The 284304-nt window shown below is 49.2% G+C and overlaps 3 protein-coding genes across 6 annotated transcripts; all 3 read right to left on the bottom strand.

Annotated features, from left to right (window-relative positions):
- Window positions 1-13731: 13731 nt before the first annotated feature.
- Window positions 13732-199045, bottom strand: EML1 (EMAP like 1). 4 transcript variants are annotated; one of them, XM_055304152.1, is made up of 23 exons: window positions 198670-199045; window positions 91390-91572; window positions 76141-76276; window positions 63326-63460; window positions 51674-51702; window positions 50657-50713; window positions 47928-48057; window positions 43700-43849; window positions 42836-42905; window positions 40463-40573; window positions 39549-39644; window positions 37776-37910; window positions 36998-37097; window positions 34981-35135; window positions 33158-33283; window positions 32752-32883; window positions 30090-30157; window positions 27864-27952; window positions 19039-19136; window positions 18868-18955; window positions 17323-17418; window positions 15831-15961; window positions 13732-15275 (listed from the first exon to the last, which is right to left on the bottom strand). In XM_055304152.1, exons 1-23 carry the CDS (start codon window positions 198860-198862, stop codon window positions 15150-15152), a joined length of 2634 nt encoding a protein of 877 aa, XP_055160127.1. In that variant the 5' UTR covers window positions 198863-199045; the 3' UTR covers window positions 13732-15149. The 4 variants fall into 4 exon arrangements, with proteins under 4 accessions (XP_055160127.1, XP_055160129.1, XP_055160128.1 ...); XM_055304154.1 differs by lacking the exon at window positions 198670-199045 and adding an exon at window positions 145508-145617; XM_055304153.1 differs by lacking the exon at window positions 50657-50713 and having other exon boundaries at window positions 198670-199043.
- Window positions 199046-209433: 10388 nt separating this feature from the next.
- Window positions 209434-238410, bottom strand: LOC129496138 (cholesterol 24-hydroxylase). Its single transcript, XM_055304141.1, has 15 exons — window positions 238191-238410; window positions 231694-231774; window positions 231082-231163; window positions 223635-223708; window positions 223068-223154; window positions 221975-222113; window positions 221135-221245; window positions 219972-220122; window positions 219702-219764; window positions 217746-217818; window positions 215227-215311; window positions 214601-214711; window positions 211151-211239; window positions 210370-210436; window positions 209434-210182 (listed from the first exon to the last, which is right to left on the bottom strand). Exons 1-15 carry the CDS (start codon window positions 238310-238312, stop codon window positions 210015-210017), a joined length of 1503 nt encoding a protein of 500 aa, XP_055160116.1. The 5' UTR covers window positions 238313-238410; the 3' UTR covers window positions 209434-210014.
- Window positions 238411-243485: 5075 nt separating this feature from the next.
- On the bottom strand, window positions 243486-271022 carry HHIPL1 (HHIP like 1). The gene is made up of 9 exons (XM_055304315.1): window positions 270753-271022; window positions 262963-263609; window positions 259708-259851; window positions 257044-257372; window positions 256432-256558; window positions 253431-253576; window positions 250431-250512; window positions 247067-247149; window positions 243486-245006 (listed from the first exon to the last, which is right to left on the bottom strand). Exons 1-9 carry the CDS (start codon window positions 271020-271022, stop codon window positions 244471-244473), a joined length of 2364 nt encoding a protein of 787 aa, XP_055160290.1. The 3' UTR covers window positions 243486-244470.
- Between the last annotated feature and the right edge of the window lie 13282 nt (window positions 271023-284304).

Here is a 284304-nt window from a genome sequence, read left to right on the forward strand (position 1 = left end):
ATCAGAAGACATGATGCTTTTTCTAAGATCAGGAACAACACAAGGTTATCTACTCTCTCCACTGCTTTTCAATATTGTCCTGAAAATAATTAGGCAAGGGGGGCAGGGGAAGCATTCCATTGAGAAGGAAGAAGTAAAATTATCTCTTTTTGCAGATGGCATGATACTGTGTACAGCAAATCTTAAGGAATCCACTAAAAAATTATTAAAACCAAAAACAGTTCAGTAAGGTTGCAGGATGCAAGATCAATATCCAAAGCAATTGTATTTCTATATACTTACTATGAACAATTTGAAAATCAAATTAAGAAAACAAGTCTACTTACAATAACATCAAAAACTAAAAGATTTAGGAATAAATTTGATAAAAGAAGTGTAAGATGTGCACTGAAGACTACAAAATGTCACTGAAAGAAATGAAAGAAGACCTAAATAAATGGAAAGACATCCCATATTCATGGATTGGAAGACTTAGTATTATGAAGATGGCAATAGTCCCCAAATTGATCTACAGGCTCAGTGTAGTCCCTGTCAAAATCCCCCTTTTTCCAGAAATTAGCAAGCTGATTCTAAAATTCATTTGTACATGCAAAAGACCTAGAACAGCTAAAACAATCTTAAAGAAAAACAAAAATCCAAAAAGTTGGAGGATTCATATTACCTGATTTCCAAATTTACTGCAAAGCTATAATAAGAAAGTATGGTACTGGCTTATGGATATAGGTAGATATAGGAATAGATATAGATATGGATATAGATAGATATCGATTGATGGAGTCAAGTTGAGAGTTCAGAAATGAACCCTTACATTTATTTGCAGTTAATTTTTAACAAGAGTGCTAAGATAATTCAGTGGAGGAAAGGGGAGTCTTCAGTAAATGGTTCTGAACAGGTAGAAATCCACAGACAAAAGAATGAAGTTGAATATTTCACATCATATGGAACAATTACCTTAAAATGACTCATAGTCCTAAATGGAAGAGGCAAAACTATAAAACCCTTAGAAGAAAACATACGTGTAAATCTTTATAACTTTATAACTATCATAACTGCATGTGATACCAAAAAAGTACAAGCAACCAAAACAAAACAAAAAAAACAACTAGATACATTGGATTTTATCAACATTAAAAACTTTTGCTACAGATAATACTATCAAAGTGAAAAGACAACCCACAGAATGGGAGAAAATATTTGCAAATTGTATTTCTGATGGAAGCCTTGTAATTAGAATATATAATGAACTCTTTCAACTCAATAATATAAAGACAAATAGGCCAAGTAAAAAGTGAGCAAAGAATCTGAATAACTGTGTCTCCAAAGAAAATCTACAAATGGCCAATAAGCGCATGAAAAGATACTCAATATCATTAGCTATCAGGGAAATGCAAAACAAACAAACAAACAAACAAAAAGCCCTGCAATGAGATACCATTTCACTTTCACTAGGATGCCTATAAATAAAAAGTAATAATAATGAAGGAAAATTTAAAAAGGAAAATAAAGTTGGCGATAGGGAGAAATTGGAAGCCTCATACGTTCTAGTGGGATTGTAAAATGGTGCAACCACTTTGGAAACAGATTGGCAATTCTTTAAACTATTCAACAACAGAGTTACAACATAACCTGGTTAAGTTTGTGTTGTAACCACTCCTGGGTATATGCCCCAGAGAAATGAAAGCATACGTCCACACAGTAACTTGTACACAAATGTTCATAGGAGCATTCATAATAACCAAAAAGTGGAAACAATCCAGCTGTCCATCAACAACTGGTGAACAGATAAACTAGATGTGGCCTATCCATACAATGGTATATTTTTGGCAATAAAAAGCAACACAGTACTGATTCATGGTACAACATTGATAAATCTTATAAATATGATGCTAAGGGAAAGAAACGAGTCACAAAAGGCCACATATCATATGATTCCATTTATAGGAAATGTCCAGAAAAGGTAAATCCTCAGAGGCAGAAGGTAATTAGCAGTTGCCAGGGAGTGTGTGTGGGGGGTGCATATAGGAAATAATGACCTGTTATGAACTGGACTGTCTGTGTTCCCCCAATGTTGAAGCCCTATCCCCCAGCACCTCAGAATGTATTTGGAGATAGGATCTTTAAAAAGATAATTAGGTTAAAATGAGGCCTTTAGTGTGGGCCCTAATGTCCTTATAAGGGCCTTATAAGGATTAGGCCCCACAGAGAAACACCAGGAACAGAAAAAAGGTGATGTGAGGACACCTCAAGAAGGTGGCCATTTGCAAGCCACAGGGAGAGGCCTCAGTGGAAATCAACCCTGTTGGCAGGTGGATCACAGACTTCCAGCCCCCAGAACTGTGGGGAGATAAGTGTCTGTTGTTTAGCCCCCACCAGCCTGTGATGCTTTGCTGTGCCAGCCCTAGGAGATGAATACACTGCCAGGGAGTATGGGGCTTCTTTTTGGGGTGATGAAAATATTCTAAAATTACATAGTGGTGATGGTTGCATGGCTCCTCGAATATACTAAAACCCACTGAATAGCATTCCTTAAGTGGGTGAATTGCATGGAATGTGAATTATATCTCAATAAAGCTGTTTGAAAAAAGAGAGCTCACCAGGTGTTTGGGAGGATTAGTGTAGAAAGATACACATTTAGACACAAACTGGTAGAAATGCCTGTTTTTCTCTCCCACGCGGATGAGATCCTTAGCCAGAAAGGATTTTAGGCCTGCAATTCCCTTTTCTCAGAAATCTGCAAACTTCTAGTTTCAAATTGCAGATAAGCAGCCAAATAACCAGTCTGAGTCTCTCTTTACATGATGTATTAGCTTCCTATCGCTGCCACACAGATGACCAAACCTTGCTGGCTTCAAACAAAACACACGCGTTCTCCTCTAGTTCTGGAGGTTGGAAGTCTGACATGGGTCTCACTGGGCTGAAACAGTAGGTGCCCGAAGGGCTGTGCGCCAGGGGAGAATCTGTTCCTTGTCTTTTCCAGCTTCTAGAGGCTTCCTGCGTTTCTTGGCTCAGGGCTCCTCAGGAAGGGTCATCTACAAAGCCAGCGGCAAGTACGGATCAAGTATGGGCCAAGGCTTTCTGGCTCTGCGCTCACATCTCCCTCACCTCCTCTTTTCCCTCTCAGGCCTCTCCTTAGGGACCCTTGCAATTATATTGGGCACACCTGGATAATCCATGATACTCTCCCTATTTTAAAGCCACCTGATTAGCAACCTTAAATTCTACCTTAAAAAAAAAAAAAAAAAGAAATTCTACCTGTAACTTTAATTCCCCTTGGCCATGGAACCTACATATTCACAGGTTCCAGAGATTAGGATCGGACATTTCAGGGTGGTGTGGGTGGTGGTGTGCATTCCACACACAGGCCATCTGTTTTTCCTCCCAGAAGCTGAAAGAAGTTTCTCATTGTCTTTGGAGTTTGGAAATTCCACCAGAATCCAGGGACACCTCTAAATAACCATTAAAAAATAATAAAGATTTAGTTTGGAAATGTAAAAATACTCTTCTAGATAACTTTCAGCTGAAAGAAGAAATCAGAATGAAAACTACAAATTAATAAGAAATTGATGAAAATGAGAAAACGTCATAGCAACACCTATGGAATACAGCAGGAGCATACCTTACAGATTTTTATTATACAACAGAGAGTATACATGCACGAAGCATTCTGCTTAAAACACAGCAAAATAAGTTTGAAAAGTTATGAGGAGGGACTAATCAAGATGAAAGCTGAAAGTAATGAATTAGAAACACAAATACTGGGATGACCGGGTGGCTCAGTGGTTGAGCGTCTACCTTCAGCTCAGGCCATGATCCCAGGGTCCTGGGATCGAGTCCCCCATCCGGCTCCCTGTTGTGAGTCTGCTTCTCCCTCTGCCTATGTCTCTGCCTCTCTCTGTCTGTCATGAATAAATAAGTAAAATCTTGAAAAAAAAAAAAGAAATGCAAATACTGAGAAATGAAAGTAAAATCCACTTCTTCAAGAGGAAAGGAAATGGAAATTCCGTGAAGACTAAGAAGTAAAAGACAGAAAAACAGAAGTACAAAACACTAGGAGTGGAAAGGGACTTATAATCGCGGGGCAAACAAGAATAAAATAATTGCATCGCTTTGCAGTATATATAACTGTTGGGCCACTAATATACACCTGGCATTAATAGAAAGTTGGATGTCAGCTACACTTCTATGAGAAAATAATTACAAGAGAATATTATTGCAGTCTTGTTTCAATACATTTGAGGATCTGTACAAAATGGATGATTTTCTTAAGAAAGGTGGTCACTGGAGAACCTAGCTGGGACTGGACCCTGAAACCACACCAGTGGCTGGAGCACCCAGAGGGTGAGCTCTGGGGGACACCTGCCATCTCTGGGACCTCCTCGGAGGACATTCTGCACTGTGATTGTGAACAGCCGCAGAGCTGGTTCCCAGCAAGACAGCACGTGGAGAGTCACCCCGGATGGGGCTAGGCCCAGGCAGGTGGACCTTGTTGTGTCCCTGCTCACTGTGTGACCCTCCTGGACGTGGGTGTCCTCCAGGGCTGGATTCTGGACGGTGACTTTGGAGCCCCATGAGGCAGCTGGAGGTGGTGAGGGTGGGGTGGGGAAGAAAGGAGAGGTGGATCGGGTGGGGTGTGGACATCGGAGGAGTATTTCTGGTCACCTCCACACTCTGCTTCAACCAAAGCAGGGGCATTCCTAACCATGTCATAGAAGAGGTTTTCCTGTAAGATTTCATCTGAAGAAAGCTGTTGCTGCCCAAAGTATGAAAACCAGCTGATCCCCCCCCCCACCCCCGGGCTGTTTTCAGCTCTTTTTCTCTCTTTCCCACCATCCACTTACTTTGATAACCGTCTGGCCTCTTAGAATTGTAAAGACGCTCATCATTTAGTCCCCAAACGGAGATGAGTATGAGTGTGTGCACGTGCATGTGTTTTTGTTCTTTAAAAAAACCCTCTGCTTCATTCGGAACATAATTTAAACTTGCTTTTCTCCCGAATGGCCAAGAACTAGGCTAGCGCGCAGGGCCTGATGGGCGCCCAGGCGGGTGGCTGGTTTCCGCTTGCACGCCTGACTTTCTCCTCTCAGAAGGACGAGGTTTACAGCCTATAGGTAAAAATAGCTTTGTGCGACTTTTGCCAGGAAGACATTTAGAAACAGAGGATTCATTTGCTAAAAAAGAAAAAGCCTCCCAAATTGCTACCATAATTTTGGAACTCACTCTTGCAAAACGTATCCGGGGTCTAGAGATGCTTTTGCCCTCAAATGCAGTAATTGCATCCTGAGACTTTTGCCCCGAAGAAGCAAATCTAACTAAAAGGAAAGCTCAGTAGATAAGCTGTTCTCCGCAGTGTCATTTGCAATAGTAAGCCACTGGAAGCAGGAAAAGATACTCAGGGTTAAGGGCAAAGGTTTAGGAATCTAATACAAGTCCACATGCTCCCCCTCGCTGCCCATAGCTCCATCCATTTGCGCATCCACCTAACACTGGCTGGTAACCTGTCCCTACCAGGCACTGTGCTAAGAAAGGTGAGGGGACATGAAGCGGAGCATTTATGCCTTGGGGAGCTTACAACATAAGGGCTACAGGCAGTAAACTCCACTTACAACTCAATGGGATAAGGGGAAGACCCATGGACGGATGGGAACCCAGGTCAGGCACTCTGGGAAGGCTTCCTGGAAGAAGCGACTTGTGAGCTGAGTTACAAATGTTACAGTGGTTGGGAGGAAAAATGGGGGGGAGGAGCTTGGGGACAGGGAGCTGTGTCAGGACTGGTTGGCACTTTGGGGACAGAGAGGAGCTCAGCCATGGTAGAGGGAGATGGTGTTGTAGAGGAAACGGGAAACCAGGAAACAGGCCCTGTTTGGGGAACTTTTCCTAAGAGCCATTGAAGGTTAAGCAAGAGAGTGATGCCTTTGGAAGACTCACCCTGACTGCCATGTGGCTGCAGGTGGGCCAACAGTGATGCCACCGGCCCGGGCAGAGCAGTGCAGGTGGGAAGAGATGGGAACATGGGGGAATGGCTCCCGGAGTCTTGGAGAGGGAGGCAGAGTGGTGCAGTGTTTGGGTATGAACTCTGAAACCGGACTGCATGGGTTCAAATCCTGACTTACTTGCTGTGTAGCCCTCAGCAAGCTAACTAACCTATGTTTCAGTTTCCTCATTGTGGAAGGAGGATCCCCGTGACAGGTTGTTGGGAGTACTACAGGGGTCACCACATGTGGGGTGCACCCAGCGGTGACTGGCACAGGGTAAGAGATGCTGCTGGAGTTGGTGCTGGGATCTGGGCAGTGAGTCGGAGAGAGGGGTCTGGAGGGCTGCACGCATTGTGGCTTGGGCTATTGAGAGGTTGGAGTACAGGGTTTAGGGAAAGAAGTGGGTGAATTGGAGCATGAGATCAAGGCACTCATGAGTGAGTGGATGGATAGACAGGTAAAGCTAAGGAAGTTGAGTCCGACATGTGGATCTGGGCCTTATCAGCGTTGGAGAGGGGGCTGATCCTGGGAGTTGATGGGGTGCCCGCAGAGAAGGGGTCCTGGCGGAGCCTGCAGCATCAGGAGTGGAGCACAGGCCAGGGAGGATGTCTTTTCGGGGGAGAGGTTCAAGCCTGTGTAAAAGGAGGAGGGAGGCTGCAGAGGGCACACCCGGGACAAATGCCCTCAGTAAGGGTGGCCCTGTTTTTCTTGTCTTCATCACCATCATGAGTGTGGGAGGGCTGGACAGTCCCAGCGGCCTGTTTACACAACCGATGAGAATTATTTATGACAAGTCTATAATGACATTGGAAAAATGCTTATAAAGGTGCAAGAGAAAAGCAACATAATAGTGCACTATTGTATATGCCCTAGGGAAACACATCCGGAAACGCATAGGAAAAAATACGGGAAGGAAATGTGCTAGGAACCAGTAGTGCTACTTCTGGGTGGTGGGGATATGGCAGGGCGTCCTGAATTTGCTATAGGAAGTATGTCTTACCATGTAAAAATAACAGTACACTTCATTTTATAAAAGGAAACAAATTAGGGCTGCGACGTACTGTTCCTGCCAAGGTCACAGTGACCCTGGGCAAATCCCCATTTAACAAAGGCTTTGGATTCTATGGCTACGGAAAAGGGGGCTGGCTGAACAAAACAGTGTTTCTTCCCCAATGTGTGCTCCCAGGGACTCTGCCTTGCAGAGAGCCTCCCCCGAAGGCCACAAGGCTTAGGTCCTCACTCTACCACTTGACTCTCTGCTCTTTACTGAGTGCTCAGGCTCAAGTAGCCTCCATCACCTCTGACCTCTCCTGGCCGACCTCCACCTGTCTTGCTCCATGAGAGCAAGAACTGTGGTATCATGTGGTATCCCTGGTCCTAGGATGGTCCCTGGCTCAGAGTAGGGGATGGTGCTTACTGGATGGATGGATGGATGGATGGATGGATGGATGGATGGATTGATGGATGGGTGGATGGGGGGAGGTGGGTGGATGGAGATAATGGCCCCTCTGGACGATGTATTAACTCTGAGAAGATCCACATTAAAAACTCCAACCCAGGACCTCTTAACACCTTGTGGAATCAAATTTCATGGTACACACTTTCGGAAATACTCCCAGGACATGACCCCCTAGTTCCCCTAGAGTTCCACCATTGCATAAGATGTTCAATCTCTGCTACGGATTCAGCCAGGGTACCTACAGGAGGTCAAAGTGTCCTGCTGCTGGACTGCTCTCTTGGATATTTATTTGTTTATAGGCTCCACGCCCAGTGCAGAGCCCAGTGCAGGGCTTGAACTCATGACCTGTGCTGAAACCAAGAGTCAGATGCTTAACGGACTGAGCCACCCAGGAGCCCCAGCTTCCTGGACTGGGGCTGTGATCTCCCCATCTGGCTGTCCTGAGCACACTGGGTCCTCTCCATGCACTGCTCCTGGCTGATGCCTGAGCCTGGGGGCTGTCTCAGTCTAGGAAGAAGGTGCAGGAGCGAGCATGCCAGACCAAGGGAAAAGCCTTTCCTGCCCTATCTGGATTTCTGAAAATCCTTTCATATCACCTTGATGCCATAGACCTGCAATGATTGAAGGCAGAACAGGGCAACTTCAGGTGCCTATGAGGCCAGGAGCACAGGGGTGTTGTCTGGCTTCTCTGGTGGTTTGTTGCAGATGCAGACAATGAGCTGAAACTGTGGTTTCTAAGCCTGCCACCCATGTGAGAATCAGAGTAAAAGAAACCAAAGTAAACCAGATGAAAATAAGAACACTGCAGTCTCCCGGGCACACGTGGCGAGGGCGGGCAGCACGCTGGGGGGAATATCCCAGCCACCTCTTTTCGGCAGTCATTGCTCTGAGGGCCCTGGGGATAACCTAAAAGACATAGAGGCCCATCTGGGCAAAAGAATCTCAGACATGCCACAGACAGCATGACGTCAGCCTCGCCATGGCAGGGAGTCTGGCCATTTCCTAGATCAGGCCTGGTAAGGAGAGAGAAATTACCCCCAAGTACTATGAGCGAATTCTTTTCCAGTATATCTCATTTTGCCCCTCCTGTTGTCATGGCAACTCCCTGAATAAAAGGAGCAAGAGTCGGGGCACCTGGGTGACTCAGTTGGTTAAGCATCTGCCTTCAGCTCAGGTCATAAACTCAGGGTCCTGGGATCAAGCCCCCCATCAGGCTCACTGCTCAGCAGAGACTGCTTCTCCCTCTCCTGTTCCACCTGCTGATGCTCTCTCATTAATTAATTAAATCTTTTTAAAAAAAAGGAACAGGAGTTCTTTCTCTCTTGCTCCCTTGTCCAGGAGGTTTGTTCCATTGCTACCGGGTGTTCATCATTGGGCCCTGGAGGTCTCTGCTGACAGCATACACCAGCGAGGCTGCGTGCTCTAGAAGGAGGTGACGCAGAGCCCAAAGAAACTGGCCCTGAATTCCAGTATCACAGCAAAGCCCCTCTGCATTGTCACCTGCCACCATTCAGAATCTGGCCTTACAGCCCATCCTGGCAGAAACTGCGAGAAGAGGAGGGAATGGAGAATCGTTTGGCATCTGGGTTCCCTTTCACGTCTTTGTTATATTAAGCTTCTGCATGACTAACCTTCTCCCACAGTGTTTCCCAAGATGGTTTGCCATGGAACATTGATTCCGGCCAATAATCAGCATCGTGGGAGCACAAGTGGCCAATGCTCAAGATTGGGAAATGCCAGTGTGAGCAGGCTTCTTTATTATAGAATTCGCGATGCGTCAAGGAGGCAACCTGCGGCTCGGGTCTCTACCTACAACACACCATATATAGCGTGGGGGCACTTTCTAAAGTCATTCGGAGACCCTGGAGGAGCAGCTTCTCGAAAGGCACTCTGCAGAGTGTCAGTCTGAGGACGCCGGTGCCGGCATGAGCGAAGCCCAGGAGACCTGGAACGTTCACCCTTAGCTCAGCAGCCTTGGGCAAGCGGCCCTGTCTTCCTAGCCCTCTGTCTCTTCAACATCAAAGAGGGGGTGAGTGAGCCCACCCCCCAGATCCTACCTGTGTGGATGACTTTTGGCCGGGTGGCAGGGACTCTACTGGTGCCACAGCCCAGGGTAGAGACTGGGCAGAGAAGCTGAGCATGTGCGCCCTAGAAAACCAGGTAGGGATGCCAAGCGCTTGCTCATATGCACAAAGAAGGTTCTGGCGGTAGCGGTTGGTGTCACCAGATGTTGAACCGACATTTCAGTCCAGGAGCCAGGATCCAAAGGATGTGACCATCGAAGGTCCTTCTAGACCACGGGGAGAATTTACCAAGGATGTTCCCAAGAGACCTCTTAGCCTCCATCATCCATGTTATGGGTATAAAATCGGTCTGGAATTAGAATGTATTTATTTATTTACTCATTTTTTAAAAAGGTTTTATTTATTCATGAGAGACACACAGAGAGAGGCAGAGACACAGGCAGAGGGATGTGGGACTTGATCTAGGACCTAGGATCACGCCCTGGGCTGAAGGTAGACGCTCAACCACTGAGCCACCCAGGCGCCCCTGGAATCAGAATTTAAAGAAAGCATTTGCAGGAGAGATTTCTTTGGGGCAAAGCTGAGCTGTTGATTCCAGCCCCTGTCACTGAAGAGGGAGGGGTGGGGTTGTTCCCCTCTGACCCCAAGCCTCTGGGGTCCCGCATGTGAACCTGCATGTCCCCTGCGGTTTGTGGGTTGATGGCTGAAAATCTAAAGGCAGGAGGTGGCTCTCATCCAGATGCCCAGGGAAGGCTGTGAGAGGTGTCAGGGCGTGGAGGCACAGAGGTTTCTTCTGACTGTGCAGTAGGGAGCCTGGGGTGGGGGGCGGTCATCTGGGATCCTGCTTACAGGGCCTCCTGGAGGGGTGGGGGGACTCCAGGAGAAAGAGGACCGGTGATGGACTCCTCTGCACTCAGGAGCTGCAGGGGAGGGGGCAGCCTCCTCATAGAACAGCCGTACCCAGAAGGAGGGGACAGAGGGTGAAACCATCTGCAATGTTGGGGCTCCCTCCACGAAGCTCTGAATGCTCCCCAGGGCAGGTCGCTTGAAACACCTGCCCCATCCAGCAAGTGGAAGTCCGTCTGAGTCATGGAAGCGTTTTCCAGGCCCCACGCTCCCAGCCCTTTCACCGAGGTCAGAACCCGGTTATTCATGCCAGGGGAGGAGAAGCCGGCTCGGTTTCCCGCCACCAGGTGGTGCACCTGCAGCCAGTGGAGCCCAGGGGGAGGGGCCAGGTTTAAATCCCGAGGTGAGGATTACCTTTTCAGCCTTCATCTCACAGGTGCTAGCACCTACTTTGCCCTATGCCCAAATAACCAAATGTGTTGCTAACTCATTCACATTCGGAGCTCAGGAGAAATCTGTGCTCACGGGCCCCCAACCTCACCCCTCCCTTAGGCTTCCTGAGTACAGGTGCTCATGTGACCAAAGATAGCAGGTGTGGGAGCCATCCCACCCATCCCCCCCACTCCCAGGTTCCAGCCTCTGGGTGGTAGGTGTTTGTATCCCATTCTTACGGAGTCGCTAGGAGTGGAGGAGCCAAGTTGGAACAGCTGGGACCCTCGTGAACAAGGCTCCTCCCTCAAAGCCCAGTGGAGGTTTCTGAGCTGCTACCTGGGCCTGGTCCAGTCTCTCACCTGCCAGCCAAGGTGGGAAAGATCCAGGCTGGGAGACCCAGAAGCGGGGTTTCCCCAGGGGGCCAGAGGCAGGGTGCGGGGAGGGGCAGGGCGCAAATGGGCAGGGAGCTGGGTGGTCAGAGTGGGTTCTGGAGAAGGGTCCTGAGCTAAGCCTCAGGTGTGTGCTTGAGTCCAGGGGGTGCCGTATGTCCCGAGCTGTGCAGGTTGTATGGCATCCCCACGTGCTTGGCATTGAGACATGGCTGGTTTGATAACTTGGGAACCCTGAATGTAGACTGGGTGTCAGACCACAAGGACTCCCTGTTCAGTTGGTCAGCTGTGATGGTGGTTACATAAAATACACTGTTTTCAGGGGGAGCAGCAGACTGGTGAATGCCATGGTGGCTTGGACTTGCTTGGAAAACACTCCAGTCCTCTCTCTCCAAAATCAGGGGAGACAGAAGAAATGAGATTCTCTGAATGCCAATAATTTTTGAAGCTCGGTGAGAGGCTCTACTTTTGTATATGTTTGAAATTTCCCATAAAGTTAAAAAAAAAAAACAAAAACCAAAACCATAGTGAATCGGTTTCTACCTAACAATAAGTACTTGTTGCTCATTTGTTTTCACCAAAAAGCTACCTCCCCAGTTGTGCCGTTAGACAGTCCCCCTTTATGGAGGCCAGAGGGACTCACACATTTCTTCCGTGTGCTCTTCTAGAAGCCTCAAAGATCACATGATGACAGTCTGTTCCCAGATCACAGAAAAAAATGATTAATGGGTGGAATGTGTAACTTTTGGGCAGTGGAAGTAGTCACTCAAAAAAGTTGGGGGGTTAGAGGCGCCTGGGTGGTTCAGATGGTTGAGTGTCTGAGTCTTGATTTTGGCTCAGGTCATGATCTCAGGGTCATGAGATTGAGCCCCGAGTCAGGCTCTGCACTGGAGTCTGCTTAAGATTCTCTCTGCCTGCCCTCCCCACCACTGCATTCCCTCTAAAATAAAGTTGGGGGATTGGGAAGATGCCTGTGTGGGCTCTTGAGTGAACCCTCTCCTGACTTTCCTCCTACCTTGCCTGTGTCTGGTGCTCCGCTGCCTGCCCTGGGATTCTGAGTGCCCCTGGCTGGGTCAGAGGCCCGCTCCTTGCCTGGCTGGACCAGCTCCCTGCAACCTCAGCCACATCCCCAGTGTCAGACATGGAGGTCTTCTGTGGAGAGGCCTGCAGTGGCACCTGCTGCTGGATTTCTGTTCTGAGCCTGCCAAGCCAAATGCCTACTTCTGCACTTGCACTTGGATGTCACGGAGGCCCCTCACCTCACTTCATCCTGTCCCAGGCATCTTCCGCTTTCAAACTTGCAACGCTCTGCATCTGAGCCAACAGCATGGCCCTCTGACCAGAGAGCAGTCAGGGGCCCGAGCCTCACCCACTACCCACTACCCAAATGCAATCCTTCACATGCTCCCAAAACTTCTCTCAGGCCATCCCTTGGCTTTTATGCTTCCATGGCACGTAGCCTGGTCCATGCTGTCAGCGCCTCATGGAGATTACGGCCCCTCAGCCTCATGGGCAACGGCCCCTGCTTCTGGGCCTCTTGTCCCAGCAGAGTCTTGGATCTTGGAAGGTCTTGGCCTTGTTAGCCTAAGAGGTGACAGTGGTGGTACGTGGCCATTGCTACCTCTGTCAATGAGTGAGCGAGTGAGTATAAGGATGCCTGCAAGGTGAATATGGGGCTGTTAAAAGAATACCATTTAAAATGTAGATAAATACGGGGCACCTGGGTGGCTCAGTCAGCTAAGCGTCCGACTCTTGATTTTGGCTCAGGTCATGATCTCAGGGTTGTGAGATAGAGCCTCACGACGGGCTCCGTGTTGGGCATGGAGCCTGCATGAGATTCTCTCTCTCCTTTTCCCTCTGCCCCTCCTCTACTCAAACAAACAAATAAATAAAGACAAATATGAAGATAAACTAGTTTATATAAATATCCTTTTCCCATTATGAGCCTGTTAAAGAGTAGAAGTATATAGAAATAAAAGATCTTACAACTTAAAGATCAGTTAATGGGTCCCTTTCCCCTTCCTTGATCTAGTGATTCCCTTATCAGTGTAAAAATAATTGTTTTTGCCAGTATTACATAACCAAGTAAAATAACAGCTTGGTATGATAAGTAAGCTGAAGTTTTGAAAAGTTTTTTAATTTGGTTTTTAAAGAATCTCTACCCTCAACATGGGGCTCGAACTCACAGCCCCAAGATCAAGAGTTGCATGCTCCTCCAATTGCACCAGCTAGGCGCCCTTAAACTGAATTCCTTTTTTTTTTTTTAAGATTTATTTATTTATTTTAGAGAGAGAGCACGAGTGGGAGAGGCAGAGGAGAGGGAGAGAGAATCCCAAGCAGACTGCGCTGAGCACATGCAGACCCCAATGTGGGGCTCAATCCCACGACCGCCAAGACCACAACCCCTGAGACCACAATCCAAGCCGAAACCAAGAGTCGGAAGTCCGACCGACTGTGCCACCCAGGCGCCCCTAAGCCGAATTCTTTATAGTCATCGAATCTGATGAGCGTTTACACACTGTATGCAAGCTAGAGTTCTATGTGCCAGTGACCCAGGTGAGAAAAAAAATATGTATATGAAACAATATAGTGTGAATCATATCTAATTTTAAATATTTTAATTTATATATTTTCATGATTATAGGTCAATAAGAAATCCTTTTCAGATTTAATTTCATTATAGAATATATTTGATAAGGATACATACAAACAGATTCATCTTTAATACACGTTGTCTACTGGTGCCCTGCACTTACGCAGCAGGCTGGAGATGTGATAACCATGCTTCCAAATGTTGTGCTTAATCAGCCGCTCTCAACAACCAGCGCTGTGGAGTTCAGATAATTCCATTCATTTACTTGCCTAGAACAAGTAGAAATCTTAGGATTTGTTTTTAAGTCTGTTTATTACTCTTCTAGTTTAAAATCTGAGATACATTCCCCGATGTAAACAATAGATTTTCAATCTGTCACACAATCAAAATGGATAAGGCCTTCCTGACAAATGTACGCCACCTCTGTGTTACCCATCAGAACGCAACCTTACTTGGTAGTGTGGTGAGCCAGCCATGCACAAAAGACAGGAAAAGAAGCTGCCCTTAGTCCCTGGTGGAGCCTTCCAGACTTCTCCCCGCTGCAGGTTTATTGTACACTTAGGAGATAACCGTGTCCACTTGGTCTACTTGGTCTTAAGATACAAATATACAATGTCCATAAGCATAAAATAGTAAAGCCTAGCCTTACGTATTTGTGATGAATTTCTACAATCCTATACAAGTACAATACCAGATCATGCCAATTCATATACAGAAGAAGGTGGCTGGATGTCTCCGCCACTCTCCGGGGCACGTGAGCGCGGGACAGAGGGTGTGAAGCGGCTGCCTGCATTTGGTTAGGCAGACAGTGTCACTGAATCTCTGCACTGCCTGCATACCCTGCTGAAATATTTAAGTTAATCTGGAGTACAATCTGCTTAACACGAGAAGAATACAACCCCTTAGAGAATGTAACCAAGTGAGGTCACATTTGCATTTCCTGATTCAGCTGTGCAAATCAGTCATCCATCCTCTTCTCCATCGATTCATCCTTGTAGGACCAATTAATCAATAGCCATCCAAATTCAGTACCTCATTATTCTCATAAATATTTGACTTGGCGAGCTAGGTGGGGAAGTAGGAAAGCCTATGTACAACATATGAAAAGGCATTCTGTGACCATTTTTGAAGGGTTCGTAGAAAAGTTACGAGGGATATACCAGCCACTTCTGTTGGTGTCACCACAATGTAAACCCTGGCATCTTTTTTTTTTATATTAAATGTGCACTGTTTTATATACTGTACAACAAGGGAGAACCGTGAACCGCTGATCCGGTGTGACGCTCACTGATTCGCTATGCTAAGGTAACTGGTAGAGGGAGTGGTTTTCCTGAGGTTTGTCAGAACTTCTCAAACAGAACAGAAATCACAGTGGTGGAGCGTAGCACGAGTCTGCGCCTGCCCCTGTTCTGCTCCCCGCGGCTCTTGCTGGGACTAAATGACCCGCCACTGCATGATGCTCGTGTCCTTGCCGCCCGTGGAGATGAGGTGGCTGTCGCCGCAGAGGAAATTGACATTGGTGACGTGACTGCTGTGCCCGCTGTATACGTGGCTAGGAGCCTGGGGAAGAATGACAGAGAGAGAGCTTAATGCAGAGCGCGCTGTGTGGAGTCGGAGAGCGCTGGAACCCTGCACTCCTTCTCCTTCTCCCTTCACTTTGCAGCTCTCACCTGCACACCTGCCTTGTTGCACAGGTGCAGGAGGGATATGTAAAAAGACAACACAGAGGCCCTCCCTGTTCACCTGGTCTGGTGGGGGGACAGAAGCAGGCGGGTGACTGCCCCGGGCTGTACCAGGCACGGGGCCACCCAAAGGAGGGACCAACTAGGTGCCACCAGTTGAGGGTGAAGGACGAGGAAGGGTGTTCTAGGCACGGGTGTTGGATCAGCTCAGCAGGGCTGGAGCGAGGGGGCCTGGTGGGGGCAGAGAAGCCAGCTGGAAGGGCTCTGTGGGTGGGAGTTCTCCCCCGGGAGCTCCAGCGCAGAGGAACCGCAGGGTCACGTCTGCAGGTGTGACCGGCAGGTTCACACACGGCGCCCTCCAGGCAATCCGCAGATGGCCAGGGCAGGCCGCAGCACATGCCCCCGAGAGCAGGGTTCGTGAAGGAGACCTTACCCGGAACTGGGAGCAAGGGTAAGAGAAGAGGTGCACTTTGCCGAAGTCGTCGCCAGTGGAAAGGAGTTTTCTCTCGTGGGCCCGACAGACCGCATTGATGTCGGTTCCGTCCGAGCCTTCAGGCCACACTCCTGAAAGGCAGACCACAGCACTGAAACCCTGGAAACACGGGGACTGCCACTGAGCTTTCACGGAGCTCTAATCGCCCCAAGGCCCTGGCTTTCGAAGCTGTGGACAGAAAAGCATCCAGCCTGCCTGTGACCGCCTCACACCAGGGCACTCCCATGTCACGCTCCAAGGTGCGGCCTGTTCCACCACATGGGAGAGGTCCGGTGGGCTTTCTGGGCTCCCACATCTTTTGGGGATCCTTTCCTTCTTGACTCTACAGCAGAGAAACCCTGGCATTGGACACAATGCCTTTCCTTTATCCCCAAGGCATCTGCGGGGAAGCTGACTAGTCCTCGGCCGACGGTTTCCTAACTTTTCTTTTTTTGGGGGTGACTCTTCATATATGAGAGTCTCTCCAAAGGACTGTTTAACCCTGTGTGTGCCTTTGAGGTGTTTTTTATTTTTTAAAGATTTTATTTATTTATGGGAGAGAGAAAGTGGGGAGGCGCGAATAGCAGAGGGAGAGGGACAAGTAGACTCCACGCTGAGCACAGAGCCTGATGTAGGGGCTTGACCCCAGGGTCCTGAGATCATGACCTGAGCCAAAGCCAAGAGTCACCCAGGGACCCTTCAGGTGTTTCTTGGTATCAGTTCTTTGTGGTTGCTACTTGCCTGATGGCATCTGGCAGGTGTGTTGTCTGCCTGCCGTGGGCCTGGAGCCTGGTTTGTGCGGGGGAGGGGCAGTGTCTCCTGATCATTGTTTTGGGAAACCTTTTTGGTCCAATAACATCAGATATGAGCCATCAGTTTCTCAACAGGCATATCTAGAGTACATCTAGGGGTTCCTAGCATTTATACCAGAAAATGATAAAATGCCAGCTCTGCAGAGATTTGTGAAATTCTGAGCACCTGATTGACTCATGGCCTTACATAAAGAGATTATAAATACTGTCTTTTCTATTCTACTGAACTGTGGTCATTTATTTTACACCATTTATAAATATATTCCAATCTCAACTTCAAAGGAAGTGAAGAATTTAAAGAACCAAAAAAAAAAATATAATGACTCTAACAAATGATAAGTAGATTGATTGAGTGCCATCTGGCCCGTCTCTCTAGAAAGTCTGGCACAACCTCCTATGAGAAGATTCTAGAGAATTAGCTCAGGGCTCATTTCATACAGTAGAAAAGGGTGAAAACCTATGTCTCTGGTTCTCGCCTGGCCCTTCCCCTGGGGGCTGCAGGGTGCATGTCCTTGTAGGGTCAGCGGCAGCGGAGCAGTTGGACAAAACTCGTGGCCATGAGAATTCATAAGTATTAGTGAAATGTTCTAAGAGTAGATACATGTTATGTCTGAACTGAACAAAAGCTACAGAAAACTTACCAAAGACATGGAACCCCAAAGTGCAAGTGTTTGTAGCCCATTCAATGTCTCTCGTGGTTTCCACACTTACGACTTGCTTACAAGCTGAGGGAACCCCTGGGAAAAGCAAATCCGAGTCTGGTGACGGCTGAGCCAAAGGCCCCGCCCCTCCCCGACAAGGCTGGCCCTCGGAGCCTGGCTCCGGCAGATCCAGAGCCCTTCCAGAGCCCTTCGGAGTGGGGCCCCTTTCCACCTCCCAGCCGCGCAGGAGCCCTGCCCACGGCTACACCTGTGCCAGAGCCCGGGGCCTCTGCGGGCACCACCTGCCATCTCCCTCTCTGGGTCTGTATCCCCGCAGTCTGGATTCTCTTTCCTTTGACCTTCCATGGGTCCCTCCCCCTGCCCCCCACAGAACCCTTGACCCGCTGTGCCCCCTGTTGTCAGGCTCCTCAGCTGTGCCTCCAAACACACACCCCCCTTCGGCCCCGAGTCAGGAGTGGGAGCTTATGGAAACCAGTCATGCCCTGGAGATTTGTTTGTTCCCTAAATGAGCTCTCATCATAGAGCATGAGACCGTGTCTGAGAAGATTCTAGACCCATGCCCTATTTCTGAACTCTGCTCCCCTGCTCTGGCCCGTGTCAGGCAGGGCCTCGGAGAGGTCAGGAAGGGAAGACACGAGCCACCTGGTACGTTCTATTCCTCTCCTTCCTCCACTGCCAACAGCTCTACCTACCCAGGCTCCTCAGCCAGTGGCCGGCTGCCTCCCTACCCACTGGCTCTTGATGCCCACGGCCTCGTATCTGAGCCCAGATTCCCTGTTTTCAAAGGGGATAAGCCTGGAAGAGCTGTGGATCATGAGATAAAATGTAAGTACACTTTTGGTGCACGACAGGTGCTTGGCACACGTTTAAGGAGCCAGGGCATGGTGTGCTGTGGCCTTACATCCTCAGTGGCCTCAAGTCCTGCCTGGACACAGACCCTGCCAGGAGGGGTGGGAAAGAAGGAGGAGGAGGGGTCCCAGGGGCTGCTGGCCCCCCAGGCAGGAAGACTTCACTGTGTCGGCCTGCTTGGGATGACGCCTTCTCAAGGGTCCCCACTCTCTTCTGCCACATTTGTGTCCCTCTCCTTGGAGCCTCGCATCTTCTGTCCCATAGGAACCCATGTCAACCCGAGACCCCAGTATCTTGGTGGCATGAAGGATCTTAGAGGTGGTCCTGCCCAACTCCCCTGTTTTTTTTAAGATTTTATTTATTTATTCATGAGAGACAGAGAGAGAGGCAGAGACACAGGCAGAGGGAGAAGCAGGCTCCATGCGGGGAGCCTGACCTAGGACTCTCTCCCGGGACCCCGGGATCACACCTTCAGCCAAGGACAGACACCCAAGCACTAAGCCACTCAGGCATCCCCCAACTCCTCTGTTTTATAGAAAAGAAGACTGAAGCCAGGAGGTCATGGCACACGCCCATGCAGTAGGGGAAGTGGGGTTTTGCAGGAGACCCCATTTTGGTCTCAGAGTGACCATTCTATGTAATCCAAACCCACACAAGTCCTGGGGTGCTACTCACAGTAAAGGATTTCGTAGTCTCCAGAATTTGACACGAGGAATTGTGAGTTCACAGACCAGTCCAGGTGAGTGATGAAGCTGGAATGACCCTGGGAGAGAAGAGCAGGAGGCGTGTCACTCGCTGACACGTGGTGACCACACACATCCCCGCGGAAACGGGAAGAGCGCCTACCGAGCACTTGCCAACACGCGCGTACTTCCTCCCATTGTCGCTGACTCCATAGATGTAGATGCAGTTGTCATGGGAGCCGATTGCTAGGAAGGTCCCATCTGCAGAAATATGCAGATGACATTTGTTTTAAAAATAAACGCTTATCAATGACAAGGGATAATGTTAGTGACATCACAGATTTGGGAAAAACAGCCAGATCAGTGACTTAATTCGAAGAGAACATTTTGCTTTTTAGGGAGTCCTCTACCACTCCCAAAGCTGTTCTTTTGGAGGTCTGCTCCTGGCCAGCTCTCTCCCCCATTGAACCCCGCCCCTCTGCTCCCACGGAAGGACTGTGACTCATTCCCTTGGTGGCCGAGACCCTCCAGGATGGGCCACCTCGCTCCTCACTGCGCACCCGGCTCTCACGTCTCCGTGCACACACCGTCCTCCCTCCCACCCCTTGCCTTGCCCAGAAGGCCCTTCCCACCTCACTTCCAATAGGCCATCAGTTACCATTTTCAGCTGGGTTTCTGGCCTCAGGAAAGCCTAGGGAATGGGGTGTCGGTGCCTGTGTAGAAACACAGGGAAGGAGCTCAATGTAACATAAAGGCAGAGCCAGCCCCCGCAGCTGGCAGATGAACTTGCCAAGTGTGAAGGCAAAGCAGGGAGATCCAGGATATACTGGGAAGGAAACGAGGCAGGAGAGAGTAATTCAGAGAAGGTCAGACTTTCCTGAGGCCAGGAAGGTGGAGGGCAGGCAGCCTGAGAGGCAGGAATGGAACACCGCGTGGCGGGCTCTCTGCACCCCGGCTCGGGGCTGTGGATGCATCTCTGCTCACACTGAGCATCAGGTCCTCTATCCACAAAGCATGGCAAATGGTGCCCTTTCATAGCAAGTCAGAGGAGTCCCTGGACAGCATGTGTAAAGGTCCTGGTGGCCACTGGCCATCCTAAGTCTTCAATAAAGGTTCTCCCCAAATCACTTTCATCAGATTTTCCTCTCCCAACGTAGGGTGTCCTACAGGAAACAACATGGCCTGACACCATCAGGAAATGGTGTTCCAGGAAGTCCTCTCCTGCGCCAGGTCAAAATACGGGTGTTGGCGAGACCACGTCAGTCTGTCCCGTGTGGGAATCCTGATGCAATGGGAATCCTGATGGGATGGGGTAAAGAGGCCAAGGACAGCAGAGGCCTGGAGAAGGAGACCATCTGTTGCCGACGGTTCTCAAGAAGGCTGGAGAGTTGCATGGGAAGCCGTCTACCCTTGATTCCTCCAACTGACCAGGCCCTGACAATAATGATGATAAACACTAAATGCTCACCAGAATTACTAGCGAATTGTAACAGCCCACTTTTATGAAATGTCTACCACGTGCCAGTACCATCCTAGGCTCTTCCTGTGTTCATGTATTTAATCCTCGTAAACCCTGCAGACAGGTAGATATGCCCATTTTTCAGGAGCAGAAACTAAGGCATGAATGGTAAAGTAACTTGCCCAAGGCCACACAGGTTTATATAAGCTGGGATTTGAACCCCAGGCAGTCTGACTCCAGTGCCTGGAGCATTTCCTTGCTAAATAATCTCCTGTGGAATGGCTATACCATGTTATGCTTGTCCATCCATCTATTGATGGGCACTCGGGTTGCTTCCACAGCCTAGCTACTGTGAATAATAATGCTACGAACATGGAATACAAATGCCTCTATGAGACAAGGGTCACCTGGTTAATGAAGAAAGACTCCAAAGCCAGAGCAGCAGAGTTGTTGGTAAAAAGCACTCTCTGGTCTTCAGGGAATGGCCATTAGTATAACCGATAAGAAATGCAAATATACTCCCCAAAGGACTTTGCTCATGTTAACAGGGCCAGATAGATGTCAGAGGGCTTTCTAGGACAAGATGGTGTAGATGAGGGCCTCTTGCACTTCACAGACATTCAAAATAACAAGAAAATGATGAGAAACACATAAAACACATAAAAGAATGCAGAGTACTGGCCAGAATTAACAGTAAAATATGATATTTAAAACAATAAGAATGAGGATAGCCTGGGTGGCTCAGTGGTTTAGCGCAACCTTCAGTCCAGGGTGTGATCCTGGAGATCCAGGATTGGGTCCTGTGTCAGGCTTCCTGCATGGAGCCTGTTTCTCCCTTTGCCTCTCTTTCTCTCTCTCTCTCCCCCCCCCCCATGAATAAATAAATCTTAAAAAAAAACAACAACAACAAGAATGAAAGGCATTCTGAAGGACTCCTGGGTGGCTCAGTGGTTGAGCATTTGCCTTCAGCTCAGGTCATGATCCTGGGGTCCTGGATCAAGTCCTGCATCAGGCTCCCCACAGGGAGCCTGCTTCTCCCCCTGCCTGGGTCTCTGCCTCTCTGTGTCTTTCATGAATAAATAAATAAATCTCTAAAAAAAAAAAGTCATTCCAAGATGAGTAAATTCCTCCTTAACACTGAGAAAAGGTTCTGGTGGTCTGGGGTGTGTGTGTGTGTGTGTGTGTGTGTGTGTCCATTTAGGGTGGAAAGTTGTGAACTTTATTCAGGTACAAGGAAAACACCTCTGAAGGAGTGCTCCTTCTTTAATGTTACCTGTACAGATTAAGAACACAGCCCCGCCATAAGTAGAGACCACTGTCAATCAGCTTATAAAATAGAAGATTCGTACAGAGCAGCAGCAACTCAGGCTTGGCCAACTATTTCCAAGGACAAAACTGCTATTTCCAAGAATGTTCACAAAGCTGAATATTCTGCACATCACAGAAAAATAGCATTTCTTAAAACACAAGCATACAATGACCAGGCCTAGAATCAAGGGCCCACCCAGCAGCAACGAGCACTCTGGAACCCACAATGTCAGTGTCCACCCACCACTTGGTGCTACAACCCAGTGGCTTCCACTGGCCAGTGATGAGTAAACCAATTCACCTATGATAACTATCACCAATGGAAACAAAACAAATATGCTCTAGTTCGGAATGGCACCCAAACCACCACCACTGATCGAGCACTGCTAAGGGATACAGAGAACAAATTTAACATCTCAGAATTTGGTAAAGAAAGTAAAAGAAACCAGGCAGGGGCGCCTGGGTGGTGCAGTCAGTTAAGCGTCTGACTCTTGGTTTCAGCTCAGGTCATGATTTTAGCATCGTGAAACTGAGCACCATGCTGGGCTCTGCGCTCAGTGTAGAGTCTGCTTAAGAATGTCTCTCTCTCTCCCTCTGTCCCCCCTGCCACTCTCTCTCTCAAATCAATAAATAAATCTTAAAAAAAAAAAAAAGAAACCAGGCATTTATCTTGACTTTCCTTAATGAATGCTACCATATTAGGTAACAAAATAGATGATGAGCAGTTTCTCTTTATAGAAATATGGTATCTAATAAATGAATAAGAAAATCTAACATGGGGGAACCACTTGTTTTCAACCAATCTAGGCATTGGACACCAACGGCTATTAATATCACAAAAGTGAGATAAGCAGACATGCTTCCTGTAGGAGGAAGACAGCAATATACATAGAATGGGATCCAGCCTCCAGATCGACAAATCACATCGGAGGAAGGACAGGGGACAGAGGAACAAGTTAAACGCCACGGGGACGCACTCAGCAAAATCCAGAGTGTAGAAAATGCTACGGGGGAAAAAAAGGGGAGGGAGAGACCAAGCACAGGGAACTATGGATTAAAAAGGACTTTGGAGACCTACCAAGCAATGACCATGCGTGAGCCTTTTTTGGATCCTAATTTAAACTGTTAAAAAAGAGTCAATTGAAAATTTGAATACTGATGATTTCAAATACGTGGTGTTGTTAAGAAGTTAATGCTGATTTGGGCTGAGGAGGTGACAGTGATACTGTGGCTCTGTTAAAAATAAGCAGGCAGGGCTTCCAGCTGTGGCCCAGTGAGAAGCCTGGCAAGTCCTCTCCCTCTATAGCAAATTATAAAGATGTACCAAACTGACAGAAATAACCATTCCAGCACTCTGGAAGTTGATCAAAGACAGAAAACCATCTGAGAAGTGTTTATACTTAAAAAGCTGCTGAATTTGGGGTCAGGACAGTATGAGTCTGTGGTGCACTTGCCTGGGGCTGCTCTTACCCCTCCCACGGGCTAGGCTGGCTTAGAAGTTCTGGGAGAGCAGAGCCGGCTGTGAGGACCAGAGTCTTTGTTTCTGTGGTCAAGCAGCTCCCTCCAAACAAAGCCCTGGGCAATGCCACTTCTGTCGACAGTGATGATCTCCAGGGCAGCTGAGTGGAGAGGGCGGATGGCTCTAGAAGCCTGTGGTCATGCTTGTGGCTGGAGTGAGCTCATTCCTGGTGATGGGAGGCTGCATGCATGCACAGGACAGGCAGGCGTGGACCCCAGCTAGCTAGACACTCGTGGCCACACTGAGGCTGTGTGCATGCACAGGGAAGATGCCAAAGGGCCAGTAGAAGTAGGAGCTGGGCAGACCTGGAAACGGCCTGAACTCTAAACATGCTTTTCCACCTCCACACACGTCCATGGGCAGAGGGTGCCAGCCTTCCTGGCTTGAGGTGTATGAGCGCAGCTCTGTCCAATCTTCCATCAAAAATTCACGAAGCCAAACCGAGAGAGTCAAAAAGAGAAACTAAGAGGTTCCACGGTAACAGAGTAGTGCAAGGACATGGATGACTCGAACAACACATCCATTGACTCTGAACACTGTCCACCAACTTGTCCTAGTTGACTAATAGAGAACACTCCATGCAGGAGTGCGGGACACACATTCTCCTCAAGTACACCTGGGACGTTGTCCGGGATAGACCACGTGCCAGGCTATAAAAACAAGTAAAAGTGATTAAGTCATACAAAATACATTCTATGGTCACAATGGAGTTAAATTAGAGAACAATAGGAGAAAATATGGAAAATCCCCCAAATATTGAGAAATTAAATGTCTAAATAACCCACAGGCCAAAGAAGAAATTATTTAGAGAAATTAGGAAATATTTTGAATGGAACAGAAATAAAAACACAACACATAAAAAATTATGGGATGTGACTGAAACAGTGCTCAAGGGAATTTTTTTTTTTTTTTTAGACAGGGGGAGAGAGACAGGGAAGGGGAGGGCCAGACAGAGAAGGAGAGAGAGAATCTCAAGTAGGCTCTACACCCAGAGGGGAGCCTGACATAGGGCTCGATTTCATGACTCTGAGATCATAACCTGAGCCAAAATCAAGAGTCAGATGCTTAATCAACCAAGCCACCCAGGTGCTCTCAAGGGGAAATTTATAGGTTTACACATCTCTACCAGAAAATAAAGGTCTCCAATAAGTAACTAAGCTTCAAGAGCAAGCTAAATATTAATCGAGCAGAGGAGGGAAAAAAATTAAAGATCAGAACAGAAAAAAAAAAAGAAAAAGAAAAAAATGAATAAAAACAAGAGTTGGTTCTTTGAAAAGATCAACAAAATTGACAAACAAACCTTTAGCTTGACTGACCAAGAGGAAAATAGAGGAGACAGAGTTTCCAGAATCAAGAATGAACGAGGAGACCTCACAGTCGACCTCAGAAAAATGAAAAGGACTTTAGGGAAATATATGAACTATTTAATGCCAACCAAGCAGACAACTTAGAAGAAATGAACAATCTACCAAAACTGACTCAAGAAGAAATAAACACTCTGAATAGATCTACAAGAAACTGAATTGTAATTAAAAACCCTCCCACAAGGAAAAGCCCAGATGGCTAACTAAATTCACATGAATTCTACCAAATATTTAATAAGGAAATAATATCAACCCTTAAGAAACATTCAGAAATTAAGGAAGGAACACCTCCCAAATTACTCTCATAAGACAACAGTACTCTCACAACTATGCCACACAAAACCATTAGAAGAAAAGAGAACTACAGACCAATATCCATCATGGACAGGGACACAAAAATTCTTAACACAACTTCTACAAAAGGAATCCAGTGATATACAAAAAGGATGATATGCCATGACCAAGTGGGATTTGTCCCAGGAACACAAAGTTGGGTTAATATCTGAAAACTAATACAATAGACCATATTAATAAAATGAAGGATAAAAATCACCTAACCACCTTAATAGATACATTTGACCAAAAAAAAAAAAAAAAAAAGCATTTGACAAAATCCAACAGCCACTCATGATAAAAACCCTAAAAAAACTAGGAATAGAAAGGACCTTCCTCATCATGAGAAAGGGCATCTAACATCATACTTAATGGTCAATGACTGAATGCTTCTCCTTCTAGGATTGTGAGCAAGACAAGGATGCATTCTTGCCATTTCTACCCAACATTGTCCTGGAGGTTCTACCTAATGCAAGAAAGAAGAAATAATTAAAGGCATCCAGATTGGAATGGAAGAAATAACAGTCTTTATTTGCAGATGACATGTTCCTCTCATGGGAAGAAAATCCCAAGGATTTTACACACACACACGCACACACTCACACACACATAACACACAAAACTACTCAGACTAATAAAAGAGTTTAGAAAAGTCAGAGGATATAAGATCCAGGTGAAAAAAAATCAATTTTATTCTCTACACTAGCAACCAACATTCTGAAAATAATGTTAAGAAAATAATTCCATTGACAATGGCATAAAATTAGCTGACTTAGGAATAAACTTAACAAAGGAAGTGGGACTTGTGCACTGGAAACTATGAAATGTTGCCGAGAAAAATGTAAGAAGATCTAAATAAATGGACAGACATTCTGTGTTCAAGGATTAAAAGACCCAGCACTGCCAACCCAGCAATTCTCCCCGTATTAATCTACAAAATCAACATTAAATCCCTACTAAAGTTCTGGCAGGCTTTTTAGAATTAGAAGTGGATGAGCTGGTCATAAAATTCATAAAGAAATGGTGAGGACCTAAGTAGCCAAAACAAGTCTGAAAAGAAACAGAAAAGTTGGAGGAGTGAGACTATTCATCTTCGAAACTCGTTCTGAATCCAGACTGTGTGTTCCTGGCACAGGGATGAACATCTAGGTGAACAGGACAGAACTGAGATTCCAAAAATAAAACTTTATACTTTACAGGTCAATTGTTTTTTTTTTTTTTATGGAAGTGGCAAGATTATCTGACAGGGAAAGGACTGTCTTTGGAACGAATGATGCTGGGATAAGTGGATATCTATATGCAGAACAAATGAAACTTTTACCTCTTACATTATACAAGCATCACTGGGATGTAATGGCTAAAACAATCACCTTTCTATTTTTTTTTTTTAAGAGAGGGAGAAAGAGGCAGGGGAGGGGCAGAGGGAGAGAGAGAATCAAGCAGAGGCCCTGCTGAGCACAGAGCCCCATGAGGGGCTCCATCCCAGAACCCTAAGATCGTGACTTGAGCCAAAATCAAGAGTCAGATGCTTGACTGACTGAGCCTTCCAGGTACCCCAACAATCACCTTTCTAAAAGAAAGCAGAGGGGAAAGGCTTCATGACGTGGGCAGGACACTAAAAGCATGATTCATCAAAGGAAAACATGAGAAACTGGACTTCATCAAAACCGAAAGCTTTTTCTTTAAAAGGCCCCAATTGGAAGATGAAAAGACAAGCCACACCCTGGGAGAAAATACTTGCAAATAACATAGCTGGTAAAGAACTTATACAAACTCTTAAACTCAAGAGTAATAATAATAATAATAATAATAATAATAATAATAATAAAAACCCTCAAGAGTAAGATAGACAAGCTAATGAAAATCCAGCTAATGAAAATATCTGGCAAGATCTTTCACCAGAAATATGGGAGTGATTGACAGGCGCACAGGAAAACATGCTCAGCATCTTTGATGGTTGTGGGGTGGGGGAAGGGTGCAAATTAAAACCACAGCAGACACTACTCCACCCCTGCCCCAATGGCCATCATAAAAGAGGTGGGCAATAACAGGTGTCGGTGGTATGCAGAGAAACCAGAACCCTCGCACGTTGTAAAACTGCAGCCTCTCTGGAATGCGGTTTCATAAAATGCTAAACACAAATTTACCATGCAATCCACCAGTCCTACTCCTAGGAATTTACCTAAGAGAAATGAAAACAAATGACCACAGAGAGACATTTAGTGAATGTTCCCAGTGGAGTGGTGCACTCATAATAGCCCAAAGCCAGAAAACAACCTTCGTGACCACTGATGAACGGATAGACACGATGAGGTATACGCACAAAGTGGAATACTACCCAGCAATTAAAAAGGAATAAACTGCTGATACACACATCATAACCTGAATTGATCTCAACAGCATGCCAGGTAAAAAGAAGCCACGTGAGAAAGGCTACGTAGTCTACGATTCCACTGACGTGCAATGTCTGGAAAATGCAATTTATAGGACAGACAGCAGATCGGTGGTGGCTTAGGTTTGAGGGGGCGGGACTGGAGGTTAATCGCTAGGGGCAGGGAGGGAACTTAGGGTGATGCAAAGGTCCTTGCATTGCTTTGTGGTTATGGCTGTGCAGCTGCATGAGTTCATCTCCGCATCACTGAGTGTCCAATTATGATGGGTAAAGAATGGCACGTAAATTACACCTAAATAAGGCTGTTAAAAAATAAAGTCCTCTTCTTTTTAAAGATCTTTACGGCAAAAGTAACAGATGAGAGGGAAAGTTCTGGGAACTGGGATGGGGCAGTGGATGGGCTCTGGGCCTGTGAGATGGGCGGGGTCCGTACTCTGCAGCCGGGAGATGAAGACATGGGGATTCAGCAGGGCAATGGGCCCATCTGGTCCCTGACAGTGATATGCAGCACGCGGCTTAGCTCCACTCAGGAGGCTGGTGGGATTTCTGCCTTGAAAGACACCGACACGGAGTCTCGTAGTCGTAGTAAGTGTACGGTGACCTGCGCTCTTACCCGGCGAGTAACGCATGACGGACAGCTGCTCGTTTCCATCCGTGTGAACGGTGACCAAATCTTTAGTTTCCGTGTCAAACACAAACCACCTGTCATGAACACAAGGAGAAGCGCAGTAAGTGGTTTGGTGAGAAAATGCAGGAAAACTCTTAGGCGAATAGTGACTAAAACTAAAACTAGTACTTCCAGCGCTTAATAAACACTCTGTGTCGCTTAACAAGAAAGGGTCCGCACTGAGTTCTATCACTTACACGTCAAAGGACAGGAAGCCCGAAGGCTGGGCGTGTGGCCGGAGGAGGCAGTGAGGAGGGGCTGTGCACGGTCTCACCCAGAGATGTGGCCCTGGTGCAGCAGGATGGGGGGGAGGGGGTGCGCTGGGACAGCCTTGGGGTGTCTGCCTCCCGTGGATGTCGGGGTGCACCAGCGGAAAGCCAGGGCAGGGAGGGCAGAGGAAGGCATCTATGGGACCAGTCTGCGCTCCGTGTCCTTGACTGTAAAATGGGGATAAGGGCCCAGGTCCATGTGGAGGACCAGTGTTAAAGCAAACTGTGATGGATGCAGACGTGCTTCGTATCCTCCCACAAGGACACGGTACTCGCTAAATGTGAATTGCTGGGACGACTGCACTCTCCTGCCTGCGTGTTCTCAGCTGGAGGCAGTCACTGGGACTCCAGGGTTTTCAGGGGGTGAAATGGGGCGTGGGTGCCCTGCTGTTGGATCTTCAGACCCCAGATGGCATGCATTCCATAGGCATGTCCACCAACTGGCACTCTGGTGTCCCTGCCTCCCATTCCATGGGACTGGCTGGCTCCTAGCATCTGGATTTGGCTTCTCAACTCTGATCCCTTGTGTTTTCAACAGCTATTTACCTTTAATGTGCTACTGAACGTTAACAGAGCTCAGAACATAAGGAGCAGAGAGGCTGGGGCTAATGAGGCTGTGCTCTGAAGCCCCGTGAACTCCCATCCAGAGCTAAGGCTGGCACTAGGACCAGAGATGTGGGAAGCATATGAAGAGGGAAGGACCGGTTTCCATGTGCCATGTCTCCTCCCCAGAGAACTTGTCTGTGATGTGGAGCATCCTGGCACAGTCCCCATGCTTTGTCCTACTACCCAGAGTCAGCACACAGGTCTGGTGATCACTGGCTGCCAGCCATTCCTCAGAGACTGCTGAGTCTGAAGCTCCGACTGCCCCCGGGAGAGTTAAAAGGAAGGAGTGTGCGTGTGTGCGTGTACGTGTGTGTGTGTACACATGCACACAAGTGGTAAAACATTTTCATGAAGAATTCTGTTGGATATGAGGTGCCCAACTCTCAAGATACTGCGACCTGTGACTTACAAAGGGCTACTCTTTCCTCATACATACTCCATAGTCATCACAACAGAGTCAACATGGTTTGCTTTTTAGAAAGGAAGAACGGGAGGAAATCACCAAAAATATTTGAGTTAAACCATGATAAGTATATATGTAACTGTGACAAACAATACAAAAGTGCAGTCAAAATGTACAAAACAATAATCACCATAGCCACCAACACTGCCTGCCAGACAACTCCAGAAAATACCGCCTACACCGTCCCCTCCAGTCATTGGTGCCATGTATCTAGGCAGCTAATACTGTCACAATTTATAAGAAAGGAAACAACTCAGAGAGGTTGTCTGACTGGCTCAGAGACACACTGCTGCCAGGCGGTGGAGCGGGCAATCAAGGGCAGGCTTGCTGCCTGGCCTGGCGGAGGCACTTGGTAGCAAGTAAGTGTTAGCTGCATCTGAACATGAGGCTCGGGATGGGGCAGTTTCTAAAGTTTTGAAAAAGGCAGCAAGAAAAGCATTTTTTAAATCCTTGGCACTTTGAAATGTTTTCTTGCTCGATTCCAAGGCTGGGGCTCCTCCCACAGCCTGCAAGATCAGGGCTTGAGGAGCTCCACAAATCCCTCCGAAACTGTCGGTGCATGAGTGCATGCATGTGTGTGCATGTGTGTGTACACGCACATCTGTGCATGGATGGGTGGGGGGGCTTTTCTAGAAGGATCCATAGCTTTCCTTAGATTTTCCCACGGTCCCAAATGTGGAGGACCGCTGTCTTACGTGTTACGTTAGAGTTCTGACTTAATTCTGGGTGAGTGGCTAGAAGCGGCGAGGGGCAGTAAGCGCTACACCTGCCCGTCCCCGGGGAAACACAGACACCAAAGCTCTGGAAGCACGAGCCGTGCTGGAGTGGACTTACCTCCCGGTCAGTGTTCCAACTGCAACCACAGACCCTGAAGGATGAAAACCAGAAGACTGAGCTGGATCCTAAAATATTTTAAAGGAAGTGTAAATTGATGGCCAGACACAGCACTACCGCAGAAAACACACACAAGCACAGCTGTTCCAAAGGGCTATGTGGTCCCATTTAAACCAAAAGTCTCTCCTCTCCAAGAGAGCTAAACGTTTCCCTACTCGGACAAAAGTCACATGTCAGTAATACTAAATTTTTATCCCTTTAGAATTTTTCTCTTTCTGTCTCACTATCTTTTCGTGCCGACAGTAATCAAATGACACACCAAGTACATGCTCTTCCTCCAAGCCTTGGAAGCCCCTTCCGTTGACCCAATGCTGGATGGAAAGCTTGTCGAACGGTGTGCTTGGTTTGCCTGGAAATACGACTGCTGTGACCAATGCCCGTGGTGACACTGGATGAGAGCCCTGGGCACAGGCCCAGGAGGATCTCGAGACGAGTCAGGCAAGTTCAGGTTTGGATCTAGGGTTTGTTCGTTACTAGAACTGACACAAGGTGGAAAGGGATCAGCGATGGAGGGAAAAGCAAGCTGTCCGGTTGCAGGAGAGGGAGAGTTAGATGAAGTTGGACGGGGAGGCTGGGAAGAGGCTTCCTGGTGCCAAGATCCTCCGAATCGGGCCTTTCGGTACAGGAGGAATCATGGGTGGTGAAGGTGGACGGGACATTTCAATCAGAATTTTCTCAGCCCAGGTGTTAAGGAGAAAGTAGTATGATCAAAGAGGTAGAAGTATATTTGGGGCACATCTGAGGAATGGCAGGTGGAGAAGGCGTCACAATGTGGAATGTCCCAGGGAGGAAAAGAAGGCATGAGGACGGCGTGAATAATGTAGGCTGTGCCGCCATGGTAAGGGCTGTGATCCCTGGGAGACAAGGACACGGTGACACCGATTGTTTTCTCTCTATAAAGAGTGTGACATGATTGGAGTGCCGGTCTGGCTCAGGCCGTGGAACATGCGACTCTTGATCTCAGGACTGTGAGTTCGAGCCCCGCGGTGGGCATAGAGAGGACTTAAAAATCATAAAATTAAAAAAAAAAAGTGTGACGTGATCGAATCTGCATTTTAGATAGATCACGTGGTACAACTGCTTAGTATGGACTGAGGTGAGAGGAGATAAACGACAGGGAGACCAAGAACAAAGTACCCATGGGAATGGAAATAGAGAAAGGCATTGAGACGCCACTGGATAAACTAAAAAAATAAGATGCCAGTGGCTTTAAGGTTCTGATTCCGTTCTCAGCGATGGCTTTTTCCAGAGGCTTTTTTCAGGGCTGCTGCTGAGACAGAGAAAGAAATCACCTCCACCTGAAGCTTTATCGTGTAACTAATTCACTTAGGCTCTTAACATTTCCCAGAGGGAGACACTGAGGCACAGGGAAGTTCCTGTCCAGAACCACATGGCCAGTGGGTTAAGGAGCGAGGACTCGGCCACAGATCTTTTAGGAACCTGGTTTGGGGCTCCTTCCCTTCGGTCAGGCTGAGGGGTGACTGGTCAGGGAAGGGGGAGGAGGATGGAGCCATGGGGCTGCTTTCAGAGGGCTGTCACCGAGGAGCAGGGGGGAGGCCACCTTCCCAGATGCCACTGCCCCTGCTGTACCTGCCTCAGGTACTCCTCATGTGTTCCTCCAAGCACCCCGGGGGTGGGGGTTGGGGGCAGATACAACCCGGGACGCCACTTCCTTCAGCCCATCCTGCCACCTGGGCCACTTGCACTCTTCCCTCTGAGTGGCTCGGGCCCTGTCACTTCAGTGACACAAGTGGTGGCCAGCTCTTGACCCTTGGTGACTTTCTCCAAGGGGGCTGATCCGACATGCTGGGAAGCTCTGGGACCTCTGTGGGGGTTGCGAGGAGGGGCAGGACCTACAGAGAGGCTGCCCCTGTCACGGGATGGGACATGTCATCCAGGGCATGGGCTACACTTTAGACTCAGTGCAGTACCGTGTGGCGGAAGACTGCGGGTTTGGGAATCCGGATGAGCTGGTGTAAAGGCTGGTGGCTCCATCACTTGCTGGGTTAGTGACCATGGCAAGCCTCAATTTCCAATTCAGTAACATGGTACCCACGGCTGCTGCCAGGACTACAGATAATCTGTGCACAGCACCCGGTGCTCAGTAACTACACCCGCTGCTGGCTCTGTGCAGGCGGGGCAAGGACATCTCAGGGCTCCGATACACAATCTGAGTTCCTTCTGTGAGGATCACAGCGATGCCGACTGTAAAACTAAAGCCTTGTCATCGAACTCCAATTGTAGAGATAAATTATAATGTATGCATCAATTCTCACTCCAGAGGTGCATGGTAGGTGGTGTGCAGGCTCACGACAAGGACTTCTGAGCGTGGAAGCCTGTGATGGGACTCTGCACTCAGGAGACCCCCAAAACCAAGTCCGCAAGGCTAGCTTGCTGTTGAAAAATTCAACAGCAAGCTTCAGAATGGCATGGATGAGACCACTTGAGGTGAGGTTTAAAGCAATGCTGATCGAAGGAGGTAAACTGAGTGACATTTACTTTGGGACAATTTTATATCACTACCGATTTCATGCAAAAACATAAATGAAGGCGTTCCAGGTGAACTTTTATAAGAAAAACGCAATGTAACGTGCACGTCTACCTCTATTATTTTGTCCCAGACGGGCCGGTGACCAACAGCGTCCCAGAGAGTGGCGTGCCTGTCATGCCCACAGGTCAAGAACTGAGGTTTTGAGGCATGGATGGCCAGTCCCCAGAGCTCATCAGTGTGACCCTGCAAAGGACCAAGACAGATGGAGCTCTCTGAAACACACCAGTCAACACTCAGAGCCTCAGGATGGGGTGCCCATGGCATACGCAGCCTTTCAGACTGCCTTCCTCAGTTTCCCTTCCCGCCCAACCTAGGCCATGACAGCAACTGAAACTGATGCCAAGGAAGGTTACATTGGTATAAAACAAAGAAATAATCTACTCTTTATGATGTTTTCTGATATTCTAATATTGCAAAAAATGAACAGGCTTGGTGGGCCTGGTAAGCTGGAGCATACCTGAGTGATGGGTGTGAAGTCCCCTGACAGAGCACCCTGCAGAACAAAGTTTCTAGTTGTGCCTATCAAGATCACGTCGCCCTTCCCCTCGGCCACTGTCCGGATCGGGCCAAACTGTTCTGGAATCTGCATTGAAAAGAAAGCACCGAAAATGTCCTTAAATATTAGCTCCACCATTCAAAATACATGTTTATATATCATGATAGCTCCCCCCCCCCCCCGACCGCCACACACACACATAGCATGGATAGACAAAGGTCCATGGCCAGGATTTGTTGAGTGAATGATCAAAGCCCCACATCTGACTTTTGAACTCCAAACACATATATATATACTTTTATAGAATCAAGAAGAGTAAGTAAAGTAAAAAGAAAAAGAAAAAAAAAAACAATACAAAGCAAAACATTTTTTTCTTGGTAAGATTAAAAAATAAGAAGTAATCCTGGTTAGTTTATTCTTTTCTTGTGGCTTTGGACAGCAGGAGCTGGTAAAAGTTGGAAAACAGAATAGAGTAACATGCCATAATGAGAGCTCGTAAAATTTACTGTAACTTAAAATGGTAAATTCTTTGGCAACTTCGCTCTACTTAGTTTTGGAATCGACTGTTCAGGTTCGTAAGCATATGGAATTATCTAAATTTTAAGAAAAAGAATTGCAAAATACACCAGCCAAGAACAATTCGCTGTGATTAAAATAAACAGGGGTCCTCGCGCTTCATAAAAGGAACGAACTGCAGCTAGACCCCCGCAGGGCAACGCTGAGCGCTCTGGTTCTAGAAAGGAAAGAAGCGGCCTGCTCTCTTACCAACTTTCCACCTCCTGTGCGGTTTGTTGGCACAGATTTGAGAATAGGTAAAGATAACTCATGCTCAGGAAGAAGTAGGGATGCTTTACAAAGTGATGAGTATCTTCTATGAAGCTGCATGAGGCTTTGGAGCTTTTGTGGCAGTTATGGTTTAACACGGGGGTACACGTTCAATCAAATGCCGGTCAAATCTTAGGATAAAGAATGGTATCACAATTAAAATCTCCATGAAAGGGGATGTGGTTTTGAAAGCTCACCGGAGGGCCTCCTTTATTGAGAGCAATAGCAAACAAAACCATATCTCAGACTGCCAAAGCACCGTGCCGTGCGGCTCTGATACAACACGTTGCAGGATGGACGTGTGTCGTACTCATCTCACTTAGAAGTTGGGGACGTTCTAGAGCCTGTCCATCCTACGCTAGGGATGAGGACCATCAGCCTTCTGATTGATGCCTGCCATGTGTGTGTCTGCTCACAACTCCCCGGGGTCTGGGGGAGAAAGTTCACTGGTGTGCAAGGCTGCCAGCCACGGAATAAGGAGGTAAAATCGATACTAAAAGGAGATAGAGCTTTAGAGAATGTGCTGGCACTCAGCCACGTACAAAGCAAATACTCAATAAGATGTTAGTTCCAGGGGGTCATGTCTCCAAAGTCACATCTGGAAATTACAGTGGAAAAAGGAAGATTTTAATGAATAAAATCAAAACACGGACAATAAATATTCCCTTGGAAGAGTGAGACTGTGCAGTTATGTTGATATTCTAAATGTGAAATATGTTACGACCTAAAAGTTTTACCAACCCAATTCCATTTTGGTAGTTTCACTTCATCCGCTTCCCGTGATTTTAATAAAATGTTACCCTATTTAATAACATTGTGTCTAAACCACTTTCAAAAGCTGTAAGCTAATAAGATTTCATACTAACAAGGAAACTGGTTAGTGTACCAGTTTTAGGTTCAAAATGAATTTTGAAAAAAGGACAAACCCTGAACTTCAATAATGCTGCTTGTTGTCTTACCTCAGTTTTACGAAGTTTCTGGTAGTTTCCATTCCAGGAAATGAGCTTACGGTCCTTCCCTCCTCCTGACACCAGAGTGCCGTCCCTTAACATACAAAGTGCAAAAATGCCACCCTCGTGGGCCCCCTGAACAGCATAGCTTATCCGATTTGTACCTAAACACACCAAGAAAACCACTCTCAGTACGTTATCAAAAAGCTTGCTTCTGGGATCCCTGGGTGGCGCAGCGGTTTGGCGCCTGCCTTTGGCCCAGGGAGCGATCCTGGAGACCCGGGATCGAATCCCACGTCGGGCTCCCGGTGCATGGAGCCTGCTTCTCCTTCTGCCTCTCTCTCTCTCTCTCTCTCTATCATAAATAAATAAAAATTAAAAAAAAAAAAGCTTGCTTCTGTCCATCTCATTGTACTTCTGTTTTAAAACGTGATCTTGTGGGACCCCTGGGTGGCTCAGTGGTTTGGTGCCTGCCTTCGGCCCAGGGCGTGATCCCGGGGCCCCAGGATTGAGTCCCACGTCAGGCTCCCTCTATAGAGCCTGTTTCTCCCTCTGCCTGTGTCTCTGCCTCTCTCTTTCTGTGTCTCTCATGAATAAATAAATAAAATCTTTTTTAAAAAATTAACAAAACAAAACAAAACATGATCTTGTTGGTTAGGGCATCCCTGCAGTATGAATCTACAAAGCTAGAAGCTCACAAAGCACCAGACCAGCATGGCCCTGGGTTACTTTAGGATTCAGGAGAACACGCTCATGGGAAGGACAGGATGGAGACATCATAGAGGGACACCACATGGCAAAGAACAGGGGCCTGGGTTCCCATGCTAATGTGCCCTGTGTCTCTCGACGAGTGACTTCACCGCCCTGTGCCTCAGTTTCCCCTTTGTGTAACGGGGCTCCTGCTTATCCCGCAGAATCGTGCTATGGGTGAAATGGAGTGATGTGTGAAGCACCTGCCTCCACAGTAGTTGGGAAGCTAGTGAAGTCACCGAGTTACTCTGAAATCACATCTGTGGGTCTGTTTCCACCTTCACCCCCAACCCAAACTCTGAGCCCTTTGAGGACGGGGATGGTGTGCTTTTCACTTTCATCAATGCTCATTGAGCATAACTGAATGAATGTTTTCAGAGTAATGACTCCTCTTCACCAAGCTGCGGGCTCCCTGGCAGCAGGGGCTATGGATCATTGGTGCACGCAGTGCCTAGCATGCTCCCTCGTACATAATTAGTTCTTTTTTTTTTAATTTTATTTATTCATTTGAGAGAGAGAAAGAGAGAGAGAGGGAGCACGAATAGAGGGGAGAGGCAGAGGCAGAGGGAGAAGCAGATTCCCTGCCAACCAGGGAGCCCAACATGGGACTCAATCCCAGGACCCTGGGACCATGACCTGAGCTGAAGGCAGATGCTTAACCATCTGAGCTCCCCAGGTGTCCCCATAATTAGTTCTTAATAACTGTTTGTCAAAGGCCATACGAACCAGAAAAGTTATTTTTTTTTAATTTTTATTTATTTATGATAGTCACACACAGAGAAAGAGAGAGGCAGAGACATAGGCAGAGGGAGAAGCAGGCTCCATGCACCGGGAGCCCGACGTGGGATTCGATCCCGGGTCTCCAGGATCGCGCCCTGGGCCAAAGGCAGGCGCCAAACCGCTGTGCCACCCAGGGATCCCCAGAAAAGTTATTTAAATATTTCATAGCTATATAGTCATTGACAACTTCATCATTATACTTTCTTAATAGATCTCCTAATAAAGCTATTCTGTCAAAATATTTTAGGCTTATGGAGCTTTTTACAATGGTAGAAAGGGGCTATTCCTGTTTTGTTCTGTTCTAGTTTTAAGATTTCAAGTTACATAGGCACCGTGTATGTATATACCCATAAAACTTGGGATTTAGTTGTAATCCTATCAATCATACTAACAGACAATTCTTAGAGAAGTCACCTTTGACCTCATATAACATTCGCTTCCGCCCCCCCACTTTGCTCCCCCCCCCCATCTTTTGCTCGGGACACAGTCCTGTTACCTTTTCCCCACACCAAGATGTTGCCGCTTGAATCTCCAGTGATGGTGTCACCGTTTTCAGAAAAAGTCACGCAGAGGACAAACTTTGGCTTTTCTTGCTTCTGCAGAATGTTGTAAATATAAATGTGTGTTTAGTCAAGACGGCCTCTTCTTTGTATTAATACTTCGTAGAGTGACAGCGCTCCCAAGCTGGACAGTGATCAGCTTCCGCTACCACGCGGGATGCCTTTCATTTCTATCTACCGTGATACAACTTATGCTGTGAGATTACCTGCTCTAAAACAGAGAGGTTTCTGGGCATGATAAAGTTGCAGACGGTTGGAGCAGAGGAGGGTGTTGGAGGGGCTGGGGGGCGGGCTGTGTTGGCAGCAAAATAAAGCGATCCTCTAAGTGGGCCTGGTGGGGTAGTAGCTTAGGGACGCACAGGGAAGGGGGTGCTGTCCCTGGTACTCACTAGGCCTGAGGGCCTTCTTGGTTGTTCTTTGCAAGGACAAAGAGATAGGAGGGGGTGCCCGGGCCCCGGAGGCGACAGTCCCTGTGTTTCTTCCTGGGTTGGCCCATCTTTCCTTCCCAGCATCGCCAAGGCTAGATTCAAGGGGCTTCCTAGTTCTGTTAGGGGCCCCCAGGAATACTCTTCAACACTACACACCCCAGATACGCTTCCATATTTACCAATTAAAACAAATTCCAAGACTACGGTACCCTCTCCACTCCCGTAGCAGCTGGCTGACCACGCACACCGCTCAGTGAAGAGTAAAACAGATGTGATTTAACGTTACCTCGAATAATCCTTGCTTCTTAATAAGGGAATTTCCTTCTAATGTCCAAAAGTAGAGATGTGATTTTCCACAGGTAACTATTATATTGGTGTCCGTGGGGTGGAAATCCGCAGCAAAAACGGCTTCGTTGGAACACTTTGAGCAAAACAGGAGAATCAGATGTCTCAAGTCTCTTGAGACCCTTGAGAAAATAAATAACCTCTGAACCACAGACAAATAATTCCCAAGCCTCGTGATTTTTCTCCCCACTGAACTCACCTTCCATAAACACTCAACTTATGTTTGCCACGTGCCATAACCCCTCCTTGTCTGTCTCTCCCGCTGGAGCGTGGCCCTGAGGACAGGGACTATGGCTCCTCTCTCGCTGCGGGGTCCCCAGGAAGACCCCACAGAATGCTTTTGCCGAAGGGGTGGGTTAGGGGCAGGAAACTTAAGAACCACAAGAATTTGCTTTCATCTTCCCGTCACGGGCTCCAAGCCGTGGCTGAACAGAATCACCTGATGTGTGTTACACTGTGGATGTCAGGCCTCATCCCCTCTGGGGACTGCAATCTTCGGGAAGGGCCCAGGAATCCGGATTTTATACAGTTCCCTCACTCCTGGCTGACTCTGGCAGTCCTGTTTGCTCTGGGATTCCCTCCTGATTGGATTCCTAGGACTCTGCCAGTGGTTTGGTTACCAGGCCGGGGGTCCAGGGTTAGGGATCTGGCTCTCTCGGTGTCCCTGCGCCACCTCCGACCTTGTTCTCTTGATTTCCAGCACCTGCACTTGAGTCAGATGATTCTGACCCTTATTGTTCCTTCTGCTTGAAATTCAGTTATAGGTCCTGAAACCTGGGTATTAATTTGCCTCTAATTACTTCCAACTCAGCGACAGAGCAAGAACTTAAATACTCGACCAGAATATTAGAAGGCAGGGCTCTAGCATGTAAACAGGTGTTAGGCAACGTGCCGGATTAGAATACAGACCCTGCTTCCCAGACACTCAAGGGAGAAAGCCAAGGCAGTGCCATGGTGACCCTAATGTTCGGGAAGTAAGGTGGTCTAAGGTTAATGGATGACAGGAAGAGAAATCTGAAGTCAATTCTGTAAAACCTGGGATCCATTCATGATTTTAACAGCAGGAAAATACAAGAAAGCTTAAGGAAAGTTTGGCGACCTATCGCACAAGATGGACTGGAGGCATTAAGAGAAGTCCAGGCACTCCCCTACGGGAAGAGTCCCACTGGGAGGTGCTGGGACCTGGCAGGGGCACTCGCTCACCTTTGCCGAGGCCAGTCAGCTTTGGACAAGCCCCATGCTGCCTGTGCTGACCTCTCCCTGCACCCTCTGCTGTTCCTGACCTGTCCCCGCACCCCCGAGCCCCTCCCTGGCGGCGCAACGGGCACATCTCATGTTCCACCACCACGCCTGCAGTGCCCCCCTCGACAACGTGAGGACACATGTGCTGAATGAAACAAAGCAGCAATGAACAGTGACCAATGGATTGGATGAGGAGGGTTGGGGCTGTAAAATGAGGAAGCAAGAACCTTACACGTATCACGAAGGGAGAAAGAAACCCTGCCAGGACTTGGAACCACACGCTGGGGGGGGGGGGGGGGGAGATGGGTGGGCTCGGGATTCAGAGGTGCTGGTGTCATGCCCGAGGGCTGCATTGGGAATGGGGAGCCTACAGCCTCCCGACAAGTGGGAAACAGGCCTGGGAGCCAACAGAAGGAGAACGCTCCGAGGGGGGACATTCTAACTGAGCCCAGCAATGGGCCTGGAGAGAGACCTTCACGTCGGCCAGCCGCTCCTCTTTCTGCCAGTCCCACACGGACAGCACGTGGTCATTGGAGTCATCTACGGCACAGAGATTGCTTCCTCCATTCTGGAAAAGAAAAGGTATTCACAGGAAGACTACACCTGAGAATAAAATGGGTTATAAGTGATTTACAATGAACATTAATTTCACTTTTAATAAAGAGTCCATTTTGGCTAAAGAATATGTACGCATTGCTTATGACACCTGCTTTCCTGGCCATGCAGCGGGAGCAGGTGAATGTGGGGCAGTGGAGGGACAGGAGCAGAAGAGAGGGGTCAGGGGTGGCCCTGCCTCACCCGGTCTATTAAGACCAGCCTCCGAAGGGGCTGCAGAGCCCCCTTCTGGAGAAGCCAGTGCCTGCAGCACACACAGCACACATCTGTGACTAATAGGGGCTGGGGGACTGGGAGGCGGTGTAGGAGCAAAGGCCCCGGGGCCGAGGCATGTAGTGTTTGATGTGAACATGTGCATGCGTGTGTGAATGTAAGTTTCTGAAATAGTGGTTTATAGGGCGGATCTGTTGAATGGGCACATCCTGAGAAAGATCTGGAGACCATGAGGCCCCTCCGACCCCTGCTACCGGGCAGGCAGCCCTTGTGGGGATGGCAGAGACACACTGGAGCTGCCTACCGAGGGACAGGTGAAATTCAACGCCAGAGCAGACAACAGTGCCTCCAGGAACAGGAAGATGGTGCTGCAGGGCCTCTTTCCCTCATGTGTGTGACCCCAAGGGGACACGTACGACCTCAGAATGAGGGGACCTGGGCAGCAGGACGGTGTCCCAGGCAGCCAGCAAGCACATCCACTTCTTCCCTTTTCAACCTTGAGCTGCCTCTCTCCTCTCTACGGACAAGGGCCCCGGTACCCACGGGGCTCAGACTTACAGATTTTGAGAACGCGATACAGGTGACAGCTCGGTCAAAAAACCCAACTCCGATGACGTGCAGTGTGTTCAGTGTCACGGAGTCCCAGATGCGCACATGTGGAGGCAGTTGCTGTTTAGAAGGAAATGCAGAGAGAGTCACCGACCATGCTGGGCAGACAAATTCATCTTTCCCTTGAAGCTACAAGGCTACTTCGGTTTTGTCAAAATGAGAGGTCTTTTCCTGCATTTGATGATTCTGCCTTTTGGCATCAACGCAACATTCACAACAGCTTCAGGAGATGGTGGCCCCTGTGGGGAGGGGACCCTCTAGGGGAGGTCCACCAGGCTTTACATTTTGAATAGCCAATTCTTCATAATTGTACCATAGGGACTGGCGTGCTCCCTCTGTGCATCGAGATGTGTCTGAATTTTAAAATGAAAAATGAGGGCAGCCCGGGTGGCTCAGTGGTTTATTTTATTTTATTTTTTTATTTTATTTTTAATTATTTATTTATTTACTTATTTGCTCAGTGGTTTAGCACTGCCTTCAGCCCAGGGCCTGATCCTGGAGACCCAGGATGGAGTCCTGCATCAGGCTCCCCACATGGAGCCTGCTTCTCCCTCTGCCTGTGTCTCTGCCTCTCTCTCTGTGTCTCATGAATAAATAAATAAAATCAAAAAAAAAATAAAAATAAAATGAAAAATGAAAAATGACATGGAAACTGGGATCTCATAAAAGGGCTATTCTTGTAGTCTGTTTGTCCATAAGGGGTAAATACATCTAAATTCAGCAAGCCGGTCACCACCAAATAGTATCGAGAGTTTAACATAAGAATGGGCCTCACGGAAGCAGACAATCAGGTATGCACAGGGGAAATTTAGAGTTGTTACCATCAATTCAAAACCTCCCAATTGTGTTCCAAGGTGAATGATCCTAATTTTTCTCTCCCTCAATAGACTAAAGCGTCCTAGCACGATCAGCAGGTGGATCGGGAAAAGGACTAGCATTATACCCGGTGCACAGAGTGGGCTGAGGAGGGCCAGGCTCCGGGCTGGACTTGCTCTGAGTAGCTGTGTGTCTGCAGACAGTCAGATGGCCTCTCTGTGTCTCTCTGCACCTGAAGTGAAGGACCGGCTCAGAGAGCTATCGTTATCTTCCCTGGCTCCGAAGAAGTTCTGATTCAATTTCAATGCTAGAAACTGAAATACATTTTTAATCCACTAGAGGGAGGAACAAACGGTTTGCTTCAAAAACTTTAAAAAGCCACTTCACATTAAAAAAAGATGAAGACCCTATCCTGTTTATGTGTTATTTACATAATCATAAACTGATTTCCACCGTTCCTGTTACTTCTTTTTAAGTGTAGAATTTTAACATGAAAGGGCATAAATATTTACTTATTTATTTATTAAGATTTTATTTATCTATTCATGAGAGACAGAGAGAGAGAGAGGTGGAGAGAGAGAGAGAGAGAGAGAGAGGCAGAGACACAGGCAGAGGGAGAAGCAGGCTCCATGCAGGGAGCCTGACGCGGGACTCGATCCCAGGTCCCCAGGATCACACCCTGGGCCCAAGGCAGTGCTAAACAGCTGAGCGACCTGGGCTGCCCATAAAGTTAATATTTAAAATTTGATGTTATTAAAATATTTTCTGGAAAATGGCAGCATTTGTGTTTTCCAGGAAGAAAAGATACTGGTAAAAATAGAGGTGCTCTGTGTAATTAGGTTTGCTTCCTGTATTGGGCAAGAATAAGCTATACAAGGTAGATATTATAAAAAGCTATAAGGAGTTTTGGGTAAGACCATGGTCTGGTGTCAAGAAGTACCTGGAAGCCAGTTTTGTGTTGCTCTCTCTTAAGAGTCCACGGTTCCCTCTCTGATTCCTTAAAATTCAAGTGAAAGTCTTGCTGAAGGTGCTTATAAAACTTGAGTCCAAGGTCTCTGAGCAGCCTTTGGGGGCTCTGGGGTGATGTCAGGAATACAGGGCACTCAGGCAGAGGGTCTGAGGTTCACTGAAGAGCCAAAATGCCCCCTGTGCAAATGCTTATTCCTTAGGACTTCTACTTATGAAATGTATACCTAATATTTTAATCTTAATCGTGTGTGAGTAAGGATCTTAGGGACTGCTGAATTCTCAGGCAAGAACAAAGCTATTTAAAAACTGGCTGAAAGTAAGGCAAGTTCAAGGCGTTTTTAAGGTCACTGGAAGAATATGCAATAAAAAGTTCTTAAAAAAATTTTTTTTTGCACTAAAAAAATCGAATGGGGGATTAAGAAGCATTCGGATACTTTAATTTTACCTAGGCAGGCTTATTCATCAGCAAAATGTTTCCAGAAGACTACATCGAGTTAATAGTTTGTTATGAAAATAGGAAGAGATAAAGCAACTCACTTTTCCATCCTTAGATGTGCCTGCGACTTGTCCCGTTGCTATTGTGATCCTGTCAGGGTGGACCGCTAGGCTAAAAAGAGGATATTTATAAAACAGCCACTCTTTAAAGATAAGCTTTACTTCCCTCTTGGCCAAATAGAATCTAGTCAAAAATTTAATATAAAAGAACTATACGGTACTTGACTTCTCACGGACTGAGACTCACGATGAATTCTCCCGAGCACCCCAACAAACCTGGGCCATTAGCGCCTATTTCATTCCATCCTTTCTGGAGAACTTCCCGACTCAAGGAGAAAGCATCCTTTGCTTGGAGCATACCATGCCTACTACAGCAGCCTTTATTAAATATGTTAAATGGCAAAAATATCTTTTTCCAACAGGATTTTTAGAATTGACCAGGGATCTAGGACAAGTAGATATAGGGAAAGACACCCGTTCCACCTCCCGTCCTTCCAAGATACATAAAGCCCCCATCAAAAACTATGCGTGAGTTATGAATGAATGAAAAAGGAGTGAATTAAACCAAACCCAGTCAGAAGCATGAACATTTTAATTTTGTTTTATTTTTTAAAATAAGGACCCAGATCAGAAGCTATTAGCATGCTTCGAAGACCTCCAGACAGGGGTCTATGGGAACTATTCATCTGGGTGATACAGTAGGTTAAGATGATGTGTTTGAAGGGTAGAAAACTAAACTAGCCTAGTCTTAGAGAGCCAGCAGCTGGCAGGCCACCAGCTACGGACAACCCAGAACGTAAGGAGAGCTTTTCTGAAAGATCCTGTTCTCTCAGAGCCCTTTTCTTTAGTTGTAGCTCAACCCTGACATCCTTTCGCAGACGTACTTCCACGAGGGGGAGGACTCACCACTTCACGTCGTCATTGTGGCCGGTGTAGTGCCTCTGCAGCTGCTCCTCCACGTTGTACAGCACCACCACGGAAGCGATGAAGTACACCGTCTCCCCCGTCGGAAGCAGGTACAGATTGTTCCGGCAATCACGACCCCGGTACCCATAGCTTGGTGTGTGTCAAGATAAACTTTATTTCCTTAAGAGCGGACAGAACACTGGCTTTGTTCAGCGGGAACAGACAATACAATTCCACAAGACTATTATCATCAATTTCTCTCATTTAAATAAATGAAATCATAAATACTCCGAGCCAAATACACGCGACCCTCAACAGGCAGGCAACAGAGTTGGGAACGGTCATTGAGTTGAGGTGAAGACATATTCTTATAAGACAGGGCTTTGTTCGTAGAAGTTATGTATTATATTCTGAAAGCTGAATTTTTCAGCTTGATCAAAAATGTGACTTATTGGGGCACCTGGGTGGCTCCGTGGTCGAGCGTCTGCCTTTGGCCCAGGGCGTGATCCCGGGGTCCTGGGATCAAGTCCCGCATTGGGCTCCCTGCAGGGAGCCTGCTTCTCCCTCTGCCTGTGTCTCTGCCTCTCTCTCTCTCTCTCTCTGTCTCTCATGAATAAATAAAATCTTTTTTTAAAAAGTGACTTATTTTAGTTACCAATGGTAACTGGATCGGACATTTGTGAAGTCACCAGGAAGAGAACTACTTTGAATTTAGCCAATCAATCATAGACCTTGGGAGCAACAGTCAGGGCCATATTTCTTTATGAATTGTTTGGATTTTACGTGGATGCCTGTCTTTTTCACAACTAGTCTGCCTTTATATTTTTTGTCAAAGGGGCAACCTGGCTGACTCAGTTGGTGGAGTGTGCGACTCTGTGTTGGGGTTGAAAGTTCAAGCCTCACATTGGGTGTAGAGGTGAACTTAAAAATAAAATCTTCTAAAAAACTAAATTTTGCCAAGCTGGTTTTCTGAAAGGCCTGCTATCTAACCAGCTTGACACTAAAATTAAAATCACCTGGACACTGTATTTTGACACTTCACAAGAATGTTGGAATATTTTGCTCCAGAATTTTTCTCTTTCCTTTCTGTTGCCTTCCTTGTGTAGCTCTAGGTATCATACCACCCGCTCAGATCTACTTCATTATCACAAGGTCTGCAGTGTACTCTTCTTCCTGCTGGAGTGTTGGGTCTTTCACGGAAGAGGGTTGACTCTGGGAGCAGGAGAGAAGCAGGGCCAGCTGGCTGCCATCTCTCCACCGCCTATCCCATCCCGCTGTCATCCATCCACTTGGGGGGCTGATGTCTCACCACTACTCTGTGGCTTCACAAGAGGACTGGCTCTGGTTCTAGAATCATTGCTGGGAAATTATTCGACTCCCTATGACGGGCTGTGGCATTTGTAGCTCTTTTGGAAAACAAAATAGTTCTGAAAATGTTAAGTGACTGAATTATCTCAACTACTAAGCAGTGTGAGGTCAAAAGAACTATTCAAAAAAAAAAAAAAAAAAACAACCCGAAAACTGAAAAACAAAAAACCAAACCAAAACAAAAAAGCCCCTGAACTTTGACATTCCTTATATTTTAAAGTATTTTTAAAAATAAATTTTAAGATACTGGTAACTGACTTGTATTGGCCTTAGTTATTGAGTGAATCTTCCTTTTTATTGTAATCTAGGGGCTAAAACTTTTATTTAGATCTTTTCTCTTACATTATAAAAGTACTTGTAACAGGTGCAAACAAGACTCCCACATACATATGTAAAGGATAAAAAACTTCGATCCTCCTTGCCACAACCATCCCCAGCTCCTTGGAGATAATGACCTCTGTTAAGACTTTGGCATATATACTTTCAAACTCTGCAAACTATTTTGGAAGCAAAACATCACTGGAACTTGGATGTGAAAAACTAATCTAACAAAAGTCCCATTTATCTGAAGTAAGCTCCACTGTTTTACATCTTCAAAAATACGAATAGAGAGTAGGCTGGAAAAAAATGTGTTTTGAATAATGATTTCCAGCTATGATTTAACCTAAAATTTAAACTCTTAGTGACTTAAAGAAGAACTGAATCACTTCAATTACATGTGCCAAAATAGATGCATGTAAATGCTTATGATACCTGAGTCTGAAAATATAAAAAATACATTTTGTGAGAGAAATTCAGGCGCAGATGATAATACTACAAAATTCCCAAAGAGTATGATGCCATCATTTCAAATAGTAATTATTCCAACTGAAATGACAACAGCATTGATTTAAAACAGCTTCTTCGAACTTATTTTCGGGGCTTGGCAGCAAACTGTTACTTAAAAAAAATTTGTTTGAGGGTGGGACACCTGGGTGGCTCAGCAGTTGAGCGTCTGCCTTTGGCTCACGGTGTGATCCTAGGGTCTGGGGATGAGTCTTGCATTGGGCTCCCTGGAGGGAGCCTGCTACTCCCTCTGCCCATGTCTCTGCCTCTCTCATGAACAAATAAATAAAATCTTTAAAAAAAAAATTGTTTGAGAGTGAAGAAAGGAATCTTGCTCTTTGTCTTAAAATCTGTATGGACTGGAAGGCGGCCTCTGCAGGCTTCCTCTAAAGTAAAATAAACAGAATAAAATAAAGTAAAATTAAATCAGGAAAAATAGGAGTAAAAAATTAAAAAACCCCAACACTTCATACACCCTTTTTCATAGGCTCTACTTGTTTATTTCAAGTTTTTGTCCTTGAAGCTCATTCACTTTTCCAAATCTCATAGTATAAAGGCTCCAGGAGCTTTATCTTAGGATCATTAGTCATTGGGCTGACTAGGATTTCTGTGGCTTTGATTTGGGGCAAGAGGGAGTTTTTTCTTAAAGTAGCATTCTATCTAGAAAAAAATTATTTTAAAAGTAGCATTCTATCTATGGCACGTGTTGATTTTTTTTATGCCTTCACTATACTCCCTTCATTTAGTACTGGGGTATTCCTGATGTTACTCCTTCAATTAGTCTCCCAAGGCTAGCTGAGCCCCCACTTGGTTTGAGGGGGGGTGCCTGTCCTTCCTTCCAGGGTGTCTATCACTCTGTCTGGGGGTAAGAACCTCCAGCCAGCACAGTGTAGTTCAGTTTTTGATATATTCATTTTCCTAAGTTTGTAAGTTTGGTGTAAGTTGCATTTCCACGGTTTCTAGGTAAACAGGTAGAGCTCCTGGCTGTTCCATCTACCCTGCAGAGCTGACTAAGCATATGACAGCTACTGGTAAAAATAATCAGTTCTTTCCATTTCATGAGAATCCTTAACTCTGTCCATTCGTGATTGTTTTCGATAGGCTTGCTTTTCCATTAGTTTTTAACTACATTTATTCTGTTGGAAAGATTAAAATTCAGGCCAGAGAGTCATGCATTTTCCCACAACTCTCTAAAAAAACAAAACAGGAAAAAAAAAATAAATAAATAATAAAAAAACAAAACAGGGACGCCTGTTTTTGTGGCTCAGTTGGGATGCCCGGGTGGCTCAGTGGTTGAGCACCTCCCTTCAGCCCAGGGCGTGATCCTGGGGTCCTGGGATCCAGTCCCACACTGGGCTCCCTGCAGGGAGCCTGCTTCTCCCTCTGCCTGTGACTCTGCCTCTCTCTCTGTGTCTCTCATGAATAAATAAATAAAATCTTTAAAAAAAAATTAAACAAAAACAAACCCAAAAACTATCCAGCATATTTGTATTTTCTTTTTTTTTTTATATATTTGTATTTTCTTTTCAGGAAAGTAATGTAGATGTATTTGAGCAAAAACTATAATCATTCAGGAATAAGTCAGTGTCCCCCACAATCAGCTGCCCTCATGGAGCCCCTCCTCTGCCAAGACACTGTACTGCATGCTAACACATGGCCTGTTTTGTTAATTTTTTTTAAAGTGAGAATAGAATATTTTGTTCTTTGAAAAAAAGCTTAAGAGAACTTGGAGTGCCTTGGTGGCTCAGTGTAGGTTAAGTGCCTGACTCTTGATTTCCACTCAGGTCATGATCTCAGGGTTGTGAGATCCAGCACTGCATTGGGCTCTATACTCAGCATAGAATCTGCTAGAGGTTCTCCCTCTGCCCCTTCCCCACTCCCCCTCTCAATAAATAAATAAATAAATAAATAAATAAATAAATAAATAAAAGCTGAAGAGAACTTAAGTTTTATGAATTTCTACAGTTAAACTTTAAGCTCGGAGCATGAACCAACTTAAACCTCGTGACAGGTCCAGCCAGTGAATAAAGGATACACCCATTCCAGCTTAAGTCTCTTGGTTGGTAGTTCTACTTTTGCTTCCAAATTGTAAGAGTCCACTTGATCTTTGGGCATGTACATGGTAACAGGGCGTCCACGAAGAAACATTTTTACATATCCTTCTTCTACAAAAAGAACAAAGATATTAGTAAGACACCTCAGTGCCCAGTACATCTGAAAACAAATGTTATCTTCTCGTTAGCCTTTTAATGTAAAAGGGAGAAAATTTTTCCCTTCGTGTGATTTCTAATTAACATGTTAGGGACAAAGAACTGAAACATAAAATTAAAGAGTTTAAAACAAAAGTTTTCACCCTGTTTACTTTTGACATGCTGCTGCTTACTTAAGTACGTGAAATCTAGAAGAGATTGTAAAAGGCAAGAGGGAACTAGATTCCATTATTTTTCCACGAGAGACTTGGTGCTTACATTTTCTTTATCATCAGGAGGGGGAAAAATGCCACCTCAAGAAATTACAACTAACACAAGGAAGCCACTAAAATTTTTTATTGACTTCAATGTATATACAATTTCAGTATCAAACTTCATAAGATATCTTTCAATATTTAAATTGGTTTGTTATATTGCAATGTAGAAATGTATCTTTATGTATCTTTTTAGAGTGGACACATTTTTTTGAGTGCAAAGAACATAAAATTGGCCAAAGTACATGCTAGGTTGCACACAAGAAGGAAAATGCTCAAAGAAAAGCTAGAGAGAAAATAAAAGAACAATTAGAGGCATTGTGAAATAGAACCTTCTAGAACAAACTTTTTTTTATAATAAAATAACTTCTGATGTGTCAAGAAATTACGGGGCAAGAGTCAAACCCAGTAATACGTTGACATGGGACAAGTGTGGTTTTAAAAAGAAATAAGTTGGGGTCTTCTGCTGGCTTTCAGGGTATAATAAGACCAGAGAAAATGTCTTGTGAGTTCCTGATGAATTAATTCTGTTAGAACTCACTGCAGATCAAAGGATCAGGCCTTCGCGGCAGTTAAATCAGGCAGTTGGAACCAGCCAGAGCAGCACATAACTCAACAGAAAGATCATCCACAGAGAGGAAACTGGTGAGAAGTCACGGAGTCATTACACTGCCATAAACACCACATTTACAAATTAGTTTTGTAAGTCTTGTTCCTGAGGATCCTCAAACAATGCCACATGCGGTATCACCTAAATTAAGAGGCCATCCCGGTTTTATGTTACTGTGTGCGTGCACTTCTGGCCTTGCATGCATGCGTGTGATGCACTCTCCACTCTGCATAGCAAGTCTGATTTTTTAATAAGATCCCACACATGCTCATCCTGCAGACAGTGCGCCGGACGCTGTGCTCCATGGACCCTCCCTGAGGATGCTGCCACCAGGCTCTGTCTTCCCCAGATCCGCAGGGACCAGCCCGTCACAGGTCCCGGCACCCCAGGCTCTCCTACTGCCCTCCTTCAGCATCATACACCGGCTGCCAAACCCATCAAGGCCCAAAGTGGATCTCACCACGTCCTTCCTCCACGCAAAATCCTTTTCCCCCTGTCTTACCTGCTAGATCCAAACATCTAGCACCTGTCTCCTCCCCTCTAAGTAACCTCGTGGCTGCAAGCACCCCACCTGCATCCTCCTGCCGGGCCAGATGTGCTCCTACTATCTCCCACTGGGCCTCTGCCCTTGCTCTTCTCACCCCAAACCCCTTCCCTTCCTTAATCCCTCACCGAAATCTGGGCTCACCAGACTGTGTGACCCCACCCCTGCAGGACCTAGGGGCACCCCGCAGATGAAAGAAGGGAAAAGAAAGCAGGCAGGAGTGAACACGGAGCTAGACAAGCGATTCCATCAATTCTCTTTGTAGGAGGGGAGGCAGAGAATGTGGATGGGTAACAAAGAGGATATAATGCCATCTCCACTGCACGGCGGAGCCCTCCGTGGCTGCAATGATCAGTGTGCGTGAAACACGGAGTACACTGTAGCCGTGTGCTGGTTAAGTCCTCACAGTGGAGGCTTACTTAGCACAATTCTAAATCACTGACCTAGGCAAAAAAAGGCGCTGAATTTTGCCGTGGCACGGTTTTGCACTGGTAATTCAGACATTCTACATTTAAAATCAAAATGCAGGGGCGCCTGGGTGGCACAGTTGGTGACGCGTCTGACTCATGGTTTTGGCTCAGGTTGTGACCTCAGGGTCGTGGGACCGAGCCCCACATCGGGCTCTAAGCAGTGTCTGCCGGAGATTCTCTCTCTCCCTCTCCCTCTGCCCTTCCCCCTGTGCTCTCTCTTCCTCTCTCTCTTTCTCAAATAAATAAGTCTTTAAAAATATTTTAAAAATAAAATCAAAACACAGCAAGGGAAGCAATGGTATTTTCCAGGCGTGTTAGGACAGCAGCTCGCAGCCGCCAACCCGAGGGCGCGGAGGGAGAGGCCAGTAGCGGTGCAGGACACCAGGTCAAGCAGTGGGACATCCAGGGCTGCCCTATAGCTCTCTTAAGGTTTATTCAGATTTTTCAAAGTTCCTGCAATCAGCCAATAATGAAGCCAGATTGAATGTAGCAGCTACTTATTAAAACCCATCCAAGTCAATGCGCAGGAATGCTTTTAACTTTAAGTCCGAGTGGCTCGTGTGCCCAAAACATTTTCATACGAGGAGATTATGTGCTTGCCTGTATGAAAAAAGTTTCTGCAGCCTGGGTAGCAGCTTTGCTCAGAGAGCTATGAGGTTTCAGAAATGCCGCCTACCTTTGCAGTGTGTCACCCGGCGTTTCCCTTGTGATTTCGGAGACAGGGACAGAAGCGCTAGATAAAGAGATGGCAAGAACTGCAAGAGGGACCGGCCTGCCCGCTCGCTGGGGAGCAGCTCTCGCCGGGGAGCAGCTCCCGCCGGGGAGCAGCTAGCTCTCAGTCGGAGAGGCCGCCCCGCCCCCGGCAGGAGAACCTGCCTGAGGTGCAGGGGTTCGGGGTTCCGACCAGTGTGCTCAACACCTGGCTCTGCAGGCTTAGGGCAACCACATTTTCAGCACATGACCTCATGCTTCCCGAAAATGAAATGAATACTAAAGCACATGCTGAAACCTACGGAACGCTGACTTTTAGAGAGGTTTCAAATCTGAATCGAAGGGACAAAACTGAAAAAGTTAAAACTGAATGGATTTACTTAACGGATGCCATACCTGTCAGTGATTTTGCATTTTAAATGCGCTTTTAAATCAGGTTAATATCCTAAAAATAGCATCTACCTTATTATAAAATGTGTTAGAAAAAAAAAAGGTATATGGAAAGGTACCTATGAACTATTAGTTTGCAGTTTAAGAAACCAAAGGCAGAAAACAGAGAAAAAAGCTACTTTTAGACGAAGTTATAACTTAATGCACCAGAAAGCTACCCTTTTGGAGAGCTGCAGATGTTGAGCCAGAAGCCCCACGGGTCAGGAAGGAGTAACAAAGGCAACAGAAGTCTTTTCTTCTAGAAGCTCTGCTTCTGCTCATGTGGTGGCATTTTACTCTTCCTCCTTATTGGCGCATCTCAAATCGTGTTTAAAGGGGGACAGTAGAGGGTCCGGTCTTGATGACCATTTTGCGGCTGGTCTCCGCAATCTGAGCCCCGGCCCCCCGGGGACACAGGCTGGTGGCACTCGACCTGTCAGCCCCACCACGAGGACGGCGCATGTGAAAGGTGACCCCCGGAATAGCTATGCATTTGTCCCTCGAGTCCTGGGGTGAGTGAGGGGCACCCACGCAAAGATGAAATCAGACTTACCAGCGCTGAAGACGGGCTCCTTGGGTTTGCTGTGGAGACGAAACAGAGACAGGTTTAAAGGGAGGCTTGTGGCAGGTGGTTTCACCCCCTTTCGCGTACGGGCTGGTCCCACAGACGCTGCACCGGGGACACTTGTTAATAAGAAAAAACAAACCCACGCAACTGCAAAAAAGGAACAACTGTAAACAAGAAGGTCTAAACGCAGGTGCAAGAGACTAATCCCAGCTTTATCGCCACAACTGGGCCTTTCAGGAGAGCAAGTAGGGGCCTAGCGAAGAAAAACGTGCTTCATCAAGAAGGGAATGGCCACGTCTCAATGTGTAAAGGTTTGCTCTTCTTCCCCAAGCTCTTCTGATGGATTATTTAAAGAATTTATGTAAAATCAGCAAATTCCTGACAGGGGGTCTTCTGGGTAAGAACCCATAGAGCCCAGCTCCTAGCAGGGTGGCTGCTGTGAGGAGAAAAGGAGGACAAAAATAAGGAATATTGGGGTGCAGCCGTCTCATCAGTGCTGTGGGAACCCCACTGAGGATTTTGGCCAGGCTGAGGCCACCCCCTGGATGCATCTGGGAAACCAAACTCCCAAAGCATTCAAGGTCACGCCACTGACCGGCTAAGGTCATCCCAAAGGGGCAGGCTTCCCTGGGATGAGCTCGCAGGAGGAGCCCCTGTCCCCCCACCCAGGGGAGGGAAAGCATGCCTACTACGTCGCACAGCAAGCACCTGTAGGGAGAGGTTACATCTGCCTGCCAGACAAGGTTGGGGGGACTCTCGGGCTGGGCAACAAGCGTGTCCCGTCAAACACAGAGCCAGTACTTGACCCCAAGACTCCAGGGTCCGCCCTGTCTTCCCCGTACTCTCCTGCCTCCTGGGTAACCTCCTGCTTTAGGATACGGAACAAGACAGACACTGTAAATGAAAGCCACTCCCGGGAGAGCCTCTAGAAGCTCACAGATTTGCGTGCGTGCTCATAATTTTTAAAAAGTACCTGGGCAGGGATGCCTGGATGGCTCAGCAGTTTAGCACCTGCCTTGAGCCCAGGGTGTGTTCTTGGAGCCCTGGGATTGGAGTCCCGCATCGGGCTCCCTGCAGGGAGCCTGCTTCTCCCTCTGCCTCTCTTTCTGTGTCTCTCATTAATAAATAAATAAAATCTTAAAAAAAAAAAGTATCTGGGCAGATGCAGTCCTAATGTTACTTTTCTTAAAATACATTGAGAAACACCACCAGTAAGAGTTAGTGGTCATCTGGGGCACCTGGGAGGCTCAGTTGGTTGGGCGGCCGACACTTGATTTCGGCTCAGGTCATGATCTTGGGGTTGTGGGATCGAGCCCCCGTTGGGCTCCATGCTGAGCACAGAGTCTCCTTGAGATGCTCCCTCTCCCTCTGCCTCTCCCTTCACCCTTGCCCTCTCTCTCTCAAATAAAGAACTTCAAAAAAAAAAAAAAAGAATTAGCTATAACCCCACAATATAATATTACCAATGTCCTTCATTCCCAGGTAACTTTATGTAGTACCGGGGCGGGGAATCTGGACTGATGCTTCAGAAGTGCTTTGTGCTCGGCTCAAATGTGTTTTAAGTAGTTGGATCTGTTGCACGGCTCTGACTTTGGTCACTGAAAACTACTCTGAAAACACAGCAGGTGACATGTCTTACACTGGCCTCTGAGGCCCTACTGCCACTGCTCCTGACAACTTTATTTTTCCGTCCGCATGTCCCCTTACTGTCCCCAGTCCCGGAGTCTGGCTGCCCCGGCCCTGGGGCCCCCTCACACGGGCTGAGAGCTCCTGTGTCAGGCGTCTGCCCTAGCTTCCCCTCCTCCTGGACACAGGTCCCACGGCCCCTGTGCGTTGTCTGTGCTTTGAGCCAGTTCCCGGCGAGGCCTCTCTGCTGCTCCACTCTGCAACCTCCTCAGACCTGCCCCCGACACATACCATGCCACGACAGCAGTATTTCTCTCCAGGGCCCCGACCAGCCACATCCTTTCATGCTGTGTCCCTCCAGCAGCAGGTCATTGCCTAGAGAGGGCGGGGACCTCTGCTCTGCTCACTGCTGGGTTCCATCCCTGCAACGGGACACAGCTGCCACCTGGCACCTGGGGAGCCCAGGGTGTGTGTGTGGTTCCCTCAGGTCTCCCAGTGGGGTCCTCAGAGCCCAGCACGCACCACACCTCCAGGGCTGTCAGCTCCCCTGTCCCTTCGGGGGGGTGGCCAGCTCCCGCCTGGCACCCATGCAAGCTGCACTGTGTAGAGAATTTCTCTTGGTGCCCCCGCTCTGTCCCTGGACGACAGCAGCCTGGCATGCCCGCACCTCAGGAGGGTGTCCTTCCGCATGCCTCACCTGCTCCCGATTTGTCACGATCTCACTGAAAGTCTGCAGAAACGTAGGGGTGTGTGCATGTGTGCATGTGTGTGTGTGTGAAGAGTCCCCTGTGCCGGGGGCTCCCAAGATTTCCAAGTGACTGTCCCAGGCCACAGTCAGCTTAATTATTCCAGGAGCTTTCGGCTGCTTTCTTCTGACATGCACCCAGGAAGGCTCCTCTCTTCTTGCAGCCCTGCCCAGGATAAAAGAAACGGGGGGGGGGGGTGTCTCTCCTAAGACAGGCTTGTCACTTTGTGGATTTTAGTTCATCATACGACTTTGCAACCTCAGCTCCAGGGTGGGTTTAAAATAGCTGTGCTCTGATAGCTCACTGTCAGAGCAGGAATGACACTCCTGTGATTGTCTGCGTGGAAGCACAAGTCTTACCTCCGACTTTCACATATGATTAGATTCACAGGCGGGGTGAGGACGTGAGAGGAAAAGTGGAAACGGAAGACTGCAGGGCAAGCCCACTGGTTAGAGGAACATAATGACAGGGGAGCCAGGCAGGGAATCAGAAGACACGAAAGTCATTTATCCATCAGGACTTTGATCATAGAAGTGGAGAGACACAAAAGCCACGAATGCAGGAATAAGCAATCCAGAACCTTTCCTGGACACTGAAAAGAACAATTATGAACTCTGTTCTCAGAAAAAGAGATCCGAGGACAGTGTGAATTCCAAATACAGGAAGGACTTTTGATGCTGAGCTTCTAACATTAGAGGAACCATCAAAGATCTCTAATAAAACACTAGAAATGAGGGCGCCTGGGTGTTTCAGTTGGTTAAACATCTGTCATTTGGCTCAGGTCATGATCCCGGGGTCCTGGGATGGAGCCCCACATTGAGCTCCCTGCTCAGCGAGGAGCCTGCTTCTCCTTTTCCCTCTGCTCATGCTTTCTCCCTCAAATAAATAAATAAAATCTTTATAAAAAATTAAAAAAGAACACTGGAGGCAGCCCCGGTGGTGCAGCAGTTTAGCGCCGCCTGCAGCCCAGGGCGTGATCCTGGAGACCCGGGATCAAGTCCCACATCAGGCTCCCTGCATGGAGCCTGCTTCTCCCTCTGCCTGTGTCTCTGCCTCTCTCTCTCTTTCTGCATCTCTATGAATAAATAAATAAAATCTTTAAAAACTAAAAAATAAAAAAGAACACTGGAGATGGCAGTGTGAGTGTTAATGACTGAAGGTCATGGAGCGAGACACCAGGTCACACTAAAGTATTCAGAGTTCTTGAATTTTGCTCTGAACTACGCATCACATTTTGGATATATTATATTTAGAAAGGATACTATTGTTGTGTTTCATTATTTTAGAAGGCTACATTTTTATAGAAAAAAATAATCTGTTTACTTTCGAATCCATTATTCCCGCCTACATGCCAGCACCATTCCTAAATGGCACCAGAGCACCAGCGAAGAGGGAGTCCCACTCACAGGTGCAAGTCTTACGAGTACAAACCTAGGAAGCGACAGTGAATCTTCCCAACTAGTAACAGAGGGGCAAACCCATGGGAGGTGTAGCGATCACAGTGCTCCAGGATTAGAGACGCTGTGGCCTCTGGTCAAATCCATTAATGGGAGCAGCATGCTGAGCTCCTGTGCTTTCCAAAACTCGCTGTCCATAGATGGAGAGTGGGCCCTTGGAACCCAGTGCTGTTGCGGGGCTGCAAGTTCACTCTGCGTGGGAGGAGGCCACCTGTCCAGTGTTGTGTGGTTTGTGCTGATCAACTGATTCCTAAGTGTGAGCTAAGTGGGAGAGTGTAAGTGTGGCTCCAGGGGGGAAGCTGACTGAACACCAGGACCACAGCGAGGTTTCACTCATCCCTGTCCTAGGGCGAGGCCAGCACACATGTCCCAGACTGTGCCCTGAAGCCCACAAGAGACATAAGCCCAGTGGAGGGAAAGGATCTCCCCTCTGGTGAGCAGACCCTCATTTCCCCTTGGCACCGGGCAGTGGCCGATCCCTCCAAAATGAACAGTGTTGCAGACGGGTATGGTTTCAACTGCTGTTTTGGCAGGAAGAAGATTTGCCGAAAGAGTTTGGCTGTATGTCTCCTTGAGCTGGTTGGCTCAGGAAACGATCTCAAGGACTCTTACAAGCTATACGCAGCACCTGGGGACTCAGGGAAGATGCGAGGCAGCCGAGAGCCTTCGCCAGGCCAGTGGCTGGATCTGGAGGCAGCAGGAGAGAACCAAACAGTTGAGCCAAGGAAAGGCTCTTGTCCTGAGCCGTGAGCTCACAGCCACACCTCAGCTACAACCACCTGAGTCTAAATCGCTGGTTATCGGGGCACCTGGGTGGCTCAGTGGTTGAGACTCTGCTTTTGGCTCAGGTTATGATCCTGGGGCCCTGGGATCGAGTCCCACATGGGGCTTCCCACAGGGAGCCTGCTTCTCCCTCTGCCCATGTCTCTGCCTCTCTCTCTCTCTCTCTCTCTCTCTCTCTGTCTCATGAATAAGTAAATAAAATCTTGAAAAAATAAAAATAAGTTGTGTGTTATCAACTCATCGATAATGTTCACTGTGAACTCTGGGCCCAGGGGTGGTGTACTAATGGAGGTGTACTAGTGGTCGTCTGTCTTTTCATCTGCTGACACTCACCTTGCCCCGGGCAGGCTCGGTGTGTATCAGGAAGGGAGTCTGGTGGGCAACTTGCTCAGACTCCAACTCAACCTGTATTTACTGCGCTCCTCCTCTGCAGCACCATCTGCACTCAGCACTTCCGTATCTGTTACCCAATTTGCTCCATGTGCCTGAAAGGGGGGGCTCAGGTTCTGCGTGCTGCAGGTCTGACACATGTGTGACGTGTGTAACGGGGCAGAGCCAACAGACGTCAAATGCTGTTTGAGGAGAGTTACTTGCTTTTGAAAATGATTAATAATGTCAAGGAGGTCACCATTCCAGAGTCAAATGTGCTATTTCCCTGAAATTTATTCACCTATAAAAACTGTGGCTCTTTTTTTTTTAAACTGTGGCTCTTGACATACATATCATGAGTCCTTTTGAAAAGGATCTCACTTGAAACAACATTTTTACTGGAAACCAAAGTACTTCACCGTGGAAGTAATGATTCTCTATATAAATGCCCTTAAGTGGCTTTCCACTAGAAAGAGGGTCGTTCAGGAAACATCCAGAAGAGCATAGAAGTCACTGGAGACCTCACAAGGGACAAAGATCGCTTCACAGACATTTCCAACCAATACTTCCTGCTTAATGCAGCACAATGAGCCAGATTTTGAAGTCAGCTGGATCTGCATTCAGGTTGGGCAAGTCGCTTTCCCTTTTACTTTCTTTCATCTACAGAATGAGACTAAAACCAGTGCAAGGTACAGGCCAGATCAGATAACGTGTGTCACAGAACGCCCAGCACAAGGTCATTCCTTGATGTCATTTCTTCTTCCTAATTTCACCGACAAGAACCTACACGTACTTCCAGGCTCTCTGCCTACCAGCCTCCTAACGATAACAGCATATCAGCACTTAGTATTTTAACATTTATCTTTTTTTTAATTTTAACATTTATTAAAAGATGAATGACCCCATGGCTTGGAGAGTGAACCATTTTCAGTAACGGGAAGATGCCTAACTTGAGTCGCCTTTACAGTGCCGAAGGCTTTAGAATCTAAAGTGTAGTGTCAAGCCCATCCACCAATAGGTGGTGCTGTTTACATGGTTCTTAAGTGACTGTGGGTTTTTTTTTTTTAATATCTATTCTTTATTTAATTTTTTAAAATTAATATCTATTTAAATATCTATTTAATTATATATCTATCTATCTATTTTTTATTTAATATCTATTCTTTCATTCGTGCCACAAATATTTATTGAACAGCTACTGTGTGCCAGGCCCTGTTCGAAGGGCTAGTGATACAAAGAGTAGTGACAGCCTCTGCCTTCCCAAAGCTCCAGGGAGGGCAAGCACATGTGTGGGCACGTGGCGAGTGGGGAGGGAGTTACAGGTAGAGCGAATGAGCAGGTACAAAGCAATGAGACAGGCAACTCAGACCAAAGGGCCAGGGCAGGCTTCCCGGAGAAAGGGGCACCTGAGCTGGGTCTCAAAGAATTGGCTGGAGTTCCTCCAAATGTATCCAACCATCCATCCCCGCCAAACTGCTCCAGACTCGCACACATGTCACTCAGGAGAAGGCGACAAGCCTCCACTGACTAAGGGCTAGAAGGTGTAACTCATTAAACTATACATTTGCTTGGGTGGGGCAGGAGATATATATACATATATAATTATATATTTATATATATAAATACATATATATAAATATATATACAAAATACATATTTTATTATATATAATACAATATATATGTTATATATAATACAATATGTACAATATATATAATATATAGTATTATATATAATACAATATATATAATTTATATATATTGTACCTGTGCTTTATTTTATAATGCAATAACGTTTTTTTTTCAAAGATTTTTATTTATTTACTTATTTTAGAGAGAGAAAAAAAGAGAGCAGGGGGAGGGACAGGGGGAGACAGAGAATCTCAAGCAGATTCCATGCTGAGCATGGAGCCCAACGTGGGGCTCAATCTCAGGACCCTGAGATCATGACATGAGCTGAAACCAAGAGTTGATGCTTAATTGACTGAGCCACCCAGGTGCCACTATACGATAAAGATTTTTGTAAATATAGTATCTTCTTACTTAGATTTGCATTTTCTTAATTAAGACTGGGTTTGATCACTGGGGTGCTAAGTGTGTGTTGAGTACCTATTGTGTACATTGTTCTGGATGTTGGGCTCATCCGACTGAATCGGAAGAACCTCGTTGGTGCCCGATGGCCACTAAAGTTCATTTGTCTAGATAAACGATGACCCACATCTAAAGGAACATTGTAAGAGTATATTTACTGACATAAAGACATGGCTGTGTAACATGTGAAAAAGAAGGTCACAAATAGATTAAAGTTATACACTACATACACGCAGGACCCTAGAAATAAAGTCTGGCTGGACATGTTAATAACATGTTCTCTGAGGCAAGAGTTTCATTTCCTCTTTTTTGGGCATCTGGATTTCCCAAGACCCACATTACTCGTGTAAAAAATCAATTATCTCAAAGAAAACAATTCTTGCTGGGGTTGGGGAGGTGTGAATATCAGGGCACACGAGAGGATGGGGAGCCAGCAGACGATGGGCCTTTGCACCCAGGCTGAGGACTAAGATTAGGATCACACTGTCAGTGATGCTGAGGTTAAAGAACAAATTTTTTTTTTAAAGGTTTTTTTTTTAAAGATTTTTATTTATTCATGATAGAGAGAGAGAGAGAGAGAGCAAGAGAGAGAGAGAGGGGGGCAGAGACACAGGCAGAGGGAGAAGCAGGCTCCATGCAGGGAGCTGGATGTGGGACTCGATCCTGGGTCTCCAGGATCACACCCTGGGCTGAAGGCGGATGCTCAACCGCTGAGCCACCCAGGCGTCCCTAAAGAACAAATTTGAGCCCTGAGAACCCTTGGAGTGTTGCTGAAAAGACTATTTCATTCAACACTAGAGCTTTAGGAAGGATGGAGCTCAAGAGTCTCCAGCTTAGGGTTCTGGACCCTACAGTCTGGATAAAATGGCTGGTACCTGGCTGGTCCAGGGTGTTCAACACAAAAGAGCATCCAAAGGGGGCATTTTTACATCTTTGTGACTTTGAAGATTTTTTTCACATTTGTTGATTCTTAAGACGGGGAATTTAAGTGTGTGTTCTTCTTCTTCTTTTTAAATTAATAAATATGTGTTCTAACAAGGTTTCCAGCAGAGGGCTGAAGCATTTCCTGTTCTAAAAAAAATGAGCCCATTACAATAACATTTTGATGGAAACAAAGTATCTTATTCCCAAAGTTGATATATGTCACTCTAGTCAGAATTACAAGGAGGGGCCCAGTTTCCTAACTGAAACATTTAATCAGTCTAGCAACATCTAGCATAAACTGTAAGCTAGGTAGTAGCTGTCTTTCTGTCTGACACAAAGCACTTTTTTTTAAATAAAAAAATCCCTACTGGGTTAATACAGTGGCTACGTTAGATAGCATAGGTCATTCATCAGAATGTTACTCTTGACTTCCTATTTAAATTTAAAAAATACTTGATTATGGCACAAATTACTATATAACTATTATTATTTACCATCAATAATACATAGGGTAAATATTACACTGCCGTATATTGCTTTTGTTTTTATAGAAGTTTTGTCAGTGCAAAGATTAAGTGCTGTTGTTACAAGCAAAGTATTTTAAGGTGTTAAGCACTCAAGATAAGAGCCTCCAATGTCACAAAAACGACTGTCAAATCCAGTGACCATTTCCAAAGAATATGAGATGCAGGCGCAGGAAGGCTGAAACTCATAAAAGAACACAGTTTCTACTGAAAGCAAAACATGCCATTATTTTTAAGTAAATTAGTCTATGTCGGAAAATGTGAATGTCGAGGACCTCAAAACCGCTATTATTTTGTGTTTGACATTAAGAATTGTACGTGGTATATGGAGTAGTTTATATCTGCTGTAATTATTATTGAGAATGATATATGCTGATGTGGGAGTGTTTTCCTTGAGCAAGAGGAGGCTTTTTCCAATTTTCGTAGAAGTGCCACATGCGCTAAAGACAGCTCTGCATATGGTGTGCGGTAATGTGAGCTCTGCAGCCAAGAGTCTGCGCTTCACACAAGTTACAGCACCGCCATGTGTGCATGACGTGCTTCTTGCACAAACCGGGACCGATCCAAAGTCACTCCTGTGCTCCGTCTCCCTCGCTTGCATCCTGGCGAGCTCGCCTGGGAATCGTGCACGGCCTGCGGCCCCCGCTCATTCTGATGTGATGTGGACAACTGGGAGGATGTGTAATACTTTATTTCCTCCTCGAGTGCTTCTAGATCTTGCCAAAACTCAGGTTTGTACTCCCAGGACTGCATCACTCACATGAACATCAGCTAATGAACATCAGGCCAGAAAAAAAGACTAGTTGCTTTAGACACCGTGGAACTCCCTTATAAAGCTCAGAGTTTCAGAAAGCCTTGCAAATTATTTTCCTGGGCTCTGCTCACGTCTCGCTTTCTAGCAGCTGCCACCACCATGATGCCCATGATCCGGTGTCAAGCCTTGTGCTGGGTGTTTTCCTACCAGTCAGTTCGCTGATAAGATTCAAGGCGACTGGGCATGTGATCCCTAAGTCATCGAGGTGAGAGCGGAGGCTCGGAGAAGCTCTGTAGCAAAACTGGTTTACAAACCCAGACTTTTCTTTCGCTCAGGAGCCCGTACCCTTTCCATTTTGTCTTGCTGCCCCCAGTAGCCAAACAAGACAAGCTCTGAAAATGAAGGACAGCGCCCTGGAACCATGGGCAGACATCAGAGTGATACAGGAGAGATCACACCGTCTTAGACTACTGAAAACCACGGTGTTTCAAAGAGGGCTATGGCAGGGCCACCTCCCTATACCTTTTCTCTGCACCCTTTAAGTCCTGGACACCGGGCTTTGGTCCTTAGGACTCCAGCTCTGCTTTGGTGCCAGGTCCACACCGCCCTGGAGGGGTGCTGCTCACAGGGGAATGGAGAAGAAGGAAGCAAAGAGTCAGGCAGAGACTGGATCACCAGCTTGACCTTCACTGCTACTGCTTCTCCCCGTCTCAGTTACTCTGCTACCATTCCCACAGAGCCCTCTAGGTATCTGCGAGGACCAGCAGTGACCTACGAGAGAAAGCAAGAACTTTCTTTCTCAGGTGCGTGCAGCTCAACTTGTTTCATGCTACACAGGCCTCAACTTACCCTGGGCCCTTATGAAACGAAGGATTTATTTTTCAATGGACACATTTCGTGACTTGAATTATTTTTAGAGAATGATCAGTAGATTTTCCCCCATCCCTCATTTCCAAATCAAAATGTCCTACTGTGGCATGAAAAACCAAACCAAACCAAACCAAACCAAATCCTCTGCAAATATGTTTTATGGAAAAGTTTACCCAGTACATTTATCAACGCCGTAGGATTTAAAAGATAAAACAGATCTGGAGTTTGCACAATACAGATTCTTTTTGGAAATTCTTAATAAAAATCAGATGTGCACAGAAAGGAGCCAAGTTTTTAAGAACTGCCAAGATCTAGACATTTCAGGCCAACTTCCAGGCTTACCCTAAATTCAGAGAAGCCCCAAGGCCCCGCAGCATGACCCACTTACATTGTACTGCCATCGTAGCCACATGGCTTTATTTCTAAGGTATTATGGTCCAATTAGCATAATCTTCTGATAAGAAGTACTAACAGTCTAAATTAGAAGACAGAAGCCCATGTCAGTGGTCTCTGAGACTGTTAATCGACTGTGGCTCTAACCTGCTACAGATATAAGAGGAGCCTGTATCTTTTCTACAAAAGATATCTTTTAGGAATAGAACTGAAAAAGAACTTAAGCTTCCTTTCAGGACTGAATCAGGGTGGATTTACAAACTTGGAATTTTTACAGCCTGTGGGTTGGAGTCTATTGCTTTATGACTAAGCCTTCTCCTTACATAAACATTTGGGGGGAAGAAAAGCCATGTTTAGCCTGTGAAGCTGAAATTCCTTCCTCAGCCTTGCTCAATAGAGAGAGAGAGTAAAATTAAAACACAATGTTTAAAAAGAGAGAACAGAGGACAACATCAGGTATCTGCCCAAACCGATCTCCTGTCCCCGCACATTCACCGGCGTAAAACAGACCATGGAAACGCCAACAATTAGCTTTCGCTAATAAAAGGTTACTATTAGTTGTGCAGGTGTTTACCATAACCCGTTATAAATTAACCTCAAAGGGAAGATTCAAAATTAGAAGTAAGCATTATTTCCTGAAACCAGAAAGAAATGGCCCTATTTATGGGGTCAGCTCAGTATTAAAAATGGTTTCTGACAAATTGTAAAACTTCAGCCTTTCACCCAGTCAACCTTGGGAAGTACTGTTGACAACGTTCAACAGCCCAATGAAATCAATTTCAAAATGGCAGCAGAATGTACTGGAAGTATAAAGGGTGCCGTACGGAAATTCAGAGTGGCTTCCCAAATTCCATGGATTTGGTGCTAAGCGAATTCTCAGGAACTATTTCTGTCTGTGTCAGGGGGCTGGGATTGCAAGTTATCACCTTCCACTTGGACCAGGATTGGTGGGAACGATGGCCACTGGCCACCACCTGCAATGCTCTCCCTGGGGAGAGCTCGTAGCTCATGTGCATATGGCGGGGTCTTCTGATTCGCCTCCAGGGAATAGAGGTAGCAAAGCATCCGAATAGCAGGACCAGCAGAGAAGATGCCCCTTACCTCTCACTGTTCTTTTTGCCACTGGAGGAACTGCTGGTGGATCCCGTGCGGTTTCGGTTTCCTTTGGAATCCCCGTAGCTTTCCCTTCGGCCGCCAGGAGATACTCGCTCGGAGGAGCTGGTCCTCTTGATGGTACTACAGCGAGATGTAAATGACAGTGAAATTCTCAACAGAGTGATTTTATTTTATTTTACTGCTGAGTATAAAAATACATTACGGAGGACATCATACTTCCACATGGATATGGAAGAGATTGGCTCTACGTTCCTAATATAGAATGTCTGTCGTTCTCCGTCTCTGTGTGTACGTCCGTATGTGTTCCTAACTGCAGAATGTCACTTGGGACCAACACCTCTGCTAGTTGCCTTTGGAACTGCGGCAATTGGTACAGTTCAAAGTCACAGCAGAACCTGAGAGGGAAGATCTCCAACCACCCCATCTTAGAGACTCCAGCGGCTTCACAGGAAATATCCTGCCCTGGAGCGGGCTCCAGTCTCAAACAGTGGTGTTTAACCCGGGGTGACGCCCCCAGAGGACATCTGGTGACATCTGGAGACACTTTTGATTGGCACCGCTGGGGGCAGGGGGCTGCTCCTGGCATCCAGTGGGTAGAGAGGATCCAGGGATGCTGCTAATTATCCTACAACTCCCAGGATACCCTCACAACAGAGAACAATCCAGCCCCCAGAGTCAGTAGTGCTGAAATTGAGGAACTCTGGCCTAAAACTCTGGCCTAAACTCTGTCCCACACATGGGACAAATGCACACAGGACGCCACTGGTGATGACAGCAACATTCCACCCCAGGTACTATGCCTCTGTTTGGAGGTAGCGCCCATACTTGCATGGGGAACTACCAGGGGGAACTAGACTGGTTGGGGGCCTGGGGGCAGTGTCTGGGAAGGCTTCCTGAAGACTGTGAGTGTCTGGGAGAGATGAAATGAATGGCTTGAGGGTGTTGTGATTACACGGTAGGGAAGAGACTGTTCTAGGAAGAAGGATGGCCCATGCGGCATTAGGGGTGAGTGAGCCAGGGCAGGGGCTGCAGGTACACTGTGCCGCTCCTGGACTATGTACGTGTATTACAGGCAGCCCTGCTACGTTTTATCCTCCTCGCTAGGCCATACATTCCTTGGGACCCTCTCTCATTGATCATTCTTAGGTACTTTGAGAGCCTGGTAAAGAAGCGTGATACTTATTCAATGAAAAAGATACTTATTCCATGAAGCAGTAAACGAGAATGTCACACTGTGCAGCTGTCACAGGAAGGGATACGAGGTGCTCTAAGGTAGCACCTGCTCTGTAAGAAGGAAGGAGAGGGCAGGCTGGTGGCGCCAGTCCCAGGCTGGGGCTGTGGGTGGAGGGCCTGCCCTGGGGGCGTGGGAAGGGGCGGCAGAGAAGGCTGGAGAGGCGGGAGGAGGAAGCCAGGAGAGAGGGGCCGAAGGTGGGAAGAAGTGGGGTGTGGGCAGCGCAGGGGGTGCAGGAGAGGATGGGAATGAGAGAGGAGTGCCCGGAGCACGGCCCCAGGGAGGGTGCAGGTCAGACCACACTTCAGCCAGGAGGACACGGGAGCCGAGGGACCTGAGACCAAGGCTCTGCTCCTGGGAGGAGTGGGGTGGTCGGAGCCTCCCCTCCCTTCTAATGACACAGAGTAGCCCCCACTCACTCTCCTTCCCCATCCTCGCCCCCATCCCTCGGGCCGGCTTCAGCCCCTTTCCCTTGGAACCACCCATCAAAGAGTCTCTTAGCATGTTTTTAAAAACCGAATGGTGTATCAGCTTTTGAAAAACCCTCTCGCGCTCTGGGTGAGCGAACACAAATAAAGTGACCATGATCGTGATGACAGGAACATGCTTTCTGCACAGGCTTTTCGGTAGCTGAGGAAGCTCTGGCTTTACAGCACCAGGACCTCACAACCGGGATCTGGACGGGCATGCCTTAAGGTCAGAACGTGCATTTTTAGAACGCTCAATTTGGGGACAAGGAAATTACAGATCTTAGGAGAGCACTGCATTTCGGAAATTTGGGACTGAGGTCTAAAAATGATAGAAAGCTTTGTGCTTAAAGTCCAACCTCTTCCAGAGACGAGAAACGGCATGCTGGTTTAATTTCGTGGGCTCTTTCCCTGCCAAGCATCCAGTGTGGGGCCCGGAGGCGCGCTGCCTGGCCCCTGGCGGCCCCCTGGGAAAGGAGCGGCCGCCGGCCCAGAGCGTCACCCACACCGTATCCCTTAGGGAAGTTCATGGCAAGTTCACAGCAACTTAGAGACTTGTATTAAACACTCGAACAGAGCAGAAAAACCCTGACTGCTAATCAGTTATACCCGACATGAACCGACTTTTCTAATAACGCTGAGCTTGGCGGCTGGAAGAGCTACCAGGGGAAACCAGTGATGGAAACATGGAAGTAGCAGGTGGCAGTGATGGGCCACAGATGCTAAGAACTTCATGGCTGGCATCTGTTATTCAATCTAGTCCCCTGAAAAACATTGTTATTGCCCTTATACAGATGAGGACACAAATCCAGGATGCAGCAGCTAGTCTGGGGTTACTTCGCTTCTTGTTCTCTCTGCTGGGCCTCCCACTCAGGACCGCGTACAGTTCATGAGACACCCACGGGCGCGGGTTTGAGGGCCTGCTGAATGTCTAAAAATTCAACAAACATCAATATTTAATATGGTTACAGGATGTGAGGCTCGACCAACTGAAGAGCTTTACACTGGGTGTTTACAGAACCTACTGCTCCTGGGCTGGAAAATAAATCTAAGTACCCCTCACCTGTGTGCCCATCTATTTAGTCTGTATGCAGCCAGGAGACTCACAGACCTATGTAGCCTACGTGTAAGAGGCCCAGAGACAAAGTGGAATAAACCGAGAGCGACAACAAAAGGGTGGAGAAATATTTTGGTAAGCTTCAATAAACAATAGAACACACACCACACATCAAAATGGAAAATGTTTCCGTCTGCATCCACAGACTTGGGATATAGCTCTTCCCAGATATTTGTCATTTGCACATTTGCATTAAAATGTTAAGCTTTTTTTTTTTTTAAAAAAAGTACTACTGTTGTGTACACAGAAAAAAAAAACAAGATATTTCCTTTTGAGAGCCAAAAGCTCTTATGAATTAAAGAGGATTTACCAAGACTCAAAGTGAAGGACACAAAATAAAGCTTGAAGACCAGACATTCACAGGATCAAGGGCAGCTGGAAGGAGTAATACTGTATACTCACTGCGAGAAGCCTCCTTCAATAACCAGCAGGGAATATCAAAGAAGTTATGTTCCCTCTGGACAGCAAGGGAAAAATACTGCTCTTCATTTTGAAAGTGGTGGAAGAACTGGTTTTTGTGAGACCATATAGAAATGGAGTACATTTTTTAGCACTTACAGCAAGGAAAATATTTTTGGCGTAGAAATGCACGGACACCATCACCTCTTCTTTTCCCTTCTGGTCTCTACCCCCACTCCCAAAGCAAGAACCTTCTCAGTTCTGAAAATACAATGGTTCTTTACACTACATTACATACCCATCCAATGGTTTTTACCAATTTAAACTAAATTTTAGACATAATACCATTTCTGCAAGGGTGACTGGTGGCAAGCTGTCTTCTTACAGTTAGATAGTAACTCTAAACAGAATAAGCTACAAGTATGTCTTTTTTCATCACGTGATTTGGAATCAAGGATCGGTTTTCCAAAATTTTGCAAGAAGAGCCTAAACTTTTACAATTGAAAAAAACTCAAATCCGACAGGTAGCTCTTGTGTATGTACAACCAGAGATTTTCTGATGATGTCTTCTGTAGTGACAGTCGGGGCGATGACACTTGATTAAAACAATGATCCACTCAACAAATACGTATTAGGCATTGACCGTACACTGGGTGCTGCGCTCAGCACTCGTGAGTCCACATGGGACCAGGACCGATCTGGTGCTTGTCCTTAAGTTACAACTCTCGCAGGAGATCACTCACTTCAGTGATTACAAAATGCTCTTATCTCCCTCTCTTCCGCTGTATCTTTGTGGCAGAAACCGAGTGATTTTCTAGGGAAGCTGCTGATCTTAGAGAATCTGACATCTTCAGAACAAGTTTTTCTTCTACCATGTGAAGCCAGCTACCTGAGCCCAGAGGGGTGACTGCATCACTTGGACAAAGGGATAGGTCCCAAACCATCTTCCTCTGTTCAAAGGCATAAAACTTCCATCTCTATTTTGCTACAGAAACAGACTCGAAATGTGAGTTTAGCGCCTACATTTCAATGGATCGGAACGGTAAGGAAATATATCAGAAGTAATACTAATAAAAACCCCAGAAAATCAGATTTCACTTTTCTACTTTTGAAATTGTGTGTGGGTCCAGTACTGAGCGGTGCGTTTCCAAATGGGTATTTCTAACAAGTATAACCATTTTTCCAAAGGACTGTCAGCTGTTGTTTTGGAAGTGATAGATGTTTTCCACCCTATCTTACACTTGGAACAGAGCTTTTTTTTTTTTTTTTAAATAATGCTCTGTTTTGTACCAGTTTTGTTCTTTTGATCTCTCTTCTCACAGCTCTGCCCTATTGTAAACCTCTACTTAGGAGCAGAAAGAATGAGTGATTGTCCTTGTTTTGAGCCAGTGGAAATGTTATTCTATTGTCAGCTTCAGCATCCCCACTGAGCAAGGTATGACCTACAATGTCTTCCCCGGATTTTCTGCCTTTTTTCCTTTGACTAATGGAAACAAAGCTTTTCCCAAGGATTCCAAATCAAGCCCCCAATCGAAGTCTTAATTGGCAACACAAAGCACCGCCGCTGGGCGCTGGACAATTTCCAAAGGAGATTTTGTTCTTAAGCACTAGGCTGAAAAAACCCCAGAGAAAAGAAAACAAACATATACCCATCCGCACACTGCAGATGCCCCAACTTGGTTAATTTGGAACTCTGATTACAGAAAAATTCCCGCGTGATTGTAAACATATTTGAAATGTCCTGGAAGCAATTTTAATCCTAATATTCAGAATGCCCAGCATGCTTCTTGCTCTTTTCAGAATTCTCTCCTAATGAGAGATCTATAGGAACTTGACCACAGAAGAATAATTAGATGCTACTGTTTGGGTTTCCAACGTCCAAGTGGATGGGAACTCATATCCATAGAAGCCCATAAAAGCCAGAGAAAATAAATGAATCGCTTATATTCTTCCCTGAAAACCAAGAGTCTTGGACAGTCAATCTAGAAAACCATGCATTTCTGGTTGGCTGCTTGACAACAGTTTATCAGATAAACCAAATTGATTATTCTGCAAATTAAAGAAGCGTCTACAGAGGCCTTAGAATATTCTGGAAGGAAGGTTATTGTTTAAATGTTAATACGCATACATGTACACATGCACACAATATGATGGCTACAAATAACCAGCCCTCCTCCCTCCGTCCCTCTCTTCTTTCCTTCCTTTCCTCCTAAGAAAATCCTGCTATGAGCAGTCACTAACCATGAGTCCTTGTATTTAAGGCTGACACAGGGGGCAGAGGACCAGGCCTCTCTGCTCACAGCACATGGCCGGCTCTGTCCCTGGAGTCCAGCCCCTGCTGCCCCTTAGTCTCAGGCAGTCCTATTTCAGACTTGATGCCAGGAGTCTCATTGCTGCTCCATCAGCACTCATAGGGGCATCTCAGAACCTCATTGCTCCTGATAGTAGAATGCAGAGAACATGGAGCATGCAAGAGGGATTATTTCCAAACAGTAATTATATCAAGCATTTTTTATGAGTTGATATAAGTGCTGACCTGGACACCTTGTGGGAAGCAGCCTAGCACCATAGAGTTAGGAGTGTGAGCTCTGGACGCACACAAATCTGGGTCTGAGCCCCTTCTGAGCTCTGTGCCATGGGACCTGTGGAAGTTACTACACTTCTCTAAGCTTCAGTCTTCTAATAAAATAGAAATAATAATATGTACCTTGTGAGTCATTCTGAGGATGAGTGATACCAGGATTAAAAAGCTGGTACTTCATAGCCTTCTTGTCATCGAAGAATGACTTTTGCCATCATCGCTGACTTATAAGGGGCCCAAGGTATGCATCTGATTCCATAGCCCAGCCTCACTTCTGCAGTCAGTTTCAGAAAACTCATTCCCCAGCCTTACTCTACCCTGGATAAATGTTACAAATGCTAGAACTGAAAATATAAAGTGCTGGGAATTCTAGCAATAGTGCCAATTAATCCTATGAAGTCTAAGAAAACTGTGAACAGTCTATAAAGTGAAGAGCATTACTGTACTACATCAAAGTTACTTTGGACTAAACATGAGACTTCTACAAAATCAGAGAGCAAGAATGCTGGACATAAGCTCTCATGTAATAAACTGAAAACTAAAAATTATATTTGCATTTTAATTTTTACTTTTATATTTTTGCTCTGAAATTTTTAAAATTTTACTTAGATTCCAAATATAAGAGGTATAAACAATAAAATTCTATTTTATCCAAGAATAAAGGGAAAGAATCTCATTTATTTTAGAATCTCCTTTTTTGATTACTAATTTGTTCCTTTTTAAAATTTATTTAAAAGATTTATTTATTTATTTAAGTAGTCTTCACATGCAATGTAGGGCACAAACTTACGACCTTGAGATCAAGAGTTGCATGTTCTACTGACGGAGCTAGCCAGGCACCACAATAATTTGCCATTTAAAAAAGTCACTCTTTGGGGGTGTCTGGGTGATTCAATTGGTTAAACACTGACTTCAGCTCTGGTCATGATCTCAGAGTCATGACTGAGCCCCACATTGGGCTCTGTACTGGGCATGCAGCCTGCTTAAGATTCTCTCCCTCCCCCTCTGCATGAACTTGTGCACACACACTCTCTCTCCCTCAAAAAAATAAATAAAAAGTCATTTTTGAGATGAAACATCTCATTCCTGAACAATCAGTGGGTCAAGGAAGAAATCACAAGGGAATTTAGAAAATATTTAGAAACATAAAAATAAAAACAAAACATACTAAAACTTATGGGATACATAGAACACAATACTAGGAGGGAAGTTTTATAGCACAAAAGATGTGCATTGAGAAAAAGAAAGATCTCAAAACAACCTACCAACTTTCTATCTCAAGGAACTAGAAAAAGAGAAACTGAAACAAATGTTAGTGAAAGTAAGGACCTAATAAAGATTAGAGCGGGATCCCTGGGTGGCGCAGCGGTTTAGCGCCTGCCTTTGGCCCAGGGCGCGATCCTGGAGACCCCGGGATCGAATCCCATGTCGGGCTCCCGGTGCATAGAGCCTGCTTCTCCCTCTGCCTGTGTCTCTGCCTCTCTCTCTCTCTGTGACTATCATAAAAAAAAAAAAAAAGATTAGAGCAAAGATAAACAAAACAGAGAATAGAAGTCTAGGGAGAGGGCAGCCCGGGTGGCTCAGCAGTTTAGCGCCGTCTTCAGCCCAGGGCATGATCCTGGAGACCTGGTATCAAGGCCCACGTCGGGCTCCCTGCATGGAGCCTGCTTCTACCTCTGCCTGTGTCTCTGCCTCTCCCCCTCTCTCTCTGCCTCTCAAGAATAAATAAATAAAATAAAATCTTAAAAAAAAAAGAAGTCTAGGGAAAAAACAATGAAACTATAAATTTCTTTTAAAAAGGTCAACAGAATTGACAAATCCTGTTAGACTAAGAAAAAAAAGAGACCCACAAACTAAACTTAGAAATGAAAGAGGGGATATCCCAACCAATGTGAAAGAAGTAAAGAGATTTCTATGAGACTACTATGAGCAATTATATGCTAACAAATTGGATAACCTAGAGGAAATGGATCAATTCCCAGAATCGTACAACCTACTAAGACTGAATCATGAAGAAATAAAAACTCTAACAGACCAGTAACTAGAAGGAAATTGAAGCAGTAATAAAAAAAAAAAAAATCTCCCAACAAAGAAAAGCCCAGGGCCAGATGGCATCACTAGAGAATCCTACCAAACATTTAAAGATGAATTAATACCAATTCTCCTTAAAGTCATTCAAAGAATTGAAGGAGGCAAGGGGTAATTCTTCCTATCTCATTCTATGAGGCCAGCATTACTCTGATACCAAAACCAGACAATGAAACAACAAGAAAAACTCTAGACCAATATCCCTGATAAAGCTTGAAGCAAAAATCCTCAACAAAAATACTATCAAACTGAATTCAACAACATATTAAAAGGATTTCAGGAGTCCCTCCTTATCCACAGGGTATATGTTCTAAGACCCCCAGTAGAAGCCTGAAACTGTGGATAGTACCAAACCCTATTTATACAGTTTTTTCCTATATGTACATATCTATGATAAAGCTTAATTTATAAATTAGACATAGTAAGAGATTAACAACCATAATTAATAATAAAATAGAACAGTTGTAACAATCTGCTGTAATAAAAGCTATGTGAATGTGGTCTCTGTCTCTCAAAGTATCTTATTATACTCTACTCATCCACGATAAAATGCCTATGTGATGGGATGAAGTGAGATGAATGAGGTGGGCACTGTGACATAGTGTTAGGCTATTATTGACCTTCTGGTGATATGTCAGAAGGAGGGTCATGTGCTTCCGGACTGAGGTAGATCATGGGCAATTGAAACCGTAGAAAGTGAAACCATGGGTAAGAAGGCACCACTGTATGTACCACAGCCCACTAAGATCTATACCTGGAATACAAGGATGGTTCAACATATGAAAATCAACGTAATACACCACATTAACACCACATTAACATAACATCACTATCTTAACTGATGCAGAAAAAGCACTTAACAAAACCCAACATTCTTTCATGTTAAAAGCTCTCAACAAAGAGAGCTCAGTGGTTGAAGGTCTGCCTTTGGTTTGGGTCACGATCCCAGGGTCCTGGGACTAAGTCCCTGCGGGGAACCTGCTTCTCCCTCTGCCTATGTCTCTGCCTCTTTCTGTGTGTATCTCATGAAAAAAGTCTTTTAAAAAAACCTTCTTAACAAATTAGAAATAGAAGGAAATTAGCTTAACCTAATAAAAGCCATATATGAAAAGCTCATAGCTAACACTATATGCAACAGTGAAAGACAAAAAGCTTTCCCTTTAAGAACAGGAACAAGGCAAGGAGACCCATTTGTACCACTCCTGCTCAACACAGTACTGGAAATCCGAGCCAGCACAATTAGATAAGAAAAAGAAATGAAAGGCAATGACATTAGAAAGAGAGAAGTAGAGTTATCTGTGTTTGCAGATGACATGATCTTACATGCAGAAAACCCTAAAGATTCCATGCATACAAATATTTTTAAACTAATAAACAATTTTAGCAAAGTTGCAGGCAAAAATCAGTTGCATTCCTATACACCAACAATGACTAACACACAAAGGAAATTAAGGAAAAATCCTATTTGGTACAGAATCAAAAAGGATAAAATAGGAATAAATTTAACCAAGGAAGTGAAAGACTTTTACACAGAAAACTATGAAACATTGCTAAAAGAAATCAAAAGAAGACATAAATAAGTGGAAACACATCTTATTTTCATGGCTTAGAAGACATAATATTGTTAAAATGTCTATACTACCCTAAATGATCTATAGATTCAACAAATCCCCTATCAAAATGATTTTTTTTTGCAGAAATTTAAAAAATCTTAAAATTTAAAAGGACTTTGGAGGGACCCCATATAGCCAATAGTCAAAACAACCTTGAAAAAGAAGAGCAAAGCTGGAGGCCTCAAACTTCCTGATTTCAAAACAGGTTACAAAGTAACAGTAATGAAGTTGGTAAGGTGTCTTTATTAGCACAGAGACAAACATAGATGAATGTAACAGAACAGGCAGCCCAGAAATAAACCCTTGAGTATGTGGCCAAATGATTTTCAGCAAAGGAGCCAAGACCACAGGACAGCAAAAGGACAGTCTTTTTCAATGAATGGCAAAGGGAAAACTGAATATCCACACATAGAAGAATGAATGAACCCTTATCTTAGACAATACACAAAAATGAACTCAAAAGGGATTAAAGATCTAAATGTATGACCTAAAATCATTAAGCTCCCAGAATAAAACACAGGGGAAAGTTTCAGGATATTGCATTTATCAATGATTTCTTGGATATGGCACGAAAAGTAAAAATAGACACTTGGGACTACATCACACTTAAAAGTTTCTGTGCATCAAGGAAACAATAATAGAGTGAAAAGGCAATCTATGTAATGTGAGGAAATATCTGCAAGTCATGTATCTAATATGGAGCCACTTTCCAAAATATATAAAGAAATTCTACAGTTTAAGAACAATAACAGAAAAACAAATAATTTGATTAAAAATGGGCAAAGAGGGCACCTGGGTGGCTCAGTCAGTTGGGTGTCTGTCTTTGGCCCAGGTTGTGATACCACATTGGGCTCCCAGCTCAGCAGGGGGTCCACTTCTCCCTCTCCCTTTGCCCCTCCCTCTGCTTGTGTGTTCTCTCTCAAATAAATAAATAAATAAATAAATAAATAAGCAAGCAAGCAAGCAAGCAAGCAAAGGACCTGAATAGACATTTCTCCAAAGGAGATACACAAATGGCCAATAAACATTAAAAACAAAAAAGATGCTCAATATCCAGGTACCCGGCTGGCCAGTCAGTAGAGAGTATGTGACTCTTGATCTTGGGGCATGATCATGAACTCATGAGTTCGAGTCCTATATGGGGCATAAAGATTACTTTAAAAAAAAGGATGCTCAATATCACTTATCATATGAGAAATGCAAATCAAAACCACAATGAGATAGCATTTCATATCCATTAGGATGGCCACTAGCAGAAGAACAGAAAATAACAAGTTTTTGGCAAGGATGAGAAGAAATTAGAACCTACTAACCTTGCACTGTTGGTAGGTATGTAAAATGGTGTGGCCATTATGGAAAACAGCGTGGCAGTTCCTCAAAAAATTAAAAATAAAATTATCTTATGACTTAGCAATCCCACATCTGGATATATTCCCAAAAAAATTAAAAGTAGGATTTTGAAGAACTATTTGCACAGCCATATTCACTGTAGCATCATTTATAATAGCCAAGAGGTGGAAACAAACCAAATGTTCATTAACAGTTGGATGGATAAAGAAAATGTGGGGTATGTGTATGTGTCTGTATTACGCAGCCTTAAAAAAATATGGAAATCCTGGGATATGCTACAATATGGATGGACATCAAGTGTATCATGCTAAGTAAAATAAGGTAGTCACAAAGGGACAAATAAATACTTTATGATTCCACTCATATGAAGTATCTAAAGTAGTCAAAATCATAGAAACAGAATGTAGGAAGGTGATTGCCAAGGGCTTGGCGTAGGAATTACTGTTTGATGGGTAGACAGGTTCGATTTTGCAAGATGAGAAAGTTCTTTAAACTGATGGTCACCAGAGGGGAGGTGAGTTGGGGCTGGGGGAAGTAGGTAATGGGGACGAAGGAGGGAACTTGTTGGGATGGGCATGGAGTGTCATATGGAATGGCTGAATCACTATACTGTACACTCAAAACCAACATAACACTGTGTGTTAACCATACTAGAATTAAAATTTAAATAAATAATTTTAAAAGGAAACAGAAGAAAGATGAAAAAGTTCTTGAGATCTGCTGTGCAATGTGTAACAGTACTTGACACTACTGAATTGTACACTTAAAAATGGTTGAGATGATAAATTTAATGTTACGTGTTTTATAACAGATGGCAATCTGAATCCTAAAATAAAGTCAGCCTTGGCAGTCTTCGACATCTAGACGGGAGAAAAAAAAGATAGTCCATATCCACGGCTGCCAATTAGAATCCAGAAGGTCACTTTACATTGATTAGAAATAATTGATTCAAGCAAGTATTAGACAGATACGAAATGAGGCTAAGGATTTCAACATTTAAGTTTTAAAATGCCCTGCAAAACCAATTTTCTTAAAATTCACAAACAATAAGTACATGAAGCTCTATCTGATAAAAATACAATGCAAATTCGCTTGTTGAGGGATGGTATAAATGCTACATATTTGAAAGAGAAGATGGGATCGCTATGTCTTCATCGAAGTCACAACCCAGCATCTGATCTAATGCATGCGAGCCCACTAGAGGTGCCAGCATGGCCCAGAGCACCTTCCTGCTACCTGGCCTGGCCCCTGTAGGTAGTTAGTACCATAATAAGCTCTATAGCTTCTATGGTTGGGCTCATAACAAGTTCAGGGGGAGCACTGCAGAAGGATTTCTTTAAGGTTTTCTAGACTATACCACCATCAGGTATTTAATTTTCTAGAGCCTAAAAAGTTAGAAAAGTGGCCTGGCATATAAGATACAAAATTTTAATATCCCAATCATGAAATTAGAGAGATGTTAAGAGCAAACTATGCTCTATCTGACAGACAACATTAATATCTAGAACTTTGCTGTTAAGCACCACTTAAAAGTAGGAGCTTATCTGAATTTTATAGATAAAAAGTTAAGGTTGGTATGGCAATCTGAATTTTGCTCTGTGCCAAGTATGAAGTTGGGAAGAGCATTTTTTTTTCTTTTTTTTTTTAAGAGCATATTAATTTTTACACAGGTGACACTCTCATTTGTATTTTCAAGAGAACTCTAAGAGAAAATACAAAATGGCACACCATGGTGTTAGCCAATGAGATTTCAAAGACAGTAAGATTTAGTCTAAAAATAGCAGAATAATAAATTCATATAGGTCCTGAGAGGGCAATACAACAAATGTTGTACTTTTACAAGTTTTAATTCAGACAAGAAATTAAGAGGTGTCATATATATAAAAAGGCAATGTTTATTTTAAATCTGAGATGGAACCCCTTTGAAAGTTGGGTTCCGGCACTCTGTACCTACCTTTTGGTTGCGGCTGGCACAGCAGTTTCTTTCCTGGCCCCGGAGGGGGATGGTAGAGAGCCACTAGGTTTCTTTGGTAACACGGTGCCATTGTTGACAGTGGTCCTTAAAGGCAGGGTCTGTACCAGTGGTCTTGCTGTAAGACAAGCAGAAATGCAATCAGAACTTTCCCCTCAGTCAACGTAACTTTTTATGGAACTGAAGACAGGTAAGATAGAAAAGGATATTAATTTTAAAATACTGGCAGAACCGGCAAAGGTGCAAAGAGAATTCAGCAGAAATTTTCGACCAAGGAGCTGGAACAATGAACCTAGACAAAAACCTCACCCCTTACACAGATACTAACTCAAAATGGACCAAGGACCCGAGTGTAAAGTGCGAAACTATAAAACTTCTAGATGATGAAAACATTGGAGAAAACTCCATGTGACCTTGGGTTTGGTGACTTTTTAGATACAACACCAAAAGCACAATCTATGAAAGAAAAAAAATGATTGCTTGGCCTTCATTAAAATTATAAAAATGTTTGCTCCGTGAAAGACATTGTTACAAGGATGAAAAGACAAGCCACGAACTGGGAGAAGATATTTGCAAATCACGTATCTGATAAAGGACCTGTATACGGAATATAAAAAAAAGAATGCTTAAAACTCCACAGTCAGAACACAAGCAGCCCAATTAAAAAAAATGGGCAAAAGATCTGAACAGACACTTCACCAAAGAAGATCTACAGATGGCAAATAAGCATATGAAAAGATGCTCAACATCTTTTGTCATTAGGGAAATGCAAATTAAAACAATAATGAGATATCTCTATACACCTATTAGGGTGGCTAAAATCCAAAAAACAAACAAAATAGCAATTGCTGGCCAGGATGCAGAGCAACAGGGACTCCCATTCATTGCTGGTGGGAATGCAAAATGGTGCAGCCACTTTGGAAGACAGTTTGACGGTTGCTAAACATAGTCTTACAGTATGATCCAGTCATTGTGTGACGTTAGGTATTTAATCCACTATTTGAAAACTTATGTCTACATAAAACCTGCATTTAATATTTATAGCAGTTTTATTCATAATTATAAAAAATTGGAACCAACCAAGATGTCCTTTAATTGGTGAGTGGATAAACAACCAGACAATGGAATATGATTCAGGGGGGAAAAAAAAAGCAGGGAAGCGATCCACGCAAGGACAAGGATGAGTCTTAAACCCATGCTGCTCAGCGAAAGCAGCCAGGCTGAAAGGCTACATTCTGTAAGATTCCATTTATATGACATTCCATAAAAGGCAAAATTACGGAGACAAAAACCAGATCGGTGGTTGCCAGAGGTTGGCCAGGTGGGGGTAGGGGACCGAATAGGTAAGGCGCCAGAGCAGGGTGGTAAAAGGATTCTGTATGATGCTGTATGGCTGGTGGCTATGTGACACTGTGCATCTGTCAAAACCTAAAGACCCTTAGAGCACAAAGAATGAACTTTAATGTATGAAAACAAAAATCAGGGGATGGGGGAACCCATGAGGGATAAAAGAATCAAACTATACTACAAGTACGTGCTATAACCTCACGGAAGGGGGCAGGCGGGAAGGTGTGTGCATCTAAGCACTGTGCTTGGGTCTGTAACGTTGTTTCCCACAGGGCATGGTCAACACCTCTGAAACCACTATCATGAACCCTAACAGTGAACAATTAAGTAACAGCATGGAGGATGGTGGGGACCAGGCTTCTCGCTGTTGCACAAGGAGGCTGCAGACATGCAAGGGTCAGGAAGGGGCAGGTTGCTGAATGAGCCAGGGGGTAGGAGACCTCAGTACAAGCAATGTTGAGCCTATTATAGCTACAGATAGAAAATTATAGCTATGTATGTAAACATGGGTTAATATAAACACATTTCTTATTTTTTAAGATTTATTTATTTATTTTAGAACGAGAGAGAGTGTGCATGAGTGGGGGAGGGGCAGAGGGCAAGAATCCTCAAGCAGATTTTCCACTGAGTGGGGAGACTGACGTAGGGCTCGATCCCACGTCATGAGATCATGACCCATGAGATCATGACCTGAGCTGAAACCAAGAATCGGACGCTTAACTGAGTCACCCGGGAGCCCCAGTATAAACACATTTCTTAGCTCTGCCTTCTGAGGGTACTGTAAACAATGACACACCCAGCACCCAAATCCTAGTTTATAATAACACGATCCCAGAACAACAAAAGAACAAGGACTTCTTGAGGGAACTGCCCTAACCTGGGGTAGGGGCAGGGCACGTACTTGAGCTCAGAGTCTCTTTACTGCCAGAGATTAAGGAAGTGCTCAAAAGAACCCCAAACCCTATACTGATGGGGCCAAGTCAAAGGAACCCAGGAGTCAACTGAAAGAGCTCCCCGGGTAGCCGGAGCTGGACAATTTCAGCAACAAAATACATAAAGTAGCACTGGATTAGAGCCCAAAGTATAAAATATCCACGAGTCTATGCTGATGTAATTACTGAGTAAATGATTAAATGGGCAAGAAAAGATACATCTCCTGTGCAAATTCCAGATAATTTATGTAGGTACTTCATCCTCAAGGACGTGGAGCACAGAGGCACCTGGGTGGCTCAGTTGATGAAGCATCTGCCTTTGCTCAGGTCCTGGGATCGAGCCCCGGATTGGGCTCCCTGCTCAGTGGGGAGTCTGCTTCTCCCTTTCCCTCTGCCACTCCCCCTTCTTGTGTTCTCTCTCTATATATATCAAATAAATAAATAAATAAATAAATAAAATGTTTAAAAAAGAAAGGAGGTAGAGCACAGTCCTCTACTCCATGAGTGTGGGCAGCACAGCGACTGCCTTCTGCACAGTCCAGTGTGGAGGTGGGCCGGGGAAGTCACGCCAATGTGGACAAGGCTGGCAAACTCTATCCAGGCCAGCGTCATGGTGATGAGTCATGTCGACAGTTCGTACCCTGGATAGGATGTGAGGGAAATGCACTGTACCTCTACAGTCTTCCTCCCTGGACCCAGGACCTACTCAGCACACCCAAGTTGAAGGACAATGGATTATCTGATCAGGGCTCCTCAATACTGTCAAGGTCATCAGAAACAAGGAACATCTGAGAAAATGGCAGGTTAGAGGAGCCTCGGGAAACAGGATGACCGAATGTAATCCTGGATGAGATCCTGGGACAACAGAAAAAGGATGCCAGGGATAAACAAAGGAAATCCAAATAAAGTGAGCCTCCAAGTAAAAAAAAAAAAAAAGTATCACCAGAACTCCTGGGTGGTGCAGATGATTAAGCATCTGACTCTTGATTTCAGCTCAGGTCGTGACCTCAGGGTCATGGGAGGGAGCCCTGATTCCGGCTCTATGTTAAGTGTGGAGTTTGCTTGAGATTCTCTCCCCCTCTCCGTCTGCCCTGCCCCATCATGTTCTCTCTCTCTCTCTCAAATAAATAAATCTTTTAAAAAGAAGATAAAAAACAAAAATTTCTTAAAAATGTCATCATTGTGGCATACTAATGTAAAATGTCAATCACAGGGGAAACTGGGAGCGGGGTAGATGGGGACTGTCTGTACCATCCTCGCAACTTCTCTGTAAACCTAACACGATTTTGAAATCAAAAAAATTATTTGAAATGCTAGCTGCATTTATTTGAAATGCTAGGAGAATTTATTTTGTGCATCACAGAATTAAACCGGCCTCAATTTAGGTTCTTAAAGACAATGACAAAACTGCACAGAATGCCAAGGGTTTTTTTGTTTGTTTTTTAAAGATTTTAATTATTTATTTATTCATGAGAGACACAGAGAGAGAGAGAGAGAGAGAGGCAGAGACACAGGCAGAGGGAGAAGCAGGCTCCATGCAGGGAGCCCGACATGGGACTCAATCCCAGGTCTCCGCGATCACGCCCTGGGCCGAAGGTGGCACTAAACCGCTGAGCCACCTGGGCTGCCCCTGAATGCCAAGTTTTTAACACCCCAAAACTTTCTAGTCCCTAAGGCAGGGGAGCCAGGCTTCCCTCTTTTTTCAAATGTGACAGAAGATGGCAAAGGGCACAGGCACTACCCCCAGCCAGAGCACCACACCTCCCGCCACCTCCTGTGCTCTGTCCTTCCCCACCTCCAGGGCACCTGCCCACTAGCATGATCCCGGGGTCCTGCATTGGGCTCCCCGCATGGAGCCTGCTTCTCCCTCTGGCTGTGTCTCTGCCTCTCTCTCTGTGTCTCTCATGAATAAATAAAATCTTAAAAAACAAACAAAAAAACAAAAGTCCTGATACCAAGAGAAGGCGTTATGTTAGCATTTCTGAGTCACTATGAACTTTTTATGTTTTCTTGAGTCATAATTTCAAAATTCAGTCTCATAATAACCTAGTTCTGTCCTTCTCCATAAAGGGCGCCCAGGGCTCTGGAAGCTCATGAAAAGGCCAACTGCATGTGGCAGGCTCCCCACAGGGGTGACAGGTCTTGTCTATTAAGCTGTACTAGAGCATCATCAAAAGCACACAGAATTCTTAAAATTCTGATGAGAAATCAGGAAAGGAAAACAGAGGATGGGGCGGGGCATGGTGACCCCCCTCAGAGTGACAGGAAGTCGCAGAGACCTCGTTAGTGCTATGCACCCAGCTGGATAATGTCCTTGGGGTTTTGTCACCACTGACGTCAGCAGCAGCACCACTACTGCCAGCAATGTGCCTACTAAGTGCTTATTTTGCACACGACACACCTCAGCAGGTTACTTCCATGTTTCCACGTCTAGACATGATTAGCCACACAAGGAAGAAAGGCGGCCACCATACAGGGAAAATTCTGGAAGAAAAAAATACCTCCTAAGGTCCAGCGTGAACAGGCACCAGCCTGGATCGTGAGCACGGGAGGACATAAGAGCAGCTATAATGAGTCATTTTCAGACAAGCGATCTTTAAAACCGACAAGAAATAGCACAGGGAAAGGTTCAAACACAATTTCCCGCTCATCAGGTGCAAAGACAAATGACTCCTTTACTTCCACATGACACTAAGATATGAGACATTCTTCTGGTTCATAAAAGGGATTTTTTTAAATGACATTTTAATTGTTCCTAGGGGCAACACAGAGACACGTAGCACGAAAGAAGAATTTCTCAAATAAAAGGAGAGTGAATGATAAATGGTATGTATTTAGAACGCACTCACTGGAGTGCTACCAGGACGGTCGGAATCTCAGATCTCAAGGGAGACTGAGAAGCAGAGGAATGAGCAAAGCAGACAGGACGGCCTCACTCTCGGGTCGGCTTACTACAGGGCCTCAGAGAAGTCCCTACCTTTCCGAGCCCTGGCTTCTTTGTAAAGGAAGGACAAGAGCACCCAGTCTGCAGGGCTGCTGGGAGGATCTGGAATGAGGAGTGGGGAGCTGTCCGCAGCGTGTCAGGGATGCAGAGGCCCGCGAGAGGCGGGAGCTATTATCCACGCTACACCCAGATGACCAGATGTTTTTGGACATCAGGGTGCAATCGAGCCCCTGGAATGTGGTGTGAGAAGAGTTACTGTAGTGTTTCAGTTATGGTTAGAGGCACCTGCAGGGGGATCGGACCTGCAAGTGCCCTCAGCCACGTCCAGCAGACACAGGAGGGGCCGAGGAAGACCCCAGAGGGTCCTCTTACTCGTGCTTGGCAAAGTGAGGGACGCAGGGGATGTAGGGGTAGGACCTCAGGTCTGGGCGTAAGGGCCAGGGCGCTAGAACCAGTGTGTCCCCGACAGGCAGTGTGACCTCAGGCTTCAATTTTAGTCCAGATGTGCTCTAGGGATGTCTCTTCCCACCCTGAAATCTGATCTTAATTCGTGTGGGAAGAGTGTTCTGAGTTTCTATGACTTTGCCACCCAGAGTAAGTTCATAGAGAGACCCAAGCGTGCACCAGGGAGCTGAGCCCCAGGGCTGAAGGGGACAGGCCCTTGGTCTTGCCACACGGGGAGGATTTAAGGCCAGTAGTTCCTTGGTTTACTATTTAATAGAAGGTCCTCAAGAAACTGCCAAGAGTTAAATTTCCTGCAAAATGACTCCAAGGCACAGTAACTAAAAATCTTAGGCTCTAACAAAAGTTATTTGCAATCTTAGGTCTAAAACATTCACAATGGGGCAGCCCGGGTGGCTCAGCGGTTTAGCCCGGGTGGCTCAGCGGTTTAGCATTGCCTTCAGCCCAGGGCATGATCCTGGAGTCCTGGGATCAAGTCCCATGTCAGGCTCCCTGCATGGAGCCTGCTTCTCCCTCTGCCTGTGTCTCTGCCTCTCTCTGTGTCTCTCATGAATAAATAAAATAAAATCTTAAAAATAAAATAAAAAATAGAATAGAATAGAATAAATAAAATAAAATAAAATAAAATAAAATAAAACATTCACAATGAAGCCTGAAATGAATTTTTTTTTTCAGTCTTTCTAGGTGGTAGGATTGGAATACCCAGACTTCAAGAAGTACTTATCTGTGGGGCTCTTGGGTGGCTCAGTTGGTGAAGCCTCTGCCTTTAGCTCATGAATCCAGGGTCCTGGGATCAAGGCCCATGTAGGGCTCCCTGCTCAGAGTGGAGTCTGATTCTCCATCTGCCCTTCCTCCCACTCGTGCTCTCTCAAATAAATAAATAAATAAAATCTTTGAAGAAAAAAAAAGTACTATCCATGATGATATATTTTCAAAACTACAGTTTTGAAATATAGAAATTTGAGTCTAGCAAGTCCAACCTACCAATGCTTATTATTATGAGTTACAACCTAAAGACCAAGCAGCCCTTTTCACTCACATCATAGTAACAACTCAATGTGCAATATTTGATAAGTAGAATTTTAGAATTTCCCATTAGATTTCAGAATAAATTTAATTATGCAAAGCGTGACTATGTATGTGGTTATGTGTGGAAATCCAAAGTCTAATTTTAGCATATCTGGCCATGTGACTCTAGAATTCCTAATTATCCATTTATTTAATTTTGGTTTTTTATAGAAAAAGAGAGAGAATCCCAAGCAGACTCCACGCCCAGCACAGAGCCTGCTGAGGGGCTTGATATCATGACCCTGAGATCATGACCTGAGCTAAGATCAAGAGTTGGCTACTTGGGGCAGCCCGGGTGGCTCAGCAGTTTAGCGCTGCCTTCAGTCCAGGGTGTGATCCTGGGAACCGGGGATCGAGTCCCACGTCAGGCTCCCTGCATGGAGCCTGCTTCTCCCTCTGCCTGTGTCTCTGCCTCTCTCTCTCTCTTTTTCTCTCTGTATGTCTTCATGAATAAATAAAATCTTTTAAAAAAAAAAAGAAAAGAAAAAGAGTTGGCTGCTCAACCGACAGAGCCACCCCAGTGCCCCAACTGGAAGGAATCTATTTATAGGTTTCATGTATTTTTTAATTTAATTTAATTTAATTTAATTTAATTTAATTTAATTTAATTTTAGTAGGGTCTACACCCAGTGTGGAGCCCAACGTGGGGCTTGAACTCAGGACCCTCAGATCAAGACCCTCTAATTATCCATTTCAAAATGTACAAGATGTCCACATTTGAAACTGGAGGAGGCACACTGCATCTGCTAAGCTGTAAGACAAAGTGGGTAATTACTTAAGTAGCGTGGAAGATCCTGTTGCTGACACCTGGCAAAGTCACACATGCTCTCATCCTCCGACGAGCAGTCCTGTTTCTAGGAATCTGTCTGAGTCTAAGACACACTGGCAACAATGCAAAAATGCCACATGCACAAGCTCAAGCACTGCAGCATCAGCTGTAAAGCCAAAGACCACCCACAGGGACTGGGTGAGCAGACTGTGGGGCTCCTCCCCCGGGGTGCACTGGGAGAGGAGTAAGGGAGATCTCTCTACGCCGCAGTGAGAAGAGCAAGGTCCCGAACAGTGTGCGGATACATCACTTTTATCTGCTGTGCCGGAAGCCCGAGGACTTACAGCAGATTAAAATTCTAACTCCTCTTACATAATTTTAAAAAGGTCTTAAAATGATCAGACGACACATGAATCAAGTTTTAATATAGCATTGGCGGTCAGATGAGGCTAACCCTGGTATCATGGGTTATTTGAATTCTTGGGCATGGGTCTGGTAATATAAGAATCCTACAAGGCTGAAGAGTCAATATAACGGAAATATATGGGCAGAAAGGACATTAATGAACTGATTATGAAAAACCATTTATTAACAACCCAAGTGTCCATCAACTGATGAACAGATGAACAGGATGCTGCATCTCTGTGCAACAGAGTATTATTCAGCCGTCAGAAGGAATGACGTGTCGACACCTGCTATGGCACGGATGTACCTTGAAGACATGCTAAGTGAGAGAAGACAGTGGCAGAAGGCCCCAGACTGCATGATTCCTTTTATACAAAATGTCCATAACAGTCACATCCGCAGAGTCAGTAAATTGATGGTTGGGGGGCGGGGGGCAAGGGGGACATGAAATGCTATAATGGGTATGGGCTATCTTTTGGGGTGATGGCAATGTTCTGAAATTAGAGAGTGGGGATGGCTGTACAACTTTGTGAACATACTAAAAACCAATGTTTTGTACAGTTTGAAAGGGTGAATTTTATGTTCTGTGAACTATATCTCAATAGGCTGCTATAAAGAAGTTATTTATTAGAAAACTGGAAAAATCTGAATGCTGACACAGTATTAAGAAGTTAATTTTTAATGATCAATACCCTTATCAGGGTATTATGGATTTTTTAAAGAGAGAGTCCTTATATCTTAGAAATATATACTGACGGGGAGCCCTGGTGGCCCAGCGGTTTAGTGCCGCCTTTGGCCCAGGGCATGATCCTGGAGACCTGGGATCGAGTCCCATGTCGGGCTCCCTGCATGAAGCCTGCTTCGCTCTCTGCCTGTGTCTCTGCCCCTCTCTCTCTCTTTCTGTGTTTCTCACGAACAGGTAAATAAAATCTTAAAAAAAAAAAAAATATATATATATATAAATATATATATATACTGACATATTTATAGATAAAATGATACAATGTTTTGGATTTACCTTAAAATAATCCCAATGGGGATCCCTGGGTGGCGCAGCGGTTTGGCGCCTGCCTTTGGCCCAGGGCGCGATCCTGGAGACCCGGGATCGAATCCCATGTCGGGCTCCCGGTGCATGGAGCCCGCTTCTACCTCTGCCTGTGTCTCTGCCCCCCTCTCTCTCTCTCTGTGACTATCATAAATAAAAAAAATAAAATAAAATAAAAATAATCCCAATGGGGTGAGGGAACTAAATCATGGGGGGATAATAAATAAAACAAAACTGGCAACATGTTGATAGATCATGAAGCCAAGTAAAAAATAAAAGGTATTTTTCTTTCTACTTTTATATACATTTGAACATTTCATAATATCAAGTTTCTTTTATATTTTTTAAAGATTTTATTTATTTATTTCAAGGGGGGCGGAGAGGGGCAAAAGGAGAGGGAGACAAAATCTCAAGCAGATTCCACACTGAGGGCACAGCCTGCTGTGGGGCTCGATCTCACGACCCTGAGATCCTGACTTGAGCCGAAATCAAGAGTCAGATGCTTAATTGACTGAGCCAGCCAGGCGCTCCATCATAATATAAAGTTTAAATATAACCCTTCTTACAATCTGGGAAACTGAATATATCTAGTAAACCATCTCCATAATTCACTAAATAATGCCTGTCTAAACCGGGGATGGCAATTTATGGGAAAAATGAGAGAAACTACAGTGTGTTCCATCTAAAAAAAAAACCCCAAAGTTATTTTCTGTAATAGAACTGTTTGTAAGGAGCAAGACAAGGAGAAAGCACAGTGTAGCGGAGAGAGGGACACAAACTGTTCTCTCGTTGTAGTTAAAGCAGGATAAAGAACTAATTATTTGTTATTTTCATTCCTTGCAGAGACCTTCAAATTCAATTTGTTAGTTGTCCCTCTCTAATAAAATTTGTGAAGGGACCATACATAATATTTCACATGATCATGTGCCGAATGGGATCTACAATATTTGCGACATTTTGCAAATCAAGTTAAACCTTGAGAAGAGAGCCCTCATTTCAAGTTCTTCGGTTATTCATTTCCTAAGTATTTGGTTTGATTTGAGTAATCTGAATTTAAATAATACTGCTAAGCAAAGCAACATGGATGGTGGAAAGAAGGCATGTCCAGCCAGGCCCTGGGGGCCAGTCCCGGATTTATGTAACCTAGGGTAAATGATCCAATCTCCTAGAGGTTGTTTTCTCATCTGTAAAATGGGCATGATATCAGCTACCTCAAAGAACTGTGGAGAGGTGAAATGGGCTCACATATCCCAAAGATTTATTGCGACGTCCAGCCAACCAATAAATGGTAGCTACGAGAATCATTCTGAATATCAGGAGCAAATGTCAATGTAGCAGAGACTAGTGAAGGGCGATCTCTAGCCTGCTTACAACAGCAGTCTCGGAGGCTAAGTCCTGAGACTAGAAGGTTTTGATGTCCGGGAACGGCAGGACCCACTTGCATATGAGCATCTCTACCAGAAGATTTTGGTCATTTTTAGTAATTCTCTGATCTGTTATTTAATAGGGTTCTGATTATAACCCATAAAAAAAGTCCGCAAAAGGGTAATCAAGTTTGCAACACGCAAGCTGCCAGATTACAGTCGGAACACACAAGCAAAATTTAAAAGGATAAATACGAATTATTCGCTTGTTAATGCATAACAAAGCAGACAATCCCAGATACATGGGACAATGACTATATTTTAATCTACATTTTACATTAAAATCTTATAGCACTCTCCTAGCACTGAAATGGAAATTAGTCATGCATGTATACAATGGGCTTATTATGAATTGCACTCCAAACCATGATTCCTTGTCTTCTTGAGAACACATGCAAGCCAACTCCAGCCTCCGGACATTTGCTCTGAGCCCTGCTGTTTTTCTCAGTGCAGTGAAGATCAGGGTAAGAGACACACATTTTTAAAATCCAAGTTTCTTCTGCTTAGTACACCATGGAATATTTAGAAACCAACTAAAAATATAAAAAAAGAAAAAATCGCAATTTTACCACTCAGGAAAAAAAAAACACCACCACCAATCAATGATAACTCTTGGTATACTTCTAGTCTTTCTGCACAGATTTTGTCTGTTTACTTGAATCACACAGTATATACAGTTTTATATCTTGCTTTTGACTCTTAATGCGATGCACAGGCACTTTCCCTGCTGTTACTGATAACACAAACATTTTTAAAAGATGACACCGTATTCAAGCATATGAAGTGTTGCAGATTTCTGGCCATGTCCCTATAGCTTGCATTCCCTCCATTCCTTTCTATCCATTTATCCTCCAATTTGCATGATGTGGCCACGAACTCTTCTTTGTGAAGCGCTCTCCTGTATCTACACCCACAACAGCGATATATAAGGGGATCTTCTCAATGCATTCTGCTAGCCTGCTCCAACCACATCACCGAAAAGACTTTAATATTACCAAGAATTTTTTAAATATGTGCCTTCACAAACTATCTGATTCTCCTTTCTCCACGATCTGGCAACCCAAGCTCAGCACGCCAAATCTCCTCATCTGAAAGTCAATCTAACAAAAAGAAAGCAAACTTAGCAGGCTGAGGTTCTCTGGAGTTAAGATGCATGACAGGGCAACCAGCTTTCAATATTTAAAAAAAAAAAAAAAAACAAAGGCAAAAGGGAACAGGAATAACAAAGTTTAGGGCACCTGGGTGGCTCTACTGGTTATGCATCTGCCTTCAGTTCAGGTCATGATCCTGGGGTCGGGATCGAGTCCTGCATCGGGCTCCCTGCTCAGTGGGGAATCTGCTTCTCCCTCTCCCTCTGTCATTCTCCCTACTTGTGCTTCTATTCTCTCTGTCAAATAAATAAATAAAATCTTTAAAAAAAAAAAAAGTAACAAAGTTTGGGGAGCTCAGGTGGAGACTGGTTAAAAATCCTGGGAACAGGAGAATGTTGCCAAGGAAGAGATCTGAGACATAGCTGCCTCTAGATAAACTCTATGTCCACAGGCCCAGCATTTGATAGGTGATAGGTTGGCCACAATCTTCCCCCTGTCTCAGGAAGCCATGAACTCAATCTGTTAGTGAATTATCTTTCCCGAGACTGCAGTTCTCACTGTTATGCTACTGAAGTGATACAGAGGATAATAAAAAGTAAGTCAAAGCTGAGAGGTCACGATAACTTTCTTCAAGTAAGTGAAGTACTGTCATGGAAAGGGATTAGAATCCTGATATAAGGCCTCAGAGGCAACACTGGGGCCACTGGGTAGACCCTGCCGTCTACTAGGCAGGGTTGACTGCGGCATAGACACAGCATCCACCACGCCCTTACCTTGACCTGAACCATCCTGAGCACTTTGAAAGCTCACCATCTACCAGTGTGGCCTGTTCATGATGGCACAACCATTCCTGTCTCTGAGCAAGCAGCAAAAACATATGTGCCCAAAACTCAAAACACTGAACCCAAAGCTTCTCTGACAACACTTAGTGTTTAAAAATCAGAATGCCCTGTGTCCCGTCTACTTCAAGTCTGTATGAGGACGGCAGCCAAAATAATGTAAAGTGATAATAATGTGGTCTTGGGACGCCTAAGTGGTTTAGTCGGTGAAGCGTCTGCCTTCGGCTCAGGTCATGATCTTGGGGTCCTGGGATCGAGTCCCACATTGGGCTCCCTGCTCAGTAGGGAGTCTGCTTCTCTCTCTCCCACTCCCCCTGCTCATGCTTTTTCTCTCAAATGAATAAATAAAATCTTTAATAATAATTATTAGAATTATTATAATTATTAGAAATGATATATATTATATAATAATAATAATAATAATAATGTGATCTTTTACAGCCAAGAGGCTTGCCTCCAATCCATCTTGTCTGAAAGATCCCCCAACTGAGCCACGGCTACCGGACCAAGGGCCAGCTCTCCAGCTAGAGATGCATATGAACCCAATGACCCTCTCCAGAAGGGGAGCAGAGACCAGGGCTTCTGACAGGCCCCCTCCGGCCCCTCCTCCCCCTTCCCACCTCTGCCTTCACTGTCCTGTAATTAACTGCTTGGGGAAAACCATGGCCCATTCCATCCAGGGATGCCAGCCCGCTCACCAGCTTTCTTACAATCTCTATTCTTTATCTTGGGGTAACTCCCAGGCTATCATGCTGATTTACTTTTACTTATTAAAAGAATATTATACAGAAACACCGAATTCACTATGAAAACAAATTATTCTCTTAGAGGAAGTTTCCTGAAAACCAAACTCTACTCTTAACCAGGAAAAGAAAACCCCTTGGCAGGCCTCTTGTATTATTTTTTCCTTCATTTTTTTTTTAAACATAAGTTTTGGAAGTCTGACATTTTATATGAAGCAACAGCTTAGAATGTACCCTTTAGGGTAGAGTAGTCATCGGTTTTATTTTTGGAGAGCTGAGTAGATCAAGAATACCTAAAATAACCTGGTTTCTATTTAAAATTTCCTAATCACTGTAACTTAGGAGAAGAAGAAAACATGATTCAAAAGGATTATTCAAGGGGCGCCTGGGTGGTTCAGTCAGTTAAGCATCTGACTTCAGCTTGGGTCCTGATCTCAGGGTCTTGGGATCGAGTCCCGCATCAGGCTCCCTGCTCGGCGGGGAGTCAGCTTCTCCCTCTCCCTCTGCCTCTCCCCCTGCTTGTGCTCTGTCTCTCAAATAAATAACTAAAATCTTGTAAATAAATAAATAAATAAGATTATTCGAGAGGTAGTGTTACATGGTAACAGATGGCAGCTACACTTGGGGTGAGCAGGGCACATAGAGATGTTAAATCACTATGCTGCACACCTGAAACCAGTGTAACATTGTGTGTCAATTACACTCATAAAAATGATAGGAATCTGCAGATATTGCCTTGCACGTATATCTCACATGGAGCTGGTGATAATTACCCAGAAGGACAAAGAAATAGATTTCTTTCCACAGATATGTGAAAATGTAGCCAAGTACTTGAGAAAAAAAGTAACATATGCAACATCAGACAGTACCCTCTCCTGACTCCAAGAAAAACATGGTAACTGTGAAATAATTTGTTAACTCCAAACAACCAAAAAAAAAAAAAAAAGCTAATTTTAAAGGGACATTTACATGCTAGTGTGAACTCAAATGTTTTAACCAAAGGAACTGAACAGCCAAGACGAATTCTATTTTCTAAAGTTAGCCACAAGGAACAGAAATCCTGGCAAAAAAAATGAGCAATGTATATGGGTTGAAAGTATACGTCGACTATGCCTAGCAGGATAGAAGCTTTTATGAGGCGTTGTACTTCCAAATTTTAAGAAGAAGGTCACTACAAAGTTATTTAAAACACAAATACTGCTTTTTTTACGTTTCACACATAGGGCGCCACGGGGTAGATGAAATGATGATTTAAATTCGCCAGAAACCCACTAGGTACAGAATTCTGTAGTTAAGTTACGTTCTCCTGGGCAGAGCAGGAGAGTCAAAAGAAGCCTGGGTGGCTCAGCGGTTGAGCATCACCTTCAGCCCAGGGCATGATCCTGGAGTCCCGGGATCGAGTCCCACGTCGGGCTCCCTGCATGGAGCCTGCTTCTCCCTCTGCTTGTGTCTCTGCCTCTCTCTCTCTCTCTCTCTCTCATGAATAAATAAAATCTTAAAAAAAAGAAAGAAAGAAAGAAAGAAAGAAAGAAAGAAAGAAAGAAAGAAAGAAAGAAAGAAAGAAAGAAAGAAAGAAACAGGAGGCTGTGCCCAGGAGGGAGGAGCTTACTAGTTATAAGGGGGGCAGTTAGTGATGAACGTGGGGGTTCTGGACTCCTGGAGAAGGGCCTTCTCCCCGCTGGGGCCCTTGGCTCAGAGCTTCGCTGTGGCTCAGCATAACTATCTCCTGGCCGGGCTGAACTGAACGGTAGCGTGAGCCGCGTACAGTGCAAGAGAGGAGAGCTATCAAAAAGTTTCCGGGTGGGACAGCCTCCAGGCATCCAAAGATTGTGGGGTTCTTTTGTCCTAGGTTCTCCCTCACAAGCCACCTCCATTCTAAACTTGATACAACAATTGTTCCCCACAGTCTACCCTGGATGGTTCCGAGCATTTACCGATCACCTACAGGTGTACGCAACCCCCGGGGCTGGACAATTCACTAATGTCAAGCCCCACAGGCCTGCCTCGTGTGACGATTCGGGCAGGGCTGGGAGCAGCTCCCTGATGTTCGGAGTCTCTGGTCTCTGTCGGTGCAGGGGGCGGGGGGCGGGGGGCCTCTGTCAGGGCAAACACCTGCAACGCAAGCAGGTGGCCCGCGGCTCCTGCACATCTAAGGTGCCCACCTTTGGTAGGTCCTTTCCTGTTCAGCACAGCCTGCTGCTCCTCCGTGATGTTCAGCCGCCGAACCACGTCCGCCAGCGCCGACTTGAGCAGCTGGATGTCATCTTCCTGCATCTGGACGCGCTGCTCCAGGGAGGCAATGCGGTCGGTCACCTCCATGCTACTGGCAGCCGAAGCGCTGTCATCTAAACCAAAGGAAAGGAACCAGTGACTCTTCCGTGCTCCCCAGAGAAATCAGACCGACACCCATGCGCGAGCACATTGCTAAAGCATAACAAGATTTATTTTTTTAAATTTTTTTTTCATAATAAGATTTATAAACAGAAGGCGACTGCTCTTATGCAGAAACCATGACGCAGCTTTTTACTACCTAGAACTGCTCCGCCTCATTCTGCTACCGTCTTTTCATTCTGTTTGTGCTTTTCATTTCTTTTTAGCTGTGGTTTTATTTGCCATTATACTATTCCAGATACAGGGCAACATAGTTTCTTGCTCATGATGTCAGAGACCTCAAAGCTGGGGTGGGGTGGGATGCACCCACTTCAACTTCTCCCACATAGCAGAAATCCACTGTGTGGCCTTCTAGCTTTTGTGCCACAGATGCTAGCTGATGGGATGGTCAGATAATCACAGGCCTACACTATCTCCTGAAACCAGTATTACACACTATAAGTTAACTACCTGGAATTTAAATAAAAACTCAGAAATAAAAAGCTTTCTACGTGATTTCACTGTGGAGTTAAAGTTAAAACTACTGGCTTAATGTATCATCTTTCTCAGGTAAAATAGCTTTAACACAGCAGTTATCAAATGCTTTGGTCTCAGGACTCCTTTACATCAGCAACAATTACTGAGGACCACAAATAGCCTTTGTTTGTGTAAATTATGTCCATCAATATCTTCCGTATTGAAAATTAAAACAGGCATTTTATAAATATTTAATCATGACTTATTCAAAAATAACGAAAACATTACATGTTAACACATTTTGTTTTTAAAAAACAAAAAAATTTAAAAAAAGAAAATACTGAATATTCAAAATTTTTCTTTAATGTATGACATATTAGAAAATAACTGGAATTGTTTATGCATTCAATCTGCTGTGATATGTTACTTTTGTTGAAATATATGAAGAAAATTTGGTTTCATGCTGACATATAGTAGGGAACGGAGGAAATATTTTAATAGCCTCTTCAGATAATTATGGACGATCTTCCTTGTTAGTCAAAATATGATAGATTGCAATGTTATAAAAGCTATAATGAGGACTATAAGACCATATAAATAAATTTTGTTACTTCATTAAAAAAAAAAAAAACGACCAAGACTTACACTGTCTAACAGTCATGCCTGCTAAGGTCTGGCTACTCTGACAAAGCAACACAAGTGGTCAAATCTGTTTGGTGACTATTCCCTTACAGCCACGGCAATCCTAATCTCTCATATAGAGTTGTTAATCGCCAATTCCTTATCAAGCCCTCCAGGATCCCACACAGTCTTCTTGCCTCTGAAACTCATTTCACATCATTCCTCCTTTCACTCTCAGTGCTTCAGCCATACTGACCTCTTTCAACTGCCCTGAGAGCTTTGGTATCTGCTGTTGCCTTTACTTAAAACATTTCTTTTTCTTTCTCTCTTTTCTTTTTCTTCTTTTTTGAGAGAGGCAGGTGAGGGGCATAGGAAGAGGGAGAGAGAGAGAGAATCTTAAGCAGGTTCTACACCCAGTATGGACCCCAATGCAGGGGCTCAGTCCCACGACTCTGATATCATGATCTGAGCTGAATTCAACAGTCAGATGCTCAACTGACTGAGCCACCCAGGTGCCCCTACTTGAAATATTTCTCAACAAACTTTTTGCATGATCAAATTCTTCTGTTGTTTAAGTGTCAACTCAAACTGAGCTCTTCAGAGAAACTTCCTTACAACCTTACATAGGGTTGGTACTAGGATCACCTCAACTTTATTTATTTCTTCCAAGGCATTACTGTGCTCCAATGCTCTCTGATCTCCCAGCTAAAATGTGAGCATCATGGAGTTGCTTCTGCTTCCACGTATGACAGACCCCTTTTGGACTGTACCACCCTCCCTGTCCTGCCCATAGAAGGCAATTTTAAGCCTGGAAATTATACCAGAAAACAACTACTTGAAGGTACTGCAGCTGAGACGCAGGTATATAGACTCTGGTGGGGAATATACACTCACTTGGAAAAACAGACAAGTAAATCCCTTTTGCATGGCTTCTAGCCAGACCTAAGTGGTACACAGTGGGGGTGAGGGTGCATGCGGGAAACCCTGTTGCCATTTTTGTCCTCAGAAAGCCAGGAAGTGAAGTCCAAAAACTGTGAACACTAGAAAGTGGGGAAATCACAGGAGGGATGACACCAGAGGGAGAGTCCCAAATTCTGCCTATTTCAGCCCTGCCTGACCTGGCAATCATACTCATGGAACAGGCTCAAGTATCTCAGCTAACAGCAGAAGATTGAAACTCAGATTAGAGGCCCAAGAAGTAGTTTGCAGTTTAAGTCCAGCCAAGGAAAGTAGCCACTATGATGAAGGAAAGGATACTTCTCAGAGGAAAGTAATAGAATACAAAATCCCCACAACTTACATTTGTAATGTCCAGGATATAATCCAAAATTGCTTAACATGCTAAGAATCAAGAAATGGAACATAGTCTCAAGAGAAAAGAAAATACATTGAGTCCAACTCCAAAATGAACAAAATATTGGAACTAACAAAGAAAATGAGATATTTCCAATGAATGAATATTTCAACAGAGAAGTGGGAAGTATTGGCAGAGAGAGAGAAACAATAAAAAAAAGAATCAAGTGGAAGTTCTAGAACTGAAAAATACAATTTCTGAAGTTACAGGTTCACTGACTGGATACAGCTGCATGGCCGTGTTGGAAAAAAGACAAGGAAAGCTGAGCATTGAGCAAAGGAAGTGTCCAGGGTGAAAAACACAGAGAAAAGAACTGAGAAAAAAAAATTAACCAAGTCTCTTGGGGATTTCTTAGAGGCTCTCAAACACTCCAGCATATATTACATTGGAATATAAAAAGAAGAACAAGGCAGCAAAAAATATCTGAACTATAAAGGCCCCAAATACCTTAATGTGATGAAGGTAGAAATGTAAAACAACATAAATGCTTAATAAACACCAAACAAAATAAACACAAAGAACCCCATCTCAAGGTATTTCACAATTAAACTGTTGAAAATCAGATTAAGCATACATATTGAAAACAGCAAGAGCCAAACTGGTCCTGGGGAAGGACCCTGCAGAGTGGAAGATAGTGGAGCATCTGTAAAGTACTGAATGAAAACAATTTCAATCCAGAATTCTATATCCAGCAAATATACTCTCTGGCAGTGAAGGCAAAGAAAAAAATAAAAATGAAAAAAAGATAAATGTAAACTGAAATAATTCATTGCCAGAAGCTCTACATTACAAGAAGTACCAAAGGAAGTTCGTCAGGATAAAGGGAAATTATATAAGATGGAAACTCAGACACTCAGGAAAGAAGGAAGAGCACTGGAAGTAATAAATACCTGAATGTGTTCAAGACTTTTTTTCTCTTTACATTTTCTTGTTAATATTCTTATAAGCCTTTAAAAAAAACTGTTGAAGATGAAAATTATAACACTGTCTGATGGGATTCATAAGGCATGTACAGGTAATACATACAACTATCATAACATAAAGATGGGGAAGATATGGATCTATGAAGTTTTAATATTTTATGTAAGATTTTAATATTATACATTATTAACTGTAAAGGACCTGTGAAAAGTTCAAGATGTATATTGTAATCCCTAAGAAGCTACTAGAGAATAATGCAAATAAGTATAGCTAAAAAAAAAAAAACAGAAATATTAATTGAAATTCTATATTCAAATAATCCAAAGGAGGGAAAAGAAGGAGAGAGGAACAGAAAGCAAACAAATAGGGGATCCCTGGGTGGCACAGCGGTTTGGCGCCTGCCTTTGGCCCAGGGCGCGATCCTGGAGACCCGGGATCGAATCCCACGTCGGGCTCCCGGTGCATGGAGCCTGCTTCTCCCTCTGCCTCTCTCTCTCTCTCTCTCTCTCTCTCTCTCTCTGTGTGTGTGTGACTATCATAAATAAAAAAAAATTAAAAAAAAAACAAATAGAAAAAAAATTAAATGATAAACTCAAACCTAACACAGCAATAATTACATTAAATGTTACATTAAAGCAATAATTGCATTAAACACACCAATTAAGGGGTGGCTGGGTGGCTCAGTTGGTTGAGTCTAACTCTTGATTTCAGCTCAGGTTGTGCTCTCAGGGTCCTGGGATTGAGCCCAGTGTCAGACTCCATGCTCAGCAAGGAGTCTGCTTGAGATTCTCTCTCTCCCTCTCCCTCTGCCCTTCCCCCCGACCCCCACAGTCATTCTCTCTCTAAAATAAATAAATAAATCTTTAAAAACAACAACACATCAATTAAAAGTCCAAGAATGTCAGGGGGAAAAAAAGCAAGGCCCAACTATTTGCTGTCTACAAAATACACACTTTAAGTACAAAGACATAGGTTGAAAGTAAATGAATGCAGAAAAAGACAGCATGCAAACAGTAAGCATAAGAAGGCTAGATGCCAATATTAATAATAAGATAACATAGATATCAAATAAAATGTGCTACCACAGATAAAGAGGACCATTTCATAATGAAAAAAAGGATCAATTCATCAGAAAGACAAGACAATCATAATAATAGAGATTTAAAACATATGAAGCAAAAATAGAATTAAAATGGGAAGTAGACAATTCCACAATTATTCCTGAAGATTTTATCATTCCTATCTCAGCTAATGATAGGACAATTAATTTAAGAAATCAGTAAAGAAACAAATATTGAACAGCATTACAAGCCACTTTGACTTCCTGGATATGTATAGACAGCTACACTCAACAATGGCAGTGCACATGGTACATTTACCGGGATACATCATGTTCTGGACCAAAAAAACAGACCTGAATAAAGTTAAAGTCTAAAAGAGTATGCTGTTTTAGAACAGTGGCATTAAATTAGACATCAAAAATAACAAGAGAACTATGAAAACTCCTAGTACTTATAAATTAAATAACATGCTTCTTTTTTCTTTAAAGGTTTTATTCATTCATTTATTTGAGAAAGAGCAAGTGTCAGTGAGGGAGGAGGAGAGGGAGAGGGACAAGCAGACTCTGTGAGGAGTATAGAGCCTGACACAGGACTCTATCGCATGACCCTGAGATCATGACCTGAGTAGAAACCAAGAGTCAGATGCCCAAGTGACTAAGCTACCTGGGAGCCCCAAACAACACTCTTAAATAATCATTAAGTTAAAGACCACATCACAGAAGAAATTAGAAAATATTTTTAACTGAATGACAGTGAAGATATATCTAAAGTGTGGGTTGCAGCAAAGGAGGTCTTTGAGTAAAATTAATAGCTTTAAAATCTCTTTATTAGGAAGGGAAAGAATTCTCAAATCAATGATTCTCAGCTTTCACATTAATTAACTAGAAAAAGATGAGCAAATTAAACCAAAATCAAGTAGAAAGAAGGGAAATAACAAAAAGATGAAACCAATGGGCTAAAATATACACAAACAATGAAGAGAATGAATGAAACCAGAAGCTGGCTCTCTGAAAACATCAATAAAACATAAACTTCATCACAGCAGACATTTTTTCTGCTAGTCTACTGCTCTACCGTCCGTCCCACTATGTAACACCTACCAGGAACTCAATAAATATTTGGTGAATGAATGAATAGTTGGGTAAATGTGTATCTCTTATGAAGCATGCATCAAATTAGCTGCTGGGGATACGGAGATGACTGGATTAATGCAGTTATCACCCTTCAAAAGCTCTCTGTATAGTAGAGAAGACACATGTCCACAAAATTTTAAGACAATTTGATATGTTATGTAATTAAGGAATATATAAAGTGATAAGTGAGCATAAAATCATCTATGTGGAAAGCAAAAAAATGGCATTCAGGCAATGGAAACACTTGAAACAAAAACATGGAAACAGGGAAGCATAAGGAATACTCAGATAATCACAGCCTTCGACACTGAAATCTACCATTTTGTAATTTCCACTTCCTGGATATAAATCTGCCATGCTCATAAATTCAGGTTCTCTCAACATTCTAGGTAACATACACACAGATATCGTTTGAGTGTGTCTATGGCATTTCTGAGAGAACACCCAACAACCAAGAGAACTCATCAAGCATTCACGTACATGTAAAAGTGTTAAGATCTTATGAAGAAAAAACTGCATAACTCTTTTATAAAATATATCACAGACCTATCTCTCTAAAGAAATCAAACTTGAGGTACAAATTTGCAAATGACCTTTTCACACACTCCTCGCCTTCTAAGAACTACAAACTTCAACCTCTATGCTCCGAATAGAGGATTCATACTGTTTCGGTTGGGAATACTGGTGATTATGTCTTTCTGTCTCTGCCTATGGATGGAGACATATAAACAACTTTTAAAACCCAACAGTGAGAACACAAACAACCCAAGTTAAAAATAGGCAAAAGGGACGGGGATCCCTGGGTGGCTCAGCAGTTTAGCGCCTGCCTTCGGCCCAGGGTGTGGTTCTGGAGTCCCGGGATCGAGTCCCATGTCGGGCTCCCTGCATGGAGCCTGCTTCTCCCTCAGCCTGTATCTCTGCCTCTCTCAATCTGTCTCTCATGAATAAATAAAATCTAAAAAAAAAAAAAAAAAAAAAAAAAAGGCAAAAGAGGGCACCTGGGTGGCTCAGTGGTTGAGCATCTGCCTTCAGCTCAGGTCGTGATCCTGGGGTCCTGGGATTGAGTCCCACATTGGGCTCCCAGTAGGGAGCCTGCTTCTCCTTATGCCTGTATCTCTGCCTCTCTCTCTGTGTATCTCTCATGAATTAAAAAAAATAGACAAAGGAGTTGAACAGACACTTTACCAAATGGCAAACAGGTCCATGAAAGTGATGTTCAGTGTCCCTGGCCATTAGAGAAATGCAAATTCAAACCACAATGAGATACCACTACACAGCTACTAGAATGGATAAAATACAAAAATACCAACAAAACAAGATGCAGCCAGAATAGAGGGCATGTGAAACTCTCTTACATTGCTGGTGGGCACAGAGGATGGTACGCTCACTCTGCAAGGCAGTTTTGCTGTTTCTTATACACATAGCTTATGACCTAGCAATCCCCAAATGCTTCCTAGAGAAATGACACCTACATTCATAGAAAGCTTGTACACCAAAGTTGAGAGCAGCTCTATTCATATTTGGTAAAAACTGGAAACAACTCAAATGTCCTTTGACTGATGAATGGATAAGCTGTGGTAATCCACAGAATAATAACAAGGAAAGAACTATTGATATAGTGGTTTGGGTGGATCTTCAGGTTCTATCCTGAGTGCAGGAAGCCAGGCTCCGAAGGTTACACACTGGCTCATTCCACTTAGGTGACAGTCTCCAAAAGACAAAACTAGTGAAGAAGCACAGATCAGGGCTGGCCAAGGGTTGGGATGAGGGCACAGCACTAGGAAGTTCTGGGGAAAGATGGAAATGTTCTGTATCCTGACAGTGGTAGCGATTACTCAGATCTACACTGTATCAAAATACATAGAATTGTCTCCAAAAAGCAGATTTGTTGGACTTTAACATAAAAAATAAAATAACTTTTTTGAGAGTCCAAGGGAGATAAGGTCTGCCCATTGGCTTTGCTGTTACTTGGCTTGTTAAGGTTGGTTGCTATTACACCTTGAGATCTCAGCAAAGAGATATTTCAAGTTGAACACTTGTTGCTCACTGGAAAGAGACCATCCTTCTATATAACTTCTTCTGAATAGACAGCAGTTGTGTGTGATTCCTCCATTTGTCCTTTGACCTGGATGGGAAAGAAGGAAAGCCCCACTTCACCAGGTCAAACCACATGGAGGGGATACCTTTGTATCCTCCCCCTGAGAAGCAAGGAAACAGCTAAATAAAATCTTTTAACATGTGAATAAGAGAAAGGAGGGCAAGCCTGTGTAGCAGCTGTCGCATGGGTGGGGAGGGGCTGGTCCATGGCCGACCTAACTGGGAAGGTCTCCGGCCTCAGGAAGAAGTCAGAGAAAGATCTATCAATTGAGAGAAGCCATCCTAGAGCTAAGTTAGTGCTGGAGAGTACTTGTGGAAGAGGGGTATACTCTAGTCACCAAGAGTGTGGACCCTGGACAGTCAGGTCACCTGGGCTCAAATCTCAGCCCTGCTACTTATGAGCTGTGACCTAGGGCAAATTATTTCATGTCCATGTGCCTCAGTTTCCCCATCTGTAAGACAGGGACAAGAACAGTTATCTATCTCAGCAAGTTACACTATTCAAATAGTTAACATACGTAGAGCATTTAGGATATATTTTTGCATATAGTAAATGCTTTATAAATGCAAGCTACCAGGCTGCTGTTGTTGTTAGTGTTAGTTATTATTACTGATAAAAATCACCAAAGTTGAGTTTAACATTTCCTTCAAAATTCCTATGCGCTCTTGACAGGATGAGCACTGGGTGTTATTCTGTACGTTGACAAACTGAACACCAATAAAAAATAAATTTATTTTTAAAAAAAATTCCTATGTGCTATCTGACCGTTGTTATGCAAAATAGCACTGGAAAATTAATTAGAAATTAGTGTTTGGCTAATAGTATGTGTTTTCTAAGTCAGAAAATAATCTGGCATACAGAATCATGCATTTCTAGAATTTGGGGGTTGTCTGAGCAGACAGCAGCTGTGAGAGATGGAGCGCACTGGCTGTGGGGACCAGCACTGAAAAGGCGTAAGTTGGCTGGTGTCACACCACCTTGCATGGTCAAGCTGATATTATACATATAACAGCATACCAAGTAAGGCAAAGCAGGCCTGCTCCGTGTTCTAAAAATTTACAATGCAAACTAGCATCACTATGGCCTCACTTTGTTCTATAGATGCCTTTCATAAAAGTGCATAAATTAGACTCTATTTTAATTATACCGCCAAATTCATATTAAAAAATCCTATTTTAATATTTTATAAAGAAAAATCCCCAAAACCCAAAGCAGAAAATCTCAATGTCTCCCTTCAAATGCAAATAATCAAAGACTGAAAAGCCTGGTTTGCTTAAGAGAACCTCTATTTGCAAGTCTTGCTGAAGTTGTCCCTGTGACATATTCCCCACGCTTTGGAAATCCTGCCAGAACCAATGCCCTGCCCTGCAATGGAGTCTTCTACTTCTGCTCCTCGGGTAGTTAGTTACTCTCAAGAACAAACTGAAGGCGTCTTGGCAACAGTGGTCTCTAGTTCTTAACCTTCTTGTGTACAGTAAAGGCCAGTGTTGTTCAAATGACTTCACAAATTCAAATTCAGCTGGCAAAAAACCGGATTGGCATAATGAAAAACAAGACCCAAACCGTTGTCTAATTGACAAAGACCATTTCCAGCTTCTGTACACCTCGCAGGACTCCACCGCACAAGATGGGAGAGTGCATCCAAATTCCATCAAAGAAAACTTTATTCGAATGGGAATCCAGCATGGGTAACACCTTAGCGAGTTATAAATTTTATCTTGTTTTTATTTTTATTTTTTTAAGGATTTTATTTATTCATGAGAGACAGAGAGAGAGAGGCAGAGGGAGAAGCAGGCTCCATGCAGGGAGCCCGACGTGGGACTCGATCCTGGGACCCCAGGATCACGCCCTGGGCCGAAGGCGGCACTAAACCGCTGAGCCACCCGGGCTGCCCAAGTTATAAATTTTAAAGTAACGTTCGTTCTTGTAGCTCCAAAATCTACCCACGGATGTCATCAAGACAGTGTTAACAACAGAACTGCTTTATCTTTTTTTCAAAGTTTTTGCATTCTTGTCCAACATCATTGCGCTTTGTGGAGTTAGGAGGATGTTTGAAAAAGACCATATTCTTTATGTTTTCACCTCTTGGGTTTTTTAAACTTCTGTATGAACTGGAACTAGTGGCCGGGACAGTGGCACCTGTTCGTTTCCTTAGGAAGGCATGCGGATCTGTTTACACATGACAGGTAGAGAGTCCCTTTTTTTTTTTTTTAAAGATTTATTTATTTTTATTTATGATAGACACAGAGAGAAAGAGAGAGGCAGAGACACAGGAGGAGGGAGAAGCAGGCTCCATGCCAGGAGCCCGACGTGGGACTCGATCCCGGGACTCCAGGATCGCGCCCTGGGCCAAAGGCAGGCTCCAAACCGCTGAGCCACCCAAGGATCCCCAAGAGTCCCTTTATCTCAGTATCAGAAAACCGTCCATGCTCAGGCTGCACCAACTGTCAGAATGGGCAAAGGGACAGACAAGATTTAATCTGAGGCAGAACCAAACCCACGCTGGTGTGAGGCCTGTACCGCAGACGTCTTAGCTGGCTAACTGCTCTAAAAGACACCCCGCATCCTCAGCCAGCGGCACATCTCCTCGGGGCTACGGATCCCAGCCTCGTGTCACCATTCTGTCAAGGGCCAAACACGGTTCAGAAAACTAGTCCTCAGGGGAGGCTGACAATCAGTGAACCCTGTTTTGGAATGCCTGGACCCCAAGACTTGAGAAAGAGCATTGCTTTGGGGTTCAAACTGGGGCAGGGCTCAATTCCCAGGTGCGTCACTTATTAGCTGTGTAGTCCTGGCAAAGGACCTGAGCACTCCGGCTGTAACACCGCCTGTCTTTGGAAGTTCTCACGAGGATAAACGTTGATGTGTATGAAGAGGATGATGGCAAATAGATGCTCAACACAATAGTGGTTTAGCATTACTATAGCTCATTGTTGTTAATCCTAGTGTTTGTAAGAGCAAAAAGCAAACACTGACCATTGGTGAAGTCACCATTAACAATAGATATGTGCAATTTTTGCAAGTACTAGGCAGAGCTTGGTCCACGAGAGAGACCTGCTCTAGAGTGAAAGGGGCCATTTCCGCCTCTGGAGCACCTCCGGTCAAGCTGAGGAAATAGGACATTGAACCTTCAGGTGAAGGAGAGTCCCGTATGTGCCCTCCCATGACAGCACACGATTAGCGGCCAGCGGACGGACCGAGCGTTACATCCACAGCCCTGTCTCTGGCTTGACTCTCATGAGAACTAGTCTAATGCCAGCTTCTGAGTTACAGGAGAGGTCACAGGTCCAGGTAGGCCCTATGTCACTCCTAGCCCCAGAGGCAGAAAGATGACCCAGTGGCTCTGCCTTTACCCTAGATCTTCATGAAGCCATTTGGGTGGATGTGACTTTTGGGTTTAATTACCATCTTACAGTCAAAAGTGGCACAGAAAGATCAAGTAATTTGTCTGTTTTATTCTATTTAAGAGGCGAAGGAAGTGCACTTTGTCCCCTGTTGATAGGATCATCTCATTATGTAGAGAAAGAAACAGACTCTTGACTCTGAAATGTTGTTGGTGTTTGAGTAACGCTCTTGGAGGTCAAAGGACTATTATACTTTTCAAGGTTAATTTAGAATCTGTCCCCTTTATCTTGAGATGTTCTCTCTTTTCTTTAATCATTTAAAACAGTAAGGATAGCACCAAAGCAATAACACCTGCCCTTCCTTCTCCACCCGCTACTGTCAGATGCTCTACCTTATGTGGTTCATCTCCAGTCCCTGCAACACTCTCCCACTTAGATGTCATCCCCATACCATAGATAAGGTTGGAGAAGTTAGGTTTCTAAATCTTCTGAAGATAAAAAAAGCAGCATGCCAAGGCTAGCTGGGAAACATCTCCTCTTTGCCCCATATTATGCTGTCCCTCCAAATGACAAGCATTAATTCCAGTGGGACTTGCGTGGTACTAAGTAAAATATATAGAGAATTTTTGTACTGTTTTGCCTTTCCTAAAATATTAGACAAATACTATTTTAAAAACACCTCACTACCAGGTTTTAGCACTTTAGATCATGTAAGCGGTAAGGAATAACAATCTTTTGCTCAATAATTTGCAGGCAGACATCTCCTATAAAAGCTGGCTCTCCATTTTACGTTATACTGATCGTCACAATCTGAACCATTCCAGAGCATCCAATCACAAAAGCAATGTAGACACGGTCAGTATACGAAGCCACATACCCTCTATCATTTTCAGGTCTGGATTCCAGCTCTGCTGTCAGATTGGCAGCTCTGTTCTCCACTCCTGGCTGATGGGCACCAGCTTTATTTCTGTTCTCAGACTCCCAGTTCTCCTGTGATCACCTGGGTCCGTCAGGCACTGCAAGTCTTGCTCATCTCTGGGCTGGACCTGCCACCTAAGCTCTGACTCTGAAATTCATCACTTCCTAGGAAATTACAAGAACTGACCCTCTCTGTCAGTAGACCTGTCTCAATGGTTGCTCAGTAGACCTGTCTCGATGGATGCTGAGGCTAACATTCATATACTTGACTGAAAGAACTCTACAGCAGTCCTTGATATAAAAATGCAGCCGCTGCCTATTGATCAAAGCAACTTCAGCAGGGCTCCTGCAATCTGGAAAGTAATGGCATAAAGGTCTCTCATGAGCTGTAGGTTGTAAAAGAGTGGTGCTGGAGACCAGAAGGATACACACAAGGCCACCCTAAGAAGTACCATGCAACAAGGTTGGAATTTCAGTGACACGGAGCTTAAAGCTAACAGACTTTGCATCCTGTTCAATAAATGTTCCTGAGTGTCGTTCTGGGCCAGACCTAGTGCCGGGCAACCCAATGAACACGGTGACCTCCCCAACCGGAGCCTGCTCAGTCTAGCAGAGGAGACTGGCCCACAGATAACCATCACAGAGATCTAGGAACACAGATGAGAGAGCAATTAACCGGTCCTCACTCCGCCCCAGGCCCAAACTTGGCAAAAAGCCCAGCTAGAGACATAACGTGAGGACCTGACACACCTGCATCAACGCACAGGTGAAGGGGGAAGAGCAGGATTTCAGGTGAGCTGCTGGGTTTCAACCAATGAATAATGAATGAAGCAGAGAGGATGAATAAGAACAATCACAGAAAGAACAGCCTCGAAATTCTCTAGGTGAGCATTTAGAAAATGGGTTAATTATCTTGAGATATACTCTAATTTGATTTTGCCTAACCGGAGTTATCAAGCCAACAAAGGCTTTCCATGGAGCCCTGAGATTCCTTGAAATCTCTGAAATGATTAATACTACACACACACATGCCGCTCTACGCACACACATGCACTCATATGCACGTACGTCACAATGAGAACACACACACACACGCCCCTCTACACACACACGAACTCATATGCACATATATCACGATGAGCCCAAATGCATACATACACGTCCCTCCACACACATGCACACATGCACTCATATGTACATACACCACAATGAGCCACAAGAACATACACACTCACCTACTGGCACTCCCTCCACATGCATGCACACACACGTGCCCCTCCACATGCACACATACCACAATGAGCCCCCCCACATACTGGTGCTCCCTCCACATGCATGCACATACATGTTCCCCCCAATACACATGCACACTTACACATGCACACACATACACCCCTCTATCTTTGCAAAAGCAATTTTGTTTCTTGTTTCTGTCAGAAACTAAAAGACCTAGAGACTTTAAGGCTAATTTGTTTTCTCTACTTTACAATTGTAAAGCAAACAAGAGATCCTGGAGTTGAACAGAAGAGAAAGTCCCAGTAACATGTGAAGTGATATGCCTTAAAACTTAGCCTTTGCTCCAAAGGCTGGCGGTGTGAGGAACGCCAAGGGCAGGAGGGGCAATCCCCAGGACAGCTGGACAGGGAGAGGAGGGAAAGAGCCCATGCAAGTCACACAGGATTGCCAAACTCAACCTCAAAAGGAAGGATTAAACTATGGAGGTGGAGAAGGGGAGAGAGGACAAAATAATGAGCATAGCGTAGAACCTGAAAGAGGTCTAAAGCTGTCATCTATATGTTATTTTACAAGGAGACTATTACAATACTCACTTGTCACATCTATGATACAATCTAGATATAATGTGGTCAGGTCCTAAACGGACTTAACAAAAAATATCTAAAAGATAGCTTCAATTCAATAAATTTTTCTTTGATATGATGGTTTCAAAACATTTCAGTAAAAAGAAAAAACTAAAAGCAAATCTTATTATTTTTCTATTAATTTCCATTAGTATAACATTTTCTGTTTAAAGTACTCTATAATTCCATTCCTCGTAACACCAGGTGTCTTTTAGACTGGAGAGTTTCCATTTGTTTCAGACAATATTCCCCTGCATGGGAGCCCGTCCTTCAACTGTTGGGATGAAAGTCAGAATAGCAAGGTTTTGGGGTACCTGGGTGGCTCAGTGGTTGAGCTTCTGCCTTTGGCCCAGGTTGTGATCCCAGGTCCAGAGATCAAGTACTTCATCAGGCTCCCCGCAGGGAGCCTGCTTCTCCCTCTGCCTATGTCTCTGACTCTCTCTGTGTCTCTCATGAAAAAATAAATAAGATCTTTTAAAAAAAATGTAAGCAAAAGAGGAAACCATACAACTACCCTGCATACAGCCTGGAGTTTCCCAGAAGTGAGGCAGGAACAGAACCTAGGTGAAGCCTGAAGGTCTCCCTAAGTTGGGGAGACAGAGCTGAAGTCCAGAAAATCTATGAATTCACAGGGCAGAACACTGAAGAGGAAAGAGCCACAAAGAGAGAACACTTTGGTAATCTGTGGACAAGACCCTTGAGTCTTCAGCTGGGTTGATCAACACTTACCTGTGAGGAAATTACTCCCCACTGGGGCAAGAACCACCCAAAAAGAATAGAGAGCATGACCCCCTGAACCTACACAGGGCTGTGAATAGTCCCTGTCATCATCAGCTAGGGTGGGAAACCATGTAACCCACAGGGCATTGGGTGGAGAACTCAGAGGATTTTGCCCTCAACTTAAATGCTGGTTGTCCCCTAACAAGGCTTAAGAGCAAGACTCAAAGGGATCAAACTATTTCCAAGTAACTTAAGCCATCCCAGAACAAAGCTTAAAAGTATTTATAGTAATATAAAAATATCTAGCTCCCAAAAGGTAAAATTCATAATGTCTGGTATCCAAGAAAAAAATGATGACCAGGCATTCAAAGAAGCAGGAAAACATGACCCATAATAAGGAAAAGAATCAACCAAGGAAACTAACCCAGAAATGACAGCAATGATAGAATTAGTAGACAAGGAAAATTATACAGTTATTATAACTGTATTATATGTACGAGAGCCAGAAGAAAGATTGAATATGGTTAGATAGAAGCATGGAAGATAAATATATATATTTAAAAGTCCAACTTTTAGGGGCGACTGGATGGCTCAGTTGATTAAGCATCTGACTCTGACTCTTGATTTTGGCTTAGGTCCTAATCTCATGGGTTGTGAGATTGAGCCCTGCATCGAGCTCTACACTCAGCAGGAGTCTACTTGGATATTCTCTCCCTTTGCCTCTTCTCCCACTTTCTCTCTCTCTCAAATAAATAAATAAATCTTTTTAAAAATGAAGATAAAAAGCCAAACTTCTAGAGATGAAAACTACAATCTATTACATGAGATTAACTGAAAAAATTAGTAAGTATGAAGAAACAGCAATAGAAACTATCCAAAGTGAAAAACAGAGAAAACAGATTGGAATGAGGTTCGGAGAGAGGGAGGGAGAGAAGGAGAGAGAGAATATGGGAATACAACACCAGGAAGTTTGTAAGACAACTTCACATGTCCTGATATGTCTGTAACTCAAGTCCCCAAAGAAAGGGAGGAGAGGAGGGAACAAAAAAAGAATCAGAGAAATAATAACTAAAATTTTTCCAAATGTAATGAAAATGATATATCCACAGATTAATACATTCAATAAACCCCAAGCACCAAAAACATGAACCAAAATCAAATTGCTGAAGACCAGTGATAAAGAGAAAATCTAGCAAACTAGGAATACTTGATAAAGACACACTTAATGGTAAGAAATTGGATGTTCTTCTCCCTCTGAGTAGGAACAAGGCAAGGACATCCCTCTTACCCCTCCTATTAGACATCACACTGAAAATCCTAGTGACTGCAAGAGGACAAGAAAAGGAAGTAAAAGGTATACAAATTGGGAAAGAAGACATGAAACTGTCTGCAGATGACATGATAGTCCATGTAGAAAACCCCAAAGAATCAACAAAAACTCCTAGACCTAGTAAGTGATTATAACAAGGCTGCAGGGATACATGGTTAATATACAAAAGTCAATTGCTCTCCTATATACTATCAACGAACAAGTGGAATTTGAAATTAAAAATGATTCCATTTATAACAGTGCCCCCAAAATGAAATACTTGGGTATGAACCTAGCAAAATATGTACAGGATCTATATGTAAAATTACTACAAAGAAATTTTTTAAAAGATTTAAAGAAAGACAGGGGATCCCTGGGTGGTGCAGCGGTTTGGCGCCTGCCTTTGGCCCAGGGCGCAATCCTGGAGATCCTGGAGACCCGGGATCGAATCCCATGTCGGGCTCCCGGTGCATGGAGCCTGCTTCTCCCTCTGCCTGTGTCTCTGCCCCTCTCTCTCTCTCTCTCTCTGTATGACTATCGTAAAAAAATAAAAAAATAAATAAAAAATAAATAAAAAAAGATTTAAAGAAAGAGAGAGATACTCCATGTTCATGGATTAGAAGGCTCAATTTTGTTATAATGTCAGTTTTTCCCAAATTGATTTACAGATTCAACACAATCCCAAGCACAATCCTAGCAAGCTATTTTGTGAATACTGACAAACGGATTCTAAATGGAATTTTAAAAAATCTTTTTCTAGTCTTTTATTTTTTTTGAAGTATTGTTAACATACAGTGTTGTTATATTATTCTCGGGTGTATAATATAATGATTTAATATTTCCCTACATATTTCAAGGCTCATCAAGATATATGTGTTCTTAAATCCCTTTATCTAATTCACCCATCCCTCTACCCACCTCTCTTCTGTCAACCACCTGTTTGTTCCTTGTATTTAAGAGTCTGGGGTACTTTTTTGGTCTCTTTTTTATTTCTTTGTTTTATTTTCATAAATTGACATATGAGTAAAATCTATATGGAAAGGCAAAAGACCCAGAATAGCCAATACCATGCTGAAGACGGCAACAACGTTATAGAACTGATACTACCTGACTTTCTGACTTATTACACAGCTACAGTAATCAAAACATCCTGGTATTGGTAAAAAAAAAAAAAACAAAACAGATGTACAGTCTAGGGTGCCTGGGTAACACAGCGGGTTAAGCATCCAACTCTGGGTTTCAGCTCAGGTCATGATCTCAGGGTCATGAGATAAAGCCCTGTGCTGGGCTCCGTGCTTGGTGCAGAGTATGCTTGAGATTCTCTCTCCCTCTCATTCTCCTCCTCCTGCTCATGCTCTCTCTTTCTCTCTCTCTAAAATAAATAAATAAATCCTTAAAAGAAAAAGGAGAGGAGAAGGAAAATGACCTCAGCTTCTACTGAAGAAACCCAAAGGAAGCAGAAGAAAGGAAGTGATACGCCTCAGAGCAGAAATCAATGAAATAGGACAAAAAACAATAGGGAAAAATCAATAAAACCAAAGACTCATTCTTGGAGACAATAAATAAAATTGACAAACCTGTAGTCAAGTTACTTGGGGGAAAAAAAGAGAAAGGGCACAGAATATTAGTGTCAGGAATAAGAGGTAATATCATTACAGATCTATAGACACTAACGGATAAGAAGGGAATAGTAAGAACAACTTTATACCAAGAAGTTCAATAACTTAGGTGAAATCGCAAGTTCTTTGAAAGATAAAACAACCAAATCTCATGAGAGAATGCACAGAGAATCTAAATAGCTTTATTAAAGAAACTGAGGGGGATCCCTGGGTGGCGCAGTGGTTTGGCGCCTGCCTTTGGCCCAGGGCGCGATCCTGGAGACCCGGGATCTAATCCCACGTCGGGCACCCGGTGCATGGAGCCTGCTTCTCCCTCTGCCTGTGTCTCTGCCTCTCTCTCTCTCTCTCTGTGTGTGACTATCATAAATAAATAAATTTTTAAAAAAATTAAAAAAAAAAAAAGAAAGAAACTGAGGGACGCCTGGGAGGCTCAGGGGTTGAGCGTCTGCCTTTGGCTCAGGGCATGATCCCGGAGTCCCAGGATCAAGTCCCACATCAGGCTTCCTGCATGAAGCCCACTTCACCCTCTGCCTATGTCTCTGCCTCTCTCTCTGTGTCTCTCATGAATAAATAAATAAAATCTTAAAAAAAATAAAGAAACTGAATTTATGGTTAAAAACCTTTCCACAAAGAAAATACTATACCCAGACAATATCACTGGTGGATTCTATCAAACATTTTAGGAAGAAATAACACCAAGTTTATATAAAGTTTTGCAGACAATTGAAGAGAGGGACTATTTCTAAATTCATCTATATGCCAGCATGACTCTAATGTCAAAATAGATATATCACCAAAAAAGTGTGGGTTAACATGTGGAGCAACTAGATCTCTGACGCCCTGCTTTGGGAATACAAAATGGTGCAGCCACTTTGGAAAACCATTCAACTTACACCCACTGGTTGGGCCAACCATTCCACTCCTAAATGTCTACTCAAGAGAAATGAAAGCATACGTCCATATGAAGACTTGGACACAAAAGTTCAGAGCAGCATGGTCTGCAAGAGCCAAAACCTACAAACAGCCCAAATGTTCATCGCCCAATAAATGCACAGACAAGCTATAGTATGTCCACAGAATAGGTACACTGCTAAGTAATAAAATCACTTTCACACTGATAGAAGTAACAGCGTGGGGGATCCCTGGGTGGCTCAGCAGTTTAGCGCCTGCCTTTGGCCCAGGGCATGATCCTGGAGTCCCAGGATCGAGTCCCACGTCGGGCTCCTGGCATGGAGCCTGCTTATCCCTCTGCCTGTGTCTCTGCCTCTCTCTCTCTCTCTCTCTCTCTGTCTATCATAAATAAATTAAAAAAAAAAGAAGTAACAGCGTGAATGCTTCTCAAAATAATCACACTCAGTGAAAGAAGCCAGAAAATAGAGTATGTGCTGTATGATTCCATTTATACAAAATTACCCAAGATGCAAACCAAGCTACAGGGACAAAAGGTCAGTGGTTGGAAGGTGGGGGCACCCAGAGAGGAGATAGTGGAGGTGCACAAAAAACCTTAGGGGATGATGATGTTCATACTCTTTATTGTGGTTATGGTTTCACAGATATAGCATATGTCAAAACTTACCAAACTGCTCATTTATATATGTCCAGATTTTTGCACATCAATGATACTTCTAGAAACTTATTACTTTTAAGGGAAGGAAACAACAACAAACAAAATTAGAAAACCTGCCATTTTTCAGTAAAGAAAAGGAAAAAATATATACTATCTAGGAAACCTACTCACGTGTTACAAGATATAAAAAATACTTTATGGTGGGTGCCTAGATGGATCAGGTGGTTAAGCATCTGCCTTCAGCTCAGGTCATGGTCCTGGGGTCCTGGGGTCCTGGGATCGAGTCCTGCATCAGGACTCCTTGCAGGGAGCCTGCTTCTCCTTCTGCCTGTGTCTCTGCCTCTCTCTTTGTCTCTCATGAATAAATAAATAAATAATCTTAAAAAAAAATAAAGACCTTATCTCCAAATATCGTCACCTTCTGAGATGCTGGGGGTTAGGACTTCAACATACAAACAGGGACTGGATCAGACATTAGCACACTCACATCCAGAGTAGTGTTATGCACTACAACCGAACGATGGAAACACCCACGTGTCCACTGGCTGATGAGTGGATAGAGAAGATAGGATGCATCCATACAATGGATATGATTCAGCAATGAAAAGAGATGAAATTCTGACACCTGCTACAGTGTGGATGCAGTTGAAAATAGTATGTCAACTGAAACAAGCCAGTCATAAAAAGACAACTCTTACACGATCCCACTTATATGAAATATCTAGCCTGGGCAAATTCATAAAGACAGACAGCAGATTAGAGGTTGCCAGGGGCTGGTGGGGGTGTAGGGGAAGAATGGGCTCGTTGCTGCTGGTGACCGAGTTTCTGTGTGGGGCTATGAAAAAATCCTGGACATAGGGGTGGTATCAGTTGCACAACTTTGTGCATGTAATTCATGCCATCAGATTTGTACACTTGAAGACGGTTAAAATGGCCAATTTTGTTCTATATATTTTATGACATTAAATAGGTACCCCAGGGACAGAGCTGGCTCAGTGGTTGAGTGTCTGCCTTTGGCTCAGGGTGTGATCCCAGGGTCCTGGAATCGAGTCCCGATGCAGAACTCGATCCCAGGACCTTGGGATCATGACCTGAGCCCAAGGCAGACGCTCAACCACTGAGCCACCCAGGTGCCCCGAAATAAGGTCTTTAAAGAGGTAATTACAGTTAAACAAGGTCCCTAGGATGGGCCCTGATTGATAGGACTGGCATCCTCTAAGAGGGGGAGCTCCCCGCAGAGAGCCTCTTTCTCCCTCTACCTGTGTCTCTGCCTCTCTCTGTGTCTCTCATGAATAAATAAAATCTTAAAAAAAAAAATAGGTACCCTAATCTTTCGTCAACCATCTTGAATGACTGGCTTTCAAGAAAATAATATAGAGTTCACCCCTGAACAACCCGATTAGGGATGCTGACCCTCCCTCCACAGTCAAAAATCCACATATAACTTTTGACTCCCCAAAAACCTAACTACTAATTACCTACCATTGACCAGCAGCCTTGTCGACAACAAATAGTTGATTAACACATACTCTGTATGTTGTACGTGTTACACACTATATTCTTAAAGTGAGCTAGAGAAAAGAAAATGCTATTCAAAAAATCACAAGGCAAAGAAAATACCTTTACAGGAGTGTATTAATTGAAAAAAAAAACACATATAAGTGGATCCATGCTGTTTCAAACCCATGTTGTGCCATTTGGGGGTCAACCATATTCATGCTTTCATGCATCCATGCGCTCTCTGTGCCAGAGGCAGGGCTGGGAGGTGGAGATGCAAAGTGCAAAGCCCCAGAGCATGGACAACAACATTAACAGAAGTGCAAGAGTGAGAATATAAGCTGATGTTCCCAAGAAGCATGGAGACGGGCCCGTGGGCGAGCCCGGCGTGTCTAGAAGGCTTCTAGACAGTGCTGAAGACAGTGGTGGCTGAGTTTTAAAGGACCAAAAGGAGCTTGCTGAACAGAAAACAAAGGCATCCAGAGAAATGCCCAGTTCAAAACAACAGCTGACCAGTTCGTACCCCTATTTTTTTTAATTATAAAACTGGAACAAATACTGGTGCATAATGAGCATGTGATGATTTGGAACTATAACTGTCAGACATCTACGAGACGAACCCAGACATCAGTACCCAGCCTGCGAGCACACCAGCAACTTCTGATTGCTTCCCTCCTCTTTCCGGGCGAGGATCCTGCGGACGGAGAGTGCTCAGTCATGTTTGCACACCACATGCGCGCCGTGGGCCCCTGGGCCCAGGCTCTCCGCTGGGGTACGTGCAGTATGCATGCAGACCGGTCCAGCAGCCCCACGAGGGTGGGGGGTTCCCAGGGCTGCCATGGCAAAGTGTCACACAGACAGGGGTGCTCAGACAATAGAAACGATTTCCTTAGTGTTCCAGAGGCTGGAAGTACAAGATCAAAGTGCTGGCAGGGCTGGTTTCCCCTGAGGCCGCTCTCCTTGGCTCGCAGATGCCACCTCGTCCCCATGTCCTCACATGGTCTTCCCTCTGTACACGTATGTATCCTAAGCTCCCCCTCTTAGAGGATGCTAGTCCTATCAATCAGGGCCCATCCTAGGGACCTTGTTTAACTGTAATTACCTCTTTAAAGACCTTATTTCGGGGCACCTGGGTGGCTCAGTGGTTGAGCGTCTGCCTTGGGCTCAGGTCATGATCCCAAGGTCCTGGGATCGAGTTCTGCATCGGGCTCCTTGCAGGGAGCCTGCTTCTCCTTCTGCCTGTGTCTCTGCCTCTCTCTTTGTCTCTCATGAATAAATAAATAAATAATCTCTAAAAAAAATAAAGACCTTATCTCCAAATATCATCACCTTCTGAGATGCTGGGGGTTAGGACTTCAACATACAAACTGGGGGAAGGAGGACACAATTCAGCCCACTACAAAGGGTATTTATGGTCCCACGCCTTCCAGGGCTGGACACTGTTCGAGGGTATTTACACAGTGCTCGTCCCTACTGGCTCCAGCTTCTCTGCCAGGGTATAGCCCGCTACACGGCTCTCTGTGGAGTAGGACCCAGGCATCGTTCCACACTGCTGCATTTATTTTGCACCTCGTGGTATACAATGTCTGGCTCTGAATGAATAAAAAAACTCACTAAAATCAGTATCTGGTACCACCTCGAATCGTCTCCTGCAGTGTTCTGAACCACAATCACATTCTGTTCCTGGTCAATACACAGCGCTTTGTGTTGCAGAACATCCCTGGGCACAACAAAGTTCTCACATGCCTTCTGTTCCCGACTCGTTTTCACTCTTTGGCATCAGTGTGGACTTCAGCTTTTTTCCCTCCAAAATGCAATCGCATTTGTGACACCTGTAGAATCCTCAAATACTCTAAATAGTCTTTTTTTTTTTTTTTTTTTGCTTCAAGATTTTTTTTTTTCAAGGAGCAGGGCAGTGTTACCACGGGACACCATCACTGTGCTATGCGGTGGTGGCCTTGCTCCCGTCTGTGAACAAAGACAAGTGTCCGTTCGTGGCAGGGCACAAGCATCTTCACAGACCGGTGGGAACCATGGGAGGCTGTGACAGGCTTCTTATATAAGGATGCTCTGGGCAAGTGGATTTGGTGGAGGGAGCGGTCACAACTGAACCCCCATCCCTGATAGACTGTTGCTCAGTGCACCCACACCACTTACCTGTATCCTAACCCTGCTCAAAATCACGCAGGCAAGTGCTCTGGACATGCTGCAGACTGTCATCCCTCATAAGAATGATCACTCATGGAAGCTGACACAATCACCTGTTACTATGTAACTGTGCCAAGGGCTTTCAGCTATTGTAGGTACAGAGGCAAGACTCCACAGAAAGTCATAGCTCCTGTGAATGGAGATGCTTAAGGTCTAAAACAACTATTTTTTTTTAAGATTTTTTTTTTATCCATTTATTTGAGAAAGAGTGCATGAGACAGCATGAGTGGGTGGGAGGAGCAGAAGGAGAGGGAGAAGCAGGCTCCCCGCTGAGCAGGGATCCCGATGTGGGGCTCGATCCCAGAACCCTGGGATAATGACCTGAGCTGAAGGCAGATGCTTAACCGACTGAGCCACCCAGGCACCCCCAGAACAACTATTTTAAAGTGAAAGGGGCTTCATTCCTCCTATTTCCTCTTGATCATTCCCACCGGCATCTACAGGGCAGAAGTCTGGAACCCGTAAGTGAAAATCCATCGTACCCTTCACACGGCAAGAGGCTGGCTGGAGCTGGTTATGAATTCGGTGAACTTGGGGGAAGCTCCCAGGACGTGCTCAGTCCTGCTCTAGGTATATAGGTAACAGTTCCCATCCTTCAGGAGCTCGGAAGCAAACAGGAAAACTGCCCACAGGCTGCAGGGAGCGCCGGAGCAGAGGTGGACAGAAGGTCCAGGGGCAACTGGAAGGACCAGAGAGGTGGGACGCAGGGCACACACTGAAGGGGGCACTCAGCTCTGCCACGTTCCAGCTATGAGCTACTGGCAGTTGCTCGATCTCTCTGAGCCTGGGTCTCCTGACTGTAAGGTGCTTTCGGGGCCTGGGTGGCTCAGTCGGTTGGGCATCTGCCTTCGGCTCAGGTCATGATCCCAGGGTCCTGGGATGGAGCCCTGAGTCAGGCTCCCTGCTCAGCGTGGAGTCTGCTTCTCCCCCTGCCCATCACCTCACATGTGTTCTCTCTCTCAAGTGAATAAATAAAAATCTTTCTTTTAAAAAAAGTGCTATATAAGTTTACAGAAAAGAGGGAAGATTAGAAATAATGCCTAGTAAAGTCCTCCTCCTAACAAACCACAGCTTTTCTTGTTTTAGCCTGGGGCAATCAGGGAGAGCTTACGGGAGGAAATGGTACTGAACACTGAGTGATCCAGAGCGACGCCCAGACCACCCAATCCAGATCATTTCAGTCACCAGTTCACCACCCTCAGGGTTCTTACCACTCCAGGAAATTCCCTTGCTCCGCTCCCCTTACTAGGCCATAAGGACCTTTTTTTTGTTTTCCCCACTGCTCTTTCTCGAGAGTCTAGACATGGGCTTGGCATGTTGGAAGCACTCAATAAATACGTGCTGGAAGAACAAGCAAACTCACACTTCTCTAGCACTTTTAAAGCCCAGAGACTAGCCACGCATGTTGTTTCATTTGTTTGTACAACGAGCAAGGCATCCTGAGAAGTACTAATGGATCACTTGATCCAATTTTGGAGAGGATAGGAAATTCAGGCTCAGACCCAAGGTCTCACCCAGGCCTGGTGAGGCCCAGGCCTGTGACTCTGCCACTGGGGCAATCAGCACTTCACAAAGGGCCCCAGCCCTGAGGCCTATGCTGGGACACAGCTCCGGTGAGGCCAGGACAGGCCAACACCCACTGCAGCCAATGAGGCCTACATACGTGGCAGATGCTGCCGGGAGCCGAGAGCCAGCGCGAGCATGAGAAAAGCTCTTCTGCTGGCAGCAGGGTCCCCCTGAGTGGCAATTTTATAAAAAGAGATGGAGTCAGTATATAAAGATGCTAGCTCCGCATCCTAAGGCAGCCTCCCCACCCCCCCCACCCCCGCCCCATCCCCTGGAACTGACAGGCATGGTGTATGGTGAGGCTCAAGCTGGAAAGGCGGAGGGGGGCCTTGGTCTTCTTCCTGGAGGAGGTGGCTTCTGGAGGGCCCGGGCGCTCACGCAGGCGGGAGCCCAGCCTGTCAAGGCTTTGACACTCCGGTGCGAATCCAGAAGACACAGATGGACTGGACCGGTGACAACCAGCATGTCTGGTGGGGCAAAGTGGGCCAAGACGAGGGAGTGTTAAAATATGAGGAGGCTGGAGGGAGATTTCGGCAGGCTGAAATGGGGGCCGAGGAATGGAAATCAGAAATGCGACCGAAAACAGAAGAGCACGGCTGGCTAGCAAGTCACCGGTGGCAAGCGAGCTTCCTCTGCCACCAACCTGTGCAGGCAAATTCAAGCCCAATGCCTCCTCTGTGGGACACAGCTTGTAATAAAAGGAAAATCCTGCACATTTTAAAGCAAAACAGACAAAGAGGACAGGATCTGGAAGTCCCTGACCAGGAGGTGTCGTACAGGGGAGGCTACAGAAGGAGAACTGATGCAGATGGATGAAGAAAGAATCAGAGCAAGAAGCAGAGAAGGCGTGGGGAGAGCAGACCTCCTCTCCCACCTCAGCCCCTGCCGAGCTTGACTTCCTGTGGGCCCTGGAGGGGGTACAATAGCCTCATTAAATAAACTATCATTCAGATGACCCCCGTGAAAGTCCTTGGAAAATGTCATCGCACCTTCTAGATACAAGAGGTCATTATTGCTGGAGCTTTTCAAACAACGGAATGTTGCTACATGAGTATTTGTTGGCTACCGCCCCCCCCTTACACACACACACACACACACACACACACGCACACACGCACACGCACACACGCATATTCTCAGACAGCTCCTGTATTTCGTACTCAAAAATACCCTCAATGATGGTGCTATGGTCTAAAAAAGAAAAATGGAAATTTGGGGGAAAGGAACCCTAGGATAGCACGTAGTCCTAGTACTGAAGATGTGTGTTGTCTGCCCTCTGGTTAGATGCCAGAGCTCCTATTTGCAATCATTTGCAACTACCTCACAGGCTGCAAAATGCCTTTGTTCAAAAAAGAGCAACCCAATGTCTCATTTCTGCACACCAGGCTGGCTGTCTGCTCCTATTACTCAGTGTTCCACGGTGACGTGCCATCATTTGAAGCTGCGCTTCATCCTGCCTTTCTGATTCACGGCCCCCCTGAAAGGGAGTGAATCTTGTGGCTCTCTGACCGCACATATGCTTACCGTTAATGGTCTGTGGTTAGCCGCAGAACTATACCACGGAGCATGCAGAGTAGCAAATAGAAATGTAATTGTTCATCCTAATCTGAGTGATTTTTAGATCTGCTCCTATTTCATTTCATCATCTGTTGTCACGTGGAGTGGAATCCCTTGAGTGGGAGAGATAAGGGTCCCCCTCCTCCTGGTACAGAAGGCAGCAGGTGCAACAAACAGAAAGAGCCCTTAAAAGACCCAGGCTAGGGGCGTGGTACCCCCAACGGACTATTTAACCCTAGATGCAATGTCCTCATCCATAGGGATAATGACCCTATTTCACGGGGTCACAGTGCCGAGACACTCAAATTTAAAGAGCTTTATATAAAAACAAGACAGAAGTTCATGCAGGAATCCATTCTGCAGGGACACCTGGGTGGCTCCATGGTTGAGCGTCTGCCTTTGGCTCAGGTTGTGATCCCCAGGGTCCTGGGATCGAGTCCCACGTCGGGCTCCCTGCATGGAGCCTGCTTCTCCCTCTGCCTGTGTCTTTGTCTCTCTATGTCTCTCATGGATAAATAAATAAAATCTTAAAAAAAAAAAGGGATCCATTATGCAGTAACCACATTAGTTAGCACCCAGCCTCAGCCTCCACCAACCAACAATGTTGGGGGGGGTGGCACTTGCTTAAAGCAGGTGATTCCATGGTTAGGAAGTGGCCTGGCTTTGTAAAAATCACAGCTGAAACCTGCCCCTGGGCTCTGTGTGCCTTCCCCTGCTGCCTCCTTTCATGCTTCCCCACATCTCCTTGGCATCAACGTCATCAGTGTCATTAGTGCACTTTGGGTCGCTTTACAGCAACTGCTTCAGTTGCTACCGGAGCTGAGCCCAGCCCAAACCACAGCTTTGATTCTGAACCGACCCGCGATGCCCATCTGATGGCAGGGCACCGTGTGTACGCTGCGGGGAGGAATTAGTGTGCTCACGGAAAGCACACTGGGTTAATGGGGAAATGATGACTGTGTATCTCTGACTGGACGCCCTTCCTGTCTGGACATGTGGACGGCTGGTTTGCCAAGAAGTCATCTCAAACCAAAGAATAAAATCCTGATGCAGAAAAAAGTCTGGAGAGGTGCTGAGATGTCAAGATTCTTCCTCTTCATCCCCCAAAACCCTCTCCCTGCAAGCTGCCACATCCCGGGCATTGGCAGCTACCAGCAAGAACCAAGATGTGCACAAGTTTCCTACTGAAGGTACCTCTACATGCAACGTGGTGAGTGACGGGCTCCCTGCGATGCACCTGCATTGATCACAGCAAGGGTAACACTCTATGATTCATTTTCAGTAAACACAAAACTAAGAATAATAGATCATTGAAATAAAATAACTGTGTTAACCATCCCCTGCCTTCAAAAGACACAGTGTATAGGTAGAGCTAAAAAGCTCTAAATAAAAATACATTGTAAGACAGATCAACTTCCACGCCCACCCGCTAGATGGTTGCTAAAGCCCTTGCTGCCAGGTTGCCGAGTGGCATTCAGCAACATCCTCTGAATTTATGGCTGGTTCTTCCAGCACAGCCCCTCCTGGGTGCTGATTTATGGCGGAGCACCTTTAATAGGCTGGGTTGTTAGTGAATTGTCTATGTGCCACAAATTTGGAATTAGGAGATTCTTTTGATTCTTTTTTTTTTTTTTAAGATTTATTTATTTATTTTAGAGAGAGTTTGTGAGTAGGGAAAGGGGCAGAGAGAGAGAGACAGATTCTCAAGCCCACGGAGATTCTCAACCCCACGGAGCACAGAGCTTGATCCCATGATCCTGAGATCAGGGCCCTGAGGTTATGACCCAAGCCAAAACCAAGAGTTGGACAGCCAACCGGCTGAGCCACCCAGGCGCTCCCTTTTGATCATTCTTTAATCTACTTTGATTTTAGAAGTACAGAATCACCATAGAAAAACATTTTTAAATGTACGGAGAAATGGAAAGTAGTAATCATCAGGCTGGCTACCTGGTGCCAAGCCGTCGTTCAGGGTGGGCCTAGGCATTACCAGGGATGCTGAGCGAGGAGAGGCTGAGTTGCCCTGTTCCAGGTGGCCCTGCTCTTCCCACCTATGTCTGCTTCACATCTACTGTCTCAGGGGGAAACTGATAGAAAATGCATCTGGGGATGCTCGGGTGGCTCAGTCAGTTGGACATCTGCCTTCAGCTTGGGTCATGATCCCCGGGAACCTGGGATTGAGCCTTGCATCAGGATCCCTGCTCAGTAGGGAGCCTGTTTCTCTGTCGCCCACTCCCCCTGTTTATGCTCTCTCTTACGCTCTGTCAAATAGACAAAATATTAAAAAAACAAAACAACAGTATGTCAGTTAAAAGAGAAAAAAAGGAAATTCTCCTGATCCGATAGGCTATCTCAACTCTGGGATGAGCACACGTCCCTCTGACCTCCCCCTGCTGACTGACCTACAATACCAACGACCAGACCTCACCCAAACCACATGGGAAAGATAGACTTCCAACCCCCTCTCTGGCCATCGGACAGAATGAAAATCCTAACTACCAGGACACCTGGATGGTTCTGCGGTTGAGTGTCTGCATTTGGCTCAGGCCATGATCCCGGAGTCCTGGGATGGGGTCCCACATCCGGCTCCCTGCATGAAGCCTTCTTCTCCCTCTGCCTGTGTCTCTGCCTCTCTCTCTCTCTCTCTTTCTGTGTATCTTTCATGAATAAATAAATAAAATCATTTAAAAAAAAAAAGAAAAGAAAATCCTAAGTTTGAATATGTTATGAGTATGAAGAAAGAAGGGTAAAATGTCTGAGAAGTATGGAACCATAGATGGGGAAAAAAAACTACCCTATTTGTAAAAGAAAGAAAGCTGGGTTCGGGGAGTAGGGGTAGGATGTAAACTGTAACTGGTATTTGTAATCATCCTTCACAGACCTGAAGTCTGTGTTTAGTTGAGGAACAAAAATGTGTGTTTTGGGGATCCCTGGGTGGCGCAGCGGATTGGCGCCTGCCTTTGGCCCAGGGCGCGATCCTGGAGACCCGGGATCGAATCCCACATCGGGCTCCCGGTGCATGGAGCCTGCTTCTCCCTCTGCCTATGTCTCTGCCTCTCTCCCTCTCTCTGTGACTATCATACATAAATAAAAAAAAAAAAAAAAAAAAAATTTTAAAAAAAAAAAAATGTGTGTTTTACAGGCCGTGCTGCTCATAAAGGATCCTGTTTAGCATGTTACATTTAGAGGCATGCTCAGATCATAATGCAGCATTTAGTGGAAGAGTGGCTGATTTTTTTATTTTTCTCTACTCCCTTCTGGAGATGTCAGGACCAGGAAGACCCAGGTCTCAGGTTTCCTTCCTCCAACCTGCTGACCCGCCCTGACTCCTCTCTGCACTAGAGCAATTCTCCGCCTGGGTGGTCTCTACAACTCGGTGGGGCTTCACCCATGTCCTTTATCCTCTACAGGTGACTCCTCATTTGAACTCTCTGGTCCAGAACCACCCCCGTCTCCAGACCTGACTCCATCAGCCCACTGACATCCTCACCTGGAGACATGGGCACACATGTATGTGTATACACGTGTGTGTGCAGATGAATATAATCTGTGAAGTTAAAGTTGCTGTCTTGCCTGTAATCACCTTGGTGCTCTCTCACCTCTGATCGCACTGCTGACAGCCAGTCATTAATCTACAATCTCAGCATGTCCTTAACTGTTTCCGTCCTTCCCGCCCTTAACGTCAAATCAATCATCAAATCCTGCCCACTCTAAATTTCTCAATATTTCGACTATGAAATAGTTGTTCCACTGTCTCTGATCCCATCTCTGTTACCCCCACCTGGATGGGTCCTGGGGTTTGGTCTCTGGGCAACAGGGGGTGCCCCAACAGGCTCACCTAAAACAAGTCTTACCAGCCTCCTTCCTAGTCTTCGTGACATCAGAGTGACCTTACTACCTCACATTCTGGAGCAGTGTCCATGTCTTTGGGATGAAATACGTAGCACCTAGGGTCCGGCTTCTGCCTACACTGTTTTCCCACCTGACCCCCCACCCCAGCCTGCTCCTGGGCTCCAGCCCAAACCAGACTGCTTCTAGTTCCCCAAGTATTTCAAGCTCTCTCCTGCTTCCAAGCCTTTTCCCAAACCACTGGATCTTTGTGGAACACCTTCCCCCGTTCTTTACCTGGCTTACTTCCTCTCCAATGCTCATCAGATCATTGCTATTTCCTCCAAGAAATACTCCTCATCACCACCACTAGATTAGTGAGCTGGGTCAGGTGATTCTCCTACATGTTTGCAGAGCATCCCCTTGGCTGACCATTATCACCACGCTTACTTGAAACCCATTCTCCATCAGACTGTGATATTTCTTTTTTGGTATCTTCAGCCCCTAGTGCATTATGTGGCACAAAGCCAGCCCTCCAAGAAGGTGTCCTGTGAAGAGAGCTGCTTCTAATACTGAGAGCAGTGATTCTAAAACAAAGGTCTGAGGCCCCTTCAGGAAGTCATGAGGTCATCTTAATACCAAGATTTTATCTGCCTTTGTCACTTATACTGACATGTGCAAAAGCAGCAGTGGGTAAGACCATGGGTACCTGAGCCCCATCAAGGTGGTGGTCACTGTGCTCTTTGCTGCCACTTTTTTTTTTAAAGATTTTATTTATTCATGAGAGATGCAGACACACACACACACACACACACACACACACAGAGGCAGAGACACAGGCAGAGGGAGAAGCAGGCTCCATGCAGGGAGCCCGATGTGGGACTCGATCCCAGGACTCCAGGATCACACCGAAGGCAGGCGCCAAACCGCTGAGCCACCCAGGGATCCCCTCTTTGCTGCCACTTACAGTAAAAATGCCAAATGCATATAAGAATGTCTTTGCTGGGGATCGTGATCCTGGAGTCCCGGGATCGAGGCCCCCATCGGGCTCCTGCACGGAGCCTGCTTCTCCCTCTGCCTCTCTCTCTCTGTGTGTCTCTCATGAATAAAATAACTAAAATCTTAAAAAAAAAACACATCTCTTTAATATTCTGAGAGACAAACGGCAAGTACCTATAAAGCACATTTGCTACACTGACCAAAGCACACTGGTTGTCCCGAGCCAAAGCTCTCTGTGCAAGGGAGCTGGGAGCTTTATTCAGAAACCAGCATTTCCACTGGAAGGAACAGCTGAGAGATAAACTGTGGCTATGTGGACTTGAGTGTCTGTAATCATTTTCTCAAGAATGAGTGAAGTGAGCTTGTCCCTTCAAGAACAATTGACAGTGTTTGTCGCCAATGATAAAAATGTGAGCTTTCGAGAAAAAGACGGCACTTTGGAAAACTTGTATCAGTGCTGGCAGTGATAAGCTTGATCACTTAAAGGCTTTTCTGATGGTATTGGTGATACTGTTAACCTGTGTGATTTTGTAGATATTTTATAATGAAATGTGTCAACATTTGGAAGACCTGCACAATCCAGTGCATCGGTATTCAAGTGAGCAAAACAATGACATTACAGAGCCACGCAGAGGTCGGAGAGCCATTCAAATGCCAGATGGACCAGAAGGGGTGACCTCTGCCCTCCAGTGTCAAGCTGAAGGACCCAGAGTGGAAAGGCAGGCACATAAATCTCCATTACAATGGACTCCCTCCTTTCCTTAGGAATTGCCTGGGTGCCCTCACAGTTAGAAGGATGTTTTGTACTTGTGCCTGACAGTTGTGCTGTTTCAAACTAAGTTTTCCTCATTTCAAACAAAATGTGTACCTTTCAGAGCTGGACCAACCTGAGAGGTGATATGGAGAAAACCTGGGGAGGAGGTACACAGGACCTGGACTCCAGATGTCACCAGGCACCACCAGGTGAGCTGAGCAAAGCATCCAGCACCCCGGTGTCTGCATCTGTAGCATCATGAGTACAGATGCTGCCTGCACAGAGCATACTGCCTGCCTGCACAGAGCCTGCTGTGGGAAGCCAGTAAAACACAAGGAACATACTTCTGGTCAGATCTCTGACCACCGGAGTCTCTGGGTCACACTTCACATCTCATGGACAGCATTTGGTATCAGTAATAACCCTCCAAAAGGAGGGGGTGTAAGGAAAGTCGATGGGACACACACAGTATTGAGAAATAAAGGGGAAAAGGCCAGAATGAAGGAACAATGTGCAAATGTTTGTGCTCTGGGAGCACCTGGATCTCACAATGGGTTAAGCATCTGCCTTTGGCTCAGGTCATGATCTTAGGGTCCTGGGATTAAGCCTGTGTTGGGCTCCCTGCATCTCCCTCTGCCCCTCCCCCTGCTTTCCTCTCTCTGTCAAATAAATAAAATATTTTTTAAAAAATTTGTGCTCTGAAGTATTAGCAGACATCAGATGAGAAGTACTTGCTACACAGGAATCCCCACATTCTCCCTCCTTGAGATCTCTATCTTGCAGGAGCTACTTTTCACCTCTGAGCAAACATAAAATGAATTCACTGAAGTCACAGGGTACAAAATTAACATGCAGAGATCTCTTGCATTTCTATATACTAATAATGAAGTAGCAGGAAGAGAAATTAAGAAAAACAACACCTTTTACAATTGCACCAAAAGAATAAAATACATAGGAATAAATTTAACCAAAGAGGTGAAAGGCCTATACTCTGAAAAACTATAAAACACTGATGAGGGATCCCTGGGTGGCGCAGCGGTTTGGCGCCTGCCTTTGGCCCAAGGCGCGATCCTGGAGACCCGGGATCGAATCCCACGTCGGGCTTCCGGTGCATGGAGCCAGCTTCTCCCTCTGCCTGTGTCTCTGCCTCTCTCTCTCTCTCTCTCTCTCTCTCTCTCTGTGACTATCATAAATAAATAAAAATTTAAAAAAAAACACTGATGAAAAAAAATTGATGATGACAACAAACAAATGGAAAGAAAGATATTCCAAGGCTCATGGACTGGGAAAACCGATGTTGTTAAAATGTCCATAACACTCAAAGTAATCTGCAGATTTAATGTCATCCCTATCAAAACACCAACTGCATCTTTCACAGAAGTAGAACAAATAATCCTAAAATCTGTTTAGAACCACCAAAGACCCTGGATAGCCAAAGAAATCTTGAAAAAGAAAAGCAAAGCTGGATATATCACCACAATTCCAGATTTCAAGATATACTACAAAGCTGTAGTAATCAAGACAGTACGGTACTGGCACAAACATAGACACATAGGTCAATGGAACAGAATAGAGTCAGAAATAAACCCAAGTTTACAGGGTCACTTAATCCATGACAAATGAGGAAAGAATATCCAATGGGAAAAAGATAGTCTCTTTAACAAATGGTGCTGGGAAAACTGGACAGTCACAATGAAAAGAATGCAACTGAACCACTTTCTTACACCATACACAAAAATAAACTCAAAATGGATTAAAGACCTAAATGTGAGACCTGAAACCATAAAATTAATAGAAAACATAGGCACTAATTTCTCAGACATCGGCCACTGCAACTACTTCCTAAATGTGTCTGCTCTGGCAAGGGAAACAAAAGCAAAATTAGACTATTAGATTACATTAAAATAAAAAGGTTTTACACAGCTAAAGAAACAGTCAACAGATAGGCAAGCCACAGAATGGGAGAATTTGCAAATGACATATCTGATAAGGGGTTAATGTCCAAAATATATAAAGAAATGATACAACTCACTCCCCCCCAAGAAACTAATTAAAAAATGGGCAGAGGACATGAATAGACATTTTTCCAAAGAAGACATACAGATGGCCAACAGATGCATGAAAAGATGCTCAACATCACTTATCATGATGCAAATCAAAACTACCATGAAAAGGGGATCCCTGGGTAGCTCAGTGGTTTAATGCCTGCCTTCGGCCCAGGGCCTGATCCTGGAGTCCTGGGATCAAGTCCCATGTCGGGCTCCCTGCATCTGCATGGAGCCTGCTTCTCCCTCTGCCTGTGTCTCTGCCTGTCTCTCTCTCTCTCTCTCTCTCTCTCTCTCTCTCTCTCTGTCTATCATGAATAAATAAATAAATGATTCTTAAAAAAAAAAAAAACTACCATGAAAAAAATCCTGCAATGAGATACCACCTCACATCTGTCAGAATGGCTAAAATCAAAACCACAGGAAACAAAAAGTGTTGGCGAGGATGTGGGGGAAAAAAACCCCAGTGTACTGTTGGTGGAAATGCAAACTGGTGGAAATTCATGGTGGAGAACCCTTAACCTTTCTCAAAAGGTTAAAAATAGAACTACCATATCATCTAGTGATTCCACTAGTGGGTAGTTACCCAAAGAAAACAAAAACACTAATTCAAAAACATACATGCACCTCTATGTTTAGTGCAGCATTATTTCCAACAGTCAAATTATGGAAACAGCAAGTGTCCATCAATAGAATAAAGAAGATGTGGCATATATACAATGGAATATTACTCAGCCTTAAAAAAAAGAACGAAATCTTGCCATTTGCAACAGAATGGATGGATCTAGAGGGTACGCTGCTAAGTGAAATAAGTCCGTCAGAGAAAGATGAATACCTATGATCTCACTCATATGTGGAATTTAAGAAACAAAAGGGCAAAGAAAAATAGAGACAAACTATAGACTCTTAACTCTAGAGAACAAACGTGGTTGTTCTCTAGAAGGAGGTGGAAGATGGGGGAAGTAGGTTAAAAGGATTAAGAGTACACTTATCATGATGAGCACTGAGTCAGTAGAATTGTTGAATCACTATATTGCATACTTGAAACTAATTAACACCGTATGTTAATTATACTTGAATGAGAAAAAAAAAAACACAAATTGCTCGTCTCACAAGCATCTCCATGACAGAAGCAATGCCAGTGTCACCAACATGGTTTATCTTTCAGACCATAAAAACAAGACAGAAAGAAAACCACAAACACCCTAAAAATGCCCTTAGTTTATGAAAACCCAACAAAAAGCAACTCAGAAGTGTTCCTCCATTGATCACTTAGGAGTTATTCTACGAAACTCTGATTCTACCAACTAATCAAAACTCTTCTGGAAGACTGCAGAAAGTATTACAAAGAGCTGCTGCAATTTTGCTATTGGAAATAAGTATCTATTCATTTCCATTTTAACAAAGGCAAACAAAGAAGAAACCAGTGTTTATAGACGAAAAAGAGATCATTACAATTTTCTCTAAAATAAGTCAGTGTTAACCACGACACAAGGGGATGCATTGTTACCATATTGGAAGATGTACAGTTTGTTTAGAAAACACAGCCATTGACCAGGCAATGCCCAAAACCCGCTAGCTGTAGGCTGTATAGGAAAGTTCTGGAAGCCAACCAGAGTTTGAATGCTTGTTTGCCACTCCCTAGCTGTGTGACCTCGAGCAAATTGCTCTGCCTCCTTGAACCTCAGCTGTTCCATCCATAAACCTGAGATAACTCAGCCTGCCCGTCATAGGACTGCTGGAAGAGTAAAGAATATATTGACCTAGCAGGGTGCCTAGCACAAAGTCTTGTACTGGGAGCTTATCTTTGGTCCAGTAAGGACCATTGAGACCCACCCACCTGCTTGATGGACACTCTGCAGAGGTGCGGTCGTGGCCTAGGAGTGTGGGAAAAGGCGTATTCTTGGCTGGGAGCTGACTGGTCCCCCGGACTGTAGGATTCAGGGAGAGGGGAAGAGGAGAAGGAAGGGGAAGGGGGTCGGAGAGGGAGAAGAGGGGGAGAGGAAAGAGAAGGAGGGGGAGGGGAGGCAGGAGAAGGAAAGGAGAGGTGGGGAGTTGGAACAGCTTCAACAGACTCCACTGGGCTATGATGCAAGCCTCCGTGTTCCGCAGAACAGCCTTAAGTTATATTTTAACAAACCCCACTCTGCTTTATGACCTATCAATTTTAAAAATGCTCTACAATAAAATCGGTTCCCTTGACTTTCTTATCGGGTTCTAATTTAAAGATGAACTTCTGCCCTGATTCCTTGCAGGTCCTCTCCATCTCTAGGTTCACACAAAAATGACAAGAGCTAAAAAACAAAAACAAAAAAACAAAACAAAAACAAAAACATGACAAGTGCTCCATTTCTCCTTTTCATTCTTTACTGTTTGGGGGGAGAACAGTGTGGTCTCTTAGGAATGCCAATAACACACACACACACACACACACACACACACTGCAGAAGGCTACAGGTGTGTCAAACACAGGACCGTGCCCCCCTTAGGTCCCCCAGGGCCCCGTCTGGCTCTCAGGCTGGCATCTGCAGCTCCTCCAAGCCTGTCGGCACCTCTACGCTCTGTGCAAAAGGGATTCTGGGTCAGATGTTCCAGAGCATAAACAGAAGTACTCAAGTTGTCCAAAGTTTCATTAACTTCAGTTGATAACTTGTACTGATTTGGATTAGTCTAATTATATGCAAAGTTTACGGTCTTTTCACATCTCTAGATTTGATTAACAGGTATTTATTCGTCAGTCCTGATAAACTACCAGATTATCCCTTCTACAACCAAAAAGCCATATAAATGTACATGCTACCGCATCTGAATATTTTGCCTGGAAGATTTTATTTTTTTTTTAAAGCTAAGCAACTGTTGTATTTTTTTTCCCCCTTAAATCAAAGCCAGTATTTCTCTTGCACAAATTTGTCATTTGTGCCTCCCTCACCGAGAAGCAGGAAACTGACAGGGCTGGTATTTGAAAGTGCACAAAACTGGTTCAGCCATACGGGGCACCCTTTTGCTGGGCATAACAAGATTAATCATCTTTCCTCAAGAAAGGTAGCTCGCGGAGATTCCGGGGCCAAACGGGGCCCTTCGTTTCCAAGGGCGGCACCTAATTTATTCAGCCTCGAGGAGAAAGACGTGGGGCTGACAGTGTGGAACGGATTTTTTGGCAGAGGGAATCAGAGATCCTTTGGCTGAAGGGCCCTCTGGCCACCCTCTGCTAGCCATGGATCAGGGAAGAGAATCATTGCACTTAGGAAAGCGGCATCCCTCCGCTTGCTTTTTAAAAAGCATGTGAGAATGTTTAGCTAAAGAAAAGCAAATTGTAACAAAGCAGTTGGTAACCGAAATGCTAGTCACTGGGACCGCCAAACAAACTATTCGGAGCCTCTATTCAAAGGTTTATATTATTTCCTTGACCCCTGAAACTTTCAGCAACCCTGCAGAGAAGCCTGTGCTCCCCCTCCCACCCTACCCACTTCAAAAGGGCCCTAAATCTTAACACTCTGAGTCTGGAGGAAACCTCTGAGCCAGACAAATTGGTAGAACCCATTGTGTGGGGAGGGAAGAGGGCCATGCACCCTGGGAGCGCATAATCAACCAGAGAGGGTCACCAGGAGGCTCCTGGCAGGGGAGGAACTCGCAGGAACACCTGAATGCCACTTGGTTCTTCCAAAAGGCCGTGAGGTTCAGATGCTAATTCCCCAGCCTCACGGTTACTATTTCTAGTTACAACAGATCAAAAAGAAAAAAAAAGGAATCATCACAGGGATAGTACCTAAAATCTACATTTTTAGATGTAGTTGATCAATCAACATTCATTTGGTTGACTCTCTCGATCTATCTCCAGAAGTTTGGTGTCCTAAAGACTCAGGCTGTAAATGCCCTCAGGCACGTGCCTAAGGCCACCGGGGCACTCCTGCCAAGGCACCCCTGACAATGTCAATGCCAGCGAGCCCAAACTGCCAAGATTATTCCAATTTGTATAAACTCCAACTCACATTTATTGTTCACTAAAGAAGCTAGGCGACACTCTTGAGGATGTCAGAAAGGAGTATAGGAGGTGAGCCCCAAAAGGCTTGGGGGGATGCTCAACAGACATATCTGCCTGTGGGGGTGGGAAACCATCCTCCCCCATGTGGGCAGGGAGAGTGCTGGAGTTCCCCAAGCACATCAGCACAGGGGCAGGAAGCCCACTTCACAGCACAGAAAACCCATCACACTAAAGTTGGAGGCCTCGCCCCGGGAACCTAAAAAGAGGTACCACTTCATGTGGATTGGACTTTGAAAAGGTGAGTCTCAGAAGGTAGAAATTTGGGGCGCCTGGGTGGCTCAGTGGTTGAGCATCTGCCTTTGGCTCAAGTCGTGATACTGGGGTCCTAGGATGGAGTCCTGCATTGCGCTCCCCATGGGGAGCCTGCTTCTCCCTCTGCCTATATCTCTGCCTCTCTGTGTGTCTCTCATGAGTAAATAAATAAAACCTTAAAAAGAAGGAGGAGGAGGAGGAGGAAGAAGAAGAAGAAATTTGATCCAAATCAACAAAAGAACCGTGAAGGCCTTTGAAGGCAGAAGACTAGGAAAGTGTGAAGTGTGGGGTCTGCAAGTGGAGGGCTGTGTGTCGCCAAACCACACACCCCTCAGTTCCTCCACTATGGAAAAGGCCAACCCGGGGCTTGCCATGGAATGGTGTGAGCATGAGGTGAGGAACTCTAACTGTACGAGCTGCAGACAGGGAGCAGATGTGAAGCATCACTGTTAGTTTTCACGGGGCAAGTGCCAGGCCTTGTTAATGGAAGACACACAAATTCCTGTGGACGGAAGCAAGGGAGCCATGGTGGGGGGAGGAATACAGTAAAGTCACTACACTCTCCCTGAACTTTGCTTTCTTGGGATAAAATTCTGCACAAAATCAAGTACAGCTGGCTGCCTGGCTCTGTAGGCACCTGGCTGGCTCTGTGACAGGTGGCTGCTGTATCACAGCTTTAGGGTTCCCTCCAGGGGCAACCCTCCACCTACAAGCCAGCTTTCCCCTGAATGTTGGCCAAGCATCAGGCCAGTGTCCCTGGATGTAGGACAGTGGAGAGACCAGCCATGCAGAGTCTCAGCAAAAACCGCCCTGGGCACAGGGCCAGCTTGGCCATCGGGTCCCAGTGGCGCACGAGCCCTTTCCCCCAAATCCCCAGTGCCTGATATGCTTCTGAATTCAGATTGTGACCTCAGAACGGAAGCATGGAACATATACATATATTACCCAATATCCCCAGAAGTTCCTGGGGCAGCAGCCATAAAAACACACTCAAAAACACAGAAAAGCAGAACTCTCATATAAAAAGAAATAAATATAAACCATTAAAACCACATGCTCTCATTCAGATGAGTTGTTTTTTCCTCACCAAACGATCTCAGATCAGGCCAAGACTAACTATCAAACGAGTTACCAAAAAACATTTGGTGCTCAGAGCCCTCTGGATTTTGAAATCACAGATAAGAGATGTGGGCTGACTTAGCGGCTACTTCTCCCTCGGGACTGTTGGGTCTCAGGGCACCCGAGACATAGCCCGTGCGAGGGGTGGACCCAGCACACAGGCAAGAGCAGCAGCCTGGGCTCCAGGGCACCTGTCCGAGCGCCACACACACTTCTGGCCCAGCTGCATCTCAGCCCACACTTCAGCCAGAATGGAAAACCACATGCGTAAGGATGCACTACTGTGAAATCAGCAGTCTCTCCACCCCTCTTAAATTTAAGAAACATCAGATGGTGATTTCAGGCAGAGTAGGAGTTTAAAAAAGGGAGAAAAAAAAAAAAAAGCAGGGCACTTTACCGAGAATGTGGCCCTGAAGAATATCAACGTTCGGTAAACGTGGTGTTTAAGAGGACAAGGCAATTCACACTTTTAAGAAAAACGCTACGGAATCTTGTAAATAATCTTATAACGGCTTACGTATTATACATCTGGGTTTCTAAATGTCAGGTTCTCAATAAAACAGAGTGTATAAATAATTCTCTAAGGTCCAGCAAAACAACAACGACACTTGTAGAATAAGAGATGCAATTGTCTTGATCTTATTTTCTTTTTATTATTTTTTTAAGATTTTATTTATTTATTCATGACAGACACAGAGAGAGGCAGTTACACAGGCAGAGGGAGAAGCAGGCTCCTCTTGATCTCAGGACCCGGGATCATGAGCTGAGCCAAAGGCAGACGCTCAACCACCGAGCCACCAGATGTCCCAATCTTATTTTCTTTTTAATAAAGTGCTCTGATACAGGTAGATCAGCAGATGGAAGTAATTGCTAACGCGAAGACAAGGAAGAGAAGGCACAGCTCAGAAAGCAGAAGGAGGGCAGCCCCGGTGGCTCAGCAGTTTAGCGCTGCCTTCAGCCCAGGGCCTGATCCTGGAGACCGGGGATCGAGTCCCACATCGGGCTCCCTGCATGGAGCCTGCTTCTCCCTCTGCCTGTGTCTCTGCCTCTCTCTCCCTCTCTGTCTTGAATAAATAAATAAAAATCTTTTTTTTAATTTTTTTTTAAATTTTTATTTATTTATGATAGTCACAGAGAGAGAGAGGCAGAGACACAGGCAGAGGGAGAAGCAGGCTGCATGCACCGGGAGCCCGACGTGGGATTCGATCCCAGGTCTCCAGGATGGCGCCCTGGGCCAAAGGCAGGCGACAAACCGCTGCGCCACCCAGGGATCCCAATAAATAAAAATCTTAAAAAAAAAAAAAAAAGCAGAGGAGACCTGCCTTTGAGGAGGCCCGTCACTTACCTGCATGGCTGTGGTGAGCTGACCTAGCATCCCTCCTAGATCCTCTGCAAAATGAGTGCCATGAATAGGATGGTCCTTACCTCAGAGTTTGCTTGTGAGAAACAGATCTGAAGAAGCTTTCAGAACTTTAGAACACTAGAGTGGAGATTGTTTTACGTTGGGGTTATGTTCTCGGGTCAATAAAGGCGATGAAAATGGCATCAAAATTACTCTTGAAAAATCCCCTAGTCCACAATGCACACCATATATGGTTTTGTGTAAAACTGTCCCAACTCTCCATAAACCGCTCCAATGGTTGGAACAGATTACAGTGGCTGGACTGTGTTTAGAGACCATGGTGAATAAAAATCAGGTAAATCAACAAAATAAAATTGTATATATGGTTTTATCCACAGATATAGTTTTCTACCAACAATGTATACAGGGGATCCCTGGGTGGCTCAGCGGTTTAGTGCCTGCCTTTGGCCCAGGGCGCGATCCTGGAGTCCCGGGATCGAGTCCCACGTCGGGCTCCCGGCATGGAGCCTGCTTCTCCCTCCCTCCTCCTCTCTGCCTCTCTCTCTCCCTATGTCTATAATAATAAATAAATAAGTAAATAAATAAATAAATAAATAAATCTAAAAAAAATCACAATGTACACAAATATGTGTCATCCTGGCATGTTGGAAGTTTGTACGCTGACCCCATCCTACAATTGTCAAGTGGCTTTGCTACATAGGACTGAGTTATCTCACTACTGTAAACAATGAAGAAGTGCTTTTGGTAATACTGAAAAGCTTTGCAGGATCAGGAAGTCTTCCCTTTCTTTGTCTTTTGCAATTATTTAAAGATAACATGGGCCTTTCTAAAATGTTAGTATTGACTTTTCATTCAACAAGCATTTATCAAACACACACTATGTGCAGGGGATGTTGCAGAACAATGGAAAGAAGCGAAATAAAAAGACAATACAGGGGCCCCGTCTAAAGGAACTCACTAGCCGGTGGTGGAAACGAAGGCTGTACAGGTAACCATGACACATGAGGGAATGAACCAAGCGCCAGTCAGAGGTGTATGTATCATAATCTGGAGGTGCAGAGGAAAGATAAAGGAACTCTGGGTAGATGGAAGAGTTCGCCAGGAGATGGTCTCACCTGGGCCCCAGGATGAACTGCATTTCAGTGTAGAAACAGGGGGTGTAAGGGTCAGTAAAGCATGACTACAGAGCCATGGCAATCCCTGCACACTTGGAGGAACAATGCCCCTGGGAGGCAACGGGATGTGCTAAGACCCCAAATTCAACATCAATGGGATCCCTACTTGGCATCAGGAACCAGGATAGGTCAACGTTATTGCAACCATCAAGACAGTGACAGGAGGGCAACACGCACTACTGGACGTGAACGTCTCCATCCTAGACCACGCTGCTGGACCTCTGGGGCCCACCCTCAAGATCCTCCCTCCAGTCTTCCGTCCTGCCTTCTCTGGGAGGCTGCTGGGGGTGGGGGTGCCATAAGGGCTCCTCTGCTCTCTGGTTCCCTTGGAGTCTGCCCAGCAGGGGCACAGAGCAGCAGATGGGAGGGAGAGGGGGGAGAAGGGTCAGGGTGTGGATTCCCTCAGCTTCTTCATAATTGACACACTCAAGATTCCGACTCAGACCCGTCCTTCTCCAAAGTCCGTGCTCTGAGCCTTGGAAAGAGTGATCTGTTGATAGAACACAGAAGGTCTTAGAAAGAGGGATTTGTTGACAGACCAGAGAGGGTCTTAAAAGGGATGCACGTAATCTTTTGTGCTCATTCTCAAGAGCTAATGACTCACCCTGCACATAGGCAGCCTGTGCTTGCTTATTATTTTAAACAGTCCTGCAAAGGAGATGCTCCAATCAGACAGTCATGTTAGTGGATGGTGCCAAATGTGTAACAGTGATCTCTAAAAAAGAAAGAAACTCAAGAGATATTCCAAGACTCCCGCCCCGATCCTTCCTAGATCATGGGTCTCACATCTGCTGTTTCCTTTCTTAGATCCTTAGCTAGTTGCAAGAGAATGCATGCTATTGGTGATCAGAAGGCATATGTCACGGAATTTCTTTAGCAAACATATGCCCCTCATCATTTTCCTAAACTGCTCTGACATTTTTTTCCCCCACCTCCTCCATTCCTAAGAGATTTAGACACTTGTCACCATTCTCCGCTTGTCAGAGGGGCCTCTGTTGCTGGCCGATGGCTGTCAGGACAGTGGCGAGCCTGAGCCCTGTTTCTAGAACTCTGCGCCACCCTTCTGGAGGCCGGCCTTGTACTCACGCTAGCCTGGGGGAAAGAACACACTTTTTATTACAGGGATTCCAGAGATAAGCAGCTTAGACTTCACATAGGCTGAGCAGAGCTGCTGGATGGCATGTGGGTGTGATCAGGTGACACACAGCAGGGGCTCTGACAGCTTTGAACTTCGAGGTAATTATCCCACTCTTTATGCCTGGCTTTGAACCCTTAGTTAGACGTTGTTCAGTTTGGGATTCTAGAACTTCAGGAAACAATGGTTTTTAAAAGGGTTCAGCAAGTGAAATAAGCCAGTTACAAAAGGTCAAATCCTGCATGATTCCACTTATATGAGGTCTGTAGGGCAGTCCAACTCACAGCGAGAGAAAGTGAATGGGGGGCACTGAGGGCGGGGGGCATGGGAGTCTGAGTTTCAGGGAGTTTCAGTTCTGCAGGACGAAAGGCATTCTGGGAGGGGCAGCCCGGTTGGGGGGCGTTGCTCAGCAGTTTGGCGCCGCCTTCAGCCCAGGGCCTGGTCCTGGGCACCAGGGATCGAGTCCCACGTCGGGCTCCCTGCATGGAGCTGCTTCTCCCTCTGCCTGTGTCTCTGCCTCTCTCTCTTTCTGTGTGTCTCTCATGAATGAATAAATAAAATCTCTAAAAAACAAAAAGGCATTCTGGGGAACGGATGGTGGTGACGGCTGCACAGTGACAGGAACGTGCTTTAGTGCCACCGACTGCAGGCTTCATGTGTTTAAAGTGATGCATTTAATGTTTGTGCGTCTCACCACAACTAAACACTTTTTTACAGGGTTTTGAGAAAAGCAAGGGAATGATGATAGAATAAGGGTGATGGGGTATGCCTGGTGGCTCAGCGGTTGGGCACCTGCCTTCAGCCCAGGGCGTGATCCTGGAGACCTGGGATCGAGTTCCGCATCGCGCTCCCTGCACGGAGCCTGCTTTCCCTCTGCCTGTGTCTCTGCCTCTTGTGTGTGTATCTCTCATGAATAAATAAATAAAATCTTTAAAAAAAAAAAAAGGGTGATGGAGAAGAACGAAAGCACCAGAGCTGTCCACGGGAAGACTGACCAGCGTCATGAAGGCTGGTGACAGCAGTCACAGGGCCAGTCCTGGAGGAAGTGAAACATCCTCAGCAGGCAGTTACCAGCCTGAAATGGCTCGCTCTTGGGGTCAGTGTGTAGGTGCCGAGGGTCCACGGTGTGGTCCTCTAGGGGCTGCCAGTTTGCAGTGAGACTCAGGAGGCTGGGTATACTGGGTGAGCTGGCCCTGAGCAGCTCTGTGCTAGGGAGGCTTCCTGGGCCATGGAGCTGGGTTCTAAAGGACCAGGAGCAGTCAGGTGAAGAGGGATGGAGAAGTCAGGGCCCTGGCAGGGGAGGATGCACATCAAGTAGGTGGCAGCCTCAGATGTGCTGGAAGAAGCCAGGGTGGCAGAAACCAAGGGGCACCTGCAGGGACAAGCAGCCCCTGGGCCAGGGAGGCAGGTGGGAGGCCGTTCCAGGAATGGGCCCTATCCTCAGAGCTATGGGGGAGCTTCTGTGTGACTTTGAGCAACTCAGGGATAAATGGTATTTCGGCCTCAGGAAGTGCTGAAGTACAACGATGGGAAGGGAGACAGGGGTGAAGACAGGCAAACGCATCCAGAACCCCCACAGCAAGCCTGTGAAAGGCACCCACATCTGAGCCGGTGCGCAGCCCCCTAGGGAAGCAAGGCACCAACTGAACCCCCTCCCTTGAGCCCCCTCCGCATCCACGATTGTCCCCATCTCTGACCCATGGCGGGCGCACCGAGCATAACTGAGCACCCACATGCTGTGGACAGCGGAGCCGAGTGCCTGGGTTCAAACCCCAGCTCTGCAAAGCACCGGCCAGGGGACCTTGAGCAAATCACCTAAACTTTTGGGCCTCTGTTGCCTCACGTCAGAACAGAGATGATAACAGGCATCGCCTCAAAGGGGTACAGTCAAGATTAACAAGGGGATGCCCTGGGCCACCTGCCCCTGGTTGCTGACAGCACTGCCCCACCCTGCAGCCCCCCCCCAGTACACAGGGGGCCCACACCGCTGGGAGCCAGAGATGCGGGAGCCCCGGCCCTACCTCGGAAAGCATAAGCTCCGGTCTGGAATGACAGCCCTGTCATGATAGCGCTGTAATCCAGGACAAGATGCAGGATGGACACATATTTTTATGTAATTAAATTATATCAACTCAGTACAAGGCCATTTTCACGGAAGGCGAAGATATCACACACGGAGCCAGATTTTAGTCTTTGAGAGCACTGGAGTGTGGGCAGTCCTGCTTAATTACTTTCTAAAGGACTAATTAGGTGGAGCCATGCTAACAGATCATTATCTTTATTAGATCTCCCATACGGTCCCCGAGGAGCAGCCTCCGCGGCTCACCCGTGGAACGGTTCAGCATTGCGAGGGACTCCGTGACGGATGAAGTACCAGCACTCAGTTCTCCTCCTAAGGATTTTCAGCTATAACTGGGGCTAAAATGTGTAGCGATGCTCTAGCATAAGCAAGTCCTAAGTCCACCCAACTGTTTCTCGACTGCCGCATGTTTTTCTAAGGGTGGTAAAATTCTTGTTACATAAAACAACTTTTTGGGGGGCTGATTTAACAGCCAGATCCCTCTTAATGTTAAAAACGCCGCCTTTGCCAAGAACTACTTCATCGTGTCAATTACTCTGGCTGAAAATAATGTGTTTTAAGCCTGTTGAACCGCAGAGTGCTTTTTGCAAATGTTTCTCCTCATTGATCCAAGAGCCAGCGTCCAGCTCGAGGTGTTCTGTGACGTTTGTGCAGATGAGTGGGACTCCACCGGGCCAGGTCACCTGCTTCTGGCTTTTCCCTGATGAGGTCCCCTTGCCTGGAATGCCTAAGTCTCCTCTGAATGCCTATGTCCACTGGTTCTTTGATGAGGGGAAGAGTTAAATGTCACATGATGTGTGCATGTGTGCACACCCATGTGACGCATGTAAATACATGCATACCGTGTAGCCATACACATATGTGATATGTAACATATAAATATATACATTATTTCAAGCATACAGGGAAGTGGCATGAGTGCTTTCTCCAGTCACGATTTTGGCTACTACACCTGTTACATGTGAGCCACTTTGCTGGTGCGTGTGTTTAAGGAGGTGCTCTGGGACAAAGAAGGTGGTCCCTGCTCCCACTCAGCCAGTGTTCACCAGGAGACCCATTAGGTACCAGACATTGCTGAAGCATAGACACTGAGATAATCACCAGGAGACTCTTCCCGGAAGAGGGTGACAGCCTAATGAGAGATGTGAAAATAAGCCACAGTGACAGGCCTCTAGGATAATCGTGGTAACAGAGGTTTATATGAGATAACCACATGGCCACCAGGGAAAGACCTCACTCTACTAGGGCAGGCAGGAGCCAGGAGGAGCTGGGAGCTGGCTAAGCCAGCAGCCCCTCTAAGGCGCCTTGGGTGCCCGGGGGTGGGGTATATGAAAGACTTTCAATCAGGAGCCTGTTATGATCAGATCTGTCTTCCAGAAAGAGCATTCCAAAAACGTCACGTTTCTCCTTAGGTGAGCTCATCCGTGCCATGGATTTAGCTATTTACTGATGGCTCTCAAATTTTTTATGCCTTCTCCAGGCATCTCCCAGTGCGAGACCCCACAGCCCGCTCGGCTCTTTGGCTTGCATGTTCCACAGTCCCTCACACCTGGCCCGTCATCTGCCTATCCATCCTAGCTCTTTCTATCTCTGCAAATGGCCCTTAGTGAGATGAGCCAGAAGCCTGGGTGTCATCCCCGGCTCCCTCCTGGTGATGACACAAGTCCTGGTGAGGTGAGCCCTACGCTAACCCCTCGAGTGGAAACCATCACCACTGTCCCCTGGCTTCGTCCTCCACCCCCTTCTAGCCTTCCCTCCACATTGCAGGGGGAGCTCTCTTTCAAAAATCCCTGAGAATCTGACCACGTCACTCCCTTGCCTCAAAATTCTCTGCCACATTTTCTCTGCTCCTCAGAATAAGATCAGACTCCTTACTGTGGCTGAGAAGTCCCACAAGATCCGCCCAGCGGATCATTCATTTCAAGCCACTCTGCCCCTTCTTCTCTCCCCATATGAGACCCTTCCTCGACCCCCACTTTCTGATTGCTTTCCTTGGTCTGGACTGCTCTTCTCCCCCACCCCGCCCACTCCCCACCCCCTTGCAGTGTTGGACTTCCACTCACTCTGGAAAGAGAAGCGCACAGAGGCCTTCCTTAGGAAACTCCAATACACACCCCTTGAGTCCAATGCCCTACAACACTATACACTGCTCCTTAGACGTGTTAGTACCATCCATCCTGGGGCCGTCAAATAACTCATCATGAAGGTAGCACCGAATGTCTAGCTCCCAATGAGCAATGCAGGCATCCTGAAGGCAAGGGCCATGTCAACCACGTGCATCCTTGGAACCCCCCCCCAACCCCCCATTAGTGTAATAAAGAGCATGGTGGATATTCTACTTGTTTAATAAAAAAGAAACATGCTGAAGGGGGCTGAGACTGGAGGCAGAAAGACTAGTTTGGGGCTGCCATTTTCAAAAACACAAACGAAAACCCAGCTGAGAAGTGATGGGTGTCTGAACTGAGCAGAATGGATGGGTCATTAGATCCTTGGGGAGCAGAATCCATGAAGTCCACTGAGATGGGAGGATGGGGCACACAGAAAAGTCTACGATGATTATTAGGGCAATCTAGGGCAGTTTCTTAAACCCAGAGAGTTCAAATCTTTTCCAGAAACCTGGCAAAATAAATACTGCGTTTTAAGACATGACAAAGTATTCTGCAAAAATGCGGTTTTCCACACCAAGAGTATTTTCCAATAAAGATACAGCTTTAGAGGAAACAAAATGGAAGTATGTCTACCTAACTCTTCATCTAAAAATTAGTACTTTAAAAAATAAAAATAAAATAAAAATTAGTACTTTAAAGAAGGATAAACTGTTTTAAATAGCTATTTCTTTTCTTCTAAGATTTTATTTATTTATTTGATAGCACACGCAGAGGGCAGAGGGAGAAGGAGGCTTCCCGCTGAGCAGGGAGCCCAATGCAGGGCTTGATCCCAGGACCCTGGGATCATGACCTGAGCTGAAGGCAGATGCCCAACTGACTGAGCCACCCAAGCGGCCCTAAACGGCTATTTCTTTAAAGTAAACCATACATGTGCACTCATTGCTGCTCGAACCCCAGGACACCCCTAGCCCTGGACTGCATTCAAACAAATACGCTGCTTCCAGCGGAATAGTAAATGTATGTGTCAAATATTTAATGAGAAAATCACCAAGCTTGGGGGGGGCTGTATTGATAAATAATGAGACAGCATTTAGAGTCTATAGCAGAGTTTTTTTGATTACTAATGTTTCTGCTGGCATTTAAAACATTTTGCGAATACTAGAAACCCTCTATTAATAAGCTAGGATTTTAAAAATAAAAATATTTTTTCTGAAAGAGATTTTTATAAGTAGCACAAAATACCACTGATTTCAAGTCCTTACTAATAAAAGCAACGCTTTAAAGTAGAATTTTCAACACCGTCATGATTTTTTCACGCTACTGGTTTTATGGCCTGAACAGACTGTGACACTAGAAACAAAGATGTTATTTCTCTTTCCTTATCTACCATCCACTCAACTAAAGTGCTGATTTCTTAAGAGAATGTATGAAAAGGCTTCACGCTATCTCAGAAATTAACACCAACCAACTAATGGTTACTTTTAAAACACAGTTTTGTGAATTTTCCACCAAAACGCTTGGGTTTGTTTATAATGTCATAAATGCTTGTGGTTTGGCTATAAAATAAATTCCTTGCTGGGCACCATGTACCAAGAAGAAATTCTCAGTTAGTACGGGTGCTTGCTTTGCACTTTCCATGAGAGCATTTTCTTTTGATTTTGCTATCATACGAATCCTAAGTCAATGCCCGGTCACCACACGAGAATGCAGAAGAGGGCTGAAAATACTTTGTATGATTTCCTCACAGGAGCTCCTCGATCCTGTTTTACACCCAACTATGTGCCAACTTGAAAATTCTATCATACTCCTAGTTAGGGGAAAGTCATCAGTACTACAGATGCCAAAGGTTTTAAATAAAGTATTTTTACTTTTCCAAAATATAAAGCCCTAGAAATTAAGGTTTTTCCATTTCAAGACTATAAAAAATAAGTAGCGATAGCTCCAAAGATGATTATAGTGATTTCAAAGGGTGATTGGGAGTAGCAGGTACCATAGACTTGACCTGCCATGGTTATTAAAATGTAACACCTGCAGGAGAAGACGATCAGGGAATGGGTAGTTTAACTATGCACAGGCTTTAGAGGGAATCTGATCGTCTCTCGTGACACCTTCCAAGGGGAGACGGAGGAAAGGCTGCTATCCAGAATCATAACCCTTTAGGACGATGACCAATTCCCATGTTATGATAATGCTGAAGTATTTTATATGAGCGCCGGGGCTGTTTACCACATCACAACCTGTAACTTGACAGGGCTCTGCCTGCTGGAAGAAACTCCTCCTCAAAAAGGAAAGGTAAAAGTAAGAAAAGAAACGGCTTATCCATCATACATATAAAACAGACAAGAATTTTAGCTGAAAATCAGTAAGAGGTAACAATGTGAAGTGATAAGCAAAAGGGCTAATATCATCTTAGGCCGCGTTATAAGATGTATAGATTTTAGAATAAGAGAGGTGAAGTATCCTGCTCTATTCTGCTTTGTTTGTTTGTTTATTTATTTATTTATTTATTTATTTATTTATTTATTTATTTATTTATTTATTTTAATTCTGCTCTGTTTAAAAACCATGTCTGGAATACCGAATGCAGTTGTGCCCAATTTTAAAAGTCGTATAGACAAAAGGAAACACATGTAGATCCAGCAATCCAAAAGTCATCATTAAGGGCATAAAATTGTATCTTATAGGAATTTTTCCCGCCAATGGTAATGTTTAGCTAGAAGAAGACTTCAGAAAGAGCTGTCGTAATTGTTTTCAAACATGTGACAACGTAGTGTGTGGAAAAGAGATTAAACCTATTCTCTGTGGGCCCAAGAGACAGAACTTGGGCCAAGGTTTGAGTGCACATAGGAACTGAGAGTCTGAACTGTCCACAGAAGGAATGGTTTGCATGGAGAGTTAGTGAGTTTCCCAGTCCCTTGGAACTGCTCAAGCAGGGGCTGAATAACGTTTGGGGCATCCTCCCATACACCCGAGATTTCCAGCCCTGGAGAGATGGGGGGCTGGATCAGTGTGTGAGGGTAGGAGCCCGCGAGGAGGGCCAGAGTGCTATCCTCCTACTTGAGCTGAAGCAGCTCCGTGTTCATCTGCTTTACCTTTGGGTTCCTGGGTAAGCTGTACTTTGAAGAAACAACTCAAAGGCTTAAGAAAGAAAACCACAGGATGAAATGCCTGTTAGGTCCCCTCAAGCTCTTCTAACCTACAGCCTCTAAGCAAGGATGTGCACTGACTTTGGTGAGCTGCAACTGATGAAAAGCATCCAAAGTGATTCACAGAAATGAAACAGCAACATTGTATTCTTTGCTCCCACTTCTCTTCCTCCTTGATCCACCTCAACTCCCTCTTCTTTCATCCCAAGGTATAATGTAAGAAGAGGTTGATATTTAGATTTCAAAAAATTCAGATTGGTGTCTCAAAAATATTAAAGCCAGAGTTACCATATGACCCAGCAATTCTACTCCTAGGTATGTACCCAAGAAAGATGAAAATGCATGTCTGTGCAAAAAAGCCTGTACATGAATGTTCATAGCATCATTATTCAGAATAGTCAAAAAGTGGAAACAATCCAAAAGCTCATCAACTGGAGAATGGATACATAAAATGTGATATATATATATATATATATATATATATATATATATATATATATCTCCATAAAATGGAATATTATTTGGCCATAAAGAAAGGAATGAAGCACTGACACATGCTACAACTCTGGGCAAACCTTAAAACATTATGCTAAGTGAAAGAAGACCAACACAAAAGGTCGAATATTAGGATGATTCCACTTACATTAAAACATCCAGACTCAATAGAAACAGGAGATTCGTGGTCATTAGGGTCTAGAGCAATGAGGGAAAGGCAGTAACTGCTACTAGGGGGTTTCTTTTTGGGGTGTGAAAATATTCTAAAATTAGATATTGGTGATACTACCAGAATTCTGTGAACGTACTAAAACCCAGTTAATTGTACACTTTAAAGGGGTGAATTTTTACGGGATGTCAATAGTATCAATATAAGGCTGTTATCAAAACAAACAAACAAAAGCTTCAGACTGGCATCCAAGCCTTAAAGGTTGTGTGTGTGGCCTTACAAAGTCACCAAATCCCTCTCGCTCGCTCTCTTTTTTTTAAGATGTATTTATTTGTTTGTTTGTTTGTTTGTTTATTTTAGCGTGGGGAGGGCAGAGGGGAAGAGAAGCAGACACTTTGCTGAGTGCAGAGCCTGACGACTGGCTCTCCATCTCACGACCCTGAGATTATGACCCGAGCCGAAATCAAGAGTGGGTCACTTAACCAACTGCACCATCCAGGCACTCTGCACCCAAATCAATTTGAGCTTCAGTTTTCTCAAATGTAATATGATTTACCTCAAAGAGAGGCTCTGAGGAAATAGGGAGTAAAGAATGGTATGTATTACCCAAATCATAAATTGGCTTATAAATGATAACTTTTCTTCACTTTTCAACTATGGTGGTTTTTCCTGGAGCAATAAAAGAAGTTTGTGGTTTCTCGCTCTTTGACCAGAGTTTTAAATACTTTGGAGGAAAAAAAAAAAAAGCTGCACAAGTTTTCTCCTGAAACGAGAATGCCAGTATCTGAAAGATGAGAATGAATAGTCTTTTCTGGAGGCTAGACACCTCCTGACTTTACATTTCAGATCCACTGCAAATTAGGGAGGAGACCCAGCAAGAGGAAAAAAGGATGAGGGGAAGACGGAGAGTTCATTCATTTGCACAAAGTTTTCTCTTCTGTCTCATTTAGATATTCATTTCCATCTTTATCTCCCCAGGAGGATGCTGACTGTGACAGTAAGTATGGGTTGTATTTGCTGAAGCTAATATAGAACTATGACTTTTTAGTTCCTGTCATTATCAAAAAGCAGGAGGCTTCATCAACATATGAAAATGGAGGAGTTCATAGATTATGCTGCCGTAGTCTGGCCCATTGTCATGTAAATCCCTCATTTAAAAAGAAAAAATTTTTTCTCAGTGCAGCTAATGAAATACCCACATGTTTCATTTCATTCTTGGTGAAACGGTGTTTCTGTGAGCCGCTGCTTTAATGGAATCATCATAGTAATTAGCTAAATTGTGTTCATTTATACTTTTACTTAATGGAAGCCTCTTAAAATGAATAATTTCACATCAAAACATCTGTTGCTTCAGACATCATTAGTTAACGCCCCATTCTGCCCCATAAACTATTCTTGCTTTAAAGTTTATTCATATGGTAACCAAAACATAATAAAAACAGAGCTAAGCACTTTCTGAGAAAAGAAATTCAACAGCTATGATTCATTCAACCGTGTTTTGCAGTGATCCTACAGTCTGATTCTAGCTATTTTAAAGTGATTTTTCTTAAACTCTCACCCATGCAACATGTAAGAGCTGGCCGTTACTTTCTCCTAGACACCATTATTAGGAAGACCCCTTACCAACATCTCTAAACTTGCAATTAACAAGAAAAGGCCGGAAAAAAAAAAAAAAAACAAGAAAAGGCTGAAAACCAAAACCCTCATGAATAGATGTGTAGGTCAACCTCACGACGGAACTGCTATTTAGGAGCGATATGACCAGGCCCCCAAACAACTGCTCAAATAAAAATATCTAGGCTCATTTCCATAACCTAAATCAAACTGTCAACGTATTTGCCCACATATTAAGTTTTTAAAATCCTTCATGCCTGGAATTCACTTAACATGATTTTTCAGCCACAGGCCTTTCACACCTAACACAGGAGGGATTCTATCATAAACACGCAGGAGGCGGTACCACCTTTACATCACAAATAGTAATTCAAGTAGGACTGATTGTAAGTCATTTAAGGAAAGCATTCAAAATTTAATTGAGAATTCTATGCACCTCGCCAGAGAGCAGAAGGCTCCCATGACTCTGAACTAGGAGGGATTCCAGTGGCCCAGAACCAAATACCTTCTGCCTGCCTTCAACACCATCTCAGGACCCAAAACACAGGGGTTCTGCTCCGGGAAGCTGCTGCTGCATCTGGAGAGCTCGAACTTTCTCCCCTTCCACTGGAGAGAGCATTACTAAGTTAATGAAGGCCTGCGTGTGATTAACAGGAAAGTCATTCTCTGCTGAACTATCAGAAAAAACTCTCCCACAGAAAAGCCAAAGATCAATTCTGCCAGAGATTAAAACATCATTACAGAGGAAGAACGGACACACTGGGTCATCTTTATTGCTACGGCGAATACCTCTTACTTGCAAACAGGTGTCGAAGGAAGAGCTGTAAAGTTCCCCCTAAACCACAACTACAACCGCAAAACAAACTGCTCCAGTTGTCAGTGCATCTAGAACCCCAAATTATTCCGATCGTACTACCGGCAAACTCGGTAGAAACACACATGGTTCCTACTTTAACAAACTTTTGGGACCCTCTGAGAATGCCATAAACCCAACGTTAAAAACAAAACAAACAAACAAACAAAAACACTGGTTAACTTTTGTGCATGAATTATCATACATCATGTTCCCATAGGATGACGCCGTGCGATGTGAAATCCTTTTTCAATCCTGCTAAGGAGACTGAAAGCTCTCAAATCTTTCAAGGATTTTTTACATCTTTTTTTTTTTTTTTGCCCCAAAGATGCCATATTGCTAGTTATTAGTTTCCTGCCTGTAAAAAAAAAAAAATTGATAATAATAGAAATTTTTCAAAAAACAGTAAAATCCCCCCTCCCGTAAACAAAACAGGGCGAGCCCTCCGCAGCCAGGCTCGCTCCGCCTGCGCCCCGCGGTGCACGGGGGTGGCTCCCCGGGGAGCGCTGCCCGGCTGGCTGCACCGGGTCCCGCCGCCGCCGAGGGTCGTGCTCCCCGGGGACCCGCGCGCCGAGATGCTCCCGCAGAGCAGCCCCGCGGCGGCCCCGACCCCGCGGCGAGCAACACGTCCCCGCGCCGCCCGCCCGCCGCCCGCTCGGCCTCCCCACGCGCCGCGCGCCCCGTGCGCTCGCTCCGCGGCTCCCCGGCCCCGGCCGCCCGCGCGCACCGGCGGGCTCGGGGGGCGCGGGGGGCGCGGGGGGCGCGGGGGCGAGCCGGGCGCGGCCCGCGGGCCTGCACAATGCGCCCGCGGCGGCGGGAACCGCGCGCCCCCGCCGCAACTTTGCGCGGCCTCCCGGCCCGGCCCGGCCCGGCCCGGCCCGCCCGGCCTCGCCCCGCCGCCGCTCACCGTTGCAGAACTGCAGCAGCGAGGACGTGTCGTACAGGCTGCTGTAGCTCGAGAAGCCGTCCTCCATGCTGAGGCCGCCGGGCCGCGCCCGCTCCCCCGGCCCGCGCCGCCGCCGCCGCCGCCGCCGCCGCCGCCGCCGCTCACCCCCACACTGAGCCGAGCCGAGCCGAGCCGAGCCGCGGCCGGCGTTGGCGCTGGGGCCGGCCCTGCTGTGGCGGCGGCCGCGGCCGGTTACCATGGCAACCCCGGGCCCGCCGCCGCCGCCGCAGCCGCGCGGGCCCGACGCCGGCGCTGCTCGCGCTGCCCGCCAGGGGGCGGCCTCGGCGGGGCGGCGGGGCGGAGCCGGGAGCCGGGGGCCGGGGGCCGGGGGCCGGGCGGCGGGGGGCCCCCCGGGAGGCCTGGACGCACCGAGCGGGGGCGGGGGCGCCGCCCGGGGACAAAGGGAGCGGCGGCCCGGGGAGCCCCCGCGTCGGTGCCCGCGCCCCCGGGGCCCCCGGACGGACACGGACGGAGCGCGAGGCCCCGTCGGAGCCGCTCGGCTTCGGGCCGCGGCGCGCCCCCTCCCCACGCGGCCTCCGCGGCGCCGGGCCCCGCGTCCCGGGAGGACTCGCCCCGGAGGGGCCGCCGCCCGGGCCTGCGCTGAAGCCGAGGCCGCGGAGTCGGGGCGGCCTGTCCCCGCCGATCAGCCCCTGCCTCACAGATCGCCACATTACACACTCGTTAGCCGGTCCGGGGGCGGGGGACATAGCACGACAGACACCCAGACCCAGCACTCTCTAACTTTTCCAGCGCGCGCGCACACACACACGCACACGAGCGCACACACAGGCGCAAACACATGCACACACGCGTGCACACATGCACACGAGCACACACGCGTACACACACATGCACATGCACACAAGCGCGCGGGCACACACACATGCACACGAGCGCACACACATACGCGCACACATGCACACAAGCGCGCGCACACACATGCACACAAGCACGCGCACACGCTGCATTAATGACTGGAGTTCCACCCCGCGCGGCCCCAAGTACTGGTGCTGGGCAATGGAGAGAATACACGCGCTGGAGGATCCCCTGGCTGGGTGCAGAGGAGACTGCCAGCACGTGTGCTCCTGCCACGCCGCAGTTGCAATTCGTAATTCGTAGGCCTTATGACTACCCGCGATGCGCTTCCGTGTTCTAATCCACTTACATGTGTGAATGGTCTCAAGCTGTAGGTATTCACTTGTATGGGTTGAACACCCTGGAGGTGAAACGAGAATAGTGAGAAGCTGCAATCAAGACGTTGTGTGAGGCTCAGTGGGTTCAGAGGCAGAAGCGGAAGGCACTGCCAGAGCGGGGGCTCTATCACTGTAAGTGGCCCGTTTGGCATGGGGGGGGTGGTTAGCCATGACCCACACTGGAGGTTATGGGCAGAAGGCAGGTTGAAGATCTTACCCTTCACCTGGCCAGAGAGACCAGACACACAGGATGACAGGGATTGTCAACTAGGAAAATGTGTGTGGGACTGTGAAGGGCTATCGGGGTTTGCTTTGACGGGGCCCCAGAGCTTGAAGGTCGCTGGGAAGGACAACATGAGTGATCTCAGGTCTGCTGACCCGCCAAAGGGCTGCTCTGGCAGGAATGAACAGCTTGTATCACAGACAGGTGGGAAATAGATTGCACTGAGTGGGGAGAGCCAGGTAGGAGAGGCCCCGGGGGCCTGCAGAAGAGTCTGAACACAGCTGGTGGCGGGCGGAGGAGGGAGGTGGGATGTTGGCACACAAGCAAGTGTCAGCTAAAGCTGAGTCAGAGAGACGTGCCTGTGTGTGGACTGGACAGCAGGGGACTGGCTCTGGAGCTGGAGTGGCCCAGGGCGGGACGAGGCCTGAGCACCTTCACCATCAGAGGGAGGTAAAGAGACTGGGAGACACGCCAGAGGAACCTCGTCGTCACAGAACAGGCCGCTGGACATGTGGAAAAGCCAAGAGAGGACGGCAAGCATCCTGCTAGAAAAGCCCGGAGCGATTGGACATTGGCGATGGCGTGCCAGTGAAAGAAGGGGACTTGGGTAGAAGTAGTTAACAAACTATTGAAAGGTGAGAAAAGTAAGTCAACCGAAGTTGGGCAGCACTTTGGGATGGGATGAGTGAGATTCCAAAGGAGCATCCGGAAAGAGAGGCAAGAAAGCCACCTAGGATATTGTCTCATTGAACTAGGAGCACAGAAAGTTGTAAAGAGGTGGGCATTTTCACAGGATTCTCTCTGCAGGGCGGGTCGAGGAGGATGAGGCTGGGCAGAGGCCCTTCCATCTGGTGGCAGAGGGCTTGTCGGGTGGCCTGGAGCATCTCGGTGAGCAGTGGGGACAGAAGCCAGGCCACTGGTCATCAAAGGGAGAGCACACGCAGATGCACATTTGAGAACTGTGAACCGGGAAAGGGAATGTGCACCAACTAGAGAGGGCAACAGAGGCCGAAGGGTCATTTAAAGCCACCCCTGTCACTGCCCAGTAGAGGTGGACCCTCTGCATCTCTAAAGCAAGAGGCAGGTGCTATAGAGAAGGGGCTTTCGAAGGGCAAGACTGAAGGCAGGTGCACTTGGATCTTTGCCCTCGTCTGTGTTCTCGTCTCCTACCTTCTCCCCTTCAAATCCAATCCTAATGCTACCTCTCCTCCACTTGGCAGTTTTACGCATTAGAATGCAGCAGATAATTGGCATAAAAAGCTGACTACTGGCATTCTTCAAATTGGAAAGAAGATGATAATTATGAATAAATGATGAAAAGATGTCTCTTCTTAAGAGCGTTAATATTCTTTTTAGATTTTATTATTTATTCATGAGAGACAGAGAGAGGCAGAGGCAGAAGCAGGTATGCGAGACTCGATCCCGGGACCCCAGGATCATGACCTGAGCCAAAGGCAGACGCTTAACTGACTGAGCCACCCAAAGGCACCCAAGAGCGTTAATATTCTTGATTTAGGATGTTCGCCGAATGCTATTTGACCATGACTGAAAAGAGTGAAGAACAAAGGAAATTCAGAAGTGGGGCGGGAGAAAAATTGAGCTGGAGATTTTCATAGACCATTTTACTTTCACTAGAGCACAACTGCAAATAACAGTTAAGGACTCAGTCCAAAAATGCTTACTTGTGTAGATAGATACACACACGGGACCTAGAAGTCAAACCGTAAACTGCTTGTGAATATTATGGATGACTTTGTTCTTTGCTTCTTGTGTTTTTCAGTTTCCTTTTATGCACATATTAACTTTTAAAAAATAAATTTTTAAAGAACCTAAAAAAAAAAAAGAACTCAGTCCACTCGCTTTCAAGATGATCGAGATTGTGATTATACTCTTAACCTAACTACTTAACGGCTATGTTTTTCCCACAATGGCAAAAGCTCATTCTAAAAAAAAAAAAAAAAAAAAAAAGCAAAATTTAGTATAATTACAAGGATACACATGTTAAGTCAATTAGGTATAATCTACACAGCATTGAAGAAGATCCGTGGGGAAAGTCCAAGAAAAATCTCTGAACACTTAATTAACGATGTGTGATTTTTTGCGCCCAAACATTTTAACAGATTGTTATTCCGTGTCATCTTGAGATAATTTATGGCCCAAGACCAAAAACCGTTGTCACTGTAATAAGTGATGTACACTCTCTAGGACAATATAACCATAGCGTTCAGTGGCATTAATAGCAGCATGTTGTACAATGTGTGAAAAAGAGAAAGGAAAATGGGAGCTCTGTAGCCTTTACTCGTAGAGAAGTAATTTTTAAAATTACCCAGAAATGTAGCTTGCGTATCTATTGTTTAATTCAACATTTCTCCAAAAATAGTTTATACAGTACCAGGCACTGTGCTTGGGGCTGGGAATATGGCCACAGAACACATACTCTCCAAACTGCAGGTGGCCGTGCGTAGACTATTTAAAGAGTCATATGAGCACTTTAAAGAATGAAGTAGAAAATTCGACTTCTGGTTATATACCCAAAGGAACTGAAGGCAGGGTCTTGAAGAGATATCTGCATACCCATGTTCATAGCAGCATCATTCACAGGAGCCAAATATGGAAGTAACCCAAGTGTCCCTTGACAGACGAATGGATAAACAAGATGTGATATATACACCCAGTGGAATATTATTCAGTTTTTAAAAAGAAGGGCAGGGGCACCTGGGTGGCTCACTCAGTTAAGTATCTCCCTTCAGCTCAGGTGGTCGTGGGATCGAATCCTGCATTGGGCTCCCTGCTCAGCAGGGAGTCTGCTTCTCCCTCTGCCCCTCCCCCTGCTCGTTCTCTCTCTCTCTCTCTCTCCCCCCCCCAAGAATAAATAGTCTTTATAAAAAAAAAAAAAGAAAGGAAAAGGGTGCCTGGGTGGCTCAGTCGGTTGAGTGTCCGACAATTCAGGGTCATGAGATTAAGCCCTGCATCCAGCTCAGTGCAGAGTAAGCTTGGGGCACGCTCGCTCTCTCTTTCTCTCTCCCATAAATAAATAAATAAATAAATAAAAATTTTAAAAATACATAAAATTAAAAGAAAGGACATTCTGACATCTGCTACAATATGGATGAACCTTGAGGACCTAACGCTATAAGAAAGAAGCCAGTCACAGAAAGACAAACATCACATGATTCCACTTACATGAGGTCCCCAGAGAAGTCAAATTCAGGGAGACAGAAGTGTAGAATGGTGGGTGCCAGGGGCAAAGGGGGAGGGGAAGTTAGTGTTTAATGGGGACAAAGTTTCAGTTTGGAATGAGGGGAAAGTTCTGGAGATGGACAGTGATGCTTGTTGCACCGCAATGTTATTTTACTTACTGCCCCTGAACTGTCCATTTAAAGTTGAAATGGCAAATTTTATGCATATCTTAAAACCATTTAAAGATGAAATGGAGGGGCGCTTGGGTGGCTTAGTTGGTTAAGCATCTGCCTTTTGCTCAGATCATGATCTCAGGGACCTGGGATGGAGCCCCATGTCAGGTTCCCTGCTCAGCGGGAAGTCTGCTTCTCCCTTTCCCTCTGCCCTCCCCCATGCTTGTTCTCTGTGTGTGTGTGTGTGTCAAAGAAATAAAATATTTTTTAAACCATGAAATGGAATAGGAAATATCAGAGTACATCGAATATGCTAAGAACAAGAATTTTTACTCGAAACGTTGGTTTTTACTTGAAATGTGTGCTGGATCATGGTGTAAAATGTGTGTCTCCCTATTGGTCACAAAATCGAGGAGACATTCAGGTACATAATAACCAATTGTGATAAGTGCTAGGCAACAGAAGCAGGAGGAAGGACTTCAGATTATTCCAGAGAGCGTGAATGCTGGACTGAGGGTAGAAGAGGAAACCAGAGCTGGGGAGGCCTCTCCACCAGATCAGGACCCAGGACTGACCATCTGAGACACTGAGGAACTCCTCCCCAGGCAGGAGGAGTGGCCCGTTCACATGGGGGTCCTGATTATACTCTGAGAGCAAAGAAAAGGTGCCCTAGGTTAGTGTTGTGGGTAAAGCTGCGTCAGCCCTAAATTCATATGCTGGAGTGCTAACCTCTAGCATCTCGGAATGTGACCTTCTTTGGAGGCAGGGTCTGTACAGCGGTAATGCAGTTAAAAGGAGGTCAGTAGGGTGGCCCCTCATCCAATAGGACCCATGTCCACATACGAAGAAGGGGTTAGGATACAGACACACAGAGGGAAGACCATAAAACAAACAGCGAGAAGACGGCCATCTACCAACCAAGGAGAGAGGCCTGGGACAGATCCCTCCCTTGTGGCCCCACAAAGGGGGCGAGCCCACCAACACCTTGCTTTTGGACTTCTAGCCTCCAGAACAATGAGACAAGCAATCTCTGTCCCTTAAGCCCTCCCGCAGTGTGTAGAACTTGGTTACCGCAGCCCTGGCAAGCAGGCATAGTTAATATAGAATCCCAAAGTCAAGACTTGACTTGATCTATTCCGTAGATCCAGGACACCATTCCTTACTGCTATTAAAATACAAAGTACACTTTCAATAATAGGATTGTCACTCCATAAAATGAGAGGAAATCAGAGATTCTTAGCATCAATAAGGAACATTAAACTCTACAGCCTCCCCGCCGCCTGCCAATGAGGCTATACTTTTCTACAACATCCCTGACAAATGGTCCCTCAGCCACTTCAAGGTTGAAGAGCTTGAATTATTGAAAAGATTGCTGGTTATTTTTATCCTAAATCGCCTTTCCCAAAGCATCCTTCAGCGGTCCCACTGGCGTCCGATCATTTTCATCTCCGGGGTCCTGGCGAAGGCTGTCTGTTCTGAGACACTACAATCACAGCCTGTGACCTGTTTCCCCAGCCCTATTTTGTGACTCCAGGGTTAACTTGCCCAGAGAGGGGTTAATGATGGCATTTCATTCTCGGTCGCCTACCCCATTAAGTGCAAATATCTTGGCGCAGACTTCAAGTGTGTCTGTGTTCCGGCGGCCAGTGCTGTCTTTGGCATCTGACACGCTCCCGCCACACCACGCCATCGGCAGCTCCCGTGCATGACTCTCGGTCATGCCATGCGCTTGAATGCCCTGGACCTCTGCCCATGCCCCAGCCTTCCCCGGCTGCCAGCATAGAAGCCGCACAATCCTGTCCGTGACACTTCCAACATCTGCTGATACATTACTGTGTCCCTTATGTTAAATGGCTTTGCCTTTTAGGAACTGTGTGTGTGTGTGTGTGTGTGTGTGTGTGTGTGTCCATCTCTCCCAGGAGACTGGATGCCCCAAACACTCCTCATGCTGGACATAATGTTGACAGTAGTTGGCACTGAGTAAAGGCTGAGTGAATGAGTGAAATGAATGAATGAACCCGCTAGACAAAATCAATAGATTGCTCATCACGCACAATAGGCTTTCAATTGCCTAGAAGAAGCTGAAGCTCTCCATTTGCTCCCCGGCCATCACATGACATAGTTCCTCCACCCCTTGTCTGAATAGATGCCCACCTCACTCAACTGGGCTCTTTTCTCCCAGAACTGAATACAATAACCTCAGAGGACAGACCTGTGTGGCCTTTCCCTTTAACCACTTGGATAGTATGATTCCATTAAGGGGACTGAAGTTCATACTGATTTTTCTTTTTTCGTTTTGAGCAGTCAGGATATATACTGTTGATTCCTGTTGAACTTCCGGTCAATTAAAAACCTATCAGTCTTTTCGAATGAACTGCTGTTGGGTCTTCTCCATCCTGTACTGAGCCAATCGATAAACAAAAACAAAAAAAAAACAACAAAAAAAAAACCTAAAGACAGAATTTATCTTTAGCCCATTAAATGTCATTTTGTTGGTTTCAACCCATCCTGTTAGCCAACCCAAATCTTTAAGCTCTGAAATCTGGCGTCTAACACATCAGCATTCTGAAGACAGGGAAGGTGCCCGGACAAGCCCTTCACTGGGGGCTTGATCCTTGGAACTGACAAACACACCTGCAGCACGACAGGGGGGAGCTCTGTGCTCTGCTTCTCCATCGATCCATTTATCTATACCTTAAATATATTTGTCCAACTCAATATGAAATTGCCCCAACTGTTTGCTTACCCAGCCTATTTTTCTCTATCACGCACAGTGTTTTGTGAAGGATCTTTACCAGTGCTTTGTAAATCCAGTCTGGTAACACCGTGAAAAAGAGAGAACAAAGTCGGTTTGGCTCCCAGGGACCACATTTCTTCCAAGCCCGTACACACTAGCTCCTCAAAGATCTGTTATGATTTTCGCTCGGAACCAAGATTAAGATCAAATTTATCATCCATATTTCCCAGAATCCAACTTCTTCAGCTTTGGGGAAAATTATGACATTTTTTCCTTCCCAGTTTTCTGCGACGCCCATCTGGTGAGGTTCGAGATGGTTGGTCAAGGCCCAGAGAATGTATTCGCGCGAACTAAGGAGCCCCTGCCATTTCTCACTTATCTTTGGGTTCTTGACAATTCTTCCAGGGATGTTTCTCCTATTCTTTCCAGTTTTGCAACTGCTTTCCTTATAGAAGAGAAAAATTAACCCACAAAGCAAAGTCCAAAATATGCAGACGGCTTTCAGGGTCCTCCATGGCCCGTTTCTCTCACTCATGCATTGCCACCCTAGTGAGCTCACACTACTTCTCGTTTCCCAGACACTCCCCAATGGCCTGTCCCTGGGGCTCCCCCTGTGTGATTCCCACTGCTGGAAGTGTCCTTCCACTCAATCCATGAGCTCTGCTCAACTGGGCTCTTTTCTCCTGAATCCTGACACCCAGAACTGGGTACAATAACCTCAGAGTCCTGCCGGAGTCCCCACCTCCTCCACAACTAAAGGCAATCATGACCGCTCCTCTGTGCCCAACCAATCTGTGTTTTGAAACCCTGTAGAAATTGGACTGTCAACACCTCTGGGAACCATGGGAGTGTGGCTTCTGGTTTTTGTGTTCATTTGCCAGCACCCCCCACCCACATACACACAGCCAACACGAAGTCTTCATAGCGCTCTCCCTGGCCTGCCCCCGAGGGCCCTGTCTTCTAGAGCTCATCTCGCAAAGGTGAGTCAGCTGCAGCTTGGTGAACCTGACTCCTGACTACCTGTGCCCCACCTGTCCTGGATGGGCTGGGATGGGTGAGAAGCGCTGGCTGAGAAACAGCACACATGGCCTTATCAGGGGCCTCTCCAGCCTCATTACCCTATCACAGAACTGTTGGCACCGTGGGACCATGAACTTCTGAGCCTTCCACACACTTAATTCGTTCATAGTCCAAACGGTTATGAAAACTCACAATCTGAGAAGCCCATGGCTTTTTTTTCTTCTTGGGTCATTCACTCAAAAGTGTTCTTAGTGATTTGTATCCGCCAAAATAATTTGGTGGAAGTGTCTAAAACGAAGCAGAAGTTGAAAAATAATATTCAATTTCCCTTTTTAAGATACTGTTTCATTTAGGAAGCTCAACGCTGTGATCGTCTGTGATTCATACAGTCGTGCAGGTGTTGCAGCAGACTGCAAACAAAATCTCCATTGCAACATTCCACCGAACAACGTCATTTTCAGGAATTTGTGTTCATTTTTCTCCACTGTGTTTGTTGCCTGTGAGATTTTACAGCAGTTCTTGGCACACCACCGACTAATGACAGAGTAGATGCACCGATATTAGGTCGACTATTCATGTCAGAGTGCTGGAGCAGCTGGACTTGTGCCTGTGCCCTGGGGGATCAGCAGAAGTCCCCCTGGGACCCTGGGGTACTCGGGCTTGGATGATAAATTATTGTAATTCCAGGGAGCACGGAAAGACTTAGAATCTATCCATATTGTAGATTTTAAAAATTATTGAGATTCACACAGGTATATTTAAAGTGCTACCTGACACTGCCTCATGGCATCAACGTTGCAAGAAATAAGGTTGCCAGAAATATGAATATTTATCTGGAAAGCCAAGTAAAAGACCTGTTTCTAAGGTTTGCCTGGTCCCTCCTACCACCCCTATCACGGGCTTTTATATCTCTGTGGCCTAGATACACAATATTCATTTGTGATTAACTAAGTGTCATGACAGCCTTACTGAAATATTTGCCTTTGGACTTTAGACTCCAGCTATCCCACTGAGTTAGGCAAAGGGTTAAAGTGTCTTCTGATTAGAGATCACTGGTAAGACACTGCTGCTTATCACTCAGTCCTGGCCTGCTCACTGCGTTCTTCATCACAGATGGGGTTCACTCCCTCGCACACATGGAGTGACTACTCTGTGCTGGGAGCAGAGGACGCAAAGGGGAGTAAGGCACCAGCCCACCCCCTGGGGGTCTCACGGTCCAGGAAGAAGCAAATGCAGAAGAACACACCCAACATACAGGAGCCCATTGGGGATATGTGCCAGTTGCCATCCTTGTATCAGCTCCAGCCCAAGCTACAAGGGCTGTGGGGTAGGTACTACTGCCTCAGTTTTATACATAGCTGGGTGCCCATGTGACTCAGTTGGTTAAGCATCTGACTCTTGATTTCAGCTCAGGTCATGATCCCGGGGTCATGTGATTGAGCCCCACATCAGGCTCTGTGCTCAGCACTGAGTCTGCTTGTCCCTCTCCCTCTGTTACCACCACCACCCACCCCTGTTGTCTTGAGCTTTCTCTATCTCTCTCTAAAATAAACACACAAATAAATAAATAAAATCTTTTAAAAAATTTTTTTACACATAGGGAGACTCCCCTGTGAGCTCAGAGGCACTGAGCTCAGTGCCTGGCCTGAGGTCATGGGGCTGGTGAATGGTGGAGACAAGATTTAAATCTGGTTCCTGCCAGACCCAAACCCTCACTGTTCTGTTCAGAGCTATTCCCTCTGCAGTTGAAGATGGGATAAGAATTGAGAAGGAGAGAAAGGAAAACTTTACCCAAGAATAAAAGTTGACACCAGTTGGACACAGGAAGGAAAAACACCCCGAAACAGGGTGGGGCCTCAGACACCCTGTGGGGTGCAGACCCCAGATCCAACTGCACCTTATTCATAGTATGCATTCAGAAAGTCTTTGCTGCGTGGGCTTGGGACAGATGAAGGCATGAGGACGACTGCACCCTCAGTAGAGGGGGCAGATGGAGAGGAACCGTGGATGGATGGACCTAGAGCTCCAGCCCTGATGGCCTGGGAGACCAGACAGTGGGAGGATGAGATAAAGACATCCAGGGAAGAGTCTAGCAATACATGCCCAATGTGTCTGGGAAATGATAAGCCATCTAGTGGGTTGAAATCAAGCATGGGATAAGGAGGCTGGAGGCCCGATGTGGAGGGCCTGGGAGCCCCTACCTACGAAGGGATTGGGCTTGGCCCATGGGCAGTAAGAAGCCCCTTGAACATCACGAAGGTGGGCTGTGCTTCAGGAAGGCTGATGGGGAAGGGTGTGTCAATTGGATCAGGGGACCCTGGGGACACAAAAACAAACTAGTGGATGCTTGGCATAGTTCTGAGGGAGGTGGTGAGAGCCTGGGTGCCGCTGCCCAGGTTGGGTGGGGAATGGGGTGGCCAGACCAGGTTGCTGATACAGAGGACACCGAGGGAGGATGTCTTCTAAAAGAAGAGGAGTCGGGGGTAGAGGGTTGTCAGGAAGTGAGTGAGGTGCAGGGAGAAGGCACGACTTTGCCAATGAGGATGCCACGGGGGATGTGGAGGCTGGACAGCGGAGCAGTGGCAAGCCCTGAGGGCTGGAGGTGGCCAGGATCAGGCAGTCACACAGGAAGGGAGAACAGATCAGGAAACCCCATCTCATGGGCATCAGGGCCAATGGGAACTTTGTCAGGATGGGAAGAGCAAGCATGGTTGATGGGAGGAAGAGTCAGAGGAAGGCAAGTTAATGATGATTCAAGGAGGCCAGAGGGGGCTGCAAGGACTGGCTTCCAGAGGCCACAGTATATGGGGGAGTCTCCTTCGACAGAAGGAGTAAGGGCACCTCTTCTGGGAGGGAGGATCGGAAGGATGAGACGGGTGTAAAGCCACCAAAAAATGTAAGGTTTCATTCATTTGTTCAACAGATATTTGTTGGCAGCATAATAGTCCTCATAAAGAAGATCTAATAGCAGCTTTCCAGGGAAAGACAGTGGACCAAGCATGTTCTGCTGAAGTTTCTCATATCCACAGGCAGAGAGGATAGAAAAAGAGAGAGGACTTCCTCATGACTGCAAGCTGGGCAACAGGACAGGACAGGTCAGGGCTCATCTGCTCCCAAAAGCTGCAACTGAAGCCAATAAGGCTGAAGCAACCAAGAAGCACCCATTTGCTACCACAGAGCCCCCCTAAAGATTCAAGAGCTGACAACACCAGCACCTGTGGCAATGAGGGACAGAAGAGATGCTGGAAACAGAAGGATTGGCCAGAAGTATGCTTAGGAAACTGCTACGGCCTGAACTGTGAGTCCTTGAATTCCTGAAGCCCTGACCTCCGGATAGCTGTGTGCAGAGAAGGCTCTAGGAGGTAATGAGGGTAAAATGAGGTCATAATGGTGGGCTCTAATCTGATAGGATTGGTGGCTTTGTAAGAGGAAGATCTCTCTCTCTCGCCACCTCCCTCTCCATCTCCACCATAGCGAGAAGACTGCTGTCCAGAGCCAGGGAGCAAGCCCTCACCAAGAACCGACCCTGCTGGCACCCTGATCTCGGACTTCCAGCCCCCAAAACTGGGAGCAAATACGTTTCTGTTGTATAAGTCCCCCTGCCTATAAAGCTGTTTTGTTACAACAGCCTAAGGTAACTATGACGGAAGCAGTTAAGACCCTTTCCCAATGCCCTTCCACTCCATGCAGAAGGTTAGAGGTTTCATCTCTGCAACAGGGGATCTAAGGGGTTCTCTGAACCAATGGATATCAGGGGGCACTATCCTGCAGGTGACAAAGAAGTGATCACCTAAGACTGAATGAGAAGCCACTATGTCAACCCCTTCCCACCCTCAGCTCTGGGAATCCTGGCAGCCAAGGATCTGCTCTCCAGAACAGAGTATGGGAGACCCTTCTATGGGGAATATGATAGACTCAGGAGGTGACCAGGAAAAGATCTGGAGGTGTGGAAGGTCAGAAATCACAGGGAAGTTCTCCTGCTGATGAGCCTCATCTGTGGACTCCAAGCTTCAGGCAGTTGTTGAATGTTGTGAACGGAGAGCCAAAAAGTCTCTAAACACTTGAGAAAATATAAAAGGATAAAAGGAGAAGGGGAAGAGGAAACAGACATTACAGACAACAGAAGGAAATAAAACAATCATCGACAATCTCAAAGATCTAAGATATTGCAGCCACAAGATAAGAATAAGATGCTAAAGTCATATGATTAAAGAGAGTTTTGGGAAATTGAAATATGACAGTAGAAATAAAATAGAGTTAAGGAAATCTCCCAGAAAATTAGCACAAGAAGACAAAGCAATATAGAATACAAGAGAAAAAAAATCTAGCAATCATATTGGGAAGTTCAGTGTCTAAAAACAGGAGTGGGACAGCCCGGGTGGCTCAGCGGTTTAGCACCACCTTTGGCCCAAGCTGTGATCCTGGGGACCCAAGACAGAGTCCCACGTCGGGCTCCCTGCATGGAGTCTGTTTCACCCTCTGCCTCTTTCTCTCTGTGTCTCTCATGAATAGATAAATAAAATCTTTTTAAAAAAATAAAAATAAATAAATAAATAAATAAAAACAGGAGTTTCGGGGATCCCTAGGTGGCTCAGTAGTTTAGCACCTGCCTTCGGCCCAGGGCGTGATCCTGGAGTCCTGCGATCAAGTCCCACATAGGGCTCTCTGCATGGAGTCTGTTTCTCCCTCTGCCTGTATCTCTGCCTCTCTCTCTCTCTCTCTCTCTCTGTGTGTGTGTGTGTCTCATGAATAAATTAATAAAATCTTTTAAAAAATAAAAACAGGAGTTTCAGCAAGCAAAAACAGTTAGAGGAAGAGAATCATCAAAGAAATAATTCAGGAAAACTTCCTAGAACAAAGGGACACAGATTCCTAGATTGAAAGGACCTACTAAGTGCTTAATACAATGGGGAGGAGAGAGAGAGAGAACCAAGTTTTTATCCTGTGACACTTTAGAACACTAGGGACAGGGTGGGGGGGGGATAAGAAAATCATTCAGATGGTTTCCAGGGAGAACAACAGGTCTCAGACAAAGGATCAAGAATCAGAACAGCCTTGGATTTCCAAGTAGCAATGGGTAGAGCTCATTGTCTTCTTGACAATAAGGAAATGCAAAGAGTCAGTTTTGCAGGGGTGCTTGTTTTCAACCTATGATCCAGGCCAGACAAACCATCACATCAAGTGTGTGAGTAGACTAAAGATATTTTTCAGTCCTGCAAGCTCTCAAAAACTTAGCTCCCCTGTGTCTCCTTTCTCAGTAAGCTCCTGCAGGATGTGCACCACCAAAATGAGGGAGTTGCCAAGAAAGAAAAAGACAGGATCCAAAAAACAAGGAATCAGATCCAGGAGAGAGGTGAAAGGAATCTTCAGGAAAATGGGATGGGAGATCTCAACACATTGGTTGTGCAATGCACAGTAACAGTTGTGCTAGTAGGTAGCCAGTCAGATGTCAGCCCAAGGGCAGAGATGCCAGAGAGATGTCACTAAGTAGAGGAAACTAAAAACTATTGAGAGGAGATTGACACATAAACCAGAGTACTGGGGGATGACTTAGTGATAGATACGCACAAAAGAGAAGACAGTCATTCCAGGAAAGAAAAAATGTAGAAGAATGGAAATCCAATCTGTACTACATGGCTTAACCATGGAGAGCATTTCATCATCATCATAAGATAAACACATACCGATCAAATAAAAATAATGACATGACATAAACTTAACCAAGAAGGTAAAAGACCTGTACTCTGAAAACTATAAAACTCTGATGGAAGGAATTGAAGACAACACAAACAAATGGAAAGATATTCCACGCTCATGGACTGGGAAAACCAATGTTGTTAAAATGTCCATACTATCCAAAGTAATCCACGGATCTAAGGCAATCCCATTAAAATACCAACAGCATTTTTCATGGAACTAGAATGAATAATCCTAAAATTCATGTGGAATCACAAAAGACCTCAAATAGCCCTGGCAATCTTGAAAAAGAACAAAACTAGAGGTATTGTAATCCCAGATATAAAGATACATTATGAAGCTGTAATAATCAAAACAGTTTGGGGGGCATTTGGGTGTCTCAATCGGTTGCGCATCTGACTCTTGATTTTGGCTCAGGTCTTAGGGTCATGGGATTGAGCCTCGAGTAGGGCTCCTGGCTAAGCATGGAGTCTGCTTGGGATTCCCTCTCTCCCTCTGTCCCTCCTAACCCCCACGTGCTTTTTCTCTCTCAAAAATAAATAAATAAATCTAAAAAAAAAAAAAAAGTTTGGTCCTGGCACAAAAGTAGCCACATAGATCAATGGAACAAAACAGAGAGTCCAGAAATAAAGCCATGCCTTTATGGTCAATTAATCTATGACAAAGGAGGCAAGAACATGCAACGAGGAAAAGACAGTCTCTTTAACAAATGGTGCTGGGAAACTGGACAGTAACACGCAGAAGAATGCAACTGGACCACTTTCTTACACCATACACAAAAATAAATTCAAAATAGATTAAAGACCTAAATGTGAGACTTGAAACCGTAAAATTCCTAGAACACATAGGCAGTAATCTCTTTGATATCAGCCATAGAAACATTTTTCTAAATATGTCTGCTCTAGCAAGGGAAATAAAAGCAAAATCAAACTATTGGGACTCTACCAAAATAAAAAGCTTCTACATAGCAAAGGAAACCATCAACAATGTAAAAAGACAATCTACTGAATGGGAGAAGATATTTGCCAAATGAGATATTCAATAAGGGGTTAATATCCAAAATATATGAAGAACTGATACAACTCAAAACCAAAAGCCAAATAACCCAATTAAAAAATAAGAAGACATGAGTGGACTTTTTTTTTTCCCCCAAAGAAGACATCCAGGTGGTCAACAGACATGAAAAGATGCTCAACATCACTCATCTTCAGGGAAATACAAATCAAAACCACAATGATATACCACCTCATACCTGTCAGGATGGCTAGAATCAAAACCACAAGAAACAACAAGTGTTGGTGAGGATGTGGAGAAAGGGGAACCTTTGTGCTCTGTTGGTGGGAGTGCAAACTGGTAGGGTTACTGTGGAAAACAATATGGAGGTTCCTCAAAATAATTAAAAATAGGACTACCATATGATCCAGTAATTCTGCTACTATTTACCCAAGGAAAACAAAAACACTGATTTGCAAAGATATATGCGCCCCTATGTTTATTGCACCATTATTTACAATAGCCAAAATATGGAAACAGCCCGTGTCCACAAGCACATGAATGGATAAAGAAAATATTTATATATATATGTATATATATATATAACATTCCATTACATATAAAATATTCCAAAATATATAAATATATATAATGTAATATTAGTCATAAAAAAGAAGGAAATCTTGCCTTTTGCAACAACATGGATGGGTGTTTAGAGGGAATAATGCTAAGTAAAATAAGTCAGGGAAAGAAAAATACTGTGTAATTTTACTCATATGTGGAATTTAAGAAATAAAACGAATGAACAAAGAAAAAAGAGGCAGGAAAAAAAACCAGACTCTCAACTATAGAGAGCAAACTGATGGTCACAGGGGTGGGTGGAGGTGGGTGGAGGTTGGGGGAAATAGGTGAAGGAGATTAAGAGTACAATTGAGATGAGCACTGACTTATGTATAGGGTTGTTGAATCATTATATTGTACACCCGAAACTAATATAACACTGTGTTTTTTTATACTTGAATAATAGTAGTAGTAAATTATGACATGACTATATTGGAAAGAGGGAGAGGAACATGGGTGCATGTGTGGGTGTGCAGTGAGCCACGTGAAAGAGAGCTAGGCCCTCATGTGTTGTGGTGGGACGCTAACAGGTAACACGTTCCTGAACCTGGAATATTAGGAAGAATCAGTAAACCCATGCTATTTCTTTTTTTTTTTTTAAGATTTTATTTATTTATTCATGAGAGACACAGAGAGAGAGGCAGAGACACAGGCAGAGGGAGAAGCAGGCCCCATGCAGGGTGTCCGACGTGGGACTCGATCATCCCGGGTCTCCAGGATCACGGCCTGGACTGAAGGCGGTGCTAAACCGCTGAGCCACCGGGGCTGCCCAACCCATGCTATTTCAAGAGAGATAAATGCATACCGCAAGAAATAGATAAAATATTTGGAAGTAGCAATTGTGTCTGAGAGGTCAAGATGTGGGGACAGCTTGGTAAGCAAAAGATGCTATTTTTTTGTATTAAGCTTTGTAGAACTCAATTTTTAAAAATATGTGTAGTAAGACTTTATTTTTTTTCTTTTTAAAAATATTTTATTTGGAGCCCGTGGGTGGCTCAGCAGTTGAGCGTCTGCCTTTGGCTCAGGTCAGGATCCCGGGATCCTGGGATCGAGTCCCACGTCAGGCTCCCTGCATGGAGCCTGCTTCTCCCTCTGCCTCTGTCTCTGCCTCTCTCTCTCTTTCTCTGTGTCTGTCATGAATAAATAAATAAAATCTTTAAAAATATGTATATATATTTTATTTAAATTCAATTTGCCAACACATAGTATAGCACCCAGTGCAGTGTGACTTTAATGAACTGAAATTAATTTACAAACTATATGGACATTTTCATCTAATCTCCTGAGCTTCAATTTGTTTATTCATTCTTTAATTCGTTCATTCATTCTATTCTACAGACATTCCTGGTGAACCTTCCTCTGAAAGTCAGGTGCTGTGCCAATTCAGCTCCTGCCCCTAAGGGACCTTTCCTTTTAATAAAAAAAGCTCCAAAGAAGTTAAAGATTTATGTGCCTTTTTATTTTTTTATTTTTTTTATTTTTTTTAAAGATTTTAAATTTATTTATTCATGAGAGATGCAGAGAAGGAAGCAGAGACACAGGCAGAGGGAGAAGCAGGCTCTATGCACCGGGAGCCAGACGTGGGATTCGATCCTGGGTCTCCAGGTTCGTGCCCTGGGCCAAAGGCAGGTGCCAAACCGCTGCGCCACCCAGGGATCCCTTATGTGCCTTTTTACTTTGTTTTGTATAGTAGATGGGTTTCTGTAGAACTCTAAATTGTGCATTTGAAAACCAGTTGAAGGCTTGGGACAGCATGGCTGGAGCTTCTGATGTAAGGAGCCTTATGACAAATCTGTTAGGGAAAAAATCCACATATTATATCAGTGTGTAAGCTCATATTTTCGTATATTGGCCACTCCAGTGAGAAATAGATATGGTGGCAGGAAAGGTGGTTTGAGAACAAATTTATGGGCAACATACAGCCATTTGGGAAGAGGAAGATTAATTTATGACCAATATTACTAATGACAACAAATTAGAATTCATGTCTATTCCATATACTGTGATGCAGTCCTTAATTACATTATTATGTGCATTCTTAATGATGTCATTTACTGATTAAAAACTAACCAAATCTAATGAATGGGATAGTCTAATGCTCATCTGTGTGTCATTGGGACTCTGCACTGATTAATTTCACAGGTTTTTTACACTTTCTCCGTTTATAAAAGATAGAACTTTCTCCCTTCAGCTCCATCTACGAGGACAGTGAGGACAGACGCTTCTACATATTAAACATATGAACAGCTGTTTTACCTGCTAAGATTTTATTTTTGCCCAAAGGACATTTTATTGCACCAAATTACAGCAGCAGGAAATATTCTTAAAAGATAGCCACAGTTTGGGAAAACCATCTGTTTTAGTTGGAAGAGCAGAAACGTAAAATGTATCATGCAAATTCGCTAAGGGAGAGCTTTCGCCCAAATGTTACCTTTTGTGCTATGATTATTTATAATGTCTTAGACCAATCTACAAACGTTTTGTTCAAAGTCCTTGTTGCTACCCCCCAAACTGTCATTATGTGGTAAACAGAAGAGGCTCCGAAGTTATACCCGTGTTTGGGACATGCCTTTCAAATTCAAATTGGTCCAAGAAGCATATTAAACAAAATACATCTCACGGTAATGAAGATCTATCTTCCACAGGGTGGCCAGGTTGCTCTGCTGAGCTGCGCCTCTAATGCAGGTGCTGCCCTGCTCAGAAGTCCCCAGTGGCTCCCCACTGCCCATGACTGAAGACTAAACCCGGCCTGGGAAGTGCTGTGATGAGGTCAAGCCAGACTTTGCACCTGCTTACACCTCAGTCTGCTCACCTGTGACCTGGACCACTTCATTCTCTGGATACCCCCACTCTGTTCCATCTCAGACTTTGTGTTGTCCCTTCCTATTGCTCCCTGTTATGGACAGAATCATGTCCCCCTGTCTCCCCATTTCCTATATGGAAGCCCTAACCCTTGAGACACCTGCATCTGAAGAGGAGGGAATCAAAGTTAACTGAAGTCACTAGGGTAGGGCCCTCCTGTGATAGGACTGGTGTCCTTCTAAGAAAAGGAAGACACCAGAGCTTTCTCTCTCCTCCATGTAAGGACATATGGGAAGGTGGGTGTCTGCAAGTTAGGAGACAGTCTCCCCGGAAGTCAGGCTTGCCAGCATCTTGATCTTTGACTCCCAGCCTCCAGAACTGGAAAAAAGTAAACCAAACTGGAAATTTGGCAGCCCAAACAGATGAATATACTCCCATTTACCCAGTCGCTGTCTCTCAAGATAGCATCTCAGATGCCACCCTCTCTGGGGACCCTCTCCCCCTCCCTGCCAGATGCCCCTCTACCTCTCTGAGGCCCTCCAGTATGAGACCTTGCCTCGGCACCCAGTGGGCTCTGACTCCCTGAGAACTGAGACTGGATTCCTACCCCCTCCCCACCCACTAAAGCTCTGTAATTAGGAAATGGATTTGCCACGGACACACAGCTTCCTGGAAATTTTCGAGAGAGCTGTGATGCTCGGCCTGTCTTGAACACTGTGCCAGCAGGCTACACTCCTAATTATATAACAGTATTAGAATGTAAAATACATGTCAGTATGAAGAGAGGAACAACCGCCTCCTTTTTTTTTTTGTATGTTGTAACTAGAAAAGCTCTTTATGATCCCTGGACTCTTTTCCATTTTAAGCTAATTAGTAAATTGCATTTTTGGCTCTTTAACTGGCTAGGTTAAATTTAGCTCATCTTTTCCCTTAAACTCAAGCTGTCAGTGGGATTTGCAATTAGAATTTTCACTCTCAACTTTCTTTCCCATTCAGGGGGATGCCAGCAACATACTCCCCCCCCACACACACACACATACTCATGCACATACACACACTTGCACCCCTTTCTCCCTGCAGCCTCTCCTGACCCAGGGCTTCCTGTGGAGGCACCAAGACAGCTCCTTACCCCTAAGCTTGCAGGTCACCCATCAACAAGGCTGACATCCTTGGATAGCCCCACAAGCTGGCAGGACATAAGCCCATGACTGCAAATCAGCAGGCAGTCATGCATCGGATAGCCTAGCATAAAGAAGGCCCCGAAGGACTTATTAAACTGTGCAATCACTGGCATGGCCAGGACTGCAGCAAGGGCCTGGAGCCCCTGATGTGTTCGGCAGAGCCCTATCCTTGTTGGACATGGGGAGGTTGGAGGGAACTCAGAAGGAGGCTGGGTGGCAGGACAAAAGGATGCAATCAAAGGAGGATTGGAGATGAGGCAGCTTTACAGAAATACTGAGTAGTATAGAAAGATTTGAATCTTAACCATCACCATGGCCAAACCAGGTACACCAGCTGACTCGGGGCCCTGCCAGGCCCTAAAGGTGCCTAAGAACATGGTGGTGAAGAGCATGGATGTGTGTTAGTTTGGAGGTCTCCAGGCCACGCCCACCTGGCTCTCTGGTGACCACAGTCATTCTGAGGGCAAGGGAAAGTCCTCTACCCTGAGAATCCCACCCTCACCTCCAAGCCCTCTGCTCTTTGCTTGGATCTCTGCTTCCCTCCTTCTCTCCCTCCCACCCTGCCTCCCCTTGGGCCCCTCGAAGGGCTCTTCCCTGACCCCAGCTCTTGCTGCCCACCCCATCCACCCTGGGCATGGTTCAGAGGCCCAGGACCCCAGCCCTCAGCAGGACGGCCTGAGGGTGGGAGGGGGAAGATGCTCACCCAGTCTTTGTTAGGCAGAAGAAAGACACCTGGCCAGTTTCTTGAGGTGTGAGCACCCGGCTGCCCCTCCTCCAACAGGGAGAGGACGCATAGACCGGCCTTAGGAGCGGAGCGCCTGCATCCGACTTCTCTCGTTGTCATTAAGCAAGATGGGCTGGTGATTTCCAAGAAGAGAGACATCCATTATGCAGGCACTAATGGGGCTCTGGGCCTCCAGTGCTGCTGGGAGTGGGGAGGGTCGGGGAGGGGGGAGCACTCCCACCTGGCCTGGCGGATCCTCTTCCCAGCCCCGCCTCTGTTCTCTGCCACAAGGCTGCGGCTGCTGCGTATCTGGGTGGTGGCAAGTAGGGCAGAGGAAGCCACCCCAGGGGACTGGCTGCAGTTAGTGAAATGAGCTCAGTGATCTGGGGAGTCTACAGAGCACAGATGGGATCTGGGAACAAGTGCCCCGTCTTTGCAGTCAGAGCTACTTGGAATTTTGGTGAATTATCTGTGGAAAAACTGGAAAATATCTTCTCTCTCCCCATTGTGTGACCCTGGGCTAATGTCCACCCTGCTCTGGGCCTGACACAGGAGGGAGGTAGATTCTGGAACCTCTTAGTGTCTTTCTACCCTGGCCTCCTGTGGCCCTGGTTGGATCAGAAGCTCCCAAACACCCAACCACGGAGTAAGAAAATGTGCAGTGAGTTTTCATAATGAACAAAATGAATTTGATTTCAGATCTTTGCCTTGTCCTGAGATGGTCCATCTGACATATTGGTGATTTCTTTTTTAATGAAATGATGGCTCGAGTCATTATTTTTAAATGTCCTTATTTAAATAAAAAGTTTACAGCCTTCTGTTGTTGCCTTGGGGGTTCAGGGACATGCAAGCAAAAGCCTGTGAATCACATGTAGCAGCAAGGCTTGGACCCTGGAGGACTCTTACTTCCAGCTTTGGTCACTGCAGGCCCCAAGGCGGGGGAGGGGGAGGAAGGGACACAGATGTTCACCCATCTGTGAGAACGTCATTATGACCACCCTGCTCCCAGTATGTTCAGGAAAACTGGGGCAGAGGAGGGGGGAATCCCTTGCATTTTGTTCAATGAGCTCTTCTAGTAAGAGCACCTGCCCCTTGCCTGCCAGGCATTAGAACACCAAGGGTCAAACTGTGGGTCGTGACCCAGTGTTGGGTCATGAAATCAATTCAGCAGAGGACTGAGACCAGCATTTTTTAAATGAAATACTGTGGAGCAGAGCAGAAAATATCAGATATAACATGTGTAAACACGGAGTAGGGTAAGTATTGATTCAGAAACCTTTTGTTGCAGATATACATCAAATGTACATGTGTTTGAATATATGGTCAAATATATGTTAATATATTTGAATATATACATATATTCATACATACATACACATATATTCTGCTTCTGGGCGGAGGAGTGAATTCCTTACAAACCAACCCTCCTGTAGACAACATCTACAGATTTACAAACTATGAACAAAATACCAAAACCAACATCTTGAGGTCCTGGAGAATAAACATAAGCAGGCAGGTTTTAGAGTAGCCTTAAAACCTAGAAGAATCAACCCATGTGGGGTGATTTCCCATTTTTGGGCCTTGCTCTGAAGGAAGCCATATCTGGGCGGGGGGCGGGGAGTGGGACAAGGTGCTAAATCCCAGTGGGAGGCCTATTGTCCCTCTGGACTGAGGAACCAGAAGAAGGTGACTTGGACAATCAGAGTGGCTGGTGAGTGGGGAGGAACCCCATAAGGAGAGAGCCAGAGAAGGAGCACATAAAATTTTGTGTGTGAACTCTGCCTGTGTTTCTGACTGACCCCTAAAGCACACATGTATGAGGCATGTTAAAAGCAGCTTGAAACAAGATCTGGGCCCCCACCCACCACAAGTTTCACAGAGTTCAAGGTTGAATGTAGCCAACTTAATTCCTGATGAAACAAGAACATCAACCCTCTTCAAAACAATATCACAGAACCCAAAGTTTCTACAACAGAAAACCCACAATGTCTGGGATACAATCCAAAATTACTCTATATATGAAGAGCCAGGAAGTGCAACCTATTCTCAAGAAAAATGTCAATCAACAGAAACCAACCTCAAGATGACCCAGATATTGGAATTATTAGATAAGATATTTAAAGCAGGTATTATAACAATATTCAATGAGGAAAAGAAAATATAGGATATCTCAATCAAGAGATATAAAATATAAATGTGAGCCAATTGGCAGCATTATTCATAAAAGATAAAAGGTAGAAAAAAATCCAACATCCATCAACTGACAAACAGGTTAATGAAATGTGGTATATTCATGCTATGGAGTATTATTCAGCCTTTAAAAAGAACGAAGTACTGATACAGGCAACCACATGGATAAACCTTGTTAAGTGAAAGAAGCCAGTCTTAAAGACCATTTATTGTATGATTCCATTTATAAAAATTTCTATGACAGGAAAACCTATAGAGATGGAAAGTAAATTAGTAATTGCTAGGAGCTGGGGAGAAGGGGGAATGGGTAGTGATTGTCAATGAATATTGGTTTTCTTTTGGGAGTAATGAAATGTTTTGGAATTACATAGTGGTGATAATTGCATAATTTTGTGCACATACTAAAAAAAACTTATGAATTATACATTTAAATTAATCAAATGAAAATTTCAGAACTGAAAACCACAGTATCTGAAATGAAAAAAATTCACTGGACTAAGAATGAGAAGGGAAAAATAATCCTTGTACTTGAAAAGGAATGAATAAAAATTTTCCAATCTGAAAGAGAGAGAGAAGAAAAAGACAATAAAATTAACAGAGACTCAAGGACACATAAAACAATATCAAAGTTTTAAAAGTTCCAGAGGACAGGCAGGGAATAAGATAGGAAACATTATCTGAACATTTAATCACTGAAAACTTCCCATACTTAAAGAAAAACAGAGGTTGTAATTTCAAGAGGCTCAGAACATCTGAATAGTATAAAGAAAGCTATGTCTGGGGCACATCATAATAACACTGCTGGAAACCATATAAAGGCAACAGCTGGAAAGCAGACAGAGAAAAACCATGTGTTATATACCATGGAATCAATATTTGAATGACTGCAGACATCTTATCAAAAACCATGGAGGCCAGAGGACAGTGGAATCACAGGTTTAAAGTGTTGAAACAAAAAATCCTATCAACCCAGAAGTTTATGTCCAGCAAAAGTATTCTTCAAGCATAAAAATGAAATAAAGACATTTTAAAATTAAGCAAACTTTGGTCACTCATCTCCACCAGGCCTACGCTATAAAATATGCTAAAGGAAGTTCTTCTAACTGAAGGGAAATAATGCAGGAAAAAACTCCAGATCTTCATAAATGAATAAATGGCATCTGAAATAGTAAGCACAAATATCTTTTTCCTCTTCACTTAAAAAACTACCCATTTCTGGGGGTGCCTGAGTGGCTTGGTCAGTTAAGCATCTGACTCCTGATTTTGGCAATGTCATGATCTCAGGGTTGTGAAATCGAGTCCTGTGTCTGGCTCCAGGCTCACTGTGGAGTCTACTTGAGATTCTTCCTCTCCCTCTATCTCTGCCCCTCCCTCTCCTCTCCAAATAAATAAGCAAAAATGTAAAAGAAATTACCCATTTCTTTTTGAAGCAAAAATGGTTAGACCATCTTGTGGAATTTAAAGTAGATACAGATATAACACATATTGTAACTGTAGTGTAAGGATGATGGGAATGAGGATAAATGCACCAGATGGGTGCAAAGTTCCTACATTTTATGTGAAGTCATCCAATTTTAGCCTTAATTATAAGTGAAAAATCAAACGTATATTATAATTCCTGGAAAAAATAGCTAAAAGGTAATGCAAAGAGGTATATCTAAAAAGTCAATGGGTAGATTAAAATGGAATTCCCCTAAATAATAAAATAATTCCCCCAAAAGGGCAGGAAAGGGCCACCTAGGTGGCTCCATCAGTTAAGCATTGGACTCTTGATTTCAGCTCAGGTCATGGTCTCAGGGTCCTGGGATAAAGCCTGGTGTCAGGCTCTGTGCTCAGTGGAAAGTCTGCTTCAGGATTTTCTCTCTCCTTCTGCCCCTGTCTCCTAATTGCTTGAGCTCTCACTCTCTAAAATAAATAAATCTTTTTTAAAAAGGGCAGGAAAGCTGAATAGAGAAATTAAAAACAGAGGTGACAAAAGGGAAACAAAAAATAAAACTAAAAACTCATATCCAGGGGGATCCCTGGGTGGCTCAGTGGTTTGGCGCCTGCCTTTGGCCCAGGGCACGATCCTAGAGTCCCGGGATCAAGTCCCACATTGGGCTCCCAGCATGGAACCTGCTTCTCCCTCCTCCTGTGTCTCTGCCTCTCTCTCTCTCTCTCTCTCTCTCTCTCTCTCTCTCTATGTCTATCATGAATAAATAAATAAATAAATAAATAAATAAATAAATAAATAAATAAATAAATAAATCTTTAAAAAAAAAAAAAAAGACTCAGGGCAGCCCTGGTGGCTCAGTGGTTTAGCGCCACCTTCAGCCGAGGGCCTGGTCCTGGAGATCAAGTCCCGTGTTGGGCTCCCTGCATGGAGCCTGCTTCTCCCTCTGCCTGTGTCTCTGCCTCTCTCTCTCTGTGTGTCTATCATGAATAAATAAATAAAATTTTTTAAAAAATTAAAAAAAAGACTCATATCCAACCAAGCAAACAATTATATTAAATGGTAATGGGCAACCAGTCTAATCAGAAGACAGAGGTTACTAGAATGGGACAAGAAGTGATACACAACTATACATAGATGCTGTCTACAAGAGACCTACTTTAAATATAAAGTCATGTCGATAGAAGGTGAATAGGTTGGAAAAATGTAAATGCCAGCAGTAGGTATGACCAGGTTTGAGTGCCTTTATCAATACCAGATAAAATGGGCTTCAGGACAGGGAATATCACTCAAACTAGAGAGACACCACCTAACAATGAAAGGATCAATTCATAGGAAGACATACCCATAATAAAGGTGTCACAAAAGGGTTTTGAAGCAGCTCTGACTCCTGCAAAAAGACCCTAGGGAGACGGAGAGGGCAGTCCCTTCTCTCTGGAGGACAGTGTTACAAGGAAATCCAGGTGTTGTGGGAACCATGTGGATGTGAGAGAAGTGTTGTGAGCAAGGAGAGGAGGCAGGAAAGTCTGTGTGTGACATTTATGGACATCAGGTGACTGGATCTTGGAGGAGGCAGGAGGAACTGGTGGGACATGTGCTGGAGGGATAACAGGGGCTAGATCAAGTCCAGCTTGATGTCCAGCCCCTGTTTCTATTCCTAGGAAGAAGAGAGAAAGGTGATAGTAAGGAAATAAAGGGGACTTGAATGTCTTGCTCGTCTGCCCCTCCTTGGCTGGCTGCCCTGAGAGATGGGTCTGGGAAGAATTTTCTCTACACTTAAATTGAGTGTCTCCAATGTCCTGTCCCGAGAAAACCTGTGTGTTAACAGCAGGTGCATCTAGAGGCCATCACAACACCCATCCAGATGCTGAAACACATATGCCGTGTCCTTGGTCCAGACTAATGTCTTAAAGACTAGGGATGGGTAGTGTGGAGAGCTCTGCCTTCATCAGTTGTCAGGCCCCCCAAGGAGTGACATTGGGCTGAGCACTTAAACCAAGGAAGTTTGGGGGCAGCCAGGGTGGCTCAGCGGTTTAGTGCTGCCTTCGGCCCAGGGTCTGATCCTGGAGCCCTGGGACCGAGTCCCGCATCGGGCTCCTTGCATGGAGCCTGCTTCTCCCTCTGCCTGTGTCTCTGCCTCTCTCTCTCTCTCTCTCTCTCTCTCTGTCTCTGTCTCTCATGAATAAATAAATTTAAAAAAATAAAAATAAAAACCAAGGAAGTTTGGGTTGTTTGCTCTAAATGCATGGCTGTGGGTGAGAAAGGGACCTCCTGAAATGAGAGGCACTTGTTTCCCTGCCCACTGCCGGGACTCCAGCTTCTCTGTTCTCACTTCCCAAGGGACTGCCTCCTGCACATGCTCCCCCAGAGCCTCCTGCTGGCACCCAGGGCAGGGTCCCTGAGACCAGAGACGTGACCTTTGGAACAGTGTTTTTCTTGGCATCTCAGGGATGCATTCTTCCCATGGGAGGACCTTAACCTGGGTCAAGTGTCCCCGCAGGTGACCAGGATGCCATCTGCAGAGCACACTGACATCCCCAGCTAAGTACCCAGCACTGCTGCAAACCCCTGCTGGACTGACTTGCCAGAAAAGATGGTTACTGCTTCTCCCTTCTATGCCTCTCGAAGGCAAAGTGGGGTCTGCAGAGAAAGGAGGATCAGAAAAGGATCCTCTGGTGGGGTCTCTTCCCTGGTGGAGGGGTGTGCAGCTCTTGGCTGTCCTGACTCCACATCAAAACCTCCCACCAATGCTAGCCTGGGTCCCTGTGGAGCCCCAAACTGGGCGCAAAATCACCTGGGGGTTTTTCAAGCACACTTCAAAGTTTTCCCCTTTGGCCAGCTGTCTGGCGAGCATGACACAAGATCTGAGCAGATTCCCTTTGGGCCCATCAGTGGAGGGCTGCGGTGTATGTTATTCTGGCCTGCCCACATTCTGTGCACCTCCCTCCTCTCTGGGCTCCAGCCACATGGGGTTACCCACAGCTCCTTCAACCATCGCTGGCTGCCACGCGCCCTTGCGCACAGCTCTCCCGGCACCCGTGAAACCTCTTCCTCGGTGGCAGCTCAGCCAATGTGGCAGCTCCAGTCCTTCACCCTTCGGCCACGACAGCTGTTCCACGAAACTCTCTGAGACCCCACCCCGTCACATGGAATGAACCCTTCCTTTCTCCAGGGTGCCTCTGCCAACGGAGAGGTTCTGAGAAGTTCAGGGAATGCGTGGCCTTGTGATTACCAATTTCTCAACACCAGGACACATCTGTCTGCTTTTGAAGGTTCCTGAAATAAGATTGACTCTTCCATTTCAGCGCACCCTTTTAATGTAGGTATGCTCCTCTCTGTTGCCTCCCCCCAGGAAAAGCTGCTGTAAAATCAAAGACAAGTGTCAGAATTGGGGTGACTCAGCCCCTTCCCCGAGGTGACTCCGTGGCCCCACAGCCTGGTGCAGACTGAGCGTGGCAAGTACTTGCTGGATCCAAGTGTGAGCTCAGCGCAAATACTCCTCGAGGCCTGCGCTAGGAAAAGTCATGTGCTCTGCAAAATGGAGCAATCGGGATGACAAAGGAAAGTTCTTGTCCTTGAGGAGGTCAAGGCTGCTGCATGTGTGAATGAGAGGGTTGGGGCGGTCAGAAGGAACGCAGCCAACAGTGATGCCAGATAAAACCACTTGTGGCAGCACCTTGGCCTGGATGATGGGGCTTTGTATTTGAGGGATTTTTGTGATTTTTTTTTTTTAGATAAAGTTTTACAATTTGTAAATGTCTTGTATTTTCTCAGTCCATTCCCCAGAGAACCCTAATTGCCATTCTGTTTCTCAGTTTATAGATAAAGGAACCGAAGCTCAGAGAAGGAAAGAGTCTTGCCCAAGGTCAACAACCAGAAAGCGCCAGAACCAGCTAGAAAGTGCTGGAACCAGGACCAGCTGCCCCGCTGTTCTCTTTCCCTGACTCCTGCTCTCTCTGAGCCCAAGTAAACTCTGTTCAGCAGAACCAACCTCTTCTTCTCTTTAAAATAGAAGCATGTAGCCCACTCTCCAGCAGAAGTCAAATCTCAGTCCTGTGAAATAAGAAGGAAACTCTGAAGTCTCTCCCTATGCCTTCTCCCCACACGGTCACCATGGCAATGGGAAAATATTATGCGGTGAAGGAATTGTGGGAATATGAATCAGCAGAACCAGCAAAAGGACCTTGGAAAACTGTGACTCCCAGCGGACAGGCCGCACTTTCAAAGTAAACACTCCAAGATGATGGATTGCACTTTGCCTCCTATAGAAACTCCACGGCCAACCTCATTCCATTAGCGACAGACCCGCTGTCTTCTGGCGAACCCTGGCCTCCTCCTCTCTTTATAAGAAAAGCTTTGGCCGTTTGTGAGCATGGTTGCTGCTTGGCAACACAGGGTTGTGGGTATCTGCTGGCTTCATTGAATTTTAAACATTTTCCCTTGCCAACTGGAACGAATTATGGATGTTGATTTGGGTGGATAGTTAACGTTGTCCAATGCAATTTCAATGGTGAAGAGTTCAAACCTGGCTTTTAAGCCTAGGATAATGAAGCTATTAATCAGGCATTAAATAATGTGAGAGAGTAATGACCGACTCATCCCGCTGTTGCTAAGCCTCCCTGAAATTCTCAGCCAATCTGTGGGGGGGATCAAAAATACTGATTCAGTTCCTCAAAGTAGTTACACATAGAATTGTCATATGATCCAACAATTCCACTTCTGACTCTATACCCCAAACAGTTGAGAGCAGGGGCGGGAACAGATGTTTGCATGCCTGTGTTCACAGCAGCATCACTCATGAGAGCAACAGGTGGAAACAGCCCAAGTGTCCGCTGACAGCCGAATGGATAAACAAAAGATGGTATGCCTATAAAATGGAATATTATTCAGCCTTAATAAATGAAGAAATTCTAAAAAACGCTAATTCAAAGGGACACATGCACCCCAATGCTTATAGCAGCATTATCTATGATACCCAAATTATGGAAGCAGCCCAAGTGTCCATCGACTAATGAAAGGATAAAGAAGATGTGGGATATATACGTGTATGTGTGTGTGTGTATAGGAATAGTACTCAGCCATCAAAAAGAGTGAAATCTTGCCATTTACAATGACATAGATGGAGCTAGAGTGTATTATGCTAAGTGGAATAAATCAGTCAGAGAAAGATACCATATGATCCCACTCATAGGTGGCATTTAAGAAACGAAACAAATGAGCAAAGGGAGAAAGCAAGAGCAAGAGACAGACTCTTAACTACAGAGAACAAACTAGTGGTACCTGGAGGGGAGGTGGGTAGCGGGACAGGGGAAGCAGGGGATGGGGATTAAGGGTACACCTGTCATGGGACGCCTGAGTGGCCCAGGAGTTGAGTGTCTCCTTATGGCTCAGGGCGTGATCCTGGGGTCCTGGGATCGAGTTCCACATCGGGCTCCCTGCATGGCGCCTGCTTCTCCCTCTGCCTCTCTCTCTCCCATAAATAAATAAATAAAATCTTTTTTTAAAAGAAAAGGGTATACCTGTCGTGATGAGCACCAGGTCATGCATGGAAGAGCTGAATCACCGTATCATACACCTGAAACTAATATTACACTGTATGTTAACTATATAGAATTTAAAAGCTTTTTTAAAAAAAGGTAAAGAAATTCTGATGCTTATGGGGAAGAATAAACTTCTCTTCCTCTCTAAAGAAAAAGAAATGTAAATGAATTCTGATGCCTCCTACCACATGGATGAACCTTGAGGACATTACACTAAGTGACAATCACAAAAGACGGTCACCTAAGGCAGTCGCGCAAAGACAGATCCTGTCCGATTCCACCTGTATGACGTCCCTGGAGGAGTCAAATTCAAAGAAAGAGAAAGTAGAACGGCGGTTCCCAGGAGCTGGGGGAGGGAGAGGCAGTCAGTGCTTACAGGATAATGAATATAGGGTTTCTGTTTTGCAGAAAACAGTAGAGATGGGTGGTGGTGGCGGCCGCACCACAGTGTAAATGTGCTTAATGCCCTTGAGCTGTGCACTTTTTTTTAGAGATTTTATTTATTTATTCATGAGAGACACGGAGAGGGAGGCAGAGACATAGGCAGAGGGAGAAGCAGGCTCCATGCGGGGAGCCTGATGTGGGACTCGATCCCAGGACCCCAGGATCACCCCCTGAGCCGAAGGCAGACGCTCTACCACTGAGCCCCTGAGCTGTACACTTAAACACGGTTAAGATGGTAACTTTTCTGTTTCCTGTGTTTTATCCCAATAAAAAAATACCATTTGAGGACTGGGTAAGGCAGTGGTTTGGGTGTCCCCGCCCGCTGACACAGACCTACCGCCGGCCACGCCAGGGGTCTACCAAGAACCTTCCGTGCATATTTCACCAAGCGTGCTTGCTCCTGTGGCCATGCACGGTCCATCCTGCTTCTCCTGCTATATACCTGGACTGGAACACTGGTGGTGGCCTCTCTCCTTCTCTGCTTGGTCAGCCACCTCCCATTTCCTTCCTCTGTTTCCTTTGGGCAACACCTCTGGGGTCCCCTCCAGGGAGCCTGCCCTGACCCTCCAAGGCCCTCTTTACCCTCTGTTTGCTCTGTGGGGCTCTGGCCTTTGAAAACATGAATGCTTGGCATCAGCAACACCTGGGGGCTTGTTAGAAATGCAAATTATCCACCCAGTGAATCAGAATCTCTGGGCTCAGGCATCTGAGCTTTAACAAATTCTGCAGGTGAAGTGAAACGCACCCCGCTTCCTTTCTCTCCTCCTCCTCTCACCCCAGAACTCTTAACCAACAGCTGCCCAATGAGTTTGCACCAAGGCCGACTGAGGCTCCGATCCCATGCAGAACCCCCTGAGGGATGCTGATCCACTTTGGCCTCTTCCCTGCCCTACTTCCCTCCCCCACTCTGCTCCGGGGCACCCACATTACATGCAGGGCAACAGCTCGTTCAGGCTTGCACCACGGAACTGGACGCGTAGTAGGTGTCTGCCACTGTATGTGTTAACCTCTATGGCTTAACACTGATTAACGCATTTTTTTTCAAGATTTTATTTATTTATTTATTCATGAGAAACAGAGAGGAGAGAGGCAGAGACACAGGCAGAGGGAGAAACTGGCTCCATGCAGGGAGCCTGACATGGACCCAATCTCAGGTCTCCAGGATCACACCCTGGGCTCAAGGTGGCACTAAACCGCTGAACCACCTGGACTGCCCTGATCAATGCATTTTGAGAAGTAATCTTATCCCCCCCAAAGGCATCAGTGCTTTCCACCAAGGGAGCCCCAGTGGGGCTGTTGACAGCATGGCTCCTTACTCTCCACACAGACACCCTGCCAGGCTTAGTGGGTGTCGTGGGGAATTTCATGTGTTCACTTGGCTGGACTAAGGGACGCCTAGACCACTGGTGAAACGTTATTTCTGTAAAGAAGCTCGCCCTCAGGGACCCCCGTGTGGCTCAGGGGTTGAGCATCTGCCTTTGGCCCAGGGTGTGATCCCAGGGTCCCGTTATCAAGTCCCACATCGGGCTCCCCACATGGAGCCTGTGTCTCTCATGAATAAATAAATAAAATCTTTTTAAAAAGAAAAGAAGCTCACCTTTAGCCCTGCGGGTGGGCACCATCCAGTCCACTATGGAAGTCCCGAATAGAACAAACAGGTAAGCGAAGGGCAATTTTGCTCTTTGAGCTGGGACATCACCTCCTGCCCTGGGGAATCCCTACACTCTTGATTCTGGGGGCTTTGGGACACAGACTGGAACTTACATCTCCTGCGACGTATTGGCTCCCAGATTCTCAGGCCTTTGGACTGGGATTGAATCATACCACAGGCTTTCCTGAGTCTCAGGCTTGGAGATGGCTGATGGTGGGACAGCTCAGCCCCCATAACCAGGTGCACCAATTCCCATAACAAACCTCTTAAAGGCCCCTGTGTGTACCCCACTGCTTCTGTTTCTCTGGAGAGCCCTGAGGATACAGTGGGCTCTTCTGCTCTGCCCTGCTGCTGTCTCTGCCCAGGCACAATGAAAAACCAGCCCGGCCCTCCTCTGACCCCACATCGGTGTGCATTTGGGTGGCGGAGACCGTTCATTAGGCAGAATGTGCCTCTCAGGCTGCCACCTGTTGCAGCCCTTTCTCCTGGAAAGCAAGAACCAGCCTGTACCCAGGTGCGTTTAGATACGGATCACAGCAGTGTCTTTGCCAAAGGACGACACCGATGCGTATCTCAGGGTTGTCATCCACAGAGATAGGGCAACAAAGGAGCTGTGGCTTCCTTAGCTGCACCCCCACCCCCTGGGAGGTCCCACCCCACAGGAGGGCTGGTGGCAGTGTGTGGCCTGGGCTGGATCTCGCCCCGACTATCCCACAGTGCAAGGCTCAGGCTCGTCTTCGCTCCTCATAGCCTGGCTTCCCAGCGCGTAGAGCGGGGACAGCACTGCTCCCCTGCCCAGGGTCTCACAGAGACTGGGTCAAGAGGGCAGAGGGCAACTGCCAATTCCCTTGTCGCGCCGTCTAGCCTGGACACAAAGGGGCAGCAACCCAGGCTTTGTGCTCCTCTGGGGAAAAGGTAGCAGGAACCAGTGAGGTTTTCTGAACAAGGGCCTGACACCAGGAGCTTAGCTTGGGGCCAGTGGGGAGGGGCGGCTCCAAGTGGGGAAGACCACCTTAACCCCAGGGGTGGCCAGGGGAGCACGAGGGACAGTGAGGGCTGAATTCTGGCCCCAGCTCCTACTGTCCATGTGACCTGGGCCAGGCCAGTGACCTCTCTTTATTGTCTGTGAAATTGCAGAAAAAGTGAGAGGGAGAAAGGGAAGGGGGGCGGGGGGAAGGGATAAAGAAAAGGATGGGAGGAGGAGGGGGAAGGCCAGCTCTGGAGCTCACACTGCAAATCACTGGCCCACCTGGGATTCACACTTGTCTCCAACGCCCCAACTCTCGCACCCTGGCCTCCGGACCCTGCTGCAAGCCCTCTCTTCCTGAGGAAGCATTCAAGGCGCTTGGCTGGCCTGCAGTAGTAGCAAGAAGCCAAGTGCAGCCCTGAGACCCAAACCCTGCTTTCCAGGTAGGGTCTCCACGGGTCAGGGACCTCCAGTAGCCAAAGCCTCCCCCTAACCCTGGCCTGGCCCAGTAGAGCGGGTCTGGTGATGGGCAAGAAGGGCTACTGCCCTGAGCCTGAGCGGCCGACCCACATCACTCCCCATGCTCATTTTTTTTTAAAGGTTTTATTTAGGGATGCCTGGGTGGCTCAGGGGTTGAGCATCGACCTTCGGGTCAGGGCGTGATCCCAGGATCCAGGATCTAGTCCCATATCGGGCTCCCTGCGAGGAGCCTGCTTCTCCCTCTGCCTATGTCTCTGCCTCTCTCTCTGTGTGTCTCTCATGAATAAATAAATCTTTAAAAAATAAAATAAAAAAATAAAGGATTTATTTAGTGGGTGCCTGAGTAGCTCAGTTGGTTAAGTGTCCGTCTTTGGATCAGGTCATGATCCTGGGGTCCTGCATTGGATTCCTTGCTTCTCCCTCTGTCTCTGCCCCGCCACCCTGTTCGTGCTTTCTCAAGCACACACACTCCCTGTCAAATAAATAATAATAATAATAATTATTATTTATTTATTTATTTGAGAGAGACAGAGAGAGGGCAAGCAGGTGGGGAGGGAGCAGAGGGAGAGACACAAGCAGACTCCACGCTGAGCACAGAGGCCAACGCAGGGCTCCATGTCACCACCCTGAGATCATGACCTGAGCCAAAATCAAGAGATGCTCAACCCACGGAGCCACCCCAGCGCCTCTCCCACGCTCAGTGTTATTCTGTGCTGCAGCTCAGAGAGGTTAAGGAATGTGAACTGTAAAAGCTCAGATCAATCAAAACATCTGTACAGCTTAGTGGAGCATCCAGAGGACAACCCCAATCATGAGAACTCTAATGCCAACAATAGCCAAGTTCACCGGGCCCTTGGGGGAGGCCAGACACCTGCCCGTGTCTGAGCTCAGTTACTCCCGGGGTCTGGGGAGCAAGCCCGAGTGTGCTCCTGTGTCTCGGCCTCCCTCCTCTCTGAGATCCATCCTACTCTGTGTCCCCCTTTCCTCCTTCTTGCTGAGCGCCGTTTTACTGTGTGAATGCGCTGATCAATTTATTGATTTTAGTGTTGACAGACACGTAGGCAGTTTCCAGTTTAAGGTTTCATGAATGTGCTGCTGTGAACATTCTTGTCTTTTAGCAAATATGTGTATTTATGTCTACTGGGGACATCACTAGGAGTAGTATGTGTGCGCGTGCACGTGTGCACACACACGTGTCCTACCCACACACACACACACACACACACACACACACACACAAATATGTCACACAGACATGCCAACAGTATAATTCTGCTTTAGTAGGTAATCACAGTTTTCCAAAATGCTTTCAACAATTTACAGTCCACCAGCAACGTGTGTGAATTCCAGTTGCTGAACTCTTGCCCAGCCTTCGTATTTGCAGGTACATAATGTCTAAACCAAGCAAAGCTAAGCTAGTGTCGGGGTTTCAGACAGCAATTTGCTTATGCGTTTGTGCCCAGAGGATGTGTCAGGGGCACTTCAGGTGCCATACCGTTCTGTCTCTTGATCAGGGTACTGGTCACTCAGGTGTGTGTTCACTTTGTGAAAAGTCACCAGGCGGTGCACTTGCAACTTGCTCACTTTGCTGTATGCAACACTCGATGTCGATAAAAAAGATAATAAATACACTGGGACACCTGGGTGGCTCAGCCTTTGGCCCAGGGCATGATCCTGGGGTCCCGGGATCGAGTCCTGCATCAGGCTCCCTTTGTGGAGCCTCCTTCTTCCTCTGCCTGTGTCTCTGCCTCTCTCTGTGTGTCTCTCATGAATAAATAAATAATAAAATCTTTTTTAAAAATAAATAAACACACTTAAAAACAATACAGGAGGCCACCTGGGTGGATCAGTGGTTGAGCGTCTGCCTCTGGCTCAGGGCATAATCCGGGGGTCCTGAGTCCCACATCAGGCTCCCTGCATGGAGCCTGCTTCTCCCTCTGCCTGTGTCTCTGCCTCTCTCTCTCAATTTTTTGTCTCTCATGAATAAAAAAATAAAATCTTAAAAAAAACAATCCAGGGACACAGGTGCTGTGACTGTCCCACTGGTATGGATGAAGATGCTAAAGGTCCAGGTCACAGCCCAGTGGTGGGGTCCATTTCCTGGCCCATCCCCACATCTGTTCAGCCACTGAGTTGGTTCAGCCTCCAACGTGTTGCTCTCACGGGCCCCTGGTTTCTGTTGGTGCCAAGGTCTCAGGCTGGATGGCTCCCTGCTTACCTGTGGCTCCCCCAGGTGGGGTGTTGGTTCTTCAGTGATCCTTGGGCAGCATCTGAATCCCACCCCCCCGCCCTCCCACTCTGTACTTGGCTGAAGACAAGTACTGAGTGAGACAGTGTGCTCAGCCTAAACTGGGATCCGTGATGCCAACGTGGGGACCGTCTGGCCCCAAGATAGGTGTTCACTTGGTGGGAACAAGACTGACATTGGCGGCTGTCAGCACACGTTTGGGAGAGGAGCAGGTTCTGATCCTGTCCTCAAGTCTCTTCCAGTGAGGCTGGGGAGAAAAGCGTGTTTCCTGCCATAGGAGGCTAGCTGTGTGGAGGAGGGACCGGTGGGTAGCTGCCCTCCACCAGCAACATGACAGAAGAATTAAATTGATAGAAGGTGGAAAGTCATTTCCTTTGAACAGTGACTTTTAAAAACTCTGCATAGGGATCCCTGGATGGCTCAGCGGTTTAGCACCTGCCTTTGGCCCAGGGCCCGATCCTGGAGTCCCGGGATCGAGTCCCACGTCGGGCTCCCGGCATGGAGCCTGCTTCTCCCTCTGCCTGTGTCTCTGCCTCTCTCTCTCTCTCTATCATAAATAAATAAATCTTTAAAAAATTTTAAAAAAATAAATAAATAAAAAATAAAAACTCTGCATAGTAACACCCAATGTAAGGGAATTGTCCCGTGCATTACATTCTGCAGTCATTAAAGGCAGTAATTCCGGAGATGACAAGGCAACGTGAGAAACACTTATGACATAAGGTGAGCACAAAGGATGGGAGCCGCCCTCCTATGGGTGGCTTTTAGGGGCAGTTCTGCTGAGCAGCAGGCGGGCAGGTGGAAGGAAGCCCCGCACTGTCACGCTGCGTTTCCAAGCAAGGAGACTGGACTGCAGGTGATTTTTTTGTCCTCCATGTCACTAAATTTCCATAGAGATTTTGTTTCTTATACATATTTGGAAGTTTACTTTTTTAAAAAATGGAATGGTTTAAGTCCAGGCCCATAGCTCTTGATCCATGAGTGTTCACAGGGCTCAGGGAGCAGCTTCCTCTGGCTCTGTTGTAGGGGAGAATGGGGAAGGCCCTCGGGGGGCTCCCCCAGAGCTGCTGGATGGGAGACTGTGCTAGGTGAGCCTGCTCCAAACCCGCAGTGCCACCTCCCAGCCACTCCCAGGACAGGCCCTCCCAGCTCCGACTGAGGCCTGGACCATGACTAGGAAGGATGGGATGCAAGGAAGGATCTCAAGTGCCCACACGTGAAGGCTGTGGATAGCAGAAAAGGAGCTGACATGGGCAGCCCGGGTGGCTCAGTGGTTTAGCACTGGCTTTAGCCCAGGGCATGATCCTGAGGACCCGGGATCGAGTCCCGCATCGGGCTCCCTGCATGGAGCCTGCTTCTCCCTCTGCCTGTGTCTCTGCCTCTCTCTCTCTCCTCTCTGTGTTTCTCATGAATAAATAAAAATAAAATCTTTAAAAAAAAAAAAAGAAAAGAAAAGGAGCTGACAGTCACAGAAGGATGTAGTCAGAGAAACAAGACCACCTCGCATAGGGCTGCCCTCAAGGGTGGCCGAAGTATGACCTGCAAGACACAGCAGAACTGCCTGGAAGCCTCAGAGAATGTGGGCACATGTAGCAGCAGCTGGGCAAGAGGAGGGACGGACACAGGGGAGAGGTGACCTCCATCCAGCCAAGCAGACCATGCAGAGTTCACCTTGAACCCCGACGGCCAATGTGCCCACTGCGTGCACTGCAGTGCATCTGGGAGGCCGCAGGTGGGCCTGGGAAGGGCAGGTGCCTGTGCTCGCCCCAGACACCTGCTACTACCTGGGTCCTACCCTGACTCTTGGCCCAGTGCTTATCGCATGATGCTAGGGTCACATGGACCTGAGCACGCTCCCATTTGGAGGAATATGAGCCCTTTAAATCTAAACAGCATGTAAAGCACACACCCGGGAGTCAGCTCTTCAGCCGCTGGGCCTCTGCAAGGTCAGACTCTCAAGAGCTACAAGAGCTACGTGCCTGAAGCAAGTCGCCCAGGTGAGTGCACGCCTGCTCTGACCCCTCCGGCCGCCAGCATTGCCATCAGAGAAGCAACAGGCAAGTAAACTCCAGAATCTTCGAAAACCAGAGTGCCACGTTTTAACGGAGCCAGAGGGGCGCCCCGCAATTTCACTGTCACGGGGAGGGGGGGCAAGCGGTATATGAGCTTTACAAGGAGCGCTTGGGAGCAAGCCTTGTCAGGACTAAGCACTCCCGGCCCTCTTAGGCCTCCCCAGGAAGCCTCCCTACCAAATGCATAATTTATGAGGCTAGGCCGATGCATATTCATGAGTTCATCCCTTCCAAGGCCAATTGCTGTCTCTGAAAAATCCTCCCGTAATAAATTATTGCACGGGAAGTCAGGGCTGGGCCCAAGGCAGGCCTTGGTCCTCAAAATTACTACAATCTCTAAAACTTGCTTTGAAGAAAATGCTCCCAACTATGCCTACCTCGGGTCAAATGTAGGGGAGATGCAAAGAATGAAGCCCCTAGGGACACCTGGGTGGTGCCCCCTGCTTGTGCTCTCTCTTCCTGTGTCAAATAAATAAATAAAATCTTTAAGAAAAAAAAAAAAAAAGAATGAAGCCTCTACTGTTGGAACCCCTGAACCGCAAGGCCGCACAAATAGGGACACGCCAGGTAGCATTTCAGGGGAACTGAGGCCAGTCTCCCCTCTCCCTGGAAAGAACAACCCTGTGTGCATGGTGGGTAGAACTCTGAAATAAGCCCTCCTAAGCCTCTGTTCACATAACAGCAAGAGCCAAAGAGTCCGCCTGGCTGGTTCTTACCCTTTCTGGATCCCAGTCTTCCCCATCTGTGGACTGGGAGGCTGGTCCCTCCTGGCATCCACTCTGAGAGGGTCTTTTCACAGGTAAGTACCTCTAAGACCAGAGCTAATTCGCCCATCGACGCCTTGGCTGGTGCCAGGGTATGAGTGGAGGTGTTTTCTCCTCCTTCGTGGTCCAGAAGAGAACGTGCATCTTAGAATCAGCGGGATCCTAGGCTCTGATGAACACAGGCACACTTGCTTTGTCCCACAGCACACTTCAGGGATACCCCGCTATTTACACATTGAAGATTTGTGGCCGTCCCGTGTCAGGCAAGTCTCCTGATCCTATTTTTCCAACCGCATTTGCTCACTTTGTGCTCTACGTCCCAGTTTGAGAATTCTCCCAAAATTTCATTATTCTTCTCGCTATTCTTATATTTGTTATGGGGACCTGCGCTCGTTGATCGCCACTCACTGAAAGCTCAGCGTGGTTAGCATTTTTTTAGAAATAAAGTATTTTTTGATTAAGGTATGTATATTGTTGCCTCAGACATTATGCTATTGCACACTTCAGAGATAACTTATCTATGCACCGCCGACCAAAAAACACATTTGTCCCGGTTTAGCATGATAGTCACCGTATCGCAGTGGTCTGGAATCGAACCCGCAACATCTACAAGGCGGGTCTACACAGCACTAAGCTCCCTCTTCCAAAGCCCCTCCACCCCACCCCCAGTGCTTGCAGAGGTGCAGAGATAAAGGGCATGTCACTGAGCACACGGGCTGACTCCTAGCAGGTGCTCAATGAACATGAGTCTTCCCTTTCCACTCCTGGAAAGCAAGGACAGGCCCATTCATCCTACTTTGTGTCTGGTAGAGAAATCTGTTCACAAAATTCCTGAAGTCCGCATGTTATTCGGTGGGCTTTGTGGCATTTGAAGCGTTAAGTAAGTGCCAGTTTAATTTAGATGTGGGGTGGGAGTGAGAGGGAGCTTAAGAAGTTTTCCCAAACTAGTCACAACCCAATTAAAATGTTACTCATGAAACCCAAGACAGTGATTCAGTTAATACTCCATCTGGCATTTCTTGCTTACAAGCAACTCACATATGACTCAACTTTGATTCTGCTTTATTAAACATTAACCAGCACACTTCCTTACCCCAATAAAAAGCCATCTTGAAAGCCTCACCGCACACGAGCGTGTGTGCCCGTGAGCATGCATGTGTGCCCGTGCGCGCGCACGGGCATGGGCAAGCTCCTGCACGAGCACCCCAGGGTGTGTGACCTGGGGTGTGTGTAGGGCTAGTCTTGTTGCTGTGTGACCTGTGCTGTCACACAGGGCCCCGGGCTTGGTTTAATGTTTTGCTGTCACCACCTTGAGATCCTCGATAATTCTCGAACAGCGGCCTGTGTGTTTATTTCACATGGGGCTCTGCAAATTGTGTGGGGCGTCTGGGTCGGTGTGTGTGTGTGTGCACATCTAGCCCACGAGTCCCTGTGAGCATGGCCGTGAGCCATACAGATGCAGGGCAGGTGCCCGTGTGAGGACGGGACGGGGGGTACTGGAGAGAGTAAACGTGGGGAGATGGCGGAGAATCTCATGGATGTGCCAAGGAGGTCCTGAGACGGAGGCCCTTGAGCCACACAGGAAGCCTCGAGATGCAGATTCCAGGGGCCTGGGTGGGGCTCAGGAATGCATTGCTCGGAGCAGCACCCTCCCACCCCATGTGGCTGTAATGACACCAAAGTTTGAGAACCCCAGGCTGGAGGTTTGGGGCACTGAAATTGAGGCCTATGATTCTTTAGATTCTTTAAGGAGAGGTTTAGAACATCACTGAGCTCAAGTCATCTCACCACCCACCCTATTATCTCAAGTTGAGGTTCTTAAAGGAACAGAAGCCTGCCAGGAACACCAGGAATGGATGGGTACCAAGGCTGCTAACCTCAGGGAACCCCGGGCCAGAGGCCTCCCTCAGCTGCCTGGGCCCCGAGCCAGGCAGTGACTCATGCTGGAGCAGGCCGGGGTGGCCTTGATGCCCCCCCACCTCTCTGCAGCAGCAGGGCAAAGCCAGGGCAGCTACTCCTGTGACTTCTCCAATTCATCAGCGGGGGGCCACCCCATGGATCCTGCTCCTTGCCCCACCCCCGAAATCCCACACTGAGACCCACCCTGAATTAGAAGTGATTGGTGGTGATCAGCAACCCCCCCCCCGCCGTACCATCGGGAGGGGCACTCCAGCAGCACGAGCAAGAGCAAGGGTCCTCATTGCACGTTAGGGGGCCCAGCAGGTGCTGACCCTTGGATCGCTGGCACCCGGTGGCCTCACCCAGGATATTTCTGTTCCCAAGCTCCATTTCACTGAAAGGCGTCCCAGGGTCAAGATGCTCTCCCATCGCTGAATACAACAATGACGGGGACAGGAGCCACCACTTGCCAGCTGGTGACTGGGGGCGGGTCACTTGAGCTCTCTGAGTTTCGGTTTCATCGTCTATGAAATAGCCCATCCCTCTGCTAACTCTTGGCTGGCGCTTGGCTCCTGCCCCCTGCCTTCCTCAGGCACACCTCCTCCAGGCAGCCCCTCTGGACCAAGAAACGCACCTCAAGTCTTCCCCACCCCTCCCCCACGGCAAAGGGGTGGCGGGGATTGAGCCACCAATCAGCAGTAGTGCAAATTAAAATTGGAGTCCTGCAAGCTTTGGGGACCAGGAAAAGCCCCCTGTTTCCCAGGAAGGGAAGTGGCCCCACCCTGAGTGCTTTTTTCTGTAGCTGCCGCTGTAGGCCACCCCCTGTGCGCCAGGCACCCGGGAGCCTCTCTGCTGGAGCCCTTGAAACCATCACAAGAGGTAGGCAGGGATGGCATAGATAAGGGGATGAGGGCTCAGGGAGGTTGGGGGTCTTGCCCAAGGACACACAGCTTGTGTAACCTGAGATTGAAACCCGGGGCCTTCCCAGAGACCCTGATGCAGGGACGTCGCCCCTCCGAGCAGTGCCAGCCCAGCCTCAAGGCCCTCTGGAGCCCAGGATCCCTGTGCCCTTTGAGGCTGCGTATCCCCATGGTTCCTCCCTCGGCTTCCCGACACAGCGCGGTGGCAGGGAGCCCAGCGCCAGCCCTTCTATTATTCACGCCTCCCTTCGGCCGCCAGCAGGGACCTGGCCCAGAGGCCCCGGCGTTGCCAGGAAAGATAAGGCGCCAACACCTGACTCGTCCGCTTCTGAGCTCCATCTCGATTTTCCAAAAGAACACAAAGGCCTGTTGTTCCTGGCCCTGGGCCGGAAGTCGGCCCTCCTTCTCATGAAAGGCAGATAAGCCATTAGCGGGATTAAGACCGGTTAGATGCTTTTAAAAAGACAGGTTAGATTTACAGCTTTTCCTCGTGACCACCTGTCCCCCCTGTAACACTGCATGTGTTTGAGGGGCGGGCGCCTGCCATCTGCGGGTCTGGTGGGGGAGGTACGGGGGAGGCATCGGATCCCGCGTGGGCTCGGCGCAGCACTTCCCGGCCTAAGAGGTGGGGAAACTGAGGCTTGCTCAGACCACTTAGCTGCTGGACGGCTTTGCCTGTGCTCCCTGCCCCGTGCAGGATCCAAGTGGACTCACTCGTCCTCACAACAAGACTTGAAACACGTGAATGCGTGTGTGCAGACCCTGCCCACCCACACCTGAACCTGTAACTTTACAGATGGGACAAGCAGAAAACGAAAACAAGAGGGCCTAGGCCACCAAAGGGAGGCCCGGGAGGTCGGCCTCAGCCCCTGCGCCTCATCCTTCCCCTTCTCCTCTGGCACAGGGAGCCTCCCACCCTGGGCAGGCCAGGCCTCGACTTGAAGCCTCACCCAGAGGACTAAGGTGATGTCACAAGGAGGGACACCGTGTGGTGGTGTCTTATGTCCCCCATCCCCAGGGCTGAGGCTTCGGAGATCACCAACAGTAGCCCCTCCCCCACTTGCCACATCAGGAAACTGAGGCCCAGAGAGGGAAGGGATGCATGTGATGAGCCACACCCTCTGAGCCCCGTAAAGTGGGAGTGATGGTCACCCCTGGCAGTGGGGCCATGGGGGAGAGAGAACAGGGTGCACAGGGCCTTAGACGGGTCTCAACCCTAGCATCTCCTTCGTAAAGGCTGCAGGAGGGACGGCAGCTAGCAGCGTTACAGGAGTAGCAAAGCTGTTCGTTGAGCACCTACTATGTGCCAGGGGCTGGACATAGGCTCAGATGTGGATGCCGCCCTCACAACGGTCACCACCTGATGAGGGGCCCCTGGCACGGAAGGAGAGGCTGGGAGGGAAGCAGGGCTTTGCTAGGAATGAGGGGGTGTTCCAGGCGGAGGGACCAAAAGGCAAGAAGTGGCCCAGAAAGTGCAAGGTTCTAGCTCCTGGCTACACTTGGGGTGTCAGGGGTGGGTGACTGGGGGCCACCCCAGAGAGGTGGCGTGTGCCGGGCTGAGGTGTGTAGAATTAGCTCCAGTGTAGAGAAATCTTCGAAAAGTCCCACCAGCTGAAATGTCAGGGACCCTGGGCCGCAGGGCTGAGAGGACAGGTGCCCCGTGGGAAAGGCAGGCGATGGGGGCGCTGCCGGGGGGAGGAGGTGACAACCCGTCTTTGCAGGCAGGGCCCCCTCCACGCGCTGCACTTGCTGAGCCACCTTCCCCGCTTCCCGATCACGGCATCCCAAGGTGAGCCTCGAGTCCCAGGCAGGGAAACCGAGGCTCGGCCAGGCGCGGTCATGCCCACACGCGCTGGAGTGAAGCCCATGCTGGGCCGCCTCCCACAGAGGCCTGGCTCTTGCTCAGGCTCCCCTCTCAGCTTCCCAGAGAAGGACTTCCATCATCTGCATGGTTCAGGGTTTATTTTCTTATTCAGACTTCACAATTTTAAAAAACTGCTGTTTTAAAAAGAGTACTTTTTTTCATGTGTATTTTTGAAAGGTAGCAGCTGACTCTGCCTGCAGTCGGGCCCCACCGTGCTTCCTCTCCCACCGGCCCTGTTTCCTCCGGGCCATACATCACTTTCTTCACGAGGGGGACGGGAAATGAAGGGGAGACGGTTGCCCTTGGCGCTTGGGAAGCTGCGGTCCAGCAGCCAAAGACGGTTCAGGAGGGAGAGAGCAGAGCAGGGCTCGGAGGCCAGGAAGATGTGGGCTCTCGCTTGGATGCAACGCTCTTCCCTTGGGGGGATCTGAGCCCCTTGGGCTGCTTCCCGGGGTCCCCAGCCAGCACCCCGGGAGGCTGCAAAGTTCTCAGGGACCCTGTGATGGTGCCTGCTATTGGCTGTAGACACCAAGCTCTACTCACTAAGTCCTTTGGATGTTACCATGTATGGGGAAGGGGTCTTTGCAGATGTAATTAAATTAAGGATCCCGAGGTGGGGGGCAGGGGGGTGCCACCACCAGAGAACTCTTAGAGGGAAGCAGACAGAGATCTAATCCCAGAAGGAGAACCATGTGGCCACGGATGCAGGGCCGGAGGGATACGGGCCCAGGTCATGGAGCATCACCAGAAGCAGGAAGAGGCCGGGGACGGATCCTCCCCCAGCGAGAGCATGGCCGTGCTGACACCTGGACTTCGGCCCAGTGAGTCTGATTTCAGACTTTGGGCCTCCTGAACTGTGAGAAAATTAATTTCTGTTGTTTCAGGCCACCAAGTTTGTGGCCATTGGTTACAGCGGCCCCAGGAAGCAAACGCGGTGCCGCAGCCAGACTGGGCAGGAGCGGGAGGGCTCGGGGGAGACAGCCAGGCCCCTGGGGTGGATGCCACCAGGCTCACCAGGGCCGGGCACCAAGCCATCCTCCTGTCTCACCCTGTGTCGTGGAGTCTGCACCCCTGCGCCCCCTCGGGGTGGCGCCAGGTGGTGGTCCCAGGTGATCCCTGCAGAAGCAGAGGCAACCAGATAGGCGTGCTCTCTGCCCCCACTGGGCGGACGCTCGAGTGCACAATGAACAAAATAAAGCTACACTCTGCCTGAAGCCGTGTTCTGCTTCTCTCCTGCCTTCACTGCGTCCCCTCTCCCCCCGGAGAGCCCCTCCCACTGAGGCGCGTGCACGGACCCGAACCCCCTCTCCTATCTATAGAATCCCCCCACCCTGCCCTTGACCACCCGCGCTCCTCCATTCGTGCGTGGCAGCCATCCTATAAGGTACCATCAGCCTCACTTTCCACACGAGCAAACAAAGGCCCAGAGACATTCTGTGGCTTGCAAAGGTCACACAGCACCGGGCAGCAGAGCTCAAATGCCAATGCCGATCTCACTGATTCCCCAGCCACACTCCTGTCCCCTGTTTCTCACCTGCTGCCCCAGTGGCTATGGGCCCAGTGGCAGGTCAAGAGCCTGGCGCTCCTGCCCACAGCAGCGTCCACACCCAGCCCCAGAGCCTGGCGTCCCCATGGGGTATGGCCCACCTTTCCCAGATTATAGACCCAACAGAACATCCAGGGCTGTCAGGGTGAACTCTCTCTGCATTTCTCCCACTGGGCTCCAGAATAGAGCATGAATTGTTCCCTCTGGGGCAGCCTAATGAGCCTGCTATCTGGAGGTGGATTTGTTTTCCACTCGTGATGAGGTGATTGTGTTTTTTGTCACCTCCCACCCAGCTCCCGGGCTCAGGTTACGGCAACACAATCGGCCTGGCCATCAGCACCTCCGCCAGGCCCCAGGCTCCTGCCCAAGCTCACGGGAGGATGCTCCTGGCCTATTTCCAGAGCTCTCCATTGACGGACAGAAGCTTGCAAGTCCAGGAAGGGCAATGTGACCAGCCTCGGGAGGAGTCAAGGGGAGGAGGCCAAATAACTGATGATAAGAAACTTGCAGGTGTCCCTCACCGGAAACCCAAATGGCGGGCCAGGCTTATCTCCACTGAGCATGTGGCCTGGACACCTGCCTCTCTACTGGGTGGTGCACACGCCGCCAGCCCGCCTGGCCTGCCCGGCCCAGCAGCTAGGGAGAAATCACCCAGGGCGAGGCCACAGTCAGTCCGCACCTTCTCTCATGAGGTTTATCCCTTTTCTAAATAGATTTGGGACATGCAGAAACCTCCAGCTTTCTCCGCGTCCCTCCCTCGCCTTCAGAAGAGGGAACGTAAGTCCAGACCGCAGCTTCTAGCAGGAAACATTCGCTGGGCAGCTGCTCTGTGCCAGGACCCTAGAATTATCTCCCTGAATCGTCCCTGCAGCCTGTGAGGTGGGCACTTCCCTGTCCCCACTTTACAGATGAGGACGTTGAGGCTTACATTCTCAGAGCCAAGGGGGCAATGCTAACGAGCACACAGAAAACACACTCGACACCTTCAGTCGCTGGGGAAGGGCAAATCAAAACCACCGTGAGATACCTTCATACCCACTAGGATGGCTGGAATCAAAAAGGTAACCGCCCGCATTGGTGAGGACGCGGAGAAGGGGGATCCCTTGTGCTCCCTGGGGGGGGGGAACACCGGCTGCCACTGTGGAAACAGGTACGGAGTACGGAGGTCCTCCCAAAGTTCAACACGGAGCCACCCTCCGATCCAGCAGTCCCACATGGAGGTGTATGCCCAAGAGACACGAAGGCATCCGTTCCCACAAAAAGTCGTGCGCTCGTGTCCACGGCAGGATAGACCTACTAGCCCAAAGGTGGAAGCAACCTGAACACCCATCTCCTAGTGACTGGATAAATAACATGTGGCCTCTCCCCACGATGGGTTAGTATTTGGCCGGAATGAAGTAGGGATGCAGATCACACGTGGAGGAGCCCGAAAATGTTCTGCGAAGCAAAAGAAGCCCGCGGCCTGTACAATTCCGTCTATGTGAAATGTCCACAGTGGGGGAATCCGTAGAGACAGCGAGAGACGAGGCTGTCGGGGCCTGGGAGTGACTGCAAATGGGTGGGGGTTTCCCTACGAGGTGATTGAAATGTTCTCCAAGGGACCTTGGGGGGGTGGCTGCACAGCTCTGGGAACAGACTAAGGCCCACCGCAGTGTACGCTTGGGGCAGGTGCGTTGAGTTACATTTCAATCAGCCGCGTCCAAAAACCAGAACCTGAGCATCACTGGGGACTCAAAGGGACCCGAACGCACCTCTCCAGGCCAGCTGCCTCCAGGTGCCTCCCCAGGCCGAGGCCCCAGCTCTTCCCCCATCCCCGTGGGGAAGACAGGACGTGCCCTGTCCGCGTTGCCAAATCCTGGGGTTCACTGAGACCGCAGGCCCCTCCAGAAAGGAGCGGCAGGAAGAATATTTTCTGCAACTGCACCAGTGCTTTGACATGTTTTTCCATCCCAAATAAATCAGGCGGGAACCCTGGAAGACGTGTTTAAACTAGGTAGAGAGTTCTCTAAACAGTCTGGGGCTTAGAGGTTGAAACGTGAGGCCCAGGCTCCCTCCCCAGGCAGGGAGGCCTAGGATCCCCACCCCAATTCCAGCTTAATTTCTAGCCATTCAGCTGACGTCATGGACCCTTACAGAAAGGCTTAGAGACAACTCCTAGTCTTTGCAAACATTATTTTTAAACCAGGCCTTATCTCATTATACAAAATGGGGTTCATGGCCACGGCCCTCCGGTTAAGCTCGTTTGGTTAGACCCCGGTACAAATCAAACTGAGGACACAGCCTTTACGTGGTGGTGTCGTGGGATCAAGGAAATAGTGTCGGCCTCAGAGAGCTGGAGCAGAGACTCGTAATTCACCTCCCAGTGGATGTCTACAATCATCTCCTTCTACACTCAGACCCTATTTCTTTGTCCGTGGACTGTGTTGATTGAACCGGCTCAGGAGCTATCCAGCCCAGCACCCTCTCCAGTGCGTTAGCGAATAATAAATCAATAGAGCTTTGCAGCCATTAACAGCTAATGTTTCTCTTGGTTATGCTTTTCCTCGCTGGTGTGGTGACCGAATCTTTCAGAAACTTATGTTTGTGCTTTGAAATGCAAATTCAGATCTGTGGGGAAGAACACATTTTGGGAAATCTTGCCCCTTGCTTTGTGACTTGCATGTTGGAATGATTCATAATCTGCATTTCAGATGCTTATGGACCGCAGCTCAGACGATATGCTTCCAACATTTCATAATTAAAATGGATCACTTTTTTTTTTTAAGTCAATTGGGAACAAAAGTCAACAGGGGCGGAGGGAGGTGCAGAAATGACTGCGGTTCACAAACGGGGCTGTACTCCGCCTTCTGGCCGTTAGGTGTGGCCATGTGACTTGCTCGAGCCAATGCAGTGCCAGCAGTGGCTGCATGGGCCACTTCTGCATGGGGGCATTTAATTGTCAGTGTGATGTCCCTGTCTCTCTGCCAACCCCATAACCGGGGAAGCGTGGGTCCATATGGAAGCATCAGGCTGAGCCACCACGTAGGTAACCCTCCCTGAGAGTTACCCAGATCCGCAAAGGCCTTTGCATGAGCGGGAAATAGACCTTTGTTGCTTTAAGCCATTGAGATTTGTCTTTTTCCAGAACACACTGAGTCCATCCTGAGTGATACAGTCCGTGAAAAACAAAGGATCTGTTGGGATGAATGCAAAGATTTGAAATCAGTAGTGGGGGATGACAACAGGTATCTGTGACTCATCTCCGCCACCAGTTTCTTTCTTTCTTTCTTTCTTTCTTTCTTTCTTTCTTTCTTTCTTTCTTTCTTTCTTTCTTTCTTCTTTCTCTTTCTTTCTTTCTTTCTCTTTCTATCTATCTTTCTTTCTTTTCTTTTATAAGATTTTATTTATTTAGGGGGATCCCTGAGTGGCGCAGCGGTTTGGCGCCTGCCTTTGGCCCAGGGCGCAATCCTGGAGACCCGGGATCGAGTCCCACGTCGGGCTCCCGGTGCATGGAGCCTGCTTCTCCCTCTGCCTGTGTCTCTGCCTCTCTCTCTCTCTCTCTCTCACTCTGTGTGACTATCATAAATAAATAAAAATTTAAAAAAAAGATTTTATTTATTTAATTAAGAGAAGTAGCATGCGGGTGAGAGAGAGAAGGAGAGAGAATCTGAAGCAGACTCTACACTGAGCACAGAGCCCAACACGGGGCTCCATCCCACAACCTCGAGATCATGACCTGAGCTGAAACCAAGAGTGGGATGCTTAGCCGATGCTCAGGCTGTGACGGGAGCGGCGCAGAGCAGGGACCTAAGCCCCACTTGATGTTGGAACACAGGACATATGTGCAGAGCCATGTGCCCGCCTGTAGGATTCTGAGGGTGGATGCCAACAAATCCCCTTCCTGTGGCCTAAAAGGAAAGGAGGCTTGTCGCGGGTCACACGGCAATGAACCCCACCCAAACATCTCCCCTGACATCTAACATCCTGTGAGCCACACAGGGGTGTCCAGCCTAGCACCCTTCACCAGATGGTTCGGAAGTGGAAACTCCAATGGGGCAGGGTCCCCTAAGAACGGCAGAACCAAGGGGGCTCCCTGGAGGAGGCAAAGCCCCATAGAGGCCAGAGGATGGGCTGGCTCAGGTGGGGCCCTTCTGCCATCAGGAGCAGGTGCCGGCACACCTGTGGTGAGGGTTTTAAGGTTCATTCCTGGGCACCATCGACTGCCACCCATGCCCCCCCCCAGACCCAAGACTCAGAGGGAATGTGAAAGCGCCATTTCACTGGAGCCCCCATGACACTCTCTGGGGTTCTGGTGTCACCTGCACTTAACAGATGAGAAGAGTGAGGGTCAGACAGGAGAGCCTGCCTGCGTCCACAGCGTCCAGGGCTGGGCCTGCCTGACTTTGGACACCATCCTCTATCCACCCCCATGTGTTTTTATACACAGACTCTGGGTCTTTGCCAGGCCACCCCCAGTCCCCTGGAGATGAGCATCTGTCCTCTGGACCTCCCTGCCCCCATATTCAGCAGTTGCTAAGCCCCCTACTCTCCCCATCCCTCCCCTCCCAAGTCAGCCTCACCCCCTCTCCTCAGGACCATCTTGCCAGCCTCCTCCTAGGGCTCTTGGCCTCCAGACGCTCTAATCCCTGCCCCCTATACATGGAAGCAATCCAGGTTAACCCCCAGCCCCTGCTAGAGTTCTCACTGGCTCCATATTGCCCTAAAGGTGAAACCTGAACCCACTTACCTGTCTAGAAAGGGGGAAGCCCTCATCAACAGGACGGGAGCAGCCTAGAGAGATGACAAGGCCCAGAGACCAAGCCTGCCTCTCCTGGGGGAAGAAGTTTCCTCTCCAAGAGTAGGGCCCAAACCATGAAAACGGTTTGCTTTAAGCTCCTTATAGAGACACAGGCCCTGGCCCTGAGCTCAGCTGGTAAACATGAAGGAGAATGAAACCCAGGCCCGGCCAAGGAGGGAGAAGGAAGTGGGGCTCTCTCTGGGCTCTCTCTGGGATGCCAGGAGGGATTGAGTGAGACATAGGATGGTCCACCCCAGTGTCAGGCCCTCCAGTCTTGGGAAAACCCCCTTGTATCCAGGCAAAGAGAGATACTTGGGGAGCCATGTAGGGGGGCCTTTGGGGGACCCCACAGAGCGGCTGGCCCTCCCCCCTGCTGGCCCTCCTGTACTCGGAGCAGCTCCAGGAGCTGCAGAGCTCTGAGGGAGGTGCTCCAGACAGGGGCAGCCACCAGCACGCCTGTCCACTGCCCACTGTGCAGACGAAGGGAGGCTGCGGTCCAGAGGGTCGCGGTAGTGGTGATAGGAGTCTACACAGGAGGACGAAGAGAGTCACTCTGTTGGCTGAGCACTCACTCAGGTCAGGGCTATCCATCCTCCCCACACCCTCCAAAGACGGCAAACAGAAACCCACCCCTGAGGCTCAGAGAGGCTACTCGAGTCACTCAAGGCCACAGAGCCGGGGTGGGAGCGCAGAGATTCGAACCCTGGGCTCTGGCGGACTTGCATTCGTTGCTCGGCTGAGAGTACAACGGCCTATTCTTTGGTGCCTGGAATTGTAAAACTGCTTTGCTGGAAATTCTCCCAAACATGTGGGGAATGACAGCACAGAGGCTGGATTCTCTTCCTGCAGAGTGCTGCCGGGCGGGGAGGGCCAGACGCGAGGTCAGAGGCAGGAAGAGACAATCAACAGACCCAGGATGTGCGGAGCCAGCCCCTTCCGGGCCGCCCCTCTGTCCGGGGGATGCCAGCACTTAGAGACGCTGGCTCCAGACCCAGTGGGGGACATGGGAGGGCCCCATTTCACAGACGAGGGAACGGAGTCTCAGTGGGGAAGTGGCCTGTCCAGGGCTCTGCTTCGCTCAGGGGCAGAGCCAGGCCTCGGATCCAGACAACTGTAAGGGAAGCCCCTTTGCTGGACGGGGTGCGCGGGCTGGCAGTTACTGGTGCAGGCGGGTTCCTGCTATAAATACAGTGTTGACTCCCTGGTAACCTTAGCCTCCAGGCTCCCCTGTCCAGGCACAAGGCCACAAGCCCTGGAGCTGACCGCCTGCCACCGTGCTCCTGCTCTGCACAATGTTCCTGACGCCCTGACAATGTACCACATTTTTTTTTTTGTACAGGTTCCAAATTATCGGAGACGATGCTGAGCTAGCTGTATCCGAAATGAGAAGGGCTGTTGTTCAGATGAGAGCCAGAAGGGCCTATGAGACCCCCAGCCCCCACCCTGGGGTGAGCAGAATGGGATTTCCCAGACGGGGCTCTTAGTTTGGGCTTGGGGAGCTGGGTTCGAATCCTGGCTCTACCATGTACCAGCTGGGCCACCTGGGCCTATTTGCCTCTCTGAGCTTCGGTTTCCCCAGCTGTACAGCAAAGTTCATGTATCCCCCTCCAGGGATCAAGCGATGTCCCTGAAGTGGCCAGGACAGGACGCAACACCTAATTCGTCCCCTTCATTTTCCTCTTTGGCTGCAGCTCACTTACTGGTTGAACAGTAGTAACAGTCACACTTGCTCACAGGAAGCCTGGCGTTCTTTTAAGCAGGTTACACGCTTTTGATCACTTAATCCTCATTGGGACTTGAGGAGCTAGTGTCCTGTTATTGTCTCCACGGAACAGGTAAGGAAACTGAGGCACCATGACCTCCAGGAACCCGCCCACAGCCACACAGGTGGTGGCTGGTGGGGTTTGGGGGGCGGCGGCGAACTTTCCCGCTGGAGACGCAGGTCCAGAGATAGCTTCCTGAAAATAGGTAGAAATGTTTCACAGCAGCCTCCTGGACCCAATCTCTGCCGTGGGGTTGGAATCCTAGAAAGTCTTGAACTTCAGACGACACCCTCCAGGAGACCCCCCCCCCCAACAAACACGCATACACCTGCACCCTTTCACTCCTGCCTCCCATGATCCGCAGCAGAGACGAAAACCAGGCCGCGGTATTTGACAGGCGGGAAGCCAAGACCCGAGCTCGCCCAGGGTGACCTGCCCAGCCAGGGTGGGCAGAGCCACGACCGTGCCTGCCGGCCCCCAGCCCAGCTGACCCTCTCCTAAACAGCGAAGGGGCAGTAAAGGCTGTGTCTCCTCCCAGCCTCCCGGACACACACACACACACACACACACACACGCAGATGCACACGCTCAGCACCCAGTCCATCGCCTCGGCGGGCTAAATATTGTTCTGGCCTTCCTGAAATACCCAGCTCCGTGCGGGTGGTTTTACAAGCTGCTAAAAGCAGGACCGTGTCCCTGGTGGAGGGAGAGAGCTATTCCGGGTTCGTGTCAGGTGTGCGCAGAGCCAGCCAGAAAGGGCCTGTCTGCGGCACCCCCGCCCCCCCATACCGGCTCCTCCGCGGACAATTCTTGGCAGCCTGCACTGCTGACGCCTGGCGGAAGAGGGTGAGGTCAGGCCAGTTTTGTCGGTGTCCCCCTCCCCAACACACACGCACACACACTCTGTTCCAAATCTGACTTGGCCAGGCTCGGGCGCCAGGACTGTCCATCAGACACCACGCCAGGGGGTGTCACGTTGCCAGCGATCATAAGCACCCCAGGACCCCCAGGACTGCCTGACATGCCCAGGATTCTCCACGGGGCTGCTGGACAGATAAGAAATCCAGGGGACCCCAGATGGGCAGAGGCTTAGGAAAGAAGGCGCCACTGGAGGGGCCAGACAGGGAGGCTCCTGTGCCCCTGGGCTCCTGCCCAGGACCCTCCACCTGCTGCTTCGCGGGGCCATCACTGAGCGTTCACGGCACATCAGGCTGTCACACTTTATCACAATCTGCAATCTGCACAAGCACCTGAGGGGTAGGGACTGTTACCACTGTCCCTTTTTTCACCCGGGGATACTGAGCTTCAGAGCAGTTAAGCTGCGTGCCCAAGGTCGATCACCCAATCTAGAAATGAAAGAATTGGGATTCGAACCCGGGCAGCCTGGATTAGGCTGTCTACAGCCCCTGCCCCACCCACCGCCAGCTCAGAGGGACGTCTTCCCAGAGCTCGCCTTCAACCGGTGGGAGCCAGGGTGGCCTGCCAGTCCCCAGCACACCCCTCGCCCCGGGGAGGGCAGAGGGTACGTGGGCAGGCCCCGTTATCTGGCCGCCCCTCTGCCTTCGTGCCCCTGGCCGTTTCCACCCTAGAGGACCTGGGGGCTCACGGAGAGGCGGCCTTGTGCGGGCAGAGCCGGGGCTCAACTTCCCAGAGGTCTCAGACGTTTGGGGGAATCAGATGGAAGCAGTAGGCTCCCCCAGGCCCGTGGCACCCCAGGCCCGCCGAGGGGCCCAGGCGCAGTCCGGCCCCCTGTGCTGCGGGTCGGCTCCGGACTCCCCGGCTGGCAGCGGGAGGGGTTTGCAGCAGGCACAGCTTCCTGTGTAGCCCCGTCGGGAAGACGGGGGGCGCGGCTGAACTTCGCTTGGCGAGGCCGGTCCCCCTTCCAGGCATCAGGCTAGGAAGAAGGGGGTCCAGCCCACAGCTGCCTGCAGCCCGGGGCGGGGGCGCCCGGTGCCCTCAGCGACCGGCAGCCTTGGCTCTGCAACCGGAGCCGCGGCGGGTAAATATAGCGCTGCCACTCACCGGCCGAGGGGCCCTCGCCGTCCGACATGGTGCAGGAGATGGGCGGGCAGCCGGCCACCAGCCCGCAGGGCCGCTCCGAGCCGTCAGTGGCCGTCACCCACCTGGTGGGGCTTGGGCTGCCGGGCCTGCTCCGCGTCCAGTCCCCAGGCAGCTCCCGCCCCAGCCAGCCCGGCGGCCCCCACCGCCCCCCCATGCTGGGCCGGGCAGATAAGAACGTGCTCCAGAGCCAGGAGCCCGCCGGATTGGTGGATAAATCTGGGCACTGCCCTCCCCTGCCCTGGGCCTCTCCCGGGCAGCCTCGGAATGTTGCCTGAGTAACTGCTGCACCCCAGGGTGCTTGGTCAGTCCTCCGGGCCCCCAACCCCAGCCCTGGAGACCCCAGAACGCCCGAGCCTCTCTCCCTGGGAATGCTTCCACTCAGCCAACGAGGGGCTTTTCTGGGCGTTAGAGAAGAAGACGGAGCGATGCCACCCGCTGAGTCCGTGCCTGGTGCTGCCACGCTGGTCCACCCACTCAGCTCTCCACGACCAGCCGCAACCCACCCAAGGCCACCCGGCCAGTTAGGGGTGTGACCAGAGCCAGACTCTGGAGCCCGACTGTCTGTCTCCAAGGATACAGGAAGGCGTGGCCCTTGCTTTTGTTTGGCAGACCGTGAGCAGCCACTTCGGGGCACCTCCTGGGTGCCGACCGCTCCATGTGTGTTGGGGGTGCTGTGCGGGGACAGAGGTGGGCTCCCTGGGGGAGCCGTGTGACCCAGTGTCGGGCACAGAGTGGGCACTCAGGAAATATTGGTTGGGAGGACACATCTCAGCAAGCACTTAGTATGCACTTGCTGTGTGCTTGCCTAAGAGGTAACCCAGTCCTTTTCCTGGGTCCCCACAAGGGCCTGGGCCAGAGACTAAGGCAATGAGGCAAGTAGAGGGCTCTGGGCTCCGTTCCCAGGGGCGCCAGCTCTGCACTGGGTGTCCCTGGGCCCCCCTCTCCGGGACTTGAGGTCTACCCGGGTCTGCATGCAGGGTGCAGAAGGAGTGAAGTGGTTTAAAGAGGAGAGAAGCTGGTCATCAACCCGAATCCCCCAATACTGGAGGGCTTCCTGGAAGAGCTGGCATTTGAGTTATATCTGTGAGGAATCCGAAAGTTTTTTCAGGGGGAGAGAGGGCATTCCAGGAAAAGAGACCAGCAAGTGCATAGATAAGAACCAGGAAAGCTTGATTGGAGACTGGCAGGCATCCCCGGCAGGGGCAGGAGGTCACGATCACCCAAGGAGAGGAGGCTGATATTTGTGAAAGGGCTGTGGAAGTCAGGGGAGGCTTCTTGGAAGAGGGGGCAGATGCTGGTGCTCGAGGGTCCACAAGCCTCAGGAAAATGTGAGGGGTGTGGAACAGTATCAGAGGCATCCAGCTGCTCTTCTAAGGCACTGAGGCCTTTCCAGCTCAGAGACCTTGGGGGTGTGAAGACAGGAGGGCCCAGGCTACCATGTTTCAAAGGAACTGCCTTCTGGAGACGGGGTAGGGGAGAGCTGCAGCCACACCAGCCGTCAGAGACCAGCCATCAGAGGTAACAGCAAAGGAGTTCAATCCCTAAAAGGTGGTTCCAGGCCTCCTGGCCTCCTGGCCTTTGCCCGTGCTGTTCCTTTGGTCAGGAATTCCCTGCGCCCCTCCTCCTCCATGAGGCCTTGTCTGTCCCTGAAGATGGACCGGGGCCCCTGCGTTCTGCTCCACGAGCTGACCTCACTGTGGTTGGTGCCCTGGTTTTGTCCACCTCTTGGGTGGCTCCCGCTGTATGGTAGTGAGCTCACTATCGCTGGAGGTATCTAAGCAGGCCTGGACAGCCACTGGATGAGGACCCAGTGGAGGGGGTTCGAGCATCAGGTGGGGGGTTGGTTTAGTGGCTTTGGGGCCCCTCTAGAGTGACCAGCTTGTCTGGGTTTCCCTGGGCCTTTCCCTGTTTCAGCCCCAAAAGTCCTGCCTGCATCCTGGGAACCTTCAATCATAGGCAAACCAGGACTGTTGGTCATCCTGGGGCCCTCCTGGGATTTTTAAGTGAGAAAAGAAAAAAAAAAAGACAAAGGAAGATTGGAAGCGTTTCTGGAGCCCCACAGCCCACCCCCTCCAGGCCTCCCCTCCTCCCTTTCCACGGCCCAGATTCCAGGTGAGAAGCAGAGGCAGGTCAGCAGGGAGAGGTAGAGCTCCCGAGGACCTCCTCACCTGCACGGTGGGAGGAGTCTCCCCTGCTGGGTTTTGAGGACTAAGTGAGATAAAGCAGCAGAAGGGGACACTGAGGCCCACCTGCGAAGCCCTCCACGCAGCGCTCAGCCCCCCCCTGCAGCCGCAGTAAGAGGCACGGGTGGGGTCAGACTGTGTGGCCTCATGCAGGTCATGACCCCTGCCCGTGCCTGTCTCCACATGGAGCACCTCCTTCGTCCTTGGCCCCGCGGAGGGGTGCCCAGGCCCAGGGGACCACGCTCGGGTGTCGTCTCCCGCAGCACCTGCTCTGGGCTCCCTGCCAGGAGCTGGGTCCACAGGGAAGCACACGTGGAACGCACCCCGGGGCAGCCCCTGAGACTGCCAGTAGCCCGGCCCAGGCTGGCACGGTTGTGCCCGGGACTGGCCCCATGGGGTGCTGCACCAAGCCCCTCACCTCAGCCACTGCCAGGCCGGGGCCGGGAGGAACAGTGTCAGGTGGCCTGCCGGTGTCAGATGGCCACTCTGCCAGCCCTGCTTGGCGACCGGGACGAGCCCACCCCAGCCTCGGTTTCTCAACTGAAGGTGGGAGGCTGCGGTAGGATGAGCCCCAGGGTGCAGATGCCCGGGATGGGCCCTCCGCCTCCCCACCCTGTGGCCGTCGGCGTGTCCGCCCCTGGGTCCCACCCGAACAGGCCGCCCAGGGTCCACCCACTAGAGCCGGTTCCTTGTGCGCAGGCCACTTCCCCTTCCTGTCTCTGGCCCCGAGGACTTTCCTGTTTTGTTTTCTTTCTTTCTTTTTTTTTTTTTTTTATTGTGGAAACATGTGTTGGGGAAAAAACAACGTGATCGCTCCACTCCTGAGGTCACTGCAGCAGCTATGGGCTGCTGTGTGCGTGTGCTGGTGAACACATGTGCGACAATGCGGGTGGGTGCACACAGGCGTGCGCGGGGGTGGGTCCCTGTGGGGGGGGCAGTGTGTGCCTGTTGGAACGTGTGAGAGCACAGCACATGTGTGGGTGTGCACACGTGTGTGTGCGTGTGCATAGGAGCATGTCTGTGCGTGCAGGGGAGGGTGGGTGAGTGTGTGCATTCGTGGGTGAGCAGACCTGCGGGCATGTGTGGACTCATGCACGTGTGCCCTCTGGCTCCTGCGAGCTCACCCTGGATCTCCGACCTTCCAGCCAGCTGTGTGTCCCTGTCCTGGGCGCCCGAGGCCTGGCATGGTGCTGGCTGGCCCCTGGGGGCTCACGACAAGTGTCTGCCATGATTTTCAACTACTTGATGGGGACCCTAGTGGCCAGCTGCTGCCGGGGCCTGTGAGAGATGGGCACCGGCTCGTGGGGACAGGGCCGAGCAGTCAGGGCAAGTGTGGTGCTCGGGGGGCAGCTCTCGAGCAGTGTCCAGCGGGCAGAGGCCTGGAGGGTGAGCCAGCAGCCCAGGCAAAGTGCTCGGGGTGCCGTGGGAAGGGACGGTGGCGGGAGATCCAGTGAGAGGGACTGCATGGGTGGCCTCCACAGACTGCAGGGGTGCAGTTTGCTCAAAGGGGAACAGGGCAAGAGGGGTGCACATTTATTGGGCATCAGTGGGTCAGCTCTGAGCAGGGCCCCGTCCAGGGCCTGCCTCACATCAAGATCTCAAGGGAGGGCATCACCCACCCCACCCCCATCTGCCCTCACACCGTGCAGCCAGCTGGTTCTGCCGCTGGAAGGAGGGTCCCCGAGGAAAGGAGGGTCAGGGCTGGCCTGATCAAAGGTGGGGGGGGTGCTCCAGCATGCTGGGGTCAGGAAGGAGGCCCGTTTCCTGCCCGCTGGCACCTGTTCACCCCAGATTCACAGGGACACCAGCTAGGTCTCAGGGGCCCCTGTAACTCCTCCCTGCTGGAGACCCCATCTTCCTGGGCCTTAGGCATCCCCCATAATAGAGGCAGGAAAGCTTTGGACAAGGAGCCTCCCCTGGGTCCTCAGTGGCCACAAGAGGAAGGACAGGATATGTCCTCCTGGGCGTGTGATCCTGGGCAGGCTCCCTCCACTGCTGGATGCAGGAGGGTGAGTGGTGCCCACGGGGCTGCAGGGCCTGGTGCCACTGGGCCTCGGGACACTTCCTGGGTCCGTCCACTACCTTAGGTCAAACAGACGCCTCTTTACACCCCAGGTCACGGTGGACACGCCCCAACACATGCGGCCTGAGACACGCCGGCATGGCTGCTGAGACCCACACAGAGGCTGACACACAGTGACAGGGAAGCCGCAGAAACAGAGCTACACGGAGACACAAGTGGACACACACATGTGCAGGGCAGCTCTGGGAGCTGCTTTCCCACACCCAGGGCCCCTGTCCAGCCCAGTTCAAAGCTGATGGCCGCCTGGGTGGCCTTGGGTGAGCCTCCCAGCTTCCATGCTCCCAGCCAGGAGAGAAACTCAGAGGCCCATCCAGCTGCACTGGGTGTCCCTGGGGTGTGAGGCCGTGGGCAGCTCTTGGGTCCTTCGTGCAACACACTTGCCTCTGGGTGGGAGCCAAGGAGCTGTTGTCATTTGGGGGGGGGGCGGTAAGGCGAGGGCTCAGGGGACACAGAGCTGGTAGGGATGCTCCAGCCTCCTCCTCAGGCTCTGGGGCTCTGAGACCCCTCCAGGAGGAGGGAGGCCCCACCTCTTAGGGTTCGGGTTACCCTACAGTGGGCTCAGGGCTGGACGCTCAGTGGTGAGCTGGATGCATCATCAGCATCATGACGTCTTGGGCTCCTCCTCACCCAGCGTCCCAGGGCCACCCAAGGGGCTCAGAGAGGGGCTCTCCCCATGGGATGGGGATAGAGGAGCCCTGCCGGGGTTGCTGTCATCATCCCCATCTTCCCCCAAAAGCCAACACCAGCAGAGGAGCTGGACCCAAAGAGAGGGATCAGGGAGGTGAGTCCAGTCTTTTGCCTTTGCCTGCCCAGCACTGACCCTGGGACCTTCCGTGCCACACCCCACCTGGGAGGCCAGGATCCTGCTTGGAAGGCCCCAGTGCCCCTGACACCCCTGTCTGGCCCTACTGTCTGAGGCCCATGGAGCCTCCTCCAGGGCAGGCTTGGGTGGATGGGTGCTGCCAATGAGCCAGGCCGGGCAGGACGCTCTGGACAGGGTGGGGATGGGATCCCCCAGGGACCAGCACACTTGCCCCAGACTGCCTCCTGCTGGTGGTGACCACTCTGCCTGCCTGGCCCAGGGTCCAGCCCACGAGGAGGGATTACCTAATGGACAACACCAGGAGGGCCACCATGGTTTCCTCAAGCGAGGAGGAAGTGCAGGGGACACCGTGTTCTGGGAGAAACAAATGTTTCTAAAGCTCCAGGCCAAGGAAGGGCCTTGACTCCATGTGTGCTCACCCCAGCCCTGAGTCAGAGAAATGGCCCCCTGGCAGTAAGTCTCCCTCCCCTGCCAGAAATACCCCCCCAGTGTCTGCCCCCGCCCCCCAGCCAGGGTTATTTTTAGACGTCCAGGCAGAGATGCCCAAGGCTGTCTGGAGCCCAGGGCGAGGTCTGAGCAGACATGTGGATTTAGGAGTCATCCACCCCAGGGGGCTAAGAACGTCCTTCGGGGCACACAGGCATCAGGAAGCCTGCTTAGGACACAGGATTCTTGCCCCAGAGGAAAGCAAACATCCCTGCAGAGGGGATGAAATGTGGGAAGAGCCACTGGCTTGCGCCCCCTCTTGCCCCTGCCCCCGAGGTCCCCTCCAGGTGGCCATCCTCTCGCTCACGGATCATCCAGGAAACACACACACATACTGTTTGTGGGGTCCACCTGGGCAGGACCTACCCAACTCTGGACCAGTATAAAGGACACCATGCCTGACCCGCCAAGACAATCTGGAGCCGTGGAGCACCTGAAGTGTCAGAGCAGCTCCGCCCCAGGGGCCAGGTGGATCCCAGCCCTCCCAGGCTGGAGCAAGCAGCCCGCGCCCTGCGCTCTGCACCCTGCGCTCTGCACCCTGCGCTCTGCACCCTGCGCTCTCCACCCTGCGCTCTGCACCCTGCGCTCTCCACCCTGCGCTCTGCACCCTGCGCTCTGCACCCTGCGCTCTCCACCCTGCGCTCTTCACCCTGCGCTCTGCACCCTGCGCTCTGCACCCTGCGCTCTCCACCGCCTCCACCGCCTCCACCGCCCGTGGCTCTGCCCCTTCCCGCCCCCGCCGCTCCCGGGGGAGGGCGCGATCGCCGCACGCCCGCCTCCGTGGCCGTCCCCCCGCCCCCGCCGCGCCCCGACCCCACCTGAGACATGGGACGGCTTCGCCCGCCTGCCCACCCGCACCCGAGAGGCCCGCGGAGCTCCGAGCATCGCGGCCTCCGCCCGCCGGGGTCTGCGCCCTCCCGGCCTGCCACGCCCCCGGGAGGCGGAGCCTGACGCCGCGGGCCCCGCCCCCTCCCGGCCCCCGGGCCTCCGGGCCCCGCGGGATGGGGAGGAACCGCCCACCGGTGTGCGGACGCTCCGACCCGAGCGCTGCGCCGGGGCGCCACCGTGTGGGCCATCTGGGAACTGCACAGCCCGGCCTCCCGAGGGTTAAAGCGAACCCTAGTACCCTAACCCTAAACCCTAACCCTGTACCCTTCCCCTAACCCTAGTACCCTAACCCTAAACCCTAACCCTAACCCTAAACCCTGACCCAAACCCTAAACCCTAACCTTAACCCTATCCCTAAACCGGACCCTAGAACCCTAACCCTATCCTTAAACCCTAACCATAACCCTAACCCTAAACCCAAACCCTAAACCCTAACACTAACCCTAGTACCCTAACCTGAGCCCTAAACCCTAACCCTAAACCTAGTACCCTAACCCTATCCCTAAACCCTAACCCTAACCCTAGTACTCTAACCCTATCCCTAAACCCTAACCCTGGTACCCTAACCCTAGTACCCTAACCCTAACCCTAGTACCCTAATCCTATCCCTAAACCTAACCCTAACCCTATCCCTAAACCCTAACCCTAAACCCTAAACCCTAACCCTAAACCCTAACCCTAACCCTGACACTAGCCCTAAACCCTAACCCTAACCTTGACCTTTAACCCTAACACGTACACTAATCTAACCCTAACCCTAACCCTAACCCTGACCCTTAACCCTAGCACGTACACTAATATAACCCTAGCCCTAACTCTGACAGGTACTCAAACCCTAAACCCTAAACCATTACCCTAACTCTAACCATAACTTTAACTCTAACCCATACCGAACCCTCACTCATACCCATTCCTCAAGCCTAGCCTGTACCCTTAACCTATCCTGTACTCTAACCCGTAACCTAACTGTAACCCTACCATACCCTAAGGCATACCCTAATCCTAACCTGTACCTTAAGGTGTACACTATCCTGGTCCCTATCTGGACCCTCTCAATAAACCCTAACCACATTCTTTACCTTAACCCTAATCCTAATCCTAACCCTTTCCTTAATCCTACCTTAAACCTATCCCTAACCCTAACCGGTACCCTAACCCTATCCTATATCCATACCCTAAACTGTACCCTAACCCTAACTCATACCCTAACCCTATTCCATACCCTAACCTTTCCTCTATCCTGTTGGGAGGAACCCAAACCCTAACCTAACCCGAACCCTAATCCTATTGGGAGGATGATGCTCCCAAATGCTGAGTGAAGTAAGTCAATTGGAGAAGGACAATCATATGGTTTCACTCATATGGAGAATTTTTAAAATAGTGAAAGGGATTATAGGGGCAAGGAGAGAAAATGAGTGGGAAAAATCAGAGAGGGTGACAAACCATGGGAGACTCCTAACTCTGAGAAACGAACAAGGGGTAGTGGAAGGGGAGGCTGGTGGGGGGGACGGGGGGACTGGGTGATGGGTACTGAGGGGGGCACTTGACGGGATGAGCACTGGGTGTTATACTATATGTTGGCAAATCGAACTCCAATAACAAAATATACTTTTAAAAAAAGAATTAAATGAGAAAAAAAATATGCGCCCGCCAGGGACAGTGCTGGTGGGTGTACGACACTGTGGCCACAGAGTCTGTGCTAAGTACAATCTATGCAGAACGCTCTTGATTCTCCCATCAACCGCAGGATGTGGGTCCTATCATCTGTCCTCCCTTTCAGATGGGGAAACTGGGGCCCAAGCTGTAAAAACAGATAGTGCATGTAGGATGTGCCCCTAGAAGCCTGGCTGCAGGGGCTTGGTTTTAATCCCATCCATCCTGCCTACATCCCAAGGGTTGACACCATCTCTGTGCACGTTGGAGTCTCCCGGGGGCTTAGAAAAGTTTCAGGGTCCCACCCCATAGATTAATCCAGCTGGCCCAAGTGACTCATCTGTGCAGGCAGGCCTGGGAACCACCTGCTCGCTCATAGAAAGCCCTCTTTACGGAAGAGAAAGTGGCTCAGGAAGTCAGATGGGCGCACTGACCCATAGACGACGACGACGACAGCGGGACTGTGGGTCCAGGCTCTGCTCTTCCCACTCACCTCCGGCCTCCTGCCCTGGGTTTCGAGTGCTCAGAGGCAAGTGCAGGCCTTCAGTGGCAGCGCTTGCAGAGCTGGAGGACGGCCGCTGAGGGCAAAGGGCTACAGGTTTGAGTCCTGACTCGACTATGGCCGGGCTGTGGACTGTGGCTTTGACTTTCCCATCTGTGAAATGGGTCATAAGAGGATTTGAAGAAATATTGATGTGAAGACTCATGCTCAGCAATGGATAGATATTTGCTAAGTCAGGGGATGGTAAAGGCAATCTGAAGTTTCCAGTGGGAGGTGACCCCTCCAGACCCCTCCAGGCAATGCGAGGTCATGTCCCTGGCGTGCTGAGGCTTGGTAGCCTGTGGACTTTTAATTTTTTTTTTAATTTTTTAGAGAGATTTTACTTATTTATTTTGAGAGAGAAGAGAGCAAGCGAGAGAGAGCACAAATGGGGGTAGGGGCAGAGGGAGAAGCAGACCCGCCACTGAGCAGGACCCCAAGATCATGACCTGAGCTGAAGGCAGACGCCCAACTGACCGAACCACCCAGTGCCCCAGCCTGTGGACCTGGGGAGGGATGGACAGGGAAGGAAGTTCTATCCTGGGGGGCCAAGCCTAGCCATGGCAGGAAGCAGGGCATGGAGCCAGGGGTGCTGGTGGAGACTGGGGGCTGGTGTGGGGTGGTTGGTATTGGGGGCTTGCAGGGGTACCTAGGGTATGTGTGGGCCATGGAGTTTGCAGGGTAGGGGCTGCTCTGGGGCTGTTGGAGAGCTACAGGGGGGCTGGTGAACTTCAGAGAGAGGCTTCAGGGGGTGGGGCCTGGGGGTCCCAGCAGGACAGGTCCCCGGGAGCAGTGCAAGGCTGAGGGCCTGGGAACAAGACAAGAGGAAGCATTGGGACCTGGGCGGCCGTGGGAAGGGAACCACTTCTGGGCTGAGCAGAGACAGGCAAGAGCTGGTCTGGCCGGGCAGCTGGAGGCAAAGCCCAGGCCACACCATTCTCAGAGCCACAGGAGGCTGTGGGGCCCCTGACAGGGAACTGCAGGTGCGAGTGTGGCTTGAGGAGAGCCTCACCCGGTGCTCAGCTTGGGCGGAGGCTCAGGGAGCAGGAGCACTCTCCCTGCAGGGCGTCCTCAGCTACAGAGGCATCCTCCTGGAGGTGGGCCCTCTGCCCAGAGGCCAGGGCAGACGACCGGTGCCAGTCCCATGACCCACCTGGGCCGGGGACCTAGCTCCACCCTGGCACGATACACCCACCTGTCCTGAGCATGTCATGTCCTCCAGGAGCCTCAGCTTCCTCTTCTGCTAAATAGGAAGATCCCTCAGTTCAAGACCACACAAGGACGGAGGAGCCGATGTAAAGGAGGGGCCAGCCCGCACCCTGGTGAGGAGAGGGCACCTTCCCAGGGCACGTACCCCAGGCAGTGGGCATGGGCATTTTGTTTTCTCTGCAGGAAGCCAAGCTCCGAAGAGCTGAAAGAGAAACTCCTTGGATGGGCCCAGAAGTCATGGCTAGTCTGGTATTTATTGCCCCTTGGTCACCTGTAGGCTCCAGGGAGGAAAGAATGACGTCTTCCCCCACCCACTGCACCCACTGGGAAGGTTCCAATCTCACCTCCCAGGGGTGGGCCCACTGGCCTTCTCTGACTGGGTCAGGAGGGGAAGCATTGTGCCAGAAGGGGCAGAGGATGCCAGCAGATGCGAGGCCAGGCCAGGTACTCAGGTCCACCAAGCTGTCCCCAAGAGAGGTCCTGGGGGCTAGATCTAGCCTCTGCGAGCCCCTCTGGGGCATCAGCACCCTTGTTGGGAATAGGCTAGACCACACAGGCCCCAGGGCTTCAGACCCCATCAAATCAAGCTCTCAAAACCCTGCCTATAACCCCAACCTCACACCACACCTGGGAACACGGTCTTGCTTAACAACACAGGGAATGGGATTCTACTAACACAGAGCCCTCCTGGTAACCTGGGCAGTCTTCTCCCAAGCTGGCATTGCTGGGCATCTGCTGGGGCAGCTTCCAGACCTGCGTTAGCCCTTAGACCGGCTTCAACATCACTCTCATTTTACGGATGAGCAAACTGAGGCCAGAGCGCTCTGGCCCGGTGTGGCCATTCATTCATGCAGTCAACACATATTTATTGAGCATCGACTCTGTGCCAGGCCCGGGGCGGGGGCGCTCAGAGACGAGTCATACACAGACCTCACCCGTGAGGCGCTCACAGCCTGGCAGGGTGGCCGGTCACATCAAAGGACACTCACAATACAGTGTGGTCAGTGTGGTGTTAGAGGTAGCACAGGTGACCAAGGGAGCACAGAGGAGGGGCCCCTGGCCCGGCCGGGGGTGGCAGGGAGGGCTTCCTGGAGGAGGTGACACCTGAAGAGGGTTTTAGGAAGTGAGCGAGAGTTAGGGTGTGTGTGGCAGAGGGAGTGGCCTATGCAGAGAGGTCGGGGTAGGAGACGGCACGTCTGGGCAGCAGCTAGGAGTTAGGCAGAGGCCAGTCCAGGAAGGGCGTGGAGTCAGCAGCGGACAGGGAGCTCGGGGGGGAAGGAGGGGTGCGAAGCAGGTGGTGGTTGGCAGGGGGCCCGCTGGGAGCCAGCGTGGAGGGTGCCCCCGGGGGAAGGGGGCGGGGAGCGGGGTGGGTGGCAGTGGGATTGCAGAGGAGCGTGGGTGCAGCCCTTGCCCGAGGAGTCCCATCCGCCCCAGGCCCGCTCAGCAGGGCGGCGGGGGTGCGGGCTGCCAGCCCCGGGGCTGCAGAGTGCACAGCACGGGGTCCAGCGGCTTGAGCGTGGCCTGCTCCTGCAGCCCGTAGCGCTGCCCGGGCACCAGCCGGAACTCCAGCCTCTGCAGCAGCTTGGCCATGACCACCTTCACCTCCATCTGTGTGCAGAAATGAGGCAGGGCGGGAGGCACGGGGCCTGACTGCGCAGCCAGCACTGCCGCCAGCTGGCCTGGCGCCCCCCCCCCCGCAGCCCCGGGGGTCCCAGGGCTCTGAAATGCCTCCTGGCCCAGGACAAGACGCCACCCCGGACAGCTGTGGGCAGAGAACCCCGCCCTAGCTTCCTACCTGAGCAAACTGCTGCCCGATGCAGGAGCGGGGTCCCAGAGAGAAGGGGAAGTAGGTGAATCTCGGCCTACAGGGAGAGAGGTGTCAGGAGGCGGCGGTGACAATCCCGTCCCTCCCCCGGGGAATGGCTTTGGGCCAGGGCTGGGTTTTGCACACGCGGAAAACATCAACAGCTGGCTCCCTTAAGCTCTGCATCAGCATTTTCTCATTTTATCCTCCTCTGGAGCCTTCCAGAAGGAGCTGTTATTATCTCTGGTTCGCAGAAGGAGGAACTCAGGATCTCACGGTCCAATGTCACTTCTGTGTTTGGCCGGTCACATGTCCACTTCTGGGCAGAGCCTGGGCTGGACGCAGGTGGTCTGTTCCTGGAGCCTGGACACCCCCACCCCTGGACTTTAAGACACTCACCCCCATAGTAAGCTTGAGAGGGAGCCATTGGGTTCCCATTTCTCAGATAGGACCATCAAGGCAAGGGGAGGTGCGGTCTGTTGCCTGAGTCATGGGGCTTCCCACCACAAGGGACTGGTTATGAGCCTGGATGTTAGAACCAGTCTGAACCGGCCTCAAGCCCCAGCTCTGTGGCTACTGGCTGCGTGCCCTTGGGCAAGTTACCCAACTTCCGTGAGCTGTGGTTGCCTCTCCGCTCAAGGGGGCAGAGTAGGGCTCACAACTCCCTCTCAGTGACCTGGAAAGCTCTGTGGGCTCAGAGGGCATAGGCAGTTCAGACCAGTGGTCACCGGTCCATCCTTCTCCTGCATGCACAGCCTGAAGAGAGACTTACTTGGGCGCTTTGGGGCTGAAGCGATCGGGGTTGAAAGTCAGTGGGTCCTCAAAGTACGTGTCCATACGGCCCATAACGTAGGTGCTGAACTGCGGGGCACAGGATCCACTTGTCTCTGGTTCCAAAGACCAGCACCCTCACGTCTCCCCGACCCACCCAGTGACCAGGAGCCAGGTAGGCCCACAACCCCCACACACACTCCACCCGCCTGTCTGGGCCAGGGTGGGACTGCACTGGTCCTGGAGAGTGCCTAACAGGAAGGAAGGGGACAGCCCAGTGTGCCAAGGACCAGCTGGGTGTGCTACATCATCCCGTGCTCGGCACCGTGCTGGGGGGCTGGGGGGAGGTGGAGGGGGCACAACTATCCCTATTTTACAGATGAGAAAACTGAGGCTCAGAGAGAGGTTCACGACTTGCCTGAAGTCACCCGGCAAATAACTAGCCAAAGTGAGATTCAATCTCAGTTCTGCTTCCAGAGCATCTTTCTGGGGATCCCTGAGAGCTGTTATTCTGCACAAGGCTTGCTTTGGGGTGGAAGGGGAGGCAGAGGAGCCCCAGGCCCCCACTAGCCTTTTGGTGCATGCCACATTGCTCCCTACTGGGCTTAGGGTTCCATGCCCCTGGACATGCCCCCCATAACGAGGGCTCTGGTTGCCAACCTCTGCCTCTTTACTCCTTCACTAAAGAGCTCCCTGAGCCTGCTCTGCCCCCGGTTCTCTGTGCCGGGGTGAAGGGAGGGCCCGGAACTCACCTCTAAAAAAGTAGAGAGGGGTCTGAGATCAGCAAAAGCACCTACTGTGTGCTCGGGATTTTTGCCAGACACGTGACAGACATTATTCTTTGACTCTTCTCAGTAAGCTGTGACTCAGGAGTCATCATCCCCATCCTACAAGGAGGGCACTGAGGTCCAGAGATGACCCGGCCTGCCAGAGCGGGGCTGGGATTGGAGCCGGGCTGTGCCCACTCAAGACCCACACCCACACCTGTACACCTGCCCAGCCAGAGGTAAGGGCATTCTAAAGCACCACCTGGGTCACTCAGACAGGTGGTCCTGGACAGGAGTGTTAATTTAAAAGAAAAAAAAAAGGAGCAGATAAACAGAATAAAGAGCCACACATCAGGAAGCTTTGATACCTGCTCGAGGAGGAGTGATAGAGTCCTGGGGAAGCCCAGCTGGGGGTGCCTAATAGGACCAGAAACATGTCACTTCCTTTGTGAATAAAAACAGAACAGGTGCTGCGATGGGCTGAACTGTGTCCCCCTAAAATTCTTATGTTAAAGTCCTGACCTCAGAATGTGATCGTATTTGGAGATAGTCTCCTTAAAGAGATAATCAAGATACAATGAGGTCATTAGGGCGGGCCCTCTTCCAGTCTGGCTGGTGTCCTTATAAGAGGAGATTAGGACAGACACACACAGAAGAGGCCGTGGAAGCTCCCTGCATGGGGCCTGCTTCTCCCTCTGCCTCTGTCTCTGCCTCTTTCTCTGTCTCTAACGAATAAATAAATAAAATCTTTTTTTAAAAAAAAGAAGAAGAAGAAGAGGCAGTGCAGGATACGGCAGGAAGGTGGCCATCTGGAAGCCAAGGAGAGAGGCCTCAGGAGAAGCCAACCCTGCCGACACCTCAATCTCAGACCCCCAGCCTCCAGAACTGGGAGAAAGTGCATTTCCACTGCTAACCACCACCATCCTCACCCAAACCTCCCTGTCTGTGGTGCTTTGTTCTGGGAGCCCCCAGGAAACAAAACCAGATCCCTACCTCATACTGTACACAAAATCAACTCCTGGTAATAGGAACTTAACTTGCAAAAGAAAAATGTGAAATTGGGACTCCCCAGTGGCTCAGTGGTTGAGCGTCTGTCTTCGGCTCAGGTTGCGACCCGGGGGTCCTGGGATCGAGTCTCTTCTCCTCCCTCTGCCTGTGTCTCTGCCTCTCTCTGTGTGTCTCTCGTGAATAAATAAATAAAATCTTAAGAAAAATGTGAAACTGTTGGAAGACAATGTAAGTGAGTATGCTGACCTCAGGATGGGGAGGGGGTGGGGGGCTCCCTCAAACAAAACAAGAGAATAGACCACTAAAAAATTAAGAACTTCAAAGCATTGAAAATGCTTTACAAGAGAAGCCACAAATCTAAAGATGACATTCGCAGCACAGGACTACCATGAATTCCTAAAGAGAGCTCAGCATAGCGATGAGGCAGGCCAGAGGAGGAAAGGGGGCACAAGGAGGAAAGGGGGCTGCAAGCCTCACCAGTTCACCAGGAAGGGGCAAGTCAAGACCACAAGGAGATACTTTTCTCCCACTTATTTGACAAAAAAATAAGAAGCTGGGCCATACCAGGTGTTGGAAGGATAAGGAACAGCGTTGGTGGGCGTCTGGGTTGGCAGGGGCGCTCTGGAAAACACTCTGGCGCTGGTTTACCAAGTTGATCACTCAGACGTCCCGCACCCCAGCCCTCCTGCCCCGTCTGCTCGGGCCACGAGAGAGCAGGAACTTGGGCACCTCTCGGATGCCCGCTGACCCAGAATCGACGATGGGGTCGACGAGCAGAACATGACGCAGCAGTGCAATGAGGGCCCGCACGCACATAGCAATCCTAGGACCTAGCACCACGCAGACCTGTACGTCCACACACTCAGACACGAAAAGGCGAGGTGATGGCAAGCACACAATACAGGACAGTGGTTGCTTCTGGAGGGAAGCAGGACGGTGACACACTTCTAGTTTGGGGTGGGCATCCGGGAGGTCGTGGTGCATGATGAGGGAATAAATGAGTGGGTGTGCCAACAAAGAAATGACAAGTAGGGGGGCCTGGGGTGCTTGGTCTCGGTTGAGCCTCGGACTCTTGGTTTCAGCTCATGTTGTGATCTTAGGGTCAGGAGATTGAGCCCCGCGTCAGGCTCAGCGTGGAGCCTGCTTAAGATTCTTTTCTGCCTCTACCCCTCCCCGCCTCTCTGCTTTCCCTCACTCTACAAAGAAAGAATATGAGAAAGAAAGAAAGAAAGAAAGAAAGAAAGAAAGAAAGAAAGAAAGAAAGAAAGAAAGAAAGAAAGAAAGAAAGAAAATGAAAGGAACAAAGAAAGGACCGGAGGGAAAGTCACTCTCAGTGGGAGCAGAAGGGGCTGTGGGAGGAGAGAGAAGGAATTGGACAGGCTAGGTCAGCTCTGAAACTGAGCACATCTTCTATCTGCCCCTTGCCGGCTGTATGACCTCAGGAAAGTGACCTAACCTCTCTGAGCCTCAGTGTCCTCAGATGTTAGCAGGGTGCCTCCCTTCCAGAATCATCCACTGTAACCTGACACTGGACAGTGTGGAAGGGAAGGAAGATCTCACACGGTCATGGTGAAACTCAAATGAGCAACCCCAGTGGTGGCCACGGGACCGCGGACGACCCCGGCCTCAGAGCTTGGTCACCCTGGGGCAGGCGGGGAGGGAGGGCCCCCACACACCAGGAGCGGGGTGTTGCCGGGCACTCTGACCCCGTCGATCAGGGTCTCCTCCTCCAGCAGGCGGAAGGTACCCCACGCCGGCGGGTACAGCCTCAGCGACTCCTTGAGAACCTACGGAAGCCACGCGGGGAGACAGGGAGTCAGGAGGTCCCCCAGACCATGCCAGGGGCGTGCCCCAGGCCCATCTTTGCTCCCACTCACACAGCTGTCCAGGACTGGGTCCTGGGCCCCCGCAAAGTTAGCCTTATTCTCTCGTCCAACCCCTCCTGTCATGGATGGAGAAACTGAGGCCCGAAAGGAGAAGGGCGTTGTGCAGAACGACCGTGGCAGAGCCTGGACCAGGACCCAGGCCTCCCTCTGCATCAGGGCACCACCATCCCAGGGGAGCCTTCCCCAGCTCAAGTCAGGCCTCCTGCTGTGCTTGGTCATTGGGGAGCAGAAGGGAGGGGAGGGAAGGGGAGGGGAAGAGAGGGGTGAGCTGAGTCTAGGCCCTGGCAGGGAGCTTGAGGCTCCTGGAAATACCCGGCCTCCCTGGGACCTGCAAACAGCACCACCGCCCTCTTCAGTCAGGGGCTGCTCTCCCAAGCACCCACATGCACCCAGAACCTTCTCTCCTGCCCCCACACCTGGGACAGGTATTGCAGCCTCCCCAGATCGTCACAGTCAAGGTGCCGCTTAGAACCGATGACCTCGTCCACCTCGGCCTGCAGCCTGTTGGGTCAGATAAAGACAAGCTCGTCCCCGAGCAGAGGTTCCCCCCTACTAAGGTTAAGAAGGTGGAGAGAGCCACCTGGGGCTCCCCCTGACCACCCCCACATCTAAACCAAGATGCCTGAGCAGTTGGGAAGCAGTTCCAGGGCCTTACAATAGTCCCCCTCTGTGCTTGCTGCTTGGAACACGCTGCAGAAAATAAAACGCACCACGGAACCAGCTCTTTGCACCGTGGCCTGTGTCAGCCTGGTGCACAGCAGCCAACAGCTGGAGGCAGAATGAGCAGGGCAGGCAAGGCAGCTGAGTAAGCCCCAAGATGTGCGCTGTTAGAGAACATGCGGTATTAAAAGTGGATTTGGACCACTTCACACCCGTGAGGAAGGCTGTGATCAGGGGGCAGAAGGAGCAAGTGCTAGCAAGGATGTGGAGAACTCGGAACCCTCGTGCGCTGTCAGTGGGAACGTAACAGGTACAGGTGTAGATGGAAAAATGGTATGGCCGGTCCTCAAAAAATGAAATATAGAACTGCCACAGGCTCCAGAAATTCCACTCTGGGTGTATGTGCCCCCAGATTTGAACGTAGGGTCTCGTAGATACTTGTACACCATTATTCACAGTAGCCGAAGGGCGGAGGCAACCCGAGTGTCCACCACCAGGCGAATGGATCAACAAAATGTGGTCTGTCCATTCGACAGAATATTGTTCAGACAAGGAGGGAAGCTCTAACACCTGCTAAACCACGGGTGGACCTTGAAGACATTTTGCTGGGATAAGGCAGACAAATAGGTCAACTACTGTGTGATTTCAGTTATGTGATGTGTCCGGAGGAGTTAAGTTCATGGAAACAGAGGCGCCTGGGTGGCTCAGCGGTTTAGCGTCTGCTTTTGGCCCAGGGTGTGATCCTGGAGTCCCGGGTTCAAGTCCCACATCGGGCTCCTTGCCTGGAGCCTGCTTCTCCCTCTGCCTGTGTCTGTGCCTCCCTCTGTGTGTCTTTCATGAACAAATAAATAAAATCTTTTTAAAAAACTCATGGAAACTGTAGAATGGGGGTAATGGGGTGGCCAGGGCTGAGGGGGATGGGAAGCTAGTGTTTACTGGGGACAGTGTCCGTTGCAATGATGAGAAAGTTCTGGAAACGGTGCTGGTGGTTGCACAGCAATGGGGATGTGCTTAATGCCACTGAGCTAGGCCCTTAAAAGTGGTTAAACTGGGAAATTGTGTGTGTGTACGTATGTATGCATGTGTGTTGTGTGTTTGTGTGTGTGAATACGTATCCGCAACATCAAAAAGAGTGGATTTTGAGGATCTCTGGGTGGCTCAGCAGTTTGGTGCCTGCCTTAGGCCCAGGGCATGATCCTGGAGTCTCAGGATCGAGTCCCACATGGGGCTCCCTGCATGGAGCCTGCTTCTCCCTCTGCCTGTGTCTCTGCCTCTGTGTGTGTGTGTGTGTGTGTGTGTGTGTCTCATAAATAAATAAATAAAATCTTAAAAAAAAAAGAGTGGATTTGGGAGAAGAATTTACAACAATGTGGGGCGACGTTTTAAAACACACGGTGAAATTCCGTAGTTAATTGTGAATTGCTCCTAAGGGTTGGGCAGCGGGTGGAATTACAACTATTAATTTTACTATTATTTACTAATAATTACTATTATTATTTTAACTTTTCTGCTTTTTCCAAATTTTTAGAGAAAATATTACTATTATAGAGATATTTAAAACCCCAACCATTTTATACTCGCAGGTGATCATTCACACGATCACCCTTGGATGTTGCTGCTTCACAACTGTGATCAGGGCTTTCCCCGGCTCTGGAGCCCCCACCCCCGAGCCTGTCGGGGTTTTCAGAGTGCTTTCCTGCTGGCACAGCTGGTCCGTGCAACGGTCCTCGAGGGAACCTGTTTGTGTTTAAGGAAACCAATGGGCCAGCTCAAATGCCATCTCCTGGAACCCTCCTTTGTCTCACCAGCTGAGGACGAGCCACTCCTCCACACTGAGTGGGGGTTCTGCTCAGTTCTCGGGGCCAGCCCCCCGCCAAGCACTGAGCACAGCATGGGGAGGGAAAGAGCCACGGTCCCTGCTTTATCGAACTTCTAGTTTCATGACTAAAATAGACTCAAAGCAGAGAGTCCCAGGAGAAGATACATTCATGAGCTGGGAGGAGTCTAGGAGGGGAAGATGCAGAAGGACTACTTGAGGGGTGGGAGAAGGCTTCTGTGGGGGTGGACAGGGAGTTCTCCAAGAAAAAAGCAGGGAGAGGAGCTCCACAAGAGGGACTGGCATGTGCAAAGGCCCTGGGGTGAAGAGAAACAGGACACGCTGGAGGAGGCTCAGCCGTGGGAGGCTGGAGCCGGTTGTCTTCTAGGAATAAGACATCAGACAGTCCCTTCACCAGCTTCCAGGGGAGCCACCCCCCCAAGTCTCCCCATTCCATACCTCGCCAAGATCTCAGGCTGGCGGGACAGCTCCATCACCGTGAATGCCAAATGATTGGCAGAGGTCTCGTGGCCTGTGAGAAAGGAGAACACGACTTCCACATGGGCCCAGCCCCACTGCCTCTGAGACCCCCAAGCCCTCGGTGGCAGTTCAGGCCCTCCCTTCTCCCTCTGCAGCTGAGCTGGGCGCACAGATACGAAGGGGACAAGCTGCCCACCCAGAGATCCCCTGTGCCATCCAGTAAGTGGCCTCTGCCCCACATGCATCCGGTTTTCACACCCTTAAAGCTCCTTCCTCCAACCACGCTTGAGCCTTGACTGGCCTGGAGGGATTTTCATCCCCAGTTTGCCCAAGACAAAGCTGAGGCTGAGAGTAGAGTGTCTCTCTCAGGCCACCCAACAGGAACTGGGATTCAAGTCAAACAAGGCTTCCCTGTGTTGTCTCCAGGCCACAGGCACCACCCTTGAGGCCTGGAGAGGACGCACCTCCAGCGTCATGACTGGGCCGATGGGGGCTTCCCCCCGAGAGTGCAGGGTTTGTGCAGGAGGACCAGTTCTGAGTTCTGGCTGCACCCGGTCCAGTCCAAAGCCTCCAGCTAGGCCAGAAAGGGAACACCTGAGTCCCATGCATTCCCTCTGCAGGGGTAAGTGGCTTATTAGGTGGCAACCACTGCCAGCCAGGGGCCTGGGGCATGCTGGCCTCCGGAGCCTATACTTGGTGGCCAGTAGGTGCGGTGTCTGCACACAGGGTGCAGGGGTGGAGCTGTAGGGACTGAAGGAGGTCACTAAACCCTCGTTGGCGGGCTGGATGGAAGTCTGGGGAGCCCCTCCAGGCCCCCACTTTAGAGATGAGGAACCAGGCCTGGGGCCACAGCGCCGGCCCATGGAGGAGCCCTACCCAGCACCTGGGTTCCCAGCTCGCAGGATGAGGCCGGTCATTCTTTGTTCAGCCCACACTTTGTGAGGTGGGAACAGGGAACAAGGCCCTGAAGTCTAGCTCTGACCCCAACTCTCTCTCCAGGGCATCTGGGATTCTGCGTGCACGTCCCTCCTCCTCCCCATCCTCGAGGTGGCCCTCCTCCTCTCTCAGGCCTTTTCTCCCTCTTGCGGGAGAGGCAGGCTTACGAGCTCCCTCCTCCAAAAATCTACTGGCCCCTGGCTCACCAGGCCTGCAATCTGGCGAGGAAGACCTTGGGCCTCCTAGAATTGCCACAGTGAGTATGGGGTGTAACCCTGGGAGTCGTGGGCAGAGAAGAGCTCTGGGCGCCGTGGAGAGCTTCTACCTGGGAGCCTGGGGCAATCGGGCAATCACTGAGGGCTTCCCCAAAGAAGAGGTATGTGAGGAATCACTGAAGGATAAGAAGTTTTCTGGATAAAGAAAGATGCTCAAAAATATTTGATGGGGGGTGCGTGGGCGGCTCAGTCGGTGAAGCATCTGCCTTTAGCTCAGGTCATGATCTCAGGGTCCTGGGATCGAGCCCCATGTCGGGCTCCCTGCTCAGCGAGGAGTCTGCTTCTCCCTCTGCCCCCCTACCTCCTCAGGCTCGCTCTCTCTCTCTCAAATAAATAAAATCTCTAAAAAAATATTTGATGAGCTAAAGAATGAAGTTGCCTGGCACATCTTTCCATGCTGGTCTAACTAGGGCCTCCCCACAAATCCTGAGTGGGGCGGAGCCCTGAGTCCACGCGGCCAAGCTCTGCTGAGCGCAGCAAGGCAGCTCCATGACCCCTCACGGTTGCCAGCTCCATGAGCAGCTCAGCGGCCCCCGAGAAGGCCCCCTGGACCTCCCCAAGCAGAGAGACCCCCCCCCAGCTCAGCCCCTCAGCCCCTCAGCCCTGCAGCGGAGCTCTGTGCAGACAGCCCTAGACACCTCCCGGAGTCAAGGTTGAGGGGGGTGCCCGGTGGCCACCACCCCTGCAAAGCCCGAGCCCTCGGCCTCACCGCCCAGCTACCAACCAGCAATGAAGAAGGTGACGAAGTTGTCCAGCAGGATCTCATCGTCCTGGGCTCCCTCTTCAGCTGAAAGACAAGGAGGGTTCAGGGCCCAGCCGCAGACGCCTGCCTCCCTCGTGCCCCCCGCCCCCTCCGCCCACCGCTCAGCAAACAACCAAAGCCCTTCTCCCCGAAGCCCGGGGAGACCCCCAGAGTGCAGCGCCGTCAGCTGCCCCTACAGGTGGCACCCCTGCCACCCGACCCATCCCGCGGCCCACTCGGGAGCCCTCGGACCTTTAAGGATCTGTGTGAGGATGTCGGCAGGGACGTCCTCCCCCCTCTTCAGGGCCTCCCGGCGCCGCTGGACCCAGTCCTTGCCAACCTGGCGCAGAAAGCGAATGCTCTCTCGGATCTCGCGGAGCTGCTTCCACTTCCCTGGCATAAACTGAACAAGAACTCCCACTCAGGGCGCCGACCGAGCGCATGGGTCAACCTCTCCCTCTCCCCCAGCTCCGAAATGCCTTTAGGAACCCACAGCAGCACCGGCAAGCTGGGAGGTGGGAAGATGGCAAGAACATTCTAGAACAGATAAAGTAGCCAAGGAGACTTGATCGACACGTCAGGCTGAGCCCAAACACCGCTCCCCCTTCCTGCACCAAATCCCTAGGTGGGATGGGAAGGGATCCCTGAAGGACGGAGGTGGCTAGGACTGTGTGGAAGGAGGAAACCACAGCCAGAGGGGAGTGAGGCGGAATCAAGTGCAGAAAAGACGGGGTGGCATCAGGGGACTCCAAGCTCAGGGGCTGAAGTCCCCAGGACCAGGAGGGGGCCCTGGGCATCTATCTGGGAATCAAGGACCACCTTTCTCCTTTCTTCCTCCTTCATGCCAGGGGTGATGGCTGGAGCTGCAGCAGCCATCTTATAACAATGAGGTGATGTGCTGGAGACACCGGAACAGAAAGACAAAATGTTCTGGAAACATCTGGCATTGTGGTGCTATCATAGCCATCCTAGATTGCCTGCTTCGGGATCATTTTACATGAGAGAAAGATTAACTCCGGGGCACCTGCATGGCTCAGCGGTTGAGTGTCTGCCTTCGGCCCAGGGCGTGATCCCAGGGTCCTGGGATCGAGTCCCACGTCGGGCTCCCTGCATGGGCCCTGCTTCTCCCTCTGCCTGTGTCTCTGCCTCTCTCTCTCTTTCTCTTTCTCTGTGTCTCTCATGAATAAATAAACAAAATCTTAAAAAAAAAAAAAGATGAACTCCTAATTTACTTAAACCACTTTGACTTTGATTCTCTAGGTGATGTTCGCAAATCCTAACTGATTCAGAAGTCGCTTCAATCATACTGGAACTCAAACCACATTCTGAAAAAAGGTCACCAGAGGAGGTGCTCCGGCAAATTAGGACAAGGCCAGCTCTGGTGGCTGGTCACCGGAGGGGGGTGGAGGCTGTACCTTCGCCAGCGTGTTGCGAGATGCGGTAATACCCTCTAGGATCAGTTTCACCTTCCGAGACAGAGGTTTCTGGGCCCCCAACAGCATGCCTGTCTCCATCCCAAAAGCTGCCTGGGGGAGAGAGAAGGGCGAGGTCATCCCTGGGCGTGGGTGGGAAGACGAAGACGCGGAGCAGAACTTGGCACCGCTCAGCTGGAGACCCAGACCCTGGGCTAAGGGTTTGTGCGCATCGTGTCGTCGACTCCTTACAATGACCCATGGTGATTCCAACCCCGTGGGATGTGGTGAGGACTACACAGCACACAGCAGCCACTCCACAAACCTTGGCTTCCTTCCTTGAGAAGATGCATTTCCCTAGAAATGGAGCCTTCCTTGGTGTCCCTTTTATACCAGCCTCCCAGTGAATTACTGGGCGACAAGGACCCTTCAGTCACTAGGTCTGCATTCCAGCTGCCTGAAGTGCCCTTGCCTGGGTGGGGGGTTATTGGGCCACTGCTGGGCCTACCAGGGTGCAGAGCCAAGCCAGATCCAGGGCAGGCACTAGGGGAAGAGGTAGGCTTTGGGCTGGGAGGCAGGCAGACCTGAGATCCAGTCCAGCTTCCGCCACTGACCAGACACAGGCCCAGTCCCCACACTCTCAGGGTCCATTCGCAGAGAATGAGTTAGTAGCTGCGGTCTCGCATGCGTTCGTTTTGAATATTCAAGGTGATATGAAGCTCCTCACCCAGAGAAGGGGCTGATGCGTGGAGGAGGAGAGAGGAGGAATGCAAGGCAAGGGAGGAGGAGAGAAGAGCAGCCCTCCGCCCCATGTGGCACCCATGCCCAGCAGCCTCCCATCACCTTGGCCAGGATGTCCATGGTGGTGCAGGTCAGCATGTCCTGCATGGACACCGGGGTCTGCCCATCTGCCTTGGCCTCCAGAATCTCCACCAGCTGCTCGGCTTTCTCATTGAACGTTTCCATCAAGCTGACCAAGGAGCTGGGGAAACAGCATTCGTTGAGATAGCCAAGAAACTGGAAACAATTCAAATGTCTATCAATTGGTGAATGGATAAGCAAAATGTGCTGTGTCCAGTACAATGGAATTTCATTTGATAATAAAAAAAGGAAGTTCTGAGACATGCTTTGGCATGGATGACCCTCAGAAAGCTATGCTAAGTGAAAGAAGCCAGGCACAAAAGAGATGTTATACGATTCCATGTATAAGAAATGTCTGGAATATGAAAATCCATAGAGACGGAAAGTAGATTAGTGGTTGCCAGGTGCTGAGGTCACTGAGGGGAAACGGGGAGTGCCTGATTTTTGGGGGGTGGTGAAAGTATTCTAAAATGGACCGTGGTGATGGTTGTGCAATTTTGTGAATTTACTAAAACCCACTCGATTTTAAGTGATGAATTGTATGGTATGGAAACCGTACCTCAATAAAATGTATTTAAAAGGTAAAATGATACCAAAAGTGAGAACTATAATAAAGAAAATAAAAAGCCGGGCAGCCCCAGTGGCTCAGTGGTTTAGCACCACCTTCAGCCCAGGGAGTGATCCTGGAGACACGGGATTGAGTCCCACTTCGGGCTCCCTGCATGGAGCCTGCTTCTCCCTCTGCCTGTGTCTCTGCCTCTCTCTCTCTCTCTCTCTCTCTCTGTGTGTCTCTCATGAATAAATAAATAAAATCTTAAAAAAAAAAAGAAAGAAAAAGCCCAGGGGAGGAGTGATGAGGTCTGAGTGGGGAAGTTCTGGGACCCCAGAACTCGCACCCCAGGCATCACTGTCACTTGTCTCACTTGGCCTTTGATGCTCAGCCTGCATCCCCAGCAGCCTGCTTTGCTCTCTCTCTCTCTACTAATGCCCCCACCTCTCCCCCTTCAGCCAGGGTGAGCCCCCCTCCCGTGAAGCCCACCCCCTTCCCAAGGCCTACCATCTTGGATCCACTCACCTGCGGCTGAAGGCCAGGTCCATGACCCTGCGCTGCTTGTGCCAGCGCTCATAGTCACATTCAGACACCAAGCCTTGGCCAAACAGTCTGTGGGAGACAAATGCTTGACATGAGAAACAGGGAAGGGGGAAAGGGGACTGATTGATAGCTTGATAGGGACAGGGTCACCTTTTGGGATGATGGAAATGTTCTGGAACTACTTAGTGGTGATGGTTACACCACACCGTGAATGGACCACATGCCACTAAGTTGTAACCAACACGGTCAAAATGATGACTTTTGTGAATTTTGCCACAATCAATCAATCAATCAATCAATAAGAAATTGAGAGATCACATGCCCCAACCTTGCAACCCCCTCAACCCGCCCACCTGCTATCCCGAGGGGAAAGAGGAGAAAGAAGGTGACAATGACAAGAGTGGTGGCTACCATTTAGGGGCACCTGCTGTGTGCCTCGCAGCCAGGGCTCGGGCCTTCATGCTACACCCAATACCCTGGGCCCCATGGCCCTCTGTTTGTAGCCAGAGGCTTTCCAGGCCCCCCCCCCAACCCCTCCTGGTGCCTTACCTCTCACCAAACACAGTCTGGATTGCGTGGTACATCTTGGAGTCCTTGTTGTACTTGGTGGACATCAGGAACTTCTAAACATCCCCAAAAAGCCAACATGAGCTCGTGCACCCATGAGAGGCTGCAAAGGACTCAGTAGTTTTCTGGGCTCTTGTGAAACACACCCCAACAATCCCTTTTAACTGAGTGCCCGCTGTGGTGTGAACACTTCATCAAGCACAATCTCACCCTAACCCTGCAGAAGTCCTACCTTCAAGCAATAGCATCTTGTTTGGGGATGGGAAAAGCAGGACATAGAGGAGTGAAGTGATATTCCTGTGGCAACACAGCTGGAGTGGTGCGGTGGGGGGTCCTCACTTCAATGCCCAAGCATGGCATGGCCCTCACACTACATCGCCTTCTAAATCATGAAAACAAGAAAATCTGCTGCTCTGCAACCAGAGCAGGGGAAGGGAGAAGCCCAGAGGGAGGGCTTCTGAGATACGGGAGAGACCCTGGGCACAGATTTAGTATCACTAGTGCCAACCCAGCCATAGGAGTCTAGGAAGGCTTCCTGGAGGAAAGATCAACTTGCCTCATCACAAGCTGGATGGTAGCAATAATAACATTAGCTGACAGCTCTTGAACCAGTAGAGTCAAGGGGTTAACAGCTCAGGCTGTGGAGTCAGCCAGTTTGAATTTGGATCCAAGCTCAGCATCTTCCCTCCACCACTTGCTAACTTTATGACTACAGGCAAACTACTCATCTCCTCTGCTTCCTTGTCTCACATATTGGGGATAAGAAGAGTGCCTGCCTGGAAAGATTGCTGTGGAGAAAAATCGGCTCTATACGAAAAGTCTGAGAACACTGAGACACATCAGGTGTTCCATAAATGGCAGGTGCACATCTGCATCATGTAGCTCACTTAGTGTGCAGGCAACCCTAAGAGATAGGTGCCATTTTTATGTTCATCTTATATATGATGGAGAAATTGAGATTTTAAATGCCCAAGGTCACGCACATGGTGAATGGTGGACGTAGGATTTGAATCCAGGCAATTTGCTACAGGAGAGAGGGAAGAGAAGGCTGTGATGCAGGGAGGGGAAGCCCAGGTCATGTGCTGCCTTCAGGCAGAGTGATAGGTGGGGAGGCGCAGCAGGGGGGCTGGATCCCAGAGGCCTGCCTATGGATCACTGAACTTTACCCTGGAGGCACTAGGAAGCAGCAAGGTGATATCTCGATTGTACATTAATCCAGGAGCTTCTGGTATCTGGGAGCTTAGCTCAGAGGCCTAATATCAATTTTTCAGCTGAAAGATAATGTCCAAAATGGCTGACTTTGGGTCATGAGCCATATCTGGGGACCCTACCCTCACCCAAATGCTGTCATTTATAAACCAATTTATAAACCACTACCCTCTCCTGCAGGTTCTGTCCTCATGAGAGTAAAGGCCCAACTCCCAGGACCTCTCAAACATTTTTAAATAGTCCAAGGTCTGTGCCAACCCTCCCAACCTAAACTGAGGAGTCCCCACACTGAAGCACAGCAGCCTCAGCACAGACTCCAATCAGGGGTCCCCATAGTCAGGGGTCCCTGTGCCTGCTATCCCTGGGCCTGGGGATCCTTTGAAGGCCCAATGAGCTAGGTTTTGGGACATGAGGGGCACGTGGGGCATCCTCAGCACCTTGCTCCCTTCCCTGGTTGTCCACACTGATTGCAATCTTCTGTGCACTAAGGGACAACTGCTGGGCACTTGCCCTGCTGCCATAAGCAATAAAAAACAATAGGTAGGTGCCTGGGTGGCTCAGTCTGCCTTTGGCTCAAGTCATGGTCCCAGAGTCCTGGGATTGAGCCCTGCATCCGGCTCCCTACTCAGTGGACTGTCTACCCCTCCTTCTTCCTCTGCCCTTCCCCCTGCTTGTGCTGTTTCTCTCTCTCTCTCTCTCTCTCTCTCTCTCTCAAATAAATAAAATCTTTTTTTTAAAAAGGCAAAATGCATGAAATGTCTCTTTTCAGATACTAATCAACAGGAAGTACAGGATTGTGAATCCTAAGAGAAGGAAAAGAGAAAAAAAAAGATGTGAGCCTACGACCAAAGATTAATTACTGCAGCTTTCTGCAATTTCAGGATAAAGGCTCTAAAAGATAAAACTCAAGTATAGCCCAGCAGGCTTACCAAATTGATGAGACAGAAATCAGAGTCCAGATAGATCAGAGGAGACTAGAATTTGTAGAGCAGAGGAACTAAGGGGAGGGAGCTATGCATACAAAGGGCTCTTGTGCAGAAATCTGCATAGGGATCCCTACACTTTTGGATGACTACCAACCTGGGCACATGTACAGTGAACACAAGACTAAGTTTAAAACAACTTCTGTGGATGCCTGGGAGGCTCAGTGGTTGAGCACCTGTCTTTGGCTCAGGTCATGGTCCCAGGGTCCTGGGATCGTGTCCCACATCAGGCTCCATGCAGGGAACCTGCTTCTCCCTCTGCCTATGTCTCTGCTCCCCTCTGTGTGTCTCTCATGAATAAATAAATAAAATCTAAAAAAAAAAAAAAACAACTTCCAGGAAACAGGAGAATTACTGAGTAATTATATGCTGAACAATTCTCAGAGCTTATGCAGGCCAAGTACTGTTCAAGTTCCCACTGGCCAGAGTTAAACCTCAGACATAAGGCCTTTACGTGGTCCCCAGAAGAGTCACTCCTTAGTAGCGGGGCTAAGCTAATGCTAGAGTAAAATTCGACCCTAGACCAACCCTACAAGAGCCTTCAAGCAAACCTGGAAAGGATCAAACTGATCCACAGATAACTTTACCATCTGCCAAAATGGATTCCAGCACCCTTCAAAAGAATAAAACAAAACTGAGCACTCCAAAATGTACAACTGACAATGTTTAGGATCCAATATGAAATCACTAGACATGCCAAAGAGTGGAAAAATCTACCTACAACCAGGCCCAGAAATAACAGAGATGATGGAGTTTGCAGACAGGAACTTTTACACATTTGTTACAAATATTGAAAATATGTTCAAGGAGCCCACATATCCAAGAAGTTCAAAGACTCCTACGTAGCATTAACAAAAAGAACATGGGACAAAAAAATAAAAAATAAAAAGAACATGGGACACCTGGGTGGCTCAGTGGTTAAGTGTCTGCTTTTGGTTCAGCACATGATCCTGGAGCCCTGGGATCAAGTCCCGCATTGGGCCCCCTGCATGGAGCCTGCTTCTCCCTCTGCCTATGTGTCTGCCTCTCTCTCTCTCTGTCTCTCATGAATAAATAAATAAAACTTTTAAAAAAAAAGAACAGTACACCAAAGTGGATCATAATCAAATTCCTGACACCAGTGGTAAACAGAAAATCTTTTAAGTAGACAGAGATGAAGTGGTATTTTATTTGAAGATAGACTAAGTTAAAGATTATACTATAAATTCTAGGACAACTACTAAGAGAGAGAGAGAGAGAAGGAGATCTAATAAGCAAATAGTAGAGATAAAATGGAATACTGAAACATATTCAATCATGGGGATCCCTGGGTGGCTCAGCAGCTTAGAGCCTAGCCTGTCTTCAGCCCAGGACGTGATCCTGGAGTCCCAGGATCGAGTCCCACATCAGGCTCCCCATATGGAGCCTGCTTCTCCCTCTGCCTGTGTCTCTGCCTCTCTCTCTCTATCTCTCATGACAAAATAAATAAAATCTTTAAAAATATATATATTCCATCCAAAAGAAGACAGGAAAGGAGAAGAGGGGACGAACAACAGATAGGACGAGAGCAAATAACAGCATGGTAGCTGTAAACCTTAGCATTTCAATAATTACAATAAATATAAATAACTTAAGCACTCCAATTAAAAGGAAGAGATTTTGAGACTATAAAACAGCAAAATCCAACTATATGCTATTTATACAAAACCCACTCTAAATATAAAAACCCAGGGGCGTCTGGGTGGCTCAGTTAAGTGTCTACCTTTGGCTCAGGACATGATCCCAGGGTCCTGGGATCGAGCCCCACATTGGGCTCCCAGCTTTGCCAGGAGCCTGACTATTTCTCCCTCTCGACTCTACTCGTTCGTTCTCTCTCTCTTTCTCTCTCTCTCAAATAAATAAATAAATTTTAAAAACAAACAAATAAATAAATATAAAAACCCAGAGATAGGTTAAAAATAAAAGGATAGCAAAAGATACACCAAGCAGCACTAACTGGAGTGGCTCTGTTAATATTAGACAAAATGTCCTCAAGAAATGGAATATCACCAAGGATAAATTAGGAGGACATTTCTAAAGACACAAGGGTCAATTAATCACAAAGACACATCAGTCTTAAATGTGTGCACACCTAATAACAGAACTCCAAAATACATGAAGCAAAATTGATAGAACCAAAAACGGAAATAGAAAAACTCATGATTCTGGTCAGAGAGTTCAACATTCCTCTCCAAGTAATTGTTAAAACAACTACAGAAAATTAGTGAAGATTTAGAAGATTTGGTTAATACTATCAACCGACTTCTCGTAACTGATATTTCTAAAACATTCTATTCAACAATCATAGAATATACATTATTTTTAAGTGCTCATAAACAGAGATGCCTATGTGGCTCAGGGGTTAAGCATCTGTCTTGGCTCAGGGCATTATCCTGGAGCCCTGGGATCCTGTCCTACATCGGGCTCCCCATAGGGAGCCTGCTTCTCCCTCTGTCTGTGTCTCTGCCTCTCTCTCTGTGTATCTCATGAATAAATAAATTTTAAAAATCTTTACGTGCTCATAAACATTCACCAAGATGGACCATATACGAGGTCATAAAACAAGCTTCAATTCATTTGGGTGAATGGAATCATGAAGAGTATTTTCTCTGAACTCATAGAATTAAACTAGAAATCGGGCAGCCCTGGTGGCGCAGCGGTTTACCGTCGCCTGCAGCCTGGGGTGTGATCCTGGAGACCCGGGATCGAGGCCCACGTCAGGCTCCCTGCATGGAACCTGCTTCTCCCTCTGCCTGTGTCTCTGCCTCTCTCTCTCTCTCTCTCTCAATAAATAAATAAAATATTTTTAAAAAACTAATGAGGTTTTAAAAAAAATTAAACTAGAAATCAATAACAAAAGGTATTTGGAAATACTATAATATTTAGAAATTGAATAACACACATCTAGATAATCCATGAATCAAAGAAGAAATCACAAGGGAAGTTAGAAACTGTTTTGAGGGGCATCTGGGTGGCTCAACTGGTTAAGCATCTGCCTTCAGCACAAGTCATGATTCCGGAGTCCTGGGATTGAACCCTACATTGGGCTCCTTTCTCAGTGGGAGTCTGCTTCTCCCTCCACCCCTCCCCCTGCTCCTATGCTCTTTCACTCTGAAATAAAGTCTTCAAAAAAAGAAAAAGAAACTGTTTTGAACCAAATGAAAATAAAAGTACAATATATTGAAATATATTGCTAATGTAGTACTTATGAGATGTTCGGCTGTGAGTGCTTATATTAGAAAAGAAACAAGGTCTAAAATCAAGTTTCTAAACTCCCACCTTAAAAAAATTGAACAAGAACAAATTAAACTCAAAGCGGAAATAATGAAGAGCAGAAGGGAGGAAAAGAAATCATAAAGGAGGGAAAGGAAATAAAGAGCAGAAAGGAAATACTAAAGAGCAGAAATCAATAAAACAGAAAATGGACAAACAATGGAGAAATCCAATAAAACCAAAGACAGGTTCTTTGAAGAGATAAATAAAATTGATAAACCTTTAAGCCTGATTAAGAAAATAAGAGAAAACCCAAATTACTGTCTGCAGGAATGAGAGAGGATATAGCACCACAGAGCCAGTAGACATGAAAAAGTTAATCAATAAATATTATGGACAACTTTATACCAATAATTTTAACACTTGGATGAAATGGACAAATGCCTTGAAAGACACAAATTACCAAACCCAAGAAAAACAGAAAATTGGAATGGCCATAAATCACTTAATTAAAACAAAACAAAAGGTGCTTCCTTCAGAGAAGGAAGGCTCAGATGGCTCCACCAGTGAGTCCTATCAAACATTCAAGGAAGAAATGACATCACGTCATGCCAACTCTTTCAGAAAACAGAGAAAGGGGGACATTTCCCAACTCCTCTTACAAGGTCTATTGATCCACAAACCAGACAAAGGAATTATAAGAAAATAATAAATATAGAAACAAAAATTCTTAGCAGAAGATGAGCAAATTTTATCATGACCGGGAATGCAAGGTTGGTTTAACGCTTGAATATTAACCAATGCAACTCATCATATTAACATATATGGTTCAACTTTTCTCATTGAGCGTCATGAAGTTCTTTGTATATGGTTTTTGGTAGCATGCTTGAAAAATCTTAAACTGTGTCCATATTTGAAATTAAACTTTTTAAAATGATTTTTAGCATCCTGTTAGAGACACCATGGTCGTTCAGCTTTTCTCCTGATCTGGACCGTAAGTTGCATTCTCCCGCTCTCATGCCAAGAATCACCCTGCACATCTGCTGCGTACCCACTGTGAGAAATGAAGCACTGCCATTTATTGGGCAATTGCTGTGTGCCAAGCATGGGCTAGGTGGCTCACACACCTAGTTATTTCACCTCCACGCTTACAACCACCTGTCAGAGAGGCATCATCCCTCTTACAGATGAGGAAACAGAGATCCAGAGTGATGGCAGAGCCACCAGACCTGAGCCCAGTTTAGCCAACTCCAAAGTAAATGAGCTGATGGCCATTCTTAGCACCTACATGGCAGGCACCATCCTGTACACAATACACCCCCTGTACCCCCTGTCTGTTTCCTCGTCTCTAACACAGGGGCTGATAAGAGTCTCTACCCCTGTGAGGATTAAATGGGTTAATATAATGAAATACATAAAGAAGTGCATGTTTAAGTGTCTTTTGCCCCTTTATTAAATAAATATTTGTGTATATGAATATTTATTAAATAAATCAATGGCTAGGGATCCCTGGGTGGCGCAGCGGTTTGGCACCTGCCTTTGGCCCACGGCGCGATCCTGGAGACCCAGGATCGAATCCCACATTGGGCTCCCGGTGCATGGAGCCTGCTTCTCCCTCTGCCTGTGTCTCTGCCTCTCTCTCTCTCTCTGTGTGTGTGACTATCATAAATAAATAAAAATTAAAAAAAAAGATTTAAAAAAAATAAATCAATGGCTATTTAATTCTCACCATAGCCCAGAGACAGAGGGGTTATGATCCCACCCTGAAGATAAAAGAACCAAGGCTGAGGGAGGTTAGCTAGCTAAATGTGTGTGCACCCCCTGGGCAAAACTCCCAAACAGTGGGTGGTCAGAGAGAAAGATGCCATTCGTTTTTGGATCCTTGGGAAATCAGCCCAAACTCTGGTGCCTCTGGGACATTTCCCCACAGTCCCTGGGGTCAAGTTTCGTGCCCACAACCCAGGGAAGGGAAGGCCCCTCCCCATGGAATCCACTCTGCTTCCTACCTTGACCGACTCAGGGCTTGTGACGATGACCGAGGTTTTGTGGAAGACGTTGACCCGCACAACGGGGCCATACTTCTTAGCCCTGGAAACCAGAATGACCCAAAGGAAGCTGTCAGCTGTGGGAGAGGTGACTATCATCCTCACCACCCAGCAGGAAGATCAGGGTGTCCCATCCCAGGAGGGGCTTGACATGGTCTCCCTGCTGTGTCACACCCCCCACTGGTCTCAGTTCCCACATCCATAGAAGTAGGGTTGCTACACTCTTCCTTTGCTGGGAACCAAGCCATATCGTGCCTTTGAAAATGCTTTGGCAAGTGTAAAGCACCATTGTCTACACTGACTATGACCGAGTCACATACCCCGCCCAGCTTACAGATGAAGAAACTGAGGCTCAGAGTTTCTCATGGCTGGTCTCAGGTCACACGGCTGGTGAAAGGCAGAGTCAGCTGCTTTCTGAACCAGCCTCTCCTACCTCTCCACTCAGGGGAGGAACTTTGGGGGTGGGAGTCCCGGGGGGTGGGGGGAGTGTGTACGCTGACCTGGGGGGCGGGGGGGGTGAGGCATGAGGGCCCTGGGCTGGAGTAAGGGCAACAAATGACAATCAGTACCCACCAATCCAAAAACACATCTTGGAGCACGCGGCCACAAACCTCATCCTTTTTCCAGAAGTAGGGGAGGTGTCCTAGAAGGAAACTAGAAGAAACAGGAAACGTTAAGATCACCAGAAATCACCATTAAAGAGTGCTCCCTCCCCCCATAGGACTCCCGGAGGTCGGTGTCATTAGGCCCACTTCACAGATGGGAGGACTGAGGCCCGAGGAGTTGTGGCACTGGCTCCGGGGCACCTGGCGGTTGGAATGCAGGCGGGATGCAAACCCAGGTCTGGCCAGCTCCAGAGCTTTCCATAGAGGGGAGATGGAGAAGGATGAAACCATCTCCCTGGTGCAGAGGCCGGGGGCTGGCACATCCAAAGTGAACAATGGTATGTGCAATTACCTTGACACATCCACGGAACACTCACTACATGCTGGACACCATTCCACCCCTCTTTCCACCTGAGCCGCCCCCACCACCTGGAGGAAGGTCGTTTGTTAACTTGTCCCATAGGCAGGGGAGCTGCAGCCACAGAGGTGGTCATCAGCCCACCATGGCACGGCTAGGACGGGGTCACCCCAAGGTCCTTCTCACCCAGGGATTGTTTAGTCATGCTCAGTCTGCAGTGCAGGTGTGTAAGTCTGGTGTGATCACCACAATGTGAACAAGTCTGTCTGGTGTCACCTTGTGGCACATTTTTAAGGTGTTTCCTATCTCCCGTGTGACTTATTCCAGACAAGCTCACTTACTACACCATCTAGAGCGAGTTTTCTGGGTCAGAGACCTCACCTTTCCTGGAGGGAGATAGAGAGCAAATAAACAAATAAGTAAGTATGAAGTCGGAGAGCGATGGGAGAAAAATCAGGGGGTTAGGTAATCAGAGGTGGAGATAGGACGAGGGTTGTTATTTTCTGCAGGTGGGTCAGGAAATGTCCCTCTAAGAAGGTAACATTTGAGCTGCAATAAGTGAGGGACTTGGCTGCCCAGGTATCTAGGGGAAGAGCATTCCAGGCAAAGGGAAGAGCAGGTGCCAAGGTCCTGAGGTAGGAGTGTGCTTGGTAAGATTGAAGAACAGGGAGAAGGTGTTGAGGCTGGAGAGGAGTGTTTGAGGGTGATGTGGCACGGGATGGGGTCCCCAAGGTAGGGGGCAGATCACCAACAGCCTTGTGCACTGTTGTTGAAACTTTTGCTTTGACCTTGAAGTGGGGGCCACTGGAGGGTTTTGAGCGGAGCAGAGACAGGGTCTGACGGGTTTCTAAGGGCTCATCTCACGGCTGCTGTGCTGAGAGTACATGGGGCGGGTGGGGGCAGGAATGGAGGCAGGGACACCAGTGAGGGGCCGTGAGAGGGGACAGGGCTCAGACCCATGCAGGCGAGAACCCGGTTTCCATTGCGTGTTGTCAGAGGGGCCAAGCGGACTTGCTGTGGGTGTGGGTGTGAGAGCACTGTCAGGCTGAGCCAAGTCTCCTGGCCTGAGCGTTACAAGGATGGATGGGGCTGCCACTTACTAAGGCGAGGAGGCCTAAGAAGGAGCTGGTGGGGGGCAGCAGGCCCCATCATGCCCTTGTCCCTGTGGGCAGGCGGGGTTTTGAGGGCCAGCACTGAGGCTCTGCCTGCAGGAAGCGGGGGCCTGAAGTTCCAGCTTGCCACCCCCCCTCCCCCCCAGCAGCCTCCACCGATGACCCTGCGGCCTCCACCTGGGTGGGGTAAGCTCCCAGAGCTCCCTGGGGAGGGGGGGTTTGCACCTCTGTTGCTCCCAGAGGTAACCTGCTCTACTGGCTTTCTGACCTGCCAGGATAGAGACATGAATGGGACAGTCCTCTGCAGAGAGGCGGCACTCACAGCCCAGCAACTGGATTAGACCACAAGGGGGGCGAGTGTAGACAGAGAAGAGACCCCAGGACTGAGCCAGGCGGTCAGGCAGCAAAGGGACCACCGGCCAGGGAGACTGAGCAGGAGCTGCTGGGGAGGCCCAAGGAGAGCCAGGGGTGTGGAGTGGGGAGCCTGCGGAGAGAGCGGGACAGGGGAGGGGCTGGCACTACCCCAGGCTGCCCTGGGCCCGGGCAAGAGCAGGACGGAAGCGCTACCCTGGGCGCAGCTCCCGGGAGGTCACTCGGCCAAAGCAGGGTGGGAGGAGAGGTGGGTGCCAGAGCCCCAGGGGGTGGCAGGCCCAAGGGAGGGAAGGAAGGATGGGGCCCAAAGATAGACAGGCTTGGGGTGGGTGCTGAGGGGGTGCAGAGACAGGGGGTGGCATTTGGAGGGAACGGGAAGGGAAGAGATGGATTTTTTTGTGTGTGTGTTTTTTTTGTTGTTTTTGTTTTACAACATGTTATATAAAAATCAGAATGATGCAGGAGACAAGGAAAACTGATGGCACAGGAGGGGGGCCTGGCTGGGGCCAGGGTTGCTGAACCGAGGGGACGGCTCCCCGTGGCCAGAAGCACTGAGGTCCCCGGGGGAAGGGCGCGTGGGCCCCGGGCAGGGATGGGGGTAGCTGGCGGTGGCGGCACAGCCCTGGAAGGAAGTTCTCTCAGGCTGCTCCATTTACTCAGGGAAGTAGGAGGCAAGAAGAAAGGCTGGGAGTGGGGATGGAGGGGGAGGTGGCAGGAACTGAAGAGAAGCAAGAAACACTTCAAGAGTGGGCGGCCAAATGCACGAGGAAGGAAGTGCAGGGCGGCCGCCGGGCAGCTGAAGCCCACGGGGGTGAGCGGCCCTGAACTTCCGCTGCTCCACCTGCAGAAAGATGGGCCGTGGACGTCCCACACGACTGGCTGTATTTCCAGAACAATCTGCTATCCAGGGTCACTCCCTACAGCTGCCCGTTTGGGGAGAATGTTCTTTTGGGGACCACCTGAGTGAGAACAGGATCTAGGCGTTCCTCACTGTCCCAGGCCTGTCTGGGAACCTCTGCTGTAAGCACGGGGGCCCACGGCCACCTGGGGGAGAAGGTGAGTGACACCCCAAGAGGGCCAAGGGGACAGAGGAGTGTGGGGTCCCACTGCCGGGCACCGATGGAAACTAAAACCTCTTTCCTTCGGCCCCTGCAGGGGGCGCTGGGGAGCCAAAGGCAGGGCAGGAAGACCAGGTGTTGGAAATAGGTAAGGGATGCAGAATTCCCAGGGGGTGGAACCTGGGATGGGGCTGGGGGCCGACAGAGGCAGGCCCCTGCTGGCAGGCTGAGAATGACAGGGCTGCCCCCCAGGAGACAGAGGCGGGTGAGAATCCTCCGCCCTGCCGGGTCCGTGGCACATGCAGTTTCCCATAACACTGTGGTTGGCACAGCGGCAATCCAAGGTTTCCTGAGGGCAAAGTCTTGGATCATAAAGAAGCAGAGGTCACCTGGAGGGTCCACTGTGAGGCCAGCCCCAAGGATGAAGGGAGCCCACACAGTGGCTGGGGGGGACACCTCCAGGAGTGAGGGTGAGTGGCCATGACTGTGCCCCATGCCAGTGGGAGGGGTGGTGAGTGCTCAGCTGGGCACCCAAGGTTGGGTGCGCCACCCAACAGAGCCAGTAAGGGGTGGGGTCTCCACCATCGCCAGGAGCCAAAGGGCCATTTGTTGAACGGGCCCCACCTGGGGCAGTTTGGCAAGTGGGAACGGGAGTAGGGAACCAGTGCCACCCAAGAGTCGCACTTGAAAAACTTATTCTGCAATAAATAAAAACTGGAAGAGAGAGACGCTTTTCTGTTGTCAAGTTTACATTCATCCCACGCTGCCAGGAGAGTGGGGCTGATGAGGAAGCTGAGAGCAGTGACAGGGAAATGAAGAAACCACAAGTGTGTGTGTGGGACCCGAAGGTGGGGTCTGAGTTTTCAACCGCTACATGGATGGTTGCAGTAGGATGTTGTGTGTGGGGAACTCCAGGAGGGTATCCTGGAGGAGAGGGCATACTGGTGACACCTGCTGGATAAGGAGGAAGATGGGTGGGGGTGGGGAGAGCACAGCAGCTGCTCCTTGTAAGGCAGAGGGATCCTTGCCTGAAAGTTGGCAAAGCCTGGAAGCAACCAAGGGGCAAACGTTACTACTAGAGACCCGATATGTACACTTCTTGCCAACCATGGTGTTGCCAATCACGGTTTGAGGATCCAGGCTTTGGATACCAAAGCATGAGCTAGAAAGAGGCTCCAGAACTTTCATTTAGCACAGGTTTATATGTGACCACCAAACAACTGTTAATCCCAAATCTTTTTGCATATGCATCGTTCAGTTCACCTCCTTAGAATAAAGAGCCCAACTATAATTATGTTTAATTATATAATTAGTATTATATAATTAACCTCCTCCCATTCTCCCACCCACCCACATGCACCTGTAGGTCACACGTCGCTTCTGCAGTGTAGGACTCGGGGGAGAAATCGGGCATAAGAGGGAAGAAATACAGACACATACTACTACAAGGATGAACCTTGAAACCATGATGCTGAGTGAAAAAAGCCAGCCACAAAAAGGCCACAGATTGTATGATTCCATTTATGTGTAACATCCAGACAAATCTAGAAAACAGATTAGTGGTTGCCTAGGGCTGGGGGGTGAGGGATGGGGGGAGGTGAGGTGTGACAACTAACGGGTTCTGGGTTTTGTTTGGGGGATGAAAATGTTCTGGAACCAGTGGTTAAGAATGATATACTCTGTCACTATACTAAAAAGTACTCATTGGACCCTTTAAGAGGGTAAATTTTATGGCATAGTTTCATTTTTAAAATGCAATTTAAAAAAATGATGAAGGCGAGGGGCAGAAAGGGGCTTGATTTAAGGTTCTGCCTTCTTGAGACAAAGAGACTTAGACCAGATCTGCGGTGCTTGAAGCACTTGGGTTTACGAGAAGACCAAGTCACGGTGAGACCAAGCCGAACAAGCACAAAGCTCATTCAATCCCAAGCTGTCGATGGCTGGTTTGCAAAGTTGGAAGGGTGACAGTGTACCTAACAGAACTGGTAGGCGACTTCCACCATCCACTTTGAATCACTGTTTATCGAGTATCTACTATGCCTGTACCAGCTGCTGCCGCTGCTGTGCCAGATGTCAGGGACAAAGCAGTGAACAAGACAGACACAGGCCTATGGGAGAGACAGACACTTAACAAAAGGTTGCACAAATAATTACCCAACTCTTACAATGACATAGAGTTCACAAAACGAACATGATATATTCGGGCACGGAAGCAGGTGGGAACCTCCCTGAGGAGTTAGCATGGAAGCCTCGCCTGGAAGGTGAGGGGAAGAACCATCTAGGTGGCATGGAAGACAGAGCTGCTAAGCATGGGGAAAGGAAGACCCCAAGGTGGGCGAGGGCACCTGGGAAGACAGAGGGCCAGCAGGGGGGAACAATCGCCTCCCTGTATCACCAGCCACAGAGATCTTTCCCAAAACCACCCAACAGGGATTCAGGCTTCCGATGCCAGGTCATCTGGCTTGTGCTGGAGGTGGGCACCTTCCAGAAGGTTCATGTCCTGAGGTTTTAAAAAGCGTGTCTACTACCATTGTTTATTCATTCATTCAACAAATATTTATTGAGCGTCTGCAATGTGCCAGGTGCTGGGGATACACGAGCGAACACACAGCATCCCTGCCCTCCCGGGGCTCACATTCTAAAGGGGGAGACAGACACAGTCAACAAGTGAACAGACAGTCAACAAGTGAACACAAGGTAACTTCAGGGGTGATGGCCCCTTAAGGAGTTGCGGGCTAGGTGGGCTTTACACAGGGTGGACGGGGAAGAGCACGACCCTGGAGCTGCAGGAGGGGGGTTGCAGTGAGCAAGCAAGGGAGGGGGGTGATGAGAACAGTACAGAGTGGGGTTCTGAGGACTCAGCAGGGGCCTTGCTGGCCACGGAACGGACTTAATCTAGAATTTAGATTTCCTTCTCAAGTGATGGAAAGCTTTTGGAGCAGAGAAATGACACATTTGATTTAAGCTTCAGAAAGGTCATTTGATTTAAGCTTCAGAAAGGTAAGCTTCTGGTTGGGGGGTGGGGGAGGCAAAGCTAGGTGGGGGTAGGGGACAAGGATGGATGGAAGTGCTAAGGAGAAGACAAAAAGGGTATATATACCAGGACAGACATACAAAGGGGAATGTGACCAAAGGGAAGCGTGTCCCGATCCAGGTGGAGTGACCCCGTTCCAAGTCCCAAAGTTAAGAGCGCCCACTTCAGAGCCAAGGCGGACCCCGGGCTGAAATCTAGGCTTACCAACTGTGTGACCTTGGGCAGGTGACTTTGCCTCTGCGCGCCTCAGTCTCCTCGTCTGAACGATGGGGTAACAATAGCGCCTACCTAACAGGGTTGTCGCTGCCATCACGTTTGTGGGGCCCAGCAGAGCGCGGTGGGCGCCGAGCAGCTGCTGCGGCTGTGAGTAATTTGTTACTAAGAATAGTTAGCGCCCCTCTCCCGGCCGCCGCCTCCCAGCGGCCACGCGCAACCGCGAGGCTGGACCCCCGGCCCCACGCCGGCTTGGACGCGCCCCCCGGCCCCCTCTCGAGCGCCCCATCCAGGCCCCCGCCCCCACCCCCCGCTCACCTGGGCCGCGGCGGCCCGGGGATGTGCTCGTAGCGGCTGCGAGCGCGGTGCACGAAGGTGCAGCAGAGGCCGAAGGCGACCAGGACGGCGCTGCCGAGCAGCAGCAGCAGCCCGGGGCTCATGGCTCCCGGGCAGGCCAGGCCAGGGTCGGGGCCGGGCGCCGAGGGGGCGGGAGGCCGCGAGCCGACTCAGCTGTCAGCGCCGCGCGCCGCCTCGGCCCCAGGCCCGGCGCGACCCAGCACCGCCCACTCCCGCTCGGCTCCGCCCCCGCCGGCCCGACCCCGCCCAGGGCGCTCCGGCCCCGCCAACCGCGTCTCCGCCTCCGCCTCCCGCTCCCGGGCCCCGCCCCCGGGCCCGCCCCCGGCCCCGCCCCGCTCCAGCCCAGGCCCCGCCCAGAGCACGGGATTTCCGCCAATCACGACGCCGCTTCTGGCTCAGACCCCCCCCGGGCCCCGCCCTCTCCCCGCCTCCCAGGCCCCGCCTCCCTAGGCCCCGCCCCCGGGCCCTCCAGCTCCGTTCCCACGGCGGTTCCGCCCAGAACGCGTTGTCCTTGGCAACCCCGATTCCTCCGCGCTTCCTGCCCCGGCGGCGGTGTTGGGTCCTGCTGGCTGGTTCCGCTCTCTCGGGCGCCTGCAAATAACGGTTCTCTCCGGTGCTAGGCCCCTTCCCGGGAACCCCATCCCAGCCTCCAAGCCTCCGACTGTTCCCACGCCCCTCTCTGGAACCCCCAACCCCCAAAGCTCGTGCCCCCTGCCTGGCCGGTCCCCGCGGCGCCCACGGGGCAGGTGGCGAGGACCCCGGGGACGCAGGGAGGTTGTGTCTGCAAATGAGGAGCGCTCAGCGGGACCAGGGTCTGCCCTCCCGGCGTCTGGGCGCCTCCAGAACCTCCCAGACCCAGGAACAGCCGGGTCGGAGGCGTTGGCCTAGGTCCAAAGGAGCCGCAGGTGGGGCCCGTGCAAATCTGGGTGCGCAAGGTGGCCCTGGAGGGAAGGCGACACATGTGCCCGCGGGGACCATAGGGTATCTGTGAAGTACTAACCGAGCCTTCCGTTTATGTAACCCGCTTCTCCCCACCCGCCCGGGTGTGACAGAGCAAGCCCAGCTCTGCACTTCCAGTTCTCACCCCTCCACTGGGGAGGCCACCCAGAGTGGGAGCAGCGGATGGGAAGGGCCGAGTGTGCACATTCCTGGTACCGGTAAAGCTCCAACGGGCTGGGAAGGAGGCGCCCAAAGACTGAGGCCGCCGGGTGCCTGAGAAGGGGACATGCCACTACCCCATTCGTGGGCTGGTCCCAGAGAGTTTGGGGGGCTGGGAAACAGAGGTCTGTGTACCTCTTTCCCAGGGGCAGCCAGGGACGGTCCTCCCGTCAGGGCCATGACTGTGAGGGTTGTGTGCCCTGCAGGGTGATGGGGAGCACCACGCTTTAGCAGCTGGACCTAGGGACGCCTGGGTGGCTCAGTGGCGGAGCGTCTGCCTTTGGCTCAGGGCATGATCCGGGGTCCCGCATGGGGCTCCCTGCTTGGAGCCTGCTTCTCCCTCTGCCTGTGTCTGTGCCTCTCTCTGTGTTGCTCATGAATAAATAAATAAAATCTTAAAACAACAACAAAAGCTGGACCCAGAGAATTTCTGTCCCTGGACCCCCACAACCTGGGCATCCATCCTTCCCACCCAGCCCACCCACCTCAGGGAGCTGGACACCACTAGTCTGGGGCTCAGAGGCATTGGCTTGCCGTGGTGCCTGCCCCCATGTGGCGGTAAGAAGCAGCCACTGGCTGGCCCTGCTTAGAGAGGGTGGGTGGGGGTGGGCAGGTTAGGGAGCCCCTCCTGGGCTGTGAAAGCTCCAGGAGCTGGGGGCAATCTGGACGGAGGACCCCCAACCATTGTTTTTTTGAGGACAGGGCCAGATCCTAAACTGCTCTGGGCACAGGCTGGGGTCTCCCACGAGGCGGGCATGGGGAAGCCTCAGGGTACTTCGGTGAGCCTGAGCCTGTCCAACTAGAGCGAAGGAGAGGAATGGGCCTTAACATTCTCTGGTGCCTCACTCAACACCGGTAACCTCAAGCTCAAAGTGACCATGGCCCCACTGGCATTTCTGCCCACAGGACACCCCTGTCGCTGACTGGGGCGAGTCAACAGTATCTCCTCCCCATGTACCAAGTCTACTGCTGTCCCACTGCCACCTCATCTGATTCTCCAGCTCTCCTGTGATCAGGTGGGGAGTGATGAGAGAGAGGGCACCCCAAGGCTCGGGTGGGTCTCCGCACCCTTCGCCTGGGCAGGCAGCACTACAAGCCGCCAGCAGAGGGAGCTGCCTGGAAGCACGTGGCCAACCACCTGGCCCTTCGCAGGAAAGGTCTAGACTCCAGGGTCCTCAATGTGGTAGCCACTGGCCACAGGTGCCAGTCCAGCCACTTGAAACATGGCTAGTCCAAGCTGAGATGTTCTGTGTGTGTAGAACAGACACTGGATTACACTGATTGGATATAAAAAATGGTTTTAAAATCTCATTAATATTTGTATATTAACTGATAAAATGATAATTTTCAAATATGCTGGGTTAAAGAAAATATCTTATTAAAATTAATTTCACCCTGATTTCGTGTTACATTTTTAGCACGGCTACTAGAGAATTTGAAGTGACCGATGTGGCTCTGATGATGGGACAGCACTAGTTGGGGGTGGTTCTCAAAGTGTGGCCCCTAGGTCGACAGCATTAGCATCACCCGGTGTCACAATGCAAATTCTCAGCCCCGCTGAGATCTACTGAGTCAAAAACTCTGATAGGCCTCCAGCGACTGGTATGTGAACCAGCCCTATGAGTGTTTCTGCTCAAGTTTGGGAACACCGGGCAAGAAGTGGTCCCCCAGCAGGAATCGCTGAGCGGGATCGCGGGCTCTGAAGGCTTCCCGCTCTGAAAGCAGGCTCTGGAGTAGCTGCCCTCGCTTGAGTGGTGCAAAGCTGCCTCCCATCGGAATGTGGGACCAAGGCCCCGTCCTGGGTCCGGCTTGTTGGAGGGGTTCAGGTAAACAGGGGATAAACGAGGCCCCGTCGGTGACCCGGAGTGTCATTACCCGAGGCTGACACCATGGATGCAGTCCTGGGTGCTACGCTACACCTGGGACATCCCTGCCCCATTTGGGCTCCAAGGATTCAAAAACTGAGCTGTGTGACACCGGGTGGAGGCGGCCCCTCTCTGGGCCAGGTTCTGAGAGACCTCTCTAACTGCTGACTGGAAGCCCGATTAGAGCGGAAGATGGCAGAGGTTGACGGGGAGCAGAGGGAGCCTTGGCCAGGGTCACCCCTATCTCCAGAAACCCTGGAGGGCTCTGGGGCAGGATCAGAGTCCTAGGGGACAGAGTCACTTGTGGATGCTCCCTCGGCAGCCAGCTGTAGGTAGTGGAGTGAAAGGAGCACTGGACGGCAAGTCTGAAGCTGGCTCTGCCTCTTTCTAGGCTTGTGTCCCCATCTGCACAATGACAGGGGCCTATGGGAATTGGGGCCGACACTGAATTCAATGCTCTTTAGGCAGCGGTGTGATGGCCCAAAGCTGGGTCTCCAGAGCCCTACTGCCTGGTTTCAAATATTGGCCACATGACGTTCGGCAAGTAAGGAAGCTTCTCCGGGCCTCAGTTTGCACATCTGTACAATGAAGGGTGAGCATCATAGCTGCCTCCTACAGGTTAACAGGAGGATTAAGTGAGTGAACACTAAGTAAAACTTTTAGGACTGTGCCTAGCACATAGTAAGTGCTCAGCAAACATCAGCTCTCCACCCTTGTTACTGCTGAAGGGGCAGTGAGTCTGTGTCAGCCTCCTCGTCAGGAGTCAGGCTGAAGCCTAAGCCTTGTTTGGAGCCGAGGGGTCAGGAGGACTGAAGGGAAGAGCACCCCGCCCAGAGGAGTGGAGGGGCCTAAGACTGCTCCCAGCCAGGGCCTGGCTGAGGGCTGGACCACTCCACCATGTGGGGGAAGGTACTAGAGGCCAGGCTGGTGGCTCCAGGCCATCATGCTGAGGAGCAGTGGGAGATGCACCTCCCCATCACTTATGCCCCACTTCCCAGGCCACACCTGATGGCATCTTGGCTCTCAGGCCCTGACATGAAGGGAGAAAGATCACAGGGTGAGGAAAGGCAGGGAAGGGCATGGACGAGCCCCAGGAAGAGGCTGTACAACCCCCCAGCACCACTGTTCGGGGCCCAGGAGGACCAACCGCTCTGGTCGCCCCACTGGGTAGGGCCAGGGTGCCGCCCTGCTCTGGAGGGCCACCCACCTTCCCTGGACTCTAGTCTCTGCTCAGCCCTATCTGGGACAGGCCCAGGACACTCAACCTCCCCAGGCTTGTTTCTCCATGTGCGTGGTGGGGAGTTGGGCCCTCGCAGCTGGCACTGTTCGGAATTTCCCTGCATCTGGAGGAGATGCCCGTTGGCTATCGCTGGGCAATGGGACGAGGCAGGGGCCTCCAGCAGGTGCTTCCTGGCCAGGCTGGCAGCCCACAGTGGGCTGGAGCCCGGCATTGGGGGGGGACCCCTGGGCCAAGCCGCATCTTGCTGCTGGCCTAGCAGCACGTGGACCAGGTAGTTCAAGAGTTAGGATGCCAGCAGGTGCGAGAGCTAGGCTGTGTGTGCTCTTCTCCCCTCTCTGGCTGTGCCCCTCAGTTTCTCTGCCCATAAAAGGAGCAGGAGAAGGGGGCTTTTCAAAGGCTTAAGTGAGTTCACACATGCTGTACTGTCCTTACCACGGTGTCCTGCACACAGGCCACGCTCAGTGGCAGGGCTGTGGTCTCCAGGTGGGCTCAAGGTGGCCAGGCCCAGGGCCCTTGCCAACCACACTGACGGCAGAGGTACAAGAAGTCTGAGAGGTGACCTTGAGCTTTCTTCTGCCGTCCTGTACTCCATACTCAGCTCATGAGCAGCCAGGAGGCACCCCCCACCCCCAGGACTTGCCTGCTCCATTTCCTCTGCTGGGCACACCACCCCTGGCGCCGGCTCAGCTCTCAGAATAATGGACAGCGTGGGCTGGGATGACCCCCCCAGAGCCCCAACGGGCCCTGGCATGGGCTATATCCTGTCCTTACTGCCCAGTGCCCATCTGCTTATCCTCTCTGCTCCCCTATCAGAGGGTATGTCCAACTGTACTTGACACCCCCTCACAGACCCGGCACGGGGCCAGGGTGGAGGCCCTCAGTGGGCAAAGGAACTTCCACCCATGAGCAGGAGGGGGGTTCCCGGCCTCGCCCCCCTCCCTTACCCCCACCTCCGGCTCCCAGGCAGTGTGGGTCAGAGAGAAGAGGCAGGAAGGGGGTTGTAAACAGTCACGTTGTTGGCACATCATTGGGTGACAGAGCATTAGGAGACCTTCTGGACCCCTGGGCAGGGGTGTGGTGGGGGTCCCCTGGGATTTCACTGTGCAGCGTGTGGATGGAGATGACCAAGGTGGCTCCAGTGGCCCCAACACCACCTTTAAAGTGGAGAAGCCTGATGCCCTACTCACTGGGTGGCATGGTGCTTGGAGTGGCCAGGTGGGTGGCTTCTGGCCCAGTGAGCACTAGGGGGTCAGGTCTCAGGGCCAGGGGCCCCAGCGCTGTCCCCGGAGCACCCACATGGCCCCAGCATGTTGATGAAGCCCAAGGGGACCAGGAGGCTTCTCCCAGAGGTGAGCTAGTACCCCGTCCCCCAGCCGGCCCTCCCCGGATGCTCACTTCCCCAGGGAGCCTGATCCTCACCCAGACAGCCACAGCCCACAGTTCACCCTGGACCCATCCGTCTAACAGCTTCCCTTTGCCCCACGGGATGCCTACCTGTTCTCTTCGGCACCTCTACCTGCCAGGCCACCCAATCTTTGAGTCACCTTCCTCAGGCCACACTCCAGATGGTCCAGGGCCCTCCACTCTAGCCCGGGGCAGGACAGGCCTGGTCCCCTCCCTCAATCTGCCAGCTATGCCTCCGTTAATGTGCCCAAGGGCAAGCCTGCCCTTGAAGGATGGTCGTCCTGGTGCTCAGGGTCGGTGGCCAGACTGTGCCTGCGCGTGCCTGAGATGTTTGGAGGTAAGAAAAGAACACCTGGGGCCCATGGCCACACAGACCCCAACACGCTGTGGCTTCTGGCCTGCGGAAGACACAGGGGCGGGGACACAGAGAGCACGCGAGCCCTGCACCCCCGACGGCCCACGCGGCCACGGGACAGCGTTACAGACGAGCCCCCTCGGCCCGCCGGGTCGCGCGCACCAGGCGCACAGGGCGCAGGGGCCCCGCCACGCTGCGGCGGGTGGAGGCGGTGCTCGCCTACAGGTCGGGGTCCTCGTGGCTGCACACGACGCCCGCGTCCTCCTGGTGCTCGCAGTTGTGAGTCCCCACGCCGGCGTGCGTGCACTCCAGCAGGTTGCGCTCGCTGCCCGCGCAGCGCACGTCGTCCAGCAGGATGGGCAGCGCGCGGCCCTCCCCGAACTCCGCGCGCTTGGTGGCCCGCGCGGCGTGCGCAAAGCCCAGCTGGCGGCACACGACGGCGGCAGCCTTGGTGTCCCACGCGTCGTCGCACACGGTGCCCCAGCGTCCTCCCGCGAACACCTCCACGCGCCCGCGCCCGGGACTCAGGCCCGCGGGCCGCACCAGGCGCACGGCGCCGGCCGGGGGCGCGGGGTCCGCGGTACCGGGTCGACCCCGCCGCCGCCCGCCACCCCTCCGACCCCCGGGCCGCCGGGTGGGCCTTGCGGGGCGCGGGGTGGGCGCGGGCGCGGCAGCCGTGGGGCGGCGGTGGCGGGGCGCCTGGGTGGGTGCTCGCGCTGGGGGCCGCGGGGTGCTCTCTGCCCTCCGGATGAACTCTGCGCAGAGGAAGAGCCTGCGGTCAGAGCGACCCGCCCCAGCTCTCCACCACGGAACGCAGACCCCTCGGGAAAGATGTTCCCATCCTATCCTGCCCTCCACTCCGACCCGGGGATGCGGTACCTCTTGGGGATACCGGCCTGGAGCTGGTGCGAGGGGCTTCCTCAGTCACTCTGCAAACGCTGGCCGGCAGCTGCTCTGTGCTAGTCTGCCTCTGCGGTGTCCCCCCACCCCTGGTCCTGCCCTCCTGGGAGTGTCTAGTCTGGGAACAGGGATGGGGGAACAGCCCCTCACACTGTTAAGCCATGAGCCCAGTGGAAGGGAAGAAGTATCTGGGAGGGCTTCGGAGAGAAAGTGACCCTTTCTGGCTCCCCTCTGGTTTAGGTGTAAGGAAGCTGAGGCCCCTGATGGGGAGATCTGCTGAGGATCTAAGGCACGCAGGCAGGATGGGAACTGGACTGCCCAGGGCCTGTCCGGGCAGGGTGCAGCTCTCCCCTCCAGGCTCCCAAGGCTGCTGGCTGGAGCTGGGGCCCACGCTGACCAGAGCCATGGTGGGGCACAGGGCACCCCAAGCCTCTACCCCACCACAGGGCCTCGGTACGTAGGCATGGGGAGCTGAGGTGGGTGACTCCCTTTGACCCCCCCCCCCCAATACATGGCCCTCACGCTCGGCCCTGGTCAGCCTCAGAGATAAACCTCACTCTGCTTGGGACACTCTGCCAGGACAGGCACAACTCCCAGACTTCTCCCTGACTATGGGGAGGGACCCAAGGGTCACCGGTCCCTCTAACCACCCCCCACCCACCTCAGCTGAGATGAAGGCTAAGAAGGGGCCTTGATTCAAGGCCATGAGCAGGGCAGGGCCAGGAGCATGGGACGTGGGCCAGATGTGCCCCCCCGCCCCCCACACACACCCTGGCTCCCACTCCACCTGCGGGGAAGGGCTTCCGGTTCCCCAGGCTGTCAGGGAGTCTTCTGCTTTGGCTCCTGCTAGTTCTGCAGCCTAGACTGCCCCCCACCCCACCCCCAGTGCACACTTCGTTCCAGGCTCAACCCCCCAGCCTCCGGGAACCCCCCACCCCCACCCTGGTCCTGCACTGCTCTGGGTCCCCATGGCAGCTGGCACACACTTCTGTAATGGCCCTGGGACAATAAATGACTTTTCTGTCTGTCCCAGGAGGGACAGGGCCTGGTCTGACTTTTCCTGTGGTTCCAACATCCAGCACCAAATGGGTAATAATAGAAAGTGCCAGAAACTGCTGAATGAATGGAAAACTCGCCAAGGCCTGAAACCAACCGCAGCTAGGATTAACCTCCCCAAACTCTGAGCTCATTCCTGCCCCCACCTTTCCTCTGCTGGGGGCACTGCTGCCTCAAGGCTGCCCACCCCCAGCCGCCGGGTGCCCAGCACCCCTCCTTTCCTTCTCCCCTACACCTCCTCCACCAGCTGTGATCTATCTGTTGGGTACCCTTGGCCCACAGGGTGATTTTTAAGATTTTTTTGAGCACAAGTTGCCAAAATTTGCAAATGGAGAGACTGTATGTAACAACCCAAGAAGGCAGGTTTGTGTCTGTCTTGCTCAAGGTGTACCTCCAGCATGAAGCTTGGCTCTGAGGTCACAAGGACTTGCGCCCACCTCCCTCCCCACCAGACTTGTTGGAACTGAACCATCTCATGGCAGCCCCTAGGGAGATGCGCCTGCCCCCGTGGCACCTTCTCCCAGCATGACTCCTTCCGGTCTTGCCCCCACCCATATGTACCCGCTGCCTCTGCCTGTCCTGAGAGCTCAGAGTGCACCTTGCCAGACACCAGTTAGCCCTATCTTTCCCTCACCCCCTCTGAGGCCTGCAGCCCCTTGGGACCACTCACCCATGGCCCGGGATCAAGGAGCTCCACCCACTTCGAGCATCTAATGGGTGCCATTCCCAATGCTAGGCATCGGGGCCCAGGAGGGACATCCAGAACCAGCTGGAAGGACCCGTATCGGGTGGGGGAGCCGCTGGGTATGGGCTGCAGGTGCTTCCCTCCCCCACTTCACCCTTGTCGGTAGGCACTTACTTTCTTTGGGCACAAAACGGATGAGGTGGCTCCTCACCTTCACCTGGGCAGGCTGGATCCGACACTTGCCGGGTGGTGCCCGTCTGCCGACATACAGGAGGTCATGAGTGCCCGCCTGGGAGCCTGCCCTGAGCCTGTCCCCCTGCAGCCAGGCAGGTGCGCATTCAGGCCCGGGCAGTTGTGCGTGGGAACACCGCGTGGGAACAGCGGCGGCCGTTGGTGGAGTGCACCCTACATGCTCCAGGCCCCTGGGGCTCGAGGAACCCAACTCCAGGACAGAAGTCCTATATTACAGCCTGCCAACTGTCCGCTCAGCATCTGCTTCAAGAGTGCTAGGGCCGGTGTTCTGATTCAGACCAGGAACTGCCTTGGGAATGTGATCAAATGTCACAGCCCTCTTCTTTCCACCACCCGCCCCCTCCTGTAACTGTGACTGCAGCCCGATTCCTGCACCCTGCCCGGCCCCCACGCCCCACAGCCTTTGGGGAGAGTCTGTCTCTGCCCCTCTGCCCCTGAATTTTAGTGATGCAGCATCTAAGGGAAGGGTGAGGTTGATCCAAAGATAAAGGGTCAGAGAGAGCAGAGGGCTGGCAGCAGAGCCGAGGGATCTGGGGCCGTGGAGGGTGGGGTTTCAGAGAGCTGAGGAGAACAGCATCTGAGAAGCGTTGCCAAGGCTCTGAATTGGGTCTTCTTTGACATCTCCGAGGGGCACAAGTAAGGCATGGAATTCCATTTTAATTAGCCTTTGGCTGTCGATCTGTGAGTCTTTGAATGGGACCGACCCTATTCTGGGACTGGCCCACGTGGGTCCAGATTTCAATAGGCTCCAGCAGCACAAGGGGAAGGCCCAAGGGGTGAAGTGGCCATGTGACATGAGGTGGCTTCCAGACAGGCTTGGCAAAAGAGGGAAACTGAGGAGGGATACTGGTCTCTCCCCGCAGAGGTTAAAGAAACACACGCTTCCCGAAGCTGCAGAAAGAGTGGGTTTTGCTCTGAACCCCAGATAACATCCACATGCTTCAGACAGACCCAGCAAGGTTTTGTTCCTTAAGGAAATTATGTAAAAAAAAAAAAATCGCTATTAGGCAAAAGGTAGGAGATGCACCCCCCAAATGCCACAGTGGTTTTGTCTGGGCAGTGATGGATGTCCCCACCCCATTCGTCCACTCCTGAGCTCTTCATTCCGGGTGTTCTCTAATGAAGCCTCTATGCAGGCTGTTGTGGGTGCAAAAGAAGACATGCTTTCCAAAACAGAAACAAAAAAGAGATGAGGCAGGGCGGGATGGGAAGGGGAAGGAATCTAGCCTATTACTGGCTCCTCCCTCCAGGGGACCTTGAACAGAACTACCGAAGCCTTTGGGGGTCCCCACCCCCATTGCATGGGGAGGATGAGCCAATAGCGAAAGAAAGGTGCCGCTTGGCAAAAGGAGAGGACGGATCTAAGGCAGCCTCTGGCATGAATTACATGCTCCATAAATGTGATATTTCCTTAGAGAAGCACTCTTTAAAAAAAAAAGAGAGAGAGAGAGAGAAAGAGAGAGAGAGAAATAACCTAAATGTCCAAGGAACGGGTAAGATGATTGCGGCACAGTGACTCAACAGCCAATTACCCAGCCATTCAAAACGATCCTTTCGAGAGTGCTGTTGCAACGTGGAAATGTTTATACAAAATAGGGAAAACGAACAAAGAAAAATGCGAAGTTTGCATGTGCTCCTCCACACTGACATAAATCCCAGAGCTAGCAGATTAAAGCCAGAGGGACCTCGGGGAAATGGGAGGGAGGGATGAAAGGAGGAAGTCCTTATATGTTTCTTGATAAATACTGATGTCAATAACGAATAGATTTGTGTATTTAAAAAAATAATAAAATTTAAATTAAAAAAAAAAAACAGAAAAAGCAACCAAAATGTGTGGTCATCAAGAAATGTCTGAGAAGCTGTCACAGACCAGGGGAAGCTAAGGAGACATGATGACCAAATGAATGGAATGTAGGATTCTGGATAGGATCCTAGAGCAGAAACAGGACAGCATGGAAAAACTGGAGAAATCCTTTAATTAATAGTAATGTACCAACATCGGTCCATTAACTGTGACTAGTGTACCATGACGTCGCAAGATGCTAATAATAGAGGACATCCTTGAGGGGTATACGGGAAATTCTAAACCATCTTTGCAATTTGTCTGTAAATCTAAAACCACTCTAATTTCTCAAAATGATTTTTGAGAAGTAAGATGGTGTTTCAGGATTTTTCCAAAGCCAGGATGTTTTAAAGTGAGGGTAACTGTCCATGTCGGGGGCTGCCAGACGTGAGCAGGTTCTCTGAGGGCACCAGGGGCTTTGTGCTGGGGGCTGACATCAGCTGTGCACACGCGGGGCAACCTGCCCAGGTGCCGAATGGAGGCACAGATCGGTAGGAGGCCAGCTGAAAAGCAAAACTCTAAGGGCTGAGAAGGACCTTGGGAAACATGATCATCCATCCGTTCATCGTATATGCCCGAGTCTTGGCTCTGCGCTCTGGGCAGGCCCCAGGGTGGCACTGACTTTGAAGGTAGGGGGTAGGGGGCAGTCCCTGTGGAGACTCCTGGGCCAGCGGGAGAGTGCCCATTACAGGTCTGAGAGCCGTGGGGAGCACTGCTCAAGACCTGGAGGGAAATGCCCCTCGGAGGCAGTGAGGCCTAAGGCTCAGCTCTGGCTCTGGCTGGGACGGGGGCGCCCACCTTTATGCGATCTCCACCTCTGTAAACTAAGTGGCTGAGATGTCAATGAGTTTTACATGGACGGAGTCAGAACACAAAACCGAATTAGTGGCTCTACATGTAGAAGCAAAGCAGATGGAGAAGGGCATGGGGAGGGTCAGGGAGGTGTTCTGAAAGTCCCAGAATGTTCCAGACAGTAGCCAGCAGGCTGCTTTCCCCAGGAGAAGGTGGGACTGCAGGGGGTAGGGCATGTGGGGTGGGGACAGGCGATCAGGTTGTCTCAGAGGCAAGTTGGGGGCCGGGGAGGTGGTGCAGGGGTGGGGTGCCCCAGGAAATGAGGAGTGACTCAGGTCAAGCCTGTCAGGTCAAGCCAGGTCAAGCCTGTGCTTCTCTGCCCCAGGCAACATCCTTGGGCCCCTTCTGCCATGAGTAGAGCTGGATTTGAGGTGGCAAATCCAGTTTTAAGACTCAGGCCTGCCTCTCCCCAGCACTATGGACTCGACCAGTCACTTCCCTTCTCTGGGTCTCAGTTTTCCCTTCTGAAAAATGGTGCTGTGAGTAGTGCCCTCCCGTAGAGGGTGGCAGAGGGGAAAACAAGGCAATGGAGGTGAGGGGTCCTGGCAGACAGCAGGAGTCCGGGCAGTGGGGGGTCGGGAGGGGGCTCACCTGGAGGGGTCGATCACTTTGTAGACAACCCCACGGGCCGCTGTGGCACTTGGCACGCCCGTTGACATGAAGTACAGCTCCCCTTGGGCGAGAAACCAGGTGAAGAGTGAGAACCGCACCTGGAATGTGGTCCCGGCCAGCCCCCCACCCCCTCAGGCTCTGAGACGGACCCCAGCCTCAGAGAGCCATGCAGGGGGTGTTCCAGAGCTGGATGCAGAGCAGAGAGAGGCAGCAGTGTCCTGGGCCACCGGCCACTCCACCCGGACCTCACCACATTCTGGCCTCATCTTGGGGACCCAGCCTGGCCTGGTCCATGCCTGGCTTCACTCCCAGCGCCACACACCTCTGGGCTCAAGTGAGGGGCCACGGCCCAGCTCCTCAGCCAACTGCTACTGGGTGCCCCCGGGCCCATGTAGCTCCTCCAGCCTTGGCGTCCCTAACCCTAACATGGGATGCGTCCCAGGGCTAGTGCAAGCAATAGAGGAGCACAGCACATGCTCAGTGTCAGCTACTGCTGCTGCGATGACTGTCCTCCTCCAGGATCCGGGTCCTGCAGAGCCCTTGAGGCCAGAGACCCTCCCCTGCTGACCAGCAGGCGCCTGCCAGGCAGGGGCAGGGGCAGAAGCGTGTGCTTGGCGGGTCTCTAGTGTGAATCCCAGCCCCGCACTTCACCCCGTGGGAGCACCAGCAGCTCTGGGACAGCCCCACTTAGAGGCTCAGTTGAGTTTCCTCGATGTCTCAGGGCCCCTGCGAGTTCTGAGCACCTGGCACCATAGATGTCCTCAGTAAATATGAGCTTTCTCCCTCCTCACCCTCATCCCACCCCCTGCCTCTCCCTGCCAGAGGCACCTATGCCCAGGAAACAGGCTTCATCATTCCTATCTTACAGAGGCTCAGAGAGGCCAAATGACTTTTCCAAAGGCACACAGCTGGTGAGTGGTGAAGCCAGGCCTGGATCTCAGCGATGTCTGTTGCCCCCCAGCCCTCGCCATTGGAGGACACATGGTGGCTGGGGGCCCCAGACCCAGGCCATGTGTGATTCAGTGTGATGGTTCAGCCATGCTAATACTTCTATCTTTGTAGGAGGACAGTGAAGAGTTCTCCCCAAGATGGGGATGATCCCCAAGGAGAGACTAAGACAGAACTCTGAGGAAGGCATGTTTGTGGGGACAGGTGCAGTCAAGGAGGGCTGCGTGGAGGTGGGGTCTAAGAATCAAGGCCCAGGAAACCCAGGGATCCTCACAAAGGGGAAGATATTGGGGGGCAACTTGGGTAACTGGGGTAGACCAAGCTGTGGTGGGAAGCTGGGGACTGGGGAGGCCAGGGTGTCGAGTACTCAATGACCTCTGACCCCCTCCAGGAGCAGCAGTCCTGCTTTGGTGGGGGTTTGGGGGCAGTTTATAGGTCCCCAAGGTGAAGATGCAACCGCTCCCTGGCAAGTCAGCCCCTACTTGAGATCCCATAGGCACAACCACGGATTTGCTGTGCCGTCTCGGGCTATCACTTCCCTCTCTGGGCCTCTTTCTGAGGGGACTTGGCCTGCAGCCCTCACACCTACTCTCCAGCCCCCTGGAGCGATCCAAGTCTCTCTGCACATGCTGCTCCCTCAGCCCGGAATACCCTTCTCCCTGACCAAGCCTGAGCTTAGGGCCCTGCTCTGGGAAGCCTCCAGGGGCCAGATTAGGTGCAGTACCCCCCAGCTCCCACCTCTGTAAAGTGACAGGCATGGACCGGGCACACTCTGTAGCCTGTCAGCCTCGTCTGCTGGGAGCCATGGCCCCCAACCCTGCGCACAGGCAGGGAGGCCCCACGGGCCCTGCCAGCCCTACCTGGGGCCAAGTTGCCTTCAATTCTCTGTGGTGTGGACTGTCCCTGGAGGACACCAGGCCACCAGAGACCCTTGTTTTGCAATTTGCAAGTGTTGGAACCACTAGAGAGGTGGGAGCCTGATCCTGGAGCTGGAGCCAGTTGCTGGGCTCTGTGCCTTCCAGGGGCCGCCTGCCCAGGCTCGCTAGTGGGCTGTCCCTGGGCCCAGTGACTTAGAGGAGGCTCCTCCTGGCTCTCCCTATCCGTTACTTGATGTCACTCAGAGGGCTGGACAAGGGCCCCTTGGGAACTGCACCTTCCAGGCCCTGCTCCTGGGGGGGGGGGGAGCACCCCTCCTTCCAAAACACATTAACCCCCTACTGACCAAAAGAAAAGGCTTTCAAGACCCAGTGGGCTTGGGAGGGCAGTGGGGGCTGGGGCTGCCTTTTTGAAAATTTAGATTGTGACGGGTGTCATCTAACAAAGGTTTCCCAGACTTAGGCCTGGGGGCTCTGGGCACTGGGCCCTGCAGGAGATACCCCTCCAAAGGCCCCTGGGTGGGCGTTGCCTAGCAACCCTGCCAAGCATCCCCCAGGCCCCACTGGGGGCCCCTCAGCTTTTGTCCAGGGACAATTGGGGCCAAGGACAAAAGCAGGAGGCTGGAGCAGGATCCAGCCTCCAGGGCCCCTCAGCCTCCCCCCTCCCTGTTCCTTGCATTGAAAATACAAGAGTCGGAATGGGAACCCACTGACACGTGGGTCAACAGAGGGTGTTCGAGAAGGCGGCGTCTACCTACTTTCTAAAGACAATGTGGCTTAATTTTATAGGCCAGACTTCTTGACCATCAGGAACCCAGGGTGGTAGAGGTCTGGGATACACTCTTCCCCCACCTGCCTGCATTTCCACCATCACAAACCCCTTCCTGGTCCACTCACTCCATGGCATCATTTGAAGCCTAGAAGCAGCCCTGCAGGTGTAGGGGGGAAACTGTCCCCAACTGGAAGATGGAGAGATAGAAGCCCAGGCTGGTGAGGACTGATGCCCAAGCAAGGTCTCAGGCCACTGCACGCTTGCTCCCCAGCCTTAAGGGGATTTCAGGCCTGAGACTCCATCCCTGGGATCCCAGGCCAAAGGACCCATGGGGTGGGGGCATCAGTCCCAAGCACAAGGCCCCAGGGCCTCAGGAGTGCTCACCGGCCTCATCTTCAGCAAAGGAGATGATATGAGGGTAGTAGTTGTTAATGAGGCCCGGGAACGCACAGGTCTGGCCTCGACCCATGCAGATCTCGCTGTATCGCCACTGGCCTGTCTCCAGGTTCTCGCGGAGGGACATCAGACGCCTGCAAAGAAGCATGAGCTGTGGGGTCATGCCTGGCATGGTGCCCAGGGGAACTCCACCCACAATCTATCCATCCATCCACTCATATATTATTCATGCAACCAGGATCATACACTGTCTGCAGGACCCAATGTAAAATAAGCATGCAGGGCCCTTGTTCAAAAAGTGCCAAGTATTTCAAGGCAGTGATAGCAGAACATTAAACCAAGCGTGGGCCCTTCTGAGCATGGGGTCTGTGCATCCGCACAGGCTGCACGTCCATAAGGCTGGCCCCCACTACTCCCTCGTAGTCTAGTGGTTAGGAAGGAGCTGGTGCTCTCATAAAGCTGGTCCAGCATGCAGTCTTCCCTGAGTACCTCCTATGCACCAGAAAAAGGCAGGGGAAAGAGACGAGCCAGTCCCCTGCCCCCTGAGCTCAGCCCCACCCACTGACCGGCAGGAGGTGGCCACGAGCTTCAAAATCCTCCAGGGCTGGTGACCAGAAGTTTGTATATACCCTGGAGCAGCCTCCACTCTGGAGCATGCGGTAGAGCTTGGGCATCTTCAGAATATGATCTTTCCCTCTGCTCCCATCAATCGCCAGGCCCTGCTTGGATGTACCCTCCCTCCTCTGAGAAGCCCTCCTGACTGCCCCCAGCGTTGGCTCCTCCAGCACTGTGCACAGGCTCTCTGAGGCTGGACCGGAGTGGACCAAGCATGGGTCTGTCTCCCTGACTCTGCTGTTAAGTGCTTTCAGCTCTGCTGCCCTCACCCTGGCACAAAGCCTGACCCAGCAGAAGGGCTTGCAAAATTAGTTGTATCTCTGTGGTGGGATGACTTCAGCACTCCTAAGGGACAGGCGAAGGGGGAAAGGAGGATCAGACACAGAAACAGAGGCTTTGGGGCCACCTGGTTGGCTCAGTCGGTGGAGCACGTGACTCTTGATCTCGGGGTTGTGAGTTCGAGCCCCACGCTGGGTATAGAGATCACTTTAGGAAAATAAAATCTTAAAAAAAAAAAACAACAAAACACAAAAAACAGAGGCTTCATCTAGACCCATTTCTAGAAGGGAAAGCTGAGTGGCAGAAGCAGACTGTCAGGGAGGGGTGGAACAGGAGAGGCCCCAACATCCAGAGGCCTAGGTCAGCGTTGGCCCTCAGCTCCAGCTGCAGATGTGCCAGCCACAAACCAACCCTGCGCCAGCAGCCTGCAAGACATGACAATTCTCTGACCAGCCTCGAGCCACCTTATTTCCATATTTCCACTCCTGGGGAAGCCTGTTCAGCTGTCCTCATGTGGAGAGGCTAGGGTGGGAATGATTTTTTGTTTGTTTGTTTTTGTCTTTTCTTTAAGTAGGTTCCACACCCAATGCGGGGCTTGCACTCACAACCCTGAGATGAAGAGATTACTAGATCCCAAGTGCTGTATGTGTATTAACTGACTCAGTCCTCAAACTCTAGTAAGCAAGTACTATTATCATCTCCCTTTTACAGACAAGGAGACTGAAGCACAGAGAGGTGATGTAACTAACTCGAGGTCACACAGCTAATAAGTGGGCGGGAATCAGACCCCGGCGATCTCAGCTGCACTTTTTTTAAAGATTTTATTTTTAAGTAATTTTTCTATCCTCACGTGGGGTTCGAATTTATGACCCTGAGAACAAGAGTCCCACACACTACCAACTGAGCCAGCCAGGCACCCCCTGAACTTTTTTTTTTTTAATCCTTACTTGGGATGCCTGGCTGGCTCAGAGGCAAAGTGTGTGACTCGTTCTCAGGGTTGTAAGTTCAAATCCCATGTTGAGGGTAGAAATTACTTAAAAATGAGATAAAAGAAAATAAAAAATGAAGAAAGACAAAGAGAAAAAAATTATTTTTTAAAATCTTGACTTTTTTAAAAGCAATTTCTACACCCAATATGGGGCTTGAACTCACAACCACAAGATCAAGAGCTGCATGCTCTACCAAATGAGCCAGCCAGGTGCCCCTCTGCAGCACTTTTAAAGCCTTGTGTCAGGTATATGTCTTCCTAGGGCCTCTATATTCCTCCGTTTTCCGCTCTGTACAATGGGAGAATGAGGGGATCATGAGGCTTCACAGCTCTCCTCGGGGAAAGAGTCCAACCCACAGCTTAGGAGGTATGTTCTCTTTTCTCCGTCCAGAACCTATTTGGGGGTGTGATGCATCCCAACCCCCACCCCATGCAAATACACTCTCTCACACACACACACCTTTAGATTCTCAGTGGGTAGGGTGGCACTGCCATATAGTGTGGGGACTGGGCAGCAACGTGCCAGGGGCCCCCATGGTCAGACCCTGGTGGGAGCCACAGCCCCTCTCCCCACCAGAAGGACCTCTCTGGCCTCTTCTAGACCAATGCTCCCTGAAGCCCCAGTCAGTTACTCCAGCCAGAGGTCCTGGTTTCCCCAGAAGCCAGGTGGCCCAGAGTCTGTCAAGGAAGTTGTTCATGTTCTCCTGACCCCCACCTTCCACCTCTGCCCTCCCGCCTTGTACTTTTGGGACTGCCGGCAGGCCTGGAGTCCACGCATCTCGGTGGGTGGGGAAGATGAACGGATTCGCAATTAAACAAGCGTCCGGTCTCTAGTCTCTCTAGTCAAGAGCTGTGCCTTCACGGCGGTGCTTGAGGCAGCCAGTGAGGCTCAAGAAGGGTATCAGGAGAAAAGGGGGTGGGTTAGGGTGTTTCCTGAGATATGACTCCAGACTTCTTCCCAGAGGAAGAAGGTCCCCACCAGCAAGCAGCTCAGTTCAGTGTGCACCTGTGCACATACGCAGGACACCTGTACTGTTTTGTTTTACAAGAAGCCAGTGGCAGCATCCACTGAGCCTGCTTTGGCACAGGAGCCCATGGGCCACTTACCCACTCATAAAGTCGCCGAAAATGTAGAGGCCGTTCAGGTTGGGGTACTCACAGCCCCGGTACACATAGCCCCCCGTGACCGACTTGCCCAGCTTGTGCGGGTAGGCGAAAATCGGCAGCACGTCATCTGCAGAGCGGGGGAGAAGCTGGGATGAGCTGGCAGGTCAGCCCCTCCTCCCCAAGGAGCTGGGTAGGTCTGAGTCTGGAGGGGCAAAGGGAGGTGAGGTCCCCGGGAGGGCCGAGGCGGGGACCCCAGAGAGTCACCGCCGGAGGAGGGTGTTTAGGGCTTGGGTAAGGCAGGGAGGAGAGCATGGGTTTGCAGGGATGGGGTGGGTGGGGAAGAGAGCCAGGAGCAAGCCCAGCGGGCGCTGGGGAAGCGGGGAGGCAGGGGCATCCAGGATGGTCCGATGGAGACGCGCGGGGGGGGGGGGGGGGGGGGGCCGGCGCACACCGCATGGGGTGGGGGACGGATCCGGGAGTCTCCAGGGGCGCGGGGAGGTCTCGAGGCGACGGGGGGACGTGGAGGGCACGAGGGAGGCGCGGGGGCGGGGTGCGGTGTGCAGACCCGAGGGTCGGGGTGGGGGTCGGGGTGGGGGTCGGGGTGGGGCTCACCGAGGGAGGCGTTGGCGCACAGCTTGCGGTCGTAGCACTCGTAGCCTTCGCGCGCGCGCCAGCCGTAGTTGCGGCCGCGCTCCACCAGGTCCACCTCCTCGAACTTGTTCTGGCCCACGTCTCCGCAGAAGAGGCGCCCGCGGCCCGCGCCGGTCGCCGGGTCCCCGCGGTCGAAGGAGCAGCGCCACATGTTGCGCACGCCCAGGGCGTAGACCTCGGGCCGCGCCGCGGGGTCGCCCACGAACGGGTTGTCGCGCGGGATGCGGTAGAGCGGGCCGCGCTCGTTGTGGTCCACGTCGATGCGCAGCACCTTGCCCAGCAGCGCCGACCTGCGGGCGGGGGGCAGGGGGGCAGGGGGGGCTGGCAGCCCTGCAGCAGGTGCCCAGCTGGGTCAAGGTCAGCCTGGGCTGTGGGGCCAGACACCCTGGTTCAAGTCCTCCCTAGCTGCTCACCAGCTGGGCACCCCATGCATGCATGCATTCATTCATTCATTCATTCAGCATTTACCAGGCACCTCCTTATGCACCAGGCTGCAGAGGCACTGGACATACACACCTTCTATTGCCCCACCTCATCCTCGCCACCAACCTTTTAGGTCTAGTGGGCGCTACTGTGATGCTCTCTTACAGCTGGGGCAGCGATGCTCAGGAAGGTCACGTAACGTGCCCAGTTGTCACAGTGCTAGTAAAGGGGGGGGGGCTGGGATCCAGCCCAGGCAGTGGGACCACAGAAACCCAAGCTCCTGGCCCCAACACTCTTTCCAACTTCCCCAACGCCTGTCTCCCCGCTGTAATTCTTAGGGTGCTCCCTCTCCTTCCTGCCTTCTTACCGGGTTGTCCCAGGGAGTGAAAACAGTCCTAAAAATGACTCATATTTGCAGTTTTCTCCCAACACCCAAGACGGTGATCGGCGTGGAATAGGTGCTCATTCAGCATTTGGCGAGGGAATGGCTGCAAAGTCTAGTGCACCATATATGAGTAGAGGTTGGGGCTCAGGGAAGCGGCAGGGGGCGGGGGCAAGGAAACACGGCAGATCTCAGGGGAACTGGGAGGCTGAGGTTCTTGCTTTCTCTCTCACCATTGAGGGCATTGGGGCAGAACCACCATATGTCAGAGAGCCAGACAGGCCTCGGCGGCCCTTCACCTCACACTGCACACCCACCACGCCTACCTCAAGATGAGGCCACCCAGGTTGCAGAGGGGGACAACTTGCCAGCTCCCCCCAAGCAGCTCTGGACTTGAACCTAGGCCACTCCCATGGCACCAGGCAACAGCAGCTTCTGGATGGAGGAGACCTCAGGACTCGTGCTCCAGAGCCACGGAGGACAGGAGTGGGGCCCTATCTCCACATCACTTCCACGGTGAGTAGCTTATGGGTTTTATTCATCCCATGACAAAAATGACACGCGCTGGCACAAATCTGCAATGTGCTTGAAGACGCTTTGAGGGGAACACACCTTAGGCATCTGTTTTCTGATGCACCTCCCTACCACCTCGCTCTTCTCGCTGTTAGCATTCTGGAGCACTCCCCTCCTCACCCCCTCACCCCCGGCTGCCTTTCCAGGCAGGACTGTGTGGTATGCACATTTGATCAGCCGTGTACCCTCATTCTGGCACGGATGGCACCCAAGCCTCCAGCTCACCATCAGACATCTCACAGTTGTCTTCTTTAACCGTGCAAGAGGCTCCCACCCAAAGATGCCCCACAGTTAATCCCCTATCATGGTCTCACCCCAAGGAGTCCCCCGCACACGCTCCAGCTTGCTCAGCACCAAGCCCCAGATGACACCCCTGCGCCCATACACTGTGCCGCCAGCTTCACTATAGAAGTGGGCAAAACTCATAGCAGCAAAATAATGTTTTAAGTTCTGTCCAATTATCCACAAATCCTTAATTTCTATTTTCCCAACTCCATCGCTAAACACATCCCAAACATGAGAAAGCTGCAGTGATTCTTACACTGTCATATATGAAAGCACAAGTCACAAATTGTGAACACGTTAATTACTGTAATCAACATCATCCTTCTATTTTTACTTTCTGGGCTAAGGAAGGTTTTGTCATTTTAGCTAAGAGAATGGAGGAGGCTGCCCTAGATATCTTCATTGACACTGTGTGTGTGTGTGTGCGTGTGTGTGTGTGTGTGTGTGTAGTAGAATAATGGCAGGCCATCTGCTCAAGCCAAGAAGTAAATAACAGCAAGACTATGCCTCAGCTTCTGGGCCATTGTGGGTGACCCTTGGGACAGAAAACCCTCCAGCCTGTACGGCCCTGCTCCAACAGCTCACGCTCCCCCTTTGGTCTGGGAAGGCTCCCTTTTCTTCCTCTGGGTCAAGCAGGGCTGGGCTGACTTCTGATAGAAGCCCAGCTTCCCGGAGGCTCTCTGCTGTCACTTATCAGGTACCCGGGACGAGTGGGTTCTGTGCCAGCCCTCCACAAACACGATCACCTTTGCTCCTCACGACAAGCCTGCCCTGGAGATTACTATTCTTCCCTCCAGCTGGTGAGTGGAAGTGGCTTGACTGGGGTCCCCCGCTGGCTACCTGCAGACTGGGCTGGGGCCCGAAGCCCTTTCTACCGCCCTGCACTGTGTGGCTGAGGAAGTAACTCCCCTTCCAGAAGAGCATGTAAACCAACCCACCGCCCAGTCAGAAGCAGAACATACTTGTTTTGGGCATTTCCAAACTTTCCAAAGGGGTCTCCGGCCATCCCGCCATCACCAGTAAAGATGTAGAGATACCCATCGTCCCCGAACAGCAGCTGGCCCCCGTTGTGGTTTGAGGCTGGTTCTTCGATCTCCAGGATTATCCTAAAAGAAGATAAGCCACCCCCACCAAACAAACAAATAAACAAAACACCAACCTCAACCAAAAACATAAAACAAGATCACAGCAATAAAACCTCCTCTTTTGGACGCCATTTCACAGTTGAAAAGACTTTTCATATCTTTCATAGCAGGTGATTTTTATGAGACTCTAGTAGGCAGGGCAGGGATAATTCACTCCACAGTGCTAACGAGGAACTGGAGTCTCAGAGAGGTTGAGCAACTTGCCCAAGGTCACACAGCCCATGGGTAGCAGAGCTGGGACTAGAACTCAGGTCTTCCTACCACTCCCCACCACTAGCTCCCCAAGTTATGATCCTGTGAAACTGTGGACCTTGCCACCGGCCCAACTGGTTTCTTCGTAATCGTAGCTACCTGCATACCAGCCACTTAAGCCGAGCACCTTCTACACATCCCCTTCATTTGTTAGGTACTGTAACTTCTAAGGAGGTGGGGTGCACGGTGTGGGTTGTGCTCAGCTACCCAGCCCCTCAGCAATCTCCTTTACTGCCAGGGCACAAAGCCTTCTGCTCCACGGCCGGCCAGCTGGATTCCGGTTGGGGTTTGCCAGTGAAGGGTAGAAAGCAAGAGGAAGGGAGAAGCCACGCTTCCCTGGCTCCTGGAGCTGCCTCCCGAAGTGGTAGTTGCACAAATGGGAACAGTGGCTCTGGAAGGTGGACTCTTGGGTTTCCACCTTAACATCTTGGTACCAGGAGCAGCAAACTTAGCAACTCAAAGAACTTTTCCCTTGTTCCCCTGGCTTCTTGCAATTACTGATCTTCGGATAACTTTGACCTTCCTCCTGTCCTTCTCCAGATCCTTCCAATGCCTCTGTAGCCGACTCCCTGTTTGCTTAGGTTTTCCAGGACTGGTTACCAACTTACTAATCCCTTATGAATACAGTTAAGAAAAACCAAGGCACAGAACGGTCAAGTAACTTGAACCCAAGACTTCAGGGCTCCAGAGCCAAGACTGGAAGCCTTTCCACTAAGGCCAACACACATGATGTGGGGGTGTGACACAGAGCCCCAAATTCCAAGTCCTCCCCGGACAGGACAGCTCAGACGGGCAGGTGTCCACCTCCCCTGGGGATCCCAGCCCTGGGAATAGGAATTGACAGTTGACTCAGGCAAAAAATGACCACTCGGTCCTGCCCAGAACCAGCCGTGCCCACTTCTCCTTCTATGTGAGTCAAGTTCTAGGCTTGTGCTTGGCAGGGACCATAGGACACTCACTCTGAAATATGTTCATCTGGATATTGTGTGTCCCACCTGCAGTTTTTATGAGGAATCACTTTTGATTTATTTTATTTATTTTTTAAAGATTATATTTATTTATTTGAGAGCGAGCTTGAACAGAGCAGAGCAAGAGAAAGCATGAGCAGGGCTGGGGACAGAGGGGGAGGGAGTAGCAGGCTCCCCACTGAGCAGGAAGCCAGACTGACACTTGATCTCAGGACCCTGGGATCATGACCTGAGCCCAAGGCAGATGCTTAACTGACAGAGCCACCCAGGTGCCCCAGAAATTGCTTTTTATTTTTTTTATTTATTTTTTATTTTTTTTTTTATTTTTCAGAAATTGCTTTTTAAAAGTCACCGATGAGGGCCACCTGGGCCCAGGTGGCTCAGCGGTTTAGCGTTGCCTTCGGCCCAGGGCGTGATCCTGGAGACCCGGAATCGAGTCCCACATCGGGCTTCCCGCGTGGAGCCTGCTTCTCCCTCTGCCTGTGTCTCTGCCTCTCTGTGTGCGTGTGTCTCTCATGAATAAATAAATAAAATCTTAAAAAAAAATAAAAGTCACCAATGGAGTACATTCATTCTGTCCCTTTGTCTCTCCTTTGTGAGAGCCATGTGATAAACTCGGTGTCTCTTGCACAGCTGGTTTGTACAAACTTGTGTCAGATAATGAGAATTACGCTTTCTCCTTTTGCTCTGGCCGCCAGGATTCTCATGGTCAAAATTAATGCTGCATGACAAGACCTACATTAGCCCTCACGTTAGCCAGCATATTTGATTCCTTCTCCTTTTTACACTTTCAGTGTCACAATTTTACAGTTTTATTAAGTGTACGATGTGCCAGTATTTGCTTATTTGCCTCAGATTGGTCCTGGTGCTGCCCTTACCTGCTCTCCATTTCAGACTCAGATCCTACAAACTACATTTCCCATGCTCCTTTGCTGGCTGGCCTCCAGCTAAGGTCAGCTGATGGAAGGCACTGGAGGAAGGGAGAAGCCAGGGTCTTTCTCCCCAGCTCTCTCTCTCTCTCTCTCTCTCCTCCAGCAGTGTCTTGGCAGGCGCTGCTCCTCCCCCGTGGCCCCAGCTCCCTTGCCCAGGCCCACTGTGGTTCCAGCTGCCACCAAGCGGCCCCAGCTCCAGGGTTCTAGTAACCCCACCTTCCCACTTTGTCCTTCCAGCCCTGGAGGTGGAGGCAGCTTCCTCCCATTGGGAAATTCAGGGTTATCTTACTTCCTCCTCAGGTTGTTCTTTCATTCCTATCACCTGAGTAGCTAATTCCCAGTATCAAATCCTGCCTGTTGAACTGCCTAGTACGGGGTTTATTTTCCTGTTGGGTCAAGACTGATCCATATGCCCTTCATGCCAGGCTGGGTCAAAGCAGTGGGGGGTCAGGGCGGGGCACAGATAATACAGAAAGCAGGCTCGTGTTGAGAGGAGTAGCTAAACCTGCTGGGGGCAGGGATGGGCAGAGGGTCCAGGGAGGAGAAGCGGGAGGTGGGGCTCAGGAGACAGATGCACCCAGATTCCAGCTGTGAGGCTTCCCAGCTGTGTGGCCTAGCAGCTCATTTTACCTCTCGGAGCCTCCACTTCCCCACCTGGTGAAGTGGGGAAAATACTACTTCCCCTGTTGGGCGTCAGGAGAATGGAACGAAATGAACCACCCACAGTGGCTGATCCAGGAGCCTGGACACGATCCTGGGAGGCTCTTCTGCGACTGTCCTTCCCTGAGCCCAGCCCCCTCCCCGGGGGTGACCAGTGCAGGCACACAGCATGGATTGGGGCGGTCACATTCTGGCACCGGCCAGCCCAAGCTCAGCCCTGCTCCCCCCCCAAGCCGGGGCCCCCCTCCCCGGGAGACCACCTCTCAGAGCCGTGGTCCACGGTGTTCATGTCGTCAGCGGACACCCTGAACTCGCTGATGCGGATCCACTCGTCGAAGCCGGACCCCACTGAGTAGTAGACGTAGAGCTTGCCGTTGTGCCGGAAGCCGGGGTGGAAGGCTAGGCCCAGGAAGCCCCGCTCGTCGCCCTCCCAGGGCGAGGTGAGCACCGCCCGGCTGACGTTCAGGAAGGGCTTGTCCAGCCGCGAGCGGTCGGGCAGGTAGGCCCACACCAGCCCCACCTGCTCGGCCACGAAGAAGCGGTGGGTGCCGTCCCGGGCGTGCACCATGGCCACCGGGTTGCGCAGCCCGTTGGCCACCTCCTCCAGGCACAGCTGGAGGCAGCCCTTGGCGTCGGCCACCACGCGGCCCAGGTTGGAGTTGAGGTTCTTGTTGACCAGCAGGCGGGGGAAGCAGTAGTCGGCGTCGTCCAGCGACAGGTAGCGGCAGAACTTGGCACGGTTGCCCTCCAGGGCCCAGAGCTCTCGGTCGGGCGACAGGTGGCGGAACAGGCCCCGACACGTCTGCCACATGTCCAGGCAGTAGTCCTCGCAGAGCCCGGGCACCGTCCTCAGGGGCGTGGACGGGTCCTCGGCGTCGTAGAGGTGGGCCGCGTACGGCGAGCATTCCTGCAGAGACAGGGCGGCCCAGGGATGCCGAGGGCAGGTGCCGACCGGCTGTGTGACCGCTGGCCAGCCCCCCCCCCCAGAGCCTCGGGCTGCTGGCCTGTAAAATGGGGACAACGCCATCGGTCTGGAGACACGGCAAGTCTCACTGAGGACAGCAACCCTCGGCCTCCTATCTCCTCACCTCCTTCCTTCTGCCTAATGCTGCTGCTTCTTTTTTTTTTTATTTTGTTTTATTTATTCGTGAGAGGCACAGAGAGAGAGGCAGAGACACAGGCAGAGGGAGAAGCAGGCTCCATGCAGGGAGGTGATGTGGGACTCGATCCCAGGACCCCGGGATCACGCCCTGGGCCAAAGGCTCAACCGCTGAGCCACCCAGGTGCCCCTCTCTTGCCTTAATGCTTCATTATTAGCACAAATAACCACAACTATCACTGCTACTCCTAGCAGCAGCAGCTGCCCTTGAGCACCTACTGTGTGCCAGAGAGGCTGCGGCAGTTTCATTTACTTCCTCTTTTCATACGATGCCTCTGCCCCGTATCTGCATGACTCGTTCCTTTGCTTTCTTTAGATCCCCACTCAGGGGACACCTCCTCAGAGAGGTCTTCCCTGACCATGCATCCAGCACTCCACTACTTCCTAGCCTCTGACTCTGCCTATAAAAACAACCCCCCCCCCAAAAAAAACGGCCAAACCAAAAACCTTACCATTACCTGGTTATTATAATTAAAAAAAAAAAAAAACCAACATGCTTGCTTGTTTACTGTCTGTCTTCCTTGGAACCTAAATGCCACGAGGGCAGGAGTTTTGCCTGTCTGGCCACTGTGTGTTCCGGAACATAGGACAATGTCTAGCACACAGTAGGCCCGTGGTGAACACTTAGGGATGTGCTGGATGTCAACTGACCCGCCCCGCCCTTAATGGTGAATGGGTGCTCCTACCTCCAGGAGTCAATCTTCACAAGAACCCATGAAGGGGAGAGAGTTACAGATGGGGAGACTGAGGCACAACTCCTCCCACATACCAGTGCCATTCGGTCAGCATGGAGGAGTCTGGGTTTGGTGGGGGGGTGACCCCACTCTCCCCAGCACCCCGGAGGCTGGCACATGTACCTGTACGAGTTGATAACACCCATGTCCACACATTGCCCTGGCCCCAGACCCCCCTTCCTCCACCACTCAGGCACCTCAGGCAGGGTCCTGGGCTGTCCTCTGGGGCAGACGGAGCAGCCACCCTCAGCCTCCCTGACCTCCCACGGAGGGCTCCCCCACTAATGAGACACCGGGGAGCCCACCCAGCACCCATATGGGCACGATCTGTAATGCAGAGCACTTAATGCCTCCTGCAGCAAAACTTTGAGCCCTGGGAGGAGGGAGCTGATGGGTAAAGTGTTCTGTCCTCCTCCCAGCCCAGCAGACAGTCCCGATTCATAGTTTGGGTGGCTTCTTGGACCCACGCTCCTGCCAGTTCAAGATCAAGTCACTCTGAGCACAGCCGAGCCCAGAGCCGCATCCCTGGCTCGGCTCTGCCCCCATTGCTCGTGCTTCTGGGTCCTCTTACCCCAAGAAGGAAATAACTGACGAGCTCTGCCCCTGGTTCTGCTTTCTGGGAGCACAGGCAGAGGTGACAAACCTGACCAGACCTCACCCCAGCCTCCAGCCTCCCGTACCCACCCCCTGAGAGCTGAGAGGGGCCCCAGTGTCACTGTCTCCCCAGCCCCAGCCTGAGAGCCAACACAGAGGCACCAGCACTCGCTGATCCAGCTCTGCCCACAGCTCTGCCATCAATCAGCTCCTGCCTCCTGCTCACCTTCTGTTTCCTGACACATCCGTCCAGTTTCACCTCTGAGCCTCAGCACACACTGTTCCCCTCGTAGGCACCCCCTTCCCTCCAACACAGCATTCTATTCATCCTTGAATAATAAGCACGGCCACTGGAGAAATAGTGCTAACAATATTAACAGCTCTGGGCATCTGGGCGGATTGTGGGCCAGGGCCATGCTGGGTGCTCCAGTGAACCCACATCATTTCCCCTTCAAGGCACCCGACTGGCGCCAGGAGGTATGTTCTCATTCCCGTCATACAGACGGGAAGAAGAGGCTGAGAAGGAAGCCCCTAACCAAGGTCACAGGCCAGACTGGACTAGCCTGGGGTTGGAGGGTGGGAGGAAGGGAGAAGCCAGGCATTTCCCTGGTCCACTGGCTGGCTCCTAACCACCACCCCCAAAGCCTACTTAAGTGTACCCCACCCCTACCCAGAGCAGAGGCCTCAGCTCCGCAGGCTCCATAAGAACCTCCCTCAGGGGGGCTGGATGGCTCAGTCAGTTGGGCGTCTGCCTTGGACTCAGGTCATGATCTCAGGGTTCTGGGATCAAGCCCCACATCAGGCACCCCGTTCAGCGGGAAGCCTGCTTCTCCCTCTCCCTCGGCCCCTCCCTCCACCACTCATACTCTCTCTCTGTCTCTGTCTCAAATAAATAAATAAAATATTTTTTAAAAAAGAAAAAACAACCTCCTTCAGTTAGAGCCCCTGATCTGAGCAGAGGTCATTATTTACGTCTGTGCCTGGCACCCTCTGGCCCCTGCCCCACCATGAGCTCAGCAGGCCAAGGTCTGGACTGACTCATCTCTGGATCCCGAGAGGGCTCAGAGGATGCTCCTCCCGCGGCAGGGGAGTCACTGACAGACCCACACTCCCCTCCTCGCTGGCAGGGCCAGGCTGGGTTCCAGCAGGAGGCCTCAAGGGGCAGCAAGTGGCAGACTGCCCTCTTGGATGTGTGTTCAGGCTCTGGGCCAGGGGCAACTCCCTCCGTGTAAACAATTGTGGTCACACCACGGCCTTGTCCTCCTGGTACCTCTATTGCTACTGTGAGGCTGAAGGCCACTTGGTGGTGTGTGGTCAGTCTCTGGTCAGTCCCTGTCCCAGGCCTAGATGAAGAGACCCCATTTCACATGTCCCACTTTGCCAGTGAGGGCTCTGTGCCCTCATGCCCATGTGCCCATGGTTCCCCTGGAACCTCCTAAGAGTCCAGCTAGCAGCTGTAGGGGGGCCAGGAAGGGTCTGTGTGCACACATGCCTCGCTTAATTTTCGCAAGGCAGGGTCACTGTGACTCCCATTAGATAGACGAGGAACTGAGGCTCTAGGAAGGCTACGTGACAAGAAGTGGTCACCTCGGGGCTCAGACCCAGCCCTCACGATGCCCAGACTGATGCTCTTCCCAGATTAGTCAGCAATGTTTCATTCAGCAAGTGTTTACCGGACACTAACTGTGTGCCAGGCACCGTCCTCAGCTCCAGAGACACAATGGGGGACAGAAAGGACTTCTGGAAGCCAATCTGAGTGCTCTCCACTCATCAAAGCCCAGTCCAGAGCTACAGAGGCAGCAAAGGGGGCCTCCAGGGTGTCAGGCTGGAATTTTAGCATCCGTGCATCGAACACTGGGCCTGGCAAGCCCTTACTCATGGCCTGTGTACTCTTACTTACACACAATGCAAACCTGGTGCTCAGACCTGAGTAATCCAAAAGCAGGACATGACAAGGGAGTGTAATGATTGCTGCAGGCAGGGATGATCAGGAACTGGCCTCACGGTGGTCAGTGGAGGAGGCAGGAGAAAACCCAAGAAAAACCAACCTAGTATCACACTGCTCAGCTGTCTGGGCCATTCAGCACAGGAGCAAACCGCCTGCTGCCCTGAAATTGCCACTGTGGAGCTGCTGACATTCGTGACTCATGGTCCTGAGCCCCAAAGGTTTCTTACGTCCACCACCTCTTCCCTAGGAAGGCCGAGTCTTTGTACACAGTGTTCTCTTGGGAGGATATTTCCTCCTCTCCCATTTCCACATCTGGCAAACTCCTATTCACGACTCCAGGCCTAGCTGAAAAGTCTTCTCTGACTCCTCCATCCTCCCAGGGCTCTGATGCCCCCTCCGGCCCTTGTGGATGCTCCCACAGACGGTATCTGTCAGTATCTCAGACATAACATCATCAAAATGTAACTCTGTAGCTTGTGGGGTGAGCTCTCTCCACTTGTGCTGTCCCCCACCCCCACCCCATTGCCAGGGATGGCTCAGCTGGCTCTGCCTGGCTAGGACTTGTCTGTCTACCCCACAGACTGCAACCCTCCAGGGCAGGGACTCCAGGGCCCAGCACTTTAAGAAAACAGGCAATATGGCAAAATCCTTAAGAGGAGGGCTTTGGAGTCAGAGTGCGCTGGAGACTGAGTCTACCATTCGGTGTATGACCTTGGGCAAGTCCCTTAACCTCTCTGTGTCTGTGTCTTCGTCTGTAAAAGGGGAAAGGAATTCCAACCTCCAGTTGTTGGGAGGAATAAATGAGATGATGCACATGTTGTTCAGTAAATGCTCAAACAATATGGCCTATCCAGATGCAAAGTTTCCTCTTCCAAGAAGCCTTCCCTGACTTTTCCAGGGAAAGTATGGGCTTTGTCCCTGTGCCCCATAGTGTTCAGTCACCCCTGGGAAGCCTTTTGTGTATTCTGGTGTGTCTGTCTCCTGACTTGAACAAGGGGACTTTTGAGGCTGGGCCTGTGATTTGCCAACTGCCTCTGGGCCCAGGAGCCAGCACAGGGCCAGCTCCTAACAGGCTCTGGGGAAATGTCTGTCCAGTACATGTATCTGCAGAGCATGCTCAACGTAGATTTCCATCAGAAACCGGCTTTGATGACTTCAGGTTATGCAGAGAGGCAAACCTCAGTTATGCAAGAAGTTTGTGATGTGGACAGTAGGAACCTGGATGCCATGTGTCACTAGCTGCCTTTTCTCCTCTTGATGACACGGGCATCAGTTGCATGAAGGTGAAGCCTGAGAAGAGAGTCCGAAGGGGCCAGGAGGGACCATCACCCTCCAGCTAAGGAGCCATCGGGCATCTGGAGGAGTGGTGGGTGCCAGATGGGGGCAGGTTCTGGAGGGGACTGTGGGAGCGAGCATGCTTGCATGGTCTCCCTCCGGCCTGGAGTCCATCTCCCCGAGACAGATGTGAATGCTTGAATGCTGTCATTGAGTGAAACTTATAAATAAAGCACCGTGGCCACCTCCCGGGTGGAAATCCGGAGGTGCTGAGTCCAGACACGGCCTTGGCTCACAGACAGCATGGTCCTCCATCCAGCATTCTCCTGCCCTCCCTTGACGCCCTGCCAGAGAAACTGTGATCCAACCTCCACTGCCTGTCCAAGTTCACTCCAGACATGAGGTCACTCTCAGAGACGCCTGGGGTAAAGCGCTAGTGGCCATTCCACCCCTGGTTGCTCAAGACCAAGTCATGCCGGGAAGATTCACAAGGAAAGAAGGGAGCCTCCTGCCAGGGAGGGGTAGCAAGACTGACCCTTCCTTTCTTCCTCCTAGGACCCACCCACCTTATTTGCCCTCTTGAGCCTGGCACATGGTAGGTGCTCAATAAAGAAATGTGGAGTGGATACATGAGCCCAACTATGTGACCAAGGGTGGGAAAGGCCTGGTTCCAAGGAGCCTACAGTCTGGTGAGGGAGGCAGATGCTTGACCAGATCATTCTGGCTCCTGTGTGATGCACATAATGGGGGCTGAGCAGAGATCCCCTCCTCCTTTGCATTCTGGCACTCCTTAGGGACTCCTTCCTTTTTTTTTTTTTTCCGTTTTTTAAAGATTTTTGTTTACTTATTTGAGAGAGAAGAGAGCAGAAGTAGGCAGAATGGCAGGCAGAGGGAGAGGAAGAAACGGGCTTCCCGTTGAGCAGGGAACCCAATGCGGGGCTCAATCCCAGGACCCTGGGATCATGACCTGAGCCAAAAGTAGATGCTTAACCTGAGCCACCCAGGCGCCCAAGGGCCCCCTTCCTCATCCACTCCCAGCCCCTCTTATCTCTGCCCCAGATGGCCCACTCACAGTGGCACTGATGTGGTTCGAGTGCCCACCAAGGACATAACTAAGCTGTGTGACCACTGAGCCAGTCCCTGCTTCTCTGGGCTTTTCCTGAATTGGCCTCTGGGCCCTCCTCCATCCCTGCCTAGAGAAATCCAACCAGAATCATCCATAGAGCCCTGAGTATGTGCCCTTTAGGCTGTGTGGCAACTCCGAGGACAACTAAGATTGCTCCCATTTTAAAGATGATGCAATGAGGGGCGCCTGGGTGGCTCAGCGGTTGAGCATCTGCCTTTGGCTCAGGGCATGATCCTAGGGTCCTGGGGTCGAGTCCTGCATCGGGCTCCCTGTGTGGAGCCTGCTTCTCCCTCTGTCTATGTCTCTGCCTCTCTCTGTGTGTCTCTCATAAATAAATGGATAAAAAATCTTTAAAAACTACAAATAAATAAATAAAGATGATGCAATGAAGTGCAGTGGTGACCTGCCCAGGGTCACATAGCCGGGAAGTAGCAGGGCTGCGATCAACCCAGTAAGTCTGACTCCAAGCCAGCCCTCCTGCACCTCTCCCAGCTGGCTGAAGGGTGTCAGCTATGCTGCCCTGCAGGGCCCTAACCGCCCAACTGCCTGGATGGTGCGCCAGGGTCAGCCTAGGGGCTTCTGGCCGTGACTCCATTTCCCCAGGCATTCTGGTCAGTCCCTCGGGAATCAGACCCATGCTGGAGGCAAAGAAGAGCTAGGGCACAATCCGGGGCGCGCAGAGGGCGGAGAGGTTCCACCAAAGGGGTGCCCCTCGGGTGGCCTGAGAAGGTGGGACCCCTCCGCCTGGTGGGGGCGCTCCCCGGGAGGGGGCACCGCAGGAAGCTAGCGGGGGCGGCCGCGCCAGGGGCATGGCAGGCGGGGCTCACCCGGGGGCCGGGCACCCAGTCGCTCCTTAGGTCCAGGGAGGGGGCGGGGGAGGGGCCGTCCCTGGGCGCGGTGTCCGGGTCCAGCGCACCCGCCGCGCTCCCCGCAGGTCCAGGCTGCTCCCCGCTCCCCTGGGGCGGCGCGGGAGGCCCTGGGCCCACACAGGCTTTCCATCCCGGTACCCCCGTAAGGGAGGGGCTCCCCGAGCCCGGGAGGGCCCGGGGCGCAGGGGGGTCCCCAAACTCCAAGGGGCTGATGACCCCCGTGTGTCCGCCCCTCTTGCTTCCCGAGGGGAAACTGAGGCCCGGGGCAGGCCCAGGGCCGAGGCCACGGAATGGCGAGGCCCGTCCCCCCGCCCGGCCCCGGCCGCCCCGGCGCGCGCCCCTCACCTGGCACAGCAGGTCGAGCGCGTAGCCGGCGCACGCGGCCCACTCGGCGGCGTCCACGCGGGCCGCCAGGGCTCCGAAGCGGCGCGCCAGCTCCGCGTCCCGCTCCGGGGTGCAGCAGCCGAAGGCCGAGTACTGCGCGCAGAGGCGCAGCGGCTGCGGCGGCCGGAAGGGCGGCCTGAAGTCCAGGCACTGCGGGTGCGCCGCCGCCCCCAGCGCCCGCAGCGCCAGCACCGCCAGCAGCGCCCCCGGCCCGGCCCGGCCGCCCGCCATGCCGCCGCCCGCCCCGCCCCGGAGCGCCCCGCCCCGCCCGGAGCGCCCTCGAGGTTGGGCCCCGCCCTGCGCTGCGGGGAGGCCCCCACCCCACCCCCACCCCGGTCGGGGACCGGGACGCCCGCGGGGCTGAACGCGCAGGGGCGCGGCGCTCGGCACCGGCTGCTCCGCGGTCCCTGCAGCCCTTCCCTCCCGGACCGGGGAGGACCCGAGACCTTCTCCACTGGGCTCCCCCCCCCCCCCCCCCCCCGCCCCGAGCCGTTAGCCCACCGGGTGCGCCAGGGAGGGACACCACCGGGAATTCCCATGCAGGCCCTTAGAAACGGGGCTGCCCCGGACTCCTAAGCAGAAGTGAAACCTGGGCCCGGGCTGAGGAGGGAGGATGCAGCAGCCTCGCGAGCACCCCACCCCCCCCACCCCCCCCACCCCCGCCCCGGGGCTGCTTCTTCCCTTTCTTGGGACGCAGATTCCCCTACAGCCCGGCCTGCTGGGCCCCCTCCAGGGTGGGCATCCTGCTTTCCAACCTGCAGTCCCTGCTCCTGCTTCTGCCCCCATCACCCGCCTGGGTCATGGGTCCCCGTGCACAGAGCAGGGAACACAGCCCCCCAGAGAGGGGAGGGCTCACCCAGCCTGGCCCTGCAAGCTGGTGCCCGAGAACCCAAGGGCCCCTGTCTCTGCTCGGACGCAGCGAGGAGCCTGAAAGCTGTGGCTCCTGGCTTGCCCATAACAACAACAACAAAAAAAGTTGAACGAACTGAAAACCGATGACTTCTCTCAGGTCCATCAGAGAACTGAGGTCTCAGGGCCACGTGCCGTCCCCCAACCTGGAGAGACAAGCAAATCCAGAGTCTCCCGCTGAGACCTGCTCACCTGGAGCAGAAGCCCTTGGAGCCATAAACTGGTAGATGGCTCAAATGGTCATTTTAGGGAACTGCTGGGGGCTGAGTGTCAACTAGTGCCAGGACCAGCGCCAGGCCGATAAGCCCCTGGAGGGGGTGGGGCAGCCACAGTCAAAAGGAGGAGGCCACAGGTGTGTGATTTTACCTTCAGAAATCTCCCCAGAGGGAGAGCTTTCTGCAACGTACCCACAGTGCTCTCCATCACAACGGCCTGCTCTCCAGGGGAAAAGGCTGCACTGGAGCTTTCTCCACCCCTGGGGGGGGTGGGGTGGTGGTGGTGGTGGTGGAATGCATTTTCCCAACTCCAACCCCTTCTAAACTTTGAGGCTTACTAAGGAACATTGGTGAGGGACGCCTGGGTGACTCAGTGGTTGAGTGTCTGTCTGCCTTCTGGTGTCCTGGGATCGAGTCTGCATCCAGCTCCCCATAAGGAGCCTGCTTCTCCCTCTGCCTGTGTGTGTCTGCCTCTCTGTGTCGGTCTTTCATGAATAAATAAATAAAATATTTTAAAAAATTGAAAGAAAGAAAGAAAGAAAGAAAGAAAGAAAGAAAGAAAGAAAGAAAGAAAGAGAAAGAGAAAAAGAAAGAGTGAATGTCACAGCCCAAGGACATAAGATTATAGAACATTTCTCCTCCCTGACTCCTTACACCCACCACAACAAGCCTTTGCTGTAATAATGGTGGTAACACACTCCATCTGACGGAATCTTAGGATCTGAGGATCTTAGGGAATCTCAAAGACAACAGGGGAGACATAAATCAGGCCAGCAGAGGAATTTGAAGCCCAGAGCTCCCACAGCGACGGCAAACGTGAGCCCCCAGTGCCACCCCAGCCAGATCAACATAAATCCTCACACTAAAAGCCTCGTTTGCCTCAGTTCCTGTTACCCAGTACAACGTGTCTGGCTTTCAAAAGAAAATTATGCAGTGTGATAAATGACAAGAAAAGACAGTCTGAAGAGAAAAAAAGGATTAGAACCAGACTCAGGTAAGACACAGAATTTGGAGTCATCGGACAGAGAATTTAAAATAAGTATGATTCATACAAATCTAATGGAAAAAGGTGACAGCATGCAGGAACAGATGGGAAATGTAAGCAAAGAGATGAAAACTTTAGGAAAACAATTTAAAAGAAACGGTCGGAATAAAAAACACTGTAACAGAAATGAAGAACGCCTTTGATGAGCTCATCAGGAGGCTGGACACTGCCAAGGAAAGAATCAGTGCGCTTGAAGATATGTCAGTAGGGACTTCCCAAACTCACATACAAAGAGGGGAAAAAAATGTTAAAAAGACAAACAGAACAGCCAAGATCTATGGGACAATTTCAAAAGGTGCGACACGTGCGTGATTGGAAAACCAGAAGGTGAAGAAAGAGACAATGCAGCAGAAGAAAAATTTGAAGTAACAAGGGCTGAAATTTTTCTAAAGTTCATGCCTAATACCAAAACAGCTGATCTGGGGAGCTAAGAAAATAGAAGGCAGGATGAACACTGAACAAATCTACACCTGGTGGCAAATTGAACTCCAATAAAAGAATAAAAATAAAATAATAAAATAAAATAAAATATTAAAAAAAAGAAAAAACAAACAAAAATCTACATCTGGACATATCATGTTCAGAACCAATGACAAGAAAAGCTTGAAAGAAGCCAGAGGGCAAAACACCTTCCCTACAGAGGAACATAGAACCACAGCACAAGGCTCGTGCAAGCAAGACGAGTGTAGAGCGGAGGCTTACGGAAGCTACAGAAAAAAAACCATCCACCTAGAATTCTATACTCAGCAAAACCATCCTTCAATGTGAAGGAAAAATACCTTCTTAGAAAAAAACAAAAACTGAGGGAATTCATCACCAGCAGACCTGCCCTACAAAAAAAAAAAAAAAAAAAAAAAAAAACGTTAAGAGAAGTTCTTCGTGGAGAAGGAAGATGACAAAGGTCAGAAACTCAGTGTATCAGATGATGATAGCATATGGATGGGTGAACGCATGACAGCAGTGCCGTAAGGTGAGAGGAAGGGGGAGTACTCTGTTATGAGGTACTTGCACCACATGGGGAACAGAGTAGTATCAATTGAAGGTGGACTTACATTAGTTAAAAATGTATCTTTCCAGGGTGCCCAAGTGGGTGTCTGCCTTCGGCTTGGGTCATGGTCTCAGGGTCCCAGGATGGAACCCCGTGTCGGGCTCCCTGCTCAGTGGTGAGTCTGCTTCTCCCTCTTCCTCTCCCTCTGTGATCTCTCTGGCTTTTGCATTCTTTCAAACCAGTAAGTAAAATCTTTTTTTAAAAATGTATATTTCCTCTGTGCTATCTGCTCGAATTTTTCTGTAAATCTAAAATCGTTCTAAAATAAAATCATAAATAAAATATATGTTGCATACACTAGGGCAACAACTAAAGTCATTTTTTTAAAGATTTTATTTATTTATTTTTAGAGACAGAGAGAGAGAGAGAGACAGAGAGAGAGAGGCAGAGGGAGAAGCAGGCTCCACGCAGGGAGTCCGATGTGGGACTCAATCCGAGGTCCCCAGGATCACGACCCTGGCCGAAGGCAGTGCTAAAACACTGGGCCCCCGGGGCTGCCCCACTAAAGTCATTTTATTTTATTTTTTTAAATATTTTATTTATTTATTATTGAGAGAGAGAGAGAGAGAGAGAGAGGGAGAGAGAGAGAGAGAGGGACAGAGACATAGGCAGAGGGAGAAGCAGGCTCCATGCAGGGAGCCTGATGTGGGATCAATCCCAGGACCCCAGGATCATGACCCCGGCCAAAGGCGGCGCTAAACCGCTGGGCCCCCGGGGCTGCCCCACTAAAGTCATTTTATTTTTTTATTTTTATTGTTTTAAATATTTTATTTATTTATTATTAAGAGACAGAGAGAGAGAGACAGGGACACAGGCAGAGGGAGGAGCAGGCTCCCTGCATGGAGCCCGACGCGGGACTCAATCCCGGGTCTCCAGGATCAGGCCCTGCGCTGAAGGCAGGCACCAAACCGCTGAGCCACCCAGGCTGCCCCTAAAGTCATTTTATTTTATTTTTATTTTTATTTTTATTTTTTTATTTTTTTTAAGATTTTATTTATTTATGATAGGCACACAGTGAGAGAGAGAGAGAGGCAGAGACACAGGCAGAGGGAGAAGCAGGCTCCATGCACCGGGAGCCCGATGTGGGACTCAATCCCGGGTCTCCAGGATCAGGCCCTGGGCCAAAGGCAGGCGCTAAACCGTGGCACCACCCAGGGATCCCCCCTAAAGTCATTTTAAAAAGAAGTGTGACTTATATTCTTCGAAAGGAAGTAAAATGAAATCATGCTAATAGCTGCTCAATTAAAATCAGAGAAGGCAGAGACAAGAGGGGAAACCAAGAACAGGTGTAATCAATAGAAAGCAGTTCTGAATGGTAGATTCTAAGTTTTAAGATAGTGACCACTTCAAATGTGAATGATGGAAATAAACGAAAAAAATCATTTGTCAGAGTGGATAAAAACAAGGCCCAGCTATAGGTTATGTATAAGAAACCCAATGTAAATGCAGAAACTCAGAAAGATTGCAAATAAAGGGGGGTGCCACGCCTGGGTGGCTCAGTGGTTTAGCGCCTGCCTTCAGCCCAGGGCGTGATCCTGGAGTCCCTGGATGGAGTCCCACGTCGGGCTCTCTGCATGGAGCCTGCTTCTCCCTCTACCTGTGTCTCTGCCTCTCTCTCTGTGTGTGTCTCTCATGAATAAATAAATAAAATCTAAAAAAAAAAGATTGTAGGGATCCCTGGGTGGCGCAGTGGTTTAGCGCTGGTCTTTGGCCCAGGGCGCGATCCTGGAGACCCGGGATCAAATCCCACGTCGGGCTCCCAGTGCATGGAGCCTGCTTCTCCCTCTGCCTGTGTCTCTGCCTCTCTCTCTCTCTCTCTCTGTGACTGTCATAAATAAAAATAAAATAAAAAATAAAAAAAAGGAAGTGCCTTTGGTATTAGAGAAATAGAAGATATTAGTTATTTTAAAAAAAATAAAAAATAAAAATAAATAAATAAAAAAGATTGTAAATAAAAGGGTGGAAAAAGATACTACACACTATCATTAATCCAAAGAAACCTGGGGATGCCTGGGTGGCTCAGTGGTTTGGTGCCTGCCTTCAGCCCAGGGCATGATCCCAGAGTCCCAGGATCGAGTTCCATGTCGGGCTCCCTGCATGGAGCCTGCTTCTCCCTCTGCCTATGTCTCTGCCTCTCTCTCTCTGTCTCTCAAGAATGAATAAATAAAATCTTAAATAATAATAAATAAATAAAATCTTAAAAAAAAAAATCCAAAGAAACCCAAGTAGCTATGTTAGTTTCAGACACAGCAAACATCAGTAATAGAAGTTTCGTTCTCTAGTCCCTAATAGACTCACCTCTGAGGGCAGGGGTCCTGCCTGTTGAACCCCCGGGGTACAGCGTCTGACACATGCTGGGCATTCTACTGTTTGCATGAACTGGTCAGCACCTAAATGGACAAAGGGAAGAGTGAAGGAGTGAGTGAGTAAGTGAAGGAAGGAAGGAAGGCTCAGACTTTGCTGCTCCCATGAGGCTTGAGCTCCTGCCAGTCTTGGGTCAGACAGGGTGGACAATTCCACCAGATGCTTTCTGGAGTCCAGGATGTTTGTGGGGACACAGGGAGAGAACACTGCCTGGGAGCAGGGACAAAGCTGGTCCCTTGAGCCTGTGTGATGTCAAGCCCCCTCTCCCACCATGGAAACAGCCATGGCAGCCAGCCCTGTGGCTGAGAAAACCTCTGGATTTTTTTCCCCAGACATAGGCTTTGTGCTGTAAACAGATGATCAGGCCTCCTTGTTGCCCGTCCAGGCCCAGCATGCAGGAGGGGGACATTCAGCCCTGCCGTGGACTCCCCCGGTGACCTCATGGAGGACTGGCCCCCCTGCCCTCAGCCTCAGTTCTCCTATTGCCTCTTGAGTGGGGGTGGGGACGAAGTGAGACCAGGCCACTGCGAGTCATTCTGAGTCCCAGGAGCATTGCCCACATTTCCGGGAGCCCAGCAGACACTGTCTGCTGCCCAGAGCAGGACATACAGGCCAGCAGAACACCCACGTCTGCCCAGACTGAGTCAGTGCGGGCAGCCAGGCCATTGGGTCCTGGAGACCAGACATCCACTAATGACATGGTCATCGGTTCCTTCTCCAGAATGACGGGAAGGCCATGGGCAGCCTGTTTCCCCAATGGGCTAGCTGTCCTCTCCGTCTCAAGCCCAGGTGTTGGCCAGTCCTTTCTCCCAGGTCCCAGACCTCCCGCGGCCGTCAGCTGCAGCAGAAGAATGTGCTAGGAGTGGTCTCGTGAGGACTGTCATTGCCACCCTGGCAGCTGGACTATCCTGTGCGATGTAGATGATGGCTGGACAAGGCCTGGGGCCAGCTGAGGCCTCAGACCAGAGCCCGAGGGCTTTTGCAAACATTTCACACCTACAGAAAACTATAGAGAGGAAAGAATACCCCAGAACGCTGGACTTTGCCCATGTGAATATTTGACCACGTGTGCTCCAGAGGCCTTCAATCATTTTAAGACAAGAGAAACTGTGAGCCACAGGCGAGAGGCCGTGTGCATTAGTAACCCAGAGCCCTGGGCTCTAGCCCTGGCTCGGCGACTTGCTAACTGCGACCTCGGATAGGCCACTTAACCTCTCTGTGCCTCGGTTTACTCATCTCTTAAATGGGGGATGATGGGTGAGGCTTTCAGAAGAGAGCCTGGCATGGAGTACGTGCTCAGTAAGTGGGAGCGATTAGAGACCCTGTGCCCTGTGCCCTCACACCAGCCTCATGGCCTGTCTCTACGCCCACGAGGTCTTTCCCTTTCTCCTGAAGGTCGGGACCGCAGGCACCACTAAGGACGTAGAAGGTCACCTGCCATGTTCTTAAATTCTGTATAAATGATCTCTTGCTATACTTTTCCTTTTGTGACTTGCTTCTTTCCTGTCAACCCAGTGTTTGGGATCTGTCCACACTAACCAGGGCATTCTCTCTAACTGCCGTCTAGAATGCCACTGCGCGCACAGTGCCACCTTCTGCAGATGTCATAAATCACCAAAAGGCAGCTCAGACTGTCCCTGAAGACCGACCTGCCTGCCAAGCCTCTGAGCTCTCAAAACATCTATTTACTTACTTACTTATTTATTTATTTATTTATTTATTTATTTATTTATTTATGTATTTTTATTATTTTTGATTATTTATTATTTATTTATTATTTATTTGAGAGAGAGAGAGAGGCAGAGACACAGGCAGAGGGAGAAGCAGGCTCCATGCCGGGAGCCCAACGCGGGACTGGATCCCGGGACTCCAGGATCACGCCCTGGGCCAAAGGCAGGCGCCAAACCACTGAGCCACCCAGGGATCCCCTCAAAACATCTATTTTTAATTTTAAACTTGGGAAAAGAGAAGAAAAAATAAAAGCGGAAGACAGAGCTGGTGTTTCCTGCAGACTGCTCTTGAACCAGGGGATTTGCCGGTGCCACCTCCTGCCAACCTCGTGCCAGCACGATTGTGCTCAGGACTGCGCTGTCCGGCACACGTCTCAGCCCTCACACCTCAGTCCTCCGGAAAGTGGCCTGGACACCAGGCAGCCCTGAGCTTAAATCTGTACTGTCTTTACCTTGACCTTGGAAGACTCCCACCCTGAACCTCAGTTTCCACATTTGCACCACAACCAGATGGCCCAGCTGTTCTGGGGGATTCGGATTTCAAATGTTGTCTTTTGACACTTCCCTGCCCTGTTCTGCAGACCATGGGTTCTGGGTGTTCTTATCAGGGGCTGGGGCTGCAGAGGGTGCCACAGTCAGGTGAGTTTGGAAACACCACATTCCAAGACCCTCTTAGAGATTCGAGCTGTACCGCTGCATGCTAATGGCTCTGAAAAGTCCTGCAGCCTAAGTCTGGTTCTTTTATTCATTCAAGTAAGACATCTGCTTCCCAGCACACCTATTCGCACCATTCCCAGCCATTGACTGAATACACATCTAAGTCAGAACCCTCATAGTTGTTTCCTCGTCTGTAAAAATGAATGGCACCCTCGCCTGGCAGGGGCCGAGAAGAGGCAGGTGGAAGATGCCATGGGAGGGGCCCCAGAGGGGGCTGAGTGGCACTGCCTGCCCCTGGCATCTTTTTTTTTTTTTAAGATTTTATTTATTTATTTGAGAGAGGGGCACCTGGAGCCCTGCATCTGGCTCCCTGCTCAATGGAGAGTCTGCTTCTCCCTCTGTCCCTCCACTGTGCTCATGCTCACTCACTCTCTCTCTCTCTCTAAAATAAATAAAATCTGGGGATCCCTGGGTGGCTCAGTGGTTTGATGCCTGCCTTTGGCCCAGGGCGTAATCCTGGAGTCCCTAGATTGAGTCCCACATCGGGCTCCCTGTATGGAGCCTGCTTCTCCCTCTGCCTGTGTCTCTGCCTTTCTCTCTCATTCTGTGTCTGTCATGAATAAATAAAAAAAAAATAACATTAAAAAATAAATAAAATCTTAAAATAAAATAAAATAAAAATTATTTGAGAGAAAGAGAACATGAGTTGGGGGGAGGACAGAAGGAGGGGGAGAAGCAGACTCCCCGCTGACCAGGGATCCTGACATGGGGCTTGACCCCAGGATCCTGAGATCATGATCTGAGCGAAAGGCAGCTGCTTAGCCGCTTAGGCGACTGAGCCATCCAGGTGCCCCTGCCCCCGGCATCTTGAGAGCAGAGGCACCTGCCCTCCACCCCAGACAGAGGCTTGCCTTCCCTCCTCCTCAGAAGCCCCAGGACCTAACTGCACACCCTGCCCCTGCTACCCCAATGGGGCTGGGGCTGGGAGATTTTTCTGGAGCCCACTGTGAAAGCTCCTCCTTCCTGGGAAGCCTTGTGTAGCCTCCCCATCCTTATCCTCAGGTCCCGGGAGGAACAAACACCAGCTTTGCTCCCATCCTGCCAGGGTCCCCGACGTGGGAGCTGCAGCCTTGGCCTATCTTCATGCCCAGTGCTCTTCTCACATGCCATTGAGCATGGGCTGTTCAATCTGTCCTGGGCACGCAGGGGAGGGGGAGTCCCAACCAAAAAATATCAGAGCACTTGTTTCAGAACCAAAGTTCCAGGGAAAATCCGTGGATGTCAGAGCTAGAAAACAGGCTATCATTTTAAACTGCTTTTATAAAAGGTTTATTTATTTATTTGAGAGAGAGAGAGAGAGAGAGCGAGCGAGCATGGGGGAAGAGCAGAGGCAGTTTCAAGCAGACTGAACGCAGAGCCCGTGGGGCTCGATCTCACGACCCTGAGATCATGACCTGAGCAGAAACCAAGAGCAGGATGCTTAACTGACTGCACCACCCAGGCGCCCCTGGGCTATCATTTTAAAGATGGGAAAGCAGGGTGTCTGGGTGGTTCCAGGTCCTGGGATCCAGGCCTGTGTCGGGCTCCCTGCTCAGTGGGGAGTCTACTTCTCCCTCTGCCCCTCCCCCCACCGATGCTCACCCTCTCTCTCTCTCTCTCTCTCTCTCTCTCTCTCTCTTAAATAAAGAAATAAAATCTTTTAATAAGCAGGCAGGAGGGCAGCCCAGGTGGCTCAGCGGTTTAGCACCGCCTTCAGCCCAGGGCCTGATCCTGGAGATCTGGGATCGAGTCCCATGTCCGGCTTCCTGCATGGAGCCTGCTTCTCCCTCTGCCTGTGTCTCTGCCTCTTTCTCTCTCTGTGTCTCTCATGAATAAATAAATAAAATCTTAAAAAATAAAAATAAAAAGCAGGCAGGATAGAGGGGCAGCCCAGGTGGCTTAGTGATTTAACGCAGCCTTCAGCCCAGGGCCTGATCCTGGAGACCCAGGATCAAGTCTCATGTCAGGCTCCCTGCATGGAGCCTGCTTCTCCCTCTGCCTCTCTCTCTGTCTCTCATGAATAAATAAATAAAAACTCTTAAAAAAAAAAAAAAAGCAAGCAGGATAGAAAGAGGAAAGCTAGAGTGGCCTGTTCTCCTCCTCTGCCTTCTCCGTCTCCCACCAGGACAGGAGCCCCTAAGAGAAAGGCAGGGCCCTGAGTCCGTGGAGATAGTACCCCTCCCCTGATGACCCTGGATTCAGTAAGCAGGGCAGGAACACCTATTTTATGACACTTCTGAGGGTCTCACAAAATCATCACTCCTCTACCCAGAAACTTTCCCCAGTGGCCCATGGAGCTCCCCAAATGCCGTTGGCACCCGCATCCTGGCTTCAGAGAGCCCCTGGCTGGACTCAGATCTGGCTCCCTCCCAACCCTGCAGGTCTCAAGCCCCGGGGGGGGGGGGCTCCTGCCCCGCACCTGCTGGCACAGCCCTTCGCCCCATCACCTCCCTGGCCCCTCTCGCATCCCACGGCACACGTCACAGCCATTTCCTGTGATGCTCACAGCAACCCTGTAGAGTGAGTGTGATTATTAACCTCACTTTACAGATGAGGAAACTGAGCTCAGGGCTGTTGAGACTGGATGACCAGTCAGGTGCATCAGGTCAGAACATCTCAATGCAAGAGCTCGAGCTCCCCATCGCCACCGCATTTCTGTAGAGCCAGCAGGTAGTGAGGCGAGGAGATGTGACACCATGAAATGATAGGACAGGGGCTTTGGGCCACAAGGCTTCCTCTCCATTGTTACAAACAGCTGCCCACCCAGTGTGTGCAGGGCAAGTCCTGCTTTGGCCGTGGGCCTGCACCCACTGGCCCCAGAGACCTGCCTCTTCCTAAAAATTCCAGAAACTGGGCTCTGAGGTTATTGAGGGCTGAAACCATGGCCCCTGGTGGGGTATAGAGTGGGAACAAACCAGAGGGTGCTCAGCTAATACCAGGCATCTTATAGCTACCCAAAAGTCATCCCAGAAGAGGGAGTTTTGACCAGGAAGATAAGTTTCAGCCCATAGAGAGAGGGTCTTTCCAGACTGGGAGTTGGCCAAGTAAGGGGTAAGCAGCCCATCACTGGAGGCATGCAAGTAGTTGCTGAGCAGCTTCCTGTCCATGCTGCTGGACCTGGGGGAAGGGTCAGTCACTTCCAAGTTTCTTCCTGTCATTCAATAGCCACAAATGTTTACGTCTTTCATGAATTTTTAAGTATAGGCAATACTTCTATATAGTTCAAAAATCAAAAAGCACAAAACTAAACCCAGTGAAAATGGTTTGTTCCCACTCTATACCCCAGCCCCCCAGCTCTCCTTCCAGAAGCCCCTGGCCATGCCAGGTACTTGCATGGTCCTCCAGAGTTTATGCATGCACCAGCGTGCTCGATCATTATTTTAAAAATAAATACGCCTCATGTCATTGTTGTTCATGCTCTGCCTCTGGCTTCTTTCCCCAACAGTGGATTTTCAGCAGCAGCCTGATGATACAGGACAGGCCCCTCCAGGCGTTCACATCTATAAATCGGGGTAACGCCCACCTCACCGGGCTGTTGGAAGATGATGTTTCCCTGGTGGCACCCAGCGAGGTGCCTGGCACAAGGTCTGGCTGGGGCCCTGAGAAAGGTCCTATGTCTGTGGATGCCCAGGAGAGAGCGCGCCTTGGCCTGTGTGGCCGCAGCAACTGCTTGGGCCACCAGGGGGCTCCTCGGAGCTGCCCGGTCCCGCCGGTGGCCACCCCGCCTCCAGAGGTGACCAGGACAACATAGGAGAGGGAGGCACCGGGGCTGGGACTTGGCGTCTTAAATTTCCAGAAGCATTGCCTTGTCCTCCTCCCCTATCCTCGGCCATCTTCCTCATGCAGGAATATGGGGACACCAAGCTGAGGTCCCTGGTGACCCCACTCATTTCTGAAAAGAAAAGGAGAAAAGTTTTCAAGCAGTCGTTTTTGTTGTTGCTTTCATTCAGAGGAGACAAAGAGGCAGAGGTTGTCTTACACACGCAGCCAGAGCCACTGCCCTGCCCTGTCCCATCCCCTCTGCGACACCTGGACGCCAGGCCCCAGCCGTGGCAACGCTCCCTGGGGGACCTCATCGCCTCGGCTCTGTGCATTTGCCTGCTTCCGAAAGCTCCCTGTAAGTCTACCTCTCCTGCATCTGCTTGGCCTGGTGCCTCTGTCCGGGGCACCCCTGTCCTTCCCAGCCCCAGGTCCGCAGAGCCGTCCCTCTGGGGCGCCTGCAGGCCAGGCACCAGGCTGTTAGGCTCTGCCACAGGCACCAGATGCCCCCCCTTCTTAGGCTGCAGACTCAGCCTCCAAGCCCAGGGCTGAGGTGGCTGGGCAGGCCGGGTCCCAGAGGCCAGGATTGGATCGTGAGCTCTTTGCATCTCTTTCCCTTACTCCCAGCTGGACAGACCAGAACAAGAGCAAGCTGGAACCCTGACTGGAGCCGGGAAGCCAGGAACCTGTTTCTCGGGCTCCCCTATGGCCTCCGGGGATTGCAAAAGCATAGGCCTGGATCCCCCGGGCCTGCAAGCCCACTGGCTTCACCTAGAAGCGACACTTGCTGGGGCCCCAGGACTGACCCAGCCACATCAAAAACACAGTTAACACACCTGGAGCCAGCCATTCCAGAGTCAGGCTCAGCCGTGAAGTCGACTTACGACCACGTCTCGGGGAGTCCCCTTTGCCTCCAGCAGCAGGCCGGGTGGCTCCTTTGGCTGTACCCACCTGGATGGGCCAAGATGGGGACACTTACTGGGCCCCGCCCAGGTGGGGCAGGCACAGTTCTAGCTCACTCGGTCCTCCAGTGGCCTTGGGGGGGTGCACAGTCGTGCAGGTGGCAAGAGGGAGCAAAGGGCATCACTTGTCCAGGGTAACACAGGGAGCGAGCAGGAGCCCCAGGATCTGAGCTGACCAGGCCCTGGTCCGTGCTCTTAACCAGCAGGGTGCACAGCCTTTCGGCGCAGGGAGGGGCTGTGCTTTATAAGAACAGCGTTTGCCGGGCAGCCTGGGGGGCTCCGTGGTTTAGCGTGGCCTTCAGCCCGGGGCGTGATCCTGGAGACCCGGGATCGAGTCCCACATCGGGCTCCCTGTGTGGAGCCTGCTTCTCCCTCTGCCTGTGTCTCTGCCTCTCTCTCTCTCTCTCTCTGTATCGCTCATGAATAAATAAAATCTTAAAAAAAAAAAAAAAAAAACAGCGTTTGCCTCTGCTTGAATTTTCAGCCGCCCCACTCCAGAATCTCCCCTGGGTCCATCACCAGATGCACCCCGGGGCAGATGGGTAGGAGTGGCTGCCCAAGTCCAGGATCTACCTGATGGAGGGTGGAGAGAACCCCATGCCGGGGCCTCTGATCTTCAGCATCGTCCTGGGACAGGATGCTGCCAAATTCCAGGCACGGGTTACTTACTCAGCCCCGATGATGCAGTCACCCAGATTTGCCTGCCTGGGGCACTGCCCTCGATAATAATACTAATTATGACTACTATTAACATTCTATTGTGATGATGGCAGTAACCACGGAGG

This window comes from Nyctereutes procyonoides, unplaced genomic scaffold (assembly GCF_905146905.1).
Source record: "Nyctereutes procyonoides isolate TBG_1078 unplaced genomic scaffold, NYPRO_anot_genome, whole genome shotgun sequence".
Lineage (NCBI taxonomy): Eukaryota > Metazoa > Chordata > Mammalia > Carnivora > Canidae > Nyctereutes > Nyctereutes procyonoides.

Bases quoted from the DNA above. Each gene is read 5' to 3' on its own strand.
- EML1 (XM_055304152.1), bottom strand. From the start codon at position 198,862: ATGGGGGGGCGGTGGGGGCCGCCGGGCTGGCTGGGGCGGGAGCTGCCT. The intron at 48,058-50,656 runs GTAGGCGGCATT...TTCTTTTTGTAG, and splicing joins CCGGGTGACACACTGCAAAG to AAGAAGGATATGTAAAAATG. The intron at 19,137-27,863 runs GTAAGAGCGCAG...ATATTTCTGCAG, and splicing joins CGTCATGCGTTACTCGCCGG to ATGGGACCTTCCTAGCAATC.
- LOC129496138 (XM_055304141.1), bottom strand. From the start codon at position 238,312: ATGAGCCCCGGGCTGCTGCTGCTGCTCGGCAGCGCCGTCCTGGTCGCC. The intron at 231,775-238,190 runs GTGAGCGGGGGG...TGTTTCTTCTAG, and splicing joins CCCGGGCCGCCGCGGCCCAG to TTTCCTTCTAGGACACCTCC. The intron at 219,765-219,971 runs GTCCGAGGGCTC...CTTGTCTTTCAG, and splicing joins CCTCACACAGATCCTTAAAG to CTGAAGAGGGAGCCCAGGAC.
- HHIPL1 (XM_055304315.1), bottom strand. From the start codon at position 271,022: ATGGCGGGCGGCCGGGCCGGGCCGGGGGCGCTGCTGGCGGTGCTGGCG. The intron at 263,610-270,752 runs GTGAGGGGCGCG...CTGTCTCTGCAG, and splicing joins CGCTCGACCTGCTGTGCCAG to GAATGCTCGCCGTACGCGGC. The intron at 259,852-262,962 runs GTGGTCTCCCGG...ATCTTCTTTTAG, and splicing joins GTGGACCACGGCTCTGAGAG to GATAATCCTGGAGATCGAAG.